Raw genomic sequence first — 288,358 nt, 5'->3', positions numbered from 1 at the left:
TGCTCCAGCAATGTATTCAAGGCAAGGTCATGGCGTTCCACCAAGGTTGGGAATCCTATAAGACCTCGAAGTAACTACTTGTGTCTCCCAATGGTGGCTCCTTGGGAGGAGATAGCGTTGCGGAGCTGGTCCGAGTCTACTGGGTCAGTCATGGCCAGTTCATACAATCAGAACTCAGGATAAGACCCAGATGCAGACAATTTTAATCACAGAACTTTATTTACAAAACAGGGGTCAGGCAAACGACAGGTCAAGGCCAGGCAGAGGTCGGTAATCCAGGGAAGCGTCCGTAACAGTGGCGTAGGCCTGGGTAGGCCAGTTTGATCTCAGGCCTACCCCAAAAAAGTTATTAGAATTATTATTATTATTCAATATACATTTTTATTTGTATTAATTTTATTACATGTTTAAAAGAAATGCATGTGAGATTTATTTTCTATGGGTCATTTTAATATAATGTAACAAAGAAATAGCCCGCTACAATCAAGTTGGCTTCCGACTATTGGTTACATTTACAAAAAAAAATCATATGGTGGTTTACCTGAACAACGTCACGTGGATAAACTTTGTAGCGCATAAGCTAGCAAGCTCTACCATGCTAGCTTACTCGAATTGACTCACCAGCTAAGGTGATTTAGTAGTTCTAGCAATGGCAAGCCAAATGTCGATCGCTAGGTTTAAAAAAAAAAAAAAAAAAAGATGTCTGGGGATAAAAGAGTGTGTGCCAGAAAATAATTTGGATTAATCTACCGATAGCTTCCAGAATGAGACATTAACAGGTGGTGCCAGGATTGAAACAACCAAAATCGCCATCACAACCGCCAATGCCACATTGAGCCAGACATGCTTGCCTACCCCACTGTCTCCTCTCATTCTTGATGCTGCGGGCGGGGGTGAACCTGCAGTAGGTCCACCGACAGATTTGTCTGCCGTTGATGAACCAGCCTGTCAACCAAAGCTAGCAAAGTTCTCTTCAAGTATGATAAATGGCAAATCACGCTGCTTCTCTTCAAGGTGGTATGACCAGTTCGTGTGGATTGAGTATAGTAAAGCAAAATAAAAAGTTTTGTAGGCACTTGGGCAAATGTCGAATTCAGATTTGTATGAGATGGATTTAAAAACTGGAAAGTCACAAGAAATGCTTGCTGCAAACACGAGAAGCGTGGGACTGTGTTGAACCAAATACACGGTGATGCAAACATGGATTTTATAGAAAAAAACCGTGCACATGTTAAAGTGGTCATAGATATTGTTCTAATGTGTACAAAGCAGGATATTCCACTCAGAGGGCATAAAGAAACCCAAGAGGCAATCAACAAAGGTAACTTTTTAGAAATCTTCAATTTCATCTCAAAGTATGACTCAAAAATACAAAACAGGCTTAATGAGCTACCTCGCAATGCCACACTTATGAGCCCCGAAATCCAGAACGAGTTGCTGGAGTGTGCAGCATCATTGTTACTGTGCAGGATAAAAGATGAAGTTCATTCTGTGCCTTCCATGTATTTTGCCATACTAGCAGATTAATATAAAGATCAATATAAATGTGAAATTATTGCTGTGTGCATTGGATACATTCATACTGGAATGATTAAAGAAAGAGCTGTTGGGTTTATGGAAACCGCTGATTTGTCTGCACAAGGAATTTCTCTGAAAATACTTGAAGTGTTGCAACCCCTGGAGTTGGATCCCACTCTGTGTGGGTTTTTGTTTTGATGGCACTTCAGTCATGTCAGGGAACAGAGGAGGGGTACATGTCCTACTAAAGCAAACATTTAAGCAAGCATTATATGTACATTGCAACTCCCACCGTTTGAATTTGGTTCTGTACACCGCGGCAAAAGTGTCGACATGTCAGTTCTTTCTTTGACACAGTAAACCAGCTACACACATTTATGAGTGGATCCCACAGACATGCTCCATTCATAGAAGTACAGAAAGAATTGCATCCCGATAGACCATGTATCGAGCTAGAAAGATCCACGGATGTACGTTGGAGTTCAAAATCAGGGTCTGTGATTAAAATGCTGTTACTGCTAGATGTCATTTTAGAAGTTCTTGCACATTTTTCAGAGGCTTGTGGACAAACCAAATTAGAAGCCGATGCCCTCTTACAATAAATCCAGGACAATAAGTTTTTATTGTAAAAATTGGGATGGGAGCGCATCACGGCAGTGAAAACTGCCTGTAAATTTGTCAGACAGTGTAGTCACAACTTCATTAGGGAAAACATCCAGCATCAAGAGTGACAGAGACCTGAGGCAACTTTGGAACAATATTCTAGACAGACAGATTACTGAGTTAAACTCAAGATTTCAAGAAGACGCATATGGGATCATGCAAGCGGCAGCCTCCTTTTCCAAAGATTCCCAAACCTGCCTTAAAGTGCAGCTGAAGACCACATGAGATCATTATGCAATATCAGTTGAGGATGCTGAATTCACTGTTTTTATTCAGCAGTTGAGTCGCAAAATAAACATGGGAAAGAGTGACTTTTCCTCCATAATGAGTGTACTTGACAGCTGCCCATATGATATTTTCCCTTATATAAACTCTCTGTTAAGGATCATTGTCACACTTTCAATGACATCATGCAGTGTGGAGAGACTTTTCTCAACAACAACTAGGATAAAAAATCGTCTTCGCACATCAATGACAAGCGCCCGGCTGAACCACTTCAGTTTGCTGTCTTTTGAGTGTGAACTGACAGATAAATTGGATTATGATGAAATCATCACCATATTCAACTCAAAGCCTCGCCGTCTGCGCCTTGTGATGTAGGTCACGCCTTATGATACGTCTACTAAAAGGTAAGGTACCTTTTTTTAGTACTACTGCCCACCGTGGTATAAATGGTAATATCAAATATAGGCTTGTTTGCCCATCGAGATTAAAGTGTGCTTGAAGATGAGTTTTATGTTGTTGGCAAGTTGGCAACTGGTCTAAAGTTACTGTCTTATTTTAATATGCTGGAATAGGTAATTATTTATATATGTAACAAGGTTGCTCAAAGTACAATGCACTAGTATAAAACGATTGTATTACGAAATAATATACGGTGCACATCGCAAAATAAATGTAATAAACAGTAGAAAAAATGCCTATCCAAATTTTTCTAGGCCTATCCCCCTCAAAGAAATCTGGCTACGCCCCTGGTCCGTAAGGTACAGAACGGCAGGCAGGCTCAAGGTCAGGGCAGGCAGAATGGTCAAAACTGGAAGGACTAGAAAACAGGGACTAAAGAGAACAGGTGTACGGAAAAACACACTGGTAGGCTTGACGAGACAAGACGAACTGACAACAGAAAAACAGAAAATACAGGTATAAATGCTCAGGGGATAATGGGGAAAATGGGAAACACCTGGAGGGTGGTGGAGACAAGAGCAAGACCGGTGAAACCGATCAAGGTGTGACACAGCTAGCCTTCAACATATTCTTATAGCCTACATATTCCTCTTTGTTTATTGATATCAATTGAATTGTGTCCATTTTCTGATTTAAAAAGGTTTGCACAAATATGGAAAGATAGATCAAAAAACAATATCAATGTAGATCATACAAGGGACAAACATTACCTTAAATTGAGAAGATCTCAGTTATGTGTTTGCACCTGCTGTCCTTTGAAATCCAAATGTTTCAGTTGAGCAGTTAGGTTCCTGCAAGAACCCCAACCAACTAAGAAGGTTTCTCAATGAACCCAACCTCCTATGGGGTTCTTGGAAGAACCTTTTTGGAGGCCATTTTCAGTGCCAAGAACCCTAAGGTTCTTCAAAGTACTTTGAGGATCTTAAGTTTTTAGAGTGTACGTATATGCTTAATTTAGAATTATGAATATAACTTGTTCTACAAACGTTGGGCTATATATTTAGATTTTTAATACATTTAAGGCTGAATGATGTGACTCTAATGATGATTTGAAAAAGGTTGCTTGAAAGAAATTAGCTCTGCTTAGTTTTTTTGGCAGGCTGCAGTCTCTTTCACAATTTGACAAGCACTTGGTAATGGGTTGAATTTCCCGGTGGCATCCCCTTTGTGTGGCTATAATTCCCCATTAAAAAAAAATCAGTGCCACTGACCGTTGTGCCCTTGGGCTGAATATAATAATGATAATTCCCTTCTCTCTGAGTGCTGCATGCTCCGAAGAACCTCTCACTCACATGGCTTTCCATCACGTGATTGTGTCTTTCTTACAGGCTACAAGTGAAGACAGACACATCGAGGACGCAACTACGCACGTCCTTATCCAATTCTGAGGCGCATATTGAAGACATTGGAAGAACTGTCCACATTTACTTTTCGTCAGCCAACAAGATGAGTAGGCCTAACAAACAGCAAAAGCATTAGCCTATGTCAATCTACTATCCACCATAGTACAAAAGTTGACTTTTTCTATTCTGTGCGAGAAATAAATATTCCAAACATAGTGTGGGACAGTTGTGGGATGCGCTAGATCCCAAATTAATACAACCACTAACAGAAAAAAAACTATTTTACTTAATGAAGCTGACGTAACAGATCAGAATGTTTAGCTTAAAATGTTGATAAACTATTAGGCTATTTCTTCACATTATAAGTGCAGCAATGCACACATGGCTGTAGGCTATAAGCGTGAATGTATCATTAGCAGGAATACCCCATTATCAAAAGTGACAGCAAATGTGATTATGCATGTAACGCTTTTATTATAAAGGTGCATTTTTATGGTGAAAATTATCTTCCCCAAACTTGAAACTCATGCGCTGCTTATGTATGCCAGTTAGGCTCTACACCCCTTGTAAAGTGGATTCATGTGCTTAATTTTAAGAAGTTATTTGGACACTTTAGTTGTGATACAAGCATCAAAACATATGTGTGACTAGGATCTGAAAAAGTCACACAAAAAAGGCATTGTTTCTTGCTTTAAGCTGGGCATCATTCACAAGTAATATTATATAATTCACAAGTGATAGGCTAATATTGTCACCCATCAGACTATTCTTGATTTAGTCTTGTCTTTACATATACTAAATAATATATGTGAAATTTGTTTTGATTTAGAATGGACCATTATCATGCACCTGTCTCAAAATAGGGGCAAGGGAAAAAATGCATGTCATCTATGTACTTAAATAGCGAATGGAGGACATGTTTCCCGTGGTTAATTTGTTTATGCCAGCCAGGTAGGCTATACTCCTGTTGTAAAGAGAAGCAATGTGCTTAATATTATAAAAGTTGATAAATAAGTATAGTAGGCCTAGCCAATAGAAAGCCAATGGGATGCTCCTCTTTTTAATAGAGGCCACCACTCTGTTTTCTCACACAATTGCATAGCCTATAGAAATTATGTGCAACATTAGCTCATGGGCTCTCATTAAGTGTTTGATTAGATTTTCGATTACATTTGCATTGATGTCAGAGTGAGAGGGACAATAGAATGCTGAGTACCAGGCAGTTGGCAAGTTTGGTAATCTACTATTGACCATCAGCAGCATCACAGCTTGGAAAAGACTAATTACCGTGACTAAACGGTCATGTGGAATTTGACTACTCTTCGTGACCACTGGTGTGGCGGTAATACGGTCACCTTAACAGCCCTAATCATAACAATGAACGGTGCACTATGTAGTTGTATGTTCCTTGGTTTGATCAGAGCTGTTGATCAGAGCTGTTGATCAGAGCTGTTGATCAGAGCGGTTGATCAGAGCGGTTGAGGAGCTCTGTCTGAAGTGTTAGAACATGTGTGCGTTTCGGACAGCTAGTTAGAGTGCTTCTCTTGCCTGTGGTTCACACCCTTAAGACCATGACGTATTCGACAACATGAGACACTAACCAAAATACACCTCTGCAGAGAGAGAGAGGTGGGAAATTAGTATTTTTTTCTGATTTTGGTTGTTGGTGACGTCAGACCGATCACTCAAGTCTGTCCTCCTGGATGTCAGGGCTTGTTTGCAGAATAGGACAAGATAGGCACAGCGAACCCTCTGGAGCTATCAGCAGTGACAATAGACCGAAAGACCCTGACAATAGACCGAAAGACTCTATTGTAGTGTACATCACAAACTAAACGCCATTTGATATTAAACTGGTTGCCATGTTCTACTGCTCATACACTGCATTCGGAAAGTATTCAGACCCCTTGACTTTTTCAACATTTTGTTACGTTACAACCTAATTCTAAAATTTATTAAATCGTTTTATCCCCCTCAATCTACACACAATACCCCATAATAACAAAGCAAAAACAGGTTTAGACATTTTAGCAAATTTATTAAAAACAAAACTGAAATATCACATTTACATAAGTATTCAGACTCTTTACTCAGTACTGTTGAAGCACCTTTGGCAGGGATTACAGTCTCAAGTCTTCTTCTGTATGACGCTACAAGCTTGGCACACCTAAATTTAGGGAGTTTCTCCCATTTTTCTCTGCAGATCCTCTCAAGCTCTGTCAGGTTGGATGGGGAGTGTCGCTGCACAGCTATTTTCCACTCAAGGACATTGAGATTTGTCCTGAAGCCACTCTTGCGTTGTCTTGGCTGTGTGCTCATGTTGGAAGGGGAATCTTTGTCCCAGTCCCAGTCTGAGGTACTGAGCGCTGTGGAGCAGGTTTTCATCAAGGATTTCGCTGTACTTTGCTCCGTTCATTTTCCCCCCGATCCTGACTAGTCTCCCAGTCCCTGCCGCTGAAAAACACCTTAACCAACAGCGCAGTTCAAGAAGAAGAAAATATTTACCAAGTAGGCTAAAATAAAAAGTAATAATAAAAAAGTAAACACAATAAGAATAACAATAACGAGGCTATATACAGGGGGCACCGGTACCGAGTCAGTGTGCAGGGGCTAGTTGAGGTAATCTGTACATGTAGGTGGGCGCGAAGTGACTATGCATAGATAACAAACAGACAGCGAGTAGCAGCAGTGTACAAGAGGGGAGGGAGGGTCAATGTAAATTGTCCTGTGGCGATTTTTATGAATTGCTCAGTAGTCTAATGGCTTGGGGGTAGAAGCTGTTGAGGAGCCTTTTGGTCCTAGACTTGGCGCTCCGGTACCACTTGCCGTGCGGTAGCAGAGAAAACAGTCTATAACTTGGGTGACTGGAGTCTCTGACACTTGTATGGGCTTTCCTATGACACCGCCTAGTATATAGGTCCTGGATGGCAGGAAGCTTGGCCCCAGTGATGTACTGGGCCATTCGCACTACCCTCTGTAGCGCCTTACGGTCAGATGACGAGCAGTTGCCATACCAGGCGGTGATGCAACCTGTCAGGATACTCTCGATGGTGCAGCTGTAGAACCTTTTAAGGATCTGGGGACCCATGCCAAATCTTTTCAGTCTCAGGTTTTGTCATGCCCTATTCACACCTGTCTTGTTATGGACCATGATAGTTGGTGATGTGGACACCAAGGAACTTGAAACTCTCGACCCGCTCCATTACAGCCCTATCGATGTTAATGGGGGCCTGTTCGGACCACCTTTTCCTGTAGTCCACGATCAGCTCCTTTGTCTTGCTCACATTGAGGGAGTGGTTGTTATCCTGGCACCACACTGCCAGTTCTCTGACCTCCTCCCTATAGGCCGTCTCATTGTTGTCAGTCATCATTGTCACGTCAGCAAACTTAATGATGGTGTTGGAGTCATGTTTGGCCACGCAGTCATGGGTGAACAGGGAATACAGGAGGGGACTAAGTACATACCCTTGAGGGGCACCAGTGTTAAGGATCAGCGTGGCAGATGTGTTGTTGCCTACTCATTTATTTTATTTTATTTTACCTTCATTTAACTAGGCAAGTCAGTTAAGAACAAAATCCTATTTTCAATGATGGCCTAGGAACAGTGGGTTAACTGCCTTGTTCAGAGGGCAGAACAACAGATTTGTACCTTGTCAGCTCGGGGATTCAAACTTGCTACCTTTTGGTTACTAGTCCAAAGCTCTAACCACTAGACTACGCTGCCTCCCCTCTTAACACCTGGGGGCGGCCCGTCAGGAAGTCCAGGATCCAGTTGCGGAGGGAGGTGTTTAGTCCCAGAGTCCTTAGCTCAGTGATGAGCTTCATGGGCACTATGGTGTTGAACGCTGAGCTGTAGTCCATAGCTTTCTCACATTGGTGTTCCTTTGTCCAGGTGAGAAAGGGCTGTGTGAAGTGCGATTGAGATTGTGTCATCTGTTGGGGCGGTATGCGAATTGGAGTGTGTTTAGGGTATCCGGGAGGATGCTGTTGATGTGAGCGATGACCAGCCTTTCAAAGCACTTCATGGCTACCGACGTGAGCGCTACCGGGCGGTAATCATTTGGTCAGGTTACCTTCGCTTCCTTGGGCACAGGGACTATGGTGGTCTGCTTGAAACATGTAGGTATTACAGACTCGGTCAGGGAGAGATTGAAAATGTCAGTGAAAACACTTGACAGTTGGTCCGCGCATGCTTTGAGTACACGTCCTGGTAATCCGTCTGGCCCCGCGGCTTTGTGAATGTTGACCTGTTTAAGGTATTGCTCACATTGCCTACCGAGAGCGTTATCACACAGTCGTCCAGAACAGCTGGTTCTCTCATTCATTTTTCAGTGTTGCTTGCCTCGAAACGAGCATAAAAGGCATTTAGCTCGTCTGGTAGGCTTGCATCACTGGGCAGCTCGTGGCTGGGCTTCCCTTTGTAGTTTGTAATGGTTTGCAAGCCCTACCACATCTGACACGTGTCAGAGCCAGTGTAGTAGAATTGAGTCTTAATCCTTTATTGACGCTTTGCTTGTTTGATGGTTCGTCTGAGAGCATAGCGGGATTTCTTATAACTGTCCGGATTAGTGTACCACTCCTTGAATGCGGCAGCTCTAGCCTTTAGGTCGATGCGGATGTTGCCTGTAATCCATGGCTTCTGGTTGGGATATGTACGTATGGTCACTGTTGGGACAATGTCGTCGATGCACTTATTGATGAAGCCGATGACTGAGGTGGTATACTCCTCAATGCTATTTGATGAATCCCAGAACATATTCCAGTCTGTGCTAGCAAAACAGTCCTGTAATGTAGCATCCGCGTCATCTGACCACTTCTGTTTTGAGCGAGTCACTGGTACTTCCTACTTTAGTTTTTGCTTGTAAACAGGAATCAGGAGGATAGAATTATGGTCAGATTTGCCAAATGGAGGGTGGGGGTTGATTTTATTTTTACAGGGACAGTGTACATGAATCAACGTTTCAGTAAAAGAGACGGTTTTAGCCAGCCGGCTAATTTTCAACTGCAGTCCCTGGGCAGGTTATTAAAAACAATTACAATATAGACAATCATTGAGCAGTGAGCACACGCAGAGCAACATAGGACAAGCAAGACATAGCATACAGACAGAGCAACATAGGACAAGCAAGACATAGCATACAGACAGAGCAACATAGGACAAAAAGCAGCAAGACAAAATTCATTAAAGCAACAAAGTGTTTCCATACCTCACAAGCTACAAACAACAGACAACATGGAAAGCGGCAATACACAGCTAGGTTATTATGTTCACAAATCTGATTGACCTTTAGCCATGTCTTCATGCATTTTGTGAAAGTGTGATATGTGGTGCAGTTATCTGTGTCTGATGGCAGTGTATTCCAGACTTGGGAAGCTCTCACAGAGAAAGTGGATTTACTAAAAGGTGCTTTTCCTTAAGGGAACTATACAGTCACCTCTCATGGCAGACCTTGTGGATCTGCTGCCATATGTTTGGGTTTTCTGTTTAACAAAAATACTGAGTGGAGGGGGAGCCAGGCCATTTAGGATCTTGAATACAAGACATGCATTGGTGTATTGCACAAGATTTTCCCAACTCAGGAGCTCATGCTTTCTGAGGATGTAACAGTGATGATGGCTATTGGTCTTCCTATCAAGCACTTTGAGAGCCTGTTTGTAGAAAGACTGAATAGGTTTTAATGTTGTACAGCAAGCTTGGGCCCAACTAGTCAAGCAGTGTGTTAAGTGGGGGAGTATCATAGATTTGAAGTACAGTTTTGCTACCTCTGTAGTCAAACAATTTCGTATAAATCGGAAATTAGCTAGGTTGAATTTGGTTATTTGAATTATCTTTTTCACATGCTTTTTAAAAGAGAGGTTGGAATCAAGTATGATGCCAAGGTACTTAAAATCCGATACCACCTGGAGCTTCTCCCCTGACACATATACATCTGGCTCAGTAGCATCTGTTGCCTTCTTTGTGAAGAACATGCAAACTGTTTTTTTCACATTGAGACGCAAACACGAGTCACTGAGCCACTTTGTAACCTGGACCATTACAGTAGTGAGTTCTTGTGCAGCTTGTTGTTTGCTCTTTGCATGCACATATATCACTGTATCATCTGCATACATTTGAACTTCAGACCCAGTACAGACAGAAGGCAGATCATTAATGTACAGGCTGAACAGGAGGGGCCCCAGTATTGACCTCTGGGGCACGCCCACATCATAGCTAAGAGTGCTCACTCTAACACACTGAGTTCTGCCTTCAAGGTATGATTTCATCCATCTCAAGGCATTGGGGGAAAAGTTGAACTTGGACAATTTTGTGATGAGAATCTCATGGTTAACAGTATCAAAAGCCTTCCTTAGGTCCAGAAACACAGCCCCAACAACGCCCCCTTTGTCCATCTTGGGCTTCACATTTTCCAGAAGAAAGCAGTTGGCCGTTTCTGTAGAGTGTTTCGCTCTGAAGCCAAACTGCATGGAATGGAATGTGAAGGGGCTGTTGTTGAGGTGGGCAATCAGTTGTTCTGCTACACACTTTTCAACAACCTTTGACACCACAGGTAGTATACTAATGGGCCTGTAGTTACTCACGTCAGCAGGGTCGTCTGATTTAAAGATGGCCGTTATTATGGCCGACTTCCATACCCTTGGAAACACCCCGAGACCAATAGATGTGTTGGTGACCTTAGTAATGGGGCCAATGAGTGACTCTTTGTAGATTTTAAGAAAGGTAGAGTCCAGCCCAAACACATCTTTGGCTATAGAGTTCTGTAGTGAGCTAATCACCTTGTTCACCTTTGACTCAGAAACCTCCCTTATGATGAAGACAGGTTGAGCGTCATTCACTAGCACTGAGCCCAAGAAACCAGTGGAGGGGTTCTGTGTCAGTACCCTGACAGAGTCAATAAAGTAGGAATTGAAGGCTATTGCTATTTCGACTGCATCCTGTGTTAGATTGTTATTCACCATGATTTCTAGTCTTTTTGCAGTGTTACTATGGTCTTTCCCTTCACCAATTATGTTAATAAAAAGGTTTGCCTTGGCCTGTCTGATTTCTTTCATCACCTTATTTCTCAACATGGTAAACCTACGTCTGTTATGCTCTAATTTGGATCTTAGGGCTATTTTTAGAGCATAATCTCGTTCTTTCATCAATTTCGTTCTTTTTCCATTTTGCCAAGGAAGAGTGCTCTTTTGGCCAGGTTTGGATTTGATTTTCTTTAGGAAACCATTTATTGTAGTCTGGCTTGTGGATAGAAAAACCTGACTATCAGCTTCCACATCTGTATAGGACAAGAGATCATTCCAGTTAATTCCCTTAATTGCGTTTTCAAAATAGTTTAATTCACTCTTAGGTATTCTTAGTTGATCCGGCTTTCTAACAGTAGAGAGGTTAAACCTGCTCTTAGACAGCTTACTGGCTATAAGTGTCAGATTATGATCAGATAGCCCAGTAACCATATTGAATGATTTAGTCACTCTGTCTCTGGTTTATTACTGAACACCAAATCAATCTGTGTTTTAGAGCAACAAGTCACCCTGGTTGGCCCTTTAACTAGCTGTGTAAGGTCAAAGGTAGTGATCCGTTTGAGGGTTTTCCTACAAGACTTGTCTTCATAATTAATGCTAAAATCTCCCATTTAAGATGACACGTCTCAAAAGCAAGCATTCCTGACAGAGGCTCCTCAAAAAAAACTGATTGTTTTTAATTTCTATTTATTTTTACTTTTTGTAAGCTTTGTATACATCTCTGTGTGTGGAGTAAAGGTGGTCTAGAGTTCTTTTCCCTCTGGTTGCACATGCTGGTAGAAATGAGGTAAAATGGATTTATGTTTTCCTGCATTAAAGTCCCCGGCCACTAGGAGCGCCGCTTCTGGATGAGCATTGTCTTGTTTGCTTATAGCCTTATACAGCTGGTAGAGTGCGGTCTTAGTGCCAGCATCGGTTTGTGGTGGTAAATAGACGGCTACAAATAACATAGATAAGAACTCTCTTGGTAGATAACTCTCCGCTCCTCGTCTTACCAGACGTAGTTTCTCTGTCCTGCTAGTGCATGGAAAATCCCGCCAGCTCTATAACATCCGTGTCGTCGTTACAGTTTTTAATGTCCTGTTGGTAGTATAATCTTGACCGTAGGTCATCCATTTTATTTTCCAATGATTCCATGTTGGCCAGTAGATCGGATGGCAGTGGGAGTTTACTCACTTGCCTGCGAATTCTCAGAAGGCAGCGATTGCTTTCAAGTGATTGCCTATCCAATATACTGTGTCTATGGGGTCAGATTGCACGTCCTAGGGCTTCCACTAGATGTCAACAGTCTTTAGAACGTTGTTTCAGGCTTCTATTGTGAAAGGGGAGCGAATAAGAGCTGTTTGAACCAGGGGTCTGGCAGAAAGCCTTAGTTAGTCACACGCGTGGCTGTGAGCGCGACGGTCATTCTCTTTCCTTTCTATTGACAACGGAATTGTCCGGTTGGAATATTATTGAAGATTTATGATAAAAACATCCTAAAGATCGATTATATACATCGTTTGACATGTTTCTACTAACTTTAATGGAACTTTTTTGACTTTTCGTCTGGACTTAGTGCCCGCGTCTTGTGCATTTGGATTAGTGATCTAAACGCGCGAACAAAAATGAGGTATTTGTACATAAAGATGGACTTTATCGAACAAAACAAACATTTATTGTGAAACTGGGATTCCTGTGAGTGCATTCCGATGAAGATCATCAAAGGTAAGTGAATATTTATAAGGCTATTTCTGACTTTCTTTGACTCCACAACTTGGCGGGTATCTGTATGGCTTGTTTTGGTGGCTGAGCACTGTACTCAGATTATCGCATGGTGTGCCTTTCCCGTAAAGCTTTTTTGAAATCTGACAGCGGTTGCATTAAGGAGAAGTTTATCTTTAATCCTATGCATAACACTTGTATCTTTCATCAAAGTTTATGATGAGTATTTCTGTGAATTGATGTGGCTCTCTGCAAATTCACCAGATGTTTTGGAGGCAAAACATAACGCTTAGATGTGTTGTTAACTGATATTTTTGGATATAAATATGAACTTTATCGAACAAATCATACATGTATTGTGTAACATGAAGTCCTATGAGTGCCATCTGATGAAGATCATCAAAGGTTAGTGATTCATTTTATCTCTATTTCTGCTTCTTGTGACTCCTTTCTTTGGCTGGAAAATGGCTGTATGTTTTTTTGTGACTAGGCGCTGACCTAACATAATCGCATGGTATGGTTTCGCCGTAAAGCCTTTTTGAAATAAGACACTGTGGCTGGAGAAGTATATCTTTAAAATGGTGTATAATACTTGTATGTTTGAGGAATTTTAATTATGAGATTTCTGTTGTTTGAATTTGGCGCCCTGCAATTTCACTGGCTGTTGGCGAGGTGGGACGCTAGCGTCCCGAACGATCCTAGAGAGGTTTTAACATTATGTTTTCAAATGACATCCCCAAGAGGTAAAATATATAGTGAAAACAATAGTGGTCCTAAAATGGAACCTTGAGGAACAGCGAAGTTTACAGTTGATTTGGCAGAGGACAAACCATTCACAGAGGCAAACTGATATCTTTCCGACAGATAAGATCTAAACCAGGCCAAAACTTGTCTGTGTAGACCAATTTGGGTTTCCAATCTCTCGAACAATTTCTGATTGTTCTTATTTTCCTCAATTAAGTTGGAAAAATAGGATGATCGAGCAGCATTGAGGGCTCTTTGATACTGCACGGTACTGTCTTTACAAGCTTGTCGGAAGACTTCCAGTTTGGTGTGGTGCCATTTCCGTTCCGATTTTCTGGAAGCTTGCTTCAGAGCTCGGGTATTTTCTGTATACCAGGGAGCTAGTTTCTTATGACAAATGTTTTTAGTTTTTAGGGGTGCAACTGCATCTAGGGTATTGCGCAAGGTTAAATTGAGTTCCTCAGTTAGGTGGTTAACTGATTTTTGTCTTCTGACGTCCTTGGGTAGACCGAGGGAGTCTGGAAGGGCATCAAGGAATCTTTTGGTTGTCTGAGAATTTATAGCACGACTTTTGATCCTCCTTGGTTGGGGTTTGAGCAGATTATTTGTTGCGATTGCAAACGTAATAAAATGGTGGTCCGATAGTTCAGGATTATGAGGAAAAACATTCAGATCCACAACATTTATTCCATGGGACAAAACTAGGTCCAGTGTATGACTGTGGCAGTGAGTAGGTCCAGAGACATGTTGGACAAAACCCACTGGCTCCGAAAGCCTTTTGGAGTGGGTCTGTGGACTTTTCCATGTGAATATTAAAGTCTCCAAAAATTTGAATATTATCTGCTATGACTACAAGGTCCGATAGGAATTCAATGAACTCAGTGAGGAACGCTGTATATGGCCCAGGAGGCCTGTAAACAGTAGCTATAAAAAGTGATTGAGTAGGCTGCATAGATTTCATGACTAGAAGCTCAAAAGACGAAAATGTAGTTTTTTTTTGTTGTAAATTTCAATTTGCTCTCGTAAATGTTAGCAACACCTCTGCCTTTGCGGAATGCGCGGGGGATATGGTCACTAGTGTAACCAGGAGGTGAGGCCTCATTTAACCTCTCTGGTACGCTAGCGTCCCACCTCACCAACAGCCAGTGAAATTACAGGGCGCCAAATTCAAAACAACAGAAATCTCATAATTAAAATTCCTCAAACATACAAGTATTATACACCATTTTAAAGATCAACTTCTTGTTAATCCAGCCACCATGTCTGATTTCAAAAAGTCTTTACGGCGAAAGCACACCTTGCAATTATGTTAGGTCAGTGCCTAGCCACAGAAAACCATACAGCCATTTTCCAAAGAAGGAGAGGTGTCACAAAAGACAGAAATAGCGTTAAAATTAATCACTAACCTTTGATGATCTTCACCGGATGGCACTCCCAGGACTCCATGTTAGATAATAAATGTGTGTTTTGTTCGATAAAGTTCATCTTTATGTCCAAAAACCTCATTTGAAATTGGTGCGTTATGTTCAGAAAGGCATTGTCTCAAACAAACATCCGGTGAAAGTGTAGAGAGCCACATCAAATTACAGAAATACTCATCATAAACATTGATCTGAAATACAAGTGTTAAACATACGATTTAAAGATCAACTTCTCCTTAATGCAACCGCTGTGTCAGATTTTAAAAAAGTTTTACGGTGAAAGCACACCATGCAATTATGTTAGGTCAGCACCTAGCCACAGAAAACCATACAGCCATTTTCCAAAGAAGGAGAGGTGTCACAAAAGACAGAAATAGCATTAAAATGAATCACTTACCTTTGATGATCTTCATCTGATGGCACTCCCAGGTCTCCATGTTAGACAATAAATGTTTGTTTTGTTCGATAAAGTTCATATTTATGTCCAAATACCTCCTTTTTTGTTCGCACGTTTAGTCCAGTAATCCAAAATGCACAAGGCGCGGGCACTAAGTCCAGACGAAAAGTCAAAAAACGTTCCATTACAGTTCGCAGAAACATGTCAAACGATGTATATAATCAATCTTTAGGATGTTTTTATCATAAATCTTCAATAATATTCCAACCGGACAATTCCTTTGTCTTTAGAAATGAAAAGGAACGGAGCTCGTGCTCACGGCCGCGCACGTGACTAAACTCCAGGCTTTCTGCCAGACCACTGGTTCAAACAGCTCTTATTCGCTCCATCTTCACAGTAGAAGCCTGAAACAACGTTCTAAAGACTGTTGACATCTAGTGGAAGCCTTAGGAAGTGCAATCTGACCCCATAGACCAGTATATTGGAAAGGCAATCACTTGAAAAAACTACAAACCTCAGATTTCCCACTTCCTGGTTGGATTTTTCTCAGGTTTTCACCTGCCATATGAGTTCTGTTATACTCAGACATCATTCAAACAGTTTTTGAAACTTCAGAGTGTTTTCTATCCAAATCTACTAATAATATGCATATCCTAGCCTCTGGGCCTGAGTAGCAGGCAGTTTACTCTGGGCACGCTTTCATCCGGATGTGAAAATACTGCCCCCTACACCAGTGAGGTTAACACAGTAAATTCATCAGGCTTTAGCCATGTTTCAGTCAGGCCAATCACATCAAGATCAGTGATTAGTTCATTAACTATAACTGCCTTGGAAGTGAGGGATCTAACATTAAGTAGCCCTATTTTGAGATGTGAGGTATCACGATCTCTTTCAATAATGGCAGGAATAGAGGAGGTCTTTATTCTAGTGAGATTGCTAAGGCGAACACCGCCATGTTTAGTTTTGCCCAACCTAGGTCGAGGCACAGACACGGTCTCAATGGAGATAGCTGAGCTGACTACACTGACTGTGCTAGTGGCAGACTCCACTAAGCTGGCAGGCTGGCTAACATCCTGCTGCCTGGCCTGCACCCTATTTCATTATGGAGCTAAGGGAGTTAGAGCCCTGTCTATGTTCGTAGATAAGATGAGAGCACCCCTCCAGCTAGGATGGAGTCCGTCACTCCTCAACAGGCCAGGCTTGATCCTGTTTGTGGGTGAGTCCCAGAAAGAGGGCCAATTATCTACAAATTCTATCTTTTGGGAGGGGCAGAAAACTGTTTTCAACCAGCGATTTGAGTTGTGAGACTGCTGTAGAGCTCATCACTCCCCCTACCTGGGAGGTTAAAAACAGCCTATCACTCAAATATTGTTGCTTTAAATCAGTGCACACCGAATAGTCTATCTCCCTCAATCAATTCAATTAAAATGTCATTCACAATAGATAATCCTGTTCAAGTTTCATATACAGTACCAGTCAAAAGTTAGGACACACCTACTCATTCAAAGGTTTTTCTTTCTTTTTACTATTTTCTACATTGTAGAATAATAGTGAAGACATCAAAACTATGAAATAACACATGGAATCATGTAGTAAACAAAAAAGTGTTATTTTTGAAATTCTTCAGAAGCCACCTTTTTCCTTGATAACAGCGTTGCACGCTCTTGGCATTCTCTCAACCAGCTTCATGAGGTACACACCTGAAATGCATTTCATTTAACAGGTGTGCCTTGTTAAAAGTACATTTTTGGTATTTCCTTCCTTAATGTGTTTGAGCCAATCAGTTGTGTTGTGACAAGGTAGTTGTGGTACACAGAAGATACCCCTATTTGTTAAAAGACCAAGTCCATTTTATGTAAAGAACAGCTCAAATAAGCAAAGAGAAACGATAGTCCATCATTACTTTAAGACATGAAGGTCAGTCAATTTGGAAAATGTCAAGAACTTTGTACGTTTCTTCAAGGCCTGGTGACTCGTCGAGGCCTGGTGACAGACGGAGTATACATCACGAGGCGATGGCTCCATCTGCTGGACGTGCCAGGTCTCGACGGGCTCTCCGGCCAGGACTAATTGGGGCTGATTGGGGATTGGTAAGTAATCAAGGGCTGATTGCTCACCAGCTGTACAAGTCCCATAAAGCTGCCAGAAGGGCAGCACACAAGGGAGAGACTGTGGGAGAGAAGGACTCCCGTATAGTTAGGGACGGTAACAGGAGGGAGTTCAGGTTTGATCCCCACAGGATACAGCAAGACCCGGAGCCCAGAAGACGGTATCCTGGAGAGGGTCTCATGGGGGAGACCTATTCTTTTCTTTTGAACTATTATTTTAATAAACACCTTTGAAACTGAGCTAATCCTACTCTGTCCGTGTCTGATCTGTGTAAACGTTTTGACCCAACCCCCTGGTCTGCCACAATATATATATATAGATGTCTAGAACTAAAAAGGTGCTACTTGGAACTAAAGTTTTTTTTGGGCTGTTCCCATAGGAGAACCCTTTGAAGAACCGCTTTTGCTTCCATGTATAACCCTTTTTTGTTCCAGGTAGATCCCTTTCCAGAGGTTTCTACATGGAACCCAAAAGAGTGCTACCTGGAACCAGAAAGGGTTTTACCTGGAACCAAAAAGGATTCTCCTATGGGGACAGCCGCAGAACCCTTTTGGAACCCTTTTTTCTAAGCTTGTACCCTACCGCTTTTCAGTAATAAATTATATTCTTATATTTAGCTATTGAATGATGGGTTATGCATAAGCTTCTAACTTATAGCCTCTTTCTCTTGTGCAATATGCACCTGCAATATGCTGGCCTCATTAAAAAATGCTTATTTGTTGTAGTCCCAGGAAAAACTAGACTAGCATAGTTTGCTGGACATTTGTTTTTAGCATTTCTTATACTAATAGACTTTGAGGGGCGCAAGCTCTTGTTTGCTGAATGTTAAATACAGCAGCCAATAGGAGTTTAAAGAAGAGAGGGCTATCTGCATCTTATTGTAGTTCAATATCGTTCAAGCATGTCCTTACAATGATGACGATAAGGACAACGAAACTCATTTCATTGAACTGTTGAATGTGAGAAATGAATCAACAATAGAGTAAGAGTAATACGCACGTCACACAATTTTCAAATCCAGACGTATTTATATACTTTATATTCTTTAGAATAACACTTCCGGTTTTGGCAAGAAATACCGAGTCACCGGGGAGAAAAGTGATTTATCCTCGGGATGGAACTTTTGTAATAAAAAATTTAAAAAAATATTCAACCCTAATGTCAAATCAAAGTTGAGTGGTCACATACACATGGTTAGCAGATATTATTGCAAGTGTAGCGAAATGCTTGTGCTTCTAGTTCCGACAGTGTAGCAATACCTAACATGTAATCTAACAATTCCACAACAACTACCTCATACACACAAATCTAAATAAAGGAATGGCATAAGAATGTATACATATAATATATAGATGAGCAATGACAGAGCGGCATAGACAAGATCCAATAGATGGTATAAAATACAGTATATACATTTGAGATTAATAATGTAAGATATGTAAACATTATTAAAGTGTCATTATTAAAGTGACTAGTGATCCATTTATTAAAGTGGCTTATGATTTCAAATCTGTATGTAGACAGCAGCCTCTGTGTTAGTGACGGCTGTTTAACAATCTGATGGCCTTGAGATAGAAGCTGTTTTTCAGTCTCTCGGTCCCAGCTTTGATGCACCTGTAGTGACCTCGTCTTCCGGATGATAGCGGGGTGAACAGGCAGTTTCTCGGGTGGTTGATGTTTTTGGCCTTCCTGTGACATCGGGGGCTGTACGTGTCCTGGAGGGCAGGTAGTTTGCCCCCGGTGATGCGTTGTGCAGACCGCACTACCCTCTGGAGAGCCTGCCGGTTGTGGGCGGTGCAGATGCCGTACCAGGCGGTGATGCAGCCCGAAGGGATGCTCTCAATTGTGCATCTGTAAAAGTTTGTGAGGGTCTTGGGTGACAAGCCAAATTTCTTCAGCCTTCAGCCTTCTTCACCACACTGTGTGTGGGTGGACCATTTCAGTTTGTCCGTGATGTGTACGCCATGGCTAATGTGTGCCTATTTCAATGTTTCAGTGCCCCCCTCCTTGGCAGCCCAGATGGAGGGGATGTGTCCTGGATGTGTTCTAAATAAATAAACTTTACCGGTGTGGTGTATTACCACCACACCGGCAGTCGCGAGTCATGACCTCAGTCATTTTCCACGTGACTGTTTAGTCACGGTAACTGGGCTTCTCCAAGCTCTGATGCTGCTGATGGTCATTAGTAGCCTACCAAACTTGCTAACTGCCTGGTACCCAGCACTCTATTGTCCCTCTAATCACCCTAGCATCAATGCAAATATATTCAAAAATCAAATCAAACACTTAATGAGAGCCCATGAGCTCATGTTGCACAACATTTCTATAGGCTATGCAATTGCTTGAGAAAACAGCGTTTTGATGGTCCCTATTAAAAAGAGGAGGATTCCATCAGCTTTCTATAGGCTAGGCCTACTATACTTATTTATCAACTTTTTTTTTTAAATGTTAAGGTCATTACTTTGCTTACACCAGGAGTATAGCCTACCTGGCTGGGATGAAAATTCACATCGGGAAAAGCGCCCTCCATTTGCTATTTAAGTACATAGATGACATGTTTTTTTCCCCCCAGGTGCATGATAATGGTCCATTCTAATTCAAAACTAATTTCACACATATATTATTTAGTATATGTAATGACAAGATTAAATCAAGAATAGTCTTATGGGTGACAATATTAGCCTATCACTTGTGAATGAGATATTATCACTTGTGAATGATGGCCAGATTGTGTGCAGCAAGGCAAGACACAGCGCATGCCTATTTTTTGCGACTTTTTCAAATCATAGTCCCACACCTCATGTAGCCTAGCCCATAGGCCTATATGTTTTGATAAGGTTTGTATCACACCTCATGTAGCCTAGCCCATAGGCCTATATGTTTTGATAAGGTTAGTCCCACACCTCATGTAGCCTAGCCCATAGGCCTATATGTTTTGATAAGGTTAGTCCCACACCTCATGTAGCCTAGCCCATAGGCCTATATGTTTTGATAAGGTTAGTCCCACACCTCATGTAGCCTAGCCCATAGGCCTATATGTTTTGATAAGGTTAGTCCCACACCTCATGTAGCCTAGCCCATAGGCCTATATGTTTTGATAAGGTTAGTCCCACACCTCATGTAGCCTAGCCCATAGGCCTATATTTTTTGATAAGGTTTGTATCACACCTCATGTAGCCTAGCCCATAGGCCTATATGTTTTGATAAGGTTAGTCCCACACCTCATGTAGCCTAGCCCATAGGCCTATATGTTTTGATAAGGTTAGTCCCACACCTCATGTAGCCTAGCCCATAGGCCTGTATGTTTTGATAAGGTTAGTCCCACACCTCATGTAGCCTAGCCCATAGGCCTATATGTTTTGATAAGGTTTGTATCACACCTCATGTAGCCTAGCCCATAGGCCTATATGTTTTGATAAGGTTTGTATCACACCTCATGTAGCCTAGCCCATAGGCCTATATGTTTTGATAAGGTTTGTATCACACCTCATGTAGCCTAGCCCATAGGCCTATATGTTTTGATAAGGTTTGTATCACACCTCATGTAGCCTAGCCCATAGGCCTACATGTTTTGATAAGGTTTGTATCACAACTAAAGTGGCCAAATAACTTCTTAAAGTTAAGCACATTAATCTGCTTTACAGCTGGTCTTTACAACTGGTCGTTGCTGAAGAAATAGCTTAATAGTTTATCAACATTTTAAGCTAAACGTTCTGATCTGTTGCATCAGCCTCTTTGCTTTTAAAAGCTTTTTTGATGCGAGAGGTTGTATTAATTTGGGATCTGTCGCATCCCACATCTGTCCCAGACTGTTTCTTCCAACTGTTATACAACACAGAATAGCCACATGTGTGCACTCCGTCAGAAATAGTTTGGAGAAAACATCCTTTCTATTTTATTCAGCTAAGTTCAATTGTATTCTTCATACAATAAAATAATAACAAATAATGCCAGGGAATTCTAAGCAAATCTTGTCTGCTAAATGAACTAGTGTAGTCCACAGCCATATGGCATAGCCAGATCAGGGCCTAATATAAGGACAACTCAGAGTATGCTATTCTGTTCTTCTGAAATAGACTACATTTTCTTCATATCATATTTCTCTAGACCTGTCTGAAATAAATAATGGATTTATTTTGATGGAGTAGGATATATTAATTGGATTTATTAGACTTTTTAAAATGTAGATGTTCCAAAGGTCTGAATCAGTGGCTTGTAATTTATGCATGGAAGTCGGGATATGTGTTTATGTTAATTAGCGGTCATTTACCGTGAGACCGGCAGTTAATTGCATGACAATCACCAGCTGATAAAATGTAATGATCGCCACAGCCCTACTGAGTTCCCAGTTCTCCTGCTGCTCTTCCTGATGTTGGGGATGTAACTGCTCTTTTAAAGACCAGGTGAGTCTTGGGAAAGTGCCCTGGTTAAGCTACAGAGTAGACGGTATCGTCAGGCAGACTGTATCAGAGCATGAGGTCAGATACCAACAGGCTCAGAGACAGTTACTATATACAAGCCATCAAACTGCTGAACTGGACTGACCATCTGTTCTGATTCTTCGCACCTTAGCACACATGCATTCAGACACACACACACACACACACACACACACACACACACACACACACACACACACACACACACACACACACACACACACACACACACACACACACACACACACACACACACACACACACACACACACACACATATATGCATTCCTGCTACACATTACAACTGCTGCTACCAGACTCTTATTATGATTGCTAAATACTGCACAATTTAAACACTTGTCCCCCAATCCACCCCCTTCCCCAAAATGTGTAAATGTTGGACTATTATTTGTGCCCTTCTGTATTATATACTGAACAAAAATATAAACGCAATATGCAACAATTTCTAATATTTTACTGAGTTACAGTTCATATAAGGAAATCAGTAAATTTAAAGAAATTCATTAGGCCCTAATCTATGGATTTCACATGACTGGGAATAGAGACATGCATCTGTTGGTCACAGATACCTTAAAAAAAAGGTTGGGCCATCAGTAATCTGGTGTGACTACCATTTACCTCATGCAGCGCAACACATCTCATTTGCATGGAGTTGATTGTGGCCTGTTCAATGTCGTCCCACTCCTCTTCAATGGCTGTGCGAAGTTGCTGGATATTGGCGGGAACTGGAACACCCTATTATACACATTGACCTAGAGCATCTCAAACATGCTCAATGGGTGATATGTCTGGTGAGTATGCAGGCCATGGAAGAACTGGGACATTTTCAGCTTCCAAGAGTTGTGTACAGATCCTTGCGACATGGGGTCATGCATTATCATGCTGAAACATGAGGTGATGGCGGATGAATGGCACGACAATGGGCCTCAGGATCTCATCACAGTATCTCTGTGCATTCAAATTGCCATCAATAAAATGCAATTGTGTTTTTTTTTACTTAAACCACCCGCAGGCCAGATTGGACCCCCTCGCGGGCCAGATCTGGCCTGTGGGCTGTTTGTTTGACACCCCTGGTTTAGAGGGAGAGAGGCGAAAAGGCAGACATTTATCCTGAAGTGACAGCCAGGAATACCCACAGCCAAACAAACAAAGGTTACGTATGTAACCACAGTTATGTGAGCTATATGGATCATTCCAATATATTGGTATCACTCCGCGGCGGAGGGATAATTCCTAGGTGAGGATTTACAGATTCACTCCCGTGTACACCTGTGTCACTGGGGTCTGCCCCTATATATAGACCCCATGGCCGTGACACACGTTCTCTACATAATTTTTGAGGTGCCTCTAGCACCGTAGAGGATTGGAGTGATCCATATAGCTTACAAAACCGTGGTTACATACGTAACCTTCGTTATGTTTCACTATATTGGATCACTCCAATATCTTGGTATACCCGTACCAGATTTAGTCGGTGCTAGAGGGATCTGGCCAGCAAGCGGCGAAGTCCCAGCGCGGGACCGAAACGCAGGGGCCGTCAATTTGGAAGAGGGGTCCCGGAAGGTACCCGATATACCTAGCAAAAGGTCCAAGAGGAAGCCCAGCTGGCCGCAGCACAAATATCAGCGAGGGACACTCCTCTCAGTAGCCCAGGACGCAGCCACACCTCGTGTTGAATGTGCCACCACAGATCCCAGCACTGGCCTTCCAGCCAGGCGGTATGACACCGTAATGGTGTCAACGATCCAGTGAGAGAGCCTCTGCTTTGTTAGCCCAGCCCCCAGGACTCTCTCACCATCACAGACAAAGAGCTGGTCTGCTGTTCTCACTGACCATGTCCGCTCCCCATAGGCAGCCAGTGCCTTCACAGGGCACATCATGCCGGAGGGAGGACCAGACTCCCCCGCTACTGCCGGGGGGTTGTAAGCAGACAGAATAAAAGTGATGTTCACATGCCTGTCTGACAGAACCTTCGGGAGGAATGAAGGGTTGGGGCAGAGAGATATACTCCTCCCACCGGGGTCCATCCTGTAGCACTCAGAACTTACCGACAGAGCATGGAGCTCACCCACCCTCTTCATGGAAGTAATCGCTACCAAGAAAACCACCTTCATAGAGAGGTGTTTTAGGGAGGCAGACTCCAATGGTTCGAAAGGCGGCTTTGCCAAAGCTGCCAAGACCACATCCAGATCCCAGCTCACCATTGAGAGGATCCTAGCTTGACGCAGGCAACAAATCCCCTTCATAAACTTAGAGACCAAGGGATGGCGCCCCACTGGCCTGTCCATCCACCCCACATGGCAGGCAGATATGGCGGCCAAATACCCTCTCAGTGTAGAGGCTGCAAAGCCCTCATCCAAGCGAGACTGCAGGTATTGGAGGACATACTGTACCTCGTATGACTCGGGCACAACCTCAATACCAGTGCACCAAGAGCAGAACAAACGCCAGTGCAACAGGTATGCCGCGGTTGTAGCCGGCGCCCTTGCACTCTGCATGGTGTTCATTACACCCTCCTGTAGTCCTAACATGGACCATTGGTGCCGTTTAGTGGCCAAGCCCACAGACTGAGGTGGTGCGGCCTCAGGTGCCACAGAGTTCACCCGGCCTGAGACAGCAGGTCCGGTCTCAGGGGAAGTTGCCAAGGTGTCCTAGACAACAGGAACAGGAGAAGGCTGAACCAGGGTCGTCTGGGCCAGTATGGGGCCACCAGAAGCTGACGATGCTCTGCCATCCTGGTCCTGTCCAGCACAGCCTGGATCAGAGGAAAAGGGGGTAACGCGTAAAGCTCCAGCCCTGGCCAACCTTGAGCCAGAGCATCCAAGCCCAGAGGCCCTGGTGGCTCCGACATGGAGTACCAAAGGGAGAGGTGCGCATTGTCCAGGAAGGCAAACAGGTCCACCTGCGCCCTCCCGTACTTGTCCCACAGGTGCTGCCCCACCTGGGGATGTAGGCTCCAGTCCCAAGGTGGAGGGCCCTCCCTCGAGAGCATATGCGCTTCCACATTCAGGATGCTAGGTACGTGTGCTGCACGTAGAGATGCTAGACGTCCCTGAGCCCAGAGAAGGAGCTCGCGTGCCATAAGACGGAGGCGGTGGGACCTCAGTCCACCCTGATGGTTGATGTAAGCCACCACTGTGGTGTTGTCTGTTCTCACCAGGACATGTCTTCCCTTCAGATGTGGAAGGAAAGACTGCAGGGCAAGCAGTACAGCACGGAGCTCTATTGTTTTGATGTGCCTGCCGCTCCAAGGGGGTAGCCAACAGTCGCTGGCCGACCTGCCCTTGGTCACCCAGCCGATCTGGGAGGCGTCTGTGCTGACCAGCTCCCGGCAGCACATCCTCAGCATCTCCACCCCACCTGAGAGAAAGGAGTGACAGCTCCACCTCAACAATGCCCTGAGGCACTGTGCCGTCACCCCCAGCTGGCGGTGACGGTGGCGCTTCGGGTGCAGCCGGTGGGAGTTGAACCACCGTTGAAGAGGGCACGGAGTCGTAGTGTAACGCTAACGAAACACAAGTACGACAAACCACGGGTGGAAGATACAGATCAACCGTGCGCACTGAGTGGAACACTCAAGTGGAGGGGCTGGCCAGCTGGCCAGCTGCTCCAGGCTGCAAACAGCCAGTGAGTATACTTCCACGCAAGATATTACACTTACCAGTGAGTTACCAAGCGATCTTCAGAAAGTTTTTACCTCAAACCATACGGACATCCGCCGAGAAAATTAAAGAGAACATGTATCACGATGGTCATGGGGTCTATATATAGGGGCGGACCCCAGCCGTGACACAGGTGTACAAGAGAGTGAATCTGTAAATCCTCCCCTCGGATGTATCCCTCCGCCGCGGAGTGATACCAATATATTGGAGTGATACAATATAGTGAAACATAACTGACTATACCAAAGTCTATAACTGAACGTTACATTAGGTCACCAATCTCATATTTCTGCTCATTGATTATTGATTAATGAGTCGCTTTAAGACCGCAAGACATTATTGATGTACATTTTTTTTACTCTTATTTTTTATTTTTTTACTCTTATCCATTCATATTTTGGATGTTCATGGATTTTACTTTGTATTGATTGCTATATAAGTGTAATAAAACAAAACTTAAACTTGAAACTAATCAAGCTCTGTCTGTCAGCCTGCGAGGTGAGTCAGCCAAGAGCAGCATCATTAGAGAGAGCCAACGCTCTGATCATCTCTCTCTCTCTCACTGGGGAGATAATCAGCGCAGATGACCAAGCATGAAACAACCATTACACAACCACGCCTGTGATGTCACTACAAGCACTGGACAGACACTAGGCTCAGGGAAGAGCTGAAGACAAAATGGAAAAGCAAACCATGACTTTGGTTCATTGTCATGGCTATGTATCTCTCTGTGTATGATTAACAGCTGAACATAATCACCCTTCTCACCAGTTAAAGGATCTTTGACTGGAGAATTGTGTGTTGTTCTGAATCTGTTAGTCTTTGTTGTTGACAGACAAAATCCTACAGTTAACGATAATCATCAACATTTCAGATGAGTCAGTTAATTGACAATTTATGTATGACGGTACATGTTAACTTCCATATTACATAATCTCTCTAACACATGCAGCCGTGCAAAGAACCTCGCAAACCTCACATACAGTACAGACTTTGATATCATCAGCAATAATACTTATGTTCATTGATGACACCTTGCCTCAGCTCATTCTTGCTGTGATGTTCACTATTTCTTCCACGTGTGAGAGGAAAATGAACATGTTTACCTGCTTTGTTTGATATTAATAGTTAATGATATATACTTAACAAATAGTAAGACACTTCTTCTACTAATGCTGTGGTTTTGTCAGGGTGCATTCTCCAGCTCCCTGCAGCTAGTCTAGGTGTGTGGTCAAGGACATGGGTTTTACTCAAGATAGGGGTATCTGGAGCTGACTATTGATTTAATGGGTTGGTGATAAAAACATAAAGCGTGCATTTCATAGAATGAGTTGGTGTTTGTGTAATGGAAGGTACCAGGGAGAGATGGCTTGGGTATGGATAATGATACGAGGAACCTTGTCTTAGGGGCCAAACTCTGGTTTCTGTACAATAAGAACAGTCTTCATAGCAAATGCTATCTGGCTAGGGGATACTCCTTTCTCATATATCAAGTCTCACTTTGTGACCCCTTCCACACATCTGCTGTTTGTCATATAGACTAAGGGGGTGTATCGTTGCTATAAAATATCTTTGTATTCTTCCTATGCCAGGCTGCTCGGCCCAACAGTCAAGAGTGTTGGGTTGACTAGTTCCATTATTGCAATAATCAATCAATATTAAATAAAGATGATTGTTTTAAGAAATGACAAAGTCTCTCTAAGTATGAATTTCCACGACAGATGTTCGTTCATGTTAGTGTATACATTTTCGCTTTTCTGCACAAAGCTCTACGATATGCCAAGTCTGTTATTTTTCCAGCCAAAATCAAATCATATTTAGAAGTAGTTCTCAGAATGTCAGTGTCTGCAACCCAGATATAACCAGAAGTAATTGATGACACATCCAGCCCTGTTCAGGGCACTTCTGATGTCTTATAAACTAGCTGTTTACTGGCATCACGATGCTCATTTGAATTACATGGACGTCATCGAAACGCTTTCTTGATGACCAGACTTTCGTTGAAGAAGATGTGTCAGTTCCTTAATACAAGATGAAAGGCAGTGGGATCAGAAGCTGTCTTTATTTATAGCCGGTTAATATGAAGGGGGGAGAAAGCGGGAGGTAATCCACCCATCCCTCCATCCATCCATCCTCATGTTTACACTCCTCCTACAGAGCCTATTCAACACCTCTGATCTGAAATTTCCAAAATGACCTCAGGCTTCATACATTTTCATCACACAACTTAGTAGCCAGGGAGCGTTTGTTTGCAACCTCGTGTATCCTCTTCAACCCATACTGCAGTGCATAACAGGGAATAGCAACACAAGACACATTTCTATCCGCTGTTCAAAATGGCCCTAAATGGTAGGATCCAACAGACTCAAGATCTAAGATAAGGATTATATAGACAGATTGCTCTGACTTCTCTGACATTCTGATACAATCTACAGTTCATTGGAACATGCAGTACTGTAAAAACCTTTACATTTTTAAGCTGACAAATTATTACCATTTCAATAAGGATAACAGCATGCTTAGAATACAGTAATTGTACTGCAGAGTTGATTGACTTTGACTCATATACATTTCAAATCAAATCAAATCAAAGTGTATTTGTCCTGTGTGCCGAATACAACAGGTGTAGACCTTATAGTGAAATGCTTACTTACAGGCTCTAACCAAAGGTACAAAAAAAGGTATTAGGTGAACAATAGGTAAGTAAAGAAATAAAAAAGACAGTGTGAAATAACATTAGAGGGGCTATATACAATAGCGAGGCTATACACAGTAGCAAGGCTATATACAATAGCGAGGCTATACACAGTAGCAAGGCTATATACAATAGCGAGGCTATACACAGTAGCGAGGCTATATACAATAGCGAGGCTATATACAGTAGCGAGGCTATATACAGTAGCGAGGCTATATACAATAGCGAGGCTATATACAATAGCGAGGCTATATACAATAGCGAGGCTATACACAGGCACCGGTTAGTCGGGCTGATTGAGGTAGTATGCACATGTATATATGGTTAAAATGACTATGCATATTGATTTAATGGGTTGGTGATAAAACATAGCTGTTTTGTGCATCCGTGCATTTCATAGAATGAGTTGGTTTTTGTGTAATGGAAGGTACCAGGGAGAGATGGCTTGGGTATGGATAATGATACGAGGAACCTTGTATATGATAAACAGAGAGTAGCAGTAGCGTAAAAGAGGGGTTGGCGGGTGGTGGGTGGCGGGTGGCGGGACACAATGCAGATAACCCGGTTAGCCAATGTGCTGGGGCACTGGTTGGTTGGGCCAATTGAGGTAGTATGTACATTAATGTATAGTTAAAATGACTATGCATATATGATAAACAGAGAGTAGCAGCAACGTAAAAGAGGGGTTGCGGGGGGAGGCACACAATGCAAATAGTCCGGGTAGCCATTTGATTACCTGTTTAGGATTCTTATGGCTTGGGGGTAAAAACTGTTGAGAAGCCTTTTTGTCCTAGACTTGGCACTCCGGTAGAGAGAACAGTCTATGAACGGGGTGGCTGGGGTCTTTCACAATTTTTAGGGCCTTCCTCTGACACCGCCTGGTGTAGAGGTCCTGGATGGCAGGCAGGTTAGCCCCAGTGATGTACTGGGCCGTAAGCACTACCCTCTGTAGTGCCTTGCGGTCGGAGGCCGAGCAATTGCCGTATCAGGCAGTGATGCAACCAGTCAGGATGCTCTCGATTTTGCAGCTGTAGAACCTTTTGAGGATCTGAGGACCCATGCCAAATCTTTTTAGTTTCCTGAGGGGGAATAGGCTTTGTCGTGCCCTCTTCACGACTGTCTTGGTGTGTTTGGACCATTCTAGTTTGTTGGTGATGTGGACACCAAGGAACTTGAAGCTCTCAACCTGCTCCACTACAGCCCCGTCAATGAGAATGGCAGCGTGCTCGGTCCTCCTTTTCCTGTAGTCCACAATCATCTCCTTAGTCTTGGTTACGTTGAGGGAGATGTTGTTATTCTGGTACCACCCGGTCAGGTCTCTGACCTCCTCCATATAGGCTGTCTCGTCATTGTCGGTGATCAGGCCTACCACTGTTGTGTCACCTGCAAACTTAATGATGGTGTTGGAGTCATGCCTGGCCACGCAGTCGTGGGTGAACAGGGAGTACAGGAGGGGACTGAGCACGCACCCCTGAGGGGCTCCAGTGTTGAGGATCATCGTGGCAGATGTGTTGCTACCTACCCTCACCACCTGGGGGTGGCCCATCAGGAAGTCCAGGATCCAGTTGCAGAGGGAGGTGTTTAGTCCCAGGATCCTTAGCTTAGTGATGAGCTTTGAGGGTACTATGGTGTTGAACACTGAGCTGTAGTCAATGAATAGCATTCTCATGTAGGTGTTCCTTTTGTCCAGGTGGGAAAGGGCAGGGTGGAATGCAATAGAGATTGCAGCATCTGTGGATCTGTTTGGGCGGTATGCAAATTGGAGTGGGTCTAGGGTTTCTGGGATAATGGTGTTGATGTGAGCCATTACCAGCCTTTCAAAGCACTTCATGGCTATAGACGTGAGTGCTACGGGTCTGTAGTCATTTAGGCAGGTTGCCTTTGTGTTCTTGGGCACAGAGACTATGGTGGTCTGCTTGAAACATGTTGGTATTACAGACTCAATCAGGGACATGTTGAAAATGTCAGTGAAGAAACCTACCAGTTGGTCAGCACATGCCAGGAGCACACGGTAATCCGTCTGGCCTCGCAGCCTTGTGAATGTTGACCTATTTAAAGGTCTTACTCACGTCAGCTACGGAGAGCGTGATCACAGTCGTCTGGAACAGCTGATGCTCTCATGCATGCCTCAGTGTTGCTTGCCTCGAAGCGAGCATAGAAGTGATTTAGCTCGTCCTTTCTTGCATAATATCCACCCAGATCAGTATCATTAGCATTAAAAGCCCTAGTACTCAGAGGTGCCATGCACATAGGTTCTGTTATGATAAATACAGATTGTGTGATTGAAGCTCAATTATTACTTGAAATGGTCATGGAGCTTTGACATCTGTCAGGCACACTGCTGTAAGAATCTACCGTAGATTAGACTTTATCTGAACACCATTTCATTTCAAATTGGTTGTCCCCGCTCTACTTTGCTACCTCTACCTTTTTATGAATTCATATTTTTTTTAATATTCACCTGCCCTGTGTCTTACATAGTTGGAAAGGTCCATTGATTTGTACTTTGGGGTGAAAGGTCAGTAAGACAGCTGGTTAAAGCTGAGGATTGTCTATAATATGCATGGAGGATGCACTTTGGTTCCTGTGCCCTTATATATATATATACAACCTCTGTGATCTTCCATTTATAGCCCACTGCCTCGACCCTACACTGGGGGTGCCACTCAACATTAGGAAGGGAACCTTAATGTTTGGTTAACTCAGTGTATACTGTAACTGCCTATATAACTATGCATTTACTGATGGATGAATGGCAAGAAAGTACACATGCACTCTGTGAGATGAAGATACAGTCATGACCAAAATTATTGGCGCCCTTAACGATGTGCAAAAAAGACTATAAAATAAATACAAATACTGACCTATATGCTGAAAGAAATAGTTCAATTATTTATACTAATGCAATTGCTCAAGTAATAAACAATGTTCTCAAAAAGAGAAGGTTACCCGTTTTCAATAATCCAGTACCCTGCACTTACTAGGATAACAGCACTTAGCCTTTTTCTAAAAGGTTTAATGAGATTGGAGAACACATTGGGAGGGACTTTAGACCAGTCCTCCATACCATAATCTTTCCAGGTCCTTGATACCCTTTGTCTGTGATGAGGACTGGGTAAAGTAGCCCCAGGACCGGTGGAAGCAAAATAGCGTGATAAAATCAAAGATCCATACCACCATATTTTACATAAGGTCTTCCTTTCGATCTCAAACCCAGCACTGGTGTGCATGGCCAAAGAGCTTGTCCCTTTTTCTTTCCCTCACCGCCTGCCTTGTTTAGCTTATCTGGTTTAGGACAGATTATCATGAGGAGCTGGGAAGTTTAGCGAGGAAATCATCGTGGCAGAACATCTCTCATTAGCATGTGCTTTGCCAGGCTTCCAGTCTGTGTTGAAAAACAGAAGCATGAAGATTTCATCAGCAGACTGCTCATGATCCGATTGCGAGTTCTTGTCAGCATCCTTTGGCATACAGAAAGGGAACATACACACAGTCATAGAAGCAGCTGGAGACGGGGGACCAACAACACAAAATCTTAATTAGAGGAGGAAAAAACAAGCCCTCGAAGGAAGATTTATGACAGTTATATGGTAATTGTGTAAGCACTGTAGTGTAGTTTGCTGCACTGTACTGTACCCATCTGAATGATTTTATTCATCAATTGAGGACCCTTTATTTTATGTGTTCTCCTGAAATATAAGGAAGTAACGAAAGCATGTGTTCCCTTACACTGTACTCTCGATACAACACAACTATGAGGACTTCGATTGAAGAGCTAGAATCACGCCAATAAATCCGCTCTTCACCTCAATGTGAGCAGGAACGATTCACGCTACTAAAAACAAACATTTTAGGAACATGAGACTATCTGACTTTGCGTCAACTAGGGCCATCTACTTTAAGTCCTGCCTGTCGTCCCATTAGCCTACTTTCTGTGTGAACTTCTGACTGCTCATAACTTGCAGATGATTGTTGACACATCAACCAGGATTAAGGGGCAGGGCAATATGTGACTGTTGTTGTCTTCGTAATCAGTGGCTGTATTGGAGGGGGAGTGGTTTCTCCTCTCCTAGACAATCAGCAATTAGTACTGGGAGGTGTGCTCTTCACCTTTGCAAGACAATTAACAATTATTATTAGTACTTCAGTCTCCCCCCTTTTCTCAGTGGCGGTCTTGTCCCAAAACTAAGACTTGCTACGGGGCGATAGTCATCTAGTTCAGTTACCTTAGCTTTCTTGGGAACAGGAACAATGGTGGCCATCTTGAAGCATGTGGGGAGAGCAGACTGGGATAGAGATTGATTGAATATGTCAGTAAACACACCAGCCAACTGGTCTGTGCATGCTCTGAGGATGCGGCTAGAGATGTCGTCTGGGCCGGCAGCCTTGCGAGGGTTAACACGTTTAAATGTTTTACTCACGTCAGCCATGAAGAAGGAGAGCCCACAGTCTTGGTAGGAGGTTGTGTCAGTGGCACTGTATTGTCCTCAAAGTGCGCAAAGAAGTTGTTTAAATTGTCTGGGAGTTGCTGTCTAGTTTTCTTTTTGTAATCCGTGATTGTCTGTAGACCCTGCCACCTACGTCTCTTGTTTGAGCCATTGAATTGTGACTCCACTTTGTCTCTATACTGACGCTTTGCTTGTTTGATTGCCTTACGGAGGGAATAACTACACTGTTTGTATTCGTTATGTTTCCAGTCGCCATGCTTTAAGTTTTGCGCATATGCTGCCATCAATCCACAGTTTCTGGTTAAGGAAGGTTTTAATAGTCACAGTGGGTACAACATCTCCTATACACTTCCTTGTAATCTCGCTCACTGAGTCAGTGTATATGTCAATGTTATTGTCTGGGCTACCTAGGACATATCTCAGTCCACGTGATTGAAGCAATCATGAGGCGTGGAATCCGATTGGTCAGACCAGCGTTGGCTAGACCTAAGCATGGGTGCTTCCTGTTTTAGTTTCTGCCTATAGGAGGGTTTCTGCCTAACAAGATGGAGTCATGGTCAGATTTGCCAAAAGGAGGGCGGGGGAGGGCCTCCCCCGTATGCATCGCGGAAGTTAAAGTAGCAGTGGTCGAGTGTGTTACTCGCTTGTGTACTGCAATCAATATGCTGATAGAATTTTAGGTAGCCTTGTTCTCAGATTAGCTTTGTTAAAATCCCCAGCTACATTAAATGCAGCCTCAGGATATATGGTTTCCAGTTTGCATAAAGTCCAGTGAAGTTCCTTCATGGACGTCTTGGTATCCTCTTGCGGGGGATTATACTTGGCTGTGACGATAACCGAGGAGAGTTCTCTTGGGAGATAATACGGTCGGCATTTGATTGTGAGGAATTCTAAGTCAGGTGAACAAAAGAACTTGAGTTCCTGTATGTTACAATTACACCATGAGTTGTTAATCATGATACATACACCCCGCCCTTCTTCCAGAGAGATGTTTGTTCCTGTCGGCGCGATGCACTGAAAATCACGTTGGCTCTACGGACTCCGACAGCATGTCCCCAGCTAGCCATGTCTCCGTGAAACAGAGTATGTTACAATCCCAGATATCTCTTTGGAAAGCAACTCTTGCCCTAATTTCATTGACTTTGTTAACTAGCGGTGGATGGTGTGCGAGCATACGATGCCTCACTAGAAGACCGCTCCGGCACCCTCTCCTCCGACGGCGTTGTTTTGGGTCGGCCTCTGGAATTAGTTAAAATGCTCTGGGAGGTGCCGACAAAGGATCCGCTTTGGGAAAATTGTATTCCTGGTCGTAGTGCTGGTAAGTTGACTTCTCTCTGATATCCAATAGTTCTTCCCAGCTGTATGTAATAACACTTAAGGTTTTCTGGGCTAACAATGTAAGAAATAATACATTTAAAAAACTAAATACTGCACAGTTTACTCCACTTAAGGACTTGAAGCGAAGCTGCCATCTCTTTTGGTGCCATCTTCCTCAGAACATGGGCCAGCATCCCTGTGGAACACTTTCGGGGGTGCAACTCAATATTAGGAAGTTCCTAATGTTTTGTACACTCTCTTTGTGTGTTTTCTATACCTATTCGCTCCTCTCCCTATAGGCTTTACAGACCCTTCCCACTCCTTGGCTGCAAACATTCACATTTTTCTCCAGACCATCTCTGGAAACCTTGTCCCATTCCTCACTTCCCTCAATTCATCCCTAACCACTGGCTGCATCCCATCTGACTTCAAAATGGCCCCTCCTCAAGAAACCCACACATGACTCCTATGACGACAAAAACTACAGACCGGTATCACTTTTTTTTCTTTCCAAAACACTTGAGCGTGCTGTCTCTGACCCACTCTCTCGCTATTACACTCAGAATGATCTTCTTGAGCCTAACCAGTCAGGCTTCAAGACAGATCACTCAACTGAGACTAAATTTAAATTTGTCACTTTGTCATTATGGGGTATTGTGTGTAGATTGATGAGGAAAAACGTGTATTAATCCATTTTAGAATAAGGCAGTAACATAACAAAATGTGGAAAAAGTCAAGGTCTGAATACTTTCCAAATGTGCTGTATGTTTAGCTAATGAAAGAAGCTTATCCAACAAACTTATAGGCTCTGTCTCATGCGTAATACGCACCTGCATTACACAGCAAATGCTTCACCTTTATCAAATGTGTCTGCTTGTTTTAGTCAATTACAAAACTACATTTACGAAAAGTACATCGTCTGCTCTCAAGCATTCTCACTACTTAGAAAAACGTAATATTGTACGTTTTTCCCTCATGCCCCTTTTCATGACTGTGCTAGCAGCCACGTGAGAGAGTGCTAGCTAGCTACCGACCAGAACATTAAGCTAGCCAAACAAACTGACTATACAGCTACAAGTAGTGAGTGTAGTTAAAAACTGACTATACTAAACAAGTTAAATGTCTCATCCTTTCCATACACAGCTACGTGTAGCCTACTTGGACATCGGGTCCCCTCATTTCCCACGCCGAATAACCTGAATCCACAGGGCTCTTCTCACAGCCTATATTTCCCTGCATGGGAGCATTGCGAACTGTAGGTAAGGATTTTTGACCCGGTTACATGTACATTGAACAATACCGCAACCTTTCAGTATATTTTGTTATTTCTGTGTAACTAAAAATCTACAACGAAGTTGACTCTTTTACATTGGGGGTCAATAGGAAAGAGTGTTTGTTTTCCCCAATTTGTGGGTGTGGTTGAGGGGAATTCCTTATTATGTTAATATCGACAATTGGCTATGGGTCTGTATATGTTCAGATCATAACCGTTCAATCTTCGTGCAGAGATGCGAAAGCATCTTTGTCTTATATTATTCAAGCATGTCATTACAGTTAAATTAAATAATTAAATAAGTTGTAACTGTTGACAGCGAGGAAGGAATGAAGCAACAATGGAGAGAGAAAGGGGAGGTATAATATGCAGGTTGCACAACATTAAGGGAAATATTAGGCCTACTAATTATAAAATGTTTTAATAGGCCCTATTATACCCATATTTTCTTATTGCAAAATTGAAATAAAATTCTCTAGCCTATAAGTTTAACCTAGTAGGCCGCATGTCCTACACCCGCATCGCATTAGGGTTTACTTAATGTATTCCAATTGATTAATTTCCTTATATTGAGTTACAGTTCATATAATCTTTGAAATTGTTGCATTTATATTTTTGTTCAGTGTGTGTAATGTCTTTAAGGCCCTTAAAAAGTTAAGTTGATAGGCCATTTACAAAGTATTTAAATGGACACGTACTATATAACATGATTTCCTGATTTATCAATAACTCAGCCATCTCTTAACCAATCTCTTAGCTTTTCTCAATCTAAGTTCACGTCAGTTCCCGATTTCTCTGCGCCCATTCTGTGAAAAAATGCCTGCTTCTGGAGAAGGGAGGACATCTAAGTGATTCCTATTTTTAGAGATCCAGGAATGCAGGTACAGCACAGCCGGTATTTCCTAGTTACGAAAAGGGACGGGACTTTGCGCCCCATTCTAGACCTACTTGCCCTCAACAGGCACCTCAGTCTACAAATTCAGAATTCTCACGAGCCGCAGGCTATTACAGTTAATTGGCTGGTGGCAGCAGAGTAGAGGGAGCAAGCAGTGTTACACAGATCCATGCTACTGTCCCGTATTCAGTCTCTAGGCTTCATAAGAAACCAGAAAAAGCTGTCTGACTCCATCTCAGCTCATTCCGGACTCATTTATGCATTTCCACCATGGAGCTGACTCAGCCGACGTTGGGGAGGGTGCGCCTGTTAAGCTTGTTGGTTTATTTATTTAAAAAAAAAATGTGACTCCCTATTGGCCCACGCAACCTTGGTTTGCGGAGATTGTCTGCCTATTGGGCTAGTGCCCTGGCGGTGTGGTTCCTATAAGGTGTGCGTGCGCTGTATCAGACCAGTTTCTTAACCTATTGCGCTGACTTGGGATTTAGTTTAGGATGCTCTGTGTGAGGCCCCCTTTTGAACCACTGGAGTCTGTGGAGCTGGAGATCATCTCAAACCAAACCTCCTTGTTCATGGCTTTGGCCTCGACTAAACACGTTGGAGATCTCCAAGTGTTATCCATTGCGATTCTAAGGTGTCGTTGCGTCCTAATTTGGCCTTTGCGCCCAAAGGTCAAGGCTATTCCCTACAGGTCTCTAGCTTTGAGCTACAGTATTTCCATTTTTGCCTCATTTGCTTCTGAGAAGCAATGGCAGTTACATGCCCTGTGTCCAGTACGAGCTTTACACACCTACATTGAGCAGACCCGGGATATCCGGTCATGCAACAGGCTTTTTGTCTGTTTTCTAATCCAGCTCGTGGCAGGGTGCTAAGCTGCATCTCTCCCATTGATTGTGGAGGCTCACTGGCATGAAGCAGCAAAGGGCAAGGGTTACCTAGCGGTGTACACGCCCACTTCACCAGTGGTCTGGTAGCATCTAGGGCGTTATTTAAAGGGTTGACTGTAGAGGATATTTGTGCTGTGGCGAGTTGGGCAGCGCACACTTTTGTGAGGTTTCATCACTTAGGCAGCGTGCAGTCTGCGCAATACCCAGACTACCGCATCTTGTGGGGTGGAGGTCTGGGTGGTCTCCCTGAAAGGGAACTTAACGTTCTGACTATAACTACTGTTCCCTGATGGAGGTAAACGAGGTACAACACCTGTTTGGCCCGCACCACCTGGTTCTGGTTGGTGAAGGGTTATCACATGTCGAAGGCGGGGCTTCCAGTGAGGCACGAATTTCATTGACCTTGTCAGAAGTAATTCTAGTTCTTCAATCGAAGTCGTGACAGTGCGACTCCCCCATTGTTGTACCTCGTTTCCCTCCTTCAGGGAACAGTAGTTGTAATAACGTTATGTTTATTCCATTTATTTTCTTCCCCTCTGTAATCACAGCACTGGCTCGATCTTGTCATTAGTGTTATTGAGTCTGACGTCAGGGAGCGGTGGCCCAATCATGTGACAGCCCATAGTAAGGCAGCACAACCCTGTGAATAGAGACAGCCCCAACACATAATGTAGATGTTTTGTAAGTTGATCGAGTCTTGTGGCCAGTTAAACTCAAACCAAAACCACTTACCCCCTGAACCAGTCCTGGCTTCCAATGGTACTTTACACTTAGCTGTTTGACTGAGGTCATCCGCTTGAGTGCCAGGTGAGTGGGGTTTACACTTTTGGGACTTTGGTTCCATTTGTATTTTATTAGGGATCCCCATTAGCTGCTTCCAAGGCAGCAGCTACTCTTCCTGGGGTCCAAACACATTAAGGCACATCACACAATATACAAAACATTACAAATAAAACAGTACATCAAATAACATTACACTACTAATCCACAACACAAAATGTACATTATCACCATACAACAGCACCACAATGTACGTGTGTGTAGTGTTTGCTAGCTGTGTGTGTCTTTGTGCCAGGCAAGTTCAATCAAGCACAGCTTACGTATCTGAAAGAGAACCAATACTATTTGAACCCAGGTCTGGTCCTAAACATGATGAACGTGTTCTGGGATCACTTCCATTGAGTCAGTGTGTCTCAGTCAGAGGTCCTGGGATGTAGTGGTTGTGTTATAATCCTTGGTGAGGGTCTGAACAGCCTCCTGCTAGGTGTGGCGTGCTGTCGGAAGGAGTGGGTGGCCTGGCTGCTGACTCTTAGTATGGGAGCAGATGGTGGTGGGGTGCTTCAAGCACCAGTGGGTGGTCTGCTATTACCTAGTATGGATGGAGAGGTGTTTCACCCATTCAATTTAACTTGATCGCTCACTTTCTCTATCTTTCATGATTAAAATAATAGGGAATGAGGACTTGATGTCACATCCTTAAACGTCCTATATGTGATCATCTTATCATCCATGTTTTGTATTCTCATTGCTGATAGTAGATTTTTTTTGACTTGGGGCAGATTATTTCACTCCCAGACGTAACCTGCATCAACAGAGGGGATTGAGGCTGATTACGTCAACACGAATCAATGGAAATGTCAACTGAATTACTTGGATGCTTTTTTTCAGATTCGTCTTATCCAAAATGAATGTGGTATGATACCAAGCTGTTAGTGTCATTACAGCTCATTCAAGAGATGTCCACTCACTCGTCTTCCCTTTTCCTTTATCCTCTACTTCATCACCCTCCCGGATCCGGGATCCTCCTCATCAAAAAAGCTGACTAGCATAGCCTAGCCTAACGGGACAGGGATATCATATAATATAATTTTCATGAAATCACAAGTCCAATACAGCAAATGAAAGATAAACATCTTGTGAATCCAGCCATCATTTCCGATTTTTTAAATGTTTTACAGCGAAAACACTATGTATTTCTATTAGCTAACCACAATAGCCAAACACACAACTGCATATTTTCACCATGTTTCCACCGCATAGGTAGCTTTCACAAAACCGACAAAATAGAGATAAAATTAATCACTAACCTTGAACAACTTCATCAGATGACAGTCTTATAACATGTTATACAATACATTTATGTTTTGTTCGAAAATGTGCATATTTGAGGTATAAATCATAGTTTTACATTGCAGCCACCATCAAAAATAGCACCAAAGCAGCCAGAATAATTACAGAGAGCAACGTGAAATACATAAATACTCATCATAAAACATTTATGAAAAATACATGGTGTACAGCAAAGGAAAGATAAACATCTTGTGAATCCAGACAATATTTCCGATTTTTAAGTGTTTTACAGCGAAAACACAATATAGAATTATATTAGCTTACCACAATAGCCAAACACACAAAGGCATTTATTCACCGCAAAGGTAGCTTTCGCAAAAACCAGCAATAGATATAAAATTAATCACTAACCTTTGGACAACTTCATCAGATGACAGTCTTATAACATCATGTTATACAATACATTTATGTTTTGTTCGAAAATGTGCATATTTAGAGCTGCAAATCGTGGTTATACATTGTGAATACGTAGCAACATTTCCCCAGAATGTCCGGAGATATTTTGGACACTCACCTAATCTGACCAAAGAACTCATCATAAACTTTACATAAAAATACTTGTTGTATGGCAAATGAAAGATACACTGGTTCTTAATGCAACCGCTGTTAGATTTTAAAAAAATAACTTTACCACAACATACAGCTTGGGTTATTGTGAGACAGCGCTCACCAACACGGCGGAGAATAGGCATCAACATATTACACAGAAATACGAAATAACATCATAAATGTTTTCTTACTTTTGCTGAGCTTCCATCAGAATGTTGTACAAGGAGTCCTATTTCCAGAATAAATCGTTGTTTGGTTTTAGAATGTCCATTTCTTCTGTCGAATTAGCAACCTTGGCTAGCATTGTGGCGCGAACATTCCCATCCTCTCTTGGCGCAAAGAACGGAAAATTCCAAAAGTCCCATTAAACGTTGAATAAACTGATAAAACTCGGTTGAAAAAACCTACTTTATGATGTTTTTCTCATATGTATCAAATAAAATCAGAGCCGGAGATATTCGCCGTGTATACCGAATAATTTTCAGAAGACAATGTCGAACTCCCCCGCGTGCCGTCGAAGACAAAGAAAATAACGGACCTGTCACTCCAAAAGCTCTTATTCGGCCTCAGATCAAGCTAGACACCCCATTCAACCTTCCACTGCCTGTTGACATCTAGTGGAAGGCGTATGAAGTGCATACATATCGATAAATAAAAGCCAGTTTAATAGGCAGGCCCTGAAACAGAGCCTCGTTTTCAGATTTTTCACTTCCTGTGTGGAAGTTTGCTGCCAAATGAGTTCTGTTTTACTCACAGATATAATTCAAACAGTTTTAGAAACTTCAGAGTGTTTTCTATCCAATAGTAATAATAATATGCATATTGTATGATCTAGAACAGAGTACGAGGCCGTTTAAATTGGGCAAGATTTTTTCCAAAGTGAAACAGCGCCCCCCTATTGACAAGAAGTTATCTTATGTGTCTTCATGGTGATAGGTTCATGGCTTTGGCGATAGGTTTCCATCTTTTGTCTCTAAAGAAAGAAGGCTTTGGCTGTCTGGCCTATCAGATCACAGCCCAAAATCCACCACATGATGTCTCGGCCTCATCAGAATGTAGACACCCCTCACTGTCTCACCAAATCCTTCATCAGTTGGTCCATGGAATGAGCATCATATAGACTACATAGACTAAAGGGCTTACATTTTCATCTATACAACAACTCTTTACTCTGACAAAACTGTACATAAGTACTCCAAAAACAAATACTCTGTTGTAATTTGATGGCTATATTTTAGATATTCTTAATAACCCCAAAGGTAATACCATATTAATTCAGAGAGACATACATACAGCTCACCATGCTCTCCCCTTATCTAGCCTGTAGCTAGGTTTCCATCCAATTGGTGACACATTTCTATGTGAATATTAAAACATCTGTGTAAAGAAAAGATGTGCACTTTCCCTCCAGTGGTGTTTCCACCAAACTTGTTCCACCAAAATTGTTGCGGAGAAAAATTAGTGTGTGAGGACGTAGAGCACACAATGTAATTTTTCACATAATCTAAAGTTCAATGTGTTTCCATTTTCAACTCTACCTGTAGTTCACCAAGGTAAAGTAGGTTTTATATCAAACATTTAACAGATATTTGCCTATTTAAAGGTTGACTACAATTTTCATTCCTCTCTGATTACTACCAAGGATCTTTCGTGAGTGAATATTGTTGTTAGGGACCGGTATGGTGGAAAATTGCAAGATTGTTTTAATACTTTTATTGCCTCAAATGGTGGTTTTATGCAACAGAATAGAGGATTCTTAAAACTATTGTGTGGGTGTGTTCTACTGAGGATGGGCCTCTGGGAGATAACACTGACAGGAGATTTACGATGTCTTTTGGGTGATAAAACCTAAAGAGCATTCCAGAGCATGAGTTAATGTTTCTGTTCTATACAGTACCAGGGAGACATGGCTCCAGTATGGAGTTGGGGGGCCAGACACTGGTCTCTACACAATGAGAACTGTTGACACAGCAGATACTGTCTCCTGTAAGATTTGTATGAAAGATACTTATAATTCAATCTTGTGACCCATTCTATACATCTGTTGTTCGTCATGTAGGTTGAAAGGGGTGTATCTTGGCTATAAAATACCTTTTGTACCTTTTGTCTCGGGGCTCTCAACGAATCATCTGAGCGTGAATCGTCGACCAGCCATCATTATCGTAGAGCAGTCAATCGATTCACTTTATATGTGTGCATTGTATTGACTTGCTCCCTTATTAATTAGTGATTAAAGATTTAGTTTAAGTATAACTCTGACTTGTGTGATAAGTTTGTCTCTCCTCATTTGATAGTAAAGAAATTAACCACCACACCGGACAGATAAAGTCAAGTGTTGATTTGATAGAAATAATCAAATCATCTAAACATTTATTTGTATCTATTTTTACAATAACATTTCTGATTGTCATAGAAACATCAAAACAAGTGCTAGTTCAAAAGTCATGTTGATTTTATATAAATAATCAGGTTATATAAAATTGCATTTAAATCTCTTATCCTCAATATATTTTCATGGGTTGTCATAGAAAACATCAAACTAAATCCAGATTATTCAAACCAGACCCTCAACGGAACTGACGCAAGCCATCACCGCCATACAAGTTTCGGCTTAACAAATAGTGTTACAGAATTACCTGCCGGTGACTCTTTGCACACCATCTTATAGCCCTTTCTCAGAGACAAAATGTATAAACCTTCCTTCACACCTCTGGCCCTAGCCAAACCGATTAGTTGCTAGGGACCAGGTTGTCAGGTGCCTTATCACACCGTCAGCCAATCACAGGCAGTCATTTTGGGTTCCAGATCCCCAATTCCTGCCGCCACCTTTCAGACTTCAAGCAGTTGCAGAGAGAGAGTATCAAGCTCTACACCTCTTCCCTGCCAACATAAATGGACTCATTCACATATCTTAACATGTGGGATGTTGTGCGTGTATAAAGTATGTTGAGGGAGGGAATTGTATTTGTGTATATTACTTCTGGTTGCTCAGTACAATTTTAGCTTTTAGTACTATACAGTACTTGGTCATTTTGTTTCTGCTCTATTCTGTAAGGTTCTGTATATGTCCATTCTTGAGCTGGTGTATTCATTTGGTATGAGAATATTCATTGCCTCTATTTTCTCCTGTCACAGAACCAGTACCATTGTACTTTCCAAATCTGTCTGTGTATGTCAAAGTATCCCTGTGTGTAACTTTGAGGTTAAATCATTCCCCATCTCCTCTGACCAGGGGCCAGCCTAGCGGGTCACAGAGCAGCAAAATACGGAGAGCCAGGTCGCACTTTCAAATGGTGTGTAATTACTGAGCACAATGGTGTGCAATTATTGCATGATGTATAGGTCCCCTTGTCTGTCCAGTGCTCTGACTACCGTTTTGTTTCAAGGTACTTATGGAGACAACACTGAGTGCACTGTTCCTGCCAAAATAACACCAAAACCCTGAAGACCTTCCCCTGGCTGCCACATTAAAGCTCACACAGAACAAGCTGCAGAAGTCAAGATTAATTTGGAATAGTATAAAGTGCTGTATCCCACTTGCTACAAGTTGCACTGGACCAGGGTATCTGTAATGTGATTTGGTTTGTTTGTTTGATGTGAGGACTGTGAATGATGTTTGCTGTACTAATGATTTAGATGTGCCGCTTGAAACATGCAATCTGTTGGCTAGTAGTGGGAGATGCATTGTTCTTATTCTGCATTAGGCTCACTGCGACCCTGGAGAGAGTTGTAGACACAACATGGACCATAGCTGCAGCCTCCTCTTCCAGTTCAGCTTGAGTTAGTGGTTTATTGAAAATATCGAAAAATAAATGTTGAAATGTTTTAGAAACTGCCCTGTCAGTGGATAAAAAAATTAAGTGTTGACTTTCAACATTCATTAATTGGAGACGGGTGAAGTTTCCCCAGCCCCATCCCACAGCTATTTACCTAAATCAATGTTGTGGACTGTGATACATATTGTCAAACGTCACACTAGTGTACACTTCCTTTTCCGCAAAGCGTTAAAGTGTATAACCCAATGCAGATTTAATGTGGCCTACTTTTTGAGCAATTGAGATTCAGTAGATACTGTTGATGAATGGTTTACAGAACTAAAAACTCACTTAGAAGGTTGACGTTTTCTAGGAAGGAGACAATGTTTTTCTATATAATAAGTAGGTGAAGCCATGACGATAGAATGAATCATGAAATGTTTAAATATTCTGTTGTCCTCTACTTGGTGTCAATTCTTCTTGTTTCTCCAATGAAAGTATCTGTTACTTCTTTGAGTGTCTTTCTCATGTTTTTTTATATTTTGCAATTGTATTGATGTTTATATGGCAATCAATGAAAATATTTGTTTTATTTGAATGTATTTTTTATATCAAATCAAAATGTGACTTCTTAGGGAAATCAAAGATGGTAAAAGTATGCCAGACCTTTGTAAAATAATTAGCACTTGTTTTGATGTTTCTATGACAATCAATTAAAAAGTTGCTGCTAACGAGATTTAAATGCATTTTTATATGATTTGACTATCTTTCAAATCAACACTTTACTCTTTGTACAAATCAGAGGTTGTAAAAGTAGGCCTAATAATTATAATTACTACATCTCTCTTAGCTCGCTCGTTAATGTCTTCATCTAAATTACAGATTGCCTGTTATCTGCTCATTGTTCCCTTATGCCATAGTTTTTACATCTCAATTGTCAGTAGAAACCACATTTGTTTAAGTCAGCCATATCAGCTATGTTTTTTAAAAGGCAGTAAATGAGGCTGAATGAAGTGTTTCGCTGCCAGACAAGGCTCCGCTGATAGCCAGGTGTAGCGGTGGTAAGGATTCATCACTCCATGGTGCTGAAAAGAAAGCTCGAATGAACAAATCATCTGTCTGCATTTTTTTTATATAGTATGACTTTACTCGCATGAAAACTGTGGTTGTAAACATGGTCTGTGATAGACATAATAATATATAGGTACCATTTATTAGACACTTTTATTAAAAAGCAATTTACCTTCATGCGTGCATACATTTTACTGATTGGTGGCCCCGGAAATCAAACCCACAAACATGCTTTACCAACTGTGCTTAAGAGGACCACTGTAGTAGACATCTGTTAGGCCAAACATAACAGAACACACATGTTTGTCTTCATAAATACCCTTTCTCCACAGGTGCAAAATTGCATTATGGAGTGCAGCAAAATCCAACTCTCAATTAGGGGACTGTCACCTCTTGATATGGTTCCCATGGTTACCATGGGGTAAAATAAGAAAGCATGTACCGAAGCTTCCAATTTAAACATGTCTTTTTCACATCATGTCTTTGCATTGGTCTGTGTGAGCAGATGCTTTGTAAAACAGTATGAGACTGTTACGTAAATGAGGTTTTCAATAATGTTTGAGTACAGGTGTCTGTTACACAATTCCCTTTCATTGCCATTTCCCTTGGTGTTTTTGAGGGTCTTTGCATTTGTATTTCTGTATGAATGTAAGATCTTATCAGTTGTTTATAATTAAGCAATAAGGCACGAGGGGGTGTGGTATATGGCCAATATACCACGGCTAAGGGTTGTTTTTGTGCATGACACAACGCGGAGTGCCTGGATACAGCCCTTGGCCATGGTATATTGGCCATATACCTCAAACTCCCGAGGCGCCTTATTGCTATTATAAACTGGTTACAAATGTAATTAGAGCAGTAGTAAGAATTGTTTTGTCATACCCATGGTATACGGTCTGATATACCACGACTGTCAGCCAATCAGCATTCAGGGCTCGAACCACCCAGTTTATAATGTTATATAAGACCATGCAGTTGAAAAGGAGTTTCCCTTTCTTCGCTGAAGACAGTCATGTTTAAAAAACAAAATGTAATCAGTGGGATATACAAAGTATTAAGGACACCTGCTCTTTCCATGACATAGACTGACCAGGTGAATCCAGGTAAAAGCTATGATCCCTTATTGATGTCACCTGTTAAATACACTTCAATCCATATAGATGAAGGAGAGACAACAGGTTAAAGTAAGATTTTTAAGCCTTAAGACAATTGAGACATGGATTGTGTATGTGTGCCATTCAGAGGGTGAATGGGCAACACAAAAGATTTAAGTGCCTTTAAACGGGGTATGATAGTAGGTTCCAGGCGCACCGGTTTGTGTATATAACTGTCTGCATGTGTCCTGATGTATGGCTTATGTAACTTAATTCTGATACACGGCCCTCAAAGAAAGAAATCAGCAAGGGCATAGGTACTCAAAGCATGCACAGACCAACTGGCAAGTGTTTTCACTGACATTTTCAACCTCTCCCTGGCTGGGTCTGTAATACCTACATGTTTCAAACAGACCACCATAGTCCCTGTGACCAAGAAAGTGAAGGTAACCTGCCTGAATTATTACCGCCCCATAGCACTCACGTCGGTAGCCATGAAGTGCATTGAAAGGCTGATCATGGCTCACATCAACACCATCATGCCAGAAACGCTAGACACACTCCAATTTGCATACCGTCCTATAGGGAGGAGGTCAGAGACGTGGCAGTGTGGTGCCAGGACAACAACCTCTCTCTCAAAAAGACTACTGTATTTATTTCATTTTTACTTTTGCGTTTTACTAAGAAAAGGCTATGTTTTTTATTTAAGTAGTATGTGTTCAGGAAGTGGAAATTAGTCTAAGCTATAAGAAGTTTGTTAATGGATATTTATATTTTGTGTTTTAAGTTATCATTTCAGTTTTACGTGGTGTTATCACTGTTACACACAATAAATACAGTAAGACAAAGGAGCTGATCGTGGACTATAGGAAAAGGAGGGCTGAGCAGGCCCCCATTAACATCGATGGACCTGAAGTGGAGCGCGTCGAGAGTTTCAAGTTACTTGGTGTCCACATCACCAACAAACTATCATGGTCCAAACACACCAAGACAGTCGTGAAGGGGGCACGACAACACCTTTTCCCCCTCAGGAGACTGAAAATATTTGGTATGGGTCCCCAGATCCTCAAAACGTTCTACAGCTGCACCATCGAGAGCATCCTGACCGGTTGCATCACCGCCTGGTATGGCAACTGCTGTGCATCTGACCGTAAGCAGCTTCAGAGGGTAGTGCGTACAGCCGAGTACGTCACTGGGGCCAAGCTTCCTGCCATCCAGGACCTATATCCTAGGCGGTGACAGAGGAAGGCCCAAAGTCATAGTCTGTTCTCTCTGCTACCGCACGGCAAGCGGTACCGGAGCATCGTCTAGGACCAAAAGGCTCCTTAACAGCTTCTACTCCCAAGCAATACGACTGCTGAACAACTTATCAAATGACCACCCGGACTATTTACAATAACCCCCCCCCCCCCCCCCCTTTTACTTTAATTTATTTAGTAAATTTTTTATTAACTCTATTTCTTGAACTGCATTGTTGGTTAAGGGCTTGTAACCATTTCACGGTAAGGTGAAAATGTGACAAATACAATTTGATTTGATTTGAAGAAAGAAAGAAAGAAAGAGCCCTTCACTTGACAACTGACAGTGCTTGAAGTAAAATTGTGTATTTCTAAAAAGCTGTCCACCTAGTGACAACATTGACTGACCTTGTGTGTTTGAGGTGCTTGATAATCATGTTACATATTGCTCATCTAAAATGATTGCATTCATTCTTCTTAACATTTTCATAGTAAGTGTATTATTTTTATTTTGCATGATTATTATTATTTATTTAAATTTTTGCCTTATTTAACTAGGCAAGTCAGTTAAGAAGAAATTCTTAGTTACAATGACAGCCTAGGTACAGTGGGTTAACTGCCTTGTTTAGGGGCAGAACGACAGATTTTTACCTTGTCAACTCGGGGATTTGAACTTGCAACCTCTCATTTCAGGGATTCAATCTAGCAACCTTTCAGTTACTGGCCCAACGCTCTAACCACTAGGCTACCTGCAATACATTATTGATGTTCTGCATATGCATTACTTTGTACTATACCTATTTGACACCCGGTGAAAATGAGGAAAGGAAAATCCATAGGTTGTGGAACAATACCCTCTTGTGTTTAAAGACGTAGCTGCAGTCTAGTACTGAAAACACAGACTACCTTGACTAAACATCTCATGGCTCTTATCTGTCACACTAAATCTATTTATGAAGTATCAATAGTGTCTGCATACTTGTTCAGCCTTGATATTGACATATTGATACTGTAACTATTACAGCTTCAAGAAATTCAGAGGTGAAAATATAAAATGCATAACTGTGAAATATATATATCTATTTTAAATTAAAAATTGTTTTAGTAATTAGTAATACCAAATGATAGTCCATTTTAAAAACAGATATTCTGTTTAGCCATATTCAGTCAACATGTGAAGCGTTTACTAGTTCACACAGAGATAAGGAGTCAACAAAAACAGCAATTAGCTTTTTATTTTCATAATAATTGTCGTCAGTATATCTCACGTTTTCTACTTGTTTACCTGAAAACCACATAACATCTCATCTTTTATTAATGAGTTTGGTCATCATGACGCTCATACATCATTTAAATATTACATCAATATACTAGACACCATGATTTGAAGTGTGCTTTGGATTTTGCCCTGGGGCCTTAAATGTTGGCCAAACCTGACTGTCTGAGTGCTACTGCTCTGTAATTATGTCTGCCACCACAGTTTCAGGAATGCTCTCTCTCACAGGACCCATCTCCAGCTCAGTACAGTCTGTAGTAGGCAGTCAACTCATGCAGTGAATGTTTAATTAGTGGCCCATGTTGTCTCCAACCTGTTGCTGTGTAGAGGGGCTCTACTCTGGGTCCTGCCTGTATTCACCAGGTTGAATTCAGTCTTCTGAATTACATCAGAATATCAAACAGATGCACAATCTGTTTTTTGAGTGAGCAAATTAGCCACATTTACTCACTAAAGGAAATCATGTTTATCCAAGCCAATCTTAGTCATTTGTGTGGCTGGAGGATTTGGATTGCTATTGTGTTTTTGTAAAGCATACAATTCATATGTGATCATATAATCATTGCTCATACATAATAATAGAAGATTGACCTCTATATAGAATGAAGTTGCTATGAATGCTAGTATGAGTCACCAAATGTTTTGCAAACAATAGCAACCTGAAGGGATACAAAAAATATATGCATTCAGAGGATTGATTCCATGGGTTTTCTGAGAAAAAATTCAAATAGTTTTCTGTGAAAAAGAAGCAAACAAGTGTTATGAATAGGTTGTAACATATTGAGACTGGAGTAGATATAACTCCAGTTACCCAAATGACCCTGTTAAGGATACAGGTGGTAATGCTGCTGCTGGACAGGAGAGAGTTTTTCTTTGTAGTACCATTTTATGTACAGCTCTCTCTATTATTGGCGGAAAGTGTCAGACACATGCCCTTATCAGTTCTCCGTCCAACGAATACAGAATGGATAGCTGGGCTGGAAAAGTGATAAGGAGATGTGGTCGACAATATTACACTCTTACAACACATTTTGAAAAGCAGAAAGCTACTGTACTGAGAACACATCCAAAATCCAACCCAAAACACATCTGACCTCATAGCTAACCTCTTTGGATGTCTTACACGCTCAGTTTTCCCACTCTCTGTCTATACATCACCTTTACTGTGGTGGCCATTCACGTCAGGTCCGGGATATCTAGCCAGCCCTGACAAACAGCTGGAAAGTAGAAGTAGATAGAGTGAAGTCGTCATTCACCAGAGATTCACCATCGACAATTCTCCAAAAGGCAATCATCTCTATTAGTAGTCAGTCTGTTTGATAAAAGGAATACCTTTCATTTGTGGTCTTGACCAGTCATGGAAGTATCGATTAAGTACTCATCCACATCCCAAAGGCAAAGTAACTTTGAGGACACACCTCAGTGAAGAGTTTTATTACACTATGGCCCCACCTTACTCCTTGTCTCCTATTGGTTCTCAGTCAGGCCTCAATATATCTGCACAGTCACTGATCTTTCCTTTGTCTGTCACTGGGAGATTGGCCAATAGGGTAAAAGGGGATTGGCCAGGTCCCCAAGAATGGCTAGAGAAGGTTTCCACAGGTGTGGCTCAGCTGTGCATTCCAGTACACACATACCTGTCAACTTTCCCTCCCCTCTGCCTCACTAGAGAAAGCAAGCTGAACGTGTAAGGTCTCACCTGCACATTTCAATGTTGTAACGTTATTCAATATGTAGGGCGATTTTGCAAATACTGGATTTCTTTGTGTTCCGGGGGTAGATTTAAGATATTAAGTTCGCACTAAAATAAGCTAACACCTATTTATTTATTATTTATATATGTTTTTTGGGTCATTTTCAAAAGCATTTTATTTCTATTTTTCACTGTTTTGCAACGCGAATGCAATTGTTCCACACCCTGACTTTTGATCTTCTGCTATGTATTTCAACAAGAAAAATGTTGATCATTTGAAAATATTTAATGCACCTGGTTAGAAAATGAGTCAAATAAAGGAAAGCTATATAAAAAAAAATATTTGCATTAGCCATAAATACACTATATATACAAAAGTATGTGGACACCCCTTCAAATTAGTGGATTTGGCTATTTCAACCACACCCGTTGCTGACATGTGTATAAAATTGAGCACACAGCCATGCAATCTCCATAGACAAACATTGGCAGTAGAATAGCCATACTAAAGAGCTCAGTGACTTTCAACGTTGCACCTTCATAAGATGCCACCTTTCCAGTAAGTCAGTTTGTGAAATGTCTGCCCTGCTAGAGCTGCCCCGGTCAACTTTAAAAGCTCTTATTGTGCAGTGGAAACGTCTAGGAGCAATAATGGCTCAGCCAAAAAGTGGTAGGCCACACAAGCTCAAAGAATGGGACCGCCGAGTGCTAAAGTGCTTAGCGTATAAAAATCGTCTGTCCTCAGTTGCAACACTTCACTACCGAGTTCCAAATTGCCTCTGAAAGCAACATCAGCACAAGAACTGTTCGTAGGGAGCTTCATGAAATGGGTTTCCATGGCCGAGCAGCCGCACTATCTACCAAGAGAGTTCTCATCTATATTATTTGTAGCCATCTATTTACTACCACAAACCGATACTGCCAATAAGACGACACTCAACGAGCTGTATAAGGCCATGAGCAAACAAGAAAATGCTCTTCCAGAAGCAACGCTCCTAGTGGCCGGGTACTTTAATGCAGGCAAACTTAAATCTGTTTAACCTAATTTCTACCAGCATCTCACGTGTAACCAAATAAACTCTAGACCACCTTTACTCCACACATGGAGACGCATACAAAGCTCTCCCTCGCCCTCAATTTGGAAACTAAAACTAAAACAGGAAGTACCAGTGACTCGCTCAATACGGAAGCGGTCAGATGATGCGGATGCTACGCTACAGGACTGTTATGCTAGCACATACTAGAATATGCTCCGGGATTCATCCAATGTCATTGAGAAGTATACAACCTCAGTCACCAGCTTCATCAACAAGTGCATCGACGATATCGTCCCCACAGTGACCGTATGTACATTTGCCAACCAGAAGCCATGGATTACAGGCAACATCCACACCGAGCTAAAGGCTAGAGCTGCCGCCTTCAAGGAGCGGGACACTAATCCGGATACTTATAAGAAATCCCACTATGCCTTCAGACGAACCATCAAAGAGGAAAAGCGTCAATACAGGACTAAAATTGAATCCTACTACACCGGCTCTGACGCTCTTTGGATGCTCTTTGACTACGGACTAAAAAGGGAAACCCAGCCGCGAGCTGCCCAGTGATGCGAGCCTACCAGACGAGCTAAATGCCTTTTATACCAGTTTCGAGGCAAGCAACACTGAAGCATGCATGAGAGCTCTTCTGGATGATCACACTCGCCATAGCCGATGTGAGCAAGACCTTGAAACAGGTCAACAATCACAAAACCGCAGGGCCAGACAGATTACCAGGACGTCTGCTCAAAGCATGCGCGAACCAACTGCCAAGTGTTTTCACTGACATTTTCAACCTCTCCCTGATCGAGTCTGTAATACCTACATGTTTCAAACAGACCACCATAGTCCCTGTGCCAAAGAAAGCGAAGGTAACCTGCCTAAATGATTACCACCCCGTAGCACTCATGTCGGTAGCCATGAAGTGCTTTGAAAGGCTGGTTATGGCTCACATCAACACCATCATGCCGGAAACCATAGACCCACTCCAATTCACATACCGCCCCAACAGATTCACAGATGACACAATCTCAATCGCACTCCACACTGCCCTTTCCCAGCTGGACAAAAGGAATACCTATGTGAGAATGTTGTTCATTGACTACAGCTCAGCATTTAACACCATAGTGCTCACAAAGCTCATCACTAAGCTAAGGAGCCTGGGACTAAACACCTCACTCTACAACTGGATCCTGGACTTCCTGATGGAAGATCCAAGCACAACTCCAACACCATCATTAAGTTTTCTGACGACACAACAGTGGTAGGCCTGATCACATACAATGATGAGACAGCCTATAGGGAGGAGGTAAGAGACCTGGCAGTGCAAGACAAAGGAGCTGATCGTGGACTGTAGGAAAAGGAGGGCCGAACAGGCCCCCATTAACATTGACGGGGGTGAAGTTGAACTATCATGGTCCAAACACACCAAGACAGTTGTGAAGATGGCACGACAACACCTTTTCCCCCTCAGGAGACTGAAAAGATTTGGCATGGTCCCCCAGATCTTCAAAACGTTATACAGCTGCACCATCGAGAGCATCCTGACTAGGTTCATCACCGCCTGGTATAGTAACTGCTCGGCATCTGACCGTAAGGCGCTACAGAGGGTAGTGCGTACGGTCCAGTACATCACTGGGGCCAACCTTCCTGACATAGAGGACCTATATACTAGGTGGTGTCAGTGCAAGGCCTAAAAAATTGTCAAAGACTCAGTCACCGAAGTCATAGACTGTTCTCTCTACTATCGCACGGCAAGCGGTACCCGGAGCGCCAAGTCTAGGACCATAGAGCTCCTTTACAGTTGCTACACTCAAGCCATAAGACTTCTGAACAATTAATCCACCCGAAATATTTACATTGACCCCCACTGACCCCCATCTCTGCTGCTACTCGCTGTTTATTATCCATGCATTGTCACTTTACAATTTACCTCAACTAACCTGTACCCCTGCACATTGACTCGGTACCGGTACCCCCTGTATACAGCCTCGTTATTGTTATGTAATTTTCTTGTGTTACTTTTTTACTTTATTTATTTATTTTCACTTTAGTTTATTTAGTAAATATTTTCTTAACACTATTTCTTGAACTGAATTGTTGATAAAGGGCTTGTAAGTAAGCATTTCACGGTAAGGTTGTGTTCGGCGCGTGTGAAAAATACAATTTGATTTGATTTATATTTCAGTTGGTTAGGAGCCCGCAAAATGGCAGCCATCCCCTCCGGCGCCATTATTTTGTCATTTCTTATTTTGTCATTTCTTATTTTGTCATTTCTTATTTTGTCATTTCTTATTTTGTCATTTCTTATTTTGAAAATAACTTTTTTCAACAGAAATACTTTCCTAATTTTGTCAGGAATCATAATTGGTATTGGTTGTGACCATTGTATATGACAATACATGGATTTACTCAGTTTTCTCAAAACACCTGCAGTTGTCATTACCATCACATAATAAAACATTACATTTTAGTTTAAAAGTGAATTACAAACACAATGGGTATTTTGATTATTTGGTTTATCTGTCTGTAGGATTCAGTACTACCACATCTAGAAATAATTATTTTAATCCCTTAACACATAAATATGGGCCTTTGATGGCTGTGCTTGTATACCTGCACAGAGGTTACCATCAACAATGAAATTTTTTGTTAAAATTGTTTTATATTGATCATTCTTACATTAGTCATATTGGGAACAACTAAGTGCTTTACACTTGAAATAGACAGAAGTGTGATATTTAATATGTATATTCGAATAGTTCGCCTAATTTCAGTTTATGTGACAAAACAATGGATAGTGTAGAGAATCATTGTACAATCTAAACCACTGAAAAACATATTTTCCATAACCAAAAATATAGCATTTTCAGCTGTTTGAAGCTGGTGTACAAAACCAAAAGTAAAAGAAGCAAAAAAACTTAAGAACAGGAAGCATAGAAATAGTGCACATAGAATATACTTGCTTTCAGTGAGAATTAAGATCTATAACTCACATTTGTATGTTAATTTGGTTGGGTCGCCCAAAAAGCTACATATTTCAGCTTTAGAAATAATAGAAATAAGAAATGACAAAATTAGAAATGGCAAAATAAGAAATGGCAAAATAAGAAATGCCAAAATAAGAAATGCCAAAATTAGAAATGACAAAATAAGAAATGACAAAATAAGAAATGACAAAATAAGAAATGACAAAATAAGAAATGCCAAAATTAGAAATGCCAAAATTAGAAATGTCAAAAGTCCCCGCAGTTGCAAAATCCCCCATGTAGGAAAATGTGCATTGACACAGTTCATTATGGCTAAATATGAAATAATGACTATTCTATCAATGCACAACGGGACCACTTATTGCTTACACAAAGTATGGGCCCAAACAGTGTTTTGAGGCCTGTGTTCCATGGGATGATGTTATATTAGCATGGACAGGTTTACTCCTCATACAAAATGAGTCTTGCATTTGGCATAATTCTTATGAACTCTGTGTTGATAGCGGTGAATGAATAAAGTAGATAAGATAAGAAAATGCATTCAGGCATTTACATTGTTTGAGAGAAAAAAGATAAAATACAGATTTCATTCTACTTCTATTAGAGAGAGGGAGACACATTCATCAAAGTGAGTGAACTCCTCTTATGGGGCTAATATTCATACAGTAGAGTGGTATTCTTCACTCTCAAAATTAATTTGTATCATTAATGCCCCGCAAGCTATTCCGTGAATCAAATTATTACCAGGGTTCATTGGGGAATACGTCAGAGTAGGTAAGGCATTCTCAGGTTGGTGGACACAGAAAAACATAATTGTGAAGGTATATAACTACATTGTTTTGGAATAGTTGTATAAAACATGATGGAAACTATTTATTATAAAAATTATAGGATATAAAGTTCAAACTAGATAAAGAGTGTGCCAGAGCCACTCTGACGATTTGTCCCCTGATATCTAGTGATGCTTTAGCATGCCATTGTCAGAGGAAGGACAGCAGACGTCTCTGTGTGCTTTGTTGCTGGTTATCTTAGCTGAGTTCCTCCCCTCTGTGTGAAAATCCTCAGCTAAATCAACATGGCTGGCTCGCTCTTTATCCAGTAGCGGATTCCTTCTCCACACCAGCCGCCAGCGGCACTCACACGGATGAGGGGAGATCTGCTAAAGCATCTCCTCTGCAGTGCAGCGCTCTCCGCTGGGATTAGCCAGGTTGCATTCCCACCGTCAGCACCACTGAGTCCTCAGTCCACACACTGAACATAGGGGCTACACTAACACACACACAGACACACCCACAAACACAAAGAGATCTGCAACCTTATCCCCTCCTATCTATTGATTAGCGTCTGCTTTTTCCTTTACCTACAAACAGAACATTATTGTTTTAATTTGAGTGTCTTTATGCTTTGGTTAGTGAAATGTAAAGGGTCAGGTCAGTGTATTGTATGACTTCCAGATCACTGTAGCTCACTATCAAACTGATCTAGCTACACTCATCAGCACATCAGACAGAGATAACCTTCATGTAATCTTAACTAGTGGCTCATGGTTATGTGAAACATACAGTTACTTGATATCCAATCAGACATGAATATGTGCAGTATGTTCTCATTTTAGTTAGAAACTTTACGAAATGAATAGTGTGATTAGATCATGAAAATGTCTATCACTACGGTGTCGCTCACCCCATTTTGGAGAGGATGGAAATCCCTTCCTCTTCACGCATGCCAGAGGACTAAGGGTCCAATTGTATCGGCAAGGGTCAGTGAACACCTTATCAGACTAGGGCTGCTTGAAAAAGCCTGTGAGCAATGATTCTTTACATTCCACTGAGCACGGCATTTCAGGGTAACAGCTAGAATTTCTCCCCCAACACAAGACAAGACTGGCTTTGGAGATGCAGTGATGTATGCTGCGGAGGTCCAACAGAAAGTTAAACCACTGTCATTGTGAATCACTGCCAACCAACGATAGTAAATATTCGTTGACATGTCTATTTAAAACTTGATAGTCTTCATTGAATAATGCATCATACATATGATCAGTAATTCATCTTCAAAATGCCTGTAAGTCACCTGTGAACATGGGGGAGCCCCAGAGGTAACTATCTGCTCCACTGCCTTATCCCTGAGGACTATTATGACCTCTCCACTACCAATAGCCTTTTCCCCTGAGCTGTGCTCTGCTGTCTGGTAACAGCCAGTCATCCTGGCCTCCTGAGAGAAAGCTCCAGGGAGAGGGCCTGAAACAACCAACCCACAAGCCTCACTACAGACCCTGCTGGCTCCCAGGTCATGTTCTCTAATGTTGAATAATGAGAGATGATTGTTTTTAGATAGGGGGGATTTCCACTCTACTCTTTTGTCTGCAAATAAAGAGGCGCTCAATCAAGTGGAGGCTTGATTAAGCTTTCCTGGTGAGCCCAGGTAATTCTCTCTGATGATGCCCAGAGAGAGAGAGAGAGAGAGAGAGAGAGAGAGAGAGAGAGAGAGAGAGAGAGAGAGAGAGAGAGAGAGAGAGAGAGAGAGAGAGAGAGAGAGAGAGAGAGAGAGAGAGAGAGAGAGAGAGAGAGAGAGAGAGAGAGAGAGAGAGAGAGAGAGAGAGAGAGAGAGAGAGAGAGAGAGAGAGAGAGAGAGAGAGAGAGGGAGAGAGAGAGAGACAGAGAGTGAGAGACAGAGAGAGACAGAGAGGGCAACCAGTGAAGAACAAACACCATTGTAAATACAACCCATATTTATGCTTATTTATTTTAACTTGTGTGCTTTAACCATTTGTACATTGTTACAACACTGTATATATATAATATTACATTTGTAATGTCTTTATTGTTTTGAAACTTCTGTATGTGTAATGTTTACTGTTAATTTGTATTGTTTATTTCACTTTTGTATAATATCTACCTCACTTGCTTTGGCAATGTTAACACATGTTTCCCATGCCAATAAAGCCCCTTGAATTGAATTGAAATTGAGAGAGAGAGAGAGAGAGAGAGAGAGAGAGAGAGAGAGAGAGAGAGAGTGAGTGAGTGAGAGTGTCTGCCTGGCTGGGAGATGGTTCTGGAGGTTGTCAGGATTGTGCAAGTGGTGAAACAAGTGACATCTACGTCATACGTCAATACATTTAATACAACATAATTAAGGAACCAAAGATACTGACCAAGCAATTGTAAGGGTATAGAGGTGTCACATGTCCCCTATTCTTTGGATTGTTCCACCAATTCGGTGCCTTTTGAGAAGTGCAACTTGGTCAAATAAAAATATATAAATATTTTTAACATTCTGTCACAAAGTGCCCATGTTCAACTTCATTAAAAAAACTGGTTTTCCCAAGTCAAGAGGTTAAATAAAAAATATGACTATATTAAGTACTTATTAAGTGACAAATAAAGTAACAGGGTTGCTTGTAATAGGGTTGACGATTTCTTCTTAAATCAGCCCTAAATCCCCTTGTGACAGGGGGAATGGAAGCTTGTTGTGTGCAATTGAATGCAAACTTTTAAAAAAAGTATTAATTGACATGTTATGCTTGACCCTCTGTTTACCACCACAAAACACCAGAAAATTGCCAAAAAGAGTAGAACCAGCTCACCTGCTTTTACACTATGATTTGACTATTAGATGTTCAATGTTTCTTTTGAAAACATTTTTTTTTAAAGAATAGTTTCACCATATTAAAACGAGAGTACAGTTCAGTAACAGGGTTGACCTTAAAATAAGGAACAGACAAACATTTATCAGTAATCGCATGAAATAAATTATCTTCAGAAATTACTTTGTCAAAGCAACAACATAATTAGAGCTTTACAATGATGGTGAAAACATGGAGAAATGTTGGGCTTAAGTGGATTAAAATCTTCCTAAAAGTCACAGAGGGTGCTTGGACAGACATGTCAAAATACTGAATTTAATCTTTATTCATATTGAAAATGAAATGTATTGAATTCTCCATGTGGTCTATATTATAGGGCACTTCATTAAATTTAACAGGCTTTTAGAATGCAATATTGGTGCACAATTTCAACTTAAAATATCAAAGGGATGCCAAAGGCATTCATTTTGTGGAACGACCCTTTTCGGGAAGGACACAATTGCTTTAAATGACTACGTCAATTCTAAAACTAGATACCAAAGGTAGCAAAGATTCTCTCGTCAATAAGATTTTCGCAGCATAACCTCCATTGTCTAACCGATGCAGCAGCCTCATGCTCTGCTGTGCAGCATGTGGATCAGTGATTTCAAATATCTTCCAGTAGAGGGCATCATGGATCGTTTCTATTTATAGCAATTGACTATTATTTCCGAAGGGAATTAGAGGCTTCTTGAGGATGTCTTCCCCTGTTTTCATGAGAAAGTGCCCATTTCCCCTTACCCTACTCTAACAAGAGATTGAGGCAATCATTATTCAATTTTGAATGTTTGCCAATCCACATACAAGCAGTCAACAACCTGCAAATCAGTGTGTTGTATATATACGTACAGTATGTAGCTACAATACGTAATTTAAGTGTTTGGTTTGCTAGTTATCTTAAATTGCTTGTAGTATTGTATGTTTTTATGACATTGTATGTTTGAATGTTGTACATTGTATAAATTGTGTTCACTCAGGGCTCCCTTGGAAAATAGGCTTTTTACTTGTCTCTTAAGGCACTGATCTTCTAGCACGCATAACATATCACACTGCTCTTTAAGACTTTTGCCTAAATCATTTTTGCCTGCGCTGAACTGCACTCAGTTGCTATGGACACAGATCATGTGTTTTCTTTTCTTTTTTTTAAACTGTGGCCATGACAACAAAGCGGCTGTTACAGAAAACCTACAATGAAATGCATTTTATGAGTCCACAATAAGATGAGGAAAAAACCCTCATCAATTATGGCGGTTTTATCCATCAGTGATTTTATCAATTTTCCATTATGTGGCTTATATACTCTCCCATTCTAAAAAGTATGACATTGATGTAAACAATCAATATGTGTAGTTATAATGGACAATCTGAGAAATGATACATGGAAATAATGGCGCTCATTACCACTCCTGGTTGTACTGTGTCTGTCAATCCCCATGTAAATCATTTAAATTAGGATTTGATTAATTCATTATTGATTTCCAGCTTGGCAGTTAATTATACTGTATTACCCACAATGCAACATATGTGTCCCTGCATGTATGGCGTGTGTGACACGTGCACTGTTTTATTGCTTGAGAGCGAGTGGAATGGCACCCTTTCTTTTTCTGTGACACTAATTGTGGCTTGGGTGTGAAGGTAAAATAAAGAGTCTTGGCTTTAATGGTATACAAAGATGTACTTCTTATGCATTTCAGTAGCTATTATCCTCCATTCAGTGACAGAGGAAACACTGCCTGACACATAGGATGCATACGGTGAAGAATGCTCTGTTTATTAGTATGGACTATTGTTACTTTCTCACTGCATCTATGTGTCATTATTTTGTCAATCAATGAAGGTTAGGCTCACAAATGTATCACCAGCATTGTATTCCAAACCCCAAATTACCAAAATATCACCAAAAGGGGTGTATGTGCCCCATGGCCTGATGTGTATGGATGGAAAGGATAATGTCACAGGCACACAGACAGACCAGACACAGTGCCAGCAGAGATCCTCAAATTATTGGTCACAAACCATCAACCTCAAATGACTCATTATGACACAAGCCTGAGGTTAGAGTGACCACTGATAACTGTGTTTGGATGGAGGTGAGGGGAGAGGAGGGGGTCCACTAACCCTTAGGGCTCTCCCAGGATAACATTACAGCTACCACATAGACACAGTGTGGCTCTTTGACCCCTTGTTAGGACAAGCTAGTGCACTGGATCTGATATACTAGTGGTTATATTGAGTGACAATCGCTGCCAGCAGTTATAAGTAGTCTCCATTGAATTCTCTGTGAAATTAGAGCAGATTGGGGGTTGTCTCTCCAAAATGTGTAGGATAGACTTCCCCCTCCTACCCCATTCCTCTTACCGAATGGATACATTAGCATGATGAGGATGTGCACAGTTGAGTAGTGACATTGATACATGTGAATCTACACATTACGGATTTCACTAATAAATGGCACAAATTGGAAGTGTGAAAATTAATTTGAACCCACTTTGCTGATGGATAGCTCTGCTCCTCTTTTATATCCACTAGATGGCGACCTCATGTAGACCATGGCTGAGTCTGAAAGCTGTGTGGCCATCAGGCTCATTATTAACGCATATGATGAGGCTGCACTTCCTATAAAATGCAGCTGACTTGGCCAGCAACGTGACAGGCTTCGACAAATAGGGGTTTCCTGGTGGGGTTTGCATGAACCTTGTGGTCTGAAATGTTTTGCTGGAGCCATTAGAACACATCAGGCTCTGATTAAGTAACTTCTAAAACATCCTACTGTATGTGGACTTCATAAACATTTTATGCAGGAGATGTTTTCTTGTCTTACTATAGCTATACTTTTTATATTGTTTTGTTGGCTATTTTGTTTGGGGGGGTTAACTCAGCTACCTTACCTTAGGTAGCAGGGGCTTGAAGATGCATGGGAACCTATACCCCAATAAATCATTCTATAAGGACATGCTTGTATTTTTTCAGTTATGACCAGCTTGTCTTCTCGAAGCCTTACATGGTGAACTTTCCAAGTGGTCTTGTTACGGTAACACAAGGACAGGGAAGATGGAAAAAAGACTGCATTTCCAAGTAACACTGCAGTAAAAAGGAGAGAAAGGGGGTGTTAAAGATCACAACCTCAAATATCAGCTCTGCACAATGTTGCCAAGTCTTGTTGCTATGGAGACCGCATCCTATTGCAGGTGTGAGTAAAGACAGAGGAAGTCAATTGTGTTTCCCCCCTCTGTGTGTCTCTCTCTCCTTTTCACTAAATCATTCTTTGTTTTCTTTCTTAACACTCTTAACACTCACTCTCTCTCTCTATTGTGCAAAAATCGAGTATTAAATTAGGTCTTATCAAAATCTGCAAAAGATGGGAAATTTAAATGTGCACCACCAGTGTCGGGGAGTAGTGAACTACATGTACAGTTGAAGTTGGAAGTTTACATACACTTAGGTTGGAGTCATTAAAACACATTTTTCAACCACTCCACAAATTTCTTGTTAACAAACTATAGTTTTGGCAAGTCGGTTAGGACATCTACTTTGTGCATGACACAAGTAATTTTTCCAACAATTGTTTACAGACAGATTATTTCACTTCTGATTCACTGTATCACAATTCCAGTGGGTCAGAAGTATACATGCACTAAGTTGACTGTGCCTTTAAACAGCTTGGAAAATTCCAGAAAACTAGGTCATGGCTTTAGAAGCTTCTGATAGGCTAATTGACATCATTTGAGTCAATTGGAGGTGTACCTGTGGATGTATTTCAAGGCCTACCTTCAAACTCAGTGCCTCTTTGATTGACATCATGGGAAAATCAAAAGAAATCAACCAAGACCTCAGAAAAAAATTGTAGACCTCCACAAGTCTGGTTCATCCTTGGGAGCAATTTCCAAACGTATAAACACCATGGGATCACGCAGCCATTATACCACTCAGCATGGAGACACGTTCTGTCTCTTAGAGATGAACGTACTTTGGTGCGAAAAGTGCAAATCAATCCCAGAACAACAGCAAAGGACCCTGTGAAGATGCTGGAAGAAACAGGTACAAAAGTATCTATATCCACAGAAAAACGAGTCCTATATCAACATAACCTGAAAGGCCGCTCAGCAAGGAAGAAGCAACTGCTCCTAAACCACCATAAAAAAGCCAGACTACGGTTTGCAACTGCACATGGGGACAAAGATCGTACTTTTTGGAGAAATGTCCTCTGGTCTGATGAAATAAAAATAGAACTGTTTGGCCATAATGACCATCGTTATGTTTGGAGGAAAAAGGGGGAGGCTTGCAATCCGAAGAACACCATCCCAACCGTGAAGCACGGAGGTGGCAGCATCATGTTGTGGGGGTGATTTGCAGCAGGAGGGTCTGGTGCACTTCACAAACTAGATGGCATCATGAGGAAGGACATTTATGTGGATATATTGAAGCAATATCTCAAGACATCAGTCAAGAAGTTAAAGCTTGGTCACAAATGGGTCTTCCAAATGGACAATGACCCCAAGCATACTTTCAAAGTTGTGGCAAAATGGCTTAAGGACAACAAAGTCAAGGTATTGGAGTGGCCATCACAAACCCTGACCTCAATCCCATAGAAAATTTGTGGGCAGAACTGAAAAAGCATTTGCGAGCAAGGAGGCCTACAAACCTGACTCAGTTACACCAGCTCTGTCAGGAGGAATGGGCCAACATTTACCCAACTTATTGTGGGAAGCTTGTGGAAGGCTACCTGAAGAATTTGACCCAAGTTAAACAATTTAAAGGCAATGTTACCACATACTAATTGAGTATATGTAAACTTCTGACTCACTGGAAATGTGATGAAAGAAATAAAAGCTGAAATATATCATTCTCTCTGCTATTATTCTGACATTACACATTCTTAAAATAAAGTGGTGATCCTAACTGACCTAAGACAGGGAATTTTTACGAGGGTTAAATTGTTGGAAAAGTTACTTGTGTCATGCACAAAGTAGATGTCCTAACCGACTTGCCAAAACTATAGTTTGTTAACAAGAAATTTGTGGAGTCGTTGAAAAACGAGTTTCAATGACTCCTTCCTAAGTGTATGTAAACTTCCGACTTCAACTGTATTTTTTTATCTTTATCTTTAACTCTACACCTGTTGTTTGTGAAGCATGTGACAAATAAATGTTGATTTGATCCGAAGAAAGAATCTGTCCCAGTGAAGAGCCATGGAGCTGAGCTAAACTGACAGAACTGCTGTTGTGGGATGAAAATGATGGAGGTTTGAGCATTTACATTGTGGGAAATGATGATATGGCCATGTCCATTTGTAACTATTTAATACACATGTTATTTTACATATAAGTATGGCAATCGTGTCTGAGATTAAGATGGAGAGGAGGCTGGTTCCAGACGTCTACCAGGATGGCTGCCTTTTTACGGGCTCCTAACCAACTATGCTATTTTGTTCGTTTTTTATCGTTGTTTGTAACTTGTTTTTTCAATTTATTTTGTACATAATGTTGCTGCTACCATCTCTTATGACCGAAAATAACTTCTGGACATCAGAACAGCGATTAGTCACCTTGAACTGGACAAAGATTTTTTCTTTAACGAGTCCGACACAAAGTATGTACCGCTTTCTCTGGACAAGGCACAAATCCCCATCATTTGCGTGAAGAAAAGACAGAGAAAAAGAGGCAGAGGTTGGGCTGCCTTCTGAGAATTCGTAGACGTGTGAGTAAACTTCCACAACCATCTGTTCTATTGGCCAACATGCAATCATAGAAAAACAAAATGGATGATATACCATCAAGACTATCCTACCAACAGGACATTAAAAACTGTAACATCTTATGTTTCACCGAGTCATGGCTGAACGACGACATGGATAATATAGAGCTGGTGGGATTTTCCTTGCATTGGCAGGACAGAGAACCTACGTCTGTTAAGACGAGGGGCAGGGGTGTGTGTCTATTTGTCAATAACAGCTGATTCACGATGACTAATATTAAATAAGTCTCTAGGTATTACTCACCTGAGGTAGAGTACCTTAAGATAAGCTGTAGACCACACTATCTACCAAGAGAGTTCTCATCTATATTATTTGGAGACATCTTTACCACCACGAACCTATGCTGGCACTAAGACGGCACTCAACCAACTGAATAAAGCCATAAGCAAACAAGAAAATTCTCATCCAGAAGCGGCGCTCCTAGTGGCCGGGGACTTTAATGCAGGCAAACTTAAATCTGTTTTAACTCATTTTTACCAGCCTTTCACATGTGCAACCAGATGAAAAAAACTCTAGACCACCTTTACTCCACACTCAGAGACGCATACAAATCTGTCCCTCACCCTCCATTTGGCAAATCTTACCATAATTCTGTCCTCCTGATTCCTACTTACAAGCAAAAACTAAAGCAGGAAGTACCAGTCACTCGCTCAATACGGAAGTGGTCAGATGACGCGGATGAGGCGCTACAGGACTGTTTTGCTGGCACAGACTGGAATTTGTTCCGGGACTCATCCAATGGCATAGAGGAGTATATCACCTCAATCATCGGCTTCATCAATAAGTGCATCTCCACAATGACCGTACGTACATATCCCAACCAGAAGCCATGGATTACAGGCAACATCCGCATCAAGCAAAAGGCTAGAGCTGCCGCTTTCAAGAAGCGGGACACTAATCCGGACGTTTATAAGAAATCCCGCTACGTCCTCAGACGAACCATCAAACAGGCAAAGTGTCAATACAGGATTAAGATTGAATCCTACTACACCGGCTTAGACAGTCGTCGGATGTGGCAGGGCTTGAAAACTATTACGGACTACAAATGGAAACCCAGCCACAAGCTGCCCAGTGACGCAATCCTACCAGACGAGCTGAATGCCTTTTATGCTTGCTTCGAGGCAAGCAGCATTGAAGCATGCATGAGAGCACCAGCTGTTCCTGACGACTGTGTGATAACTCTTTCGGTAGCTGGTGTTAGCAAGACCTTTAAACAGGTCTACATTCACAAAGCCACTGGGCCAGACGGATTACCAAGACGTGTACTCAAAGCATGCATGGATCAACTGGTAAGTCTCTTCACTGACATTTTCAACCTCTCTATGACCGAGTCTGTAATACCTACATGTTTCAAGCAGACCACCATAGTCCCTGTGCTCAAGGAAACAAACATAACCTGCGTAAATGATTACCGACCCGTAGCACTCACGTCGGTAGCCATGAAGTGCTTTGAAAGACTGGTCATGGCTCACATAGACAGCATCATTCCAGATACCGTAGACCCACTCCAATTCACATACCACCCAAACAGATCGAGGCGCAATCTCGATCGCACTCCACACTGCCCTTTACCACCTGGGCAAAAGGAACACCTCAGTATGTGAGAATGCTGTTCATTGACTACAGCTCAGCGTTCAACACCATAGTGCCCACAAAGCTCATCATCAAGCTAAGGACCCTTGTACTAAACACCTCCCTCTGCAACTGGATCCTGGACTTCCTGACGGGCCACCCCCAGGTGTTAAGGGTAGGCAACAACACGTCTGCAACGCTGATCTTCAATCAAGACAGTCGTGAAGAGGGCACGACAACACCTTTTCCCCCTCAGGAAACTGAAAAGATTTGGCATGGGTCCCCAGATCTTCAAAAAGTTCTACAGCTGCACTATCGAGAGCATCCTGGCCTGTTGCACAAATGCCTGGTATGGCAACTGCTCAGCATCTAACCATAAGGCTCTACAGAGGGTAGTGTGTACGGCCCAGTACATCATTGGGGCCAAGCGTCCTGCCATCCAGAACCTATATTCAGGACCTATATACTCTATATTGAACTGCATTGTTGGGTAAGGGCTTGTAAGTAAGCATTTCATGGTAAGGTCTGTTGTATTCGTGTGTGTGACAAATAAAGTTTGATTTGATTTGGCTCAACAAGCTGATTCGGCCCAACCAAAGGCTATAATAGCACACTCCAGGAGTGTGCAAATATAATCAACCCTTAGGCAGAGTGTTTATAACAGAGACTGAAATAAAAAGATGCAATCATCAAAATACTGCCCAGATATGTCCAGTGAACCGGGATGTTTTTTCTTTGCATCAGCGCTGTTTGAAAATATCCAAACTGAAAAGCCAAAGATCTGACCTGGAAATGGCCGCAGCCATGAAGTGCATTCATCACATTAACTATGTCAGCACTGAGCCCTCTGTTTAGTCTAAGTTATTTTGTAAATGTAAAAAAATGTTGAAACCTGCAATAATGGATGTAAATGCTGTCTTTATTTACATGATGAAAGGTAATGTAGCCAAGGATCATATTGGAAATATGACTGATGGTTCTCTCTCTCTCCCTGAATTAGATGTATGCAAAACAATTGTATAGCTCATCCAGACCACTGTCTGCAATCTTCTCTGTGTCTATGGCGGCATGTCTGTCTAATTTTGAGCTGCAGCGAGTCACTTTGCATTAAGAAAGAATGGCTTCAGCCACTTGTGTCACTCATTCTGGAATTATGTAGAGTTCCTGGGTTGCTGCTCGTGTTTCACACTCCATCTTCTTGGTACTGTACCCTTCAGATGCTTTTGTAGTAACATCATTCCCGTTAGAAAGTTCTGACTACAGCAAAACACACAAGGGAAGTTTTGAAGGGGAACTCATTCAGTCATAGGACGGGGTGTGGGGTCGAGAAACACAGCAGAATGCATGGAGACACTCAGAATAAGCACAGTGGGAGACAGAGGACATACTCAGGTTTAGGCCATAGAATGTTGCAATGGAATGTGAGACGGATGCTAATTACACCAATATATTGGGAACCATTTCTTCTTGTAACCCACAAGGTTCCATGGTTCCTTGAGATGTTTATAGGCTGTGGTCCTAGTTTGAGATGAGAAAGGAAGAGGGTGTGTCAGGAAGGGGGGAGAGATTCTTTACCGCATATGTGGTGAGAAATGTTTGTGAGTAGGAAACTGTTGATAGTTTAACCCTTTACACTTGTGGGAATTGGCCTATATGGATAGGGCTAAAGTGAAATGTTTCTTAATGAAGACATATGAACAGCATATGCATAACCATGATAGCAATTGAAAGGAAACAGTTTGGAGATTATGGGGAAATTATTAGACCAAAGGTGAGGACACAACAGTTCACCTGACAAAAGACTGAATCGAAACATTACACTGTTTAATTTTATGTGTATTTTAAATTTACTGTACTTTCGCCGCATTTGTTGATTTACTAAATCTGAAAATAATCTGGGTACATTCACTAATATGACAAGAATATTCCTGGAATTGTCAGCGTCGTGTGTATAGGTGGCAGGGAAGTCAGGCGCAGGAGAGTCAAACGGAGTGTAAAATGGAGTCTTTTAATGAATGTCCAAGTAACATGCTCCATAACACTAATAAGAAAAGAACATAAACAAATATGGGTACGAAGACCCGTCGCGCACCGATACACATAAACACAACACTAACAATAAACAATATCTGACAAAGACATGAGGGGAAACAGAGGGTTAAATACACAACAGGTAATGGATGGGATTGAAAACAGGTGTGTGGGAAGACAAGACAAAACCAATGGAAAATGAAAAAATGGATCAATGATGGCTAGAAGACCGGTGACGTCGACCGCCGAGCACCGCCCGAACAAGGAGAGGCAACGACTTCGGTAGAAGTCGTGACAGGAATACGTTGGGTAGGTGCAACATAAGACAACAAAAATACAAGAGTTAGAGTTAGAGGACTAATTGGTGTCTCCAAGTGGCTACACCTCTCCAAAGTGTTCACACACCTCTCCAAAGTGTGCACATACCTCTCCGAAGTGTTCACACAACTCTCCGAAGTGTTCACACACCTCTCCAAAGTGTTCACACACCTCTCCAAAGTGTGCACACACCTCTCCAAAGTGTGCACACATCTCTCCAAAGTTTTCACACACCTCTCCGAAGTGTGCACACACCTCTCCGAAGTGTTCACACACCTCTCCGAAGTGTTCACACACCTCTCCAAAGTGTTCACACATCTCTCCGAAGTGTTCACACACCTCTCCGAAGTGTTCACACACCTCTCCGAAGTGTGCACACACCTCTCCAAAGTGTTCACACACCTATCCGAAGTGTTCACACACCTCTCCAAAGTGTTCACACACCTCTCCAAAGGGTTCACACTCCTCTCCAAAGTGTTCACACCTCTCCAAAGTGTGCACATACCTCTCCAACGTGTTCACACACCTCTCCGAAGTGTTCACGCACCTCTCTGAAGTGTTCACACACCTCTCCGAAGTGTTCACACACCTCTCCGAAGTGTTCACACACCTCTCCAAAGTGTTCACACCTCTCCAAAGTGTGCACATACCTCTCCAAAGTGTTCACACACCTCTCCGAAGTGTTCACACACCTCTCCGAAGTGTTCACACACCTCTCCCAAGTGTGCACACACCTCTCCAAAGTGTGCACACACCTCTCCAAAGTTTTTACACTCCTCTCCAAAGTGTTCACACCTCTCCAAGTGTTCACACACCTCTCCAAAGTGTTCACACACCTCTCCAAAGTGTTCACACACCTCTCCGAAGTGTTCACACACCTCTCCGAAGTGTTCACACACCCCTCCAAAGTGTTCACACACCTCTCCAAAGTGTTTACACACCTCTCCAAAGTGTTCACACTCCTCTCCAAAGTGTTCACACTCCTCTCCAAAGTGTTCACACACCTCTCCAAAGTGTTCACACACCTCTCCAAAGTGTGCACATACCTCTCCAAAGTGTTCACACTCCTCTCCAAAGTGTTCACACTCCTCTCCAAAGTGTTCACACCTCTCCAAAGTGTTCACACACCTCTCCGAAGTGTTCACACACCTCTCCGAAGTGTTCACACACCTCTCTGAAGTGTTCACACACCTCTCCAAAGTGTTCACACACCTCTCCAAAGTGTGCACATACCTCTCCAAAGTGTTCACACACCTCTCCAAAGTGTTCACACACCTCTCCAAAGTGTGCACACACCTCTCCAAAGTGTTCACACTCCTCTCCAAAGTGTTCACACACCTCTCCGAAGTGTTCACACACCTCTCTGAAGTGTTCACACACCTCTCCAAAGTGTTCACACACCTCTCCAAAGTGTGCACATACCTCTCCAAAGTGTTCACACACCTCTCCGAAGTGTTCACACACCTCTCCGAAGTGTTCACACACCCCTCCGAAGTGTTCACACACCTCTCCAAAGTGTTCACACCTCTCCAAAGTGTTCACACTCCTCTCCAAAGTGTTCACACCTCTCCAAAGTGTTCACACACCTCTCCAAAGTGTTCACACACCTCTCCAAAGTGTGCACACACCTCTCCAAAGTGTTCACACACCTCTCCAAAGTGTGCACACACATCTCCAAAGTAATTTTGATTCCCTTTTATGACTCAAAGAAGAGTCGTCAACTATAAGGTGCTTTTTTGATCTCTCATAGCTGTGCCGTTGAGGAACTAGAGCAAACACACTTGTTGTTGTTTTGTTTGGAACACAACCTTGCATCCCCGCCATCAAACAATTACTGTTGTTGTTTACATAATCCAACAACGGTCCATTATAAATTGCAATCTAGGTCAGGTGAGAATCATTTAAAAGCTTATTCTATTGCCAACATGACTACCTAAGTTATCAAATATGATGCTACAGTGTTAGGCTTTCACAATGCAATTCAGGGAAACAGATAACCATTTTGGTGTGCATAGAATGGAGTCATGGGTGCATTCAGGTGCGTGTACCGCAACACATTTTCTTTGCAATAGACCAACATAGGCTCATTCTGTTCTTGTAACTATACATCAAACATAGTGATCATAAATGCTGACAGTGTATACGACATGAGTTTTATGATGTGAAAATGTGAGGTGCACATTTGGACTTGCTTGAATTAAATCAAAGTGGTATTTGTTATAATTTTCAACATCTCATCTTTCAACATACATTTCCCTCGATCAGACAACAAAACATTTGCAAACGTTGCCCAATTTGCGGGAGGGATGGGGTCAACTTCTTGTCTCGGGAGGTGCTCAAGTTCAGAACGGCAGTCAGTAAAAACCCATACAGCGCTGTTAAGCGCAGAGCCAAAGCTCTGATGTCATATTAACTGTAGCATGTTACTGTACAGCCACTGCGTTCCAATTTAGGCATTTATCAGTGCCCAAATCTGCCATTTTCAACCCGTATACGGGTGCGAGTCTAAATGTAGTGCTACAGACCTAGTTTTCTCACACCACACAAGTGAGACTTTCTGAAAGACTTGTAGAGGATGTTGATTTTCAAAATAAGTTTCCTTTTGTTGACCATTTGACTTCTAAGGATCAAAGTTTGGAAGGCTATTTATTAGGCCCTATACTGTACACTGAGTATATAAAACATTAAGAACACCCGCTCTTTCCATGAGGTAGACTGACTAGGTGAATTCAGGTAAAAGCTATGCTCCCTTATTGATGTCACTTCTTAAATCCACTTCAATCAGTGTAGATCAAGAGGAGGAGACAGATTAAAGAAGAATTTTTAAACATTGAGACAATTGAGACATAGATTGTATACAGTATGTGTGCCATTAAGAGGGTGAAGGGGCAAGACAAAACATTTCTGTGCCTTCGAACGGGGTATGGTGGAAGACGCTGCTGGGTTTTTCATGCTCAACAGTTTCCCGTGTGTATCAAGAATGGTCCACCACCCAATGGACATCCAGCCAACTTGACACAACTGTGCGAAGCGATGGAGTCAACATGCCTGTGGAATGCTTTCAACACCTTGCAGAGTGCAAGCCGAATTGAGGCTGTTCAGAGGGAAAAATGGGGGAGTGCACCTCAATATTAGGAAGGTGTTCCTAATGTTTGGTAAACTCCGTGTATATTTGGGGGTTTTCTCTGTGGACTATTTTCCTTTTGATTATTATACTAAACTGTGCAACTGGACTGTTACAGTCAATCCTATTTTGGAACTGAACTGAATTAAACATTTACTTTCATTGGAGGACAAATACACTACCGTTGAAAAGTTTGGGGTCACTTAGAAATGTCCTTGTTTTTGAAAGAAAATGTTTTGTCCATTAAAATAACATCAAATTGATCCGAAATACAGTGTAGACATTGTTAATGTTGTAAATGACTATTGTAGCTGGAAACAGCAGATTTTTTATGGAATGTCTTCATAGGTGTACAGAGGCCCATTATCAGCAACCATCACTCCTGTGTTCCAATGGCACGTTGTGTTAGCTAATCCAAGTTTATCATTTTAAAAGGCTAGTTGGTCATTAGAAAACCCTTTTGCAATTATGTTAGCACAGCTGAAAACTGGTGTTTTGATTAAAGACGCAATAAAACTGACCTTCTTTAGACTAGTTGAGCATCTGGAGCATCAGCATCTGTGAGTTTATAGACTCAAAATGGCCAGAAACAAATAACTTTCTTCTGAAACTCATCTGTCTATTCTTGTTCTGTGAAATGAAGGCTATTCCATGCGAGAAATTGCCAAGAAACTGAAGATCTCATACAATGTTGTGTTCTACTCCCTTCACAAAACAGTGCAAACTGGCTCTAACCAGAATAGAAAGAGGAGTGTGAGGCCCCGGTACACAACTGAGCAAGAGGACAAGTACATTAGTGTCTAGTTTGAGAAACAGAGTTCCTCTGTCCAGTGTCTGTGATCTTTTGCCCATCTGTATCTTTTCTTTTCATTGGCCAGTCTGAGATATGGTGTTTTCTTTGCAACTCTGCCTAGAAGGCCAGCATCCTGGAGTAGCCTCTTCACTGTTAACGTTGAGACTGGTGTTTTGCGGGTGCTATTTAATGAAGCTGCCATTTGAGGACTTGTGAGGCGTCTGTTTCTTAAACTAGACACTCTAATGTACTTGTCCTCTTGCTCAGTTGTGCACTGAGACTGAGCCTATACATTTGAGTTGATTGTGTTGATTGTTGTGGAATGTTGGTTTGATGCCATCTGATTTATTTGTGAATACACATCATTATTTTCCGGACATTTGTGCCCTCCCTTATAATTTCTATTAGCGCCCTTGGATTTGGTCGTAAATGACCGTTTTAACCTTTTCACTATCATCTGCAAATTGTTTGGGATTGTTCTTGGCACTTTCACATCAACAGGTGTGTCCACCTCTACCAATATTTGCATGGTCAGAATCACTGGTCTCTTTATTTACACATGTACCTACAGTACCTGTAAATTATATGTATTCATAGTTAAAGTGGTTCCTGATTTACTGGATATAATATGAGTTATTTCCTCCATAATCACAATCCCTTGAAGAATCTCTCAAGGCAAGAGCATGGAAAGGTCAAGGGGCAATCAGGGATTTGAAAAGCAACAAAGCTATCACCCTGCCACTTGTTTTGGGAGGGATGGGGCTGAAGCAATGTAACCACTCTCAAATCTATAGACACAGAATCGATGGCAATATATCATTCTTTTAAAAGTAAAAAAATGTAATAGATATACCAATCCCAGATTGCCCCTTAAATGAAAAATAATTAGTTTTTTCCGCAAGACTTGCACTATTGCGCTGACTTGTCCAATTCCATCAGTTTTGGAACAGTTGTTATGCACTGCAGGCGGCTGCTGTTTGGGTTTCCTGTGGCTTTGAGTCTAACCAAGACAGACTGAGAGAGGCTTATTAATGCCTGCACCGCACCGTAGATCCATTCTGAAGGCCACGACCAGGAAAAATGTATCGAGCCACAAATAGATTCCTACACGTAGATTATCTAAATGTATAAAGCACAGACATAAATGTCCACTGCACTAGGTTGTTTCCTGAAGGGAGAAGGAATTCAATGTTAATAATAGCTGACATTTTCATAGTTCATGTCTCCATCTCTGTGTATAAACATGAGAGCAGGCCTGTTGAGTTTTGCTTGTGTAATAGACCCAAATTGTAAAGTGTGATACTTTACACCTCTTTGGCTAACCCTTTACATTACATTTCCCCCCTGTTAATATGTAGCTACACAGTAATAACTGCAGTAATGTCATAGTACTTACATAACTATTACTATGTAGTTACATGGTTATAGGGTTTAATGGTATGAGTTATTACACAATTATACAACTGGTGGGCCTAATTCTGAATGATGATTGGTTAAAACCGCATTCCAGTTGGTGTCTATTCCACAAGTTACCACCGGCCAAATCTATGATGTTAAAATGCCTATTTACTCTGGTTCCATCTGACTGCACAATCCACTGTCTAATCAGCCCAGCCAGGCAATTTATAAACTTGATCTTTACTATAAAAAGCATCTAGACAGTATCTCACATTTCTTTTAGACTAACATTTAGTTTGCAACAGCGGAGATTTGTATAAACTTTGATGCCTGTTTCTCCGACATTTGCAACATTGTTTCAATATTCAAATTTGATCTCCAGATGTCCCATAGTAATGAACGTGTCGGGAGTCGGGATGAGCCAGACATGCAGGCAGCTTTTCTCAGCCAGTCAAAATCATGAATCAGTATTACTGTGATGGCTATATACAAAGAACTATCAATAGAAAACAGGTAAAATGAAATTAAGTGCAGCTAGTTTTCTGTCTTTTCAGCTTCAGTTTGAAGTGATTCAGTTTGAATCACGCATCATTAGCTCATTGTTATGGATATATCCAAATAAACGTAACTAGAAAACAACTTAAACAAACACAAATTCAGCTTCTTTGCTGTTATTCTGGCTGCACTGTTTGATGTACCTGTAAGTTAGCCGTAGTTGGCTAGCTAGCAAGCAAGGAATAAGAACGTTACCAGCCAGTATGGCAATGGAACATTTACAACGACTGGGTTGCGTCTCTGGCAAACGAACCTATAGAACGAATGGCCAGCCGGCTTGGGTAGCAACCCTAGATTTGTGTCGGGACTATATCTTGTGGAAGGATGAAATAGTATGAATAAATTATCCAAAAATGTTTTAATGAAAATACACTACCGGTGAAAAGTTTTAGAACACCTACTCATTCAAGGGTTTTTCTTTATTTTTTACTATTTTCTACATTATATAATGATAGTGAAGACATCAAAACTATATAATAACACATATGGAATCATGTAGTAACCATAATAGTGTTAAACAAATCAAAATATATTTTAGATTTTAGATTCTTCAAAGTTGCCACTCTTTGCCTCGACTTCGTCTCGGGCCTAATAACACCTGTGCCAATATATCCTACAAACACCGGCTTCGAGGGAATTATCCCTTCATTGGAGCAAGGACTGTGTAATTACACATCCACTTGCTGAAGGTTATTCCACATGTGCAACTAGTAAGGTTATTAAACAGTTTTCTTGTTTCACTATATAAGTACTGTTTTGTAAGTACTTTTTTGAAAGTCACCTGTGAATTATCATGTTAATAAAGCCAACAAAATTGCCGCTACCATCAAATCCACAGGTAATCCCAGGGCTGATACTATCTTGATCTAATGATGTAAATAGCCTAGGACCTGGTAACAAGGCACACCTTACCGTTACCTACAGCTTGTTTTCAGTAGTTTTTTCGATGTTATAACCAGATTCAAAGGGTATATTGAATCAAATGGTATGTAACTACAATGTTGTTAAAAATGGATACACTTGTATTTATAATGCACTGTTATGGGATAGATTAGGCAGTTTAGACAGCACACAACAGCTCACTATCACTTCCACACTCCATTCCCCCAGGGGGCAGCAGCAACCTTGTCCAGATGCCAAGACTAGTTGATGAGCACATCAGGTGCTGACAAATAAGGTCAGTCAGTGTCTCAGCTTGCAAAGCATGAGGCCTTTTGTCTGTTTTTGAGTCTTTAGTTTGGGCATGCATTTGGTATTTTTCCTTTTTCTACATACAGTGCCTTGAGAAAGTATTCACACCCTTGATTTTTTTCCACATTTTGTTGTGTTACAGCCGGAATTTAACATTTATTAATGTTGCTTAACAAGTCACATAATAAGTTGCATGGATTCACTCTGTGCAGGGGCACAACTTCCACATAGATTCCTCCTAAATCGTTAATTTTCCAAAAATCGAAAAGCAAAACCTAGATTGGAGCCAATGTCTTAAGTAGCTGAAACTGTCATTATGACAACCTTGTGAAAGTGACAAACAGACAAGTTTTCATTTATTTCAAACAGCTTTATATTGAAGGAGTGCCTTTGATTTGACGGCCTGCATATGCACAGTTCAGTGCAACACCACAGTTAGAACCGATGACGTGTTTATGCACATGTGCTGTGCTAGCTAACGTCGCCATGTCATTGCCTACAAGTGTGATCTGGGATTTCTAATGGAGAAGCAGATTCTGCCTTTCTTTATACTGTACTTAATGTATTTGATGTTGCATTGGAGAGGAGAGAGAGCAGTCATTGTTTCTGAAACAATCCTCCCAAAAACTCACAAAAAATGTAAGTTAACCAATTTGTTCACTATTTCATGACTGATACTGTACGTTTCCACATTAAAATCAAAAGAAAAATAAGAAGCCAGAAGAACACTAGGCTGACATCAGGAAGTAGCGTCAAACTGACCTCTCACACTTTCCTCTGCAGCCCAAATAGAAAACACTCTGCGCAACATGCTGATTCTGTCTCCTAATTTGTGCTGTTTTTAAAGGTTTGTGATGTGAAAAAGTAGTAGCGGTGCATGGGTAAATTCACTGAGGAAGCCAAGCCAGGAAAAAAAGCCATATTACAACTTATGTTGAGATAATTGTGTTGTTTGTTATATAACCCATTTGTTCATACGCCACTGTGATATACAATAAAGCCGAGGCAAAAAGACAGCATTCACACAGTGGAGGAATAAATTCAACCACACATACGTTAGTTTCATCACAAAACCGGAGAGCATGACCTACAGCAGGGGTATTTAACTCTAACCCTACGAGGGCCGGAGCCTGCTGGTTTTCTGTTCTGCAGTACCTGATAATTAATTGCATCCACCTAGTGTCCCAGGTCTAAATCAGTCCCTAATTAGAGGGGAACAATGAAAAAACACAGTGGAACTGGCCTCGCGGTCCAGCGTTGAGTTTGAGGGACCTACAGCATAGTCAAGCAAAATAATGTTTCCGACAGTTTACTAAACAACTACTGATTTAGAACCACAGAGAGTTAACGCAAGTCAGAACAAAATAAACAGTAGTACTGCCTCCATTATTCCAAAACCATTTCAATGTAAACATTTAAACATCATTAAATCAACTAGGCCAGGGATCATCAATTAGATTCAGCGGGCCGATTTTTTCTTGAGCATATGGTCAGGGGGCCAGAACACAATTACAAATCATTTGTAGACTGCAAATTGACCGCAAGAAACCCAAACAGATTAAATATTTTACTAAAACATAATCATTTCAAACCTTGCTTACATTTGTATACGATCACATGTATCTCTCTATTATGCGTGGGAATACTTTCCTAAATTAAATTCACTTGGAGCTGATTTTCTGGTATTTGTACAGTCTTATGTCCAACAATAAAAAATAAAATAATAATCATCTGCCCAGAAAACTTGTGGGGCAAAATAAAATCACTAATACAGTGAAAACAAACTTAAAGATACCAAAAACGATTTAGTCCAATCAATGTTGCTAAATAACATGTGCTTGTCCATGTTTACTGATTTCTCTGTGTGTGTGTGTGTGTGTGTGTGTGTGTGTGTGTGTGTGTGTGTGTGTGTGTGTGTGTGTGTGTGTGCGTGTGCGTGTGCGTGTGCGTGTGCGTGTGCGTGTTTTATGTGTTTTGTGTGTGTGTGCAGGCGCAAGCACAAAAAAACATAACACACAACCTATGTATTTCCACTGTATCTGACATTGTGATGTTGCACACTCCATAATAAAATCCTGGGATATGTTGATTATCCTGGTGGCTAGGAGGTTCCCAAAAAGTTATTTACATCTGCAGGCTGATAAACAACAAATATTCAACATTTGAATTCAAAATTCATATGAAAGTAATTGGTTGAAAATGTTAACAATTTCGTGAACAATTTAACGTTATCCTTACATTCCTTATTCTTCTGAAACAGGGTCGACTTAAAATCAGAATTGTTGGTGCGCCGCAAGGTGTTATGGGATAGACTCCCCAGCAAAGCCTTGCTAGTGTCACGACTTCCACCGAAGTCGGTTCCTCTCCTTGTCCGGGCGGCGTTTGGCGGTCGGCGTCGCCGGTCTTCTTGCCATCATAGATCCACTTTTAATTTTCCATTTGTTTTGTCTTGTTTTCCTCCCTGCCACCAGTTACACACCCCTTACAGAATTCCACACCACAATATGGAGTCAGCAGGAGCAGGTGCCCCTGGTAGAGGGTTTGAGGAGCGTGTCCAGGAGCAAGCGGCGATGATTCACCATCTCGGCGCCGCCATGGACCGCGTCGTCCAAACCATGGACCGCTGGGAGAGACAGGGAGTTCCTCCAGCGCCTCCACCAGCACAACCAGGGACTCCTCTACTCGCCTCCCCTTCACCCGGTCCCAGTGGGATTCATCTCGCCCTTCCCCGGGAGTACGACGGGACGGCTGCACGCTGCCAGGGTTTCCTATTGCAGCTGGATCTCTACCTGGCAACCGTTCACCCGGCTCCTTCGGGCCGTGAGAGGGTGTTCGCCCTCGTCTCGTGCCTCTCAGGGAAAGCCCTGGAGTGGGCCAACGGCGTGTGGGGAGAAGGAGATGCGGCGATGGACCATTTCGAGGATTTCACCTGCCATTTCCGGGCAGTCTTCGACCACCCGCCCGAGGGTAGAGCGGCAGGTGAATGTCTCTACCATCTGAGGCAGGGGATGAGGAGTGCCCAGGAGTTCGCTATGGACTTTCGGACCCTGGCCGCCGGCGCGGGATGGAACGACAGGGCCCTGATCGACCACTATCACTGCAGTTTGCACGAGGACGTCCGTCGGGAGTTGGCCTGCAGGGACACCACCCTCACCTTTGACCAGCTGGTGGACCTGTCAATTCGGTTGGATAACCTGCTGGCTACCCGCGGACGTCCAGAGCAGAGTCTGTGGGGTCCATTCCCCAGCACCACCGCTGCCGGTCGGTGCCGGGTTGGTTCCTCTGGGGATCGAGGCAGCAGGCAGGGCACTCTGGTGTCACCCCAGGTGAGCCGGCACCATTCTCACTAAGCCCTCTGTTGCACACATGTTTTGTATGTCACTTATCCTGAGTTTTCCCCGCTACGGTGGAAAGTCCAGACCAGGTCTCCACCGTGCGCATTCCCCCTGAATATGCCGATTTGGCTATGACTCTGACTCAATTACCACCACATCGACGGGGGGGTTGTGCGATAAATCTCCTGGTAGACGCTGCACTTCCCAGGAGTCACCTCTTCATTATTGATTCTCCTGTGTTTCCCATGGTGCTGGGCCTACCCTGGTTAGTCTGTCACAACCCCACTGTTTCTTGGCCACAGAGGGCTCTCACGGGGTGGTCGCGAGAGTGCTCAGGTAAGTGTTTAGGGGTTTCTGTTGTTGCTACTATGGTGGAGAGTCCAGACCAGGTTTCCACCGTGCGCATTCCCCCTGAATATGCCGATTTGGCTCTCGCCTCCTGAAAAAGAAGGCGACTCAATTACCACCTCATCGATGGGGCGATTGTGCGATAGATCTCCTGGTAGGCGCTGCACTTCCCAGGAGTCACGTGTATCCCGTGTCACAGGCGGAGACGGCGGCTATGGAAACATATGTCTCCGAATCCCTGCGTCAGGGGTACATTCGGTCCTCCACTTCACCCGCCTCCTCAAGTTTCTATTTTGTGAAGAAGAAGGAGGGAGTTCTGCGCCCGTGTATTGACTATTGAGGTCTCAACCAGATCACTGTGAGGTACAGTTACCCGCTACCTCTCATAGCCACAGCGATTGAGTCAATGCGTGGGGCGCGCTTCTTCACCAAACTAGATCTCAGGAGCGCTTACAACCTGGTGCGTATCCGGGAGGGAGACGAGTGGAAGACGGCTTTCAGTACTACCTCAGGGCATTATGAGTACCTCGTCATGCCATACGGGTTGATGAATGCTCCGTCAGTCTTCCAAGCCTTTGTAGATGAGATTTTCAGGGACCTGCACGGGCAGGGTGTAGTGGTGTATATTGATGACATTCTGATATACTCCGAAACACGCGCCGAGCATGTGTCCCTGGTGCGCAGGGTGCTTTGTCGTCTGTTGGAGCATGACCTGTACGTCAAGGCTGAGAAATGCATGTTCTTCCAACAATCCGTCTCCTTCCTAGGGTACCGCATTTCCACCTCAGGGGTGGAGATGGAGAGTGACCGCATTTCAGCCGTGCGTAATTGGCCGACTCCCACCACGGTAAAGGAGGTGCAGCGGTTTCTAGGGTTTGCCAATTACTACTGGAGGTTTATCCGGGGTTTTGGTCAGGTAGCGGCTCCCATTACCTCACTGCTGAAGGGGTGACCGGTACGTTTGCAGTGGTCGGCTGAGGCGGACAGGGCTTTTGTTCACCTGAGGGCTCTGTTTACCTCGGCTCCCGTGCTGGCCCATCCGGATCCCTCTTTGGCGTTCATAGTGAAGGTGGACGCGTCCGAGGCTGGGATAGGAGCCGTGCTCTCTCAGCTCTCGGGTACATCACCGAAGCTCCGCCTCTGTGCCTTCTCGCGGAAGCTCAGCCCGGCGGAGCTAAACTATGACGTGGGGGACCGGGAGCTGTTGGCTGTCGTCAAGGCTTTGAAGGAGTGGAGACATTGGCTTGAGCGGGCTAAACACCCTTTTCTTATCTGGACTGACCACCGCAATCTGGAGTACATCCAGGCGGCGAGGAGACTGAACACTCGCCAGGCAAGGTGGGCCATGTTTTCACCCGTTTTGTTTTCACCCTTTCTTACAGAACAGGTTCCCAGAACGTGAAGGCAGATGCACTGTCCCGGCTGTATGACACAGAGGAGCGGCCCATGGATCCCACCCCCATACTCCCGGACTCCTGCCTGGTGGCGCCGGTAGTGTGGGAGCGGTACGTTCCGTCTGCTGTCCGTGACCGGCTGATCTATTGGGCCCACACGTCACCCTCCTCTGGTCATCCAGGCATCGGCCGGACGGTGCGCTGTCTGAGTGGGAAGTACTGGTAGCCCACCTTGGCTAAGGACGTGAGGGTTTATGTTTCCTCCTGCTCGGTGTGCGCCCAGTGTAAGGCTCCTAGGCACCTGCCCAGAGGTAAGCTACACCCCTTACCCATTCCACAACAGCCTTGGTTGCACCTGTCGGTGGATTTCCTTACCGATCTTCCTCCCTCACAGGGTAACCACACGATCCTGGTTGTTGTGGACCGTTTTTCTAAGTCCTGTCGTCTCCTCCCTCTACCTGGTCTCCCTACGGCCCTACAGACTGCGGAGGCCTTGTTTACACACGTCTTCCAGCACTACGGGGTCCCTGAGGACACAGTGTCTGATCGGGGTCCCCAGATCACTTCGAGTGTCTGGAGTGCCTTCATTGAACGTCTGGGGGTCTTGATCAGCCTTACCTCGGGTTTTCACCCCGAGAGTAACGGGCAGGTGGAGAGAGTAAACCAGGATGTGGGTAGGTTTCTGCGGTCTTATTGCCAGGACTGGCCGGGGGAGTGGGCGGCGTTCGTGCCCTGGGCAGAGATGGCCCAGAACTCGCTCCGCCACTCCTGCACTAACCTCTCCCCCTTCCAGTACGTACTGGGGTATCAGCCGGTTCTGGCTCCTTGGCATCAGAGTCAGACCGAGGCTCCTGCGGTGTTCACCTTCAGCGCGCCGTGCTGCGCCAGAAAGCCAACGCAGACCGTCACCGCAGTGAGGCCCCGGTGTTCGTACCGGGGGACCGGGTCTGGCACTCAACCCGAAACCTGTCCCTCCTCCTGCCCTGCTGGAAGCTGGGTCCGCGGTTTATGGGGCCATTTAAAGTCCTGAGGAGACTGAACAAGGTGAGTTACAGGTTACAGCTTCCCCCCGATTACCGTATTAACCCCTCGTTCCATGTGTCTCTCCTCAGGCCGGTGGTGGCTGGCCCGCTCCAGGAGTCTGAGGTGCGGGAGGTTCCTCCAACCCCTCTGGACATCGAGGGGGCCCCGACGTACTCCGTTCGATCCATACTGTACCTCGTGGACTGGGAGGGGTACGGTCCGGAGTAGAGATGCTGGGTTCCGGTGGAGGACGTGTTGGACCCCTCAATGCTGCGGGAGTTCCACTGTCTCCATCCGGATCGCCCTGCACCTCACCCTCCGGGTCGTCCCCAAGGCCGGTGTCGGCGCGCTGCTGGAGCCGCGCATCAAGGGGGGGGTACTGTCACGACTTCCACCGAAGTCGGTTCCTCTTCTTGTTCGGGCGGCGTTCGGCGGTCGGCGTCGCCGGTCTTCTTGCCATCATCGATCCACTTTTAATTTTCCATTTGTTTTGTCTTGTTTTCCTACACACCTGGTTTTCATTTCCCTCATTTATTGTTGTGTATTTAACCCTCTGTTCCCCCCATGTCTTTGTGTGGAATTGTTTGTTGTAAGTGCTTGTGCACATGTTTACTGGTGCCGACGGGTTATGTACCCATGTTTGTTATTCTTTATGCCGTTGATTTTGCAATTAAACTGCTCCGGCTATTACCTAGTTCTGCTCTCCTGCATCTGACTTCCCTGCCACCAGTTACGCAACTTCCTTGCATGGGCAATAATGAACCAGCTAAGTTAGCTAGCTACAGTAGTTAATGTGAGGCTACATATTCTACATATTGAACTTCAATTGTCTCAGGCCAGTGGCACAATGTATGAAGTTATGGTTAGATCAGAATTTCAACTATAATCGTTGGCCTTGACAGAGAATTAAGTCAAACAATAAGTCCAAATCCCCATCTCCATCGATGGCTTAGGAAAGGGCAGACTTAGCTAGCTAGCTACAGCAGGACAAAAACACAAGGAGACCAGAAACAGACACTAGTTTCTGACAATTATGTTTTGCATTTGATGTGATTAGATTGGTGTGAAGCCAAATCCCAACTGGCCTCCCTTGGGGGTGGTTTTGCTGTGCCAGAACTACCCACAGTTGAGCTCAGCTCAACGATGATTGGCTATTATTTTCATTATTTTTATCAAGGGAGGCCAAATGCTTGCTGGCATCAATCAATCAAATGCTACGACGGCAACATGTCATACTCTATTTGTCCAGACAGCATCAGATATATGGGCTACAAGAGACAGATGGGCGCTGTTTCCCTCGCTCTGATGATTTCTCCAGATAGATTCAGTGAATTGAAGGAAAATTATGAAAACACTGGAAGACGAAATCAATAGTTTTATTATTTATTTATTTTATTGGTCAAATATTTTAGGAAGCCTGGCTTCCGTTGGCATCCATGAATATACACCACTGAGAAAAACTACAATGTAAGTCTCAAATCATTAAATAACATTATTAACTAAATGTTTCATGAGTTTAATGACGATTTGTCAAATGTTTTGACATAGTTGGAAAATGCGTTGACATTGAGATTAGCTAGCTACTTGCTAGCTAGCTACATTAGCGAATTAATAGGGGAATGCTAGCTATTAAATTTACCAACCTTTTTTACTCACTAAAGTAATTATTGCTGAGCGTCTGAAATATGGAATAAAATTTGAATGGTTTGAATATGATAATTTTTTATCCATTAAACAAAAGTCAAACCGATATTCTGTTAAGTATATACATTCTTCTATCTCCTAATTTTTCCTGGTTAGCCTGTTGACTGCAGTGGTTGTTACATAATCACTAAAAAGTAATTTCACTTTACATTGTAATAACAGAGTTGATTGTTAAAGATTGTTATATTGTAAGTACAATGTAACTAAAAGGGTTATACCTAATTCTCCTGTGCAAAATTGCTGTTAAATTGTAACTACATAGTCATTGAAAGTTATTTAACTTTACATTAACTTGCTTTCTCCTGAGTAGGTGCATTATAATTGCAAGTGTATCCTTTGTAATAAAATTGTAGTTACATATCATTTGTTGTAAAACGTTTTGTTTGGATCCTGGATGCTGATTTGACAAACCACGTTCCAAGCCGTGCTGTATGCCGCTTTCCCCTGCCATTGAAAATTGTTTCCCGAGTCAAGTGGCCGAGTTGTAATGTTTAACCACTGACCATTTACCTTTTCATCCAAATGACAACAAATCTGTTTTTGACAACTACAACCTTATCAATATGGATTGTGTAGTTAGTTTGACCATATTGTCAATGTTAGGCAAGCTAGCCACCTTTACTATTAGAAACGTTAGCTAGCTTATCAAGCTAGCTAAAATCTTATTGGTTGAAGAATTGTTCCAACCAAAAATCACATGAATCAAACAAAGTCGGATTTCTGATGTCACACCTAGGAAATAGGAAGTTCGCAGCTGTATTTGCCGAATAGGAACACCCAGGCAAGTGTACAGATAGAGCACCTGCCCTTTAACTCCCCCGATTGGTGTCATTTTTTTATTATTACATTTTTATTTCACTTTTAATCTATTTTCTCTCTTGATATTTAAATGAATTTCCCATCATACTAGTTAATAAAAATATATGTATCTTCGAAAATCTTCTCGAAATCTAAAAGCAATGCCAAGATTCGAAACAACGTCAAAACAATGTAGATGAAACTGTCATTACTACGACCTTGTGAAATTTTCATAAAAAACGACTTTACATAAAATGAGTGCCTTTGATTTGACAGCTTGCACGTGAATAGTTTGTCGCGACAAAAAGATCATCAAGGACAACAACCACCCGAGCCACAGTCTGTTCACCCCGTTATCATCCAGAAAGAGCGGTCAGTACAGGCGCATCAAAGCTGGAACCGAGAGACTGATAAACAGCTTCTATCTTATCTATCTCTCACTAGCCGGCTTCCACCCGGTTACGCAACCCTGCACCTTTGAGGTTCCTGCCTTGTATACATAGACCTGGAATCACTGGCCACTTTAATAATGGAACACTAGTCACTCTAATAATGTTTAAAATATGTTTACATACTGCTTTACTCATCTCATATGTATATACTGTATTCTATTCTACTGTAGTTTAGTCAATGCCACTCCGACATCGCTCGATCTAATATTTATATATTTCTTAATTACATTATTTTACTTTCAGATTTTGTCACACCCTGATCTGTTTCACCTGTCCTTGTGCTTGTCTCAACCCCCTCTAGGTGTCGCCCATCTTCCCCATTATCCCCTGGGTATTCAGTGCCAGTTCGTCTTGTTTTGTCAAGTCAACCAGCGTGTTACTCCATGCTCCCGCTTTTTTTTGTTTTTTTGCTAGTCCTCCCGGTTTTGACCCTTGCCTGCCTTGACTCTGAACCCGCCTGCCTGACCATACTGCCTGCCCTGACCTCGAGCCTGCCTGCTACTCTGTACCTCCTGGACTCTGACCTTGTTATGATCTTTTGCCTGTCCATGACCATTCTCTTGCCTGCCCCTTGGATACTAATAAATATCAGAGAATCTAAACATCTGCCTCCCGTGTCTGCATCTGGTCTCGCCCTGTGCCCTTATAGATTTGTGTGTATTGTTGTGCATAATACGCTACTGCACTGCTGGAGCTAGGAACACAAGCATTTCTCTACACCCGCAATAACATCTGCTAAATATCTGTATGTGACCAATAACATCTGCTAAATATCTGTATGTGACCAATAACATCTGCTAAATATCTGTATGTGACCAATAACATCTGCTAAATATCTGTATGTGACCAATAACATCTGCTAAATATCTGTATGTGACCAATAACATCTGCTAAACATCTGTATGTGACCAATAAAATGTGATTTGATTTGATTTGATTTAGATCAGGGATTTCTATGGAGAAGCAGTTTATAGGCCACTTTATTCAAATGATCTTTGACGTTAGTCACAAAGATCAACACCAATCCGGCAGCAAAGAGGAGAATGGATACTGTTCCTGAAGACAACGCACCAGGCAACATGGGACACTTTTTTAGTGAATGCATGATAAATGGACAGATTCATGTGAACAAATGTTAGCAGACATAACTAGGCTAGCTGTAAGCTAGCTAGCTAGCTAGTTTAGCTATAGAATTGAAAATCAGTTTTGTCCGTACTATTTCGTCTGGGGAAGAATGAAATAGGATGAATTTACTTATTAAAATAGTATTTTTAAAGGTCCAATGCAGCCGTTGATAATAGAGCTTTTATTGAGAGTCCTCATCAACAGTGGCGTAACCTTGCCTGGGCCTGACGAGTACTGAGCTGTAGTATAAGTGATGGGTCTCTGCCAGGATCTGACCACTAAGACTCATTAGTCCCAATTGATAGCCCTGATGCACTGATAGGTACTCCGAAAGGTAGCGGCGCAGGAAAAGGTCAGCGTATGGATATTGATTTGACCTCACTAACCCATCCCTGATTGGCAGCATCTGTCATCCTTAGATTTAATTTAGCGGTGATTGAGTGCTGGAGAGGACAGCTTGGTAATAACCCCTGTGGGCTATCTCATTGCACTGGCTCTTCCAGATGGAATCTGTGTCCGCCAACATTAATGGCACATTGACCTCTGTGCCCACTTGATCTATGCTGCAAATGCAGGGGGTGTGTTCAAGATACGTATTTACAGTAGCTTTTGCTCTCTTTTCCCATATAAATTTTATACTTACCATGATGAAGACAAACTTAATTTCAGACAACAGATGTAAATAGTTCTGGAATGTCCAGGTGTGATATATTCAGAGACTGTGACAACCTGCCCTGAAAGAGCCCCGCTCTCCGATTCCCCATCAGCACACCACAACATTGTTTGTGTTCTTGATACTCTAGATCAGGAGCGTCAAACTCATTTTGCCCCGGGTGCCGCATTCGGTCTTCAATTAGGTTTGGAGGGCCACACACAAAATGTGTGCGGAAATAGTCCTCTATCCATCATTTTGGGAATTTACGATGCTCCCTGACTGTCTATCTTTAATTTCTGTGATTATTAGCGAGCTTGACACAGTCAAGAAACTGTATGAATGTAGGTCCATTAGCATTTCTACACAGTCTTGATTTGGTTTTAGTCGTAGATTAGATTGAGTTTGTTCCCTCCCAAAAATAAAAATAAATAAAAAATGTATATCCTGCCCGCGGGGCCATATGTTTGACACCCCTGCTCTAGATAGAGGAAGACCAGGGACCATTTGTTCTTGAGCGATTGCACAGTTGTTCTTAAGTCACTAATCAATATCTCATTTTAATTTATGAGGTGGCTTGGCGTCTTCAGTGAACAAATGTGCATGGTGGTAGACAGCTACTTTAATGTCTCTGGCCATCATAGCAACACCTTAAATGTTACATTATTCAGTTATGGGATGCACTGGACATATTTTTTGTTGTTGAGCAGAGCAAGACCTGCTGGTGAATCCAATGCCAATGTTAAGAATATGGGAGGAGGAGACTTGTCCAACTATCACACATTCCCAGGAGGGATGAGAGCAAGTGTGAGCCAACCAACATCAATCATTCCATCTCCCCCCACTCCACTCCTCTCCAGCCATCCTCCAGAGCAGATAGAAGACATAAATAAACAGGGATGGTGGAATGGAGGGGTTGCAGAGAGGAGGACAGGCCTGGTTACATAATGGAGGGACTTGTTTACATGTCCCCTCTTAGTTCACATTAGCAGATGGAGGAGGGGAAGCTTCAAGACACCCTGCCTTTCCTTACTTGGGCTATGCCACACTGCATTAATGTCTCCCATTCCTAGTCACTGATAATTGGCCTACTTTGAGGGGTTTGTTTCTTTGTACAGTACCAGTCAAAAGTTTGGACACACCTACTCATTCAAGGGTTTTTCTTTATTTTTTAATATTTTCTACATTGTAGAATAATAGTGAAGAAATCAAAACTAAGAAATAACACATATGGAATCATGTACTAACCAAAAAAGTGTTAAACAAATCAGAATATATTTTATATTTTTCAAAGTAGCCACCATTGCCTTGATGACAGCTTTGCACACTCTTGGCATTCTCTCAACCATCTTCATGAGGTAGTCACCTGGAATGCATGTCAATTAACAAGTGTGCCTTGTTAAAAGTTAAATTGTGGAATTTCTATCCTTCTTAATGTTTGAGCCAATCAGTTGAGTTGTGACAAGGTAGGGGTGCTATACAGAATATAGCCCTATTTGGTAAAAGACCAAGTCCCTATTATAGCAAAACAGCTCAAATAAGCAAAGAGAAACAACAGTCCATCATTACTTTAAGACATGGTCAGTCAATGTGGAACATTTCCAGAAATGTGAACGTTTCTTCAAGTGCAGTCACAAAAACCATAGAGCGCTAAGATGAAACTGGCTCTCGTGAGGACCGCCACTGGAATGGAAGACCCAGAGTTACCTCTGCTGCAGAGGATACGTTCATTAGAGTTAACTGCACATCAGATTGCAGCCCAAATAATTGCTTCACAGAGTTTAAGTAACAGACACATCTCAACATCAACTGTTCAGAGACTGTGTGAAGAAGACACAATTAGAGACAATTAGAAGAAGAGGCTTGCTTGGGCCAAGAAACAAGAGCAATGGACATTAGACCAGTGGAAATCTGTCCATTGGTCTAATGAGTCCAAATTAGAGATTTTTGGTTCCAACCACTGTGTCTTTGTGAGACGCAGAGTAGGTAATCTCTGCATGTGTCTGCATAATCTCTGCATGTGTGGTTCCCACCGTGAAGCATGGAGGATGAGGTGTGATGGTGTGGGGGTGCTTTGCTTGTGACACTGTCTGTGATTTATTTAGAATTCAAGGCACACTTAAACAGCATGGCTACCACAGCATTCTGTAGCGATACGCCATCCCATCTGGTTTGCGCTTAGTGGGACTATCACTTGTTTTTCAACAGGACAATGACCCAACACACCTCCAGGCTATGTAAGGGCTATTTGACCAAGAAGGAGAGTGAGGGAGTGCCGCATCAGATGACCTGGCCTCCACAATCACCCGACCTCAACCCAATTGTGATGGTTTGGGATGAGTTGGACCACAGAGTGAAGGAAAAGCAGCCAACAAATGTGCATATGTGGGATTCCCGCAAGACTGTTGGAAAAGCATTCCAGGTGAAGCTGGTTGAGAGAATGCCAAGAGTGTGCAAAGCTGTCATCAAGGCAAAGGGTGTCTACTTTGAAGAATATAAAAAATAAAATGTATTTTGATTTGTTTAACACTTTTTTGGTTACTACATGATTCCATATGTGTTATTTCATAGTTTTGATCTATTCACTATTATTCTACAATGTACAACATTTTTAAAATAAAGGAAAACCCTTGAATGAGTAGGTGTGTCCAAACTTTTTACTGGTACTGTATATACTGTAGAATTATACATTTATATAACTATGGTGTGCAACATGCAGACTGATTTCTCCGATCTGCAGCCTAGTAAACGTGCAAAAGCAGAAGCAAAGAGAAGCAGAGAGAAGCAGAGAGAGTGAGAATACAGTGAAATCAAATAGAAAATGGAAAAAATACAGTACATGGCTAAACTGCTACTGGAGGCTAGATTCTTTCATGCATCAGGAATTGTTCTGCATTTAGTCCCTGAATTATTGTGCACAGTCTCATTGTTTGACCATTGCAGACAATGTTAAATATCTACAATAAGAATAAAACATTTATACAGTATTCAGATTAGGATTGTATGCATGGTTGCAATCTGTATTTTATCACTGAGTAAGATACATTTATGCTAAGTTACTGTACATAATAACTGTGGTGTTTCCTTGTGCACTACAGCCAAATGAATGTGTTCTGTTTTTATTTGGCGAACATGCAATAGGAGAAATGTTCAGGATATCAAACCCTTAAAATGGAACTGTTTAGACAAAATAAGACATTAGCCAAGAGAGGCAATGACAGTGATTCCAAAAAATAAGCATGTTTCCTGAGAAGCTTGCAGCACACACTGTACTGCATGTCTGGGATGTTGCTTTTAAGGTTTTTTTCCCACTGTGTGACATGCCATCCCTAATAAACTCTGTTTAAGCTGTGTGATGACAGAAATGAGACAAATAGAGAATCGAAGGACCTTGACAGCTTAGGAGTTGTTAATGCTGCATTTCTAGTAAAACTACTTTTGTCTACTTGAGGTATACGTTTAAAATAGACTGAAAACTTCTTGTAAGCATATTCACAGATATACAGATATATTTTTTTATGATTCTATGATACAAAATGTCTGAACAATTATTGAACAGAAATACATACTATTATAACTTCATGATACATCAAAAAGTTACAATACAGTAAGTATTTATTCATTGTAATAATTACTGAGAATTTTTCACTGAGGATTTTTGCAGTACTGAACAGTTAAGTGGACTTTGTGGCATGTGTGAAATTCAATTACAGACCCGCTGTGGAGGCCCTCTGTGCAACACTGGCTGATTGGAGGAAGCACCAGCCAGGTGGCGACCCTGCAGGCAGTATCTAACACACAGCACAATGCCCTGGGCCACGGCCAAGAGCTGGGGCTCTGCCACCTCCCAGCCCACCAACACCACCACTCACCACTCCACACAACACAAGTAAATTGACATGGTCACTAGTCGCAGACATGCAGTCTCTACAGATGGCTCTAGCTGCCTTTCTGCACTCAGGTCACTAGGAAGGTAAAGTACATTGTTGGGCACTTTCCTCTATACCTCATGTACTGCTCCTGAAATAGCACGTTCTGATTCTTTCATCTTCACACACTCACAGAGTAGAATCACTGTATCTGGGAGGTTTTTGAGGGGAAAACATGTGTAGAACTGTGTTTGTGATTAGAAAAACACACAAGTACTGAACATTACGATGACATACACTGAGTGAACAAAACTTTTTGAACCTGCTCTTTACATGACCAGTGAATTTACTGACCAGGTGCATCCAAAGCTAAGATCCCTTATTGATGTCACTTCTTAAATCCACTTCAATCAGTGTAGGAGAGGAGACAATGAGAGGAGACAGGTTTAAGAAGGATTTTTAATCCTTGAGACAATTGTGTATGTGTGCCATTCAGAGGGTGAATGGGCAAGGCAGAAGATGTAGGTGCCTTTGAACAGGGTATGGTAGTAGTTGCCAAGCGCACTGGTTTGTGTCAAGAACTTCAACGCTGCTGGGTTTTTCAAGATCAACAGCTTCCTGTGTGTATCAAGAATGGTCCAACACCCAAAGGACAGCCAGCCAACTTGACACAACTGTGGGAAGCACTGGAGTCAACATGGGCCCGCCTCCTTGTGGGTGTTCCTAATGTTTGGTATACTCAGTGTATATTTTGGGGGTTTTCTCTGTGGACTATTTTCCTTTGGATTATTATACTAAACTCTGCCACTGAACTTGTAAGTCTGTTCTTAGGAAGGTGTTCTTAATGTTTTGTACCCTCAGTGTATATTGTACCCTTAACATCATGCATTCCTTTGGAGTTTGAACTGGTAAAGTGAAGTGTTTGTTTATGATACTGAATTCATGGTTATATATTATGTATTAGGTGAACCTGGTGACTCTGTCTGTCTCTGCCACTGTGAGATATAGGGACAGTAAGTGCCAGTGGCTGGGCTGATGTGGGATTGAAGTAGAACTAAGTCAGAGGTCTTTCTGGTTGGAGAAGGCTCACCCAGGCAGACATGACACCTCCATGTTGTTCAAAAATGTACTTTCTACATGTGACCAAGACTCAGTGCCTTCAAGAAATACTGTACCACAGTAGATGTACAGTAACTAGTGGTAACAGTAAAACTAGTGGTAACAGAAATGTATTATGAAATCAAGACTGTTTTTTCTTACTGTGCCATTGTCAATAGCACAGTAACAGGCAAAAGTAAAGACAAAATCAGACGAGCATTCCTGGGTCCCCACATTCCCCCACCCATCACCATCACCTCTGACTGGCAGACCAACTAATGGGTCCTGACAGAAGAGAATCAGCTTCAGTTGAGAGGGAGCAGCTGTTGGAGAAACACCTGCCTGCCACTGTTTGGCCATCAGCAAGAACGACCAGGCTTCATTCATACAAGATTCTAAATACCATCTCTTACTTTCCTTTACCACCACCCAACCATTCCTCCTTTCTTAGCCTGCAGAACAGCACCCAATACCAAAGCTACATGATAACACCTATAGCATGATCCAAGTTTTTCTTTTAAGCTGTGAGGGTTGTTTGGTTACAGCTTATTGGTCAGTCATCACCTGTCAAATCCAATCTCCAATGACAACTGTGTGGATCATTACTTTACATTGGTTAAACTGTACTAGCTAGCCTCCAGAAAATCATGGGCTAATGTGCTGGCATCGTTGGACTACCAGTGTGAGCTCTCAGACAAAAGGCAGAATTCAGACAGATTAGGATGCCACATTATCACTGCAATGCAGCTTCCAACATATCCCTTCGTGCTCTGCATTTTAACTCAATGAGACCCATCATGACACTGGTGCAATATGGACTTCTAACCCCTTCTAAACATAATGTGCTTGAGCTAAAGACTTCTGCATCCGTTGGTACATACCAACCATTAGTCTGTGTGATTAACTGAAGCTAGAGCGGTGTTTGTGAGGCAAGGGCAGATCCCGAAAAAACATCTGTAGAGTCCGAATGGTTTGAGATGCAAACTATTACAAGCTATCTATGACTGATAGGGTCAACCAAGCTCTATACCTTCCACTCTCTCTTCCAGATTCTTCAGAGGAAAATCATGTTTCAGTGATGTTAATTTGAATGTTTTGCTTACTCAGTTTCAAAGAGACAGCTTGGGACTGCCCCCACCCCAGCCACCCTGAGTATGCATAAGATCAAGAAGACAATGAGCAATAAGGAGGGGCATGATCAAACCAAGCAGGCTGTTTCTAAAAAAGGAAGGAGTAATTAGTGAATTTGGTTGGAGAGGAGTATGGCGAATTAGAAACCTGCTGGATCATGTAATTAGGAGTAGGCATGTCTGGACCACAGCACTGAGAGGAGGGTACTGTAGGGATCTCAGTGTTGGAAATATCAGAATCACAGTGGTCATGCCTTCATCATGACTACTTTAATGCTTGTGGAAATTATTAGAAAATATATTTCACAAAAATATTAGGATGTGTATGACCATGACTATAATATTGTTGCCTTTAAATCAATATGTGCACTTATCATTCAGCATGAATTGAGTGTTAAAACAGACTTTGAAGAGGCATGGATAACTAGCTGATCATCCGTTTATTGTATCGACAGACAAGCAAGTGCCATCTCCCCTTTGTAGGAAGTGTGCATCTGGGGGTAGGCTATAGACATTGTGTTGGTGTGTGGGGGAGAGGGGTCTCCGGCAGAGTTGCAGAGCCATTCTTCTGTCTCAGAGCAACAGTGTAGTCAGCCCGATTGGAGCTCCAGCAGAACATTACCTTAGCTACCAGAGGAATGCTGATTCAGATCGCCCCAAACATATAGTGGCTTTTATCTGCTCTATGAATCTGTTGAAGGAAGCAGCATAGAGGTATCTCTAAACATACAAATGATGCATGTGTTGAGGGTTCCACGCTCAAAGATCAAGGATTCACTGTGCTGTGTTTGTTTGGCGGAGTCAGAGTCTACCCACTGAGCACAACAACCCAGTTGTTTGATGGTTTCACCTGGCCCTGAGCTTGGCTCCAGGAGAGCAAACCAACAATACACCCAGTGTTATCAGCCTCTCACATGTGCGTTTAAGCAAATGTATTCAAAATAGGCCGTAAAGATTAGTTGCTGATTGGTGCCTTAAGCCAACGTTGGCTCAGTTTACGGCAAAAGTAGACATCTGCTCTTATTTCTTCAAATCTATATACATTGTACGGTTTATATAACCATTAGATGAATTTGACTTTGGATTAATATCAATCCCCATGAATAGCTAGCTAATTGACAGAATAGAGGAAAAAAAGGTCTGATTAAATAGCTGCCTTAGAAAGAAGAGGGATTTATGATAGAATGAATCTGAGAGAGAGCAGATAACAACAGGGATGAAATCATAAATAAATGTCCTGTGAGAGAGAAGTAGCCAGAGGACTGACAGCACCAGATTAAAGGCTAGGCCTTTTAAACAAATTGGGAGGTCAGAGAGGCATATTGCCTGTGTCCTAGAAGATGTTTTATAGCTCAGATATATAACCACTGTGACACAGAACACTTACAGCACAAGCCACAGGACATTATGCCATGAGCTCCAACAAGCTCAGATAATGGGTTCCTCATATGATATTAATGAAAACTATGGAATACCATTATGTATTGTTGTAAACAGAGTAGTGTACACATTTATTGTCAGGTCAATCTATTAATCAGATGCTGGACTGTTTTTTTTGTGCCTCCCTTTTTATGGGAGGCTGCATTTTATGAAAACAGGCTGAATTAGATCCAGTGTGCAATGACCTTTAAAACTCAAATCCAACACCTACATGTTCTGGAATAGAGAGGGAGGGTGAAATGATCTCCTGTTCACTGGTTTGAAACATTTGAGAGACCTCCCGAAATACTTCAACAACCCTGCTAACTCATTCTATTACAGTATTTCACTGGTGTTGATTTCCAACACCTTACATTAACTGTTAAAGTCTGACATTTGAGTCACTTTATTTGAGTAATGCCAATGGATGTCTCACGAATCACCTTCAAAAATCCTAGTGGCTTTTAATCAACTCTATGAAGGTTAAGTCCCCCAGTAAGGGATTTGAATAGCTAAAGGTATCCATTAATTAAACAGAGTCATCCTGATGTTGCTCTTTGTATCATCTTGTGCTGGCTTTGAATGATAGCATTATTCAGCAACATATTGTATTTTATGAGGAGCTGTCGATTTTATTGTGTCTGAAAATGGTGTCATCAAGCCTCTTATGGAATGGCTGTAGATAATCTGCTGCCCTTGGACTAATCAGAGCAACTAATGAGAGAAATATAATACAAGAGAAGAGAGCTACCAAAGGTCAATAAAGACAAATTGCTGTGAATCAATTACTGTATGGGTTAAGGAGATCTTATCGTATCTCCTCATGTATGTGACATGGATGTAAACAGCCTGTATGATTGCAATAAGAAAGTGGTGGTTATTGGATGGCAGAGAGAGAGAATGGGAGAGAGAGAGAGAGAGAGAGAGAGAGAGAGAGAGAGAGAGAGAGAGAGAGAGAAAGAGAAAGAGAAAGAGAGAGAGAGAGAGAGAGAGAGAGAGAGAGAGAGAGAGAGAGAGAGAGAGAGAGAGAGAGAGAGAGAGAGGAGAGAGAGAGAGAGAGGAGAGAGAGGTGAAAGAGGATGAAGCAGGAATCTGTATGGCACAGCAAGGGCAGAGCAGACAGCCCTCAGATGTGCTGAAATGAGTTGTCCCTGCCACTCTGGTATGTGTGGACCTGGCTGGCTGGCTGAGGAGAGCCATGTTAGGGAATGATGGATGAGTGACCATTAGCATAAGCTTAATATAATAGAGAATCTGAGGGAGGCCACGGTCTTAGCGGATAAGACAGGACTCAGCTATGGCCTCCAGCTCTTTGCATCATGTGTGAAGTGAAGAGAATGGATTTCATTTTTTTCTGCTAGAATAAGCACTTTGATCTTCAACAAACAAAATGTCAAAGTATTGCCTATGCTAACATCCTGTAAAGTAGGCTAAAGCCAGTTCCATTTACATTCAATATTATAAATATACCATTTTTAAATATACATTTGTTGAAATAATTGAGGAAACACAGTTGGATGTTATTTGAAAAATACTGCTGCTTACTGTCCTGTGATGATGGTCGCTCTGAAAACATCTCACTCTTCATCCCAGATCGAGGAGCAATATGGGACAGCGTTCTCCAACCATCTGCTTTCTGTCACTGGACCATAATTTACTGCAGCCAAATCTTTGTTAGGTAGGCTGAGAGTGCAATAGTACTGACAGCAACAAAACACCATGTTTTATTGCAAGGAAACAGAATACACTGACAATTGCTCAGGTGGGTCCACTTGAAAAGGTTGCCAAACATGGGCTAAAGCAATTCAAGATGTATGTCCAATCGACATAATCATTAACCAAATGTATTACATGAATGTATTGGCAAGGCAAACTCTTTATTGATGTGTCAGTGAATAATACTGAGCTTTACAGTTGAGTGTTCAAGACTGCCAACTGTTTTGAGATTATTTAATTTAAACATTTGAAAAGGTCTATGGTATTCTGTGAATCACATGGATTTAGGACCCTTATATAGCCACTTGTCCAATGTACTATAGTCTGTAATGAGCTTTCACTATATTACTGCCCCCTTTTGAAATGTATGCTTTTTATTCTCTGAGTGACAAGGAGTTACCATTCCACCTAATGGAATAAAAAAATAAGTAGCAATTCGCCAATAACACAACTTCCATGTTTGTTTAATGAGAGTAGTCAAGTGTCATGTTTAATTCGAAACACCTGAGAAATAAGCATGAAAAAAAACAGCTCATGCAATGTCTTCACTTTTACTTGTTTTTAATTCGTTGTCCAAGGTTCTGAAATGTGCTTTCCCAAGGACCCGTCACGTGACTTCCCTGCCTGCCTAGCTCAGCACCGAGCTCACTGGTTTCTGGAGATTTCACGTGAGAATACGACAAACCACGTCGTGCACACTGTAATTCTCTTCCTTTGCCAGTCTCAGTTTAAATTGACAGTCGGTCTGCTAAATCTTTCTTTTTGCCAAGGAATGTGATAATCGAAGCCCTAACAAGCTCGTCAACGAATTTAGGATGATACACCCGTGTTCTTCGTTTTGTTTCTCTCTTTTTTCCTTCATGCCAACACGGTAAATGCAGGGGGTAGAGCGGACTGCTTGTCCGCAATCAGAAAGTCCACGTCTGTCTGGGGACCGAGTTTAAGAAGATGTAAGGATCAAGTAGCTTTTTTCAACCAAAGTCTCTTTATCAAAATGCAGAAGGGAATACGATTTAATGATGGTCATGTCACCTACCTGGGTCTTTTGGCAAAGAAGGATGGTACGAGGCGAGGTTGCTTGAGCAAAAAGAGCTCAGACAACACTAAATGGCACACAAAGTGGTTCGCTTTATTACAAAATATGCTGTTTTATTTTGAGAGCGAGTCCAGCTCTCGACCCGCGGGATTATACCTGTTGGAGGGATGTGTGTGTGACAGAGCGCCGTCACCGAAACCCTCACAATCATCCAAGGAGTGTTTAGAAAAGCAGGTAGAAATAACACACATTCAAGTTCATAACATTGTTTCATTTGTCTTTTGGGGGGGAAACGACTGTAACTAATTTACAGGTTGATTGAATAAACATGAGTGATGCACCAGTTACCGATGTACAGATATCCTCATGGTGAGGTTGAAAACAGGTGATCATGTGAATCAGACGGTTCAGTGTTATCAGTGCATGTAACGGATCTTTTTTTTGGAAGAGTAGTCTAGCCTACTTGAAGTATTGCCATGATTTATATTTCTTTCCTATTCCTCTTTATCCACAGCAATTATTCCATTCCAATCCAGCGGAATTATAACCTACAGTAGGCCTATATCAGATTAAATTCAGAGCCGTTTGCTCAGTGTGCGTGTGTTATGTAATCTGTGCATCGGATTAATGATTCCATTATCAACACCAAATTGAATACCGAGCTACCTCGCGATTTTGCTGCATTGTGCCTTCATCGGGTTTGCTTATTTTAGACAACAATATAATAGCAACTAATTGGAAATTATGGATTTATAGAAATGTATAAATCCCTTAATCTATATACCCTACATAGTCTAAAGGCCTATGTGTTTTTAAATGTGGTTGATCTGGACATATTATTGTGCAACCAACGTAATGTTATCTCACTGATATACAGTCAAGTTTGGTGATACTGTTTTTTTTTCCAGCAAAATTGCGCTAAAGAAAAAAGGTATTGCATCCCAGCGTCGCCATCTTGTGGGACATGGACGTAATATCACTGTTTGACGTATTGATTTAACTCTCCCAGACTCGCACTGATATTAATAGCATCCTACCTTGGCAACTGCGTCTGCAGCAAATAGTGTTTAATAACAAGACCGTAGGCCTATTTCAAGCGAGCACTGGGGTCATCATCACTAGTGTTTTTATGTTTTGGTACATTGCATTTTGCTCTCAAAGAAATGGGCTGAGTTATTCCTTCACATTGGGATCAGTGAATGGTAGGATGAGGCTGTTCAGATCTGGAAGAAAAAAATAAAACGTAATCATTTGTCTTGATTGGCTACTCACTGTAAGCCTATTATGAATATACAGTAGGCCAGGGTCTGTAATATTTCCAGTACATTCAACTAATGAAATATACCCATTGATGAATGATTTATAATGCTGGAGTAAATCTGTAGAAGTAGACACCATAAGATACTACGTTCTTACTTCAAATAAGATGGTTAACTGATACCCTTCATCTTCTTATATGGCTCAACTTGTTTCACATTCCTTACAGAAAAACGAATGAAAAATAGAATACAAAATGGTGCTGTAATCCTGGTGTTCTCTATTACTGATATAGGATAGTTAGAAGTATTGTGCACATGAAGGAAGATGTAATGATTGTGGAATGTTTTGTGTGTAGGATCATTGGATTGAGGCTCTATCTATGAGTGGTTCTGTTTGTGTCTGTTTTGTTCAGTCTGCAGTCCCTATCCATGACTCTATAGGGCTGCAGTCCAAAGAGAGTCCAGGCCTTTCCTGTGAACAGCTGTCCCTGTGCTGACAAAGCAGTGTGTGGCATAGTGGCTAATATTTTGCTCTCCCAGTCCCCTCATAAGAGAATGAAAACTCCTCATATCACGAACGTGCAAATTGTTACAGAGGAATTTGTTAGGAATTTCCTTGTTTTGATCCTTCCTGTTCATCATGATTATCGGATGGCTATCTAAAACAGATTAGGCATCTGTATATTAAATAATTACATATAATTTATAATGTATTGCTCATCTTTTACCAAATGAACACTGACTGACCAATGAACACTCACTCACCTGTACTATATGTGAGAGTATGGTGGTGTTTCTGTTTTCTAATAAATAACTGCTATAAGTAGTAATGTATGTTGGCTTGGAAATGGTAGTAGGATGCAACGGGGTGTGACAAATACAATCTGAACTATGTAACACAGATTAAGTTGTGAATAGAGCTTGTTGACTCTGGCAGCTATGAAGCGAGACAGGTGGGAATGGATCATTCCTTCAAATACAGACTCCACAGACACTATCAAAACAACATCAAAATCTCTTAATTAGATCACTCTTTTGTTGCTGAGAATTATTTTCCTGCACGGCAGGAAATACAAACTTGTAGTCTATTCAATGTTTAAAAAGGCTTCTTTTGTCATTTCCACTTTAAAATGTCAGAATTGATTTGCCCTAACGGAAAATGTATCAACCCCTACAAAAAATGTCAATTAATTATAATCCACATAATAATTCACATTTCCTGTTGCTGCATGATTATTTTCCTGCTGTAGCAAACTGGCTCAAATTAAGATATGGCATCTGTAGAAGAATGAGTTGTATTTTTATGTCTTATGAGTATGTATAACCAGAGACCATTCAACTTGTTTGCACAACAGCAAGTGTATCCTGAATGATAGGATATAGGATGGCACAGAGACAATCAACAGCCTAAATCTGTGACAACCCTAGGATTTAGAGAAGTAGACTTTTAATGATAATCTTCAATAGTCATGGTATGCTGGTTTGTAATGAACATTATCTATACTATTCATACAAACTGTATCATATTTATATCACTCCCATTTCTGCCCTCACACATTGGCAAATTTACATGAAATTTTACTGAAGTGAACTGCAATGATGCAGGTCGTTGTGAAGTTTGACGGCTTTAGTGGCCACCATATTGATGAGAGCACAGAAAGACAGGGGTGCCAGTGCTTTCTAAAGAGAGCATTAATGCCCCAGGACGTCTTGCCTTTCTCATATTTGCATCAAAATCAGGTGTTTAAATGACCTTTTAACTGTCAATACAGTTCTGGATTGAGCATTTATTCCCACATGTATGTATCCCCAAAAGCCATTATCTAAAGAATGCTAATGTATTTGAGCCCAAGGTTCCTATGGCAACCTTATTTGCATCTAAAATAATGATGTGTGGAAGGGCTCGGGGACTGCAGAGAGTATCTGTGTGTCGTCGCGACTCCCTTCCCCTATTAATACAACCAACCGCTATCTGTGCTAAATTTGTTCCTTGCAGTACCTCGTAGGGGTCAGGGCCCATTTATAGAAAAACACAGTCACTCCTCTTTGGAGAACAGCAGCATTTTCTAGCATTCCGCAGCCAGTGATGGCTGATGTATTTCTGTTCTGTTCTTTCTCACCCCACTTTGAGGTAGCTGAATGAGTGGATGACACTCAAAGCCAGACAGAATATTGGGACTTTTTATTGCTATGAGCAAAAAGCTGTAGTAGATTGCCTCTATAGAGTATATTTTACCACAGTTCTCCAACATTGTGCATAATTATATGGCAGGATAATATGTGACTTGCTAATGCTATGCTAATTCACAGGAAGCATAGATGGGAGGAAAATTATTGACGCTGCATGCCTGGTTGCTCTTGTGGACAGGTGGGATATTGTTTTATTACAAAGGCCTCTGCTCTGGCTTTTTTGTTATTCTGTTAGGGGAATGGGTTGCAGGTACAGGCATGTAGCAGATGTTGGTTTAAGCTGTATCACAACATTGACTCACTTACTGGTGACTTAAACCTGTTTATTCCTTCCTTGGGGAGCATAAGTCATCCACAACTTTCAACCAGCAGGCACAACATTCCATTATCACAACATTGATTTTCCAGCTGCACGAGAAAAATGTTATTCATTACTTACATCTCCAAAACAAACAATTGTTCAGTTCAGATCATCAGGTTTGCAGCATTGATTGTATATGTTAAGAAACCATTGAAAGTGTGTGAGTGGTATGACTCAGCCGTAAACATAAAGCGTGAAGCAGGCTATGTGTTAAACAAGCCACTCTCCCTGCTCTTAAAGAGAGGATGAAGGAAAACTACAACAACAACAAGCATGCATCCCTGACACAAATAGATTCTCTTTGAAGGGAGGATGAATACCTAATGAATGTGAAGATGGAAAGCATTCAGCCATGAATAGTGATGAGGTGCAGGTTGATGGGCGCCTGTTGGACATCTGCAGGCCAAAGATAAGGCTTGGCTTTCACTCAACATGGTTGCTGCCAAAGTACACACAAGGAGTCACGTTTTTAACCTTGAGCGTGATTCCAATGTGTGAGATGTGATAATGTAGGCGTTCTTCAAGCAGCACTGATCTTTTTCCATCTTGCTATGTCGTTGTGTGTTTTGGTGTGGTCAGAACATACTGTTTTACAAGAAAATTGTAAGTGCAATGATATTCTTATTTGAATAAGGATTATTCATCATATGTTAAGGGAGTGTTAAATGTACAACAACCATGTAGAAATTGACTATATGCACAACACAGTAGTCTGGCATGGTCTGAAATGAACTTTTGTTCCATCAGCTAATGTGGATGGTCTATGATCGTGACTGTGATGGATGGTGGATGGTCTATGATCTGTGACGTCTATGAGGTGACTGTGATGGATGGTGGATGGTCTATGATCGTGACTGTGATGGTTTGTACACAGACCTAGTGGTGCTGGGGAATTCAGCGCAGAGAAGACCTGCTTAGTTAAAATGGAGTGAGACAAGAAGCGCTAAGAGCCTATCCATTCTCACAGAGTGGAGTTGCTAGGTAACAGGTAGCACACAGTTATGTAATTGGCAATGCCTCCAGCTTACATGTCTTATGGCTTTTCCTCCTGGGAACCAGAGCCATCCCAGGCAGCCAGGCAGTCAGGGGGAGGCTTCCCACTAAAAGCCCCATCGATTGAGCTGGTGGGTGAGGATGTGGGTTTCCCTTTCCCACCCCCTCTAATGTCAACAGTGAGAAAGGATAGATACAAGCTTAGATTGTGAGAGGGTTCATGGTTCCAATAATGTGTGTCTGCAGCACACAGATTTTTAAGGGCCAATAATACTCTTCATATTTTTCTTGTAAAATATACATGTAGTGTAATTGTTTTTGTGGTATAGCGCCTATACTGTGCATTGTCTGACCTTTTCATTGCATTTTGTGGTTATAACATGTTATCTCATCTAGATTCCTATGGAGTAATACAAATACTTTTTCTCATACAATGTATTAAAAAATAAAGAATACAAAGGCATCCTTACCCATGCAATCTAGTCATCTGTTTACGAGCTTTTTTTGTGTGTTTCAGTACTATTTCACCGTAAATTTCACCCATGAAAACCAGAAAGCCCTGGAGTTGCGTACAGAGGATGTAAAGGACTGCGATGAATGGGTGGCTGCAATAACACATGCCAGGTACCAGGCCTCTACTACTTCTGCTCTACCCAGTCAACAACTGCGTCAACACACACATGGGCTATTATTGATGCTTGCTGTATGGCTGGGTTTAGTCTCTTACTGTAGATATGACATGATGTACGGTTTGAAACTTGACTCTGTTGAGGTGTGATAGAAGTGTCATGCAGCATTAAGGCAAGCTTTGTGACATACAGTTCTGGGGACAAATCCTAAAGAAAATCTGATAGGGGCATTGATAAGGTCTGTGCAAAGGCCCCTTGTTTGGCTTTTTTGTCCCCTGAGGTAATAGTATGTATGTAGCTCATGTTAAAACATATTGCTCACATTTTGTTATTAAACTCTTGGTAGTGAATTGGTATTGAATGATTTCAGTTGAATGAAACAGGCTGACTGGTGATGTCGTTTACTGTATAATAATCATTGTGAAATAAGGAGTGGCGTTGTAATGATTGGTGGTCTATTGTGACTGTGGATTTGAGAGTTAGAATACTAGAGTAAACAAGGTGCAATTTCGAAATGTGGTTGTACATCACCAGTTTTTCGCTTGTTATGTCATGTTTCCATTAACTTGCCCAGTGATTTTTTTGTTTTGTTTTCGTTTTCTGTTCTAGTAGAAAATAGATTTGAAAATTGCCTGCTACAGTGCGTTTCCATTTAACAATCTTGCGTCGATAAAAACATCTGGACGTGATGGCATACAACAACAAAAAATCTACTTGTTCCCAAAACTTACAGTGTCTAATAGAAATTAATTGGTTCAAGTGTTTCCATTACCCATTTAGGCAAATTGCACATTAATAAATTGCAGACAGCCTGCATGCCCTCCCACCTATCTCTTTCATGTTTCAGGTAGCCCGCAAAAGTCAGCATGGATAGAATGCAAGAATATTTGCCATATTCTAATTATTGTCATGTGCCAATGTATCGCCACGGTCCGTGCCATGGTGAATCTTGCACTCCTGTAGATCTGAAATAATTGGATGGTGAAACTTGCATCCAGCCAACCAGAAAAGCAAGGCGAAGCAATTCAGCTATTCTTAAAAGTCAAAAAACATAATTTTTATAGTTGACATTTTTATTTAGCAGGCAATAGGCATTTGTGTGCGGTGAAGCTTCATACTGTAGGTACGTGTTGACATCACATGCCCCACGTACCTTTGTCAGGTATCCGTAAGTGGCTGCAAGGAAGTCAGGCGCAGGAGAGCAGGTATTTGGTAGCACACGGAGCCTTTTATTCAGGCAAACCAAAAGCACACGGCACAATGAACACGAAATACAAAACGGGTATACATAACCCAGCGCAACCAGACTAACGTGCGCATACATCAAAACAGATAAACAATACCACACAAAGACATGGGGGAAACAGAGGGTTAAATACACAACACATAATGAGGGACAATGAGAACCAGGTGTGTGGAAAAACGAGACAAAACAAATGGAAAATGAAAAATGGAACGACGATGGCTAGAAGGCCGGTGATGTCGATCGCCGAACACCGCCCGAACAAGCAGAGGCATTGACTTCGGCCGAAGTCGTGACAGTACCGCACGTCGACACCGGCCTCGGGGACGACCCGGAGGACGAGGCGCAGGGCGATCCGGATGGAGAAGGTGGAACTCTTGCAGCAGAGAAGGATCTATCACGTCCTCCACCGGAACCCAGCATCTCTCCTCCGGACCATACCCCTCCCAGTCCACGAGGTACTGAAGGCCCCTCGCCCGACGTCTCTAATCCAGTATGGAACGAACGGAGCACGCCGGGCCCCCTCGATGACCAGAGGGGGCAGAGGAACCTCCCGCACCTCAGCCTCCTGGAGCGGACCAGCCACCACCGGCCTGAGGAGAGACACATGGAACGAGGGGTTAATGCGGTAATTGGGGGGAAGCTGTAACCTATAACATACCTCGTTCACTCTCCTCAGGACTTTAAATGTCCCCACAAACCGCGGACCCAGCTTCCGGCAGGCCAGGCGGAGGGGCAGGTTTCGGGTCGAGAGCCAGACCGGTCCCCCAGTGCGAACACAAGGGCCTCACTGCGGTGACGATCTGCACCAACTTTCTGGCGCAGCAACCATTCGTCCACCGCAGGAGCTTCAGTCTGACTGATGCCAAGGAGCCAAGGAGCCTGATACCTCAATACACACTGGAAGGGGGTGAGGTTAGTGGATGAGTGGCGTAGCGAGTTCTGGGCCATCTCAGCCCAGGGCACGAACGCTGCCCACTCCCCCGGCCGGTCCTGGCAATAAGACCTCAGAAACCTACCCACATCCTGGTTTACTCTCTCCACCTACCCATTGCTCTCGCGGTGAAAACCTGAGGTAAGGCTGACCGAGACCCCCAGACGCTCCATGATCGCCTTCCAGACCCTTGAGGTGAACTGGGGACCTCGATCAGACACTATATCTTCAGGCACCCCGTAGTGCCGGAAGACGTGTGTAAACATGGCCTCCGCAGTCTGTAGGGCCGTAGGGAGACCGGGCAGAGGGAGGAGACGGCAGGACTTAGAAAAACGATCCACAACGACCAGGATCGTGGTGTTACCCTGTGAAGGAGGAAGATCATTTAGGAAATCCACCGACAGGTGTGACCATGGCCGTTGTGGAACGGGTAAGGGTTGTAACTTACCCCTTGGCAGGTGTCTAGGAGCCTTACACTGGGCGCACACCGAGCAGGAGGAAACATAAACCCTCCCGTCCTTAGCCAAGGTGGGCCACCAGTACTTCCCGCTCAGGCAGCGCACCATCCGACCGATGCCTGGATGACCAGATGAGGGTGACGTGTGGACCCAATAGATCAGTCGGTCACAGACAGCAGACGGAACGTACAGACGCCCAGCGGGACACTGGAAGGGAGCGGCCTCTGTACGCAACGCCCGCTCGATGTCCGCGTCGAGCTCCCACACCACCAGCGCCACCAGGCAGGAGGCCGGGAGTATGGGAGTGGGATCCATGGGCCGCTCCTCTGTGTCATACAGCCGGGACAGTGCGTCTGCCTTCACGTTCTGGGAACCTGGTCTGTAAGAAAGGGTGAAAACAAAACGAGTGAAAAACATGGCCCACCTTGCCTGGCGAGGGTTCAGTCTCCTCGCCTCCCGGATGTACTCCAGATTACGGTGGTCAGTCCAGATGAGAAAAGGGTGTTTAGCCTCCTCAAGCCAATGTCTCCACGCCTTCAAAGCCTTGACGACAGCCAACAACTCCCGGTCCCCCACGTCATAGTTTCGTTATGGGAGCAGCTACTTGGCCAAAACCCCGGATAAATCTCCGGTAGTAATTGGCAAACCCTAAAAATCGCTGCACCTCCTTTACCGTGGTGGGAGTCGGCCAATTACGCACGGCTTCAATGCGGTCACTCTCCATCTCCACCCCTGATGTGGAAATGCGATACCCTAGGAAAAGACGGTCTGATGAAAGAACAGGCATTTCTCAGCCTTGACGTACAGGTCATGCTCCAACAGTCGTCCAAGTACCCTGCGCACCAGGGACACATGCTCGGCGCGTGTAGCGGAGTATATCAGAATGTCATCGATATACACCACTACACCCTGCCCGTGCAGGTCCCTGAAAATCTCATCTACAAAGGATTGGAAGACTGATAGAGCATTCACCAACCCGTACGGCATGACGAGGTACTCATAATGCCATGTGGTGGTACTAAACGCTGTCTTCCACTTGTCTCCCTCCCGGATACGCACCAGGTTGTACGAACTCCTGAGATCCAGTTTCGTGAAGATGCGCGCCACATGCATTGACTCAATCGCCATGGCGATAAGAGGTAGCGGGTAACTGTACCTCACTGTGATCTGATTGAGACATCTATAGTCAATGCACGGGCGTAAACCTCCATCCTTCTTCTTCACAAAAAAGAAACTCGAGGAGGCGGGTGAAGTGGAGGACTGAATGTATCCCTGACGCGGGGTTTCGGAGACATATGTTTCCATAGCCTCCGTCTCCGCCTGTGAGAGGGGATACACGTGACTCCTGGGAAGTGCAGCGCCTACCAGGAGATCTATCGCACAATCGCCCCGTCGATGAGGTGGTAATTGAGTCGCCTTCTTTTTCAGGAGGCGAGAGCCAAATCGGCATATTCAGGGGGAATGCGCACGGTGGAAACCTGGTCTGGACTCTCCACCGTAGTAGCAACAACCGAAACCCCTAAACACTTACCTGAGCACTCTCGCGACCACCCCGTGAGAGCCCTCTGTGGCCAAGAAACAGTGGGGTTGTGACAGACTAACCAGGGTAGGCCCAGCACCATGGGAAACACAGGAGAATCAATAATGAAGAGATGAATTCTCTTCGTATGACCCCCCTGCGTCACCATGCCCAAAGGAGCGGTGACCTCCCTAGTCAACCCTGACCCTAATGGTCGACTATCTACGGCGTGAATGGGGAAAGGTACATCCACGGGAACGATGGGGATCCCTAAACTATGTGCAAATGATCTGTCAATAAAATTCCCAGCCGCGCCTGAATCGACGAGCGGCTTATGCTGGGAATGCGGGGAAAACTCAGGAAAAGTGTCAAAAACATGTGTGCAACAGAGGGCTCTGGGTGAGAATGGTGCCTTCTCACCTGGGGTGACGCCAAAGTGTCCTGCCTGCTGCCTCGAACCCTAGAGGAACCAACACGGCACCGACCAGCAGTGTGACCTCTGCGGCCACAAATGGTACACGTGAGAGCCCCTCCTCCGGTCTCCCTGTGCTCAGTACCTCCTAACTCCATAGGCACCGGAGCGGTGATGCTGGGAAAAGGAATCGACAGAGCCCTCTCTGGCTGTCCGCAGGTGACCAGCAGGTCATCCAGCCGAATGGACATGTCCACCAGCTGGTCGAAGCTAAGCGTGGTATCCCTGCAGGCCAACTCCCGACGGACATCCTCGCGCAGGCTACAACGGTAGTGGTCGATGAGAGCCCTGTCGTTCCATCCCGCTCCAGCGGCCAATGTCCAAAATTCCAGTGAGAACTCCTGGGCGCTCCTCATCTCCTGCCTTAGGTGGAACAAACGTTCACCCGCCGCTCTACCTTCGGGAGGGTGGTCGAAGACTGCCCAGAAGCGGCAGGTGAAGTCCGTGAAGTCATCCAACGTCGCCTCTCCCTCTCCCCATACGGCGTTGGCCCACTCCAGAGCTTTCCCTGAGAGGCCCGAGGCGAGGACGGCCACCCTCTCCCTTCCCGGGGGAGCTGGATAGACGGTGCTCAGGTAGAGGTCCAGCTGTAGCAGGAAGCCCTGGCACCGTGCCGCCGTTCCATCATACTCTCCGGGAAAGGCGAGTACCGGAACTGGGTACAGGAGGGACGGTTAGTGAGGACTCCTGTTGTACTGGATGAGGTACCGCCGAACACCGCCCGAACAAGGAGAGGCATCGACTTCGGCCGAAGTCATGACAACCTTAAAACATTTTCGGCAAACATAATTTATTCAAAAAACAGTTTCCATCATCATTTGTCACAGTAAATACAGTAAGACAAAAGAAAAATCCAACCCTGTCTAACAGATAAAAATGGATTCTCTATCTACTATTTCCATTATACATGTCGCAATGATATTTTTTGCGACATTGCTTTTGTTGAATAAACCTGGGTCAACTGAAACCTGCCTACTGACAGTCACTCGATTAGCCCATGTCAGCTAACATTATTTATATAAAAAATGTGTCTATCGGCCAGCTATCTAAACCTGTAGAAATCATGGTTGCATTACCGACCCGGCCCCCATTGATTTTGTTAGTCACTCTCACTCAGATATAATATTAAAAACTGCAAACATTTCTCTCCACCCATGCCAAAATGTGTATAATTGCAGAAAATCTGCTATAAAACTGAGGGAAAAACATTCTGCCCAATGGCAAAATGAGTAGAATTGCAGCTAAATGGGGGGGATATGCAGACCCGCAAGCCACTATGGCCCATTTTTTGTGGCCCCTACCCCCATAAAAGTTGCCCATTCCTGTTCTAAACCAAATGGGCCTGCTGTATTTTGGTTGCTTATCTGCCGAGACAATCTACTGTAGTTACACTTCACTGAACACAAAGGATATTAATATTTTATAGCACTCCATTATGTGAATGTGCATAGACCTACACACCTGAGAGTGCTGTATGGGTACAGGTGTGTCTGTGGGGCGGGGGTGGATTGGTGGATGTATACAGTCTGCATGTGGGGGAGCATATAGAGTCTTGAGTGTGTCTGGAGCTTTGGAATTATGTCTGTGGTGAGTTGCTGCAGTGTGTGTGAGTGTGTGTTTCCTGTCCACAGTTACAGGAACCTGGCCACAGAGCATGAGACGCTCATGCAGAAGTATCTCCATCTACTCCAGATCGTGGAGACAGAGAAAACGGTTGCTAAGCAACTTCGACAACAGATAGAGGACGGGGAAATAGAGATTGAACGGCTAAAATCAGAGGTAATATTCATAATGATTATTTCTGCCTCGGTGGGGGATTGTTATGTTTTTGCCATACTGAACAGGAAATGGATTGGAGCTTGTGTGGGATCTAGGGCAATTACAGTACAGTTAAATGTCTCTCAGGAGCACCGCTCAAGATTTCTAGGATTTTGTCATCTGAGTGAACTGAAATGGATAAGGGCTGTGCTAGTTGTTTCTTTATGTCTATCTTATTTGATCATTAGAGAGAGAGAGAGAGAGAGAGAGAGAGAGAGAGAGAGAGAGATTGGGAGAGGAGAAATGGGAGCGCCACTCTGTCACAAAGAGATGTGTGCAGACCCACCGGGCTCCACTTTGCATCTCCACTCATAAATAATCCCTCCAATAAAACTATGCTCCCTGCTGTATTCTTCAGATCAAATAGTCATTTTACTTTAATGTGCAAATGTGGGGCTTGAAATGAAATGGTGTGTTGAATATGCATGAACAGGGCTTTATTATACACGGTGCACCCCCCCCCCCCACCATCCCACCCCCCACCCCCCCCTCACAAACATAATAATAAACTATATCAGTCTATACAAAGTAAATGGGGACACTAACCTTCAGACAGTTCTGAGTAGCTCCCAGCTCTTTTGTGCAACACATTTATGGCTTTTCAATGCATTTATCATCTTCAAATAATATTTTTGCAGGAATCTCCTTGCGAATGATTTGCCGAAGATTGTATCTTGTATGCACAGTACATCTGCATTTCTAACCAATGGAAATGAGTGCTGATGTAGAGATATCAGCCAGGTGAATAGAGTTAGTATATCTACCACCACTACCACATGTCAGAGCTGGCAGCTCTGACAGCCTCTAATCTCATTTGACACAGTCACTTTGTTAATACGCTGGCAAGTGAGGAGGAAACTTGGAGAGCAGGTTGTGAGGGATGATGACTGGTCTATCCTGTCTGTGGATGTTCTCTTTGGCAGCTTTCTGGGCTGCACAAAGACAACGGGAAGATCCAGTCAAGTCCAACAGCCGAACCCAGCGAAGATGATGACTCTGAACTCAAGAAAATCAAAAAAGTACATATTTTACACAAAATATTTTTGATTCTATTTTCTGTATATTTGCCAATGTTGGGGGAAAATAATCACCTTCCATTCCCCACAATTCCCGTGGTCCACTAGGTGCAGAGTTTCCTGCGAGGCTGGATGTGCAGGAGGAAGTGGAAAACCATCATCCAGGACTACATCCGGTCACCCCATGCAGAGAGCATGAGGAAGAGGAACCAGGTGGTGTTCAGCATGCTGGACTCTGAGGCTGAGTATGTCCAGCAGCTCCACATCCTGGTCAACAACTTCCTTCGACCCCTCCGTATGGCCGCCAGCTCCAAGAAACCACCCATCACCCACGACGACGTCAGCAGCATCTTCCTCAACAGGTGTGCAGCTGAAGATGATCACACCAAGCTAACCACTCACACTGCTGTCTCTCACCTCTCTCAGGGAGACAGTGATATGACTGTCTCAATGCTGTCGGACTTTATGTTCATGCTTTACAACTATGGTCGATAATGAGAACATAAAGACAGTAAGATGTGATGGCAATATACTATGTCAAAGCCTCCTTCTAAGATGTTTATTTATTTTATTTATTTAACCTTAAGAACAGATTATTATTTGCAATGATGACCTGTCAAGAGACAAGTGCAGCGATATAACATTTAAACACACTTGCAAATACAGGCATATTCGCTGTTTGCATGTTTGAATCCTTTTTACATAACTATGGCTAGTGTATATTTTTCTCAGAATGGATACTTAGAGTCTTGTTGATTTACCCTTTTCTTTAGTGAGACCATCATGTTTCTGCATCAAATATTCTACCAAGGGTTGAAAGCAAGAATAGCAAGCTGGCCAACATTAGTTTTGGGTAAGTAGACTAAACTCCTTTTTTGGGGATCACTCAAATGGATGGATGAATATGATAATACTATGGTAATAATATGCCCCAATTGTCCTCAATATCATCTATCAATCTCTCATTCAGTGTCTCAATCTCTCATTGGTCCTCTTTCCACAGCGGACCTGTTTGATATTCTACTGCCCATGCTAAACATCTACCAGGAGTTTGTGAGGAACCACCAGTACAGTCTGCAGATTCTGGCCCACTGTAAGCAGAACCGAGACTTTGACAAGCTGCTGAAGCAGTATGAGGCCAAGCCCGACTGTGAGGAGAGGACTCTGGAGACCTTCCTCACCTACCCCATGTTCCAGGTGGGCATACAGTACTGTACACTCTACTGTCCTCTCATTGACTGTCCAAACCCTGTCTCTCACCTGAAACAGTTCTCTCTGTTCAGACAAAGTCTCCACCACTGATCACTGACAACACAGCAGCCATTTGTCTCACATGCCTTTGCTCAGAATATCCCTGTTATGTTTTTCATAACCACATAAACCGGTTGTTTGTGATGCTCAGGTTTTCATAATGGCTCTTTTCTGGCAAGGCATGCAGTTTCAGTGCAGTCTGCTCCACTGGGGTCTACTTTGGGCTCTGCTGTGTTGGTAATACATTTCTGCTGATGACTGTGGATGTGCATAGAGCTCCCCACTGATCTGCTGCTACGAGTTTGTGTATGTGTGTGTGTTTGCACGCAATCTTGCATGCAAGTGTGTGTGACTCACCTGCCCCTATTCATTCCCTGTCATTCCAGATTCCCCGCTACATTCTTACACTCCATGAGCTCCTGGCCCACACACCACATGAGCATGTGGAGAGGACGAGTCTGGACTATGCCAAGTCAAAGCTGGAGGAGCTGTCCAGGTATACCTGCCTTACCACCTTATTGCACCAAGCAGCACACAGGACACCCCAGTTAATCAGCGCTTTCCTAAGTTGTTCAACAGAAACGCAGTAGGATAATTGCTTACTGTACAGAATGTATACACACTGACAAAGTCAATACAATGACATTCCAAATCTGCACCTAGAATCATGCATGATGAGGTGAGCGAGACAGAGAACATCAGGAAGAACCTGGCCATTGAGCGCATGATCGTAGAAGGCTGCGAGATCCTCCTTGACACCAGCCAGACATTCGTCAGACAAGGTAAGCCCCCAGAGAAGATCCACAAAGGAACCCCAGATCCCACATAAGGACACTATCATAGAGATGGATTTTCTGCCTCTCAACTGTTTGACTGCCAGCCCCTTTGTGTTCTCACAACTTCAAACATCCATAGCCCTACCTGAGCCTCCATAAGGGAAAGACTTAACCAGAGGGTTGGGCCATATAATCCTGTCTGTCTCTGAAGAACAGCATGTACTGAAAGTGGGCCAAATCTTTCATTTCCAAGGGTAATTAGACTGTTAGGAGGCAATACGACGATGAGTCAGGGTTTGTAAATGTCATACATCCCCAACAGTCTTTGATGGACGTTTAAAGAAGAAGAGGCAAAACATATAGAGAAATGGTTTAACCCTATAGTATGTATATATCCCCCCAGTCAGTGAACAGGTGAGGGGAGGCCTCTCCCAGTCTTGCAGTACAGTTGATCTGTGGGCCTCTCGTCACTGACAGGGCCCCCTGCTGTCTCTCTCCCCCTCCTGCCATACAGGCTCTCTCATCCAGGTGCCAATGAGTGAGAAGGGCAAGATCACCCGTGGGCGACTGGGCTCTCTGTCTCTGAAAAAGGAGGGGGAGAGGCAGTGCTTCCTCTTCTCTAAGCATGTCATTATCTGCACCAGGGGCTCTGGAGGAAAACTGCACCTCACCAAGGTGGGTGTGCCCTGGGCTGCTGAGCCTGCTATACAATCTCTCAAGATGCATCATTGACCAAACTCCTAGAGCTTAATGTAAAATCAAATAACATTCAGGGGATACAATACACAGATGAGGCTTTAGTTAATACACAGCAAATTGGCCGTACCTTTTTAGTGTACATTTTTTTGTGTTTATTCAGGTGTTAAATTAACACTCATGATGTGTAAAGTGTAAAAGAACCCCAGAGTTGGTGTTATTAACCAGTGTTAAATAAAAAACATTATTTTTCCCAGAATTCTCTAGTGCTGGTTGGTTTTTAGAATTGTTTGTTTCAATATCTATGTTTTTGCATGTACATTGATTGATTAATTAATCTTATGCTACTCATACATAAATAACATACACTACCGTTCAAAAGTTTGGGGTCACTTAGAAATGTCCTTGTTTTTGAAAGAAAAGCACATTTTTTGTCCATTAAAATAACATCAAATTGATCAGAAATACAGTGTAGACATTGTTAATGTTGTAAATGACTATTGTAGCTTTTTATGGAATATCTACATAGGCATACAGAGGCCCATTATCAGCAACCATCACTCCTGTTTTTCAATGGCATGTTGTGTTAGCTAATCCAAGTTGATCATTTTATCATCAGTCCAAGTTCATCAAAATGATGAACTTGGACTGGCAGCTACATTAAACCTCTCTTGGGCACGTGAGACGGTAGCGTCCCACCTCTTCAACAGCCAGTGAAACTGCTGGGCGCCAAATTCAAATACAGAAATAATCATTATAAAAATTCAGAAAACAAAACATATTTTACATAGGTTTAAAGATTAACTTCTTGTGAATCCAACCACGGTGTCAGATTTAAAAAATGCTTTACGGCGAAAGCATACATTACGATTATGAGAACATAGCCCACAAGACAAATCATTACAAACAGTAGCCAGATAGAACAGTTACACAATTTAGAAATAGAGATAAAATTAATCCCTTACCTTAGATGATATTCATATGGTTGCACTCAGCAGACATTCATTTACTCAATAAATGTTCCTCTTGTTCGATAAAGTCTCTTTATACCCAAAAACGTCAGTTTTGTTCGCGCTTTTTTTTCAGTAATCCACAGGCTCAAACGCAGTCAAAATAGGAAGACAAATAAATCCTAATTGTATCCGTAAAGTTCATAGAAACATGTCAAACGATGTTTGAATTCAAACCTCAGGTTGTTTTTAGCCTAAATAATCGATACTATTTCAACCGGACAATAACATTGTCAATATAAAATGTAAACAAGAAGCGCACTCTCTCGGTTGTGCGCAAGAAAAAGCTCAGTGAAACTTTAGGGTCCACTCATTCAGACTGCTCTTACTTCCTCATTTTTCAGAATACAAGACTGAAACACTTTCTAAAGACTGTTAACATCTAGTGGAAGGCATAGAAACTGCAAGTTGAGTCCTAAGTCAAGGGATACTGTAATGGCATTGAATAGAAAACTACAAACCAAAACAAAAACTTCCTGAATGGATTTTTCTCAGGTTTTCACCTGCCAAATAATTTCTGTTAAACTCACAGACACTATTTTAACAGTTTTGGAAACTTTAGAGTGTTTTCTGTCCAAATCTACCATGCATATCATATCTTCTGGGCCCGAGAAACAGGCCGTTTAATTTGGGCATGCTTTTCATCTAAAATTCCGAATGCTGCCCCCTACCCTAGAGAAGTTAAATAGTACCTACAAAACACCAGTCTCAACGTCAACAGTGAAGAGGTGACTCCGGGATGCTGGGCTTCTAGGCAGAGTATCTTTTCTTTTTATTGACCAGTCTAAGATATGGCTTTTTCTTTGCAACTCTGCCTAGAAGGCCAGCATCCCGGAGTCGCCTCTTCACTGTTGTCGTTGAGACTGGGGTTTTGTGAGTACAATTTAATGAAGCTGCCAGTTGAGGACTTGTGAGGTGTCTGTTTCTCAAACTAGACACTCTAATGTACTCTTCTTCTTGCTCAGTTGTGCACTGGGGCCTGCCACTCCTCTTTCTATTCTGGTTAGAGTCATTTTGCGCTGTTCTGTGAAGGGAGTAGTACACAGCATTGTATGAGATCTTCAGTTTCTTGGCAATGTCTCACATGGAATAGCCTTCATTTCTCAGAACACCAATAGACTGATGAGTTTCAGAAGAAAGTTATTTGTTTCTGGCCATTTTGAACCCACAAATGCTGATGCTCCAGATGCTCAACTAGTCTAAAGAAGGCCAGTTTTATTGCTTCTTTAATCAGAACAACAGTTTTCAGCTGTGCTAACATAATTGCAAAAGGGTTTTCTTATGATCAATTAGCCTTTTAAAATGGTAAACTTGGATTAGATAACTCAACGTGACATTGGAACACAGGAGTGATGGTTGCTGATAATGGGCCTCTGTACGCCTATGTAGATATTCCATTAAACAATCAGCCGTTTCCAGCTACAATAGTCATTTACAACATTAACAATGTCTACACTGTATTTCTGATCAATTTGATGTTATTTTAATGGACAAAAAATTTGATATTCTTTCAAAAGCAAGGACATTTCTAAGTGACCCCAAACTTTTGTACACTAGTGTACATTTTTCTATACTCATCCAATCTGTTACGTGGACTTATTGCACCCATTACTGAAATGGTTGTCCAGTTAAGTTGGTTCATATCTTAGTCTTCCCAACCTTGCAGTCATTCATTCAAAATGTTAGATATACCCACTCTGGCTGGATTCCAATAGGAATTGCACATCACTTTGCAAGCCATCATAATGTGACTTTCAGGCCTGAAAACCTTGAGTTTCAGGCCACTGTATTAGGTTAAAACTAGGCCCTTAAAAGAAGGCCTTATTAATTAATAAATCCTTTTACTGCACTGGGCTAAATCAGGGTCACACAGAGTGTTTCTTGGTAGTCTTAAACAAATCTACTTTGTAACAAAAGTATACACTTCACACACATGTTTATGGGTAAAAAAAAACTAAAAAAAACCTGTACCATGTCAGATATAGAGTTAAAATGTGTACATTGTAAGTTTTCATCCCAAAATTATACTTTATATACATCACAGAAGACTGAAATAAAAATAAAAAACGTTTGACATAGAAACACCGGATTTCCAGCTGGTTTTTGTAAATGTTTATTAATTATGAAATGATGACAAGTATTAATACAATTCCACCCATGAGGCCACAAGAGGGCGATTTTAAAATATATATATTTTACCTTTATTTAACTAGGCAAGTCAGTTAAGAACAAATTCTTATTTTCAATGACAGCCTAGGAACAGTGGATTAAATGCCTTGTTCAGGGGCAGAATGACAGATTTTTACCTTGTCAGCTCAGGGATTTGATCTTGCAAGCTTTCGGTTACTAGTCCAACACTCTAACCACTAGGCTACCCTGCCGCACCAGTTTTGGTCAGTTGGTCATTTGACTGTATCTGATTTCATCTGTTTATTGACCTGTAGTCCTACACGTGTTGAAAGTTGTTGAGCTACATAATAATGTCAGTGATATTGTTATTGATTATTCAGTAGTGGAGGGGATTTATGGAATGTGGTTGTGAGTGTGCTAATGCATATTGTTGTTCTCAGAATGGCGTGGTCTCTCTTATTGACTGCACTCTTCTGGAAGACCCCGAGGGGACAGATGATGAGTGTAAGCACCACAATGTTTCATTCCTACCTCACTGAAATATGGAGCATGTATACGGTGCTGTATAATGTATGATTCCTGTATGCACAGTGTAAGATATGGTACAAGATGTAGTGGCACAATTTGATGAGCTATACTATAGACTCCCTGCAAGTTTCATCTGTTCTTCATCATTTAGAAGTACAATAAACCTCTCATTTATGCCATAGTAATGACCCATTTCTCCTATTCACCTCTGTTTTTGTTTTGCCCAAAGCCAAACCAGACAAGGGTGTACAGGACATGGAGCATCTGGACTTTAAGATCGTGGTGGAGCCTAAAGAAGGCCAGTCGTTTACAGTGATCCTGGTGGCCTCCTCGCGGCAGGAGAAATCTGCCTGGACCAGTGACATCAGCCAGGCACGTTTGTTCTGCTCTGCATGCATTGCATCTGTCTCTCTCCACCAGGGAGACATGGGTGTCTGTCTGCAGAGTGACTGTACTCACACCTTTCCTCTCCCTCATTCCTTCTCTTCTTCTCTCTTACAGTGCATAGACAACATCCGCTGCAATGGGCTTATGATGAACGCATTTGAGGAGAACTCTAAAGTCACCGTGCCACAGATGATCAAGTGAGCCCCATTCACAATCACAGCAAAACAGTCAATGAGATGTTCATGCAACAGGCAGATCTTTGTGATGTCTTTATTTGTGTGTTCTAGTGTTTTCATATGTGTTTGTGTGTTTTTCTGTGAGCAGGTCCGACGCCAGCCTGTACTGTGACGACGTGGACATCCGTTTCAGTAAGATGATGAACTCGTGTAAGGTGTTGCAGATCCGCTATGCCAGCGTGGAGAGACTCCTGGAGAGGCTGACAGACCTGCGCTTCCTCTCCATTGACTTTCTCAACACCTTCCTGCACTCCTACCGCGTGTTCACCAGCGCCAACGTGGTGCTGGACAAACTCATCACCATCTACAAGAAACCCATCAGTGCCATCCCAGCCCGGTAAGGCCATAAAGGAGCTGCTAGTGCTTTAGCCTTGACTTTGACAAACACAGTCAGCAGAATGTCTAGATCTATCTCATGCATGGTGCTTTAGCTGTTTAAAGAAGATACATTGTCAGTGTTTTTGCATTGCAATGTCCCCGACACAGTAAAGAGGGCTGTAGTTAGGGCTGATGACGATAACATCCCCTGACAGGCCCAGCAGCCTCTGGCCTCCTCTGGCTGCCTCTATCTCTTTTAGCCCACCACTGATTCCCTCACAGCTCTACTTCCACAGCCCACAGTATTAGGTATTTTTAACCACGTCCTGTGTCTGTGTGTCTATGTGTGTGTGTGCATTTATGTTTTGATGTGGGTGGGTGGGTGGGTGGGTGGGTGCGTGCGTGTGTGCGTGTGTGTGAGGGAAGGTGAGGTGAGGTGAGGAGAGGTCATGTCTGTGTGTGTCAGTGTGGTGTGTTCTGTGTGAGAAGGCAGTAATTGGGCCCAGACTCTTTTCCTGCTTGCCTAAGAGCGTCTCAGCGGGTCTCTGTCGCTGTCACCTTAGCAACCGGTCTCTCTGCTGCAGGACCCCACCCTCCCCTGGTCTGCAGAGGATCTATAGTATGAAATATTTATGGTCCGTGTTGTTGGCTAGAGCAGAGCAGGTCCCTTCTCCGGCCTAGGATAGTGAGCCCAGCTCCCAGGCTCTTATCAGGGGGAGCCCCCTCCCCATGCCCACACCCTGCAGCATGTTCTCCTGTGGAGCCTGTCATGTCTCTGTGAGCCACCGCCACTCTGATGCTTGTGTCAGCAGCATGGCTGCTCGCTCGCGGTGTCACTTGCTGTGCTATTTATGGGAACTCGTGAGGTCTCGAGGAGGGTGGCAGTGAGTGGGAGAGGTCTTCTGCAACATTGTATCAGATTTTTTACTTTTATTGCAGAAACACCATGTTGCCTTGTATTGTCGCTGTTGACAATGTATTGATTTCTATATTTAACACAGAAAGACATGTATAATTCAGATGTCTTAGATATTTGCAACACACTGAAGTACTGAAGTACATAGCTACAATACATTCTTCTGATTAGAATAAAATGTGTTGTTTTCCCTGATGCAGATCCCTGGAGTTGTTCTTCGCCAGCAGTCAGAACAATAAACTCCTATATGGGGAGCCACCCAAATCCCCCAGGGCCAGCCGTAAGTTCTCTTCCCCCCCTCCTCTGGCCATCACCAAGACATCGTCCCCCAACCGCCGGCGTAAACTCTCACTCAACATCCCTATCATCACTGGGGGAAAGGCTCTGGACTTGGCCGCCCTCAGCTGCTCCTCCAACGGCTATGCAAGCATGTACTCCTCCATGTCCCCCTTCAGCAAGACCACCCTGGACATAAACAAGTTATATGTCACCAGTCCCATCACCAGCAAGATCCCTGCTGAGGGAGAGGGCAAGACGGACAAGGCAGAGGAGACCACTGTGTCTAAACAAGGTAAGCCAGCTAATCTGCACTGTGGAGATGGGGGGATTTATGTCCTTATTGATGCTTCTAAAGAGGAATGTTGGGCTATTTATTTGAATATAGAATGAGGGTTCAGAATTGTAATCATGACATGTGTCTAGAATGTGGTATTTACTGACCTGTTTTGAATCATGACAGATGTCTAGAATGTGGTATTTACTGACCTGTTTTGAATCATGACAGGTGTCTAGAATGTGGTATTTGCTGACCTGTTTTGCGCTTGGTGTAGATATTTCAGTTCCAGAGGAAAGTGACATTGACCAAAGCCAGAGCGATGATGCAGACCCAGAAACGTCTCCTATCAAGTCGCCAACCACCCCTCAAAAAAACGTGAAGTGCAAAAACTCCTCAGGTACACAGTGGTGTTGTTATCACTCATGCCATGATACCAGAGCACCTGAATCACATGCTGGCAAGCCACCTGCATACTCCTCTCAGCCAAAATACCATATTTGTGACCAACCGGCTCAAATCGATATTATGTAGGAAAATTTGAAATTGCGTTTTTTATATTGGATAAAAGTAGAGACTCAGAGTTACAAAATGGTATATCATACACTACAGTTGAGGAATAATGGAAAAGTTATTTTGCTTTGAAAGTTGGTAAACTTGTAAGCTTACTTTTGAGAAAATGGCCTTTTAATGTTTTGGTACTACTATTGGAGAGCCCTCTTTGTCTACACCCATTCAGCATCGTCCACACCCTCTTAAACTTTAGCCCCACCCATCTCTTTAAGGGTTGATCCGAATGTACTAACAGCAGTCAAGCACCCAAGCTAACTACTTCCAGACATCTAAGTGGGAGAGAACAGCTCACTGAACATTACTCGCCCAAGTAGACCTGGTTAGGCTGTTATGTTTTCCAGAGCATTGGTGACTGCAACTGTCTTGTCAGATTGTCCGTTCATAAATTCAGAGCGCATACCGGACGCTTTGGCCGATCCGAACGTTCTGTCTGACCTCACAACGGCAGTCAAGCGCCGAGCTAACTGGCTAACATTGGCTAGCTTGTTAGCTACTTCCAGACACATAATTAAAGAACACCCCACTCTGACCATTTTACTCGCCCTAGCAGAGCTGGTTACCCAGCCATCACAGTGATTCAGGGCCAGCTCCGGCTGAAAGTCGGGGCACTCAGCTGTGAGTCAGACTCGGCCGACGTCAAGTGGCCCGAGTCTGAGCCGCCTTCGGCAGTATTACTTATGGCTGGGATGCGAGGATTGAGCTTGGGCTGATTCCGGTGTGAGTTATCTGGCACAAAAATATTACTTGGGGCTCGGGCGGATTCCGGTGATAGTTATCTGGCCCAAATGTATCACTTGGGGCTCGGCCATTGGGGCTACTCTCTTGCAGATGATTACCCAGGCTGCTTTATATCATTAACCTTTCATTATTTATTTTTCATTGTTTCTGTGATCAAAAAAGACAATTAACATTTACATTAAATTCTTTAAGAGTCCTGTGTAGTATTTTAGTATTTTGATACTTTGTGCAAGGCAATTGATAAGCATTAAAAACTTTGTGGATGGAGCCTCCCGAGTGGTGCAGCAGTCTAAGACACTGGATCGCAGTACAAAATGTGTTGCTACAGATGCTGGTTCGAGACCCGTGCCGTCCGGGAGACTCATGAGGGGACGCACAATTGGCCCAGAGTCGTCCGAGTTAGGGGAGGGTTTGGCCGGCCGGGATGTCCTTGTCCCATCGCACTGTAGCGTCTCCTGTGGTGGGCCAGGCGCATGCATGCTAACACTGTCACCAGGTGTATGGTGTTTCCTCCGACTCGAGATGTTTTTTTGTGGATGGGTATAATTTGTATGTAAAAAGTGTATAATAGTATTATTTAAAATGACTAAATCGGGTAATTTTGTATACATTTATAAAAATTTGCATCTAGCTGCTTCTGGTGGGATTCTGGTAAGATTCCGACAAAGTCGGCAGAATTCTGGTAGACGGAAATTAGTGGCTGGGTAGGTTGTTTTCATGTTATCCAGAGCGTTGGTGACTAACTGTGCTGCTGGCAACAATTAAATTACGCTTTTTTGCCAACGTTTACTGACACTGGCCATATTCAACGGGTGTTGAGTGTTCGTAAGTTCATCAGTTATTCTGCGCTCTCTGGCACACTCAGGTGAGAGTGCTGAAATCGGAGTAGATGGCCAGACTGAATTTACGAACTCACCCAAAATGGTTACTTGCATAGTGGAGTATTTTGTTAAGACATGTAGCTAGCTAGCTCTGCAGGTAGCTAACCAACCAGGTTCAATGTTAGCTAGCTAACATTAGGCTATAGCTAGCTAAGCAAATGGCTCTGAGATACAAACAATAAGGTCATACACGTAACGTTAGCGAACCAGCCAGCTAACGTTAGCTAGCTAGGTAAACAATGGACCATAATCACAACTCATGACATTACTACCCTGCATGCATCTGCAGGTAACTTAGCTAATCAACCAGGTTCAATGTTAGCTAGCTAACATTAGGCTATAGCTAGTGAAAGAGATTTGCGTCAGTTCATATCTGGTATCAGGACAAAATGTGATTCTGAGTCACCGAATATATTTTAAGTATTTTAATTAAACTCAAATGATAAATGGTAAATGCAATTTTCGTATATACAGGTTCACTGTATCACCACGCAGGGAACTGGCAGGAAGTACGTAAACAGCTGTTCTTATACCGTGATGACGTAGTGCCAACGCGTCTGTTGGCCTATCACAGTAGAGGCTGAGCGCGGTTTAAACTCTTGCTTCGCCTTTGGTGGCACCCGGACTTGTCCAAGTCCCTTAGTGCTTTCCTTTGTCCACATCTGGTTGCTGGGTAGATTAGCTCCGTCTTGTGTCTCCCCCTTGATTCTTCACTCAAACAATTCCTAATATGGTAATGATCAGTGCCCTAACCACCCTGGTTGGCCTAGAGAGATGCACCCCTCCCATCTCCAGATTGACCACAGCTTTTATGGCCTGTGTTGGTCAGTCATTACACACCTACATCTGTATTGTCTGTGTGTGTGTGTAACAAAACAATATTCATCTTCAAACAATATGCTAGCAGGCTATAGTGCATAACCATAAATCCTAACACTAGTCAAGCAAATAGCTCTGAGATACGAATAATAAAATCATACACGTAATGTTAGCTGGCGAGCCAACCAGCTAATGTTAGCTAGCTAGGTAGACAATTAACCATAATCACAACTCGTGACGTTACTATCCTGCATGAATCTGCAGGTAGCTAAGCAACCAGGTTCAATGTTAGCTAGCTAACATTAGGCTATAGCTAGCCAAGCAAATGGCTTTTTCTGTCAAAACTAGAACATATGTGAAAATGTAGCTAGCTAGACTATCTTACCCGTATACATCATTCAAGGTCTCCTGTCGGTTGCCATAGTTGCCCTTAGTTTGAACAGGTGTTTTCTCAATCTCCTTAGCTATCATACTCAAATTCCACTGATTTCAAAACTCAGTCCTCCAGAAAGTGGAGAGCAACCCTTATGCATTTTTAATTCACGAAACATTAAAAAAAAGCTGCGCTAGATAAGATTACCTAGACATACTGACCATCTCAAATAGACAGAAGCGTGCTATATGGCAGAAAAATCCCAACTCATCTCTAGGCATGTCCAGCCCACTCGTTATCTCAGCCAATCATGCCTAGCGGGAAGGTTGCCAGCTTTTTCTGTGGCTAAACCAATTGAACAATTCTATTCGTATTTACAAATGGCATACACGTTTGTTATTAACTTCTCTGCGCTACGGATCCCTTTAGCGGGATCATTTTCCTAAACAACCGCTGAATTGCAGGGCGCAAAATATTACTAAAAATATTTATAATCATGCAATCACAAGTGAAATATACAAAAACACAGCTTAGCTTGTTGTTAATCCACCTATCGTGTCAGATTTTGAAAATATGCTTTGCAACGAAAGCAATCTAAGCTTTTGTGAGTGTATCAATCAATGCTTGAACAGTTAGCCTTATATTAGCTTGGTTAGCTTGTTCACGAAAGTCAGAAAAGCAATAAAATTAATCGCTTACCTTTGATAATCTTCGGATGTTTGCACTCACGAGACTCCCAGTTACACAATAAATGTTCTTTTTGTTCGATAAATATTACTTTTATAACAAAAAAACGCCATTTGGGTTGCACGTTATATTCAGAAAACCAAAGCCTCGTTCCGTTCGACGAAAATTCCAAAAAGTATCCGTAATGTTCGTAGAAACATGTCAAATGTTTTTTATAATCAATCCTCAGGTTGTTTTTAACAAACATAATCGATAATATTTCAACCGGACCGTAACCTATTCAAAGGAACTAATCAAAGGACACCTGACTACTTTTGAAAAATCTCGCTCATTTTTCAAAATAAAAGCCTGAAACTATGTCTAAAGCCTGGTGACAGCCTGAGGAAGCCATTGGAAAAGGAATCTGGTTGGTACCCCTTTAAATGGAAGAAAGACTGGCCAGGAAACAGGTTTAAAATGTTGAAAAATCACTTCCGGGTTAGATTTCCTCAGGTTTTCGCCTACAGAATCAGTTTTGTTATACTCACAGACAATATTTTGACAGTTTTGGAAACTTGAGTGTTTTCTATCCCAATCTGTACATTATATGCATATTCTACGATCTGGACCTGAGAAATAGTCCGTTTACCTTGGGAACGTTATTTAAAAATTAAAAAAATTAAAAAAATCTGACCCCTAGCGTCAAGAGGTTTTAATGGAAGAAGTTTGGAACCACCAAGACTCTTCCTAGAGCTGGCCGCCCGGCCAAACTGAGCAATCAGGGGAGAAGGGCCTTGGTCAGGGAGGTGACCAAGAACTCGATGGTCACTCTGATAGAGCTCTAGAGTTCTTCTGTGGAGATGGGAGAACTTACCAGAAGGACAACCATTTCTGCAGCACTGCGATTAGCATGAGGTTGTAAGTAACAAGAAAATTTCCCAGGACATAGACATATCTGATATTGGCAGAAAGCTTACATTCTTGTTAAAGAATGATGAAGGCCACTGTGTTCTTGGGGACCTTCAATACTGCAGACATTTTTTGGTACCCCTCCCCAGATCTGTGCCTCGACACAATCCTGTCTCGGAGCTCTACGTACAATTCCTTCGACCTCATGGCTTGGTTTTTGCTCTGACATGCACTGTCAACTGTGGGACCTTATGTAGACAGGTGTGTGCCTTTCCAAATCATGTCCAATCAATTTAATTTACCACAGGTGAACTCCAATCAAGTTGTAGAAACATCTCAAGGATTTGAATTTAATCAATTTTAGAATAAGGATGTAACGTAACAAAATGTGGAAAAAGTCAAGGGGTCTGAATAATTTCCGAAGACACTGTATATATATATATATATATATATATATATATATATATATATATATATATATATTATTATGTTATTTCCTCTACCTCTGTTTTTCTAATAAATAGTCAAAAGGGATATAGAAAAATGCTTCTTTGAGTGTTCTATGCCTATTCAATTGTCAGTGGCATGGTGCATACACTGCAGAAATGCTCAATTCTGTGTGCAGTGATCTCTGCCACACAAGATAAAATTCATGCAGACTAATTCGGTGTAGAGAATATGAACATGCAGGGAAAGCCAACGCTAGGAATGAGTAGGTGTTGGGGATACTTGTGTCATAGCAACTACAGTATGAGCGTGTTTCCCTGCCTGCCGCCCCCGGTAACGAGGTTGTTTTAGTACAAGACAGTCAGTGAAGAAAGCTCTGCTGTCTGTCTTCCTGCTCTCAGGACAGAATGTACACCAGGTCAAAGGTGAATCGAAATCTGCCATAATTTGCATTAACAGTACCGGGGACGGCAGGTAGCCTAGCAGTAACGAGCATTGGGCCAGTAATGGAAAGGTTGCTGGTTTGAATCCCTGAGCCGACTAGGTGAAAAATCTGTTGATGTGCCCTTGAGCAAGGTACTAAAACCGAATTGGTCATGTAAGTCGCTCCACTAAATTGTACTCAGATTTGTTTTATATTACTCTCACCATAAAGCTCAATTGATTTTATTTGTTAATGAATGGTCATTGTAAGTCAGTGTGCAGACAGTGTGCACAGAAACCAGTCCATTCTTCCATTATGCTGATATTGGTGGCTATATTTAGCTACACCCATCTTAAATATCAAAGCCTCATGTATAGTCTATGTTCTACTGGGAGAGAATGTGGTGCTCTTCGATTCTGCTGCCCTCTACTGGAGACAGAATAAATGAAAACCTGTCCTGTTACACAATGAATTACACTGACACAATAGCTAATGCCTTTTTGGGTAAGATCCATTTAGTTGCATATCAAGATTAATGTTGCTTGCTAACCGTTGTCAACTACCTCTTAAATCTCAGCGAAAAGGTTAGAGTTGCAGTACCTACTGAAGTAGTAGTGACCCACTGGACACAGACGTCCGTTTAACGTCTAGTATTGATTTAAATTTGGTTGAATTGTCAACTATTTTGAATTCAATGTGAAGTCAACAAAAAATGTCACCATGTCATTGGATTTAGGTTAAAAGTTAGGTGAAAATAATAAATGCCCTTACGTTGATACATTTCTCCACGTTGATTCACTGTCATCATATAGATTTTTGGGGGTTGAAATTATGTGGAAACAACGTTGATTCAACCCGTTTTTGCCCAGTGGTTAGAGACCAATAAAGAGCATTTCATGCAGCTGACACTATCATGGATCACTTTAGTGGCTGTCCAAGTGCAGTCATAATCTCAACAATTCTATTTTATTGGCTTGGAATGGTCTTTCCATTTTATACCTACAGTACTTTATTGTAAAGGTATCGCATTACATCAATTAAGTACACTAAAATAAATCCCATGGCATTTTACAGCCAGTATAACTGTCTCCATATTGTATCTTCCTGTAGAATTCTCCCTGTTCTCATACAACAATGGCACGGTGATGTCTTCGTGTCGCCCTGAGATGGACAACAACAACCGCAGTGCCCTCTCTGCAGCCTCCGCCTTCGCCATCGCCACGGCAGGAGCCAATGAGGGCACGCCCACCAAGGAGAAGTATCGCCGCATGTCCCTGGCCAGCACAGGTACAGAGCGTGTTAAACATCAGTTCTGTTCACAATGGGACAATTTGAATATACCACATTTTCAAAAGCATGAGAACTTTAATGTCATTTTTGTTCTTCTCAAGATAAAAAAAATCTATATAGTCATTAAAAATGTAGGTGTGATATTTACATGCCGTTTTTGATCCATTTTCCCAGGGTTCCAAACAGACCAGAGGAACGGGGACAAAGAGTTTGTCATCCGAAGGGCTGCAACCAACAGAGTCCTGAATGTTCTGAGGCACTGGGTGTCAAAACACTCTCAGGTAATACTTCCAGATACATAGTTATGATAATTCACTACTTCTAATGTAAAATAGAGTGAAGGTTTCCAATCAGTTAACTTTTTTGTGTGCATTTGTGTTGACCTCCAGGACTTTGAGAGTAACACTGAGCTGAAGCTGAAGGTCATAGCCTTCCTGGAGGAGGTGATGCATGACCCGGAGCTGCTGACCCAGGAGAGGAAAGCAGCCGCCAACATCATCAGGTACCTACCAGCACTACCATCGCCTCAGCTTATAGACACACACTGCTAACATTGAATACATGGGCTATAACTTCTATAGGGCTGATTAACACTGATGTACAGAGTAAAGAGAAACACATTATAAAATACATACCTGTTGTATGGTCTATTAGGACCCTGACACAGGAAGACCCTGGTGATAATCAGATCAGCCTGGAGGAGGTTAAACAGCTGGTGAGTGGGATGACTGCATGTGGATCTGGCAGTAATGTAAAGAAGACACTATGTTTTACACAAGATGGCAATTGAGTCAATAGAGGACAATCTCTCCTTGACATATGTTAAGTATGTGTCTCAGGAATGTTAGAATATAGGGCAGTAGTTGTCATACCTCGCGTCTTGAGAATGGTTATGACTGATGCTCTTTTGTGTGTGTACTAGGCGTCAGTAGGGAAGGCAGAGGCGTTTGAGAGCCATTCTGCCCTGGAGATAGCAGAGCAGCTCACCCTACTAGACCACCTGGTGTTTAAGGTCATCCCATATGAGTGAGTGATACCCAAACACATGTTGTATTCTCAGTTGATGATATGTACAGACATACAATATGGGAGACATACAGTGATTTTGAATAACAACCATGCAGTATTAATGAGAACAAATTAGATGTATTTCTACTTGATCCTCCAATATTGTTTTACAGAGAGTTCTTTGGTCAAGGCTGGATGAAGAATGACAAGACTGAAAGGACACCATATATCATGAAAACAACAAAGCACTTCAATGATGTATGCAGCTAACAACGCCCACCCCCCAACATAATATTACAACTGTACATTTTCACTTTTTTATTACAGTGTATGGCTTTGGTTGTTATGCATTAGGAACATGGCTATTCCTTGTCTGTATTGCCTCTGTTAGATCAGTAATCTGATTGCCACGGAGATCCTGCGCTGTGACGATGTGACCACGCGGGTGGTGGTGATGGAGAAGTGGGTGGCGGTGGCGGACATCTGCCGCTGTCTCCATAACTACAACGCTGTGCTGGAGATCACCTCCTCCCTCAACCGCAGCTCTGTGTTCCGCCTCAAGAAGACCTGGCTCAAAGTGTCCAAGCAGGTAAGGCCACATCTCCTCACTACACACACCCAGCTCACTGATGGCTCGTAGCCTGGTCCTAGTAATATTATTACACATTTTATCATTGCACTGGGTCCTCAATACACTCTTATAAACAGCTTGTTATGACACCTCAGACCCCTATGAATCCTTATAGCTTACTACCGATTACACATCACTTTAACAATGGTGATTATACCATTGTTTTCCAACATAATATTTTGATACAGTATTTTATTTAATCTCTCAGACTAAAACCGTCATTGACAAGCTGCAGAAGTTGGTTTCGTCAGAGGGGAGGTTCAAAAACCTGAGGGAGGCTTTAAAGAAGTGAGTGTTTCTTCTGCTTGTTCTAATAACTACAAAAGCCAATGTGTATCAGAAAAATTATACTGGCCATTCGGGCAGTGGCTCGATCAAAGTATTAGCACATTTTTTACTTCTGTTTTTCATTTTAGCTGTGACCCTCCCTGTGTACCATACCTGGGGATGTACCTCACTGATCTGGCTTTCATTGAGGAGGGGACTCCCAACTACACTGAGGACAAATTAGTCAACTTCTCAAAGATGAGGATGGTAAGCGGTCTCTGCTTTGTGTAATGTTACAGAGATATTCAAATGCGTTCTGTGGCTTTGTATTGTATACATGGCTTATGTTGTTATCTCTCTGCAGATTTCACATATCATCAGAGAAATTAGACAATTCCAGCAAACAGCATACAAGATTGATCATCAGCCAAAGGTAAACTTTTAAAGCTGTTTCGTGGTAACTTCTGTTATATAGTACATATAAAGAGAAACAGAAGAAAATGGCATTGGCCATGAGGGAATTCCAATTTAAAGTCTGAGTGTCGGTATTTGTCACATCGTATAGATTATCGTAGTTGTAGCCAACCTGCTGAAACTGTATATTTGTCCTGGTCTAGGCAGCACGGTATTTGCTGGACAACGGCTCTATTCTGGATGAAGAAAGCCTATATGAAGCCTCTCTCAGAATTGAGCCTAAAGTCAACAACTGAAGAGGATGACAGTTTCCCAAAGTGTAATCTCTGCTCAAAAACTATTATCATACACAGTAGACATAAACAATAGCTGGTGTTAAGTCATGTTTAACATTTTTGCTCTTTATACATGTATTGTTTTTAGATGTTATCTTATGTACACATGTTAATTTAATTGTCACATTGTTGTTGAAATATTAAATTTTTCCTCTGCAACAAGGACCATTTCACTGGGCTTATTAGAGTGATAACTAAAGTCACAATGATCTTGCATAATGGTGTGTCCTTTGTAACCAATGAAATTGATTGACACCTTTTCATACTGTGGACTTTGCACTTCCTGTAAGCACACCTGCTGCCAGGGTCCTACTGTACAGGAAATATTGTTCTCTTTACTCAAATAGATATAATGTGTTTATCTGCAACTGATGTAGCATTGTAAAAATCTAACCAGGTAAAACAACATGGACATTTTTAAACCCAAAATTGATGCGGCTAAACCAATGTGTGTTCCTTTAAATGTTCTATATCAATCCGCCTCCTCCCTGCTTTGATTATTTGCTTCCATTTGAATTTCTATCAACATTTGAGTAATCTTGTCACAGTTGAGATGTGAGAGATGTGAGAGCCACTAGCACCACAGAGCTTTGTCTTGTCGTCATGAGGACTGATTCTTACATAATAAGATATTACACTTGCCTGATACAGGAAACACTTGCTCTTAGTAGAAGTTTCTGACTTGCAGTACAGTACTGAATCTGCTCTGAAATGAATGAAGAACAACTAATATATAAGGGCATATTCACACAACAAGCTTTTATCTAAGAACCAGCAAGGTCTGGTTTCTTTTGAAAACATTGAAGTCAAGTGTGAATACACCCTACCCTAAAACACGATTAACAATATTTGTAGCTTTATTTCATTACTGTTGCATGTTGCATTGTAACAGGCGGTTAAATCACAAACCTCTTACTGTATATTTGCAGAAGTAATTCAAGTCAAGTAGCCATAAATACAATTTTGTTTGCAGAATAAACTCTATTAATCCATGCAATTGAAATGGCTGGTAATAAACCAGTATACGTTATATCTCCAATACGAGTGTACTTCCAGTTTGACAATGATTAGTTGGGGGTTACATCTTGTTTGACTAGGAGTTTGGGGAAGTTTGCTGCTATTCTTGGAGCATGCCATTGTAGCTGTTTCCCTTTTTAAAAGCACATGTGTGTTAGCTTTCAATTTAAACTTAACGGGGCACACATATTAAAGAAAAATAAAGCAACACCCTTGAAATTGTAGTATTTTCAGGCTTTGTGATATTTGTGTACAGTAAAAGGTTGTTCCGCTATTATACTGTATCATTCAAAGACGATCTATGTCCTTTTGCTGTTCCAGTGATTGTGGAACGTGACCGTATATCACTCTGTTAAATGCATTGTTGTTTAAGAGTATGATAAAAGTAAGTGAATGAGTTACTCCGCCTGCAGCATTCAAAAGGTATTTTTGTAGTATTAGTATAAGGTAAGGGGTTACAAGAACACAGGAAAGTATTTTGTACTTTGTTGTTGTTAATTCACCTTGCTGAAATGTATGCTGTACATTTTGTACATGCAGCCCTGCATATTTCTTAATGTGGAACAGTGTCAAGTACACCTCTGAAAAGCATTGTATCCCAAGCGTCAACACAAAATGCTACAACAATTGTAATTTTGAAACCATGACTTAGAGGTAGAAGACAACTTCAAAGTGTTTTGCATATACTGTAATCCTGTCTATAATCATTCTCTTAGCAGGAATATAGTAATGTAGTGCTTATTCTGTGAATATTTGTATGTATTTTTACCATGTACAGTCTAGAAACATTTAAAGCTCATATGGCAGGCATGCAACACTGTATCAGACAATATTAAAACAATATATATACATATATATACTGTATACACTTATACGTGCACATACTCTTATAAATGAAATATTAACAAACAAACGTTTTGCTGTTAGCAATACCCAGTGGTATGAGAATTATCTTTCAACCCTTATGTTTATTTCCACAGCTTGAGAAATATTTCCAGTTTTGTAAAAAGAAAAAATGTATGTTTCCTGATTACCTCTTGCTAATAAATCTATTCTATCTCAGGGGCATTGTTGTCTCAAGTGTGTTTGTGAGAAAACAATACATTTTTTTATTTCGCTCTTCTCTCACTCCCCACCCCCTCTATCACATGCACACACCACACAAACACACACTGCCATAGCCGTGGGAAGTACGGGTGCTGGAGGTGAAAGAATTTGTGTTGTTGCAATAAAAGCTATTAAACTATTTTTGTGTTGCATTATATTATCATCATACTAGGCCCTGTAGATAGATAGATATACTACATTTTGTTTTCAACTTCAATAGCCTGTATGGAATTACTGAGAAACTAGGATACTAGATACTGTCTTATCTAATGCATATTGGAATGCACTGTATCCACATAAAATAAAACGGTAAATTCACAATGACCTGAATTTTTTTGATGTTACTGTGTCATCCATGCAGTACAACAAGGTGTTTGAGATGGAGGAGTACTACCACAGACTTCAGATCTTCATTGAGAACAAGAGGATTGACCATCACAATGAAGGAAATCACAAGTTCACAAGTTCACAAGTATGAATAATTGCATTATAGTTGTGTTTCTTCAGTTGTTAGAAGTGTCCATATCCTTTGAGTATGTCAATATATTAATTGTGCCTTCTTCTGACATTTGACCTCCTTACCTAGTGGGACTGAATCAGTTCTCGGACACAACCTTACTGTGCTCAGGCCTTCAACAACCATGGCCGTAAGGGGTGAGTGTCACCACTGGAAAACCCATTTCCTTGTAAATACTGTATATTCACAAAGATCTCTTGGTCTAACTGTACACTATTAGATTCTTACTCCGGCTCTGAAAAAATATATATTTTAGTGTCTCTCCAGTCAAGCATTTGAGTACATCAAGTATAACAAGGGACTCATGACAGAGGATAACTATCCATAACAGCACATATATGTAAATAGCAATGCCATCTTTATAACAACTAGAGTACTAGCACTTCGAAAGGTGACAATCTATTAACATAATTTATGCTGAAATCATTTTGAAGGAGGGCACTTGCAAGTTCAAGACTGATTTGGCCGCTGCTTTCGTTAATGATGTGGTCAACATAACACGGGTAAGTAAATTCACATTACTTTGGGTTATTTGGTGCATTGACTACCCAGGCAGTCATCTTATTGTATGTTTTTTTTCATGGCAGTATGATGAAATGGGTATGCTGGATGCAGTGGCCAGACACAACCCTGTCAGCCTTGCCTATGAGGTGACCTCTGATTTGATGCATTACCATAATGGTGTACACAGCAGGTGAGAATGAGTCTCTACTATATTTTTAAACCTATAATAATGGTGATATCTGTTGTGGCGTACAGCAGGTCAGCCACCAGGGGGAGACTCGTCGAGGCCTGGTGACAGACGGAGTATACATCACGAGGCGATGGCTCCATCTGCTGGACGTGCCAGGTCTCGACGGGCTCTCTGGCCAGGACTAATTGGGGCTGACTGGGGATTGGTGAGTAATCAAGGGATGATTGCTCACCAGCTGTACAACTCCCATAAAGCTGCCAGAAGGGCAGCACAAAAGGGAGAGACTGGGGGAGGAAAGGACTCCCGTATAGTTGGGGACGGTACCAGAGGTAACAGGAGGGAGTTCAGGTTTGATCCCCACAAGATACAGCAAGACCCGGAGCCCAGAAGACGGTATCCCGGAGAAGGCCTCTTGGGGGAGACCTATTCTTTTCTTTTGGACTATTATTTTAATAAACACCTTTGAAACTGAGCTAATCCTACTCTGTCCGTGTCTGATCTGTGTAAATGTTTTGACCCAACCCCCTGGTCTGCCACAAGTGGTGGAGAATGCAGGCACTCTGATAACGTGGTCAGATCAGGGTTGAAGTTTACGCAGCATCAGCATGGACAAGTTGATAGCTCAGTTCATCCGGGCCCAACAAGCCCAACAGGCGGTTCAGGAACGAACGCCGGAGGAACAGCGGCTACAAAACGTCCACCTCATTGAGGAAATCAGGAAGCTACAAGGAGGAGCGTCTACTGAATCACATCCAAACAAGTTTTTTATCAAGTTTACAGAAGATGACGACATCGAAACCTACCTCTGTACGTTTGAAAGGACGGGTAAGTAAGGATGGCCAAGGCAGAAGGGGGCCAGTCTCAAAAGACGTATTGGGACCTGAACGATGAACAGGCGGCTAACTACGACGGACTCAAACGGGAGATACTCAGCCGCTACGGGTACAGCCCGGCCCACTGGGCTCAACTATTCCACGACTAAAGGTTCGTAGTGACGCATCCCCCCGAGACCAGATGAGCGACCTACTGCACGTCACCAGGGGATGGCTCCTAACCGACGTATCCATCCTCTCCATCCTAGACAAAGTGGTCCTGGATTGCTTCCTAAGGGCACTACAACACGACATGAAGAGGGCAACGAGTCTATGGGCGCCCTAGACCTTGGAGGGCCTCCTGGAAGCAGTGGAGACGCATCAGAACACTCATTGTCCGCTGATCGCGCCCCTGTGGTGCTGCCTGTGCCTGTGCAGCCCGGAAGCAAACGGTTGATATCAACCTGTATCTACAAGTCGGAGTCAGATGGGGTGCATGAACGCATTGCCATGGACATAGTGGAACCCCTGGTAAAAACAGCACGAGGACAACGGTACATCCTGGTAATAGTGGACTATGCCACCCAGTATTCCGAGGCCATTCCCCTACGGGCGGCGGTATCCAAGGGAATCGCCCGGATGCTGTTCCACCTCTTTAGCCGGGTGGGCATCCCAAACGAGATCCTGACAGACCAAGGTATTGAGTCTATGTCCCGCCTAATGAAAGATTTGTGTGCTCTCCTGCAGATCAAGCAGATCCGGACCTCCGTCTTCCACCCGCAGACGGATGGACTCATCGAGCGGTTCAATAAAATGCTCAAACAAATGCTTTGGAAGGTCATCGAGCAGGACGGGAAGAACTTCTTATCGGCATACTCAATAACCTTTTCTTCTCAAATGACTGCCTCGCCTGGTTCACCAACAACTTCTCACCAACAAACCTCCAAATGAGCTTCAACGCCATACAACACTCCTTCCGTGGCCTCCAACTGCTTTTAAATGCTAGTAAAACTAAGTGCATGCTCTTCAACCGATTGCTGCCCACACCCTCCCGCACGACTAGCATCACTACTCTGGATGGTTCTGACCTAGAATATGTGGACAACTACAAATACCTAGGTGTCTGGTTAGACTGTAAACTCTCCTTCCAGACTCACTTTAAGCATCTCCAATCCAAAATTAAATCTAAATCCTATTTCGCAACAAAGCCTCCTTCACTCATGCCACCAAGCATACACTCGTAAAACTGACTATCCTACCGATCCTTGACTTCGGCGATGTCTTTTACAAAATAACCCCCAACACTCTACTCAGCAAACTGGATGCAGTCTATCACAGTGCCATCTGTTTTATCACCAAAGCCCCATATACTATCCACTACTGTGACCTGTATGCTCTTGTTGGCTGGCCCTCACTACATATTCGTCGCCAAACCCACTGGCTCCAGGTCATCTTTAAGTCTTTGCTAGGTAAAGCCCCGCCCTATTTCAGCTCACTGGTTATAGCAACACCATCCATAGCACGCGCTACAGCAGGTATGTTGCACTGGTCATCCCCAAAGCCAACACTTCCTTTGGCCGCCTTTCCTTCCAGTTCTCTGCTGCCATTGACTGGAACGAATTGCAAAAATCTCTGAAGCTGGAGTCTTATCTCCATCTAACTTTAAGCATCAGCTGTCAGAGCAGCTTACCAATCACTGTACCTGTACACAGACAATCTGTAAATAGGACACCCGACTACCTCATCCCCATATTATTACTTACCCTCTTGCTCTTTTGCACCCCAGTATCTCTACTTGCACATCATCATCTGCACATATGTCACTCCAGTATTAATGCTAAATTGTAATTCTTTTTGCCTCTATGGACTATTTATTGCCTACCTACCTACTCTTCTACATTTTCACACACTGTACATAGATCTTTCTATTTTTCTTTTATTTTGTGTTATTGACTGTACTTTTGTTTATGTGTAACTCTGTGTTGTTGTTTTTGTCGCACTGCTATGCTTTATCTTGGCCAGGTTGCAGTTGTAAATGAGAACTTGTTCTCAACTGGCCTACCTGGTTAAATAAAGATGAAATATTTTTTTTTAAATACTGCAGGGGTGGGCAATTCCAGTCCTCGAGGGCCTGATTGGTGTCACAGATTCACCCCAGCTCCAGTTAACACACCTGACTCCAATAATCACCTAATCCTTATCTTCAGTTTAGAATGCAATTTGATGAAAGCTGTGTTGGCTAGGGATGTAGAAAAAGTGTGACACCAATCAGGCCCTCGAGGAATGGAGTTGCCCACCCCTGGATAGTGAAGAACTCCTGGGGAATGAAAGGGTAAGACTGCAATGACAAAAGTAGGATGACATTGTGAATAGTATGGCACTATGTTATGTAACAGAATAGTGTTATGATGCAGTATATTGTGCTGTTTTTACAGATAATTCTTAATTGAGCATGGGAAAAACATTTGTGGACTGGCTGCCTGCTCATCTTATCCCCGTCCTACGCCGTGAACGCTGCATTCTGCGCACCATGGGGGCAAGAGCACTGAAAAGGGACATGGAGCCAAAGATTTTCATAATCATTATAATTTAATTTTTCTAATCTGTTTGCTTCCCCCACTGCGGGAGTCTGATCATATACTGGGAGAAACACACCACTGCACTAGTACACTGTTTAAATCAGGTTTTAGTTGATTTCATTATTGTGTCTCCATGAAAATTATGATTTTATAATGCAAACAGTTTTTTAAAGCAAATTTTCTTGTTTGTGAATAAAGGTTTTCTTGATTTCTCCATCACAATTTCATGAGGGACACATTTATATTTTAGACTATGTGATGATGCTGTTTATAAACGAGTCTACAGTCATGGCCAAAAGTTTTGAGAATGACACTAATATTAATTTTTGAACATCTTGGCCATGTTCTGTTATAATCTCCACCCGGCACAGCCAGAAGAGGACTGGCCACCCCTCATAGCCTGGTTCCTCTCTAGGTTTCTTCCTAGGTTTTGGCCTTTCTAGGGAGTTTTTCCTAGCCACCGTGCTTCTACACCTGCATTGCTTGCTGTTTGGGGTTTTAGGCTGGGTTTCTGTACAGCACTTCGAGATATTAGCTGATGTACGAAGGGCTATATAAAATAAACTTGATTTGATTTGATGATTCATTTTCACCAAGTTTGCTGCCTCAGTTTGTATGATGGCAATTTGCATATACTCCAGAATGTTATGAAGAGTGATCAGATGAATTGCAATTAATTGCAAAGTCCCTCTTTGCCATACAAATTAACTGAATCCCCCAAAAAACTTTCCACTGCATTTCAGCCCTGCCACAAAAGGACCAGCTGACATCATGTCAGTGATTCTCTCGTTAACACAAGTGTGAGTGTTGACGAGGACAAGGCTGGAGATCACTCTGTCATGCTGATTGAGTTTGAATAACAGACTGGAAGCTTCAAGGAGGGTGGGGCTTGGAATCATTGTTCTTCCTCTGTCAACCATGGTTACCTGCAAGGAAACATGTGCTGTCATCATTGCTTTGCACAAAAAGATATTCACAGGCAAGGATATTGCTGCCAGTAAGATTACACCTAAATCAACCATTTATCGGATCATCAAGAACTTCAAGGAGAGCGGTTCAATTGTTGTGAAGAAGGCTTCAGGGTGCCCAAGAAAGTCCAGCAAGCGCCAGGACCGTCTCCTAAGGTTGATTCAGCTGCGGGATCGGGGCACCACCAGTACAGAGCTTGCTCAGGAATGGCAGCAGGCAGGTGTGAGTGCATCTGCACACACAGTGAGGCGAAGACTTTTGGAGGATGGCCTGGTGTCAAGAAGGGCAGCAAAGAAGCCACTTCTCTCCAGGAAAAACATCAGGGACAGACTAATATTCTGCAAAAGGTACAGGGATTGGACTGCTGAGGACTGGGGTAAAGACATTTTCTCTGATGAATTCCCTTTCCGATTGTTTGGGGCATCCGGAAAAAGGTTTGTCCGGAGAAGACAAGGTGAGCGCTACCATCAGTCCTGTGTCATGTCAACAGTAAAGCATCCTGAGACCATTCATGTGTGGGGTTGCTTCTCAGCCAAGGGAGTGGGCTCCCTCACAGTTTTGCCTAAGAACACAGCCATGAATAAAGAATGGTACCAACACATCCTCCGAGAGCAACTTCTCCCAACCATCCAGGAACAGTTTGGAGACAAACAATGCCTTTTCCAGCATGATGGAGCACCTTCGCCATAAGGCAAAAGTGATAACTAAGTAGCTCGGGGAACAAAACATCGATATTTTGGGTCCAAGGCCAGGAAACTCCCCAGACGTTAATCCCATTGAGAACTTGTGGTCAATCCTCAAGAGGCGGGTGGACAAACAAAAACCCACAAATTCTGACAAACTCCAAGCATTGATTATGCAAGAATGGGCTGCCATCAGTCAGGATGTGGCCCAGAAGTTAATTGACAGCATGCCAGGGCGGATTGCAAAGGTCTTGAAAAAGAAGGGTCAACACTGCAAATATTGACTCTTTGCATCAACTTCATGTAATTGTCAATAAAAGCCTTTGACACTTATGAAATGCTTGTAATTATACTTCAGTATTCCATAGTAACATCTGACAAAAATATCTAAAGACACTGAGGCAGCAGACTTTGTGAAAATTAATCGTTGTGTCATTCTCAAAACTTTTGGCCACGACTGTACTGTTCTATTTATTCCTCTTTGCATGCAGCCAGGTGGCCAGGGGTTCACAAACTTTTTGGAGACCCCTTTTGTGATAGGGAACTCATCAGGGGCCCCCTCATAATCAGAACACAACTCAAGTGCGATAAAAATAGCATACAATAAGTTTTACTACGATGTCTGCAGTGCATGGATGGATGAACCAAGTCTACAGAACATTTAAAAGTCCTGCCTCTTGAGAAAATGTTTTCGGTTTTCAATATAATTTCCTGCAAAATTCTACACACTTTGCCATAGTGTGAAGGATGGTTTTGTTCTCTTTTTAACAAAAATATATGCCTTATAGAAATAGGACATGTTAATCACAAAACATAGCGTGACTGCAGAAAAGCTGTTGTTAATCTAGGGTGTCGACTGTGCTAACCAGAAGGTTGAGACAAGATGGAAAAATGCTGAATAACAAGAAAACAGGAACTGAGGAATGTGTAGCCACTGACAACTCAGCTCAAACTTCACAACAAACACTTCCGGATATCTGGATCCTGTGTGCTGTGAGGCTGGGACCAGCCTGGGCACCACCGATAGGCTAGCAAGTTTAAACCACGCTAAGCCTCTACTGTGACAGGCCAAATCTAAAGTTGGAACTACCTCTGTCACAGTATAAAAGAAGATGTCTGTACTATTTCAGTCAGTTCTCTGCTTTACCCTGCGTGGTGATACAGTGCACCCGTATATACGAAAATTGCATTTACCAATTATTGCTTATGTTAAATAAAAATACTTAAAGTATATTCTGTGACTCTGAATCACATTTTATCCTGATACCAGATTCGATTGACGCAACCTTTTACAATAGGCAGAGAACACTTTGCAAGTTTTACATATTAACTTACTGTACATTTATGTTCAGAACAACATTTCGTGAACTTATTCAATGAAAATTGGTTTAATCTGTTGTTGTTAGCAATATTCATAAAACAAACTAAAACGTAAATATAGATATCTGGCTGATCCCCCTGCAGTACCTGACCCCTATAAAAGACAATCAGCCAATGGGAAGCCAGCTAGTCAGAATGGCGCAAAACATACAGCCTCTTTGCTGAATTGATTTATTTTAGTAAATTATAGTTAGCTAGGTAAACAACAACATAGACAGCCTTTTTGTTATTGATACACCACGACAATAAGACGTTCAGAGACTGTACAAGCTAGCCAGCTTTTTATGATTACACTAACGTTATGAAGTTGAGTCGCTAGCCTAAAGCGTTAACTGATGATGTCCAGTCTACTTCAAAATAATTTGGAAGAACAATTCCGAGATAATGGTGCTCACAGCAAATTGTCGTTGTTTAAATCCAAACCAGAGTGAGTATCTATCTTGATAAATTATTTAGTTAGTTTGAGTTTTATAATGTTAACTAGCTAACTGTTAGGACGGGCTGGTCCTGAGCGTTACGTGGAACCTTCCAACGATTTGTTGCCTCGATGCTGTTTATTGACTGGCTTCAAGCCTCACCAAAGTAAAGATATGCTAGAGTGTTGTTGAACTTTGCAATGTATGCGCAATCTGTTGTTTCTCCCAAAATACGATATAGCTAAACTACTATTTTGTACCTTCACTAACTCTGGTCAATGCGCACGCATCGGTTCTGTCACTACAAGCTGCATACGTATGCGCGTGGACCAGAGCCAGCTAAAAGTCTGCACCAAGCTGAGTTCATTATAAACCGGGTGGTTCGAGCCCTGAATGCTGACAGACGTGGTATATCAAGCATATGACAAAACATGTCTTTTTACTGCTCTAGTTATATTGGTAGCCAGTTTATAAGGCACCTCGGGCGTTTGTGGTATATATTTTTACCTTTATTTAACTAGGCAAGTCAGTTATTAAAAATAAGAATTTGTTCTTAACAGCCTAGGGTTAAAAGCCTTGTCTAGGGGAAGGACAACAGATTTGTACCTTGTCAGCTCGGGGATTTGATCTTGCAACCTTTCGGTTACTAGTCCAACGCTCTAACCACTAGACTACGCTGCCGCCCCAAACGCCTCCAATATACCACGGTTAAGGGCTGTGTCCAGGCACACCGAGTTGCGTCGTGCATAAGAACAGCCCTTAGCCGTGGTATATTGGCAATATACCACACCCCCCCCAGGCCTTATTGCTTAAATATTGCCCTGGTAGTCTTATAGCTACTCACTAAGTATCTTTCCAGCTACATAAACATTGTTATGAGGTTAGCTATAATCGCTTGACTTCACTTTTCTTTGCAGGACATTTTGTTTAAAAAAAGAAGTTCACATCAGGCGTAAGGTGTAAGTTCCCTCTAAGGTATAATACGCTCAAATGGTTTAACAAACAGGAGTGTCAATGTACCTCATGATAACGACGTTTGACGTTTTCAACCAAGCCTGAAAGATCTCTCACCAAAGTCAACTTCTCCTCAGTCAATCCCAAAAGCAAGTCGGAAGCCATCAATCCCGTATTAAACCCCTTTTCAGTGAGGAAACCCAGGATCAGAAACCCAGGATCAGATCAGGATCTCCCCTGCTCTAAACAAATCTGATCGCTCGATCACAAATAGCAATGGCAGCAAACCCACAGGACTTGATAGTTCTTTTGCTGGTATACCCCTGGATGGATGGGATGATTTTGATGACTTTGAAACCCCTGTCAAGGGCAAAAGTACTTTACCAAGCCATCACTGCACCCAGTCCAGTTGAAAAGACAGATGAGTAGTACTCTTCAAATATAGCCTCACTCCAAGTATTAATGTCTCCGGTCCAAGTAATTTCCCTTTGTACATTTGTTGTAAGCTGGAGGTCACCTATTTAAGGATGAACATCTTGGCAGTGTGTTGATGATAAAGAATGACATCGGCATTGAAAGACAACATAAACTCATCTCCCAAAACTTTCCCCCAGATTATCAAAGTAGATGGAGTGACACAGCTGTCATAGATCTTGATGACAAGTTGGAGCTAGATGAAGACCTAGATTTCACCCCAACCCACCCCCCCTTTCCACAAGCCCAGAGGATTTCAGTCATTCTATTTCTACAAAGGAAACAAGGTACGTTTCTGCTGTACATGTGTACATTCATCTGTTGCATTTTAGTTTATGATTGTGTTTAACATTTGTTTCTAATGGACGTATGACTTGAGGCCTGATGGTGTGAATGCACTTGATATGATGTTGTACAGCAAGCTATATCTATTTGGCAAACGTATATTATGATCACAACAGATTGAAGTCAGCTGGCTCTGCAGTCAGTCAAGACATCAGCCCTGTATCAACAAGGGTGTCAAGCCTGCAGATGGTCCTCCTAAAGAAAGAAGAGGTGAATAACATGGGTTGTGTTTAAGCCAGATGTTTCAGTCTATTTTGAAAATGTCAGTGAACATACCAGTATGCTTATAATTCTATTGTATTGCCTCCATCATTTTATTTTTCCCGAATAGTCACCAATCTTTCTTTTTTTCCCCAAGATGGCGTAGCAGTGTAGACGTGTTTTTGTTTCGTCCTCTCGTGTACGTTTGTATTTTTCGTATTTCTTGTATATATATATTTTTTTAATTCTATCTCTTTTCGATTTTTAATTCGATTATACCTTCCGGTAACCTACCTCACCCAATGTGATACGGAATCGCTATTATTTTTTTAACTTTGGAACACATTCAAGAACCCCCAGTAGCTAACCAGCTAATCAGCTACAAGCTATTTAGTCATTTTTAGCCGCTGCTAGCAGCTTTTACCTTCTGCACAGACACCAGCCCTGTTATTAGCCTGGATATTACTCACCAATTTACCAGCATCGGACTGTGTCTCCACAACAACGCCGGATTCCTGCCGTAATCCCTGAGCCACTACTTCTGATCCTCACAGCTAGCTTGCAGCTAACGCCACTGCCACGAAGCTAGCACCAGCTAGCAAACACAATTCTACAATACCTCTTTCGCCATCGCCATCCGGCTTGGATTCTCTGTCGACACGACCACGTCTGGTCTGCAGACGAATACCCCATCCGCTGTGCCCTCAACCGGCCTCCGTCTGAGCAGACCCCCTCCGTCTGAGCAGACCACCCCCCGGGCTACTAACTTTAAACGCCGCGTGCTAGCGTAGTGGCGGCTTCCCTGCTCCATCTACGGCTGCCCCCTGGACACTATGATCACTTGGCTACATAGCTGATGCCTGCCGGACTGTCCATTAATTCACGGTACTCCATTCTGTTTATTTGTGTTTTATCTGTCTGCTCTGTGTTTTAACTCAGGCTCTGTGTGTAGTTAATCCGACCCTCTCTGCCTAGTCGTCGCCATTTTTACCTGCTGTTGCTGTGTTAGCTGACTAGCTGCTGTTATCTCACCTGTTGTTTTAGCTAGCTCTCCCAATCAAGACCTGCAATCACTTTATGCCTTACTGTATGTCTCTCTCAAATATCAATATGCCTTGTATACTGTTGTTCAGGCTAGTTATCATTGTTTTGGTTTGCAATGGACCCCGTAGTTCCACTCTCCGTACCTCTGATACCTCCTTTGTCCCACCTCCCACACATGCGGTGACCTCACCCATTGAGAACAGCATGTCCAGAGATACAACCTCTCTTACCATCACCCAGTGCCTGGGCTTGCCTCCGCTGTACCCGTGCCCCACCATACCCCTGTCTGCACATTATGCCCAGAATCTATTCTACCACGCCCATAAATCTGCTCCTTTTATTCCTTGTCCCCAACGCTCTAGGCGACCAGTTTTGATAGCCTTTAGCCGCACCCTCATCCTACTACTCCTCTGTTCCTCGGGTGATGTGGAGGTAAACCCAGGCCCTGCATGTCCCCAGGCACCCTCATTTGTTGACTTCTGTGATCGAAAAAGCCTTGGCCTCATGCATGTCAACATCAGAAGCCTCCTCCCTAAGTTTGTCTTACTCACCGCTTTAGCACACTCTGCCAACCCTGATGTCCTTGCCGTGTCTGAATCCTGGCTTAGGAAGGCCACCAAAAATTCTGAGATTGCCATACCCAACTATAACACTTTCCGTCAAGATAGAACTGCCAAAGGGGGAGGAGTTGCAATCTACTGCAGAGATAGCCTGCAAAGTTCTGTCATACTTTCCAGGTCTATGCCCAAACAGTTCGAACTTCTAATTTTAAAAATTAATCTCTCCAGAAATAAGTCTCTCACTGTTGCCGCCTGCTACCGACCCCCCTCAGCTCCCAGCTGTGCCCTGGACACCATCTGTGAATTGATCGCTCCCCATCTAGCTTCAGAGTTTGTTCTGTTAGGTGACCTAAACTGGGATATGCTTAACACCCCGGCAGTCCTACAATCTAAGCTAGATGCCCTCAATCTCACACAAATCATCAAGGAACCCACCAGGTACAACCCTAAATCCATAAACATGGGCACCCTAATAGACATTATCCTGACCAACTTGCCCTCCAAATACACCTCTGCTGTCTTCAATCAAGATCTCAGCGATCACTGCCTCATTGCCTGTATCCGCTACGGGTCCGCGGTCAAACGACCACCCCTCATCACTGTCAAACGCTCCCTAAAACACTTCTGCGAGCAGGCCTTTCTAATCGACCTGGCCCGGGTACCCTGGAAGGATATTGACCTCATCCCGTCAGTTGAGGATGCCTGGTCATTCTTTAAAAGTTACTTCCTCACCATATTAGACAAGCATGCTCCGTTCAAAAAATGCAGAACTAAGAACAGATATAGCCCTTGGTTCACTCCAGACCTGACTGCCCTCGACCAGCACAAAAACATCCTGTGGCGAACTGCAATAGCATCGAAGAGCCCCCGCGATATGCAACTGTTCAGGGAAGTCAGGAACCAATACACGCAGTCAGTCAGGAAAGCAAAGGCCAGCTTTTTCAAGCAGAAATTTGCATCCTGTAGCTCTAACTCCAAAAAGTTCTGGGATACTGTAAAGTCCATGGAGAACAAGAGCACCTCCTCCCAGCTGCCCACTGCACTGAGGCTAGGTAACACGGTCACCACCGATAAATCCGTGATAATCGAAAACTTCAACAAGCATTTCTCAACGGCTGGCCATGCCTTCCTCCTGGCGACTCCAACCTTGGCCAACAGCCCCGCCCCCCCCGCTGCTACTCGCCCAAGCCTCCCCAGCTTCTCCTTTACCCAAATCCAGATAGCTGATGTTCTGAAAGAGCTGGAAAACCTGGACCCATACAAATCAGCTGGGCTTGACAATCTGGACCCCCTATTTCTGAAACTGTCCGCCGCCATTGTCGCACCCCCTATTACCAGCCTGTTCAACCTCTCCTTCGTATCATCTGAGATCCCCAAGGATTGGAAAGCTGCCGCGGTCATCCCCCTCTTCAAAGGGGGAGACACCCTGGACCCAAACTGTTACAGACCTATATCCATCCTGCCCTGCCTATCTAAGGTCTTCGAAAGCCAAGTCAACAAACAGATCACTGACCATCTCGAATCCCACCGTACCTTCTCCGCTGTGCAATCCGGTTTCCGAGCCGGTCACGGGTGCACCTCAGCCACGCTCAAGGTACTAAACGATATCATAACCACCATCGATAAAAGACAGTACTGTGCAGCCGTCTTCATCGACCTGGCCAAGGCTTTCGACTCTGTCAATCACCATATTCTTATCGGCAGACTCAGTAGCCTCAGTTTTTCTAATGACTGCCTTGCCTGGTTCACCAACTACTTTGCAGACAGAGTTCAGTGTGTCAAATCGGAGGGCATGCTGTCCGGTCCTCTGGCAGTCTCTATGGGGGTATCTCAGGGTTCAATTCTCGGGCCGACTCTTTTCTCTGTATATATCAATGATGTTGCTCTTGCTGCGGGCGATTCCCTGATCCACCTCTACGCAGACGACACCATTATGTATACTTCTGGCCCTTCCTTGGACACTGTGCTATCTAACCTCCAAACGAGCTTCAATGCCATACAACACTCCTTCCGTGGCCTCCAACTGCTCTTAAACGCTAGTAAAACCAAATGCATGCTTTTCAACCGTTCGCTGCCTGCACCCGCACGCTCGACTAGCATCACCACCCTGGACGGTTCCGACCTAGAATATGTGGACATCTATAAGTACCTAGGTGTCTGGCTAGACTGCAAACTCTCCTTCCAGACTCATATCAAACATCTCCAATCCAAAATCAAATCTAGAGTCGGCTTTCTATTTCGCAACAAAGCCTCCTTCACTCACGCCGCCAAACTTACCCTAGTAAAACTGACTATCCTACCGATCCTCGACTTCGGCGATGTCATCTACAAAATAGCTTCCGATACTCTACTCAGCAAACTGGATGCAGTTTATCACAGTGCCATCCGTTTTGTTACTAAAGCACCTTATACGACCCACCACTGCGACCTGTATGCCCTAGTCGGCTGGCCCTCGCTACATGTTCGTCGTCAGACCCACTGGCTCCAGGTCATCTACAAGGCTATGCTAGGTAAAGTGCCGCCTTATCTCAGTTCACTGGTCACGATGGCTACACCCACCCATAGCACGCGCTCCAGCAGGTGTATCTCACTGATCATCCCTAAAGCCAAAACCTAATTTGGCCGCTTTTCCTTCCAGTTCTCTGCTGCCTGCGACTGGAACGAATTGCAAAAATCTCTGAAGTTGGAGACTTTTATCTCCCTCAACAACATTAAACATCTGCTATCTGAGCAGCTAACCGATCGCTGCAGCTGTACATAGTCCATCGGTATATAGCCCACCCAATTTACCTACCTCACCCCCCATACTGCTTTTATTTATTTACTTTTCTGCTCTTTTGCACACCAGTATCTCTACTTGCACATGATCATCTGATGATTTATCAGTGTTAATCTGCTAAATTGTAATTATTCGATTTATTGCCTACCTCCTCATGCCTTTTGCACACATTGTATATAGATTCTCTTTTTTTCTACCATGTTATTGACTTGTTTATTGTTTACTCCATGTGTAACTCTGTGTTGTTGTCTGTTCACACTGCTATGCTTTATCTTGGCCAGGTCGCAGTTGCAAATGAGAACTTGTTCTCAACTAGCCTACCTGGTTAAATAAAGGTGAAATAAAAAATAAAAAATCTAAAATCAGAAGATCCATTTTTGAGGATCATGGATCATTGAGTATCATCAGTGCTCTGGTGGATTCCATTCCCAAGCATGAACTGATAGGCCTGTCCTGTGGGACAGAACTCTTACTGCAGCGGGCTCACAGGTAATTCCTTGATTCTGCGCAATATGGGACAACAGCTGTAGATTAAGTTTCAGCTGTAATTTTACTGTGACATGTATTAATCTCGCGTGATATATTGTTGTCTCTACCTTCTTGCCCTTTGTGCTGTTGTCTGTGTCCAATAATGTTCGTACCATGTTGTGCTGCTGCCATGTTGTCATGTTGTGTTACTAACATGCTGTGTTGTCATGTGTTGCTGCCATGCTATGTTATTGTCTTAGGTCTCTTTATGTAGTGTTGTGGTCTCTCTTGTCGTGATGTGTGTTTTGTCCTATATTTTTATTAAATGTTTAATGATGGCCTATTGTGAATAAGAATTTGTTCTTAACTGACTTGCCTAGTTAAATAAAGGTTACATTTATTTTTAAATCTAACAAATCTGCTAGTTATATCACGTTTTACCCTCAGGAAAAGGATCATTGCTACTGGCAGCAGTGACACATCTTTCGGGACACAACAGCCAGACAGCACTGTCTTTGAACCCAGATTTAGAGAAAAGCCTACCTTTTCTTTTGCTACACCGAGTGTCCTGTCTACCACCACTTGCCTGCCCAAGGATAAAGGAGATTCTTCCATGAAAACCCTTCCATTCAGGGGATCCTCAGTCATATTTGTGGACTACAACAGTAGTTTGTTTGAGGACTCTGACTGCATGATCAATGGAGTTCTGACACAAAGCACCTCTTGGAAACCCAGTACTCTGGCAAGTCCTATTTTCTCTGGAGACGAGGGGAAAGTATTTACAAGAGGCCAAAGTAATTGTGACTCTCTCCAAATAACACCATCTCCAAAAATCAAACTTGTGATGTGGATCAGTCAAATCTCTTCTCACAGAAGAGGCCGGCAGCTGCTGTACAAGGGACTGGGGAGAGCAGTACCCAAGCCTCTGTTGCTCAAGAGTGCTGGGTTTCCAAGAGGTGCTTTGTGTCGGAACTCCATTGATCAGGCAGTCACGGAGCCGGATATATTTTTTTTCATTGATGACTTTGACATAGATGACATCAGTGATTCAGATATCCCTGATTACTTTGATGAACCCCTGAGCTCCTCAGCATCAAGGCAAGAAGCACTGCAGTGCTGTCACTAAAGTGGTGTGTGAGGGAGGACCAAGAACATCAACATGGCAAAAGAAACCAGCGACACCAGCCCCTGTGGCCAAGGCTCCTAAAATCCCCTCTCCTGGCAAGTACATTCAAGTTATAGAGCAGCCTTGAGATTTGATTGTATTGTTCCTTCTACTAAACAAATGTTATTATTTTTTCTTACATGTATTACTTGGTCTGTAGCCCAGACACCCATGTTTATCTCTCATATCATTTGCAGAGCCCACATAAAGAAACCCTGCCCACGATCGTTTCAGAGGCTTCAACTTCCCCAACTGTCCAGAGATTATGATTTTCCACAAGTGCTTTGGTCTGGTTCCTATTCAATCAACTAGTGACCATTAATGCTACGTTGTTCGGTGAAGACTCATTTTTCCTGAAGCCCACAGGTGAGTGATGAATCAATGCAGCTTGTATCAAATCAAATTGTATTTGTCACATGCGCCGAATACAAGTGTAGACCTTATTGTGAAATGCTTACTTTCAAGCCCTTAACCATCACTGCAGTTCAAGAAGAGTTAAGAACATTGTACTATACAACAAGTGCATTTTAATGTGTTAATTCAAATAACTTAAACTGACTTTGCAGATGTGTAACATTTAGTAGGTATGAACAGATCATTTTGATTTGGAAATGTAATAAACTGTGATTTATTTCCTGTTTTTCAGGAGGGGGTAAAAGTCTTTGTTACCAGCTGCCGGCCTGTGTGTGTGCAGGAGTGACTGAGGTCATCTCACCACTGAAATCACTCATTGTAGATCAGGTCCAGAAACTCATTACTCTTCATGTACGTTTTCAACCATACTGCTCACAGTGCGAAGTATGAAATGTGTACATTCTTGCTACCCTGTGCGTGGAAGGTGTTTTAAACATCCGTACATGCTTTTAGATTCCTGCCACAAGTGTGTCTGGTGACAAGGCTGATGGTGAAGCAGGGAGGATCTTGCAGCTGTCCAAAAAGGACCCCCATCATTAAACTGCTTTATGCCACTCCTGAGAAGGTGAGAATAAAATCACAAGACCTGTAGCGAAAACTAACATTAACCTCTTCTTGAAAACCCTCTGTTTGAACTAGTGCGTGTTTTGTTCGCACTGTGACAATAACATGCTTAGCAAGAACAGAAACTGCTCTAATCAAACCTGTGTTTTCTGACCTATCCCTTTCCCCGGGTGTGTGCGAGTGGCAGATTGATCAGTCCCCTTCAGAACCTGTATGAGAGCGGTCTTCTGGCATGCTTTGTAATTGAGGCTCACTGTCAGTCAGGTAGGTTCATGTAGTGAATGTGATGCTTTATCTGTCCTACGGTTTTGTGGTCATGGATGAGCCTCATGCCCATTTTTTTTTTTTTTTTATCTCAGTGGGGCCATGACTTCCGGCCAGACTACAAGTGGATGCATGAGCTACGGAAAAAGTGCCCCGCATGGCTCTAACGGCCACAGCCACCCCCCGGGTCCAGAAGGACATCCTCAACCAGCTGCAGATGACTGGACTTCAGGTGTACGTACTCTAAGAGGTGTCTTACCTGGGACAAAATACCAGTACAGATGTAGTGATGTCTTATGCAAACATACAGCAGCTGTTTGAATGAATGTTCCTCACGGTGTCTTTTCTCTTTCAGATTTACCATCAGTTTCAACAGAAACAACCTCAAGTATGCTGTGCTACCCAAGAAGGTAGATGAGGACTGCATCAACTAGATCAATAACCATTATCCACGTTAGTGTTCTCCCTAAGTTTGTCTGAAGTTTCCAATGCTCATTGAATCATTTGAGGACTGGGATCATGACTTGGTTTTTACTCCTTGTGTGTACTCTAGGTGATTCAGGCATTGTGTGCTGTCTGTCCCGTAATGACTGACACCATGGCTGACAGTCTTCAGAGGGCTGGTATACTAGAGCTAGATTACCACACAGGCCCTCAATGACAAAGACAGAGAATATATGCAGACCAAGTGGATCAATCAGGATGGCTGCCAGGTGAGGTGATCTCAACAGATGTTAACATCACTAATAACCTTCCACTAACTTCATGAAGAGGTTAATGTTGTATCCCTGTCCTCCTGGTCATGTGTGCCACCATAGCCTTTGGCATAGGCATCGACAAGTCTGATGTTCGCTATGTGATCCACGCCAGTCTCCAAGTCAGTGGAGGGCTACTACCAGGAGTCTACCAGCAGCCAGGGACAGAAATCTCTCACTGCATCCTCTTCTACACCTACTCTGACATCATTCGCATCGAGAGGTTCATTTTAGAGATTTTTTTTACTTAATCCTTATTTTACCAGGTACGTATCTGAATTCTGACTATATAGGCCTACATCTTCTTACAAAGAATACTCTGCAAGTTTGTATGTGTTATAACACACACACATTGGAACATTTCTGTGAAAGTATTGCAAGTTTCATGGAAGGGTCTAAAATCCTGTATGTCAAAGTGTGAAAAGTTGGATCCAGATATGGCAAATCTGCGAACCAAAACCGACTGACTCTGAACATGCTGGTGGACATTTTATTGGGTAAGCAGTAAAGTGTAGCGTCACTCAAATTCAGCATTAACAATGGCTGTATGTGTTCAAAGAAACCAACAATGTGTTCTGATAGGCACTAAAACTGCCCGTTTCCAATCGGGGATGTTTGGGTTTGGAGCGGCCTTCTCCAGACACAACGCTGACAGGCTGTTCAAGAAGCTTGCGCTGGATCACCTCCTGGTGGAGGACCTGTACATCACAGCCAACGGCCAGGCAGTGGCCTACAGCTCTACTGGACTCAATGCCATAAACATCCTAGGGGGACACACACATCACACACTGGCTTCATGTGAAGACATACTCTTCAATAGCAGTGTTTTCCATATGCACCAGCCACCAGCCTTCATTGTAATCTAGCTACTTTTTCCACTTTAACTAGGCTTCTTTTCATTTTAAAAGTTTAAATTCGCTAGTCAGAAAAGTCTGTGTAGACTTCTGCTAGAATGAACAATATGCATCTTCTAGTGATCTATTGATAGGACAGGTGCCTGTCAGTCACAAAGCGAGCAACGGCAGGTAAAGACTACTGGTTTGCCAGTTTGCTGTCTTTCCCGGCTCTCGGTACCTATGTTATTTTTGTGTGCTGTGGTTAGCTGCAGTCTAATTTATTTTACGGAGGAGTGAGAGGATGATGCATCTTCATCGTCTCCTGTGAGTGAATTTACACGTCCCATGTAATGCAAGTGGTAACGATGAGTTGAAATTAGAGGTCGAACGATTATGATTTTCCAACGCCTATACCGATTATTGGAGGACCAAAATATGCCGATACCGATTAATCGGCCGATTGTTATATATATATATTTGTAGTAATGACAATTACAACAATACTCAATGAACACTTATTTTAACTTAATATAATACATCAATAAAATCAATTTAGTCTCAAATAAATAATGAAACATGTTCAATTTGGTTTAAATAATGCAAAAACAAAGTGTTGGAGAAGAAAGTAAAAGTGCAATATGTGCCATGTAAAAAATCTAATGTTTAAGTTCCTTGCTCAGAACATGAGAACATATGAAAGCTGGTGGTTCCTTTTAACATCAGTCTTCAATATTCCCAGGTAAGAAGTTTTAGGTTGTAGTTTATTATAGGACTATTTCTCTCTATACCATTTGTATTTCATATACCTTTGACTATTGGATGTTCTAATAGGTACTTTAGTATTGCCAGCCTAATCTCGGGAGTTGATAGGCTTGAAGTCATCAACAGCGCAATGCTTGAAGCATTTCAAAGAGCTGCTGGCAAACGCAGGAAAGTGCTGTTTGAAGGAATGCTTACGAGCCTGCTGCTGCCTACCACCGCTCAGTCAGACTGCGCTATCAAATCAATGGAAAGTGTTTTTTCTGTAATAGGGAATTAATGATCAATGGGTCAGAGACATGGGAGGAATGTGTCTAGGCATTGAGCCTGAAACAGGATACTTGTATTGCCAGGAATTGTAATTGGACAACCACAGACTAGGGTTGGGGGTATAAAACTACACCCTGTCACTTTGTTCTGTGGAGAGAATCACTGAGGACGGGAGAATGAACATCTATCTCTCAGCATAACATCTATGATTTGTCCTCTTTAAATAAACCTATTTCTCTCCCCCTGATTTGCTTTGGAGTCCGTGTTATTGAAGAGTAACAACTGCTAACACTGGGGAGCATTGCTGCACAGCTATTTTCAGGTTTCTCCAGAGATGTTCGATCGGGTTCAAGTCCGGGCTCTGGCTGGGCCACTCAAGGACATTCACAGACTTGTTCCGAAGCCACTCCTGTGTTGTCTTGGCTGTGTGCATAGGGTTGTTGTCCTGTTGGAAGGTGAACCTTCGCCCCAGGCTGAGGTCCAGAGCACTCTTCATCAAGGATCTCGCAGTACTTTGCTCTGTTCATCTTTGCCTCGACCCTGACTAGTTTCCCAGTCCCTGACCATGAGAAACACCCCCACAGCATGATGCTGCCACCACCATGCTTCACCGTAGGGATGGTGCCAGGTTTCTTCCAAATGTGACGCTTGGCATTCAGGCCAAAGAGTTCAATCTTCGTTTCATCAGAGCAGAGAATCTTGTTTCTCATGGTCTGAGAGTCTTTAGGTGCCTTTTGGCAAACTCCAAGTGGGCTGTCATGTGCCTTTTTTACAGAGGAGTGACTTCTGTCTGGCCACTCTACCATTAAGGCCTGCTTGGTGGAGTGCTGCAGAGATGGTTGTCCTTCTGGAAGGTTCTCCCATCTCCACAGAGGAACTCTAGAGCTCTGTCAAGTGACTATTGAGTTCTTGATCACCTCCTTGACCAAGGCCCTTCTCCCCTGATTGCTCAGTTTGGCAGGGTGGCTAGCTCTAGGAAGAGTCTCGGTGGTTCCAAACTTCTTTCATTCAAGAATTATGAAGACCACTGTGTTCTTGGGGACCTTCAATGCTGTAGACATTTGTTGGTACCCTTCCCCAGATCTGTGCTTCGACACAATCCTGTCTCGGAGCTCTAAGGACAATTCCTTTGACCTCATGGCTTGGTCAACTGTGGGACCTTATATAGACAGGTGTGTGCCTTTCCAAATCATGTCCAATCAATTAAATGTACCACACGTGGACTCAAATCAAGTTGTAGAAACATCTCAAGGATAATCAATGGCAACAGGATGCACCTGAGCTCAATTTCGAGTATCATAGCAAAGCGTCTGAATACTTATGTAAATAAGTTTTGGCATTATGGGGTATTGTGTGTAGATTGCTGAGGATTTAGTTTTTTATTTAATCAATTTTAGAATAAAGCTGTAACTTAACAATGTGAAAAAAAGTCAAATGGGTCTGAATACTTTCCTGAAAGCACTGAATATGATATTATTAAAGATATTGATATATGCCTACAGATTTGTTTAGTGTCGACAATGGAGTGAGTAGGAGTGCTGCTTTCCAGTGGTGGAAAAAGTATCCAATTGTCATACTTGAGTAAAAGGTAGACCTTAATAGAAAATTACTCAAGTCAGTCACCTAGTAAAATACTATTTGTGTAAAAGTAAACAAATATTTGGTTTTAAATATACTTAAGTATCAAAAGTAAATGTAATTGCTAAAATATACTTGAGTATCAAAAGTATATAAATCATTTCAAATTCCTTATATTAAGCAAGCCAGATGGCACAATATTATTCTTTACATTTATGGATAGCTAGGGGCACACTCCAACACTCAGACATAGTTTTTAAATTAAGTATTTGTGTTTAGTTAGTCCACCAAATCAGAGGCAGTACGGATGACCAGGGATGTTCTCTCTCTCTATATATTGTAGCGACCCGCACAGACAGCTGTGTGTTATGTGTTAGGCTAGTAGGTGGTTGTGTTGTACTGACCAGTACCCAGTGTTCGCGGGGTCCGACATGCCAATCAACCTGCTATCTGCCAATCACGGGAATGCCTGGAATGTTCTGATGCCGGGCATCCTGGCGGTTGGCGGAGTGGCGTGGAGGGGGGTTGGGCAGGGGGATGGAGCATTGGAAGTTAAGACCAGGTTTAGCCTTTGTTCTCCCTCTTTTACGTCTGGGCTTCACAAGAGAAGGTCACGATTGGCTTGTGGGTTATCTGTCATTTATTTGGCGTGTGCTACGGCCCAAACAGTAGCCTGTGCAAAGTTGGTTTAATAAACCGTCAATTCGCAAACTCAAGCCTCTGTCTGGACAATTGTTCATTTATGATCTTGTCAGGTCATTACATTGGTGTCAGAAGTAAAAACGTTGATAAAAGTTAGCCAGCTAGCTAGCTGACTTCTGTGGCTAGCTACCGTAGGTGAGAACCGGGATTGAAAATGCTTCGAGGGAATCCGAAAGTGAAGGTGGAGGTAGGGGACGATTATGGCCAAGGAGGTGCGTGTGCATGGACGTCGGAGGTTCTGGCTGAGGAGATCGCCAGGGCGTCGGAGCGCAGAGGCCGCTTGAGGGAGGACGTTAGAGTGATGGTGGCTGAAGCGGGCATGAGCGCCTCGTCGACTGTGTTTCGCGCGGATTCTGGTGGGCGGACCGAAGTGGTGACGTCGACGCGGCGGGACGAGGAATCTGGGGCTCAGGATGTAAACAAACACGGCGACGCCCAGTTCCCGGCTGCGTCCGTATCTGTTAAGACCCCGAAGTATTCCGGTAAGGCGGATTGGGAAGCTTTTCATGCTCAGTTTGAACTGTTAGCTCATTTTAGGGGGTGGTCGGATGAAGAAAGGGCACTGCAGTTGGCATTATGCCTCACGGATGAAGCTCTGGCCTGTTTGATATTGATTAGCCCCGAGGACAGACATGATTATGGTGCTTTAGTGGGAGCACTGAGGAGGCGCTATGGACAGTGTGTACAGCCCGGGCTACTGCGCTCCGAACTGAGTAATAGACGCAGGCAGCCTGGAGAGCCTCTACGGGTGCTAGCTAATGACATTGAGAGCCTCTCTCGGCGGGCATATGCTCACATGCCCCCCTCCGTGCAGAGCGAGCTAGCACGGGACCAGTTCATACAGGCGCTCTCTCCTACGGAGCTGCGCATACAGACCCAGCTGGCTCATCCTGAGTCATTGCAGATAGCCTTGGAGATGGCTTTGGAGAGGGAGCTGGTGTGGGCTGGGGCTTCAGCTGGGGCTTTGGTGGGGGTGCAGGGAGACACACCCTCTGTGCGAGCTGGGGGGCAGAGCAGCCCGGAGCCGGAAAAGCCTGCATGGGTGGCTGAAATGACAGAACTCATTCGTGCTGTGTCGCTACAGGCGGCACGAAACACACGCCCTGGTCCCAGGGTCTGCTGGGGTTGTGGCCAGCCAGGCCATCTGCGCCGAAATTGCCCCATGTCCCCCAGAGCTCAGGGAAATGGCTCGGGGTCCGCATAGACCGGGTAGTGCGGACCCCTGGCTTTCTATCCCAACCACCATCTTCTTCAGGAGGAGCCCACCGGCACAGACGGGGAAGCAAGGCTCCACTTCCCCCAGAAGCAGACGAGAGCAAGCGGATGGAGCCTGTTGTTGTGGTGGGCCGGACCTGTGTTGGGGACTTTTGTCATGTCCCTGTCACTGTGGGGGGGGTGCCCTGCTCCGCCCTGGTGGACACTGGGTCCACAGTAACCCTGGTGAGGCCAGATATTGTGCCAGGTTGGACTCAGTGTGAGCCTACAACTGTGCAGCTCCGCACAGTCACAGGTGAGCTGGCACCCATGAAAGGGAAGGGCATAATGACTCTGACAGTAGGGGGCAGGACTGTGCGTCATCCTGTGTGGGTGGCGGCTGTGCAGGACCCTTGTATCCTGGGGTTGGACTTTCTTAGGAGCACAGGCTGCCAGTTAGACCTAAATAGGGGCACACTGAGCTTCCAGGGAGGGCCGGAAGTCACCATGGCCCCCCCTAATGTCACATTCACTCAACCCAACAAACCCTTTACTCCAACAGTTAAAGCATCAGAGACTCATGGCTGCCCCCCCTCCCCCACAGCTGTGTGTGACTTTTCCCCAGCCCCCCTGTCACCTACGGCGGTGTGTTACATTCCCCCAGCTACCTCCATGACACAGCCCTCTGTGAGCCCGGGCCGCGCCCCCCCAGCCCAGCTACCCCAGATGGGAGAGGAGAGGACACTGTCTGCAGTGAGGGAGATATGGGGGAGGAACTGTGTTGGTCTTGACCCCGAGCAGCAGGAACGGTTGTGGCAGTTGCTGTTTGAATTCAGAGACAGCTTTGCGCTGAGTGAGGAAGAGGTGGGTCAGACTCATCTGGTGCAGCATGAGATCGACACAGGTGATGCTCGACCCATCAAGATGCGTCCCCGCCGTATCCCGCTGGCACGCCAGGAGGCGGCAGACAAGGCTGTGTTGGAGATGCAGCGGGCAGACTTCATTGAGCCCTCAGACAGCCCCTGGGCGGCGCCAGTCGTCATGGTTCCGAAGAAGGGGGGCAAGCTGAGGTTCTGTGCGGACTACAGGCGGCTGAATGAGGTAACCAGGAAGGACTCATACCCCATACCACGTATCGATGAGTCGCTGGACCTGGTTAGGGGGTCCTCCTGGTTCTCCTCACTAGACCTCCGCAGTGGCTACTGGCAGGTGCCCCTCTCCCCAGAGGCCAGAGCCAAAACTGCGTTCTCCACTAACAGAGGACACTGGCAGTTCAAGGTCCTGTGCTTTGGCCTGTGCAACGCTCCAGCTACTTTTGAGCGTTTGATGGACAGGGTGCTGGATGGCATCCCCCGACAGCAGTGTCTGGTATACCTCGATGACATCCTGGCCCATGGCAGCTCCTTCCAGTCAGCCCTGGGGGCGCTACGGCGTGTGCTGGAGAGGGTGGCTGCCGCAGGTCTGAAGCTCTACCCCGAGAAATGCCACTTCATGAGGAGAGAGGTGTCCTTCTTGGGCCACCGAGTGGGGAAGGAGGGGATCAGCACCATGGAGGACAAGGTAGGGGCTGTCAGAGACTGGCCCACCCCTACCGACCAGCGTCAGCTGAAGAGCTTCCTGGGCCTGGCCTCGTACTACAGGAGGTTTGTACGGGGCTTCTCAAGCGTTGCTGCTCCACTGAACCGCCTGCTGCCGAAGGACAAGGCTTTCACTTGGACAGTGGAGTGTGAGGAGGCGTTCAACACCCTCAAACGTGCACTGATCGAGGACCCCGTGCTCGCCCCCCCTGACCTCACCTTGCCCTTTATCCTGGACACAGATGCGAGCAATGTGGACATGGGTGGGGTGCTGGCCCAGGTGGGGCCAGAGGGGGAGAGAGTGGTGGCGTACTTCAGCAAAACATTTGACAAACATGAGCGCCGCTACTGTGTCACCCGGCGGGAGCTCTTGGCTGTTGTGGCTTCCGTCAAACACTTCAAGTACTACCTGGGTGGTCTGCCCTTTACTGTAAGGACTGACCACTCTGCTCTCCAGTGGCTCATGTCTTTCAGAGAGCCAGAGGGGCAGGTGGCACGCTGGTTGGAGGAGCTTCAGCCGTATGACTTCACGGTGGTGCACAGGGCAGGGGCACGCCACTCCAACGCCAACGCCATGTCCCGTCGGCCCTGTACTGCAGACGGCTGCCGCCACTGTGAACGGAGAGAGGGACGGGAGAGAGAGCTGTGTGCAGAGGAGGGGGTCTGTGCCACAGTGTGTCGGGCGAGCGGGCCTGTCTGCTGTGAGCTGCAGACTGTCGACGTGGCTGAATGGCGGCAGCAGCAGGGACGGGACTCAGACCTACAGCCAGTGCTACAGTGGGTAGAGGCGCAAGTGAGGCCACCATTGGAAGAGGTGACAGCGCTCTCACTCGCGACCAAAGGGTTGTGGTCAAAGTTTGAGAGACTGCGGCTGGCTGATGGCGTGCTACAGCGGGCATGGAAGGAGTCAGCTACGGGAGAGGAGAGGTGGCAGGTGGTGGTCCCAAAAGCATTGCGGGAGGCTGTGCTCCAGAGTACTCATGGGGGGGTGGGGACTGGACACTTTGGGGTCACAAAAACACTGCGCCGTCTCCGTCAGGGCTTCTACTGGGGGCAGCACAAGAGGGATGTGGAGGACTTTTGTCGCCGCTGTGACAACTGCACAGCGAGAAAGGGCCCCCCAGGCCGCTCTCATGCTCAGCTCCAACAGTTCCCAGTGGGGGCTCCCATGGAGAGGGTGGGAGTGGATGTAGTTGGGCCGTTCCCCACCACAGACAGTGGAAACCGCTGGGTGCTCACGGCCATGGACTATTTCACAAAATGGCCCGAGGCCTATGCTCTGCCTGACCAGGAGGCAGAGACCATCGTCGACGCCCTGACAGCGGGGATGTTCAGCAGGTTTGGAGCGGCAGAGTCCATCCACAGCGACCAGGGCAGAAACTTTGAGTCCCGTGTGTTCGCCACCATGTGTGAGAGGCTGGGTATGCACAAGACCCGCACTACTCCTCTCCATCCTCAAAGTGATGGCCTTGTGGAGCGCTTCAACAAAACGCTTGGACAGCAGCTGGCCATCGTCTCTTCCAAACACCAGCGTGACTGGGACAAGCACCTGCCTATGGTCCTCATGGCATGCCGCTCCGCTGTCCAAGACTCCACCTCCTGCACGCCTGCCCTCCTCATGCTGGGGAGAGAGATCCGCACCCCTGCGGAGATGGCGTTTGGTCGGCCCCTGGATAGCCCTCATGTTCCCCCGGGGCCGGAGTATGCCCGGAGACTCCAGGACCGCCTGGAGACAGCCCACACCTTCGCCAGAGAGCAGCTGGTGAATGCAGGTGTGAGGCAGAAGAGGAACTATGACGTGCACACCCGGGGAAGGCACTTTGTGGCTGGGGAGCTGGTCTGGGTCTACAGCCCGCAAAGGAAAAAAGGCAGATGCCCCAAGTTGGACAGTCACTGGGTGGGACCCTGCAGTGTCCTGGAGAGGGTAGGGGAGGTTGTTTACCGGGTGCAGCTTCCTCCCAGGGGGAGAAAGGTGGCACTGCACCGGGACAGGTTAGCCCCATACAGAGGGGCCTCTTCTCCCCAAACCCCAGGAACCCCCACAATTCCCCTCTCTGGCAATGACATTCTCCAGGCACCCACCCCCAGGTGCCGCAGACAAGGCTCCAGACAGCCCACTCCCCCTGTCTCCCCCCCTGTGTCACCGCGTGGTTCCCCAGAGCCACGGACTGTATTACCCGTTCCCGCTTCCTTGTCCCCCATATCCCTGCCTTCATCCCCTGGTTCCCAGAGGGGCACTCTGCGACCATCACGGCCACGCAGGCAAAGGAGACCTCCGGGTCGCTTCAGAGACTTTGTTTGTTCCCTCGGGGACGAGGGACTTTGTGGTGGGGGGGCTGTGTAGCGACCCGCACAGACAGCTGTGTGTTATGTGTTAGGCTAGTAGGTGGTTGTGTTGTACTGACCAGTACCCAGTGTTCGCGGGGTCCGACATGCCAATCAACCTGCTATCTGCCAATCACGGGAATGCCTGGAATGTTCTGATGCCGGGCATCCTGGCGGTTGGCGGAGTGGCGTGGAGGGGGGTTGGGCAGGGGGATGGAGCATTGGAAGTTAAGACCAGGTTTAGCCTTTGTTCTCCCTCTTTTACGTCTGGGCTTCACAAGAGAAGGTCACGATTGGCTTGTGGGTTATCTGTCATTTATTTGGCGTGTGCTACGGCCCAAACAGTAGCCTGTGCAAAGTTGGTTTAATAAACCGTCAATTCGCAAACTCAAGCCTCTGTCTGGACAATTGTTCATTTATGATCTTGTCAGGTCATTACAATATATATATACAGTGGGGAGAACAAGTATTTGATACACTGCCGATTTTGCAGGTTTTTTCATACAAATCACATTGTATGATTTTTAAGTAATGAATTTGCATTTTATTGCATGACATAAGTATTTGATACATCAGAAAAGCAGAACTTAATACTTGGTACAGAAACCTTTGTTTGCAATTACAGAGATCATACGTTTCCTGTAGTTCTTGACCAGGTTTGCACACACTGCAGCAGGGATTTTGGCCCACTCCTCCATACAGACCTTCTCCAGATCCTTCAGGTTTCGGGGCTGTCGCTGGGCAATACGGACTTTCAGCTCCCTCCAAAGATTTTCTATTGGGTTCAAGTCTGGAGACTGGCTAGGCCACTCCAGGACCTTGAGATGCTTCTTACGGAGCCACTCCTTAGTTGCCCTGGCTGTGTGTTTCGGGTCGTTGTCATGCTGGAAGACCCAGCCACGACCCCTCTTCAATGCTCTTACTGAGGGAAGGAGGTTGTTAGCCAAGATCTCGCGATACATGGCCCCATCCTTCCTCCCCTCAATACGGTGCAGTCGTCCTGTCCCCTTTGCAGAAAAGCATCCCCAAAGAATGATGTTTCCACCTCCATGCTTCACGGTTGGGATGGTGTTCTTGGGGTTGTACTCATCCTTCTTCTTCCTCCAAACACAGCGAGTGGAGTTTAGACCAAAAAGCTCTATTTTTGTCTCATCAGACCACATGACCTTCACCCATTCCTCCTCTGGATCATCCAGATGGTCATTGGCAAACTTCAGACGGGCCTGGACATGCGCTGGCTTGAGCAGGGGGACCTTGCGTGCGCTGCAGGATTTTAATCCATGACGGCGTAGTGTGTTACTAATGGTTTTCTTTGAGACTGTGGTCCCAGCTCTCTTCAGGTCATTGGCCAGGTCCTGCCGTGTAGTTCTGGGCTGATCCCTCACCTTCCTCATGATCATTGATGCCCCACGAGGTGAGATCTTGCATGGAGCCCCAGACCGAGGGTGATTGACCGTCATCTTGAACTTCTTCCATTTTCTAATAATTGCGCCAACAGTTGTTGCCTTCTCACCAAGCTGCTTGCCTATTGTCCTGTAGCCCATCCCAGCCTTGTGCAGGTCTACAATTTTATCTCTGATGTCCTTACACAGCTCTCTGGTCTTGGCCATTGTGGAGAGGTTGGAGTCTGTTTGATTGAGTGTGTGGACAGGTGTCTTTTATACATGTAACGAGTTCAAACAGGTGCAGTTAATACAGGTAATGAGTGGAGAACAGGGGGGCTTCTTAAAGAAAAACTAACAGGTCTGTGAGAGCCGGAATTCTTACTGGTTGGTAGGTGTCAAATACTTATGTCATGCAATAAAATGCAAATTAATTACTTAAAAATCATACAATGTGATTTTCTGGATTTTTGTTTTAGATTCCGTCTCTCACAGTTGAAGTGTACCTATGATAAAAATTACAGACTTCTACATGCTTTGTACGTAGGAAAACCTGCAAAATCGGCATTGTTTCAAATACTTGTTCTCCCCACTGTATATAAAATCCTGCTGAATTAACCAAAATTAAATACAAAGATGTTGGTCAGTCATATTTGTGCCCTGCTGTTTGACCTGTAGAGTGGTTGGTTTCTGTTAACGCTGTCTGAACCTCTTTGCAGCTGAGGAGCAGTCGGCTGACACCACTGGAAGCTCTACTATGGCATGGATAGACATGACGCGAGGCCGCAGAGACCAAGAGAAAGACACTGGGTCATCCAGTTATTTCAACAATAACAGCAGAGAAGGCCCCTGCATTCTGGAAATTCAAAAAGTTGAAAGGGTTCGTGTTATGTCTCAAAAGTGCTTCTACACCTGCATTGCTTGCTGTTTGAGGTTTTAGGCTGGGTTTCTGTACAGCACTTTGAGATATCAGCTGATGTAAGAAGGGCTTTATAAATACATTTGATTTGAAAAGTCTTATGAGGTTATGGGGCAGGGTCTAACTCCAGAGGTGAATCTAAAGGCCGGGGCTCAGCAGGAAGGGTCTTGGCAGGACGAGGCTCAAGGCCAGCAGCAGCAGCCCCCCCCCCCCCCCCCCAGTGGGATGGAGCCCCAGCTTCATGGCCCTCCCCACACCACAGACCAACAGCTGGTCATTCCTCAAACCAGCCTTTTCTGCACTGTAGGTGTATACCTGGAGTCCAACAGAGGGACTCCAGACAAAACAATCGTAGTCATAGGCAACAGTACATCATTTGAGACTGACTCATTTTGTTTAAAATTTACTGTAAATGATTTACTTGTTACATTTTAACTGTTTTTGCACAATGTGTATTTTTCTACAGCGTTATCTTTGTCTTCCAGTCTGTCTATTTATCATTGTTTTTTTCTTTAACAATATTTCTTAGTTTTATCCTTTCAGCTGTGAAGGTTTCCACTTTTAATAAAGGCTCCTGAAAATATGATTCCTAAATGTGATATTGCTCACCTGCTTTCACCTGAACAAAGCTCATTTGAGAGATTGTGTTGATTTTTTGTTGTCTTGAACACCTAGTTCGAATACTGTACTTACTGCCATTTACCCCCAAAACATGCAATATGAAGAGGTTTCCTTTAGACGTCAGTATAGTATGAACTTTCAGAAAATCTATCGGAGACATACTGTTTTCATGGAAAGATTATACAACATTTGACATTTTAATTGCATTGATGGGAATGTGCAGTGAAGAGCCATAAACCACAAGAATCCACTTTACATTTTTATCCAATGTTTATTTCAAGTTTGAGTAGTTTAATGGCACCAGTTACAAGGGACTATCAGAGAGAAACAATATTTTATACTGTGTTGTACAGAAGGTTTCCTACAGTACAAACATGGGTTCGGAATGGATGAGACTGAACAAGGACTGGATTTGGCACATACATTTGTATATATTTGTATATTCATATATTACGTAAATAAACAGCAACCTTCAGTCCTGACATGGAAAGATGCAGAATACATAAGACATGCCGACAGACACTGGTATGCATATACACTTATTTACATGTATATGCATGGCTGTGTGAGCGTCTGTTTGCTTGGGAGCTGGTGAGGGGGTAGAAGCATATTACAAGGTGACAATAGTATGAGTGATTTTATTAACTCCCTCAGCTGCTCTGTTTGCCCTCTACTTGTTAAGTAGTATTACTGTGAGAGTAAAGGGGACCTTCGGGAAAAGACCGCTCAATGCCATTTACCTTGTATGCATTCAAACTAGCATATTCTTTTTCAAGCTGTCCTTTTTGCTTGGCTACTGTTTACTCTTCATGTCACTGGCAAACAGCCATCATATGTAGAATATCTTGCACCTCCTTTTATCAGAATAATAGCCAGTCAATGTTATGTATTAGCCTGTGGTTTCCAGTTCAGACTTTGTGTATGGCCAGTGTATTGACTTTTGAAATTAATGTCATTTGAAATTAATGTAGTTTGTCCTATAGAACTTAACTGCAGAATGATTGCCAACATACTGCATGTAAACCATAGCAGATGTCCAAAGATAACATCAGAACAATTCCATACTGTTTAACACACTACCAGCAAGAGTCTGAAACACCTACCAGACAAACAAGTACTACAGCCAGTTCTCAATAGAGATCAGTCAAATAAAATAATTTAAACATGACATCACCAGACCAAAGGTACTGTATAGTTTCAAGGTTTTTCAAAGGCAACTTACCTGTACAGACAGATACAGGTGGAGACAACTACAGAACTTTCCCCCAGACACACAGATGACTCACGCTGCCATAAGTGCTGACCATAAACATGACATGGGATCAGTAACCACCACCCTATATTAACACAATATCTACAGCATGAGAAGTCAAAGCTACACAGCAAGCAGTGTTTTCCCTTTGAGTCTGTGAAATGAAAGGTTCATCCATACTTTATGAGGAGGATGCACTGAATATATGTCTTTGTCCATTCACTCATTTGCCCCTTTTGTAAAATGCAGAGCTGTTAGGTACTAAAGATTCCAGGCACAGGGAAAGACGCTTCGGTCACATTGAAGTACTGTTGAACAAAACTCTGAAGGCTAACATCCCAACAAGAGCACTAACAATGAAAGAAACACTATAAAATGTGGTAAATACTAAGAATAATGATAACTGCATTTGTCTTCACATTATTACTGTTTTTATAAAAAAGGAAAAGGAGCATACCATGAGCTCTTGTTGGTTTTGTAGATACAGCGACAGTAGACAGATTTTTGACACTGCAAAAACCAACAGCACAATGTCCAGTGTAAGACTCCTGTTTACATTTCTATGTCCATTTGCTCTTACAGTTTGACTGATTATTGCTCATTGAATGATGCTGCCTTAATTGGTGCATGCTTGGAAAGACATTTGAAGCTACATAATGCTAATGCATACGAACGTAGACCATCAATTGACATTTCCCTTTTAGCTCTTCCAGTTCCCTGACATTTAAGAAGTAACACTAACATACTCTGCCTACTGTCCTGTTGACCTTTACAGTATTTAGCTTTAGGCAAGTAATAAATAGGAAATATGAATGCATAAAACAATGAAACAGTACCGTTATCTTGCATATCGGATCTACACTCCCCGTCCAGGTACAGACAAATTCAACCTTTCAAGTCATCCTCCATCCTTGTATCTGTTGTTCATTGGAAGTGCATGCATGGTATATGAGCATAGAGAGCATGCATATTTGACTCAGGGATTTCTGCCTTTATACGGTATATAACGGTTGCTGCACCAGATTTGCTACTAAGGGCTGCTTTTACCACCCCTGTGCCATAAACATGGATATTTATCACCACAGATGTCTGGGATCCACCCGGTTGATTGAGGGTTAAGAACTGAAATGGCTATGAATACAGTAGACACCCAGCCATAGCACTACAGTATGCTGTAGTGTCTTCATTGCTGGGTCTACCTCAACTAGCAGGGTGCTGTTGGGAGACAGACTACACTTAGGGCCAGGGGCTACAGTGCTCTGGTTACATGGGCCCAGGCTGGGTTCCCCAGGGCAGAGCAGGCAACAGCACCGCTGGGGGATCAGAGGATGGATCAGCTGTATGGAGGTCATGGTGTTAAATAACAGGCCAAAACAGGCATGGCTGTACTGCCAATTGAATCACAAGCACCAAGTGCTCACATATGCATTCCCCTTTGACTATACTTGTACCGGCCACTTTCATGTGAGGCTGGTCACTCACCAGTTCCTCATTGCTTACCTCTTCTGACGTCCCTTGTACCTCTTTCTCACTCAATCTCTTTCTTTCCAATCTCTCTTACTTATCACTCTCTTTTATTCTCCCTTTTCAAAAATAAGACCATATTTTTCTGTCAACACTTCACATTATCATCTTGAAGTTTGTTACATTCCTACATACAAACACACTCACACCTGCACCAGGTACAGTAGAGGAGGTAGACAAAAACACAAAAACAGATTTTACCCAGAATCCAGCAGCCATGACAGCAGAATTATTGCTCATTTGAGCTATGAGGCAGAAGAGTCTGTACAGTCACCACTCAAACTTTGGAAAACTATTGACTATCTGCATTTGTTGTGATGTTTACAGGCATGTCTTTGGACTGACTATGCTTTTTCTGTTGGTATTGTAGTCCAGCCTACTTTCTAAAATATGTATTGTTCCTCCACCATCTGTTGTGCCTTCCTGGCCCATAGTGGGCATTGGAAATAGTTGTGTTGACTTCTAAAAAGCGTGCATACAGTGACTGATGCTTCATTGCTGGTGGAGTGAGAGAGGTGTGATCTGTGGAGAGTCAGTGGATCTGGATAAAATACCTGTTTCTGAGTTAAACCCCCCTTCCAATTTGTCCATAAATGCTAGACCTCACTTGAAACACAGCGCTAAAAAAATGTATAATTTAATCTTCATTAACAAAATAACATTTCCGTTCTGTTAAAATATACATGGAAAAACTGTCAATATATTAGGAAACAAACTACTTTGTACAAAAAGTACATCATTGTAATTCTTATGCTAACAATTAATTGTAGTGTGATATACACAAACTTAAGAGCAAGGTTGATATGTAACTAAAATAAACCATAAATTCTTTATACAAAGAAATCCTTCAATTTCATCAGATCTTAACATAATAAAGACATGTAGACACAACTAAATTAAGAAATATGACAAAACAAATGCACTCATTCAAAAGTACTGAAGTATTTAACAATAAGAGTATTGCACATCTACCTAGACTGGTCCTATTGGTGCTAGTGAGTGTTTCCATGAGGTTGATCATCAACACTTCTAACAGCTACTGACACAATGGGGTCACAAAACACCATGGTTACTGGTTTATCCTGTATCCTTTATAAAACTTCACAGTTTCTACTTTAAACACATACAGTAGTTGCATTTCCACTAAATTATAACTTTAAAACAATCCACCAAATTCAAAACGGTCTTCATGTCATCTACTTTTTTCTTCATAAAAGGCATTTGGTAATCATCCTGACTTACTCAATTTCAATCACTTGCACTTTGACAGACAGACACAATGCACATTGCTCTAATTTCCCTCACATAAGGTGTTCTGATTGATGGCCATCCAATGAAAACCATTAAAGATGTATTGATTGGGATGGATGTTTTCAAAACTGTATCTAGCTCACTTTGTTCTGAACCATTTCAATGACTTGGTGGCTTTCCTGATATCCTTGCAACACATTCCTCCCATATGCAAATGTTTTATGTTCCAAACAATAAATAGTAAATGAAGGCAACTTTCATTCGTTGCAACAAAATGTCTACTTCCTAAAAAGTAACGTTCTAAAATACTTCAGTTCTTTGATTTCAGTTTAATATTTTTTTGTTTATATTTTTTGAAAAAATAAAATACCTGAAATGACCTGAAATTAAAAAAAATGCAAAAATGTCTTCTGGCTTTGTAAAAAAGAAACTAACGTAAAGGGAAAAAAAGGGGGAGTAACTCAAAATGGAGGGAGAGAGAGAGAAACTCCTGGCACAGTGATTCCAGGAGTGGTCCGAGGTGTATGTCAGCGGGAGTATCATGAGAGAAGCTGGGTTCATGGTTGGGACGGGGCTGCCCTCCATCTCTCCGGAGCCTTAATCGTCTTCTCAAACCCCCGAATGGGCTTACGCACTCTATGGCCTCACTCTCTCTCTCATTTGTTAATGAGCAAACTGCCCGCCCAGCGGAGCTTGCAGGCAAACCACCGCCTGAGGGGACAAAAGTATTCGTAATGGAACTGCTCAAATTCGGGGGTCTGGCGGATATCACGTAAAAATGCAACGTCAAGGTCGGATTCGGTGAGGACGATGAGGAGGAGGAGCAAGACAAAGAGGAGTCCAATGGTCACAAGGAGCAAACGGAGGACACTTAAAACAAACTTATTCACCTGTTCCACTTCGCTGAGCGACGAGGCACCCCCTGCACCCTCTACCGCCGCTCTACTGTCTGTCAAGTCGCCTGCCTCCCCCACAGAGGGGGTGCCCGCCTCCGACTCCTTCTCCTCCTCGATGCTGCAGGGGGTTCCATTGACCTGGCGTGCCACGGCCAACTCCAGGCTGTGCTCCGCCACGGGGGTGGGCAGCACACTGTCAGAGGGGCTGTAGGCCTCGTCAGAGATCACCGCAGAGCCCTCGCTGGCGTTCGTGGCCAGGCTGCGGGAGCGCGGCATGAAGGAGTCCCCATGGGACACAGAGCGCACAGGCGTAGAGTGGGCACTGTCACGCAACGACTCCAGACCTGTCAGGGCAGGGGGGCGGGGCGAGGAGGGTGAGGGAAGAGAGAAACAGAAACACTCAGGAGAAATAAAAACATACCAGTAGAGTTGGCTACAGACTCCAGCTGTCCACACACTATGCATACACTATCCACACACTATGCATACACTATCCACACACTATGCATACACTATCCACACACTGTGCATACACTATCCACACACTATGCATACACTATCCACACACTATGCATACACGACAGACCACTGACATGAGATGTATCTACAGACTATCTAGTGTTCACACTGGTACAGCAGGTATAGAGGAGTTCATAAACGGGGTGTAAAGAGGTCTGTTACAGGCATGAGACACTCAGGCTCCAGTCATACCAGTCTGAGAAGGGAAACCTGATCATAGATCCCCAGAGTGAGAGGGGGTTTCCAGTACACACAATACTGCAGTGCTAATGTCTAATAAGAGATAGCTTCAATCCTGTGAGAGCATATCAGTGTGTTTATACAGTAACATAATGCAATCTGTTTGCTTTAATGGTGGATCATATGAACATGAGTCTGGACTGGATCATTGATCTAGATGAAGGTCTGATGAGTGGGCAATGTCCAGTGACATATAGATAGATCAACAAACACATGCTCCATTCTATTTAGCAGCTTGTTCATTAGTCCCACGGCACTCTGAGCCCTCCCAGGTCTAAACCTTGAAGGTCACAGTGGGTGTGCGTTTTATCTTTCAGTCAGAAGCTAATATAGGCCTATGTACTGTATATGGACTCTTGATAGGCCTTCAAGTCAAAGTACAGGACGATAATAACACACACTAACTATTGCTCATTTCAACCTACTAACAGGGAGTTAAAATGACCACAACATGTGAAGTAAACAGGCCTATGCAATAATGGGGAGAATATCATAATCCACAAGATAGTAATACATATAAATATTTCAAGTAATGTCCCATGTCAATTGAATTCCCTTTGCTCTCATTTTCAACTGTCATGATTTCCTAAATAACTTCTGACACAGTATTGGTCTCTGGGGTAGCCTAGCGGGAGCTTTTGGATGCATTAAAGGTTGCTAGCTCATTGGTGATCACATGCTTACCCTGTAAAAAGCAAAAACAGCATTTTTGAATATACCTAAAGGACATGCAAACAAAAGTATCTAGATATTCTCTTTATAAGAGCTGAAGGACAGACGTCACTGCGGGTGAGAAAGGGTTGAGCTTGCACTGACTGTTCCATTCCTCAGACAGCCACCGCAATATTACACCTTCATAGAGGCAGAGGGATTAACATATCTCCTGAAGATGAGGCGTATGTCAATGCTCATACGTGTGCTTTTCATCCATAGGCCAAAAAAATCCTTGTCAAGGAATTACAAAATCGAGATTAAGCCAGCTCTGTTAAACCATGCTGACTGCTGAGATTCTGTCAAAGCAAAAGCAGGGTGCCTCTGAAGTGGGTGGCAGTGAGAGGCCATCTTTACTCATTGGTAATCTCCTTCAGTACATCATAGGATATGCTTGGTTGCAGGGCAGATTGCCAAATGCAACCTACAAACAATTGACTGCACAATATATTTTGCAAAGGACATCAAAATCCTTGAAAGGCCAAGATATAATTCAAAATATATTGAATTCAAAATCAAATCATAACTTCACAAATCAACAACAAACCAGGATCAGCTCATTAGTTTGTACCTCAACCACCACAACCAGAATAATGAGACCCATAAACTCAAGACTTCGTCTAAACCAACAAAAGGATAAATGAACCAACATCTCAAAGAAAAATAGACCAAAAGACACTCCATTCACAAAGGACCACCAAGGACCATATGATTTAGAGGATCAGACATCAACAGCATCAAATGCATGGTGCCATTTCCATTCGGTCAACATTGATGTGGTGGGAGTGATTTAACACAGAGAGAGCTGGTAACTGTGTAACACACACTCCAGGATGGTGCTGATGAGGTTACCTGTCGGGGTGCTGGACTGGGGACGGCTGTCGGGCTGGCCGTCAGGCAGAGGGGTGCCAGGCAGGATGGGGGGAGGCAGAGGGGAGAGGCTGTCAGGCTCCTGCCCAGTCAGGGCAGGGTAGAGGGGCAGAACGCCCAGGGCCTTTCCCAGCATCCGGGGTCCCAGGCTCAGCACGCGCACCTTCACATCTCGGTAGCAGTGGTTGATCATCCGCAGGTGGACGTTCACCCGGGTGGTGATGCGGATCAGACACTTTACCATGATGGCGTCTTCTAGAGCTCAAAGCATGTGTGTCTTTGTACAGTCCTGGTGGTCCCTGTCCCAGAGCCCTGGTGGTCTCACTATGTGTGTTAGACTGATGGCTGCTGTCTTGGCTGGCAGTATGAGGGCTAGCGAGAGCCACTGTCCTGCTCTAGCAGTGTTCAGACGGCCAGCGCTGGCCCTGTTCAGGCCCCACCCAGGGCAGTGACATACATGGAGAGAAAGGCCCTGGCTATTTTCAGCAGGGGTATTAATACTACTGTAAGACAGCCAGTCAGCACAGGCAGGGGGTGATGGGTGATGGGTGAGAACTTCTCATAGCTCTCTGAGACATGCAGCACCAGACCCTCTCACTCATTGCAAGCAGCCTAGAGCCAGACCTGCGTATAGCCAGGTGTACATACTGGGAGGCAGGCAGGGACTCAACTGTGACAAGGACAGGTACCAGTGACCTTCAGTCATGCTGCTCCTGTTCACCCAAGCCCATGCTGCAGTGTCAGCCTGCAAGGTTAGCCTCAGGGACAAAGGCAGGTCAGATCACTGTGTGTGAGGAGGCTCAGAGCCCAGGCCCCAGGGCAGGTGGACTGACTGATGGCTGCACCAACTGCCTTTGTACTGGCACTGTACCCCTCACTCTCACACACACGCCCAGCGCTGAGAGCTGGCACTGAAATAGAGCAGCCTGAGTGACACACACACATGCGACTTAGAACCTGCAACACTCCCACAAGCCGGGACATGGTCAAGCTCAGGTTACAGTGTGTGTATATGCGTGTGTGTTCTGGGGAGGGGGATAACAGGCTCCCAAATAGGAGCAAGAACCTGATCCATTTAAAACTCGTTGGATTTAACAACCTCCCCTCTTTTATTGCTCCATTGAATTATCCACAGATGACTTTTAAAACCACAGATCCAAACTAATGCGTTGCGACACATTCCCACAACTCTCCAGTCTACCGTACATGTTCATATAGCTACAGAAAACTGACAGAGCTGTGTCCCTACTGTCCACAATCCTGAGGGGATTGTTATTGAGTTCCAGGTTTGACTGAGGGGACTAGTGTGTCAAGTGTCAGGTCAAACTCTTACCCTCCATGATGGATATGTGGACAGCTCTCCGGCGGGTGCGTGGAACACTGGTGAGGCGCGGGCCATGAGTTATGGACGGACAGCTTCTACTGGGAACCAGGCCAGCCCTGTGGAGACACACAACATGCACATGTCCACACATACACAAACACACATACGTAGGCACACATGCACACACATCCCATATTTGTAATCTGAAATGATACACTGCCCCCATTGACATCTAGTGGATAGCATTGATATTACCTGTGTATTTCTGGAGGCTCTCGTTTGATTTTGGCACTCTGCTCCATCACTTCTTTCGCTACTCGTCCACTACAATAGAGCACAATAATTGAGCTTACAGACTTAATAATTGAGCTTACAGCTGAGTGTGCTACATTAACAATGCAATCACTCACACACCCCAGGCCCCGAAGCTAAGGAAAGTAATCTATTAATGAAACCAGAGGAATTACACCAGGGCTCTACCACTCCAGGTCCTCTCTGTGCTTTAAACCACACACACACACACACACACACACACACACACACACACACACACACACACACACACACACACACACACACACACACACACACACACACACACACACACACACACACACACACACACACACACGACCCCAGACTCCCTGGTGCCACACAGTACACTGACAGCAGTTCAGTGAGAAGCATCAGTACAGTACATGGGAACTGAGATTAGATTAACCTGGTGAACCCACTCTCTAACCCAATCACTGTCTCAAGACAATACTGCAATATCAAACAAATAACCAAAGGTTGAAACACAAACTCAACCTTTCATCATAACACACTGGACTCACCTGTAATCATTTGAAACCATTTGAAACCATTGAACATTTAGATTTCTAGTTCATATTGTGGTGAAACACAATAACTATAAAACAGGTGAAACACAATAACTATAAAACCTTTAAAAGGTTTCACATGCCCAGTTATTTTTCCCGCCCCTTGCCCTTTGGTGTTCACAGATATGAAAAGAATGAAATGGAACCTGCAACTAAAACACTATCCCGTCTGTGTCCTCTAGCCTACTGTGTGAGGTGTCAGGCACAGGTAAAGGTCCCCTCCTAAGCGACAAGCTCTACAGCACAGCTGTGGGCTCTCTGCTGTGCCCTCTATTCACTGTCACAATTGGCTATACCTGTAGCGGAAACGACTCCCCTTGAAGAACAGGTTGCTGCTGGACACTGTCCGCACCTGACTCGACTTCTCCAGCCTGATGAAGGGGGAAAAGAAGGGAAGAGGAAAGAAAGAAAAAGGAAAGAAAGAAAAGAGGGGTGAACTTTTGGAGCTGTTAATACTTTTTACTCTTTACATTGTAAGGAGTCTGTGGACTGATCCTATTCTCTCTCCTACAGCATCACAGCCTATTCTCACTTTGCTGTTCTCACTTTTAGTACATACAATGGGCTTCTTTATTTCCAGCCCTCTTATATTCTATCTGGTTCTCTAAGCCCAGGTTGGACTGGAAACCAACACCCTGACTGTCATGCATTATGGCCTAGTGCCTAGTCCTCCTGGGAGATGTGTGCATGCAATATTTTATTTGATTTCTTTATTTTTTATTTCACCTTTATTTAACCAGGTAGGCTAGTTGAGAACAAGTTCTCATTTGCAACTGCGACCTGGCCAAGATAAAGCATAGCAATTTGACACATACAACCACACAGAGTTACACATGGAATAAACAAAACATACAGTCAATAATACAGTAGAAAAATAAGTCTATATACAATGTGAGCAAATGAGGTGAGATAAGGGAGGTAAAGGCAAAAAATGCCATGGTGGCGAGGTAAATACAATATAGCAAGTAAAACACTGGAATGGTAGATTTGCAGTGGAAGAATGTGCAAAGTAGAAATAGAAATAATGGGGTGCAAAGGAGCTAAATAAATAAATAAATACCGTAGGGGAAGAGGTAGTTGTTTGGGCTAAATTATAGATGGGCTATGTACAGGTGCAGTAATCTGTGAGCTGCTCTGACAGCTGGTGCTTAAAGCTAGTGAGGGAGATAAGTGTTTCCAGCTTCAGAGATTTTTGCAGTTCGTTCCAGTCATTGGCAGCAGAGAACTGGAAGGAAAGACGGCCAAAGGAGGAATTGGCTTTGGGGGTGACCAGTGAGATATACCTGCTGAAGCCCGTGCTACGAGTGGGTGCTGCTATGGTGACCAGTGAGCTGAGATAAGGCGGGGCTTTACCTAGCAGAGACTTGTAGATAACCTGTAGCCAGTGGGTTTGGCGACGAGTATGAAGCGAGGGCCAACCAACGAGAGCGTACAGGTCGCAATGGTGGGTAGTGTATGGGGCTTTGGTGACAAAACGGATGGCACTGTGATAGACTGCATCCAATTTGTTGAGTAGAGTGTTGGAGACTATTTTATAGATGACATCACCAAAGTCGAGGATCGGTAGGATGGTCAGTTTTACGAGGGTATGTTTGGCAGCATGAGTGAAGGATGCTTTGTTGCGATATAGGAAGCCGATTCTAGATTTAATTTTGGATTGGAGATGTTTAATATGAGTCTGGAAGGAGAGTTTAGAGTCTAACCAGACACCTAGGTATTTGTAGTTGTCCACATATTCAGAGCCATCCAGAGTAGTGATGCTGAACGGGCGAGCAGGTGCGGGCAGTGATCGATTGAAGAGCATGCATTTAGTTTTACTTACGTTTAAGAGCAGTTGGAGGCCACGGAAGGAGAGTTGTATGGCATTGAAGCTCGTCTGGAGGTTAGTTAACACAGTGTCCAAAGAGGGGCCAGAAGTATACAGAATGGTGTCGTCTGCGTAGAGGTGTGTCAGAGAATCACCAGCAGCAAGAGCAACATCATTGATGTATACAGAGAAGAGAGTCGGCCCGAGGATTGAACCCTGTGGCACCCCCATAGAGACTGCAAGAGGTCCGGACAACAGGCCCTCCGATTTGACACACTGAACTCTATCAGAGAAGAAGTTGGTAAACCAGGCGAGGCAATCATTTGAGAAACCAAGGCTGTCGAGTCTACCAATAAGTATGTGGTGATTGACAGAGTCAAAAGCCTTGACCAGGTCGATGAATACGGCTGCGCAGTAATGTTTCTTATCGATGGCGGTTATGATGACGTTTAGGACCTTGAGCGTGGCTGAGGTGCACCCATGACCAGCTCTGAAATCAGATTGCATAGCGGAGAAGGTACGGTGGGATTCAAAATGGTCGGTGATCTGTTTGTTAACTTGGCTTTCGAAGACCTTAGAAAGGCAGGGTAGGATAGATGTAGGTCTGTAACAGTTTGGGTCTAGAGTGTCTCCCCCTTTGAAGAAGGGGATGACCGCGGCAGCTTTCCAATCTTTGGGAATCTCAGACGATACGAAAGAGAGGTTGAACAGGCTAGTAATAGGGGTTGCAACAATTTCGGCAGATAATTTTAGATAGAGAGGGTCCAGATTGTCTAGCCCGGCTGATTTGTAGGGGTCCAGATTTTGCAGCTCTTTCAGAACATCAGCTATCTGGATTTGGGTGAAGGAGAAATGGTGGGGGCTTTGGCGGGTTGCTGTGGAGGGTGCCGGGCAGTTGACCGTGGTAGGGGTAGCCAGGTGGAAAGCATGGCCAGCCGTAGAGAAATGCTTATTGAAATTCTCAATTATAGTGGATTTATCGGTGGTGACAGTGTTTCCTAGCCTCAGAGCAGTGGGCAGCTGGGAGGAGGTGCTCTTATTCTCCATGGACTTTACAGTGTCCCAGAACTTTTTTGAGTTAGTACTACAGGATGCAAATTTCTGTTTGAAAAAGCTAGCCTTAGCTTTCCTAACTGCCTGTGTGTAATAATATACTGTATGTAAGACATAATAGCATATTTATACTGTATGTAAGACATAATAGCATATTTATTCTATATCTAAGACATATTAGCATATTTATACTATATGTAAGACATAGCTTAGTTATAACTATGGGAAAATTACATAAAAGATCATGGTGCCCTGAATTATAAATGTGTGGTGTGTGCCTGATGTGCATGTGTCTGTTTCTGTGGGATGTAGCCCTCATAGACAGATGGCTTTCATTACAGCAGTATGAAACTCTGTGCCAATGAGCCAGGCGTCCCTGAAAATCCACCAGTCCCCACTGAGATCTACAGCCCTATAGCCGGAAATCTCATCATACTAATTCCATTTCGCTGTGTGCTGTGAGCTGCCCTACGTTTGCCCTTTCCTCCCCCCTTTCCCTCTTCTCCCTCCCCCTTCCTCTGTGTCCTTATATCACCTGAGCACTCTCTCAGCCCACACGCTCCTTAGCATCATTCCCTGTCACCCTCATCCATTACAACACTCTCTCCAGTGATTGTGTTGATGTGCTGCAGGGGGTGGTGATATTTTAACTCCTCCCAGAGGTGGTGGGTAGAGGACATACAATCAGTCATGGCTGAGACGGAAGGAGTACTCATTTCTCTGGAGGAGCAGTGGGGTGTTCACCGCCTCACTCCAGTGCACACTCACAATAGGTCACCGTTGCCACACGTCTCATCCCCTCTCTGAGAAGGACACTTCAGGGTGAGAGGAGAGCCCCCTTTGGACCACTCTCACAGATACACTGGAGTACAGTGTGTAGCTACAGACTAGAGGAAGAACAACACTTACTTGTAGAAGGCTTGGTTCTCCACTCCACATTTCCACAGGTGCTTGCAGGCCTCTGGTGTTGGTGCAAAGTATGTCAAGATGATCTTTTTGTCCTGCACATTAGAAATAAATGTGCAGGAAAATAAAACAAACTGACAGTTTATCTCAGAGTTTCAAGAGTCAAGAGTCATTACTGTAACTACCGCTGTTGATTGAACACACTGGTCTGTGGTATGACTAGATCATGGAGTATAATGGGCATAGAACAGTCACAGTATGTTGCTGCGCTGCTCTCTCTGCTTGACCCCCCAACACACAACAATAATTAATGCTCTCACCTCCTTCTGATTTGCATATATATGGAATATCTTTCCCTCGAACTTCAGTTTAGTCACCTCATTCCTGCCCACAAGGAAAGGGGATAGTTACACACACATCCGGCTGCACTGAGGCTCTTTAAAAAGTCCTCACAACCACTAACAGATCACACAAAAAGCTCCATGTTTGTCTGACAGAACACATTTCTGATAATATCCCAGGCAAACTGGGGACATGGGATGGGTAAAACCAACAAAGCAGCCATAAATATTGTAACATGTTGTAACATTCACATTGTCTACTTGGCCAGAATTAGTAAGTATTACAGAGATACGGTACTGAATTAGGTGGTGGGATTTCTATATCTAACCCATATTGAACTATTACAGTACCCAAAATAGTGGGTTACTGGCTTAAAGAGAGGAGCTGTATGGAATAGAATTCAGCATTGATCCATATGTCTTTGAAGATTCTTATAGCCACTGCTGCATGCATGAACATTTCTGCGTTGTGGTTGAAAACATGTTTTTCTCTTAAGCATCCAATCTGTAAAGAAGTTGATTTTGAACAGACAGGCTGTGGAATCATATGCCCAGAATGGTAGCGACTAGCTAAGATAATGAGACTCCTTCCTGTAAGTCCTGTATGCATTCTGGCCCTCTGGTCAGGAGGAGAGAGACAGATGAACACACTCTGTTGATTGTGACAGTATAACAAGATAGGGTATTTTGGTTTAGGGTTAGAGGAGAAATCATTCTACTCACCACTTGAGGAAATGAACCCTCTTATTTCCCTGAAGCACGACAAATCCAAACGGGGTGAAGGCAAGAAAGGCTGGATTTCCAGATACATCCTGTCAGAAAGAATAAAGTGTTTTACATAATGGCACCATACATACATACTCGATATACCTGTATCAAATACACACACGCACTGAACATACTACATAACTGTATATGCTGCTATTTGTTTTAGAAAGTTGTTATTAGTTCTACCAAGAGAGACCTCAAAGCTCAAGTAGAGGGAAAAAATGTCTTTAAATGAAAATGTCTTAAACTGAAGCAGCAGTGTGTGAGAATTGGCCACCTTGCATGGATGAGGATCCACACCATATGTCTCCAGCATCTGGGCTTTCTGGAGGAAGTTCAGCTCTGATGTTTCAGGTGTCTGGCCACTGAGAGAGAGCACCAACAAATATGGCATCAATGTCTGATTAAGATACTTAACATCAATACAGCCAGGTCTATGAAAAGAACAAGTAAAGGTAAAGTGCCTGAATAATATTAACAGTGACAAAACTCTTCCCCTTACACAGAGGATTGATCACCAGACGGAGCTAGCAGATGCTGAATAGACCACAGAGATCTGGATACATGGCCAGACATGCAGATAGTGTGTCAACCATCCTAGATGCCTTTACAAATGTAATGCCTTTACAAATGCCTTTACAAATTTAACATTTAATCAAGCACCAACCATTCAACATCCAATAGCAATGGAGTAACGTGAGTATCAGCCTGACCTCCAGCACAATCAATGGAAAAAACACATCAAGATATGCCCGCGACCCTTCGGCTTGAACTACTGATACACTCAAAAAATCTAAATAGGCACCTGCCTCAGCATTCCAAGGATATTTTCCACAGCCAGGCATGTTGGACAGGTGTTTTGTTGGTGGTGAGACGTGAACAATCCACTAGAGTGCAGCAGAGGATCTTATCTATAATTATCTTACAGCTCCTATATCTATGAACCTCAGACTACACTCATTTGGGTGCAGTCACATCCTCCATGCTTTCCACAGTATAAAGTGTGTTCCATGGCCATGACCAGTTCACGGGATTCCAAAAGGGTTCTTCGGCTGTCCCCATAGGATAACCCTTTTTGGTTCCAGGTAGAACCCGTTTGGGTTCCATGTAGAACACTCTGTGAAAAGGGTTCTACATGGAACCCAAAAGAGTTTTACCTGGAAACAAAAAGGTTCTACTTACAACCAAAAAGGGTTCTTCAAAGGGTTCGCCTATGGGGACAGTCAAAGAAACCTTTTTAGGTTCTAGATACTGAAGCACCTTTTTTCAGTGTAGACAAAGCACTCAGTAATGGCAACAAACATTAAAGAACCTTCAAATCACCTCTGAGCTAAAGTGAAAATGTCTGATCCATGTTTCAATGTATTTTCATTTCTATAGAGCACATTATCTCATACTAATTATGGTTTAAACAAAGGAGAAGTGCCTTGCGGAAGGATAAATAGCTCATTCATTATGGCTAAACCATTATCCATGCGGCCTCAATCACATGACCTTCAGAGTCCTGAGGGAGAGCGTGAAGGATCAGTGTGGTAAGTCTCTGTCACAGCCTGTGTATCATCATGAAGAAACCCTCAGTGATACTTAATCTGCTAACCTGTGTATCATCATGAAGAAACCCTCAGTGATGCGTAATCTGCTAACCTGTGTATCATCACGAAGAAACTCTCAGTGATGCTTAATCTGCTAACCTGTGTATCATCATGAAGAAACCCTCAGTGATGCTTAATCTGCTAACCTGTGTATCATCATGAAGAAACTCTCAGTGATGCTTAATCTGCTAACCTGTGTATCATCATGAAGAAACCCTCAGTGATGCTTAATCTGCTAACCTGTGTATCATCATGAAGAAACCCTCAGTGATGCTTAATCTGCTAACCTGTGTATCATCATGAAGGAACCCTCCGTGATGCTTAATCTGCTAACCTGTGTATCATCATGAAGAAACCCTCAGTGATGCTTAATCTGCTAACCTGTGTATCATCATGAAGAAACCCTCAGTGACGCTTAATCTGCTAACCTGTGTATCATCATGAAGAAACCCTCAGTGATGCTTAATCTGCTAACCTGTGTATCATCATGAAGAAACCCTCAGTGATGCTTAATCTCCTAACCTGCTGGCAGAGAAAGTGATGCGTGTGCATGTTTGTGTGTGTGCGTTGTGTGCACACTACCTTCTCCTACTTCATTAGGTGTGTTGCATTGCACTCCCTACCAGATCATTAGTACACTAATGACTGTACTAATGAAAGGTAGTACTCATTTGTGTGCTCAAGACAATTCCACCATCTCAACCCTGCTTTCTATAAAACCCTTAAATAACAGAGGGACATTAGCCAGTCTAACTACCTGTTTCTGCTAGTTGCAAGCTTTAGAAGATTTTCCATTTGATGAAACAAATGTTTGAGAAAAGGGTGAAGGAACTAGTCTCCAAGACGATAACAACTACAGCGCTTTGAGATTTATTTTAAATGAATAGTGCTATAAAAGTTGAATCACTTGTAAGTGCTTTGAGTTGTCTTATAGGTTGAATGTTGTGTGTATGCATGAACGTGCATGCATGTGTGAGTGGTTGAGAGAGACCCAGGAACAGTGGATTGGTCCTTACATCAATTCTGTCTTGTGTATATCTGAGATTCGTCTCTCCAGCTTCTCTGAATGTTTTGGAAAGAACTGGAATTTAGAGCTGTATCCTTCAGGATGTTTCCCAGGGTCATAGTCCCCAATCTCAGCTGGAACACAGAGATAGAAAAATGTTCATGAAATGATATACCATTTCACAGCACAACACTCTAACCCTACATGGTTACATACAGTATATACAGTAATATGTCTAATATCCACATCATTCCATGTGTTGGATCACAGGCAGCAGAGCTCTGAAATGACAACATTTTAAACTGGCCCAGGGTTGCTGTTGTGACTTCATGCAGCACTGAAGTCCCTGACAATTATTTCCCCCAGCGAGCGAGGACAAGGAGGTGACCAGGCAGCACATCTTTAATTCAACAGCAGCCCCTCCTGAACAGAGCAAGGGCACCTGCCAAGGGACCTGATACTGCACTTTCTGCAGACTTTGGCTCGCTCGCTGTACCCCTCAAACATACAGCCTGCCTGTTTTAAGAGGGTCTACTGTGTGTGAGCTCCATGCTTACATGAGAATGCTGTTCATTGACTACATCTCAGCATTCAACACCATTGACACTAAGCTCAAGGAACAAATGGATCCAGGACTTGCTGACAGGCAGACCCCAGGTTATTTATTTATTTATTAACCTTTATTTAACTAGGCAAGTCAGTTAAGAACAAATTCTTATTTACAATGACAGCCTAGGAACAGTGGGTTAATTGCCTTGTTCAGGGGCAGAACGTCAGATGTTTACCTTGTCAGCTCAGAGATTCCATCCACCAACCTTTCAGTTACTGGCCCAACACTCTAACCACTAGGCTACCTGCCGCCCCTGGTAGTGAGGTTAGGCAACAACACCTCCGCCACGCTTACCCTCAACATGGGGGGCCCCCCAGGGGTGTGTGGTCTGCCCCCTCCTGTACTCCCTGTACACCCACGACTGCGTGGCCGCACATGACTCCAACACCATCGTTAAGTTTAACGATGACACACTGGTGGTGGGCCTGACGTTGACTGTGATGAAACAGCCTACAGGGAGGAGGTCAGAGCCCTGTCAAGAGTGGTTCCAGGAAAACAGCCTCTCCCTCAATGTCAGCAAAACAAAGGAGCTGATCGTGGACTACAGGAAACAGAGGGGGGGAGGGTCAAAAACATCAAGTTCATTGGCCTGGACATCACAGATGACCTGACATGGTCCAATCACACCAACCACCGTTGTGAGGAAGGCGCAACAGTGCCTCTTCAACCTCAGGCGACTGAAGAAATACGTCATGGGCCCACGGGTCCTCAAGAAGTTCTACAGTTACACCATCGAGAGCGTCTTGACCGGCTGCTTCACCACCTGGTACGGCAACTGCACCACCTTCAACCAGAATGCTCTACAGAGGGTGGTGAGGACGGCCCAATACATCACTGGGGGCGAGCTCCCTGCCAGGCAGGACGTCTACTCCAGAGGGTGTCGGAGGAAGCCCCAAAAGATAATCAAGGACTTCAGTTGCCCGAGCCACAGACTGTTCACTCGGTTACCATCTGGCAAGCGGTATCAGAGCATTGGGTTTCGGACCAACAGGCTCTGACAGCTACTACCACCAGGCTATTCGACTGCTGAACAGCTATCCCTAGATGTCTTCCTGCATAGACCTACACCTTAGAGACTATTTGCACCTTAGAGATTATTTCCACTGACTACCCACACATCCAAACCTTACACACTAACGTACGCCCAAACATACACTCAGAACACACACGCAGACATGCACACACACAGTCAAAGCTGCTGTTCTAGTATATACTATTTATTCTACTGTGTGACCAAGTCACTACCCACTTTATATGTGTAAATACAGTGTAATACCTTCCATTATTACTATGCATACTACCTCTCCTATTACTTCTATTAATAGTTATTTTGGACTTGACTATTTTTATTGCTGTTAATGTAATTGAATAATGTAATTGAATAATACTGCATTGTTGAGGGAGCAAGCACATAAGCATTTCATTGCACCTACTGTAAACTGTGTACGTGACGAATACAATTTGCTTTGATTTTAAACAGCTAACGATAGTGCTGATAGCAAGATGCCTGATAATCATGTTGAAGACCTTATAACCTAGCACGACAACCTCATGTTTATGCATTCAAAGCATTGATCTTACTTATCAGCCGTCCCATCTTTATTTGTCAGCTATGGTTTGACAGTGTAAATTAGTATGGCGGTGCACATGTTGTCTGCATGAAATTCTAATTTCATACTTTTTAGTATACAGTAGAGATCAGTCAATACAGAGGTAAGAAACCCACAGGACATATCATTTGCGTTACAAACTGATTACACTACAATCCAGGTATTTTTTTCCTGGCTGGTATTTATCTCGATGGTGGGGTGACTGGCAAGGGAAAAGTAATTTGAAAATACAGTCCAGAGAGTGGGGCAGGCAAATCCAGCCTGTCAACTCCTGTCACTGTACCTTGCAGGATGAAGGCAGCCAGCATTGCAGCATCCGATGTCTTACACAGGAGGCGGCCATGGTACAGATCTCTCTTGATTTGCAGGAAGACTAAATATCTGTGACCAGAACAGAGAGGGGAAAGAAGGTCAGAGGTCATGAAACTCAGTCACACGTCTACTTTAATGAGATTCATCAATATTACAGACACATATTTTTAGATCTATTGCAAAACAACAACATGGCAAGACATCACCACTGACAAACTCAAAAGAATGTTGATTTTCAGATTCCCTTGGGTGCTTTGAATAAAAATTATAGATTTTGCACAAAATGTGCTTTCTGCTTCTGGGGAATGGATGTTTAAATTAGTTTTGGGGACAGGGTTTGGTAGGGAAGGTCCTGAGGCAAACTGCTGCTATTGTCTGTGTTTCTGTTCAAGCCTACAGATTAGAACCCAGATGGGACCAGGGCCTCCCAGAACACAGCAGCACTGTCTGCCAGATACACCAGCTGCACTGGCTGCAGACTGAGACTAACACCTGGAACAATGCAGCTACACTGGCTGCAGACTGAGACTAACACCTGGAACAATGCAGCTACACTGGCTGCAGACTGAGACTAACACCTGGAACAATGCAGCTACACTGACTTCAGACTGAGACTAACACCTGGAACAATGCAGCTACACTGGCTGCAGACTGAGACTAACACCTGGAACAATGCAGCTACACTGGCTGCAGACTGAGACTAACACCTGGAACAATGCAGCTACACTGGCTGCAGACTGAGACTAACACCTGGAACAATGCAGATGTTAGCAATGGTTTCTGTACAGGTTTGCCCATTTAAAGATTCTGAAAGTGAATGTAACATGTGAAAGAAACGGTTTAATGGACCATTTGGAGAGACGACCAAATGGACCCCAGATTCCCCTGACACCAACTTGACACAACCAACACCAAAATAAGTCCAGGAGAACCCATGTGAATGCGAAAAGACACGTGTGCTCGGCTGTAACTTTGTAATCTAGACCAGCTCCACAACAGTTGATAGCATATCACTTAAGGAGCCATATGTGTTAAAAAAACAACCTCGCATTCTCTCTCTGGGTGACACCAGTAAATCACCGATGCTGTACCCTGCCAATTTTCTGCCCTACATTTATTTTGTCTTTTTATCTGCCTTTCACACTTCTGCTGTCGGTAGATTTGTTGAAGGGCAGCCGTGAATTGAAATGAATATTTTACCCATCCCTATCCTCTTCCCTCATTGTGTGGTCTAACCATTGTGTTATATATTATACAGTATCCTTTCGGTATTTGATTAACAAGGAAACAATATTGAAAAAGACATGTCATTGATTTGTATCATTTACCCTCCTTTTACCGTTCCTCTCCCTGACCTCCAACTAGATGAGGTGGTCTATCCCTCCCTGCCACTCTCATAATCTCTCTCTCTATCTCTCTTTTCCTCAGCCTTCACTCCCCTGTTCCCTCCCTCTCCCACTCCATCAGAACCTCTCACACATACACAATCCACACAATTCATTATCTGCATTCAGCATTCTATGTTCATTTCATCACACCCAAGTGAATGAATCCCTAGACAGTAATGAATATGAGATGTCAAACACCTCATATGAAACAGGCTAGGTGTGTATGCCTCCTTTCAACACATACACATTGTAACAGACATAATCAAACACACGTACCGATACACAGACAAAAGAAACACACTCATACTCAATTGCACACGTACTGTGCATTCAGAAAGTATTCAGACCCTTCACTTTTTCCACATTTTGTTACGTTACAGCCTTATTCTAAAATTGATTAAATAAAACATTTTCCTAATCAATCTACACACAATACCACTTAAGGACAAAACAACTCGAAATTGAGCTCAGGTGCATCCTGTTTCCATTGATCATCCTTGAGATGTTTCTACAACTTGATTGGAGTCCACCTGTGGTAAATTCAATTGATAGGACATGAATTGGAAAGGCACACACCTGTCTATATATGGTCCCACAGTTGACAGTGCATGTCAGAGCAAAACCCAAGCCATGAGGTCGAAGTAATTGTCCATAGAGCTCCGAGACAGGATTGTGTCAAGGCACAGATCTGGGGAAGGGTACCAAAAAAAAGTCCAGCATTGAAGGTCCCCAATAACACAGTGCCCTCCATCATTCTTAAATGGAAGAAGTTTGGAACCACCAAGACTCTTCCTACAGCTGGCCGCACGGTCAAACTGAGAAATCGGGGGAGAAGGGCCTTGGTCAAGGAGGTGACCAAGAACCCAATGGTCACTCTGACAGAGCTCCAGAGTTCCTCTGTGGAGATGGGAAAACCTTCCAGAAGGACAACCATCTCTGCAGCATTCCACCAATCAGGCCTTTATGGTAAAGTGGCCAGACGGAAGCCACTCAGTAAAAGGCACATGACAGCCCGCTTAGAGTTTGCCAAAAGGCACCTAAATGACTCTCAGACCATGAGAAACAAGATTATCTGCTCTGATGAAACCAAGATTGAAACTCTTTGGCCTAAATGCCAAGCGTCACGTCTGGAGGAAACCTGGCACCATCCCTATGGTGAAGCATTGTGGTGGCAGCATCATTCTGTGGGGATGTTTTTCAGCGGTAGGGACTGGGAGACTAGTCAGGGTTGAGGAAAAGATGAACGTAGCAAAATAGAAAAGAGATCCTTGATGAAATCCTGCTCCAGAGCGCTCAGGACCTCAGACTGGGGCGAAGGTTCAATTTCCAACAGGACAACGACCCTAAGCACACAGCCAAGACAACGCAGGAGTGGCTTCGGGACAAGTCTCTGAATGTCCTTGAGTGCCCAGCCAGAGCCCAGACTTGAACCTGATCGAACATCTCTGGAGAGACCAGAAAATAGCTGTGCAGCGACGCTCCTCATCCAACCTGACAGAGGTTGAGAGGATCTGCAGAGAAGACTGGGAGAAACTCCCCAAATACAGGTGTGACAAGCTTGTAGCGTCATACCCAAGAAGACTCGAGGCTGTAATCGCTGCCAAAGGTGCTTCAACAAAGTACTGAGTAAAGGATCTGAAAACATATGTCAATGTGATATTTCCATTTTTAAATTCTACAAAAATTTGTAAAAATTTCCAAAAACCTGTTTTAGCTTTGCCATTATGGGGTATTGTGGGTAGATTGATGAGGAAAAAAACGATTGAATCAATTTTAAAATAAGGCTGTAATGTAACAAAATGTGGAAAAAGTGAAGGGGTACTTTCCGAATGCACTGTACTTGCTTCTTTGATGTCATCATCAGGAGGTAGAAATCAGAGCGTATCAGAGGGTGTTTAAAGGCCCTATTGAGGGCACAGAGAGGCTTTTCTGGGTGACCTCATTGCAGACTGCACAGGGGATGAGGGAGTCAGGCAAAGAACTGTGCAAAAATGATTCCAATCTGAGCTAGCTGGGGGCTAATCATGTATCATTTAGAGGAGTCTGCTAGCCGTCACTGACCCTCAGTCCTCCTCCTTCCCTGCCTTCCCTCAACAGCCAGCCAGTCAGCCGGCCAGAGAGACCAACTGAGAGCACAGCCCAGCTACACAGCCTCCCAATTTAGCATACATTTCTGAGAACAGGCTCGCCCGCCAGCTTACTTAGGAAGGCTCTTTTTAATATTTATCGCAATATTTTAGACACAAAGTGCTCAGAATTGTTTTATTATGGAGGCCCTTCAATAATGACTAGAAAAACTAAAAATACTGTATGTGCATTCAGCAGGCAAACACTTCTGGAGAAAAAGAAAAGTATGAGAAAAGGTGATAAGCAGAGGGTACTTTGAAACTGCTTTTGAAAAGGCAAAAGTTATTAAAAGATTTTATACACCAAACCATAGCTGCTCTACCTTACTTCTTCTTTATACTAGAGCAGTGGTTCCCAAACTTTTATAGTCCCGTACCCCTTCAAACATTCAACCTCCAGCTGCGTACCCCCTCTAGCACCAGGGTCAGCGCACACTCAAATTGTGTTTTTTTGCCATCATTGAAAGCGATACAATAAATGTATTAAACATAGAATGAGTGTGAGTTTTTGTCACAACCCGGCTCGTGGGAAGTGACAAAAAGCTCTTATAGGACAGGGCTGTAACGGCGTTCCTCTTCCTCTTCATCCGAAGAGGAGGAGCAGGGATTAAACCAAAATGCAGCGTTGCGATTTGACATGATATTTATTAAATAAACCGAAAACACGAAGAACACTTGAAAAGATACAAAACAACAAACGACGTAGACTGACCTGAACGTAAGAACTTACATGAAACATGAAGAACGCACGAACAGGAAAACAGACTACACAAAACCGAACGAACAAACAAACCGAGACAGTTCCGTGTGGCGCGACAAACACAGACACAGGAGACAACCACCCACAACAATCAATGTGAAAACACCTACCTTAATATGGCTCTCAATCAGAGGAAATGAAAACCACCTGCCTCTAATTGAGAGCCATATCAGGTCACCCTTTAACCAACATAGAAACACATAACATAGACTACCCACCCAAACTCACGCCCTGACCATCAAACACATACAAAATAACAGAAAACCGGTCAGGAACGTGACATAACCCCCCCCCCTCAAGGTGCGTACTCCGAACGCACCACCAAAAGTCTAGGGGAGGGTCTGGGTGGGCGTCTGACCACGGTGGTGGCTCAGGCTCTGGGCGAGGTCCCCACCCCACCATAGTCAATCCCAGCTTACGTCTCCCCCTTAGAATGACCACCCTCATCTTACACCCACTTAATTTAAATGTTAACCTTAAGATAAGGGGCAGCACCAGGACAAGGGGCAGCACCGGGATAAGGTAGCTCAGGACCGAGAGGTAGGTCAGGATAGAGAGGTAGCTCAGGATAGAGGGGCAACTCCGGACTGAAGGGCAGCTCCGGACAGAGAGACAGCTCTGGACTGAGGGACAGTTCTGGATCAATGGCAGCTCTGGGCTGAGGGGCAGCTCATGACTGGCTGACGGCTCTGGACGCTCATGGCTGGCTGACGGCTCTGGACGCTCATGGCTGGCTGACGGCTCTGGACGCTCATGGCTGGCTGACGGCTCTGGACGCTCATGGCTGGCTGACGGCTCTGGACGCTCATGGCTGGCTGACGGCTCTGGACGCTCATGGCTGGCTGACGGCTCTGGCAGATCCTGTCTGGTTGGCGGCTCTGGCAGATCCTGTCTGGTTGGCGGCTCTGGCAGATCCTGTCTGGTTGGCGGCTCTGGCAGATCCTGTCTGGTTGGCGGCTCTGGCAGATCCTGTCTGGTTGGCGGCTCTGGCAGATCCTGTCTGGTTGGCGGCTCTGGCAGATCCTGTCTGACGAATGGCTCTAGCGGCTCCTGACTGACGAACGGCTCTGACGGCTCGGGACAGACGGGCGGCTCTAATGGCTCGGGACAGACGGATGGCTCAGACGGCACTGGGCAGACGGATGGCTCAGACGGCACTGGGGAGACGGATGGCTCAGATGGCGCTGGGGAGACGGATGGCTCAGATGGCGCTGGGGAGACGGATGGCTCAGATGGCGCTGAGGAGACGCATGGCTCAGATGGCGCTGAGGAGACGCATGGCTCAGATGGCGCTGAGGAGACGGATGGCTCAGACGGCGTTGGGCAGACTACAGACTCTAGCCGACTGAGGCGCACTGTAGGCCTGGTGCGTGGTGCCGGAACTGGAGGCACCGGACTGGAGACACGCACTTCAAGGCTAGTGCGGGGAGCAGGGACAGGGCACACTGACCTCTCGAAGCGCACTATAGGCCTGGTGCGTGGTACCGGCACTGGTGGCACCGGGCTGAGTGCACGCACATCAGGACGAGTACGGGGAGAAGGAACAGTGCGTACAGGGCTCTGGAGACGCACAGGAGGCTTAGTGCGTGGTGCCGGAACTGGAGGCACTGAGCTGGAGACACGCACCATAGGAAGAGTGCGTGGAGGAGGAACAGGGCTCTGGAAACGCACTGGAAGCCTGGTGCGTGGTGTAGGCACTGGTGGTACTGGGCTGGGGCGGGAAGGTGGCGCCGGAAATACCGGACCGTGCAGGCGTACTGGCTCCCTTGAGCATTGAGCCTGCCCAACCTTACCTGGCTGAATGCTCCCCGTCGCCCGACCAGTGCGGGGAGGTGGAATAACCCGCACCGGGCTATGTAGGCGAACCGGGGACACCATGCGTAAGGCTGGTGCCATGTAAGCCGGCCCAAGGAGACTTACTGGTGGCCAGATATGTAGAGCCGGCTTCATGGCACTTGGCTCAATGCTCAATCTAGCCCTACCAGTGCGGGGAGGTGGAATAACCCGCACCGGGCTATGCACACGTACAGGAGACACCGTGCGCTCTACTGCGTAACACGGTGTCTGCCCGTACTCCCGCTCTCCACGGTTAGCCTGGGAAGTGGGCGCAGGTCTCCTACCTGCCCTTGGCCCACTACCTCTTAGCCCCCCCCCAAGAAATGTTTGGGGTTTCTTCTCGGGCTTCCTTGCTAGCCGCGTACCTTCATATCTCCGGTCTTGAGCTTGATTCTCCGGCTTCCAGCCACGTCTCCTTGCTGCCTCCTCATACCACCGCTCTTGGGCTCTCGCTGCCTCCATCTCCTCACGAGCGCGGCGATATTCCCCAATATGTGCCCAGTGTCCTTTTCCCTCCAAGACTTCTTCCCATGTCCAAGACTCCTGTTTAATAGGCCACTGCTCGAACTTACGCTGCTTGGTTCTGGATTGGTGGGTGGTTCTGTAACGGCGTTCCTCTTCCTCTTCATCCGAAGAGGAGGAGCAGGGATTAAACCAAAATGCAGCGTTGCGATTTGACATGATATTTATTAAATAAACCGAAAACACGAAGAACACTTGAAAAGATACAAAACAACAAACGACGTAGACTGACCTGAACGTAAGAACTTACATGAAACACGAAGAACGCACGAACAGGAAAACAGACTACACAAAACCGAACGAACAAACAAACCGAGACAGTTCCGTGTGGCGCGACAAACACAGACACAGGAGACAACCACCCACAACAATCAATGTGAAAACACCTACCTTAATATGGCTCTCAATCAGAGGAAATGAAAACCACCTGCCTCTAATTGAGAGCCATATCAGGTCACCCTTTAACCAACATAGAAACACATAACATAGACTACCCACCCAAACTCACGCCCTGACCATCAAACACATACAAAATAACAGAAAACCGGTCAGGAACGTGACAAGGGCACAAATAATAATATAATAATAATCAATAATTTTGCTCTTTATTTATCCATCTTACATAAAACCTTATTTGTTCATCAAAAATTGTGAATTTTTTTATTTTTTATTTATTTAACCTTTATTTAACCAGGTAGGCAAATTGAGAACACGTTCTCATTTACAATTGCGACCTGGCCAAGATAAAGCAGAGCAGTTCGACACATACAACAACACATAGTTACACATGGAGTAAAACAAACATATAGTCAATGATACAGTGAAAAAAAATAAGTCTATATACAATGTGAGCAAGTGAGGTGAGATAAGGGAGGTGAAGGCAAACAAATATATGTATAAATAAATAAAAATATAAAAAGGCCATGGTGGCGAAGTAAATACAACACAGCAAGTAAAATAAAAACTAAAAACACTGGAATGGTTGGTTTGCAGTGGAAGAAAGCGCAAAGTAGAGACAGAAATAATGGGGTGCAAAGGAGCAAAATAAATAAATAAATACAGTAGGTAAAGAGGTAGTTGTTTGGGCTAAATTATAGATGGGCTATGTACAGGTGCAGTAATCTATGAGCTGCTCTGACAGCTGGTGCTTAAAGCTAGTGAGGGAGATAAGTGTTTCCAGTTTCAGAGATTTTTGTAGTTCGTTCCAGTCATTGGCAGCAGAGAACTGGAAGGAGAGGCGGCCAAAGGAAGAATTGGTTTTGGGGGTGACCAGAGAGATAAACCTGCTGGAGCGCGTGCTACAGGTAGGTGTTGCTATGGTGACCAGCGAGCTGAGATAAGGGGGGACTTTACCTAGCAGGGTCTTGTAGATGACCTGGAACCAGTGGGTTTGGCGGCGAGTATGAAGCGAGGGCCAGCCAACGAGAGTGTACAGGTCGCAGTGGTGGGTAGTATATGGGGCTTTGGTGACAAAACGGATGGCACTGTGATAGACTGCATCCAATTTATTGAGTAGGGTTTTGGAGGCTATTTTGTAAATGACATCACCGAAGTCGAGGATTGGTAGGATGGTCAGTTTTACAAGGGTATGTTTGGCAGCATGAGTGAAGGATGCTTTGTTGCGGAATAGGAAGCCAATTCTAGATTTAACTTTGGATTGGAGATGCTTGATGTGAGTCTGGAAGGAGAGTTTACAGTCTAACCAGACACCTAGGTATTTGTAGTTGTCCACATATTCTAAGTCAGAGCCGTCCAGAGTAGTGATGTTGGACAGGCGGGCAGGTGCAGGCAGCGATCGGTTGAAGAGCATGCATTTAGTTTTACTTGTATTTAAGAGCAATTGGAGGCCACGGAAGGAGAGTTGTATGGCATTGAAGCTCGCCTGGAGGGTTGTTAACACAGTGTCAAAAGAAGGGCCAGAAGTATACAGAATAGTGTCGTCTGCGTAGAGGTGGATCAGAGAATCACCAGCAGCAAGAGCGACATCATTGATGTATACAGAGAAGAGAGTCGGTCCAAGAATTGAACCCTGTGGCACCCCCATGGAGACTGCCAGAGGCCCGGACAACAGACCCTCCGATTTGACACACTGAACTCGATCAGAGAAGTAGTTGGTGAACCAGGCGAGGCAATCATTAGAGAAACCAAGGCTGTCGAGTCTGCCGATGAGGATGTGGTGATTGACAGAGTCAAAAGCCTTGGCCAGGTCAATGAATACGGCTGCACAGTATTGTTTCCTATCGATGGCGGTTAAGATATCGTTTATGACCTTGAGCGTGGCTGAGGTGCACCCATGACCAGCTCTGAAACCAGATTGCATAGCGGAGAAGGTATGGTGGGATTCGAAATGGTCGGTAATCTGTTTGTTGACTTGGCTTTCGAAGACCTTAGAAAGGCAGGGTAGGATAGATATAGGTCTGTAGCTGTTAGGGTCAAGATTGTCCCCCCCTTTGAAGAGGGGGATAACCGCAGCTGCTTTCCAATCTTTGGGAATCTCAGACGACACGAAAGAGAGGTTGAAAAGGCTAGTAATAGGGGTGGCAACAATTTCAGCAGATAGTTTTAGAAAGAAAGGGTCCAGATTATCTAGCCCGGCTGATTTGTAAGGGTCCAGATTTTGCAGCTCTTTTAGAACATCAGCTGACTGTATTTGGGAGAAAGAGAAATGGGGAAGGCTTGGGCGAGTAGCAGAGGGGAGGGCAGTGCTGTTGTCCGGGGTAGGGGTAGCCAGGTGGAAAGCATGGCCAGCCGTAGAAAAATGCTTATTGAAATTCTCAATTATAGTGGATTTGTCGGAGGTGACAGTGACAGTGAATAACTCACCACAGGTTAATGAGAAGGGTGTGCTTGAAAGGATATACATAACTCTGCAATGTTGGGTTGTATTGGAGAGTCTCAGTCTTAAATCATTTTCCACACACAGTCTGTGCCTGTATTTAATTTTCATGCTAGTGAGGGCCGAGAATCCACTCTCACATAGGTAAGTGGTTGCAAAGGGCATCAGTGTCTTAACAGCACGATTTGCCAAGGTAGGATACTCTGAGCGCAGCCCAAACCAGAAATCTGGCAGTGGCTTCTGATTAAATAGAATTTTCACAGAACCGCTTGTTGCAATTTCGATGAGACTCTCTTGTTCAGATATCGGTAAGTGGACTGGAGGCAGGGCATGAAAGGGATAACGAATCCAGTTGTTTCGTCCGTTTCTGGAAAGTACCTGCGTAATTGCGCACCCAGCTCACTCAGGTGCTTCGCTATATCACATTTGACATTGTCCGTAAGCTTGAGTTCATTTGCACACAAAAAAATCATACAATGATGGAAAGACCTATGTGTTGTCCTTCTTAATGCAGACAGAGAAGAGCTCCAACTTCTTAATCATAGCCTCAATTTTGTCCCGCACATTGAATATAGTTGTGGAGAGTCCCTGTAATCCTAGATTCAGATCATTCAGGCGAGAAAAAACATCACCCAGATAGGCCAGTCGTGTGAGAAACTCGTCATCATGCAAGCGATCAGACAAGTGAAAATTATGGTCAGTAAAGAAAACTTTAAACTTGTCTCCCCATTTAAAAAAACGTGTCAATACTTTTGCCCTTGATAACCAACGCGCACTTCTGTATGTTTTAAAAGCGTTACATGTTCCCTGCCCATATCATTGTATAATGCAATAGTTTTTTGTGCCTTTTCCCCAGCATTGTCCCAGCCATATCCGTGGCAGCAGGAATAATTAAGTCCTCCACAATAGTATGGGGCTTGCCTGTCCTAGCCACTCGGTAGCTCACCATATAAGACGCTTCTAGCCCCTTCTTATTCATGGTATCTGTTGCTTTACTACATGTCTTACTACTCGAAAGTTGTCTTTATTCTCGCTCCAAAAACTCCCGTGGCTTATTTTTCAAATTGTCATGTTTCGTTTCTAAATGTCTGCGCAAGAGTGAAGGTTTCCCGCGAGAGAGTAACGGTTAATGTGATTGGATGTTAATTATTTTATAGGCTACCTGTATTTGACATTGTGTTGTTATTTCGCTGAACACTAGTTGGTTTCATTTTATTTTTGGCAGTAAAACTTACCCCAGTTTGGGAATACCTGTACTAGAGGAACCCAGAGTGGTGGCTGGGGGAGTGGTTGTTGGCATTTCTTTCTTTGCTGAGCGTCAAAAAAATCCTACCTGGTTATTTCCTCTTTGAGAGCAGCGGGATCAGGGGGGTAAAACTTGACTCTGAGACACATGGTGAACGGAGGCTGGGCTGGGGGACAAAGGCTTGAGTCAGCAATGGAGAACAAAATAGTCAGGAACATTTCATGGTCAGAGTTAAAATGATTAACTGAAAAAAATGCTCTAAAAGCACCACCTTGCAAAAGTGTTCTAACATAGTGCTAACATGAATTGATGAAACCATTTCAGTTAACATATTAGCATTTCAAATGGCTACTCAATTTAAACAGAACCCATTAATTAAGCAATCTTTGAAGGTGGCACTGAATAATTAATACCATAAATGAAAATGAGTTTCGATCTTTACTTCATATCATAGCACAGTATACAGTAGATTAGGTTAACGGAAACTCACTTAAACTCTGTATCCACAATTAGCAAGACACAGTTCATGATGATTTGCAAAGACAAGAGAGTGGGTGAGAGACCTTAGTGTGGATTATCTTCTGCTAGGATTTATTTGAGTTTTTTTGAGGGACAGTTCATCTTTTCTGTCCATACTCACAGTCAAATGGAGAATCTTGATCTGTTGAAATCATAATACAGTAACTTCCTACCATCTGTATTCAAATGCACAATCATTACATTTACATTTTAGCAGACACTCTTAGCCAGAGCCATGTACAGGAGAAATTAGGGTTAAGTGCCTTGCTCAAGGGCTCATGACAGATTTGTCACCTAGCTGGCACAGGGATTTGAACCAGCAACCTCTTGGTTACTGGCCCAATGCTCTTAACCATTAGGCTACCTGCCGCCCATTAGTCAAATTACATAATGTGTCATTAGAGACCCCATGGTGATGATAACTATAATTGCTCAATTGGCAGAATGATCATAGCATGAACAGGAAGACACTCGAAATACTTACATTTCATCTGCTTGGCAATACACTTTGTGACCTCCAACCAATGCTGCATCAACAACAAAAAAGACACATGATCAAAGTGTGACAAAAGTGAAACGTCTGAAAATCCTGCTTCTACCGCCTTAACTACAGCTGAGCTGAGCTGTTACTCCTGACACCATGCTCATATCACTCCATATCACTCTACAAAAGCTAGCAGGTTAAATGCAATAGACAGAAATGACCATTCATCTAAAGACGTGTGAAAGCCTGTGTCATGTCATGTCAGCTTCGGATCTAAAACACACCAACACCATTCATCTAAAGACGTGTGAAAGCCTGTGTCATGTCATGTCAGCTTCGGATCTAAAACACACCAACACCATTCATCTAAAGACGTGTGAAAGCCTGTGTCATGTCATGTCAGCTTCGGATCTAAAACACACCAACACCATTCATCTAAAGACGTGTGAAAGCCTGTGTCATGTCATGTCAGCTTCGGATCTAAAACACACCAACACCATTCATCTAAAGACGTGTGAAAGCCTGTGTCATGTCATGTCAGCTTCGGATCTAAAACACACCAACACTATTCATGCTATCAAGTCCTGATTTGTATAATTAAATCAACATCATGCTGAAGCAAATTGAACAGTGAAGGCCCATACAGATAACCTCTTTGTCTATAAATGACAGTAATGGATGTTGTATCAGATGATACTACACCAGTATGCCTGGGCCTGGCCAGACAGACAGACAGACAGACACACTGCGGCAGTGCTCTCTAGGCTCAGTGCTGAAGGTAACTCTGGTTCTGCCAGTATATCAGGCCCTGGTTCACCCCCCTGTCCTTCTGGGAACATTAACTCCATCAAGCCCCTCTCTTCTTTGGTAATGCAGGATCAGCAGGACCTGTGTCTTGTCTCTGTGGCTAAAACACCCACTCCGAGCACATGTTAATTCTTCATGAATCAAGCAGTGCAGCTACAAGCTATTTTTAGTGCTCTGCTGCTGCTGATGGAATGAGTGTCACTCGAATATGGTGTGTTATGAAAGAAAGAAAATAACATACATCTTCAATCTGGCCTTGTATCTCTTTGAACCGTCACCTCTACTGCAGTATGCTTCATGCAGCACACGGACACACACACACGCACGCACGCAAGCACTCACACACACACACACCCGCTGCTTGTCTGGGTCCACATATCTGATGCCAAAGTAGTCCTTCTCCAGTAGGTTCAGGTGGTGGCAGATGAGGTCGAACAGATACTGTCCTTTAGCATCCCGCTGCAAGACAAGGAGAAAACAATAACATGAGGAACTGACAGAAAACACAAGAAAAGAGCACAACAAACTACTGTAAGCAGGCAATTTCGAGGAAATACCCCCACTTAAAGGACATAAGTGGTCCAGGGACTCAACAACTCCATTAGGACATGAGGGAGAACCTCTGCCAAAGTTTGAGTGTGAGACTAAGGGCAAGAGGGAGGTAATTTACTGATATATAAATGTGCTTCATATTTCCCAGAACCTGTGGAGATATCTAGGATTTATCCAATATTGATGACAGCCACCACAGCCATCTGCTGAGTCTGGGCCAGAAGCCCTCCATAGCTGAGAAAAAATGAGAGAGTGGATTAAGTGTGCTGAGATCTGGCTGGGTTAGACTGATGGACTGTGACCCTCCCTTGCTTGCGTGTGGGCACGCTGCCCTCAGAGCAGCAGTCTGGCACACCACACAGTGGCACAGAGGACTAGACGCAGTGGGCACACTCTTCCACTGACTCTCTCCTACACATCTGATGCCCCCGTCGGTCTCCTATATTCTGCACAGCCACTGGTGCAATTCCTATGGACTAACCCAGCCTCCCTATTGAGTCCAGACCCTCTACACTGAGTTTAATGCAAATGTTTCTTCTCCTTAAAATTACTGTACCTCTAGGCCTGTACATTTAGACAGACAAATGGTGTGTTACCGCACCTCCGCTTATTTTCTAAAGGTTAATGAAGGTTAACCAAGTATCACACAGTTTAGGTATGATGATTGGTCAAACCCATAATACACTATATAGAGTATATTATGCTGAGAACAATTGCATATGATTTAAAGGCATTAATTAAGGTCCCGGGTTTAAACTAAGCTAACATATGTAATTGTTTTCCGATGGTCATACCAAGGAACATTTTTCCTCTTTGATTTAGAGTTAAACCCTTTTTTTGGCACTAAAGTACTTCCATAGACTGAGTGTACAAAATATTAAGAACACCTGCTCTTTCCATGACAAAGACTGACCAGGTGAATCCAGGTGAAAGCTATGATCCCTTATTGAGCGATCATTTGTCACTTGTTAAATCCACTTCAATCAGTGTATATGAAGGGGAGGAGACAAGTTAAAGGAGGATTTGTAAGCTTTGAGAGAATTGAGACATGGATTGTTTATGTGTGCCATTCAGAGGGTGACAAAACATTTAAGTGCCGTTGAACGGGGTATGGTAGTAGGTGCCAGACACACCGGTTTGAGTGTGTCAAGAACTGCAACGCTGCTGGGTTCTTCACACTCAACAGTTTCCCGTGTGTATCAAGAATGGTCCACCACCCAAAGGACATCCAGCCAACTTGATACAATTATGGGAAGCATCGGAGTCAACATTACCTAGCATCCCTGTGGAACACTTTTGGCACCTTGTAGAATCCATGCCACGACAAATTGAGACTGTTCTGAGGGCAAAAGGGGGTGCAACTCAATATTAGGAAGGTGTTCCTAATGTTTTGTACACTCAGTGTATATAATTCCATTCATTTTTTTAACAGGTACCAGGCTACCTTAAGATGAGTCTTGTGAGGCAACATGCACGTGTTCGTAAGAGTCTCACCTTTCGATTATGGGGTCATATTACTGTGTAGCCCAAACTGTTTGTACGCCTCAGATAGAAGTTTGCAGATCGGCGGTACCTACTTCAGACAAGTCCCGTGAAGCTTGTGGGGGTCGTAGAGACAAACGGAGAACACCATCGTGCTTGTGAGAGTCTCATCTTTCCATAAAGGGGTCATATTAGCATTAGTAGCCAAAAGCGTTTGGGTGGCTCTGCCACCTTCCACCGCAGATGCGGAAAGCCAACATCGGCGGATGCGGTGGATTGAGCCCATGCAAAACAACAGATATCACTAGATTAAACAGCCCGGATTTTTGATTATGCTAATTAGATTTCCACGAGGTCGCGGGTATCGACTCTAGTTAAGAGGAGATCAAAGAGAAGGCAAGGCAGAGGAGAGGATAGAAGAGGAGGGGAGACTCTGCCCACCTGCACCAGCACCAGTTTTCCCCTCCCTCACTCATACACCACTGAAAGACCTATCATGCTCCCAGCTCTGATTACTATTTGAAATGTCACTCAAATCAACATGTTTTCCATAATAATATCCACCCTCTCTGAATTATTCCAGAAAGATAAGTTATTTGAATTTTCAGCAAACATTGCACACCACCATAATAAGTTGTTTCCCTCTGGTGGAGCTTAAGGCATTTGTAAGGCCTGCTGGTATTAGCAGAAGCACAAACCAGGGATGATTACAGCTCATTGGAACAGGGTGGTGATCCATCTGGCAGGCAGGCAACTAATACACCTCTCTACCTAGCTGACAACCTGGGAGTTACATACTGCAGACTCAGTCAGGCTGTCAGCTTAACACTGTGTCTGTTAGTCAGCTAACTAGAATAATGGCAGTGCTTCTGTGATGAGCATGTGTACCGAAACTGGGTGGACTAGAATTCTGATACACTGGCACCCCTCACAGATTACTGTGCAACATCAGGAAACAACAGACTAAATGATAACAATTATTACAATATCCTGAATCAGTACCAACGTAAAAAGTCATCTTCAAAGCAATGTTATAAAAGAAATGCAATCAATACATGTGAATGATCTGTTTATCACTCAGTGCCATTGCATTTTAATAGCTGAAGAGGATACATGCAGGTGCTGAAGTTGTGCCTTCTAGGTATGACGTGTGACATATTAAGAGGATTGCATCTCCCAGTCTTACTAATAACTGGGATGTGGATGAAGAGGTGATACATCAGTGCCAGGGAGAGAACGCAGATTAATGATCGCTCCACTGCTCTCCCTCTCCTTCTCCCTCCCCATGCCAGGGACAAACAGGCCTCACGTGCCACCTCCCTCCCTCCCCACTGGATCACTAGGGGCCGTTTAATGGAGCTTAGTAATGGGGTCAGTCAACACACATGCTCATCACAATCAAACTCATATAAGCTCATAAGTCTTCACTCAAACTTTTAAAGGAACACGCTTCCAGGTCAAGCATACAAGTATCATGCGTCAGATGAATCTGTCACGCTCCTATTGATAACATGTCAGCCAATGAGGACTGTTTTGTGACCTTGGAGGGGAGGATAATGTGGTTAATCCACATTTGTATCTACAGCACATCGATATCTCTAGCATTTCCCACTGTCTACATTTGCATAGCAACCAGAGATGTTCATGATGCCCTCAGTGCAGTCAGAGCTCTGCATGCCTATTTTTGGTAGTCTGACAGATGGGGAGCAGTCGACGTTAAACGCATACGATTGAAGCATGCAAAGCACAATGTGATGTGTGGGTGAACAGCAGATGATTCCCTAAATGAGCTCCTGACACAGAGGGGGCTGAGGTCTGCTGAGAATAAGACACTGACCATGCGTGGGTAACATGCTGCTGTTGGCCTGGACACCACCTGATGGCTGCTGCTGCTACTGGATCTCAATGGATCTCTCCAGTCCAGAGGACAAGAAGACATGTCCCTCCCCCTCACCATTAAGAACAGAGCTGTGAGTGAGCTGTGAGTGGAGGTCACCTCAGGCCAGGCTAGACCAGGGCAGTGGGCTGCTAGAGTTAGCCTCAATCACTCTCTCTGTCCTCATTGGGCCTGTGATGGCAGAGGAAGTGTCTCTTTGATCAGTAATCTCCTCAACGTCATTACTCAGGCTCCAGCTAACACACTTCAGAGAGAGCCCTGTCAGAGAAGGCTTACCGGGTGCCAAATATCAGTGCGAGCAAGCGCTGCTAACAGTCTGACCTTTCTCACAGTAAGACTTAGGGCTTGCGGACCTCCATGGGCAATCGTCACTGTCACTTCTAGACCTCTCCCTCACATCCAACTCAACCCGACATGCCTGCTTACTTGCCCCGGGCAGAAATTGAAGCGCAAAGGGGCAATGCATTGCGCAAGGACACACACACACACGCTTATCAATTATGCATATTACATCCTTATAAAATAGGTATGGGACACAGATCCCTCAATAAGATCAATCACAGTCTCTCACACTGAGTATTGACACAACATCCCATCATAATAAAACATTCTTGTTCACCTTGCATTTAGAATTAGAATTAAACTTTGTTTATTCAACTTGAATAAGTTGTATTTTATGAAAGCTGTAAATAGACAACACACATTGTTCTGAGATGCACCGGCCTCAAAAACCACCACTGGGCAGAAATCCCCGCCAAGGCGAGCCAATGACAAAGCAAAAAAGTCTGGAAGACAGTGATGTATATGGGCAAACGATGACGCATTGAGTCAGACAGGAAGCCTGGATTTTTTTGCAGACAGCAAGTGTGTTAGTATTCCATAGCACTCCTCTCCCCCTTTCTCGCTCCTTCTCCTCTCTCCCTCCCTGAGTCATTTCTCTACCCCACACAAAGCCCAGCTGCATTATTCCCCTCCAACATGCTCTGTAATTATAGGATCTGTGTGACGGTGTGGCAGGAAAAAAGGATCTAATGAATGATGCTGGTGAATTCCTAATTAAAACTAATGCAGCGTCTCTTCAGCTGGGTTGGTCAGGGGTTGTTAAAGGGTATCGACCAAACTGCCAATAGAATCCCCTGGTCTGACCATTGACTAACCAAATCAAATAGCATCTCCGATAAAGACATTGGTTTGTTCGTGTGAACAGTGATTGTTGTTGTGGCAGTAGCATCTGGTGTGAAAACCTATGCATTCTGTTACCCATAGTGACATTTTACAGTTGAGTACACTTTTATTAAAAAGGGTAACAAAAGGGTTCTTTGGCCGTCCCCATAGGATAATTATTTTTGGTTCCAGGTAGAACCCTTTTGGGTTTCATGTAGAACCCTCTGTGGAAAGGGTTCTACATGGAACCCAAAAAGATTCTACCTGGAACCAAAAAGTGTTCTTCAACGGGTTCTCCTATGAGGATGGCCAAAGAACCCTTTTAGGTTCTAGATAGCACTTTCCTGTAAACAGACTGCATCCTCTGCCATCAAATCCAAAGGATTGTTCATAATAATGATTGGGGGGGAAATCAATACAGTTACATATCGGGATATTACTTTAAACAGGGAGCCAATTTGTTTTCTGACCTTTTATTTCCATGACTGATCAAAACTTGTTTTCTCATGGCTCTCTCTTGTCCCTCTGCAGCAAACATATGGTGAGCAATATGTTTGTAACACCGAATCGCAATACAATCACAGTATCGAATCGCAATACATATTGAATCGCAATACATATCGTATCGGCACCTAAGTATCGTGTAAGTATATTGCAATTCCCAGCCCTAATTCATCATAAATCATAAAAACATTTGGCTAAACCTGTGGCAAAATGCCTTCCTGTACTAATACTACCGTACGCATAAGTAGTAGCACAGCCATGAAAAGGAGGGATAATTCTATTAAATGTCATACTGCTTCACAAGCGTTTTCCTCTCCTGCGTTGTCTCTGTTGGCTGCAGTCTTAATTTGGTCATGAAACTGTAATTTACTGAACAATAGCTCATCCTGGAGGTAATGCTGCGCCAACAATAGCACATCTTCCATGCAATGCCCATAACCTGTCACCTTGTAAATGGTTGGGCTGCTTTAACTGGCAAAACAACCCCCGTCTCCATCATGTCTGTGTGTCCAAACAGACATCCAGAGCTCCTGCAGGGTATAAGGCTTCACAGGACACAAAGTTGATGGAGCTCTAGCCAGATACTTGAATGGAGCAGATAGCCATAGGCCTACAACTTATACGTACAGTATGCTCAATGGCAAAAAGACTGACCAGCAAAATAATCCCCAGGCTTAAAACAGCATCATTGCTACCCTATTTCCTAAGGGTCCCCTTGAGTACAATGCCCACTTTCCTCTCAGATTAATCATTAAAATGGGCTCTATGTCAACCTTGCAATACAGAACATTAATAAAAGACAGTTTCATTTTATAGCGAGGGGGAAGGAAACACAATGCTGTTGGCTCGTGTGTGTGTGTGTGTGTGTGTGTGTGTGTGTGTGTGTGTGTGTGTGTGTGTGTGTGTGTGTGTGTGTGTGTGTGTGTGTGTGTGTGTGTGTGTGTGTGTGTGTGTGTGTGTGTGTGTGTTTTAAAGCACAGAGAGGACCTGGAGTGGTAGAGCCCTGGTGTAATTCCTCTGGTTTCATTAATAGATTACTTTCCTTAGCTTCGGGGCCTGAGGTGTGTGAGTGATTGCATTGTTAATGTAGCACACTCAGCTTGTGTGAGGTTCATGCTCAGGTGTCACGAATCCCGTTTCCTGAGTCTGTTTTTTGCCTGTGTTCTGTTCTGGAGTGTTTTTTCCGGTGTCCTGGAACGCACCCTGTCTGGTTGCTGGGCGATTTAGCTAGTTGGGAGATCTCAGATTACCCGCACCTGTATCCCATCAGCTATCTGCACACCTGGTCCTGATCATCATCTCTCCTCTTCATAAGCCCGGACCTGACATCCATTCCCTGACGGATTGTTAGCCATTAACAGTATGTTGTGCCAGCGTATCAGCCTCCAGCTTGATAGTATTTGTTTTGTTGTTTTGTACGTCTTGCTTGCCTTAAACTTACCTCCGTTTGTTCTGTCTTCAGTTATTCACCCGGATCACTTACCCCATTCCTGCCTGGTCGTCGGAGGTTTCCGCTACTCCCTTGGACCCACCTATTCACTCCCATCAACTCACCACCGCTGCCCGCTACGCCACCTGGATATTTCTACCCCTTCATATTCACTTGTAAATAAATACTCACCTTCTTCCTACTCTCCTTGTCCTGGTCTGCTTCTGGGTTCGATTTTGAAAGAACGTGACATCAGGTTCTGCTGCCACAGCATCACAGCCTGGGGCCTGGGACCCAGAGCACACCAACGCATGCACACACGGCAACTCATCCACAACCCATTACATACAGTACACACATACCTCTGCTTCAAACGGAAAATCAACAATCAAGTTCTTAAGCCTTTCCAAGTAACGATTAGAGAACGATTAACGATCACCCAGGAAACCTACAGGTTCTTTTAAACAGAGAACATAACATCAGACAGTTGTAAAGAGCAAATCGTTATGATGTAGATTTGTTATATTCATTCTTAAGCACTCAAGACATTTATCAAGCACTTAAGCTTTATTGACCCCAGAGAGTGTCCTTCAGATATCTGCAGTGTTCTGCGGTAATGGGAATGTAAGGCAAAGGGATTACAGAGCACATTCTCCACTCAGCCACTTCACACTTCCCCATAGCTTCACCTGCTAGGTTCATACTGTATGGTGGTGAATAGGGTTGCAAAATTCCTGGAACTTTCAATAAATTCCCTGGTTTTCCCGAAATCCCGGTTGGAGGTTTCTAGAGTAAGCAGAAAATCCGGAATCCTCCAAACAGGATTTCTGGAAAACAAGGGAATTTATTGAAAATTCCATGAATTTTGCAACCCTACTGGTGAACATTGGGAACGAGGCCATACGCTTCCTCTAAACCTTTCACCTGCACTGGGCTGGTGCTGCTCATCTCCCCAGTTACAACCCTGACCACCTAGTCTCCATCACACACTGGTCCCACTAGGAGAGGAGGCTAGGATGCTGGGGTTAGAGGGGGATAAGCTGAACTGACATTTTGGGACCTGAGAGACGATGGTAGAATCTGTGGCTCAGACACAGCAGCTAATTAAAACTTTAGAGAGTCTATGATGACTCAAACAGGATAAAATCACACAGGAAGCAGAAAAGAGTAAACCTATTTTAGTGCTTAGTCCCCTCCTGTAATCCCTGTTCACCCATGACTGCGGGCCACACACGACTCCAACACCATCATCAAGTTTGCTGATGACACGAAGATGGTAGGCCTGATCACCAACTGCGATGAGACAGCCTATAGGATGAAGGATAGAAACTTAGCAGTGTGGTGCCATGACAACAACCTCTCCCTCAATGTCAGTAATACCAAGGAGCTGATTGAGGACTACAGGAGAAAGAGGGGAGAGCACGCCCCCATCCAAGGGGCTGTATTGGAGTGAATCAAGCGGCTCAAGTTCCTTGGCGTCCACATAACTAAGGACTTAACATGGTCCACACACACCCGCACAGTTGTGAAGAGGGCACGACAGCGCCTCTTCCCTCTCAGGAGGCTGTAAAGATTTGGCATTTGCCCTCAGATCCTCATTGGACCTCGTATCCCCTCACAGGGGCCAAGCGCCCTGCCATCCAGGACTTCTATATCAGGCGGTGTCAGAGGAAAGCCCTAAAAATGGCCTCAGACTCCAGCCACCAAAGCCAATGACTGGTGACTATGCTACCGTCCGGCAAACAGTACCAGAGCATCAGGTCTCGGACCAACAGGCTCCTAAACAGCTTCTACCCCTAAGCCATAAGACCACTAAATAGCCATAAGACTGCTAAATAGTTAATTAATTGGTTACCCTATCTGCACTGACCCTATCTTGCACTGACTCTATGCACAGTATTAACACACTATAGTCACTCACAAAACCCACACAAATCCACATACACTACATACGCACACAAACACACACACGCGCATAGCAACACAACACAAACACACATACACTCAGAGAAAAAAGGGTTCCAAAAGGGAGGGATAGAGTTCTACCAAGAACCGTTTTGATCAGAATAACCCTTTTTTGGAAGACAAGGGTTCTATGTAAGGCAAATGGTTCTACATATAACCTTTAACATCCTAAGAACTGTTTTTAAAAGTAAGGGTTCTTTGATTATTCTTTGGAAGGCAATAAGGACTATTTGGAAGGCAAGAAGGGTTCTCCATAGAACCATATATAATATTTCCCAGCATGGTCTTGTCATGACGTTGGCCTGTGGGTAAGGTTTATGACCCCCCCCCATAAATACCTTTCTCCCTTCCCTCTCTCTCTGACTCTACAGAGGGACTCTTGAATAGCCTTTGTTAAACATAGAGAGTCTGGGAACATCAAACAAGTGGAGGGAAAGGAACCATATTTCGGTAATAGAACCAGTTGAAAATATGCGTTGGTACTTAATGAATATGATGTCAGTTCGGTTGTCATCTGAGACATTATGACTGATGACAGGACGACATAAACTGTATCTGGGAAAGTCTACACATTATAGTTATCAGATTCACATGAAATTGTTGTGCAATTCAAATGTTTAAAAATAAAATTATTTGTGAAAAGATTAAATGTAATTTTAGCTTCCAAATGAGAGATTTGGGTTTTCATACGGTTAGGGCTCTGCTCAATCAGTGGCCCGCCCCTGTGAAGAAACATGGGTTATAAACTATGAAACACACCCTTCTCTCCCTCCACTATATAAGCCCTTGACGAAAATGTAACCTCCTGTTCCGGGTACATTAGGATGACGGTCCGATGTCAGAAGGATTCAGATAATAACTACAGAACGAAGCCAACCTCAGCGTGAGCTTTGGTTGCGAATGGTATGAACTTTGAACTCTTATTCGCTACAGAAGTGATGCCTCCTAGCCGTTGAGTTAGCAGCGGCCGCTGTAAACGTGGGCTAGGAGAGGACAGACAGAGTATCCCGTCTACCACACAACGACAACACTACAACGTTTCCCGTTCACCACCAGAGACACTCTTCAAAGGACAAAGGACTCTGTTGGGCAACAGGCCTTCCATCTACCACCAACCTATTGAAGCGCAGCTAGGAGTAAATATTTATTGCATTTTCCTTTTCCAAATGGGCGGTAATTTAGAATGCATAAGATTCTGTATTTACAATAGAGTAGCTGCCTACGGCCCGATGGAGACATCGCTTCTCCCTTTGTTCTTCAGTCTTCCCGCTCTTTCACTCAAACCCAACCCCCCTTTTTTTTGTGTAACCAGCTGTCATATCTGTTCCGTCCGCTAGCGACGTTTTCCTTTATGACATAATTTGTAATCATCGTATGATTCATTCTGTGTATATGTAATTCTGTGTGATTAATTAGGTATATAGTAAATAAATAATTAAACCCAATTTTGTATTGCTGATTCAACTTGTTAGCCAGGGTTCGTGAAGATAACCAAGAATTTACAACTTTCAGATGAGACTGAAATAAGGTGACGATTAATATTGACTGCTATTGATGTAAAATATTACTAGGTCTTTAAGAGTTTATTCGGAAGATAACTGCTCTATAAATATTATTTTGTCGTGCCCCGACTTTCTAGTTAATTACATTTACATGATTAGCTCAATCAGGTAATATTAATTACAGAGAAAGGATTTTATAGAATAGCATGTCATATCAGATTTTCAGAATTGTTTGTTTTACTATAATATCCATGTTTTTGCATGTACTGTACATTGATTGGTTGATTCATTTTATGCAACACAAAGATAAATAACATACAGTTTTGTAACCTAATCCAATCTGTTAGTAATTGGATTAATTGCTGTTCCAGTGTAGATGATTGAGGTAGTCTCAGTATTCAATCTTCCCTACACTGGCAGTCATTCTGAATACAGGTTGCGGGTGATTAACAAGTCCACTACTGGATATCCTAACTCTGGCTGGATTCCAATAGGAATTACAGATCACTTTGCAAGGCATCATAATGTAATTTACAGGCCTGATGTGACCTGTAAACCAGGATATTCCTAACACCACTGTGTTTGGAGATAACTAGGCTCTCAAAGAAAGCCTTATGATATAGCCTGAGTATACAAAACATTAGGAACACCATCCTAATATTGAGTTGCACCCCCGTTTGCCCTAAGAACAACCTCAATTTGTCAGGGCATGGACTCTACAAGGTGTTGAAAGCGTTCCACAGGGATGCTGGCCCATGTTGACTCCAATGCTTCCCACAGTTGTGTCAAGTTAGCTGGATGTCCTTTGGGTGGTGGACCATTCTTGACACACTCGGGAAACTGTTGAGTGTGGAAAAACCCAGCAGCATTGCAGTTCTTGACACACTCAACCCGGTATGCCTGGCACCTACTACCATACCCCGTTCAAAGGCACTTAAATCTTTTGTCCCCCTCTGAATGGCACACATAAACAATCCATGTCTTTATTCCCTCAAAGCTTAAAAAATCCTTCTTTAACTTGTATCCTCCCCTTCATCTACACTGATTGAAGTGGATTTAACAAGTGACATCAATACGGGATCACAGCTTTCACATGGATTCACCTGGTCAGCCTGGCGTGGAAAGAGCAGGTGTTCTTAATGTTTTGTACACTCAGTGTATGTAAAGTATTGTCATAAATAATTACATTTTAAAGGCCAATAAAGCTGATGGAACCGTTCATAGAGGGTTTAGGAAGAACCCTTCAAAGATAAAATGGCTATTGGTAAAACCATATACAGGGGTTATTTGAAGAACCCTACATCTGCAAAGGTATCTACCCAGCACCAAATAGGGTTACCCTATGGGGACAAACCCGAAGTACCCTGTATGATTCTACGTAGTGCCTCTTTGTGTGTGTACACACACACTCTTTTACACTCATCATATGGTGCTGCTGCTCTGTTCTGTATTTTACTCTTATTATTATCTATCCTGATGCCTAGTCACTTTAACCTGCCTTCATGTTTATATCTATCTCAAATACCTCGTACCCCTGCACATTGATCTGGTACGGGAACTCCATTTACCAGAAGATACCGACCCTGCCGTTACACTTGTTTACACTGAGTTGTACTGGGGTTGGAACCCAATCATGGTTACATTAAGACACCGGAGAGCCGACGTACCTCAAACTAGCAGTCTTCTCAATGGAGCAGTTTGGATAAAGGTTACATTTGGAGAACAGTGCGTTATCCCATCCTTGTATTCCGACCTATATATCGCACCGGCTCTACGGTGTCTTAATGTAACCATGATTGAATTCCGACCCCAGTGCAGCTCAGTGTAAACAAGCGTAACGGTAGGGTGAATATCTTCTGGCAAGTACTCCCTGTATATCGTTTCATTCTTGTTTATTTTATTCCTCTTGTGCTACAATTTTTCTTTCATCGTTGGAAATGGCTTGTAAGCAATCATTTTACAGTAAAGTCTACTACACCCAATGTATTCAGTGCATGTGACAAATACAGTTTCATTTGAATTGACCTATCAGAGCTCACTGTGAAATGCTTGCTTATAAGCCTTTCCCAACAATACAGAGTTGAAACATCTCCTTAGTGTGGCTGGAGTTATCAAGAAGTACAGGATGCCAGAGCAGAACTGTTAGCAGGTCAGTGTAAGGAACCACAGTGAGTGGCAGAATGACTTAAGTGTGATCAGCCTGAATACTAAATACTATTCACACTCTGATCACTCATGGTAACATGCTAAACAGACAGGCAGACATCAGCATAGGCCCATGCCTCATGCCTCATGCCTGTACACATAAACAGAAAAATACAAGTTACATCTAAGAAATGCAGATATCCTAGTGTTAAATTCCAAAACCTATAATTTCCTGTTACCAGGGCTCTGTGTTGGTCACTGTGCCTACATGTACATGAACCTCCAGAAAGCTGTTGCGTGTTGAGAGAATCAAGTTGTATTGTCCAGGAACTAGTTCCTTCAGCCTCCTAGTAGCCAGGGTTCCCACCAGCAGCATAATGCTCTGCTTGGAGAAAAAGCAAGCTGTTCGCACTCAAAAAGTGGCCATCAAAACACGACGGGAATGAGGCGGAGTATGGATTTGCCCCAGAAACAGGAAGAAACAGGAAAACTTGAAAAGCAACAGAAGCTGGGGAGTTGGGACAGACTGAAAACAACACAATGACTACATAATATAAACCACACATACTGTATCTCCTTGTATGAGCATCCATACAAGCTGTTGAAAAGCTCAATTGAGCAGAATATTAAATGTAGCTGTATGGAATGCAAGTTGGCATGTACGGAAGACACATGATAATCAAACCCTTCAGCGAGAGCGGATCCACACTATCCACACTAATGCCAGAGTAATACTTCCAGTACTTCAAGTTCAATAATGATGCATAATTAACGATTGTCAGTGGTGGAAAAAAGACTCAAAAGTCATACTGTAGTAAAAGTAAAGGTACCTTAATAGAAAATGACTCAAGTAAAAGTGAGTCACCCAGTAAAATATTACTTGAGTAAAAGTCTAAAAGTATTTGGTTTAAAATATACTTAAGTATCAAAAGTAAATAGAATTGCTAAAATGTACTTTAGTATCAAAAGTAAAGGTAAAAGTATTACAAATTTAAAATACTTAAATTATGCAAACCAGACAGCACAATTATTATTTTTATTTTATATTTACGGATAGCCAGGGGCACACTACAGCACTCTGACATTAATTTACAAACAAAGCATTTGTTTTTAGTGAGTCTGCCAGATCAGATGCAATAGGGATGACCAGGGATGTTCTCTTGATAAGTGTGTGAATTGGACCATTTCCCTGTCAAATTGTAACAAATACTTTTGGATGTCAGAGTAAATGTATGGAGTAAAAAGTACATTATTTTCTTTAGGAATGTAGTGAAGTAAAGTTGTCAAAAATATAAATAGCAAAATTAAATACAGATATCCCAAAATACTACTTAGTAGTACTTTTATTTATAATTTGTTGTTACTTTTACCCCTTTTTCATGGTAGTTACAGTCTTGTCTCATCACTGCAACTCCCGTACAGACTCAGGAGAGGCAAAGGTCGAGAGCCATGCGTCCTCTGAAACTCAACCCAACCATACTGCTTCTTGACACAATGCTATCTTAACCCAGAAGCCAGTTGGAGGAAACACCATGTACCTGGTGCCCAGCCTGCCACAGGAGTCACTAGTGCACAATGGGACAAGGACAAACCCTCCGCTAACCTGAACAACTGTGCACTGCCCCGTGGGTCTCCCGGTTGCAGCCAGCTGCGACAGAGCCTGGACTCAAACCAAGAATCTCTAGTGGCACAGCTAGCACTGCGATGTAGTGCCTTAGACCACCGCGCCACTCGAGAGGCTACTTAAGTCGTACTTTAAAGTATTTTTAGTTAAGTACTTTACACCACTGACGATTGTATCGTAGCTCTCTGATAACCGCTTGAATAAACACATACATTTTTTAAAATATATATATATTTTTTTTTAAATAAATTTTATCCCCTTTTCTCCCCAATTTTCGTGGTATCCAATCACTAGTAATTACTATCTTGTCTCATCGCTACAACTCCCGTACGGGCTCGGGAGAGACGAAGGTCGAAAGCCACGCGTCCTCCGAAGCACAACCCAACCAAGCCGCACTGCTTCTTAACACAGCAAGCCTCCAACCCGGAAGCCAGCCGCACCAATGTGTCAGAGGAAACACCGTGCACCTGGCCCCCTTGGTTAGCGCACACTGCGCCCAGCCCGCCACAGGAGTCGCTGGAGCACGATGAGACAAGGATATCCCTACAGGCCAAACCCTCCCTAACCCGGACGATGCTAGGCCAATTGTGCATCGCCCCACGGACCTCCCGGTCGCGGCCGGCTGCGACAGAGCCTGGGCGCGAACCCAGAGACTCTGGTGGCGCAGCTAGCACTGCGATGCAGTGCCCTAGACCACTGCGCCACCCGGGAGGCCCAACACATACATTTTTAAATACACATTTTAATGTATGTATAATCATATCCATGACAAACATTGAGACTTTGCGTTGAGTATCTGACTCATGTAAACCATCTATCCAATCAGATTAAAACAAGAACACATACAGACGTCTTCAATCCTGTCCTAACAACATTCTGTACCAATCCTGTCCTAACAACATTCTGTACCAATCCTGTCCTAACAACATTCTGTACCAATCCTGTCCTAACAACATTCTGTACCAATCCTGTCCTAACAACATTCTGTACCAATCCTGTCCTAACAACATTCTGTACCAATCCTGTCCTAACAACATTCTGTACCAATCCTGTCCTAACAACATTCTGTACCAATCCTGTCCTAACAACATTCTGTACCAATCCTGTCCTAACAACATTCTGTACCATACCATTCAGTATCCTCCTGTCCACCCTCTGGAATGTCTTATTAAGTACATACAAAAATGACTTAAATGTAAATGTAAATGTATATGAAGCCATCAATTGCAACATTCAGAAGGGGGGATTGGGACTGTACTAGACTGGGTTCTGTAAGAGAGCCTGGTCTATCTGAATCATTTATTGAGGAGATTGTGGCTCCCCGGGGCCTCCATTAAAGCGTTGACACGCAAAGCCGCGGTGTTCCTCTCACGCCTGCATGCACAAGGAGCCAGTCTCCAGGGCCAAACAGCTTTCTGCATTTTCATGGCTGGATTCACCAGTGGTAAGTGATCTCTCCTGAGGCTTGGGAAACAATGGAGGGGGTAAAGTGGCACCATGGAACTCCCTGCCTCTCCACATAGAAACCTGAGGTAGCCAGAGGAACTCCAATCCTGAGGTAGGAGCTGTACTGTATTGCATGCCACTTCACCACTCCCCTTTTCTCTTCTCCAGTGAGCCTGCCAATACTGATTGATTCATATAATACAGTTTGTAGAAAAAAATCGACAATATGTTATTATCTGCCGTCAAGCACACTCCATGCTACAGTGTGTTGCTTCAACTGCAAGCTGGTAACGGTTCACAAAACCACAATGACATCAAAATGACTAAACATGAAATTGAACAGAAGGACAATCTCCCTCAGCAAGGTCAGAGGTACCAGGGTATAACCTTCACAGCTATTTTTGCCCGTTCTTTTTCAGTAAGACCAATGCACATAGTTTCACAGGGAGAAGAGAGGATCTGTCGAGCTGAGCTCATGTAGGCCTACGGCAGAGGTGACATCATCAGCATAGAGATAGAAATCAAGCTTTCCGCTGCAATTTACTCCTGAGCTTTTCGCTGGCTTCTGCACTTCTCTCTGTTTATAGATTTTTCCCTTCTGTTGATTACAGAAATATTTGTATGGTATTCCTGAGAAACAGCACTGACCGCAACAATCAGTCACTGAATGTGCAGTTTACTTGTAATACTGTATGTTAAGCTGGATCCTCTCTAAAATAAATATAAATGCATTGGATCCCAGTGTGAGGATGTTTGAGATGGGGCAACTGCTCTCTCAGTAGATGAGGGTTTGAGGGGTGTTGTTGACTAAAAGGATCTCTGTGGTGTGTGCTGTGTGTGCAGATGCTGTGAAGAAAGAAAGTAAGAGAAAAGACTGCAGCAGCTGCAAAGTTCAAGAGATGTGCATTTGGCACGGTCCACCTAATACATATGGACGAGGTGGAGGAAGATTTTGGCATGGCATCCACAGAGGCATTAAAATAGCCAGAGAGCTGCGCAAAAGCTCTTAATTATGCAAAAAGGAAAAGAGCTTCCTGCTCTGACCCGTGAGCAGCACAGACTGGTGACATGTTATCCATCTACTGTAGCACTGAGAGGATACAGACATCACATCAGGGAGACAGCCAACACCGGGCCTGAGTCTGAAGAACAGAACAAGCTCTCTGATTGGATTGGCTCAGTGGGCATTCCAGTGGCATCCCTTACATGGAACTGTCAGACATATAGTGTACACCCAGACAAGGAAATGCTTTATACTGTATATCAGACTGCTCACAGACAGGAGCTGTCTTTGGTATTGGGACTGTTGTATCCCCACAAAAAAAACACAGCACTATGATCCTTTGTGCACACACACATACAGAAGCATACACACACACACACACAAGTGCAAGTACGCACAAACACGCACGCACACATAAAATGTGACAAATAAATGCGCACTTATGGTCTAAAGTAGCCTGGCCTCACCTTGAATCCACCACGCTCTGTTGAAGCAATTTATCAAACAGCACAGACTAGGTGATGCCCCTGTCATCACTCTTCTGTTCACCACCCTGGCTAGGCTCTGTGCAGCTCTATTATGGACAAGGTGGTCACATGTTGTGGCTGTGTTGGGTAACTTTATGTGACAGGGAAGAGGCCAGTCCCCTGGAGAAAACTCTCAAAGAGGGAGAAACCAAGAGGAACATGTCTATTGGAGGGAACCAAACTGCCTCTGAAATCTTCTTCATACAGCCCCACAGTAGGCTACCGTACACAAATCAAATCAAAGTTCATTGGTCGCATACACAGATCTGCAGATGTTATCGCAGGTGCAGTGAAGTGATTGTGTTTCGAGCTCCAACAGTGCAGTAATACCTAGCAATACAAAACAATTCACACATCATCCCAAAAATGGAAAAAAAGAAGAAAAAAAGAAGGAAATTAAAAATGATCAGAACAAGCAATGTCCGGAATATAAATATATATATACATATAATGGTGTGTATAGACAGTACGGACAGTATATGAATAGAAAAGGTGTGTGCAGTAGCTATATAGGATGAGCCATGAGAATACAGTATATACAGTTGAAGTCGGAAGTTTACATACACCTTAGCCAAATACGTTTAAACTCAGTTTTTCACAAATCCTGACATTTAATCCGAGTTAAAATTCCCTGTCTTAGGTCAGTTAGGATCACCATTTTATTTTAAGAATGTAAAATGTGAAAGAATAATAGTAGAGAATTATTTATTTCAGCTTTTATTTCTTTCATCACGTTCCCAGTGGGTCAGAAGTTTACATACACTCAGTTAATATTTGTTAGCATTGCCTTCAAATTGTTTATCTTGGGTCAAACCTTTCGGGTATCCTTCCACAAGCTTAACACAATAAGTTGGGTGAATTTTGTCCCATTCCTCCTGACAGAGCTAGTGTAACTGAGTCAGGTTTGTAGGCCTTCTTGCTCGCACACGCTTTTTCAGTTCTGCCCACAAATGTTCCATAGGATTGAGGTCAGGGCTTTGTGATGACCACTCCAATACCTTGACTGTTAAGCCATTTTGACACAACTTTGGAAGTATGCTTGGGGTCATTGTCCATATGGAAGACCCATTTGCGACCAAGCTTTAACTTCCTGACTGATGTCTTGAGATGTTGCCTCAATATAACCACAAAGATCCACTGAGTTTGAAGGCAGGCCTTGAAATACATCCACAGGTACACCTCCAATTGACTCAAATTATTTCAATTAGCCTATCAGAAGCTTCTAAAGCCATGACATCATTTTCTGGAATTTTCCAAGCTGTTTAAAGACATAGTCAACTTAGTGTATGTAAACTTCTGACCCACTGGAAATGTGATACAGTGAATTATAAGTGAAATAATCTGTCTGTAAACAATTGTTGGAAAAATTACTTGTGTCATGCACAAAGAAGATGTCCTAAACGACTTGCCAAAACTATAGTTTGTTAACAACAAATTTGTGGAGTGGTTGAAAAACGAGTTTTAATGACTCCAACCTAAGTGTATGTAAACTTCTGACTTCAACACTATATATGGCTCCATATCACACATCAGTTGGCCTGAGCCTTCCAACCATCGCTGCATGTAAGGAGAGAGTAAATGTTGAAATTGTCACGGCCGTCGTAAGGAGGAGACCAAGGCGCAGCGTGGTAAGCGTACATTCTTCTTTATTAAAAAGAACGAACACTGAACAAACAAACAAAATAAACAAAACGAACAGTGAAGCTAATATGGATAGTGCAGACAGGCAACTAAACATAGATCAAGAACCCACAAAACCAAAAGGGAAAATGGCAACCTAAATATGATCCCCAATCAGAGACAACGATATACAGCTGCCTCTGATTGGGAACCAATTCAGGCCACCATAGACATTCATATACCTAGACTTACCAAAACCCCTAGACATACAAAAAACCATAGACATTACAAAACAAGCATACCCACCCTAGTCACATCCTGACCTAACCAAAATAATCAAGAAAACATAGTTAACTAAGGTCAGGGCGTGACAGAAATGCACATCCACACTGAGCTATTCTCCTGTGGGCTCTGATTCAATCAATTAAATAGACAAAAATGGGAATGACTTGGAGGCATTTTCTTGACTAAAAAGACATTACATTCAAGAGAGAATTACATTTTGACAGTCAAAAGATAAACATTTCACAGTGAATGCCCTTGTTCTTCAGAAAAGCGCTTCTTGCTGCCCTGCTTCTTATGCACTCTCTTTTCTTTTTGAGATCTGACATCTCAGGTTTATTGAGAAAGACACACAATACCTTCAACAGCTGGTTTATTTGCGTCAGCAAATTCTTAAAGTGGCAGTCGAAGGGACAGTTTAACAAGCAAACTAGTGTTGGAAATAATAAAAATAACATTTTAAATGTCAAAAAAAGCTCCAATAAAAAATTCAGATAACCGATTCCTGAACAGGGCTCATCAACAAAGCCAGGCCGAGAGGAGATGGATAGAAAAAGAAGCAAGAGGAGTTGAAATGCAGGCACCTGTCACAGGGGCTTATCGCATTATCTGCTCACTAAGAGTGGCAATTATGCAAAACAGAGGGTGCAATGGAACTGGGACAATCAGCCACAGTTGGTGTCTACGCATATTTTACAAACAGGAGGCCAAATTCAAAGGGCCGGTGAAGAGGAGTGGCTGTAGGCCACAGCTGCTCTGGCATGGTGGAGGGCTTGGAGCATGGAGGCAGAGAGGCAGGGCTCAGCTTACAACCAACCCCATCCTGGCCAGGGTTATCTATTGTTTCCAAAGAGCCAAGGGCCCAGACAGACTGTGGGCTTAATCTGTACCCTGAGACCATCTGGATCCTCTATTACCTATACAGTACAGGGAGCCTTCCACATGAAACCGGTCTGACTTTACCTTCTGTTAAGGTGTACCAACTGGGGATATCTTAAAAGGCCAAATTAAACGGAGCGAGGCGAGAGAGAACTCTTAACAGGCTCAGGGGTACATAACTTCTGCTTCAGGAAGAAATCCAATGATACAGTAGTGTATGCACTCTGCAGGCTTATGGCTATTGCACTGATAAATGCCAAGGAAGAATTGTTCAGTGTGTGAAAGAGATCTTGCCAGCAATGCTAATGTGCTCAACTGGTGATGTTAAGTCAGGCTACAACCCAAGTCTGAAGGCCAAGCATAGATGTGTTTATGGTGATATGTGCTGTGGGAGTACCCAACAGAGCAATCCCCGGCAGGATAAAAGGCAGTAGTAGAACAGAATAAATGTCAGGTCTTGAGGGCTGAGGATGAAGTCTAGAGACATTGAGTCACTGCCTCACAGACAGCATGACACCAGAATGTGTTCTGTAAAGTGAGACTGATTAACACATCACTATCAGGGCTCCGCAGGTGCCAAATAATTTGTTATTGTTTCTAAGCTAATCCTCTGAATGACACCAATTGTGTGGCATGTATTCTATTCTGAGGGCATTTGCTACACTTTCATACTGAGCAAAATGAACTATTGTACAGTAGAAGCGTAACTCCAACCCCAAATAATATATTTAGTCTGAGCGAGTTTAGCAGTGAGAGAAATACTTAAAAATAGGCCATTCAGTGACAGATGCCACACTAGGCATTGGCACATTTCCAAAAACACAAAACGCTGGAGTTGCAACATTCCTCAGCATTAGCATCGAATAGCCCTCATGACATGCAACTTTTCAGGGAAGTTAGGAACCAATATTTTTTACCTTTATTTAACTAGGCAGGTCAGTTAAGAACAAATTCTTTTTTGCAATTACAGCCTAGGAACAGTGGGTTAACTGCCTTGTTCAGGGGTAGAACAGCAGATTTTTACCTTGTCAGCTTGGGGATTCGATCTAGCAACCTTCTGGTTAATAGTCCAACACACTAACCAGTAGGCCACTGTTCCTAGGCCGTCATTGAAAATAAGAATTTGTTCTTAACTGACTTGCCTAGTTAAATAAAGGTAAAATAAAATTTAAAAAACGATATCATAACCGCCATCGATAAGAGACATTACTGTGCAGCTGTATTCATCGACCTGGCCAAAGCTTTCGACTCTGTCAATCACCACATTATTATCGGCAGACTCAACAGCCTTGGTTTCTCAAATGATTGCCTCACCTGGTTCAACTACTTCTCTGATAGAGTTCAGTGTGTCAAATTGGAGGGCCTGTTGTCCGGACCTCTGGCAGTCTCTATGGGGGTGCCACAGGGTTCAATTCTCAGGCCGACTCTATATCAATGATGTCGCTCTTGCTGCAGGTGATTCTCTGATCCCCCTCTAAGCAGATGACACCATTCTGTATACTTCTGGCCCCTCTTTGGACACTGTGTTAACTAACCTCCAGACAAGCTTCAATGCCATACAACTCTCCTTCCGTGGCCTTCAACTGCTCTTAAATGCAAGTAAAACTAAATGCATGCTCTTCAATCGATCGCTGCCCGCACCTGCCCGCCCGTCCAGCATCACTACTCTGGACGGTTCTAACTTAGAATATGTGGACAACTACAAATACCTAGGTGTCTGGTTAGACTCTAAACTCTCCTTCCAGACTCACATTAAGCATCTCCAATCCAAAATTAAATCTAGAATCGGCTTCCTATTTCGCAACAAAGCATCCTTCACTCATGCTGCCAAACATACCCTCGTAAACCTGACCATCCTACCGATCCTCGACTTCGGCGATGTCATTTACAAAAAAGCCTCCAACACTTTACTCAACAAATTCACCAAAACCCACTGGCTCCAGGTCACCTACAAGTCTCTGCTAGGTAAAGCCCCGCCTTATCTCAGCTCACTGGTCACCATAGCAGCACCCACCCGTAGCACGTGCTCCAGCAGGTATATTTCACTGGTCACCATAGCAGCACCCACCCGTAGCACGCGCTCCAGCAGGTATATCTCACTAGTCATCACCAAAGCCATTTCTTCCTTTGGCTGCCTTTCCTTCCAGTTCTCTGCTGCCAATGACTGGAACGAATTGCAAAAAACACTAAGGCTGGAGTCTCATATCTCCCTCACTAGCTTTAAGCACCAGCTGTCAGAGCAGCTCACAGAATACTGCACCTGTACATAGCCCATCTGTAAATAGCCCATCCAACTACCTCATCCCCATACTGTATTTATTTATTTATCTTGCTCCTTTGCACCCCAGTATCTCTACTTGCACATTCATCTTCTGCACATCTACCATTCCAGTGTTTAATTGCTATATTGTAATTACTTCGCCACCATGGACTATTTATTGCCTCACCTCCCTTATCTTACCTCATTTACACATACTGTATATAGACTTTTTCTACTGTATGATTGACTGTATGTTTGTTTATTCCTGTGTTGTTGTATGTGTCGAACTGCTTTGCTTTATCTTGGCCAGGTCGCAGTTGCAAATGAGAACTTGTTCTCAACTAGCCTACCTGGTTAAATAAAGGTGAAAAAAATAAAATAAAATAAAAAACAACATTCAATACGTTGATCTGAAAATAAATCATTTTACTCACAATTTTGTCCTCAAAGCTTGGACAAATGCTGGAAGAATGACGGAATTATCCTAATCCAAGTCCCTAACTGTCTCGAGCTGTCAGAGAGTGGCATGCAGTCGCTCATGCAGAGAGTAGCCAAGGATTATGTAATTTCAGATTAGATTAAACTATGAGGGTTTACAGATTTGATGTATTGAATCTCATTATGTCAATGGATTACTATTGAAAGCTTTACTCTGGTATCTGGCCTTGTTTTCTGGGATGGAATCTCAGTTTTTAGTGACTCCTTTATAAAACTCACAAAGCTCCTAATGTTTTTACATGGAAACAAACAGATTGTAACATCATTTGGCAAATAGATATGTCAATATTTATTGTTAATGTTACATTTCTGAGGGCATGGTTGAATGAAATCAGTTTTGCTGTTGAATTTTCTGCAACATTGACACTGTATGCTAAGCCGACTGGACTTGTGGACTTGTGATTTGGGGGAGGCCTAATGTTATGAAGCAGATGACAAATCGTGTTCCGTTTGCACTGGGCCACCCTGTCGCTTATAATTTAATGACTCGACACAAATGTCATTTGGTGGTTATCAAAGGGGGCACTGTTTTAGAGTGCACTGGAAAAACCACAGAGGCATTGAAGTGGCCCTTTGTTTCACAGCAGTGAATTCCTTGGTGTGTAACCAATAAGATAATTTCTTAATTTCCCAGCGTAGAGGAAGCAGGCAGCCATCTGAATGTAAAGCTCATCTCTAGGGAGAGTAGTTGATCGCTAAAGGTCACTGTATCTTAAGTCAAGCCCCAAATGACGCAGAGAGAATGAACCTTTTTTCGTTGCAACGGAACATGCATGAAAACATGAGAGGAATGTCAACCTGTTTCAACCCTCCATAAAGTATTTCATGTAGTTAATCAAATTGGAGTTTTCTGCACAATCCTGAGAATATATTCTAGAAGTTCCATTAATCACTTTGTTATTGTTTTATCAGTAATAAGGCATGCCTCCATTCACATCAACGGGGCTGTAGTGGAGCGGGTCGAGAGCATCTAGTTCCTTGGCGTCCACATCACTAACAAACTATCATGGTCCAAACACACCAAGACAGTCGTGAAGAGTGCACGACAACGCTTATTCCCCCTCAGGAGACTGAAAAGATTTGGCATGGGTGCCAGGATCCTCAAAATGTTCTACAGGTGCACCATCGAGAGCATCCTGACTGGTTGCATCATCGCTTGGTATGGTAACTGCTCAGCATCCGCCCAAGGCGCTGTATGTACATCACTGGGGCCAAGCTTCCTGTCATCCAGGAACTCTATACCAGACAGTGTCAGAGGAAGGCCATAGAAATTGTCAAAGACTCCAGCCACCCAAGTCATAGACTGTTCTCTCTGCTGCAGCACGGCAAGCAGTACCAGAGCGCCAAGTCTAGGGCCAAGAGGCTCCTTAACGGCTTCTACCCGCAAGCCATAAGACTGCTAAAAAGTTAATCATATGGCTACTCTGACTATTTGCATTGACCCCGTTTTTTACGCTGCTGCTACTCGCTGTTTATTATCTATGTATAGTCACTTTACCCTTCATACATGTACATATTACCTCAATTACCTTGACTAACCTGTACCCCCTGCGCATTGACTCGGTCCCTGTATATAGCCTCGTTAGTGTTATTTTATTGTGTAACTTTTCTTCTTACTTTAGTTTATTTCATTTTGTATTTATTTTCTTAGCAAATATTTTCTTACTTACTTTTTTAAAATTCAGCATTGTTGGTTAAGGGCTTGTAAGTAAACATTTCATGGTAAGGTCTACCTACACCTGTTGTATTCGGCGCATGTGACAAATACAAGTTGATTCTATTTTATTTTATATTGTGACATTTCCTTTGTAAAATGATGACGCCTCATTATATTCAGCGTCCACTCAGTGGCTTGTGTTAATATTGTTTCTTTTAGCAAAAGCATTTCAGTGTGTGTGTGCGTAGTATATAGTCAGTAGTATACCCTTCATGCTGAAGGTCAGAAGCAGGGCTGTCATCTCATCACCCTAAAGGATGTACAGACATGAACTACGGCACCTCCCGCTCCCTCACTCCCTCAGACTCTCTAGTCCAGCCTGCTGGTTGCTGTCTTATTCAGAAGTCATTCTCTGTGGTAATGATAGAGCATTAGGCTACTTGCTAATACAGCAGCATGGTCTGATATGCACCATTAAAAATCCTTTCTCTCTCATGTCACTTTAGCTTTGCTCTTTATGCATAGGCTCTGCACATATCTATTACTTGTGATTCCTACCATCGTTTTGTGTTATTTAACATGTTCCCCTCAGCCTGCTCTCTTCTCTCTTACTCATTAGAGAAATGGCATGAGACAGGGATTTAGATGCCAGCTTCCCTCAAAGTGATAGACAAATCTCATTAATGAGAGGACACCCTGTCAAGGAATATTGACAGTCTCTCATATGAGCCTGGGCTGCTAAGCGCTGCGCTTTTAGTGTCAGAACATGAAAACTCTCTCTCCAGCTCCCCCTCTCTGTTGCCTGTAGCGTAGTGTCTCTTGTGTACATTGTATAGTTACAGTAAAGCTAGAGTGTTTTCCCAGTTGCGGCCTTGGTCATCATTGTTTACATATCTTGCGTTACTCATCTCATATGTATATACTGTATTTTATACCATCTATTGCATCTTGCCTATGCCGCTCTGTCATTGCTCATCCATATATTTATATGTATATTCTTATTCCATTCCTTTACTTAGATTTGTGTGTATTAGGTAGTTGTTGTGGAATTGTTAGGTTACATGTTAGATATTGCTGTATTGATATTGTGGCACAAGCTAACCATGTGTATGTGACCAATAAAATTTGATTTGATTTAATAATCTCAGGTTTAAAACAGAGGGTTAGGGTCAGATTTGCAGAATCAGATTCATTTCGTTTTTGTGTTGGATTCAATGGCTGTCAGGGATCCAGGACAAAGCATCATAATTCCAAAGGGATTTAAAGGTACAGTTACATTATTGGTCCGATGCCACTGAGAGAGGAGAGAAATTACTTAACGAGCATTACTCTTCAGATCTGTCTTTAACCTTTCAGTGATACCCATCCCGGATCCGGGAGCATCCTCATCAAGAAAGCTGACTAGCATAGCCTAGCCTAACGGGACAGGGATATCATATAATATAATTTTCATGAAATCACAAGTCCAATACAGCAAATGAAAGATAAACATCTTGTGAATCCAGCCATCATTTCCGATTTTTAAAATGTTTTACAGCGAAAACACAATGTATTTATATTAGCTAACCACAATAGCCAAAGACTCAACCGCATATTTTCACCATGTTTCTACCGCATAGGTAGCTATCACAAAACCAACCAAATAGAGATATAATTAGTCACTAACCAAGAAACAACTTCATCAGATGACAGTCTTATAACATGTTATACAATACATTTATGTTTTGTTCGAAAAATGTGCATATTTGAGGTATAAATCATAGTTTTACATTACAGCTACCATCACAAATAGAACCGAAGCAGCCAGAATAATTACAGAGAGCAACGTGAAATACATAAATACTCATCATAAAACATTTATGAAAAATACATGGTGTACAGCAAATGAAAGATAAACATCTTGTGAATCCAGCCAATATTTCAGATTTTTTAAGTGTTTTACAGCGAAAACACAATATATATTTCTATTAGCTCACTACAGTAGCCAAACACACAACGCAATTTACTCCCCGCAAAAATAGCTTGCACAAAACCAACAAAATAGAGATAAAATGAATCACTAACCTTAAACAAATTCATCAGATGACAGTCTTATAACATCAGGTTATACAATACACTTATGTTTTGTTCGAAAATGTGCATATTTAGAGCTACAAATCCTGATTATACATTGTGAATACGTAGCATCGATTCACCAGAATCTCCAGAGATATTTTGGACACTCACCTAATCTGACCAAAGAACTCATCATAAACTTTACATAAAAATACTTGGTGTATGGCAAATGAAAGATACACTGGTTCTTAATGCAACCGCCGTGTTAGATTTTTAAAAATAACTTTACCATAACAAACAGCTTGCGTTATTGCGAGACAGCGCTCGCCAAAACGGCAGAGAATAGGAATCAACATTTTCCACAGAAATACAAAATAACATCATAAATTGTTCTTACTTTTGCTGAGCTTCCATCAGAATCTTGTACAAGGAGTCCTTGGTCCAGAATAAATCGTTGTTTGGTTTTAGAATGTCCTTTTCTTCTGTCGAATTCGCGCCAACAATGCTAGCCAAGGTTGATAACGTTCCCACCCTCTCTTGACGCAAAGAATGGAAAACTCCAAAAGTCCCAATAAACGTTGAATAAACTGATAAAACTCGGTTGAAAAAAACTACTTTACGATTATATTATCACATGTATCAAATAAAATCAGAGCCGGAGATATTCGCCGTGTAAACCGAAAGCTTTTCAGAAGCTAATGTCGAGCTCCGCCTCGCACCTTGGTAGAGAAAGGAAATTCCTGACCTGCCACTCCAAAAGCTCTTGTTCGACCTCAGATCAAGCTAGACACCCCATTCCACCTTCCACTGCCTGTTGACATCTAGTGGAAGGCGTATGAAGTGCATGTATATCGATAAATATAAGCTAGTTGAATAGGCAGGCCCTGAAACAGAGGCCCATTTTCAGAATTTTCACTTCCTGTCTGGAAGTTTGCTGCCAAATGAGTTCTGTTTTACTCACAGATATAATTCAAACAGTTAGAAACTTGAGAGTGTTTTCTATCCAATAGTAATAATAATATGCATATTGTATGATCTAGAATAGAGTACGAGGCCGTTTAAATTGGGCACGATTTTTTCCAAAGTGAAAATAGCGCCCCCCTATTGACAAGAAGGTACAGTGGAAATTACAGCATTTTAGCAACATGAAATCTTGTAAAAATCTGTTCATATATACCCCTGAGCACTTCATCTCCCTAGCAGAGTTGGTTAGGCTGACAACTATAACTTTTTTGCCTACGTTTACGGTCATATTCAACGGATGTTGAGCTTTCGTAAATTCATCAGTTATTTTGCACTCTGGCACACTCAGATGAGAGTCCTCTGAAATCGGAGTAGCTAGATCACCAGAGTGAATTTGCGAATGCAAGAGATATGCTAGTTAACTGGATAACAGTCATGCTGGCTAGCTAACCAAATTACACCTGCATCTCTAGCTGTTTATAGCCACCGAAAAACGGTATCAGGGCAAAATGTCTGTCACTCACCCACTTCTCCGATGAAATGACATCCTCCTAGAAGCTAGCTAGCTATCTAGTTAACATTAGGCTCCGTGTTTTTAGCTTACTACGTAAATAGATACACTAACCTATTAGCCACATTATGACTGACTTGTGATCATTGCCCTTGCTAGTCTGACATTCCCAGCCTTAGTTACATTTGTCCGTTTTTGTCCAAAATATTGAGTAATTGAAACTGAAACAGCGCATCCTTAATGGAGGCAGCAAACAATGTACCAGGCCAGCTGGGATTTACAGCCTGATAGCAATATTTTTTACACTTTTGGCTCATTAATCTATATGGTTCAAATCAGGATGATCCATACTTCTTCGAAAACATTTATACCAATTTATTGAATTTACAGGTAACAAATTATCAAATCATTAAGGTAGGAGACTATAACACAGTGTTAAGTATAAAGGTAATCACTCTACAAACTATCATCACTGTGCCTTAAGGAAATCACAAATATTATGGACACATTAGAAAAAGTGGATATTTGGAGACTAAAAAACCCAGACTTGGTGAGATATACAAGGAGGCGACTTAATCAAGCTAGTCGTCTTGACTACTTTCTTGTTTCTTTCTCTCTTGCATCAAAGGTTAAAACAGTTTTAATAGGAGACAGAATGCGATCGGATCATCATCTAATTGGCACTCACATAACTCTTATAGATTTTCCACATGGACTGGAAATATTGGAAATTTAATCAAAGTTTACTGGAGGACAACATTTTTAACTAAGACAAAATCATTTATAACTGAATTTTTCCATTATAATATAGGCTCAGCAAATCCCCTTATTGTTTGGGAAACCTTTAAATGTACCTTAAGAGGTCATTCAATTAAATATTCATCAATAATAAAAAAGCTGTTTCTGACTAAAGAGACAAGACTAACAAGGGAAATCCATGAACTAATAGTACAGGTAGATAGCAATAAAAAATATACTACAGAGATACAACATAAGTTAGAGGAAAACCAAAAATAACTTAAGGAACTTATTCAAGCACAATCTAATGTAATCTATTACAAAAATAAAGCAAACTGGATGGAATATGGAGGAAAATGCACAAAATTCTTCCTGAATCTCCAATACATGAACACTAACAAAAAGAACTTGCAGAAACTCGTTACTGAAGACGGAGTCATCTATGATTCTCCGAATGATCTTTTAAAAGATTAAGCTAATTATTTTAGGCAGATGTTCTCTTTTCCGTTTCTGAAAAAAAATAGCATAAATAGGAAAGTATACCAGTTTCATTTGAGGACAAGGATGTTGACAACTGTGCCATACAGATTGCATAATAGTTGGAGATTTTTGATAAACCGATTCCATGGTACAGGATGTACGAGATTATATATAAAACAACGCAATATTCAAGACTGTGTGCTTTTCAGCTAAAATTATTATATAGAATTCTTGCCACCAACAAAATGTTGAATATTTGGGGCATAAAATCATCAAAGCTCTGCAGATTTTGTTGTGAGGTGACAGAATCAGTAGACCATTTATTTTGGTATTGCCCTCAGGTAGCCTGTTTCTGGTCTCAGGTTCAGGAATGGCTGAAAATGCATAGCATTGATCTAAAATTGACCCTAGAAATAGTACTGTTAGGAGATCTGGAGAGACCGGGTCAGTCAATTACTAATATACCAATACTCTTAGTAAAAGTATTTATCTTCAACTCGCAATCTGTGGATTCTATTCGGTTAGATAGATTGAAATTGTACATTAAACATCACAGCATAGTTGAAAGATATGTGTTGCGTAGAAACCCAAAGTGGGTGGCCAGCAGAGATAGATGGGATGGGCTGAGGGAAGCTGAGGGTTGGGATGTGGAATTGGAGACAAATGGGAGTGGAGTTGCTGTGCGGGAGATAGAATGATGATCAAAGATAAAAGTCAAAAATAAAAAGTCAAAATAAACATAATAAAAAGTATGTTTCAATGACAGTGAGGGGCAGTGTTTTTACAACTAATGCCGGTTTGCCTGAGGCTGATGCCGCGCAGGTGTTTGTACACATGCATATACACACACTCTCATTCAAATAAACACATACAAGAACATACACATACATGTAATAGTGCCAGACATGCACACAAACATATACAGTTGGCATTGCTGTTATGATTTCAGTTGTCCTTGATGTCCTTTGTTTTAAATTATTTATTTTTTTATACATTTTTTTGTGTACTGCTGTTTTCTTCTGTCTTTTAATTTTTTCTCTTTAGCAGCAGCGTAGCCTAGTGGTTAGAGTGTTGGACTAGTAACCAAAAGGTCATAAGATCAAATCCCTGAGCTGACAAGGTACAAATCTGTTGTTCTGCCCCTGAACAAGGCAGTTAACCCACTGTTCCTAGGCTGTCATTGAAAATAAGAATTTGTTCTTAACTGACCTGCCTAGTTAAATAAAGGTTAAAAAGTTAATTATCTTGGTTGTTGGTGCATTTGGGGGTTCTTGGGGGTGGGGAATGGAATTAATTGTATTTTTTCTTTTTTTTCTTGAGGGGGGACTGGTTGAGGGACAGCTATTGGGGAACTGTGGGGGGATCTTGGAGGGTTCGGGTTCACGTTTTCTGGCCTGGTGGGAGATCTGTCAACGTACCCTTGAGCAGGGCATTGACCCTGGATGCTTCAGTGTGTCGCTCTGAATGGGAGTCTGTTGGATATTTTTTGGGACTACCAAGAATTGATATTAATCATGCATTGAACTGCATCCATCTGTTCTGCCAACAATGGCTTAGTGTACATCAAGAAATTATGAGTCAAATAGAACCTATTTTAAAACCTCTTATAAAATTGGTTTTGTTGCATAAACTCTGAATTTGATATACAGTGCATTTAAAAAGTATTCATCTCCCTTGGTGTTTGTCCTATTTTGTTGCATTAAAACCTGTATTTTAAATAGATTTTTATTTGGATTTCATGTCATGGACATACACAAAATATTCCAAATTGGTGAAGTGAAATGAAAAAAATTACTTGTAAAAAAAAAAAAAGGAAAAGTGGTGCGTGCATATGTATTCACCCCCTCTGCTATAAAGCCCCTAAATAAGATATGGTGCAACCAATTACCTTCAGAAGTCACATAATTAGTTAAATAAAGTCCACCTGTGTGCAATCTAAGTGTCACATGATCTCAGTATATATACACCTGTTCCGAAAGGCCCCAGAGTCTGCAACACCACTAGTCTGCAACACCACTAAGCATGGGGCACCACCAAGCAAGCAGCACCATGAATACCAAGGAGCTCTCCAAACAGGTCAGGGACAAAGTTGTGGAGAAGTACAGATCAGGGTTTGGTTATAAAAATATATCAGAAACTTTGAACATCCCACAGAGCACCATTAAATCCATTCTTAAAAAATGGAAAGAATATGGCACCACAACAGACCTGTCAAGAGAGGGTCGCCCACCAAAACTCACAGACCAGGCAAGGAGGGCATTAATCAGAGGCAACAAATAGACCAAAGATATCCCTGAAGGAGCTGCAAAGCTCCACAGCGGAGATTGGAGTATGTGTCCATAGGACAGCTTTAAGTCATACACTCTACAGAGCTGGGCTTTACAGAAGAGTGGCCAGAAAAAAGCCATTGCTTATTAAAGGCATGTGGGAGACTCCCCAAACATATGGAAGAAGGTACTCTGGTCAGATGAGACAAAAATGTAGCTTTTTGTCCATCAAGGAAAACGCTATGTCTGGCGCAAACCCAACACCTCCCATCACCCCGAGAACACCATCCCCATGTTTTTCATCGGCAGGGACTGGGAAACTGGTCAGAATTGAAGGAATGATGGATGGCACTAAATACAGGGAAATTCTTGAGGGAAGCCTGTTTCAGTCTTCCAGAGATTTGAGACTGGACAGAGGTTCACCTTCCAGCAAGACAATGACCCTAAGCATACTGCTAAAGCAACATTCAAGTGGTTTAAGGGGAAACATGTAAATATCTTGGAATGGCCTAGTCAAAGCCCAGACCTCAATCCAATTGAGAATCTGTGGTATGACTGAAAGATTGCTGTACACCAGCGGAACCCATCCAACTTGAAGGAGCTGGAGCAGTTTAGCCTGGAAGAATGGGCAAAAATCCCAGTGGCTAGATATGCCAAGCTTATAGAGACATACCCCAAGAGACTGGCAGCTGTAATTGCTGCAAAAGGTGTCTCTACAAAGTATTGACTTTGGGGGCGTGAATAGTTATGCACACTCAATGTTATGTTTTTTTGTCTTATTTCTTGTTTGTTTCACAATAAAAAAATATTTTGCATCTTCAAAGTGGTAGGCATGTTGTGTAAATCAAATGATACAAACCCCCCCAAAAATCTATTTTAATTCCAGGTTGTAAGGCAACAAAATAGGAAAAATGGCAAGGGGTGAATACTTTCGCAAGCCACTGTATTTGACTGATATTATGATTGTCTGCAAAGTAAGGTTTCATTTATTTGCACTAAAGAAAATAAGTGATGAACAGCAATGCAGATAAAACAAATTTAAAAAATGGTGTGCATGTGTTGTTGGAAGTAGTTAAAACGCTGTCAGTTCCACTTTAATAGGAGCAATGATGCAAAGCGTTTACAAGCTCACCAGTCCCCAGGTCCCCAACCACACTGTACAGTACACAGGACCATTGTAAGTTAACCATTGTAACAAAACTTGTCATGCTACAGTATGAGTAGGGTAGAATAACACAGGCAGAGATTTGGCCTGGAAACAATGTTTCCTGAAATTATATCCTGCGCACCCGCAGGCTCAGGGAAATTAACACGTTTCTCTTAGAGGATTTCTGAGGCATGAGACCTAGACGCCATCCATGATGGATCTCTCTGCCAGCACTGCCTTAATAGCTTTTCTACCTCATCTCTCTCACATGGGCTTAGCAAAGCATTCTGGGTATGGTCACTTCTACCTAGATAAGGCCCCCATGTGATGATGGTTGCATGGAGATGGGTTTCTGTACCTTTTCCCCTGAGGGGTGGTGCATCTAATCACTGGTACTCTCATGCTGCAGGCTGTTCTTGAAATCAGAAATACACCTTTTTGATTAAGAAGGAAAATACAGTATTCTTCCTGGATGTAACAAATGACAATGATGATTGCAAACAATTCATGTAACGAAGGCATCTGATTGTGATTGCCCACTCCTACAGAGTGTAGGGAAGCAGAGAGCTACAGTATGTTTATTTGGTTTGCTTGAGAGGTCATCACTGGTTTACTATGAATAACAAAGTTATGGGCCCCCTACAAACATTTTTACATGACTTGGTTTAGTGTTATCTTCTGGATTGCCCTGAAAGCTCAGTGAAGGTCTGGTGTGGGCATGATGAGACATACAGCACTGTATGTTGTGGAAAAAGAAAATAGTTGTTATTTTAATGCAACTTGTAGTGTAGGTACTCAATAGATCAGACCCTGCTTTATGACGCAGAACACCACAGGATGTTTTTGTGCTGGTCAAGGGAAGTCAGGTCTGGAGAGAACCAGGGGCTATATCTGTTCCTGGTTCTACATTTTTTTAATGGGACATGCTTATTTAAGATGGTGAGGAAAGCACTTTTCAAGAATAACCAGGCATCCTCTACTGACGCGATGAGGTCAATATCCTTCCAGGATACCCGTGCCAGGTCGATTAGAAAGGCCTGCTCGCTGAAGTGTTTTAGGGAGCGTTTGACAGTGATGAGGGGTGGTCGTTTGACCGCAGACCCATTACGGATGCAGGCAATGAGGCAGTGATCGCTGAGATCTTGGTTGAAAACAGCAGAGGTGTATTTGGAGGGCAAGTTGGTTAGGATGATATCTAAGAGGGTGGCCGTGTTTACGGATTTGGGGTTGTACCTGGTGGGTTCATTGATAATTTGTGTGAGATTGAGGGCATCAAGCTTAGATTGTAGGATGGCTGGGGTGTTAAGCACGTCCCAGTTTAGGTCACCTAGCAGCACGAGCTCTGAAGATAGATGGGAGGCAATCAATTCACATATGGTGTCCAGGGCACAGCTGGGGGCAGAGGTCTATAGCAAGCGGCAACGGTGAGAGACTTGTTTCTGGAAAGGTGGATTTTTAAAAGTAGAAGCTCGAATTGTTTGCGTACAGACCTGGATAGTAAGACAGAACTCTGCAGGCTATCTCTGCAGTAGATTGCAACACCTCCCCCTTTGGCAGTTCAGCTTGTCGGAAAATGTTATAGTTAGGGATGGAAATGTCAGGGTCTTTGGTGGTCCTCCTAAGCCAGGATTCAGACACGGCTAGGACATCCGGGTTGGCAGAGTGTGCTAAAGCAGTGAATAAAACAAACTTAGGGAGGAGGCTTCTAATGTTAACATGCATGAAACCAAGGCTTTTATGGTTACAGAAATCAACAAATGAGAGCACCTGGGGAATAGGAGTGGAGCTAGGCACTGCAGGTCCTGGATTAACCTCTACATCACCAGAGGAACAGAGGAGGAGTAGGATAAGGGTACGGCTAAAGGCTATCAGAACTGGTCGTCTAGTACGTTCGGAACAGAGAGTAAAAGGAGCAGGTTTCTGGGCGCGATAGAATAGATGTTGTTGATGCAGTGTGACAGACATTATTGGTGTGAGCAAGCAGGCGAGGAGACTAACTGCTCACTTGCAAGGATGCCTCGCATTTCTGTCTACTCCATAATCAAATGCCCAGGCAGGACAGCCCATTTGAGAGATTTACTTTGGTGTCACTTATGATGCTTCAAGGAAGCATCTCTGTGTATTGCTTTATCTCTGACTGACACGAAGATAAACTTATACTTTGGGAACAAATTAAAATGAAAAAGTTTGCTGTAAAATGCTTAGCCTATATAAAATAACTACATAACTGAACTCAGGATGAGCCAACTTGATGGGCCCCACACAAAACTAAGTAGATCTTCTAGAATAGCATAATGGTAGAAGCAGTAAAGCTTTCTGAATGGAAGATGTTCATCTGTCTTCACCTGTCGAGAACCAATATCTTCAGATGGCTGCTCTGCTTCCCATGATTTGTTTCTGCAGTGCTAACTCGGCTGTGCAAACATTTCCCCTAAATTAATTTGATCTATTCCTTCAATGAAATTAAATTTCAGCCTCAGCTAACCTGGAATTTTCTCACTGAAAAACATTAAAAAACGAACTATGTGAATCACATCAAACTAACATGCAGAATGCGAGTGATGTACAGTGCATTCGGAAAGTATTTTTCCACTTTTTGTTACATTACAGCCTTATTCTAAAATGTATAAAATAAAATAAATTCCTCATCAATCTACACACAATACCCCATAATGATAAAGCGAAAAAGTTTTTTTGCAAATGTATAAAAAATAAAAAACAGAAATACCTTATGTTACGGATACAAGTGTTCTGTGTGTATCCTGTGTGTATTTCTTTTCTCTCCTTCTCCCCTACTCACAGGTGACAATAATCATTCCCCAATCAGTCATAAATCAGTCGCTAATCGGAAGACACCTGCTCCTTTTCCCTTACCCAATCACAGTCCCTTTCCCTTGGTTTAAAACCCCTGTCAGTTGGTTTCTCAGGAGCTCAATCTCTTTGTAACATGCCTTCTGTCTGTAGATCGCTTGTGTGTTTTGCAGCTACATGTCACTTTGTCCCCACCTGTGAGTATTGTTTTGGTTATGGTGTTTGATTGATGGTGGGAAAAGGGGGTAACCAGACAAGTCGCCCTTGGGCTACACTACCCGTAGTTAAACATTGTTAAAAACACTAGTTAGAACTGGGCGGACCACCCCCTGTATTTTTGGTTAGTTAGTTAGCTGTTTGTGAAGTAGGCTAGTCTAGCTTAGGGGTGTTTTTGAATTATTATTCTTTCATTCCTTGGGTCCCGCTCAGCCCCTTTTCCTGCTTCCCCCCCATTTACCGTGTGTTTATAAATAAACATTTAGTGTTTGACGGTAATTAAGTTGTCTGTGTTATTTGTTCTCACTGTTACGTTTTCACTACTATAATTTGCATGAGTTGTGTTACGGGTCCCATTACCATCCCCCCTAGACTGTCGGGCCAAAGGGATTCGTAACATAAGTGGGGGCTCATCCGGGATCTGTCATTACTGACACCCATACCGCTTGTGCAGATTGTTTTAGTGGTCTAGTTCAGTGTTGAACGTTATATCTAAAGTAGAATTGGTGTTTGCTTTTTGTTGGCTCTGTGTAGTATTTAAAAATGGCTACATTTGATTTGAAGTCCTTTTTGGATAACCCTTCGTGGGAGGTTTTTGATAGGTGTCGTAGAATTGATTTAATGACCTTGGCTGACCATTATTCAGTATTGATTCCACAGAATGTAGTTAAAGCGGAGGTTAAACAATTAGTGTTGAATGTTTTGTTGGAAGAACAGGTGATTGTATTACCGCTGCCTGAGCCTACTACCCCTGTAGGGGATGTTGCTGCTCCTCTAAGCCCAGTGGTGTCTGAGGGCGAGGCTAAAGCTCCAGCCACATTGCCCCGTTTTGATCCACTCTCCCCACAGTCAACCGGTGATACCAGGAGGGATGGCCGGTCAATACAGTTCCAACTGGAGGCGGAAGAGAGAGCCCAAATTAGGCGAGAGACTCTCCAGTTGGAGATGTGTAAAATTGAGGCAGAACAGCGGCAGATGGAGTTAAAAATGGAGATGTGTAAAATTGAGGCAGAAAAAGAACGAGAACAGCGGCAGATGGAGTTAAAAATGCGCCAGATGGAACTGGAGGCAGAGACAGCGAGGCTAGCCTTCGTTCCTGCAGTGACTGTTAGTGAGCCGTCCTCACCAACTAGAGCTCCCAACACTTTTGACATTAGTAGGCAGATTGCCTTGGTACCTTTGTTCAGAGAGTCAGAGGTTGACTCCTATTTTTGTGTATTTGAACGTATAGCCGTAGCCTTGAAATGGCCTAAAGAGGTATGGTGCCTATTACTTCAGTGTAAATTAACTGGTAAAGCCCAAGAGGTTTTGTCAGCGCTACCTCTTGAAGACAGTTTAAATTATGAAGTGGTCAAAGCTACTGTTCTTCGCGCCTATGAGCTTGTGCCTGAGGCATACCGACAGAGATTTAGGTCTCATAAGAAGTCTTCTAGTAAGACTTATGTGGAATTTGCTAGAGAGAAGGGAAATCTGTTTGATAAATGGCATGCTGCTAGCAAGGTAACTGATTTTAACTCTCTCCGGGAGTTAATTTTGTTGGAAGAGTTTAAAAATTGCTTACCTGAACGCATTGTAGTGTACCTAAACGAACAGAAAGTATCCTCCCTGTCAGAAGCGTCTGTGTTGGCAGACGAGTTTGTGTTGACGCACAAGAGTGTGTTTTCGGCTCATACTGAGAGTAGAGTTACAGAACTGCCTGCTTATAGCCCTAGTCGGCCAGCAGTATATCAAGCACGCCAGAAAAATGAGCGTCCCTGTTTCTATTGTCATAAGGTGGGACATATGATTAATGATTGCTTCCTGCTAAAACGTAAACAAGGGATGCCTCTTCGTGCCAAGCCACCAACAGGTGTTGGTCTAATTCGTACGGTTGTGAGGTCTGAAACGAAACAGGTGCCTAAGGGTAAATGTATTTTGAAAGACCCAGTTCCCGACCGTAGTTATGAACCGTTCATTTTCGAGGGGTTTGTGTCCCTAGCGAATGACGAAGCGTCTCAGCGTCCGGTTAAAATCCTTAGAGATACTGGTGCGGCGCAGTCGTTTATATTGTCTGATGTGTTGCCCTTATCCGACGATACATACTGTGGTTCCAGTGTGTTAGTTCAGGGTATAGAAATGGGTTTTGTCCCAGTGCCGTTGCACTTTGTGAAAGTACACTCTGAGTTAATCAGTGGAATATTCAGAGTGGGGGTACGTCCTATGTTGCCAGTAAAAGGTGTGACCTTTATAATGGGTAACGATATTGCCGGAGGAAAGGTAGTACCCGTATTGGAAGTATTGGATAAAAGTGACCACTCTATCTCCAATGAGCTGGCACAGAGTTATCCACATGTGTTCCCTGCTTGTGCTGTCACTCGTGCTCAGGCACGACAAGAGAGTGACGTGATAGATTTGTCGAACACTGTTCTGTTCAAAGAGGATGATCAAGAGGATGGGTTGTGCGCTACCTCTGAGGAGCTGATCACCTCTGACAAACAGCCCAGGAAAGAAGCGAAGAATGTTGAACTTATTGCTGATGCAATACAGTTACCAGTCACTCGTGAGCAGCTGGTTGCTAACCAAAAGGTTGACACCAAGCTTGCTAAATGTTTTTCTAGTGTTGTCTCATTGGAGGAGGTAAAGAAGAAAAACGTGGCTTACTTCATTGATGGTAATCTCCTCATGCGTAAATGGACATCCCATGATGACGCGGGCGGAGATTGGAATGCTGTTTACCAAATAGTGATTCCTACAGCCTTTCGACAAAATGTGTTATCCCTTGCTCATGATCACCAGTGGTCTGGTCATTTAGGAATCACAAAAACTTATGATCGGATTCTTCGCCATTTCTTTTGGCCAGGTTTAAAACAAGATGTGGCTCAGTACTGTCGTACATGCCACACATGTCAGATAACAGGAAAACCAAATCAGGTTATTCCTCCCGCTCCTCTTTGTCCAATACCTGTCATAGGTGAACCATTCGAACATGTGGTGGTTGATTGTGTTGGACCGTTACCGAAGACAAAATCGGGTAACCAGTTTCTGTTGACAATTATGTGTATGGCAACAAGATACCCCGAGGCCATTCCTCTGCGAAGGATTACAGCCCCGGTAGTGAGTAAAGCCTTAATTAAATTCTTCACAACATTCGGATTACCTAAGGTGGTACAAAGTGATCAAGGTACCAATTTCCTGTCCAAGCTTTTCAAGCAGGTGTTAAAATCCTTGTCAATTACGCACCGTGTGTCAAGCGCCTATCACCCAGAGTCTCAGGGTGCGCTTGAACGTTGGCATCAGACATTGAAGTCTATGCTACGTAAATATTGTTTGGAATCTGAGAAAGATTGGGATGAGGGAGTTCCTCTAGTTTTGTTTGCTGCTCGTGAAACTGTACAGGAGTCCCTAGGTTTCAGCCCGGCTGAACTAGTGTTTGGTCACACAGTGAGAGGACCAATGAAAGTTCTTAAAGAACAGTTTTTGTCCCAAGAGTTGTGTACAGGAGATGAAAATGTGTTGGACTACGTTAGTCGCTTTCGGGAGCGCCTACACCAAGCCTGTGCTCTTGCAAAGGAAGCTCTGTCTTCCTCCCAAAGGAGCATGAAAAGACACTATGATAAAGAGGCTGTTTCTCGTCCACTACAGCCAGGTGACCAAGTACTGGTGTTATTGCCTGTTCCAGGATCTTCACTGTCAGCTCGTTTCTCTGGTCCTTATTTCATTGAGAAGAAATTAAGTGAAACTGATTATGTGCTTCAAACGCCTGATAGAAAACGCCAATCTCGTGTGTGCCACATTAACATGTTAAAAGCATACCACACCCGACCCATCACCCAAGTGGATAGTTCAAAAACAGAGGAAGGTACGGCTGTCTCCGCTGCTTCTACTGCTATGATAGTGGACTGTCATATTGATAATGTTGAGGGAGATGGATTAGAGTTGCGCAATACTCGGCAGCAGTGCGTTAGATTGCCCAACTCAGAAATGCTGCTGTCTATCCAGTCAGGTCTGGTTCATTTAACGGACGGACAGGCCGACGATGTTGTGAGGCTACTACACAGTTTTCCATGTCTCTTTAATGACGTTCCTACTCGCACAAACGTGTTGGAACATGACATTAATGTTGGAAATGCTACACCTATCAAGCAACACCCCTATCGTATCAACGCTTCCAAACGGAAGATAATGAGGGATGAAGTGACATATTTGTTGGAGAATGACCTGGCTACGCCAAGTTCAAGCCCTTGGAGTTCTCCTTGCATTCTGGTTCCTAAACCTGATGGTACGTCCAGGTTATGTACGGATTATCGAAAGGTTAATTCTGTCACAATGCCAGATTCGTTCCCGTTACCCAGACTGGACGACTGTATCGACACTATTGGAGCTGCTAAGTATGTTACTAAGTTGGACCTCTTAAAAGGTTACTGGCAGGTTCCGTTAACTTCACGTGCTTCGGAGATTTCTGCCTTTGTAACCCCAGACAACTTCCTACAGTACTCAGTCATGGCTTTTGGGATGCGAAATGCACCAGCCACTTTCCAACGACTGGTTAACTCCGTATTAGCTGGAGTACCCAACTGTAGTGCTTATCTTGATGATCTGGTGATTTATTCGTCTGAGTGGTCAGATCATGTTGACTCTCTCAGGGTAGTATGTGAACGGTTGGCAGCTGCTTCGCTAACCCTGAACTTGGCAAAGTGCGAGTTTGGAAAAGCTACTGTTACTTATCTTGGCAAAGAGGTCGGCCATGGACAGGTGCGCCCTGTTGATGCCAAGGTCTTGGCTATAACTGCATTTCCCGCACCTACCACCAGACGACAGCTACGCCGCTTTTTAGGGATGGTTGGCTACTACCGTAGTTTCTGTCAAAATTTCTCTGCGGTAGTTTCTCCATTGACCGATTTGCTCAGTCCGGCTAAATCATTTGTGTGGTCTCCGGATTGTAAAATAGCTTTTGAATCTGCGAAAGCCCTCTTGTGTAATACCCCTGTACTTGCTGCTCCGGATTTTGAAAAACCGTTTCAACTTGAGGTAGATGCTAGTGCCAGAGGTGCTGGTGCTGTTCTACTGCAGCAGGACAAGAGTGGAGTGGATCATCCAGTGTGTTATTTTTCTCGGAAGTTTAACAAATGTCAGACAAGTTATGCCACAATAGAACAGGAAGCTCTTGCTTTGTTGTTGGCTCTGCAGTACTTTGAGGTGTACATTGGTTCCAGTGCCCTACCAGTGATTGTATATACGGACCACAACCCCTTAGTGTTTCTCCACCGTATGTACAATCAGAACCAGCGCCTAATGCGTTGGGCCCTGATTGTGCAAAATTATAATTTGGAGATCCGCCACAAAAAGGGTTCAGAAAATGTATTAGCAGATGCTTTGTCACGTGTGTAAAAATAATGATGGTTTGTATGTTTTGTAAATGTGTTCGCAATCCCTAGGGTTGCGCTTTTAAGGGTGGGAGTGTTACGGATACAAGTGTTCTGTGTGTATCCTGTGTGTATTTCTTTTCTCTCCTTCTCCCCTACTCACAGGTGACAATAATCATTCCCCAATCAGTCATCAATCAGTCGCTAATCGGAAGACACCTGCTCCTTTTCCCTTACCCAATCACAGTCCCTTTCCCTTGGTTTAAAACCCCTGTCAGTTGGTTTCTCAGGAGCTCAATCTCTTTGTAACATGCCTTCTGTCTGTAGATCGCTTGTGTGTTTTGCAGCTACATGTCACTTTGTCCCCACCTGTGAGTATTGTTTTGGTTATGGTGTTTGAGTGTTTGTTTGATGGTGGGAAAAGGGGGTAACCAGACAAGTCGCCCTTGGGCTACACTACCCGTAGTTAAACATTGTTAAAAACACTAGTTAGAACTGGGCGGACCACCCCCTGTATTTTTGGTTAGTTAGTTAGCTGTTTGTGAAGTAGGCTAGTCTAGCTTAGGGGTGTTTTTGAATTATTATTCTTTCATTCCTTGGGTCCCGCTCAGCCCCTTTTCCTGCTTCCCCCCCATTTACCGTGTGTTTATAAATAAACATTTAGTGTTTGACGGTAATTAAGTTGTCTGTGTTATTTGTTCTCACTGTTACGTTTTCACTACTATAATTTGCATGAGTTGTGTTACGGGTCCCATTACCATCCCCCCTAGACTGTCGGGCCAAAGGGATTCGTAACACCTTATTTACATAAGTATTCAGACCCTTTGAGCTCAGGTGTATCCTGTTGCCATTGATCATCCTTAACATGTTTCTACAACTTGATTTGAGTCCACCTGTGGTAAATTCAATAGATTGGACATGATTTGGAAAGGCACACACCTGTCTATAAAAGGTCCCACAGTTGACAGTGCATGTCAGAGCAAAACCAAGCTATTAGGCTGAAGGAATTGTACCTAGAGATCCGAGACAGGATTGTGTCGAGGCACAGATCTGGTGATGGGTACCAAAAAATAACTGCAGCACTGAAGGTCGCCAACAAGAACACAGTGGCCTCCATCATTCTTAAATGGAAGAAGTTTGGAACCACCAAGACTTTTCCTAGAGCTGGCCGCCCGGCCAAACTGAGCAATCGGGGGAGAAGGGCCTTGGTCAGGGAAGTGACCAAGAACCCGATGCTCACTCTGACAGAGCTCCAGAGTTCCACTGTGTAGATAGGAGAACCTTCCTTAAGGAAAACCATCTCTGCAGCACTCCCCCAATCGGGCCTTTATGGTAGAGTGCCATGACGGAAGCCACTCCTCAGTAAAAGGCACATGACAGCCCACTTGGACTTTCCCAAAAGGCACCAAACAAGATTCTCTGGTCTGATGAAACCAAGATTGAACTAAGATTGAACGATGAAGCATGGTGGTGGCAGCATCATGATGTGGGGATGTATTTCAGCGGCAGGGACTGGGAGACTAGTCAGGATCGAGGGAAAGATGAACGGAGCAAAGTACAGAGAGATCCTTGATGAAAACCTGCTCCAGAGCGCTCAGACTGGGGCGAAGGTTCACCTTTCAACAGGACAACGACCCTAAGCACACAGCCAAGACAATGCAGGAGTGGCTTCGGGACAAGTCTCAATGTCCTTGAGTGGCCCAGCCAGAGCCGGACTTGAACCCGATCGAACATATCTGGAGAGACCTGAAAATAGCTGTGCAGTGATGCTCCCCATCCAACCTGACAGAGCTTGAGAGGATCTGCAGAGAAGAATGGGAGAAAGGGAAAGGGGGATACCTAGTCAGTTGTACAACTGAATGCATTCAACTGAAATGTGTCTTCCAGAAACTCCCCAAATACAGGTGTGCCAAGCTTGTAGCGTCATACCCAAGAAGACTCGAGGCTGTAATCTCTGCCAAAGATGCTTCAAAAAAGTACTGAGTAAAGTGTCTGAATACTTATGTAAATGTAATATTTCCCCCAAAAAGAATTTATACATTTGCAAAGATTTCTAAAACCTGTTTTTGCTTTGGTATTATGAGGTATTGTGTGTAGATTGATGGGAAAAAAACACAATTTAATCAATTTTAGGATAATAACGTAACAAAATTTTGAAAAAGTCAGGGGGTCTGAATACTTTCCCAATGCACTTTATATACAAATATTTTTCAAACCTAGCCTGGAGGACAGAATTGAATCCATTAAATCTACACAGACATGAAGGCAAACCTTATAAAACATGTAGGAAAAGGGGAAAGTGACAACACTAAAGGGAGGCAAGCTAACCTAAAGTCTTTCTTACCTCTAGACCTCTAGACCACTGTCTCTGTCCCTTCACTAGGTCATGACACTATAATCCTGCATCCACCATGGTCAGTACACAACTCAGAAAGACAGCAAGTAACACTCCAAGAGAGTAGCGTGACAGAAATGCTTGACAAGAGTTTCCAATGACATGGAATCCAGTCACACAGGCAGATTAGCACAAAAAGCTATGTTGTACCAATCTGCTATACATGAAACTTGAGTGGGCTATAAACCTGGGGAAGAGGAGAGGACATCCTGGGAGCATGATGTCTCTGCCTATATGGCGAGCTTAACCTCTGTCTCTGCGGTGAGGTTATCATTAAATTATGATTTTGTCTCTCGCTGAGAGAGAGAGGGTAAGATGATAACATTCTTTGAGGTTAACTACTGGGAACATTGACTGCCTCCTCAACAGAGTGGCACTTAATTGGTTGGTGTACTTAATTAAAAGCGGATTATTTTGAGACCAATCTGATTAGAGAGCTAATATAATTCAAGCCTCTTAAAATAGAAGCCCAAAAAGGGCAATAAAAATAGATATTTCAAATTGCAATTCTGATAATTATTTTAGAAGCATTTCAGTTTTATCTCTGGGACAGTTTGACTTTAATTCCTCAGGAGAGCAGTGCAACTGTACATTTCCCCATTGTCCTAGGGAAGAAGTTACAGTGCCTACCTTTAAAAAGATACCGTACTGATGTAGAATGTACAGTTTAGGCCAACCTGTGTGCTCCCACAAAAGCATGTGTGACATTTGCCTGTCAGAGACCCAGTGGGATCCAGAGACTCAGAGAGAGGACGACCCAGGAGTGCTGAGGAGGTGGGAAGAGGACACATACAACGCTGACTCATCATCACCCTGGCGACCCACAATGTCCTCCTGTCTCCAACAGAACCAGTTCAACAAACACACTCTGTCATGTGACTCCAGAGCTATGCCCTTCCCACCAGAGAGTCTGAGACATTTCCGAAACAACAACTAACCACAAACCCAGAGGGACAGATCTGGCCTTTTCTCTCCCTGTTACACTCTTGCTGAGCAAGAAAGTGAGAGGGTAAGATGGGGAGAAAGAGAAAGAATAGAGAGAAAGATAGATGGAGAAAGCGAGCGAGAGACAGCTGGAGGGAGAGAGAGAGAGGGAGAGAGAGAAAGAGAGAGGGAGAGAGGCTTCAGTCCTGCCTGTGGAGAATCTCCAATGAAACACAGTATCTTCTCTCATCAAGCAACACTCAAAGACACCTGCACCTTTCTCCCACACAGTTTATATAAGTCATTGATTTACAGTACCAGTCAAAAGTTTGGACACACCTACTCATTCAAGGGTTTATCTTTATTTTTACTATTTTCTACATTGTGGAATAATAGTGAAAACATCAAAACTATGACATAACACATATGGAATCATGTAGTAACCAAAAAAGCGTTAAACAAATCAAAATATATTTTATATTTGAGATTCTTCAAAGTAGCCACCCTTTGCCTTGGTGACAGCTTTGCACACTCTTGGCATTCTCTCAACCAGCTTCATGAGGTAGGCAGCTGGAATACATTTCAATTAACACTTGTGCCTTGTTAAAAGTTAATGCGTTTGAGCCAATCAGTTGTGTTGTGACAAGGTAGGGGTGGTTTACAGAAGATAGCCTATTTGGTAAAATACCAAGTCCATATTATGCCAAGAACAGCTCAAATAAGCAAAGAGGAATGACAGTCCATCATTATTTTAAGACATGAAGGTCAGTCAATTCTGAAAATGTCAAGAACTTTGAAAGTTTCTTCAAGTGCAGTCGCAAAAACCATCAACCGCAATGATGAAATTGTCTCTCACGCCAGAGAAAAGGAAGACCCAGAGTTACCTCTGCTGCAGAGGATAAGTTCATTAGAGATGGACTGTCATTTCTCGGGTTGGCGCCCCCCTCGGGTTCGTGCTGTGGGGGAGATCTTCGTGGGCTATACTCAGCCTTGTCTCAGGGTAGTAAGTTGGTGGTTTGAAGATATCCCTCTAGTGGTGTGGGGGCTGTGCTTTGGCAAAGTGGGTGGGGTTATATCCTGCCTGGTTGGCCTGGACGGGACCACAATGTCTCCCAAACCCTCCTGTCTCAGCCTCCAGTATTTATGCTGCAATAGTTTATGTGTCGGGGGGCTAGGGTCAGTCTGTTATATCTGGAGTATTTATCCTGTCTTATCCGGTGTCCTGTGTAAATTAAGTATGCCGCCTCTAATTCACTCTCTCTCCCTCTCCTCCCGGAGGACCTGTGTCACGTCTGCTCGTGCTCCTCCCCTCCGGCATACGACGTCGCCAGAGTACTAACCACCAGTCCTAGGATTCATCATCACGCACACCAGGCACTCATCATTACGCGCACCTGTGAATCATTATGATTCACAACTGGACTCCATTACCTTCATAATTTCCTCCTCTTTTTATGTCACTCTCCCAGGTTCACTCACCAGTTGGTATTGTTCTTGTGTATCGGCATTCTGCCTTATGTTAGTGTCGTGTTCTTGTTTTTGTTGTTTTATTAAAACGTTTCACCTGCCTCCGACTCACTCCATCATTACAACCTGAGCCCTGGGACCATGCCTCAGGACTACCTGGCCTGATGACTCCTTGCTGTCCCCAGTCCACCTGGTCGTGTTGCTGCTCCAGTTTCAACTGTCCTGCTTGCGGCTATGGAACACTGACCTGTTCACCGGACGTGCTACCTTGTCCCAGAACTGCTGTTTTTGACACTCTCTCTCTACCGCACCTGCGGTCTCTAACTCTGAATGCTCAGATATGAAAAGCCAACTGATATTTACTTTACTGACCTGTTGCACCCTCTACAACCACTGTGACTTTATTTGACCCTGGTCATCTATGAACGTTTGGACATCTTGGCCATGTACTGTTATAATCTCAACCCGGTCCAGCCAGAAGAGGACTGGCCATCCTTCAGAGCCTGGTTCCTCTCTAGGTTTCTTCCTACGGTCCTGCCTTTCTAGGGAGTTTTTACTAGCCACCGTGCTTCTACATCTGTCACGCCCTGGCCTTTATCTTTGTTTTCTTTATTATTTTGGTTAGGTCAGGGTGTGACATGGGGGATTTATGTGTTTGTCTTGTCTAGGGGTTTTGTATGTTTATGGGGTGTTTACTAGTCTAGGTGTTTGTATGTCTATGGTTGCCTAGATTGGTTCTCAATTAGAGGCAGCTGTTTATCGTTGTCTCTGATTGGGAACCATATTTAGGCAGCCATATTCCGTTGGGTATTTCGTGGGTTATTGTCTATGTGTTAGTTGCCTGTGTCTGCACTGTTATATATAGCGTCACGTTCGTTTTGTTGTTTTGTATTAGTTTGGTTAGTGTTTCTTCTTAAATAAATAGAAGAATGTATTCACTTCACGCTGCGCCTTGGTCCTCCTCTCTTCCACATTACGACGAACGTGACAGAATAACCCACCACAACCGGACCAAGCAGCGTGAAAGGAAGGAACAGCGCTTTGTGGAGCAATGGACTTGGGAGGAAATATTAGACGGCAAGGGACCATGGGAACAGCCGGGTGAATATCGCTGCCCCAAGGCAGAGCTGGAGGCAGCGAAAGCCGAGAGGCGGCATTATGAGGAGCTAGCTCGGCAGCGCGGCTGGAAGCCTGAGAGGCAGCCCCAAAAATGTATTGTGTGGCGAGTTCAGGTAGGAGACCTGCGCCAACTTCCCGTGCTTACCGTGAGGAGCCGAAGATGGAACCAGAGCCAGTCGGGGTGGAATTGGAGGTGAGCAAGGGGAGTGAAGCAGAAACTGTGAAGGGATTAATGGGGAAATTGGAGGAGAGTGAAATGAGGGAGTTGCTGTGTTGGTGCATGAGGCACGACATTTGCCCGACGGAGCGTGTCCGGGATTTGATGTTACCTGAGTCAGCTCTCCATACTCGTCATGAGGTGCGTGCTAACCGTCTGGTAATGACAGTGCCAGTCCCACGTACCAGGCCTCCTGTGCGCCTCCCTAGTCCTGCACCTTCTGTGGCAGCCCCACGTACTAGCTCTCCTGTGGCAGCCCCACGCACCAGCTCTCCTGAAGCAGCCCCTCGCACCAGTCCTCCGGTGCCGGCGCCACGAACCAGGCCTCCAGTTCCAGCACCCCGCACTCGCCTTGAGGTGCGTGTCCCCAGCCCAGTACCACCAGTGCCAACACCACGCACCAGGCTTTCTGTGCGTCTCCAGAGCCCTGTACACCCTGTTTCTCCTCCCCGCACTCGCCCTGAGGTGCGTGTCCTCAGCCCGGTACCACCAGTGCCGGTACCACGCACCAGGCCTACTGTGCGCCTCCAGGGTCCAGTATGCCCTGTTCCTGCTCCCCGCACTCCTCCCCACCTGAGCTGCCCGTCTGTCCAGCGCCGCCTGAGCTGCCCGTCTGTCCAGCGCTGCCTGAGCTGCTCGTCTGTCCAGCGCCGTCTGAGCTGCCCGTCTGTCCAGTGCCGCCTGAGCTGCCCGTCTGTCCAGCGCCGCCTGAGCCGCCCGTCTGTCCTGAGCCGTCAGAGCCGCCCGTCTGTCCTGAACCGCTAGAGCCGTCCGTCAGTCAGGAGCCGCTAGAGCCGTCCGTCAGTCAGGAGCCGCCAGAGCCACCCACCAGTCAGGAGCCCCCAGAGCCGCCCGCTAGTCAGGAGCTGCCAGAGCCGCCCGCCAGTCAGGAGCTGCCAGAGCCGCCCGCCAGTCAGGAGCTGCCAGAGCCGCCTGCCAGTCAGGAGCTGCCAGAGCCGCCCACCAGTCAGGAGCTGCCTTTCAGTCCGGAGCTGCCCCTCAGTCCTGAGCTACCCCTCAGTCCTGAGTTACCCCTCAGTCCTGAGCTGTCCCTCAGTCCGGAGCTGCCCTTCAGTCCGGAGCTGCCTTTCAGTCCGGAGCTACCCCTCAGTCCTGAGCTACCCCTCAGTCCGGAGCTACCCCTCAGTCCGGAGCTACCCCTCAGTCCGGAGCTGCCTTTCAGTCCGGAGCTGCCCCTCAGTCCTGAGCTACCCCTCAGTCCTGAGCTACCCCTCAGTCCTGATATGCCCTTCAGTCCGGAGCTGCCCCTCAGTCCGGAGCTGCCCCTCAGTCCAGAGGCGCCCCTCCGTCCAGTGGCGCTCTCTACAATGGTCTTCAGTCCGGGACCCGCTGCGAGGGTCCCCGCTCCAGAAGCGCCACCAAAGCGGGTAATGACTATGGTGGAGTGGGGTCCACGTCCCGCACCCGAGCCGCCGCCGTAAGAAGGCCCACCCGGACCCTCCCCTTCTGTGTCAGGTTTTGCGGCCGGAGTCCACACCTTTGGGGGGGCGGGGTACTGTCACGCCCTGGCCTTAGTTATCTTTGTTTTCTTTATTATTTTGGTTAGGTCAGGGTGTGACATGGGGGATTTATGTGTTTGTCTTGTCTAGGGGTTTTGTATGTTTATGGGGTGTTTACTAGTCTAGGTGTTTGTATGTCTATGGTTGCCTAGATTGGTTCTCAATTAGAGGCAGCTGTTTATCGTTGTTTCTGATTGGGAACCATATTTAGGCAGCCATATTCCGTTGGGTATTTCGTGGGTTATTGTCTATGTGTTAGTTGCCTGTGTCTGCACTGTTATATATAGCGTCACGTTCGTTTTGCTGTTTTGTATTAGTTTGGTTAGTGTTTCTTCTTAAATAAATAGAAGAATGTATTCACTTCACGCTGCGCCTTGGTCCTCCTCTCTTCCACATTACGACGAACGTGACAACATCTGCATTGCTTGCTGTTTGGGATTTTAGGCTGGGTTTCTGTATAGCACTTTGTGACATCAGCTGATGTAAAAAGGGCTTTATAAATACATATTATTGATTGACCAACCTCAGAAATTGGCAATTAACTGCACCTCAGAAATTGTAGCCCAAATAAATGCTTCACAGAGTTCAAGTAACAGACACATCTCAACATCAACTGTTCAGAGGAGACTGTGTGAATCAGGCCTTCATGGTCGAATTACTGCAACAAAACCACTACTAAAGGACACCAATAAGAAAAAGAGACTTGCTTGGGCCAAGAAACAAAAGCAATGGACATTAGACCGGTGGAAATCTGTTCTTTGGTCTGATGAGTCCAAATTTGAGATTTTTGGTTCCAACCGCTGTGTCTTTGTGAAATGCAGAGTAGGTGAACAGATGATCTTAGCATGTGTGGTTCCCACTGTGAAGCATGAAGGAGGAGGTGTGATGGTGTGGGGGTGCTTTGCTGGTGACACTGTGATTTATTTAGAATTCAAGACACACTTAACCAGCATGGCTACCACAGTATTCTGCAGCGATACGCCATCCCATCCCAGCTTAGTGGGATTATCACTTGTTTTTCAACAGGACAATGACGCAAAACACACCTTCAGGCTGTGTAAGAGCTAGTTGACCAAGAAGGAGAGTGAGGCAGTGCCGCATCAGATGACCTGGCCTCCAGAATCACCAGACCTCAACCCAAATGAGATGGTTTGGGATGAGTTGGATTGCAGAGTGAAGGAAAAGCACCCAAGTGCTCAGCATATGTGGGAACTCCTTCAAGACTGTTGGGAAAGCATTCCAGGTGACTACCTCGTGAAGCTGGTTGAGAGAATTCCAAGAGTGTGCAAAGCTGTCATCAAGGCAAAGGGTGACTACTTTGAAAAATCTAAAATCAAAAAAACATTTTGATTTGTTTAACACTTATTTGGATACTACATGATTCCATATGTGTTATTTCATAGAGTTTATGTCTTCGCTATTATTCTACAATGTAGAAAATAGTAAAAAATAAAGAAAAACCCTTGAATGAGTAGATGTGTCCAAACGTTTGACTGGGACTGTATAAGAATGCTAAGTTGTTTGTGCAACCATGTTTTCTCAAATGATTTGTACAGAAGTGTTTACAAGTATTTACATGTGAAGATGCAGATTAACTGTGACATTCATGGCACGGGGACAAGGACAGCAACCCCCATACAAACTAAAATATGTAATCATCATAATCCTATTCATCATATCAGAGGGACAACTGTTAAACCCTTTATTTACAGCCAACACAGCCACTGACAGCTGCATTTTCACATATAAAGTATCTAATTATTCCTTTCCAAATTAGTTTTGATTCTCTCCATTTTGCTCGGAGCGGGCCTAATCTAACATTCCTAATTACGTCTGTGCAACAGCGGCTGTGTCAACCCCTCCATTTGCCTAAAAAGGGATAGAGAGCTGTGACCTCCACTCCAATGGAGGTAATGAGATTCTGTGAATGCAGCTCCACAGTCCAAACACACTGGAATGGAGGCGAGGGATGAGAGATGTGACACTCAGCTAATAGACTTAAGCTCTTCCAGATAGAGAGCTGCTCCTTATCCCTCGTCCCTGTCTGCTTTCACTTCCACCCTCTTTTTCTATGTGGAGAGGTTTTATCTTAGTTGGTTTATTCTACAAGTACCAGGAGAAGTCCCAGGAACATACACTACAGTATGTAACCAACACCCTGATATCCATTGGGGCAAGGTTTCCCATTAACTTTTAGCCTTGACATTATGTAAATATAAATGTGGAGGCTCTTCACCAATTTTTCTTAAATCAGATGGGAAGCTGTGATAAGCAGCTTTAAATAAACCAAATACAATTATGAGCGAGGCACTGCATTACTGACTGTGTGCACTTTATTTGAGCCCCTGGGGATGAATAAACTACCGCAGCCTCCACAGACTTCATGCATACACATTTCAAAGTATACATAACTAATTTATTACAGCATCCATCCTGATTTATCCACATAAAATTGCCTTATTTGCCGTCGTTAGCAATACTCAGCAAAAAGCCTTGGCTAAAATTAGCATTGGGCTAAGTCAGGGCTTTCTCTTTCTTTGAAGTTGAAAGCTATGCGTCCTTGCTGATAAAGACATAGAGAGAAAGTGGTACGTAAAAAGTCAATACGGTCAGATACATCTTACTCAGCTATTACCTTACTCTTACCATAGAGGAGGATTCACAGACCTACTGGAACAAGAGAGACATCTCTTTAGATTGCAATCTGCCTGTGTAGCAGTTGGTTAAACCTGTGAAATAGCCTTATGAGAACAAATGTGTTAATGGATCTCCTTTACTGCAGTACGTCTATTTTAATAAAGCTTTCATCAAATCCCATCTGCTTTTGTTTACTGCCTCTGAATGAGTCAACTGTAAAAAGTATTTAACCAATAGAACCTTTTCCCTGTCAAAGATGAATTAACTACTCATTAAAGACCTGGGCTCCTCATATGTGCCTATATTAAGCCCATAATCTTCTCAGCTCAGATCATCAATTCAAATCTGAAACAAGACTACATTTGTGAAAGCAGATTTAACCGTCTTGAGGTATTCAGACACTGTGAATGTGTTAACAGGTAAAAGTAACACTAGGACATCTGATCACCTAAGGTTGTGAAAAGACAAGAGTAACTGAATCAGGCCAATGAAGTTGGGCAACAGGAGGGCAGGGAGGCTGTTGGCTTGACAGGTAATGGATGTGACATCCATCAAGGGAGCACAGGTACATGCAGGTCCAAGTAGATCTCACCAGTCACCAGTGCAGTAGCCTCCCAGCACATGCCCCTGGAGCTGCTCAGGCGATGAGAGTAGGGTTAGAATGAACATGCAACAAAGCCAATGAGCTTACTCAACACTTCCTCATCTCTATGAGCATCAACATCACCATGTCCTCATTTCCACTGGAGCGCCAAGGGGCCCCTTCCCATGGTTAAGTCCATAACTACACTTCTGAAGTAGTTTTGTTATCTGATGGGGTAGTTAACTCACTGTTACCTCCCTGTGTGATCTTTGCTTCCCTCTTGTTCTCAAAACTACAGAAAGGAATGTGCCTCTCTCAAATCAATGATCACACTGAGCATAGTTGATATGCATTGCTGCAGAAACTTGGGTGGATTGTTCAGCTATGCCTCCATTACTTTTTCTGAGATGGGCTGAGCAGGGAGGGAAATCAAACAGTGAAATCAGCCTGGCTGGTCGAGCGTTACACAAAGCAGTAACGGTAGCGTAGAATGAAAGGCTCACTTCACATGAAGCAGCCAAAGGGAACAGATTGCTTCTGCTCTGCATGGTCACAGATGAGAAGGGCCTGAAAGGGGGTTTTGTTTTCCCCAGGGGGAGCAGGAGTCGCCTGGCTTGGCTGTATTGGCCTGGGCTGCATGTGGTCAGTCAGACTAGGACTGAGACTCTGACTAGGTGGTGTGGGAGGGAGGATGTGATTTTTACCCCATCTTTCCACCCTCCTTTTAGCCAAGTGCCTGAAGGCTTAGATAACTATGATGTCATGTAGTATTGCAGATGGGGGAGCCTCACGGGTCTATCTCAACACAGTGAGCTCTGAGCCCTGGGATTTAGGAAAAGCAAAACGGATCATTTCACCACTTTCAAAATCGTAGTAATGTGTTTTAAGACACATTATGTTCCTCTTTTAATATTGTTTTGTTCTTATTATCAGTTTATAATGATGTGGTTGCTCCATGCCATTTCCTGGGTCTTCTGGTACTGTACCCACTACACCAGCAAGCAGGGACTTGTCCTGTCACCAACCAACCAATCCTCAGGAAACAATTAGCCTTGCAGTGCTATAAACAGAAAGTCATTACCTTGCGGTCTGGGGGGGAAGGGGGTTCTTTATTATTTTAATCCAGTAAAAAATGTCCGACGTTCAGACAGTTTCATACAATATCTGAGGTTTAGGCACAAGACCACTATAAAAACATTGTTTTGCCCACATACAGTATGTGAAGCTGAGCATGGTGCAGTGGGACAGGACAGTGGATTTTGTGGAAGCCATCAATCAACTGAGACACAAGGACAAGGAGATAGAGTTGGTCCCAGAAGGAAGCCTGTGTCTCAACACCATCATGTTCTTCTGCACTTACTGCCACCAAGGACAAGATGGATGAGTGGTTGTAAAGTCCAAACCTTACAGCAGCTCATAGGGCACTGCTGCACTAAACAGCCCCACTCAGCAAAGCCAATCTACAGCTGAGAAATCAGTCTGACTAAAACTACTGCATGCAGGAGAGAAAATGGCTTCTGGATGATTTACATTCTACACCACCATATCATCTCTAAATGAGAAGGATAAGGAGAAAATGGCTTCTGGATTATTTACATTCTACACCACCATATCATCTCTAAATGAGAACGATAAGGAGAGAAAATGAACAATTACAGGGGTGACACTGTTAGACAACCTTTCTCTGATGCACATGACACAATACCAGCTCTGTTGGACAATGGAAACAACATTCAGTTCATCAAGATATGAAAGCTAATATTCATGCTTTTTATGGTTCATGAAACAAGGGTTTTCTCTTTCATACTCCACTTTCCATAATGTGTCCATGAACAAAAGGTACACAGGATAACTACATCATGAGAGAGTAATAAAGGTCCCTCATCCTTTTTCAGATGGAAATTGGGAGGTAATGCTGACAGAAAAATAAATTAAAGTTCTCTCTCTATGTGCTCTTTGCTCTGCCGTTCAGGTCTACCCACCAAGAAAAAGTTCCACGCAACCCTGAGAAATGGAGAAGCAGAGTTACACAGGGAGAGTTAGAGGAGAGTGAAGCCCTTTGCATTTAATTGAATTGAGTGAGCTGAGGTGCATGAGTTCAAGACAGCCTCCCTTCACCACATGAACTTTGTCAATTTCATATTTTTTATTTCCTACCTTTCACCGCTGCATGCAGCTGTGTGTGCTGACATAGCCAGATTTATTTTAAGGTTCTGCACAGACAACAGTTTCAAGACTTCAGGAAAAAAAGGGGGTTGGGGCAGAACAGAGGCAGCCTCCAGGGTCTGTCTGTCTGTCTGGCCTCTCACCGTCTCTAATAGCACGGTTAGGGTTCACATTCACATCTGTGCTCAGCTCGGGGCTGCTCAGAAAATAGCTTTTAACGGTCTCCATCGTCCTACAAACTGACCTCTCAGCACTAAGTGCTCTTCTATGCAGTCCAGTAGGTTCCCCTATCTCTGGTTGTCATGGATGGTCACTTAAATGACACCTCAACTAGGGAGAGTGACGGGTTCAGTCAAGCAGCAAGGTCACTCTGTCCACTACTAGAAGGTTAGGGTTAGACTAAGCTGCTCATATCATCCCCCTCTACCTGAATGCCTTCAAAATAAAGTTTGTTAAGCTTTACCCCTTACGGAAAAAACACATGAATTTCAAGTAAACACGTGATCTTATGTAAAAGTAAATGTGATAACATATGACAACATGTAAAGCAACGTGAAATAACATGAAACTACACATGTGAAAACATGATCACATGTAAAGAGTTCCAAAAACACTCTTTCATATGATGAGGAATAAATGAAGTGAATGAAAGAGGGCCTTTGAGCGCAGTCTTTTCCAACCCACAGAAAGAAGACTGCTGGTAAATCTGGTTTAATCCAGCAAAATGAGGCTCTTGCTTCGATTTAACTTTCCTGTTACATCCTAATTGACAAATACTTCTAATCAAATCTTAATCCCTGCTCTGGGCTGGAAGGAGACGCTCAAACATGATATGAGTCATTGGAGACTCGTTTCTGAATGACCTCAAGTAGAGTATATCACCACTCATTCATGTTTAATGATTTTAATTATATTGTCAGAAACCAAGGAACAACTTGCCAGACATCTGTATTCTGCAGGCATATTCCTTATGCCATGCATAGATGTATTAGTTGTTACATCATGATACACATACTGTATCTTTACAGTGAAGAATGAGTCAGATAGGGCCACAGGAAACAGGTCATATGGATGTGTTTGGTTCACTAAAGCACACACACACACAGACACACTGTCTGTCTGCAAGGAGGAGAACCACTGCTGGCCTAATGACAGTGATTAAAGTGCAGATCAAGGCCTAACCTTGCCCCGAGCATGAGCCAAACTACCTTAAAGACTAAAGAGGCATCTCTCTTATACCTTCCATGATGCCCGTGACTGTTCCAACTCCAGTTATCATTTGCGGGGGACAATTTATCAACAGGCAATATCACACATCACCCTTCAGTAAATGCCAGGACTCAGGAGGTATTTGAGATTGAAGAATCCTCTAAACTTCATAGCCAATCTGGTAGCATAATAGAACAGCATAGAACAGAAAGGGAACCCCAGCAACCAAACCACCAACATTGATCCAAAAACACTGATCCCATTAGTAGCGTGCATTGCAATCAGCCTTTGAAATGATCGCAGCTCCTTTCAGACTTCCTGTGATCACGTCACTCATCTGGCCCTCTGGGACCCACCAGCGCTGCTCTGCTCTTCCAGCCCCAGCCAGCGTTAGCAGACAGACAGAGGCCCCACTGGAGCACTACCGCCTGGATTAGCAGGATGTGCTAGCAGAGCGATGGGCTCCTCAGGCAGTAATTACTGTAGGAGAGAGCGATTGATTTAATCAACAGGCTGCATTGCTCACACTGGAGTGTATACCACTTGCCATTCCTCAGTGTTTATTGGCACTCGGACCTGTAAATACAGGAAGTGAAGCAGACGGTTGCTGAGATGAGAACATTAGTGGGGCATTTCCAACTTAGACTTACCCCACACCAGTGTCACAAGTGTTTATGTTAATGTAAGGTCTAGTACTATTTTTCAGAAACTGTTTCCATCAGGAGTCTGATGATTGTCCTCACTTGATCTAAAGACTTGCTATTATAAATGACCAGACATGATTTACAGGTTGAGTATCATATTTATTTATTGTAATAATGTAGTCATGTTATCCAATGTTTTGATTGTTGTTGATCACCTGTCAAAGAAAGAAAAATGCCTATTATGAGTTTGAGTTTGGAGCGGTGGGATTATTGGTTTGGCACCGAAAACTTTTGTTGTGCATCTCCAGTTAATATAACTCTTTCTGTGCATGCATTCAGTGATCACAAGTTACATGTATAATGTGAGCATGTTTAGCAAGTAAAACGTGAAAGTAGATCGAAAGAAATGTAAACGATTACCTGATATTTCCTCATTGATGGAAGACAGTTCGGTCCATTTCCTGGTCATTGTTGTGATGGTCTAATGGGGCGCGTTCGAGCCCAAGGGTTTTCATGGCACGGTGTAATGTCATAGTAGTAGCTTATTCCCAGGGGAAGTACATGTTTATATCCCAGGTTGTATTGAGACTTAAAGCATGTGAGCACCGTTATTGAAGTGTGTACTGATGGAAGTATGTATGTTTATGACCTGAACGGGTGAGTATGATAATATTGCCTTGTTAATGTTAATTGATCATGGTGTCATATATTCTTGTCATTGGTCAGATGCATGATGGGTAGTCCTATTTAAGCACCTGTAATTTTATTGATGAGAGAGAGAGAGAGAGAGAGAGAGAGAGAGAGAGAGAGAGAGAGAGAGAGAGAGAGAGAGAGAGAGAGAGAGAGAGAGAGAGAGAGAGAGAGAGAGAGAGAGAGAGAGAGAGAGAGAGAGAGAGAGAGAGAGAGAGAGAGAGAGAGAGAGAGAGACAGAGACAGAGACAGAGACAGAGACAGAGACAGAGACAGAGACAGAGACAGAGAGAGAGACAGAGAGAGACAGAGAAAGACAAGACAAGACAGCTAGGTAGGTAGGTAGGTAACTAACAGTTTGGCATGCTGCCGGGTATACAGGATGATTGAAGCCTGGGTTCTCTTTTGTTAGAGTTCTCGTTGATTCCGATAAGTTTATTTTGCCTCACGTTTTGTTCATCGTCCTGTTTATTTGATTTTGAAAATAATTGTACAGTTCGCCGGCTCTTTAAACTCACTTTATAAAATAAATTGCCTCACATTAGCAAGAAAATGCTTCCTCATCTTCCTCATATGCCTCCTCACTGTTAAAATCCAACCCCATGATCAACCTCACAGGAGTGTAATCTCAGTTAACCCAGAACTAAAATCTTGTGCAATTTGGTCAGATGCTTGATTAGGTTCTGGGGGAGGCGTGTTATAAATGTAGATTTCCAGTTAGCGAAGTCTTCACCCTCGCAGCCCGGAAACTCTCAGGCAAAGCCCCCACCCACCTTCTGATAATTTCAGCTGTGTTTATCACACAGAGGCTTGATATCCCAGCTCCCAGTTTAATCACCACCTTTGCCCAATCCTGATTAGTCCAAACAACCAGTGACGAAAATCCAAGCACCAGAAATAATGCTGCTCATTATCTCATAAATCCCATAGCATGATGACAGATTTACGGTACCATAATGTCCATGAGAGATTATCAGGAATGTGACACCGCTCCCGAGTGGCGCAGCAGTCTAAGGCACTGCATCTCAGTGCTAGAGTCGTCACTACAGACCCTGGTTCAATTCCAGGCTGTATCACAACCGGCAGTGATTTGGAGTCCCATAGGGCGGTGCACAATTGGCCTAGCGTCGTCTGGGTTAGAGTTTGGCCGGGTTAAGTTGTCATTGTAAATAAGAATTTGCTATTAACTGACTTGCCTGGCTAATTTTAAAAATAAATAAAAGACTTGGGGTGTGCAGAGAAGGCTTGTGAGCAGGTGTTAACCCATTTTCAGTTATCCATTATGTAAATGCCGGCTAAAAAGTACCATTAACCAGGCCTTGGCCCCAAGTCAGGGCAGGTCCACCGGGGCCGTGGCCCAGTGAGACAGAAAAGTCAGAGCTTTTTTGGTAAAAAAATGGGGTAAGTCTAAGGTGAACATTTGCTATAGGTGTAACAGCTCCTATACTCTTTACAGGGGAAATGGCCACACTGGAGCACTTGAGTGCTTCATTCGACACTGTTGATCATTCTGTTTTGCTGAAGAAATGATCAAGAGTAGGCCTGGGATATACAGCCTGTTTATGGTTTCAGAATTATCTTAGCGACAGAACTCAGGCCATGTTGACAGATGGGGTTTTAAATCGGAATTTCTTGAGATTCAAAAAGGTGTTCCTCAGGATTCGATTTTGGGTCCATTATTGTTCACTTTGTATATTAATGACATAGGAAACACTGTTAATACTTGTAACATTCATCTCTATGCAGATGACACAGTTTTGTATTCCTGTGCCACCTCAGTGCAGTAGGCCATTCGTAAACTTCAGCATGACTTTGATTCAATTCAGAAATCACTTACAGATCTTAAATTAGTGTTAAATACATGTAAAACCAAGCTCATGCTGTTCTCTAGGTCACGAAATGTTGACCCTGAGGACCTGCATATTTCGCTACAAATGGAGCCCAAATTTATCTTGTTTCTCAATAGAAGTACCTGGGTGTCTGGATTGATGACAAGTTGTCCTTCGTAACGCATATAGAAAATCTGACTAAGAAGCTAAGATCCAAGATTGTTTTTTTATATCAAAATAAATCATGCCTTAGTATTAAAAATAGATGAACGATTGTTCAAACAACGCTTCTCCCTGTATTGGATTTTGGTGATGTTGTTTACATGCATGCGGCAACCTCTGTTTTGAAACCCTTGGACACAGTCTACCATTTCGCAATGTTTTATCACAGGGGACCATTTTAGGACTCATCTTTGTAGTCTGTATAAAAATGTGGGATAGACCTCTCTGTCTGTAAGAAGAGAGCTACATTCTCTTGTATTTATTTACAAAGCAATCTGACAGAAACTCCCTCTTAATGTAGCATAATTAAGATAAGAATCATAAGTTACCAAACCTGTTCACATGAATGGATAACACTAGAGATCCCTCCAGTCTCCACAGATTTGGGAAAATCTGCAGGGGTTTTGTTGCCCTTATTTTGTGGAACAATATACCGAGTTCACTGCAGCTAAATGTACTGGTGCCACTCAGGCAGTTTAAATTATTGATTGAGGACCTCTATGTAGTTGAATGTGATTGCTTTTATTAAATGTTTATTTTTGTTTATTGTGCTGAATTATATTGTTTTATATACGTGTATGTTTTATTCTGTTTTTATTGTAATGTGTACAGGGCTCTCTTGTAAAATAGATTTTTTAATCTCAATGTGACTCCCTGTAAGGACTGGGTGTCGGAGTGCGAAATCAGGCGCAGCAAAACAGAGGATTCAATAACAATGTTCCTTTAATGAAACACGGAGAACTTCGGCCACCCCACTTGACACTGGGTGCTCAACGTAAACTGCCCCAGACACGGGGAACGAAAACAGTCCAGTAACAAACTCGAACATACAACAAACACGTAACGTCCGAACAAACACCAAGCTTACAAACTAACAATCCCGCACAAAGAAACGGGCGGGCCGGCTGACTGATAAAGCCCAACTAATTAAGAATAAACACAAAACAGGTGTAACTAATAAACACATAAGGAGGGGGAGGAAAGGATCAGTGGCAGCTAATAGGCCGGTGACGACGACCGCCGAGCGCCACCCGAACGGGAAGGAGAGCCTGCCTCGGTCGGAGTCGTGACTCTCCCTGTTTAAATAAATCATTCAAAAGTCTATCATATTGTATCTCAATGCTGAGGATGACTCACACAAGTAGGGCAATGTGGGTGAACTCCCTACTACAGCAGAGAACCTTTTAATGTTGAGACTGTTACTAAATTCTGAGCATGGCTAATTCAATGTTATGGTAATAGTTCTGGTGAGAGGCGCAACCAGAGGTGTCAATGGTGTTGCCCTTAAAACTGAGCTGAGAGAGTTTACCGGTAGGCATGTATTACCCAGCCCAGCTGAGGAGGGATGATGGAATGAAGTGTTACCATGGAGACGAGGTGGCACAGCATCACAGAAATCCAAGGACGGGGAAATGTCATCTTCCCAGGCTGCGTTTAGGGAGACACCAGACAAATGGAAATGATCTCGGAGAGTGATGTTCATTAACCTATTCTGTTGGGTGCTAATTTCAATGTGACCTTGAGCTTCTTTTGTGTGGTCCAAGTAGATGTGATTATGTTCTGATGTTGTTAACAAAATTAGAACATTTCCATATAGCATCTAATACTGTAAATAATTGTTATATCTGGTTCAACACCCTGTAAACAATTAGCCTATGCATTGAATAGATTGAAAATCATGGTGACGCAGTACTGTATGTCACAAGCAACATGCCAAAACTAGAAAGATGTGTTCACAGTGGACTCTATGCTATTGCTGAATTACTGTATGCATAATCCTTGATTGAGAGTGAATAATCCACGACAGGATATAAAATGAGTCAGAGTGAAATAAACCTACATAGACGACCAACAGCATGATAGACTGTGTTTTGGGAGAGAGAAAAGTAAAGCAGAGAGTGAGAGAATACAGAGAAAACCTGGATTCAAACTGCAAAAGTGATGTGATCCCTTGTGCTGTCCTGTCCAGAAACGTTCCTCACATAGGAACTGACATTTTCTTACCTGTCATAGCTAATTACTTGGTTGGTTGGACCAGACTGACCAAACAGCCAATAGACACTGCACCTAGCTTTGACCAGTTTTAAAACTCATATTTCATCTGCCTGACATGCCTTAATGTGATACATATTTCATGCTGTCTGACTTTTAGTTCTGTTTCCTCAAATGACCTTCTGGACTATTTTCAAGCATCTGTCCATCCTCTCTGAAGTTGATATCCTGACAGATTTGTGACAGAGCCTGAGAGTATTGCCGTTTAAGTTTGGCATGTGGCCTACTGTGTGATTTTCCATGATTCAGACCCGCCACACGCTCTCTGATCAACAGTTTGACCTTTGCACAGGAAGTACCTCTTTGATGAATGACCTTGATGCTCTAGTATCAAAGTGGACAAACAGCTCAAATTTACAGAGCATTTTAGAAATAGATCTTCCCAGTCATGTAGAACCACCTTTTCCCATAGGGATGTCACTCAGCCACCTGGTTAGCACAGAGATAGTGTATTATTACACTGACACACTGAATATTTGATTGAATATTGTCTATTAGACGCTGTTCTTGTCTTGTTAGTTTTACTTTGTTCTATCATATTTCTCCTAGACAGTGAATAAAGTTATGAGAGGCCTTCAGATGTGGTTTGTTTATATTCGTTTGACATGAATAGTGCATCAATGTCAGTCAGAATGAAAAACAACACCACGACTACAGTAGCAGTCACAACTACACATAGAGGAAAAGTAGAGCAGAGCAATCTGCCAAGCGCTGTCCTGGGGGAAGAATACAATGTTCTGCATGGATATCATCAATGAAAAAAAAACATAATCTACCCCACTATGAATGGGACTGAAGAAACATGCTGATGACAAACACAATGTGTAGTCTGGAGGGAGAGCTCATATTTTTGGAGGTTGTGCTGCATAGAATGCCGACAGTCAGTGTCAGTGCTTCGGGAGGAAAGGGTCTCTCTTCTCTGTAAGTGGCATGCTAAAATATCAAAAGCAGCACAGATTGTTGTTATCGTGTACTAGTAAACAGGAGTCCTTTATCTACCACCCTAACAAAGGGAGCATCCTTTTCCTGCACAAATGGTCTTCTTCGACACAGACATAAACAACTCATGCAGGGGAGGGCTAGCAGCATTCTGGTAATGCTCTGAAATGTCACCACACCACGGAAGACAGACTGATTGAAATATCAACAAAAGGCGTGAATCGCTTCTGTTGATGCACAGAGACGACTGATCTAAGAGAGATCTGTCTATTATTGTGTTATTAGGGCCAAACACACCAAGATATGATATGAACACCGGTTTTTAGTTTGACCAGAGCTGTATTAGTAATAGAACAATGGTGAACCACACCAGCTTGAGCAGATCTTCTGAACATTGAACAACAATCAATGAGTTAATAAGTCAATGCTGCCCAATTCCCCCTGACAGCTCCGGAGGAAATATCGTATTTGGCCCCTACCCTGACACTAGACAGATATGAGCCAGTGGTCATGTTCTATTGGAACTTCTATGAAAGTTAATCAGCTGGGCCATGTAGCTGACGATTACCTTATCTGCAGGCTAGACCCCTGGCTAGACCATTCTCTATAATAATGGCTTTTAAAATGCAGTACATCTGAGTTTTCTGCCTCACTACAGAAAACACATGGGCTAAATTGATTGAATGTGCGAAGTGATAGAGAAAGGACACCATATAATAAACCTGTCTGTACCAGACACCACCAAGAAGCTACCCAGGGTGAAGCAATGAGTAGAACAGCTGGCAGTTGGCAATACAAAGCCTCTACCATTCATCTTTGCAAGCAGAAAAACTCAGACATAAATTAGTGCAAACTTACTCTCCACAGACATGTAGTTTTATCTCTGGACCTGTGGCTGTGCCATGGCCGTGGGAGCCATGGTAATACATTGAAAAAAGGTGATTGTGGATGGTCTGACTGTGAGGTATTATCTGGCCTAGTGGCTTCTGGAGTCAGGAGAATCCAGAGAGGTCCTGACAGTTGAGACATAATTACTGCAATGCAGACTGACTCTGAAGGGCACAACACTGGCTGGCCACAACTCAAACAGTCATATTCTGCCTACTCTCCATTTCAGACTGCTTTTGATACAAGTCAGGGATCAGAAGTTAAGTCAATGAAAGGTTGAGGACTCATAGGCAATATGTTGATTTTGACAACGTATGCTATCCCTAACCTTAACTCTGCGAAAGTACATTGTTGCATTGTCTAAGCACATATATAATTCATCATATTTAAATGCATCTATTATTCAAGAAACTAGCCTGCAACTTTGAGAGACAGGAAAATTGCAATTGTGTAATAAGTCGTCTGGTACGTATATTATATTAGTGTGCACCCTATAACATTGATATACTGTTCCTTCATACTTTCCACCCTTGGGACTCTATGGTGACATTCAATCCACCAGGGTTTATGTTTCCTTTGATGCTGTGTTGCCTAATGGGCTAAGTCTCTATACACAAGCCCTTAACTTGGGGATTTGTTTATTGAGTATTCCAGACCCTACATAAATGGAAAGAACTTACCAGAAGCATTAGATAACAAAGCTAATTGAGAGGTCAAAAACCACATGGCTTACAGTATGCTGTCATCAATAAGGCTACACCCAAAGCAGTCAATAACTTATAGCTAGTCTTTCCCTACTAGCACTGACTTTGCTGATAAATACTTTATTGAGGGAACATGTACTTGATACGATTGTAATTGTTGTTGTTGTCTCACCTATCTATCTTAAAAGTAAGTTGAATTCACTAATTGTAAGTCACCCTGGATAAGAGCATCTGTTAAATGGCTAAAATGTAAAACTGAAATCTAAATGATTATCACTGTAATTTGTCTTGAATTTCCTCTTCTTGGGGAAATTTCCAGTAAAAAAACAAACAACTCATCCTCTGTCACAGACATCATAGAACATTACTGGAGCACGAGTCAGAGGCTGGTCCCACCTGAGATGGAGGGAGGGGGTAAAAGGCCACATCCTGAAGGGCACTCCTGGGGGCTTTTCACAAATCTGTGCCGCCACTCCTCTGTTAGCCACTCTCATTAATAATGGAGGACAGTTAATGCCTGCAGTATGAGAGGCCTTTCAGGAGAGCCACTGGGGGAAGGGAGAAGGAGAAGAGGACAGTGGTCAAGGAGAGAAGTGCAACGCCATAGCCGAATATGACACAGTTCACTTGGAACCATTGAGGTTGTCACTGAAATACAACTTGCATTGAATGCAAGCCACTTCAGTTGACTTGAAAGGTTTTGAATGTGAGGTACTTTCTCAAAGTAGGCATGTGTATTCTGATGGAATAAGCTAAATGAGTTGTTCATGGAAACCAGTGTGAGCATCAAGAACCAAGTCATCCCTGAAACACCCCTGCACTGTATTGACAACCAGAGAAGAGTCATACCTCACAGTGTTAGGTACAATACCTCAGATTGATATCCATCGACCTAACAACGACGTGAACAGGCGGTGTACCAAATATAAAACTCCGTATCAGAGCCTTTCGTCAATAAAGTCAAAGTTACAATGTAGAAAGTGCAAATACCCTGAAAACGAGTGGAATGCCAGATTCCTGAAGACCACGAGTCAGAGACTGGGCCTGGTATCTGTGAGTCATCACCCCCCTGCCCTTCCACCACACTACCACTCCAGGCTGAGCTCCCTCCCTGAGGCTAGGGGTTTGAACCAGGCAGCCTCTCTTCTTTCATCCCTCCATCGCCTCAGTACACCTGACAGAAGACGCCGGCGCAGGGAGCCCTGCCTCAGTAAACTGACTCACACTAACGTGGTTTAAAATACACAGTGGGTCAGCCTTCAGAAACAGAATTGTTTCTCTGCAAACCTCTCTCTTATGGTAGCGGAGAACTGAGGGCCCAGTGGGAGAGCTAATATCCACGTTTTAGAGCCAATATGGGTGCAGAGGAATGGAAACAGCAGATATGACTAAAATAGAGGAAAGAGGAGACAACCAGGGGATAAGGTAGTGAGTGAAAGGACGTGAATTCAGACAGAGGCAGCTTCTGTGGAAAGTTAGATTAACAGGGATGAAGAGGCCTCACAAAAGGGTGAGAGGGACACAGATCAGACAATGTATAAATTACAATTCATGATCTTGGCATTGCGCATGAGGCAACATGCCGATGACGGATGAGGCATGGCTGGTCGTCTAGAGAGAGTTTAATCTCTATACCTGTACTGTGGGGATCTGCTCAGGCTAAATATAGCTCCACTCCACCACAGGCTAGACCGCAGCATGGCATTAGCATCCATCCACACTGCCTGGCATGCTCAGGAATTGTTGATCCTTGTCTTGATAGGACTAATCTACTTGAATTGAATTACAATTAGGGAAGCGTAAGCGGCTATCTGGATCATTGTCGTAAATGGTATCGGAAAACAATCTCAATTCGAATTTTTGTTAGTGTGTGCGAGTGTAACTCCATGGAAAAGACAGATCATCCTATTTGAATTCCTTAAACACTTTTTAAAATTGAATAGCCTTTTCCAAACTGGGATGACTGTAGACCCAGCAGCAGGGCCTGAGGCAAACAATCACTCCTTTCCTCCAAATGATTGGAGTGCAGCAGGGAGGGTAGCTGTGCAAACAGTCTTTTATTTCCCCCAACGGCACCTGTCTGCAGCCCTAGGGAGCTCTATTCAATGAGAGGAGAGCTACTGTTGAACCAATACCCCAGACTCCCTTTCTCCTGCCAAATGAGCACTAACATGAAGTTCATAGAATCATATCAAATTGGGTGTCAACTGAAAGCTAAGGGCATATATTTTTGGGAAATTTTGGGGAAATGAAGGCATAAATACATTTTTCAACCATTTTCCATTTAAAAAATGTGGTAACGGCTTTGATTTCTGGATAAACAGATGGAAAAGGGCTCTTAGAAAACATTTACCAGAAAAAGTGTAAAAAGGTATCATAAATACATCAAAATACAATGATGTTGATGTAAAGACCCCTAATATCAACACTTATATTTCATTTTGGAGAAATAGTTTACCTTCTGTAAGAAATAAACATTGCCTTGTGCCTTGTAAAACCCAGTAGCAGGTAAACCCAACTGTGGTTTGTGACTATTATGATTTACCATCGTAGCCAATTTAATTGAAGTAATTCCGTTACAGATTTTTTTTAAATGTACTAATCACACTTCACATTGTCTTTTGACTGTCAAAACTGCAATTGATTTGTCTACTAACAATGCATTTAATTTCATTTGAATCAATATTTAGCTCTTAAATTAAACCACCTGTTTTGTTTTGGCAGAGGGTTGAGGGGTAGCGCAGCTGGGTCCTTTTGTACTCGTCAGATGCTCTGTGCAGTCAGAACAGTCACCCCCAAGAGACACACATTTCCCTGTTACACGGTTAACCCTTTTCACTACACATCTGCTCACGTCTGGGTTCAGGTCTGGGACATCGTGGCCAAAAATACAGCATTCTGTATATCTAACAAATAACAATTACTACTCATCAGTTTACCATCACTCAATCAGCCATTATTTCTGTTAAGACCACTAGTTCAGGTCTAAGCATGTGTTCATTTTCTACTGTGATAGTATGGTGTGTACATTCATGAAATACATAATGCTAAAACATTAGAAGAACCAGTGTTGCAGATTAAATTAGCTGACAAAGATGCAAAGAGTACATTTTGCTTTGTGATTGAGTCCTCTCTGCTCCCACTCTGCTATTATAGCCAGTGGGGCATGCAGTGCAGGCAGAGGGCACTCTCTATCCCAGTCCCTCCTGCTGCTGCCTCTGAGGACAAAGACTGAAGGCGGAGACAGAGGGTGGAGGCCAGGGGGGAGGCAGGTGGAGAGTGGACAGGAGGGGAGCAGTGTGAGTGTGTCAGCCTCTCTTAAAAGGAAGACAACAGGCCTCCATTGGCTGGTTGTGTCTATCTCAGACATTGCCAGACACACATCAGCCAATTAGGGCTCCCGAGTGGCGCAGTGGTCTAAGGCACTGCATCTCAGTGCAAGAGGCATCACTACAGACCCTGGTTCGATCCCGGGCTGTCTCACAACCGACTATGATCGGGAGTCCCATAAGGCAGCGCACAATTGGCCCAGCGTCATCCGGGTTAGGGGAGGGCTTGGCCGGGGTAGGCCGTCATTGTAAAATAAGAAATATATATAATAATAATATTATATACAATAATATAATAATCAATGGCAACAGGGAGAGAGAGAGGAACATCATGTATCACCTGGCCTGGTCTCTGGCAGCCGGTAGTGGCAGCCTGACAGGCTGGTGGGGGTGTATGTGTGGGTTGGTGAGTAAGATGGAATAAATAAATACTATTAGCCCATCCAGGCTCATGGCTGGCACGCATGCACACACACACAAAAGCACAGACCCACACAAAGCAACTGGATTCCATTCATCAATCCACCCAGTGGAAAACAAATTACACTCTGGTGGAAAACTGCCAGACGGGATTAGAGAATTAGACATATATGAATTAATCATTCAATGGGAGATTTTTAACTCTGAAAATAATAACAAACTCGCCTTTGTGCTGTGCAGAAACAAGACACACATCTCTTAGAACTCTCTGCCTCTTTCAGTTTTCATAAAAGGATTTGTTCAACTGTGAGCAGTGGCACACCTGTGAGAAAGAGAGCTTTGTCACTGAATTTCAACTACAAGATGAAAGACAGTGAGAGGGAGAGAGATATCCACAGAGAGCGAACAGACACGATACCTTACCGCAGCTCAAGTAGCCCTCTTTACAGGCTGGCTCCTAGCAACATTTGCACAATCATGACAGGGTCTTATTTCTCTCTGAGAGCTAGACACTCATTTCGAGAAGTGCAGAGGACCTTCCTCAGTGCCTAGTCTCAGTAGACTGCTAGAGATCCAAAACCTATTCCACAGTAGTAGTAAACACAAGCCTGGAAAGCACATCCTGCTACCGTAGTCTGAGTGTTCCAGTGCAGAAAACATTTTCTTCTCCACCATATCAATCAGGTAAAGCACAGAAAACCAACAACAAAGCTTGAAGTAGCAATCAAATAAAATACTTCTCCCTTGCTACTTCCATTAGCTATGATTTTCAAGAGAAGCATATGAAATGTTGTCTATTTCAAACTTCAGAATCGGTTAACCTTTCATATCTTTTCAGTTATGAAAATGAAGAGGTAGAATGTGCTGTAACCAAATCCAGGGTACAAGTTCTGTCTGCATTCTGTGTGACAGAAGAAAATGTGAGGATAATTTCTATTCATGTCACATCTCTGTGAACATGCTGGATCCTATCAGGTCCTTGTCTGCTTCTCACAGACAGAGCCATTCACCACGAGTCACAGACTTCTGTCAGCTGGACAGTTACAGCATGGACACAGGGCCTGGTGAGGGATGACAACGTGAATTAAGTTGCCCTGTTGAATGAACCTGTTGAATGAAATTCAATGGAGCTTCAAACCAGTCCATATGAAACGTGTTCAGTCTACCAGTCATGACCATGGCTAGAGTAGCCCCCAGGGAGAGCTGTGGCTATGCAGTGCTCCCAGTCTAGGGATGAGATCAATGGCCTCTGCTCCTAGGGAGAGGAGGAAGGGGAGATGGGGTTAGAAATAGATAGAGAGAAATAGCCTATAAGAGGGAGAAGGCCATGTCTGTTAAAGACCACATCATTTGTTACAATGCAATAAATGTGTTCTTTGTGCATTTGTGTCTGCATGTGTGCAGGAATGTGTGTGCATGCGGGGGGAGATGGGAGGGGCTTGACAGCATGGAAGGGAGAGGATGTGATACAGACAGAAAGAGACTATCCTCTGTCATATTGTGTCATTAACCATCAGTAGCAGCGGGACACGTGGAGAACAGCATGTTGAGTGGCAGAGCTTTCTCTGAACACCAGTGACCGTATTCAAGCCAAGAGAGGAAGGTGGGAGGCACATCAATTCTGCTGCAGAGAAGCAACCAAGATCGGCAGAGGACCTAGAGAAATGGAGGATAAGAGAGATAGCAAAAGTGTAGAGGGAGTGGGACCATGGCGGAACAAGAGACATGTTGCAGAAAGATGACCGGCAGAGCAATGGAGAAAAGAGTGAGATAAGAGATGGATGAGGGACAGCGAGTGAGAGGAGAGAGGTGGGAAGAAGAGGGGGCTGTCTAGTGGGGCCTCAGCCATGGCCGTGGCTGGACTCTGAGACAACAGCGCAGAGAGCTGGTCTCACGTGACAACTTGATGTATGTTAGCAGCCATTCAGCGCTAGGCTAGCGCTCTGGCTGTCACATCTGTCAAGCGCGGTCTGATTTCCTACCGCACTGCACCCAGCCTGCGAAGTGCCTGCCTCCTGATCTGATGCCATTCAGATTAGTCCTTAAGCCCCAGCAGTTCCTCTGACCTGGCCAGAGTCATGGCACACGCACACAATGAGTATTCGAACATCAAAGCAGCGGTGAAATCAGTCCTGCTGATGCTGGAACTGTAATGCAATATCTGCACTTAACACACAATGGTGAAAATATCCCCCAGACTCACAAAGAGGAGGGCAGCTGCTACATGCATCTCCGAATACCACCATCCATTTCCATCCCAGCAACATGCACTGAACCAGATCCTGGGGTAAAATATGTGACCAGTCACACAGTAATCCAGCCCTGCTAGCTGTTTGTCTCTGTGAGTGTAATGGTACCAGCACATCCCTGGGTTCCCTCATTAGTCGGCAGAGGCACAGGGCTCGAGAGGAGAGAACCAAACAAAGGATGGATTCTCTCATCTCATGCAGTGGAAAGCCCTGAAGCCCAAAGACCAGCCGGAGCAGAGAGGAGAGAAGGAAGAGAGGAGAGGATGAGGGGAGAGGTAGGGCAGGGGTTGGTATGGGCACTGTCATTATGACATCTCTCTCTGGTACAGTCTGCCAATACACATTCACCAGTTCAGTCGAGTACAGGCTTAACTTAATGAACAACAAAGACAGAATGCAATATGACATTTATCAAATAGTTTGGGGGAAGGCCTTGTCTCTGTGGGAAGATTCTCTGAGCCAGATGATGTGAAGGCAGGAAGCCCTATGTGGGGCTGCTAGCATCAAAACCCTCCCCAAGGGGGGAAAGGAGTTCCAATGATGGGCCTTAAGGTTATTATTGCTGGTGGTGGCATGTATGGTTGTCTGAAAAACAGTGAGTGAGAGAACAAGGGTACGTTGACATATACTGTAAATACATCCCAAGATTTTTGCCCATTGGTTGAAAGAGAGGAAGGAGATAATTGCAATAGGTTAAACGGCAACCATTAGGAATGTGTATTATTGTGCTGTGTATTATTGTGCTGTGCTTATAGGCTATAAGGTAAATCGGTGAACGGCATTCCGTACATGGCTAATAGGAAAGAGGAGAAGAAACAAGACGCTATTCTGATGATACATTTATATTCATAACCACTATGCCTGTAGAATAGGAAATTAAGTGAATTATGTTACGCTTACTGGATGAAGTTAAACAATCATTTAGACCAGCCTTCCTGATTGAACGTTCATAAACGACAAAACTAAATCCTCTGCCTGGACATACTCAGAAAGGGACACTAACAGGCATACAGCACTAACATGCACACACGCAGGATAATATACTGCGTGAATAGACTAAAAAGCCCTGATACAAAGAATACTTGGCCATTGTTGGAACCATTTATCGAATCATAAAAATAAATCTAATCCCATTGTAGCTGAAGTGTTGAGTGTAAGATAACATTTAAACTATAATTGTGTTTGAGACCAGAGGTGATTCAAAGCCTGTTTCAGGTCAGCTTTTAAAGCTCAGATCTGGTAAGATACCTTCCTTGACGCAGTGCATTCTACAGTAGATGAAGATAGAAGATAATCATCTACATTTGTACAGTATATCTTCGGTGCAGTTCATCAACAGCCCTGATTCTTTACACAGTTTCTCCCCAGGAGTGGCGGCTACTCTGGCTCTCCCATTCCCCTCAGAGGCTTCCAGTGCACCGTGTTAAGTCATTTATGATGCCACTGGAGCATATAAACATCACCAACAAGCTGTGCAATCTGTTAGCCCTGCCATAGCCACAGGCTATCTCTTTTTACACTGCACCTAGGCATACGTGGAGCTCTATATGCCCTCTCCCCTTCTCTCCATAGGACATCATAGTGGTCATAGTGGTATATGCCATTGGCCTGTATAGAGCAGGGGAGGTTTAGGTTTAGTATTCATAGTCCCAGCTGGAGCATCACCTCAGGCACTTCTTAGATTTCTCTCTAACACAATACAGCTCAGACAGTACAATAGGAGGGCACGGCAGACAGTTATTGATACACTGACAGACTGCTCGCCTGCTGTCTGTCCAGCCCACACAAACACACACAAAGGACTAGGCAGAGGACGCTCAGCCACCCACCCAAAAGCTCACAAACACTCACCCACACAGTGGTACCAGGCCTGCCTATGAGTGTCAATTGCATCTGTCTTTTATGTGTGTGTGAATTTGGGACAGACTAGCTGAGCAGCTTGTCTACCACACTAAGTACCATAATGAATTCCAGAAATCCAATGCAGGTCTGTAAGAGTTGAATTTTACTACAACACTTCAGTGGAATATCAGAGCTTTGGAACTGTGACGAATCCCATCCAAAGACAGCCGTAAAAAAAAAAGACTGCCTCTTAACCCTGGAAGGATGCATCAAAGATTTCATTATGAACCAGACATGAGTGATGATGGCAACTGGCTTATTTCCTAGATAAAACACATGAAAGGGATCCAGAGAGCTGGGATGATCTTCTCTTGGTATGATTCTGTACTGGCACTCCATGTGATGTAATCATTAAACGTGGCAGGCACACAGCGTGAAGCTAGCCAATCGGAGCACTGCTGCGTCGTGACGCTGGTAAACAGTGGCGACGTACTCCAGAGGTAACTCCTCATAAAATATTTAGGCCTAGCACACATTTTAATATTTAATAGGCAGCATAGCAACAGTGTGGCAGGCAGCATGATCTCAAAACACACAGTGTCTGAAGGGCTGGGCGGCTACTCCATCATCGCAGGCTGACACATGACTATCTGGCAGAGCGCTGCATGCGGCTCCTGAGGACCAGTCTATTTCAGCACTGCAGCACAGGCAGTATGGGAGTACACTGTATAACCAGCTACTCAGGCTCCATCTCAATGTGCTTCAATGTATAGCTAGAGAACTCCTGATATCTCTAGGAGTGATGAGTATCATTTTGGTCTTAATCTGTTGTTGTCTAGTATTGTATTTTTTCTAACTAGGGTCATCTACTTCAAGTGCTGTCTGTCTTTCCAGTAGCCTACAGTGTGTTAACTGTTGACTACTCTTAACTTGCATCTGATTTTTTACACATCAACCAGGATTAAGGGGCAGGAAAATTTGGGACTGTTGTTGTTTTGGTAATCAGTTGCTGTATTGGAGGGGGAGTGGTTTCTCCTCCCCTAGGCAATCAGCAATTAGTACCAGGAGGTGTGCTCTTCACCTCTGCTAGGCAATTAGCCATTAGTGTTAGTACTCCGGTTTTCTCGTCGCCGAAACAAAGACGGTTCTGGAGGGTTATTCGAGGAAGGAAAGAGAGGAAGACTCCACACCACTCTCTCACTTGAGTATCTTACCTAGTTATTTACAGATTATCAAATGTTGCTCTCGTGTACCTTTATCAACTATGTGTGTGTTTTCTATACTTGTTTGCTCCTCTCCCTGTAGACTTTACAGATGCTCCCCACCCCTTGGCTGCAACCCTTCTAATTTAGTGAACACTGCACGCACAACGCATGTGGAATTCCTGCTCTCCGGCAGCGTTTAGAACTCCCAATCTTTGGTCAAGAACGTCATGTTCATCTCAGCCTATGTCCCTAGACTTTTTGGGCCCCGACAGAGAAATGGATCACCCCAGAGAACACTGCTGCTTCAGCTGCTCTCTCTTCATCTGACTATGTGCTTTCTCATAGTCCAAGAGCATCTGGTCGTCGCAGTGGTGACACAGGGATACTAATTTCTCCTAAGTGGATATTTTCCCTTTTCTACCTCACTCACCTGTCCATCTCCTCATTTGAATTCCATGTTGTCACTGTCAGTTGTCAACTCAAGCTTAACATTGTCATATATCGCCCACCAGGTGCCCGTAGAGTCCCTTAATGAGTTTTACACCTTGACAAACTAATTTCCTGACGAAAGTTTACAAGTATTCGTACTTGGCGACTTCAACTTCCCGACATCTGCCTTCAATTAATTTCTTTCTACCTCTTTCTTTCCCCTCCTTAACTGTTTTGACCCCACCCTTTCCCAGTCCCCTCCCACTCACAAGGCAGGACATACATTTGACCTCAACTTTACTAGAGGCTGGAACCCCCCCCACCCCCCACCACCCAGGTCTCTGATCACTACTTGGCTTCCTTTTGTCTCCCTCTCCTCCAACCCTAACCACTCAGCCACTACCCAGATGGTCATGTGTCGTCGCAATCTTCCCTCTCTCCCACGACTCTCTTTCTTCTATCCTATCATCTCTTCCTTCTGCTAAATCCTTCTCCCTACTGTCTCCTGATTCTGCCTCCTCGACCCTTCTCTCCTCCCTTTCCGCATTCTATGACTCGCACTGTCCCCCTGCTACGTAGCTGAGTGACTCAATGTGAGTTTACAGAACAGGGCTGCAGGCAGCTGAGCAAAAATGGAGGAAAATTAAACTTCCGGAGGATTTATTATCCTTCACTCCCTCCTCTTATCTTCTCTTCCTCTGTATCCACTGCCAAAGCCACTTCAAATCACTTAATGTCAAGCTTCTGTCTCTAACCCTAGGAAACTTTGCCACCTTCTCCTCCCTCCTTAATCCGCTGATGTCAAAAACAGCAGCTGGGTCTTTTATGGGGGGTAATCCATAAGCAATTTTCAGGGATGCGTGGCCTATTAGGGGTGTGGCTTTTAGATAGTTATGGTTGGCCACCCGCGTGAGTAAATGTCATTCCTGTTCATCATATTAAGTTTGTACACTGCAAAAGTAAATTCCCCTTGAATATATTTGCACTTTACATATTTTGATATAACATTTATAACATTATTATTTAGATATTGTAACAAAGCGGTAACTACCCCAACATTTGAATATGCATAGGCTCTTGAGGAAATCCTAGTGTTCTGCATATTTCAAGACATGGCATTTAGGGGTGCGGTGAGATACCCAATGGGTTGGACCATACTTTTCTCGTCAATCATTTTGAAAAATGTTTTACTTAACTGGAAATCGAATGATCCTCCATCGTTAAGACAGTGGAAGAATCAAATGCATTCTTATAATAATTATAATAATGTGGGCTAGAGAAAAACTAAATAGTAAAATTTGAAGTCATATGGCATAAGTATTACGAGGACCATCATTATCCAATGGATGAAAAATGAGAAAAAAAATGTATGAAAGAAACAAGATGGGTATGAATAGAGTGGGAACATGTGGGTCTGAGCAAGTAGGATGTCAATGTTTGTTGAAATGTATGTACGTCTGATTTTGTGTTGTCTTTATTCGTCTTTTTTCTTTATGTTGAAGGTTGGTGTTGTGTATTGATATTCTAGTGTTGTCCCTTTAGGGCACCTGTAACCCCCCCTTGCTTACCTACGTTGAAATGCTTGAATGTTCTTCCTGTGAAACGCATTAAACAATGCCCACGTTAATTTCTACTCCCGTCTCATGTCCTGTCCTTATATTAGTTGTATAAGTAATACAGTGTGCTATACAACAAAACTGGCGACGAGGAAGAAACGTCCTCACGTTTGTGCTCATTATCTTCGGCAGAAAGTCTAGGTTAAATTCGTAATTTTTTTGTTCGCTGTAGAAAGACGCAAACAAAACGTGGAGCTAGCCAGTCGAGTGATGCTAGCTAGCTTTTGATGTCACGGCAACGAGACCCTCTAGCGATAGGAAGAGTTTCGCTGCGGGAGAAAATGAAGACAGCGTGAGTTAAAAGAGAAAAAAAAGGTCTGGGAGTAAGGGACCGTCTGAAAAGTGTGAGAAAGAAAAATAAACCGAAAATGTCTGCATTGGTTGGAAATATATGAACATTTGATGAATCTGTGGAACAATGGAGTTCTTAATGTGTGAAAGTTACATATTTAAAAAAAATATTTTTGAATTTCCCGCGCTGCCTTTTCAGTGGAATGTTGTCGAGGGGTTCCGCTAGTGGAACGCCTGCGCTAGAAAGGTTAACCAGAACGTTTTGAGTACTTTGTGTTGGCAAATGGAATTAAAGCAGAAGTCGTTGTGCCAACATTTTTGACTGTTATGGGAGGAAAAACATTCAATCTACTGCGCAGCCTAGTAACGCCTGAAAAACCTGGTGATAAATCATATGATGAAATTGTGGCTACCTTAAAAGGACATTATTCTCCCAAACCACTGATAATCGCAGAGAGATTCAGGAATCAATCTCACAATTTGTGGCTGTAATGAAACAGCTTTCTGAACACTGTGAATTTGGGCGATCAATGAGTGACACTAGGTAATAGGTTAGTGTTTGGCATGCGCAGCGAGGCAATTCAGAAAAGCCTTTTGAATGAGAGTAACTTAACATTGCAGAGAGCAATAGAAGTGAGTACGTCAATGGAAATGGCAAATAAAGACGCACAACAGCTAAGTGCATCGATCCAAGTGCATAAGGTGTCTACGGAGTTAGAAAACAAGGCAGTAGGTGGCAGGTCATGCTATCGCTGTGGGAAACCAGGTCACCAAGCAGAGGAGTGTTGGTGCAAAAACTTAGACTGCAGAAGTTGTGGAAAAAGGGGTCACATTGAACGTGCATGTAAAAACAAAAAGAGACAATCAAACAAAAGTACTGAACAAAAGAAAAGCGACTTCAGGAAGTACAAAAAGAAGGTGCATAAAATGGAGCACACAGAGGATGAATAAAGTGATACCCTGTCTAAAGGGGAAGAATCTTTGCATGTTTTGTCCATTTCAGACTATGGACACGGATACTGGGTGACACCGCTACTGGATGGAAACGCAGTATGGATGCAAGTGGACACTGGAGCAGCCATATCTTTGCTATCTGAGGCTGTATACAAGGAGAAACTACATCACCTCACACTACAGCCAACAAAGATGACGCTGAAAACATACACCGGTGAGTTTGTTCCAGTGAGAGGAAGCGTGATTGTTACAGTGGAGCTCAACAAACAGAAGGTAAAGCTACCACTCTACATTGTGAAAGGCAACCATCCAGCATTGCTAGGACGCACATGGCTGGAAAAGAGGCAGGAAATTCACATGGTTGCAAAAGAGGACACAAACCTACAAGGGATATTGAGGAAACACGCGGGCGGATGTGTTCAAAGGAGAACTTGGCAGTATGAAGGACATAACAGTTAAACTGACCGTGAAACCAGACAGCAAGCCAAAATGCTTCAAAGCTAGACCTGTCCCATACGCCATAAAACCAAAAGCTGAAATTGAGCTAAACAGACTAGTCGAGAGGGGAGTATTGGATCCAGTGAATGTTATTGAATGGGCTACACCCGTTGTTCCAGTCATAAAAAAAGATGGATCACTCAGACTCTGTGGTGATTTCAAAGTCACCATTAACCCAGTCTTGACTGCTGAAAAATATCCACTACCCCTCATTGACGACCTCTTTCTGGTTTAGCTGGAGGACAAAAATTCCGTAAGAGACTTATGTCAGGCCTATCTACAGATGCATGTGGACCAAGAGTCGCAAGAACTGTTGACCATAGTGACTCACAAAGGACTGTACAGGTACCGGAGGCTTCCTTTTGGAATCCCCTCAGCTCCGTCCTTGTTTCAGAGAGCTATGGACCAGATACTGAGCGGGCTCACTGGGGTCCAATGTTACCTCGATGATCTACTCATCACCGGCAAAGACGAGCAGGAGCACCTGAGAAACCTGAACGCTACACTACAGAGATTGGAGGAGTACGTTCTGAGGGTCCGGAAGGACAAATGCAAGTTTTTCCGGCCCTCTGTTGAGTACCTGGGCCACGTCATCGACAGTTCGGGGCTCCACAAGGCGCCATCGAAGGTGAAGGCCGTCACGGAAGCTCCATCCCCACGGAACGTGAGTCAGCTGAGATCATTCTTAGGACTACATACATACTACGCAAAGTCTGTGCCAAACCTAGCTAACATGTTAAAGCCACTGCATGAACTTTGAACAAAACCAAACAGTGGAAGTGGACAGACAGATGTGAGGAGGCCTTCAAGAAAGTGAAAACAGCCTTAGCTCAGTCAGAGGCCCTAACCCACTTCAACCCCAACTTGCCATTACAGTTGGCATGTGATGCATCGCCTTATGGCGTTGGTGCGGTTGTCTCACATATCATGCCATCAGGTGAAGAAAGGCCAATTGCTTTCGCATCACGGACCTTAAGTAAAGCTGAGAGCAATTATGCACAGATTGTGTTTGGAGTTAAGAAATTTCATCAGTTTCTGTTTGACCGACGATTCACACTGCTGACGGACCATAGACCCCTCACCTCCATCTTTGGTCCCCACACCGGCATTCCGCCGCTTGCAGCCAGCCGCATGCAGCGATGGGCGTTATTGTTATCTGCTCCCCAGTACGATATCAAGTACAGAAGGTCTGAGCAGCACTGCAATGCAGACGGCCTCTCAAGGCTTCCCTTACCTGTCGCACACACTGAGCACTCCCAGGCTGAAATCTTCTACTTCAAGGAAGTGACGAACACCCCAGTTACATCTGTCCAAGTGAAAAAGTTCACCCACACTAATCCAGTGATGTCTGAGGTCGTGGACATTGTCACTCGTGGAAAAGGAGAGCTGTCAGACAACCTTACCTAGTGAGGAGAAACAAGCTCACAGTTCAGTTTGGATGCTTGCTATGGGGTTTTCGAGTCATCATACCGCCGCCACTGAGAAGGCAGGTGCTTGAAGAACTCCATTCAGGGCACTGTGGCATGGTGCGAATGAAGGCGATTGCACGCAGCTACTTTTAGTGGCCAGGTCTGGACGCAGCTATCGAAGACAAGGTCAAGTCATGTTCTGCATGTCAAAAGATGAGGAACATGCCTCAGCTAGTGCCACTACACCCATGGGACTTCCCAGAGGAGCCTTGGCAGCGAGTCTACATAGACTATGCAGGCTCACTAGAGGATCGTATGTTCTTAGTCGTAGTTGACGCACACAGCAAATGGCCTGAGGTCACAGTGATGAAGAGCACCTCAGCAGAGAGAACCATCGAAGAGCTACAGTCAATCTTCAGTCGCTTCAGCTTGCCAACGCAACTCGTTAGTGATAATGGCCCCCAATTGGTGTCTGAAGAGTTCCGGTCATTCATGTAAGCAAATGGAATTCAGCACATCAAGTCAGCGCCGTATCACCCTGCAACAAACGGCCTCGCTGAAAGGTTTGTCCAAACGATGAAGCAAGCTTTAAAATCATCACAAGATAACGGCTCCCTCAATAGGCACCTAAACACCTTCCTGTTAACCTACAGAAACATTCCCCACGCTACAACCAAAGTGGCACCCGCGTCAGCCATGATGAAAAGACAGCTCCGCACGCGACTCGACCTCCTGAGACCTCCAAAGACTAAACAGGTTGTACAGACACAACAGAGAGCACAGGTGGAGAGACGGAGCAAAGCAAAAGACAGAAGCTTCATAGCTGGAGAGAGAGTTCTTGCTCAGAACTACTGCAAAGGTCCAAAGTGGATACCAGCCACAGTGGTTGCACAAACAGGGCCTGTGTCCTACACAGTTCACACACCGGAAAACATAATCTGGAGGAGACACGTGGATCAACTGTTGCCAGGAACCAACCTCAGAGATGACTCCTGTCAAGTGACAAACCAAGATCAGCTACTGGAGACCTACCATGACTACGAGCCATCACCTGAACATCCACTGCAGCAACCTACAAATGTGGAAAGTGCTCCAGACTCACCTGAACCAGCCAGAGTGCCTACTCAGGGTACAGTTGCACCCCAGTCTGGGAATACACCATTACCACAGACTCAGAGGCAATGTGACTGTAGACTCACCTGTACGTCGTCATTACCCTGCAAGAGAAAGACGACCCCCTGACAGGTTGACTATTTAGTTCAGACTAACCTCCGACATTGGTGCAGAATACACCCCAGGGTTAAATCTGGGAACTGAGGCAGTCTACCCTCTTTCCCTAGTTTAGAAAAGGTTATTCTGAAAAGTTCATTTATTTACATTAAGAGAACTTATGTTAAAAAGAAAACAATAGGCAAAACAGTGAATATTTACTTTTTCCTTATGAGGCATCAAAGGTAAAGGGGGAGGAATATGTTGTGTATTGATATTCTAGTTTTGTCCCTTTAGGGCACCTGTAAACCCCCCCCCCCCCCCCCCCCACTACGTTGAAATGCTTGGAATGTTCTTCCTGTGAAACGCATTAAACAATCCCCACGTTAATTTCTACTCCCGTCTCATGTCCTGTCCTTATATTAGTTGTATAAGTAATACAGTGTGCTATACAACAAAACATGGGAATTAAGTCCCAACCATACGTCGTGTATAGTTTAGTGGATCTATGTTTGTGAAATGTTAAGTTGTCTATTGTTTTGTCTGTTTGTATTGACTGTGTAGGAGTGTAGGAGAGGCATTTAGCGAGGCCTGGGAGAAGCTTGGGAGAGGCCTTTAGCGAGGCCTGGGAGAAGCTTGGGAACAGACTGGAAAACACTGATAATGTGTCTGCTGGGATGTACCAGAGTGCTGTCAGTTTATAGGCTTGAATATGAACTAAAATGTGCTGACAAGGTATTGAATTAGAGATTATCATTTAACCTTTCTCTACCATGTCTAACAGCTCAGGCAGAATCGAGCTAAATTTATGAAAATTATTCTGGATTATGCTTGCCAGGTCAAGCAGCAGTGCATTATTTAATATCTGCAAATCCAGCTGGAATATCAAGATACCACTCACAACAAGACAAAGGTGCACATTAACCAATCACATTGTAGATTGTATGGGCTGCTTTATAGACCCCGCAATCGAGAAAGTGTGGCTTAGCCATAGCCAATAGAAACAGTGACAGTGACAGCTTGAGCTTCTGAAGAGGCAAGAATTCCATTCAATGAGTTCCAACCCCATTCACACTTGCAGGCTCCATGATCACTGTAGCATCAAAGTACAAACACCACAAGAGAGTAATTATAGAAAAATGTAATTTTCACAATTAGTTGTTCTTTAGCTTATAAAAGTTGAGTGAGACACAAAAGTGTCTGATCAGTGGAGTTAGGAGTTTGTTTAATGTTTACCCTGAGAACACCATTGTGAGGGAGAGGGGAACTAGGAAACTGGGTCAGGGGGACAGTGGGAAAGGATTGGGGGTAGTAGTGGTTTAAGTGGGATAAGTCACATCATCACCAGCATTCTCCAATAACATTCAGGGAATAAATAACCTTATCTTATCCTCTGTTACACTGTGAGCAGCTACATTTTGTCCATTGTTGGGGCTTCTACATTACAATGGGATATCCTGAATGAAGTGTTCTCACATTTTGGCAGTGTTACTGGGGAGTCACCGTAGCAACAGCTGGGACCCTGGCTGACAGTGGCACCATGTTTAAATGTAAACCCCCTTTCCCCCTGCCTGCCGTATCACCAAGGAGACAGCCCCCAGGACAGGCTGTGCAGCACCCTCTTGGGAAAATGTTCCCAAACCTTTCATTCCTGCAAGGAGGGGAGGGTGTACTCCCAAAGCTTCTTTTTACAGTGCAGTTCCTGCATGGAATGATCTATCATCCAATATTGTCTCACCACATGCACAGATGTAAGATCTAATGGCTACTGGATTCTTCAGTGCTAGTTACAGTAAAGACCCCACATTTGCAAGATCTTTCATTTGTGTTGATAAGATCTCAGCATGACATTGATTGAGAAGCTGAGCACAAGAAAAATAGATCTCAGAAAAAAATCCTAATATTAAAGTGTAACCTTAGTTTCCCTTAATCAAATTATCTGTATGGCAGTTCTGAAAGGATCCAACCTCCTCACACTGTATATTTCGTTTTTTTTCTTGTCTTTCCAAGATGGCGTAGCAGTCGGGTGTCTGTTTTGTTTGTATTGTCCCGTCCCGTGTATATATTGTTTTCTTCGTATATATTTCGTACATATGTTTTATATTTTTTATCAAAATTTCCATCTACGGACTGAACATACTCTCCTGCAACCCGCATCACCCAATGTGGTATGGATCTGCTATTTTTATACTTTAGAACTGGAACCCCCATCAGTAGCCAGCCAGCTAACTAGCTACTAGCTAGTAGTCAGTTAGCCACTATTAGCGGTCATCACCGTTAACTCGGACATCAGTCAGCCTCAGCCCGGCCAATTCCTGCCAGTCTGCACAGCGCGATATCAACCCAGAGCATATTGGACTGCTTTTTCTCTACCACATCTCCGGATTCCTACCGCAAGCTCTGAACCTTCACTCCAGATCATAGCAGCTAGCTAGCTGCTACCCGAGTGGCTACTCCTGGCTAACATCTCTGTCCCGAAGCAAGCACCAGTTAGCCTGGAGCTAGCCTGGAGCTAGGCCCAATCTCCCGGCTACCCGAAGAGATCCATCAAACAATTCCTGGGTTTCAATACCTCTTTTGCCAATTGGCTTGGACCCTTTGCTGCCAACACGGAGCCCTGCCGATCCATCACGACTGGTCTGCCGACGTAATCACACAAGGGGGTTTCAACAGGCACTTCCGTTGCGACGTCCTCCTGAGGCCCATCTGCTAGCCTGTTAGCCCCGGCCTGCTAGCTGTCTGAATCGCCGTGTCTCCAGCTCCCCTAGCTACTCACTGGACCCTATGATTACTCGGCTACACATGCCTCTCCCTAATGTCAATATGTCTTGTCTATTGCTGTTTTTGTTAGTGATTTTTGTCTTATTTCACTGTAGAGCCTCCAGCCATGCTCGATATGCCTTAGCTAGCCCTTTTGTTCCAACCCCACACATGCGGTGACCTCACCTGGCTTAAATGGTGCTTCTAAAGACAAAACCTCTCTCATTGTCACTCAATGCCTGGCTTTACCTCCACTGTACTCACATCCTACCATACCCTTGTCTGTACATTATGCCTTGAATCTATTCTTCCGCGTCCAGAAATCTGTTCCTTTTACTCTCTGTTCAGACGCACTAGACGACCAGTTCCTATAGCCTTTAGCCGTACTCTTATTCTTCTACTCCTCTGTTCCTCTGGTGATGTAGAGGTTAACCCAGGTCCTGCAGACCCCAGCATCACTCCCATTCCCCAGGCGCTCTCATTCGTTGACTTCTGTAACTGTAAAAGCCTATGGTTTCATGCATGTTAACATTAGAAGCCTCCTCCCTAAGTTTGTTTTATACACTGCTTTAGCACACTCCGCCAACCCGGATATCCTAGCCGTGTCTGAATCCTGGCTTAGGAAGGCAACATAAAATCCTGAAATTTCCATCTCTAACTATAACATTTTCCGACAAGATAGAACTGCCACTGGAGCGGAGTTGCAATCTACTGCAGATATAGCCTGCAGAGTTCTGTCATGCTATCCAGGTCTGTGCCCAAACAATTCGAGCTTCTACTTTTAAAAATCCACCTTTCCAAAAACAGGTCTATCACCGTTGCCGCTTGTTATAGACCCCCCTCAGCCCCCAGCTGTGCCCTGGACACCATATGTGAACTGATCGCCCCCCATCTATCTTCAGAGTTCGCACTGTTAGGTGACCTAAACTGGGACATGCTTAACACCCCGGCCGTCCTACAATCTAAGCTAGTTGCCCTCAATCTCACACAAATTATCAAGGAACCTACCAGGTACAACCCTAAATCAGTAACCATGGGCACTCTCTTAGATATCATCCTGACCAACTTGCCCTCTAAATACACTTCTGCTGTTTTCAACCAGGATCTCAGGATCACTGCCTTATTTCCTGCGTGCGTAATGGGTCCGCGGTCAAACGACCACCCCTCATCACTGTCAAACGCTCCCTAAAACACTTCAGCAAGCAGGCCTTTCTAATCGACCTGGCCCGGTCATCCTGGAAGGATATTGACCTCATCCCATCAGTAGAGGATGTCTGGTTATTCTTTAAAAGTGCTTTCCTCACCATCTTAAATAAGCATGCCCCATTGAAAAAATGTAGAACTAAGAACAGATATAGCCCTTGGTCCACCCCAGACTTGACTGCCCTTGACCAGCACAAAAACATCCTGTGGTGTTCTGCATTAGCATCGAATAGACCCTGCGATATACAACTTTTCAGGGAAGTCAGGAACCAATATACTCAGTCAGTTAGGAAAGCTAAGGCTAGCTTTTCAAACAGAAATTTGCTTCCTGTAGCACTAATTCCAAAAAGTATTGGGACACTGTAAAGTCCATGGAGAATAAGAGCACCTCCTCCCAGCTGACCACTGCACTGAGGATAGGAAACACCATCACCACCGATAAATCTACGATAATCGATCATTTCAATAAGCATTTTTCTACGGCTGGCCATGCTTTCCACCTGGCAACCCCTACCCCGGCCAACATCTCAGCACCCCCTGCAGCAACTGCCCAAGCCCCCCCTCCCCCGCTTCTCCTTCACCCAAATTCAGACAGCTGATGTTCTGAAAGAGCTGCAATATCTGGATCCCTACAAATCAGCTGGGCTAGACAATCTGGATCCTCTATTTCTAAAATTATCCCCCGAAATTGTTGCAACCCCTATTACTAGCCTATTTAACCTCTCTTTCGTATCGTCTGAGATCCCCAAAGATTAGAAATCTGCCGCGCTCATCCCCCTCTTCAAAGGGGGAGACACTCTAGACCCAAACTGTTACAGACCTATATCCATCATGCCCTGCCTTTCTAAAATCTTTGAAAGCCATGTTAACAAACAGATCACCGACCATTTCGAATCCCACCGAACCTTCTTCGCTATGCAATCTGGTTTCCGAGCTGGTCATGGGTGCACCTCAGCCACGCTCAAGGTCCTAAACGATATCATAACCGCCATCGATAAAGACAGTACTGTGCATCCGTCTTCTTCAACCTGGCCAAGGCTTTCGACCACATTCTTATCGGCAGACTCGGCTTCTCAAATGACTGCCTCGCCTGGTTCACCAACTACTTCTCAGATAGAGTTCAATGTGTCAAATCGGAGGGCCTGTTGTCCGGACCTCTGGCAGTCTCTATGGGGGTGCCACAGGGTTCAATTCAAGGGGAAACTCTTTTCCCTGTATATATCAATGATGTTGCTCTTGCTGGTGGTGATTTTCTGATCCACCTCTACGCAGATGACACCATTCTGTATACATCTGGCCCTTCTTTGGACACAGTGCTAACAAAACTCCAAACGAGCTTCAACGCCATATAACACTCCTTCCGTGGCCTCCAACTGCTTTTAAATGCTTGTAAAACTAAGTGCATGCTCTTCAACCGATTGCTGCCCGCACCCTCCCGTCCGACTAGCATCACTACTCTGGACGGTCCTGACCTAGAATATGTGGACAACTACAAATACCTAGGTGTCTGGTTAGACTGTAAACTCTCCTTCCAGACTCACATTAAACATCTCCAATCCAAAATTACATCTAGAATCGGCTTCCTATTTCGCAACAAAGCCTCCTTCACTCATGCCACCAAACATACCCTCGTAAAACTGACCATCCTTGACTTCGGCGATGTAATTTACAAAATAGCCTCCAACACTCTACTCAGCAAACTGGATGTAGTCTATGACATTGCCATCCGTTTTGTCACCAAAGCTCCATATACTACCCACCACTGCGACTTGTATGCTCTTGTTGGCTGGCCCTCACTACATATTCGTCGCCAAACCCACTGGCTCCAGGTAATCTATAAGTCTTTGCTAGGTAAAGCCCGCCTTATCTCAGCTCACTGGTCACCATAGCAACACACACCCGTAGCACGCACTCCAACAGGTATATTTCACTGGTCATCCCCAAAGCCAACACTTCCTTTGGCCGCCTTTCCTTCCAGTTGTCTGCTGCCAATGACTGGAACGAATTGCAAAAATCACTGAAGCTGGAGTCTTATATCTCCCTCTCTAACTTTAAGCATCAGCTGTCAGAGCAGCTTACCAATCTCTGTACCTGTACACAGCCAATCTGTAAATAGCACACCCAACTACCTCATCCCCATATTATTACTTACCCTCTTGCTCTTTTGCACTCCAGTATCTCTACTTGCACATCATCATCTGCACATCTATCACTCCAGTAATAATGCTTAATTGTAATTATTTTGCCTCTATTGCCTATTTATTGCCTACCTCCCTACTCTTCTACATTTGCACACACTGTACAAAGATTTTTCAAAATATATATATATTGTGTTATTGACTGTATGTTTGTTTATGTGTAACTCTGTGTTGTTGTTTTTGTCGCACTGCTTTTCTTTATCTTGGCCAGGTCGCAGTTGTAAATGAGAATTTGTTCTCAACTGGCCTACCTGGTTAAATAAATGTGAAATTTAAATAAATAAATTACAATTTATGTGGGAAGGTATGCAGCAGTATTGACAACCATCTGGGCATTCATCAAATCACTAATTAAATGTAAGAATAAAACACAAATTAACAATAAATAACACATTGGGATTCCTGGAAATTACATGTCTAATTAGAGAGAAAAAATTGACTCAAGCACTGAATTTATCACACATGCTTTCTTGACTAAACTGTGACTAAATTCTCTATGAACACTATCATCAAAATGTAAGTATTCTGATATGACTTTAAAGTGTATTCTACTTTTATTCTATAAAAAGTCTGAGCTGTGGGAAATAAAGCTTCTTAAAAAGCCAAATAATGCTGGCCAGCTATTATCATGAGTACCTCCCACACACATGCACACACACATTTAATAAATACATTTGCCTGCACACACTCCCTGGACTGTGTTGAATGTACTTGTCCTGTACATATTCAACACAATCTATTGCACATCTTGGCATTTACACCATTGACAGGCAAGAAACTGCACCTTCTCAGGATAAAGCACACCATCACTGTATTGTGAACAATAATTGCTCCTTCCCGCCTTAACTTTGTGGTTCTTTATGGGCTTAGCTGGTAAAAAGTCTGTAGATGCAGCGATGCAACAAGCACTCAAGGCTTTTGTGTCACCATGCAGCTTTACTTAGGGGCTTGACAAAACATTTGAAAGTATAGCAAACACATAATAAACAACCTGAGCAAAGAAGTCCCATTCAGAATCTTAAATAATATATTGGACAGGACTAGAATAATGTTTAAGTCTTGCTTAAGACCTGAAGACACTGCTTTGATTGCAGCTGAATAAAGTGCCTTCATTCTGTGCCCTTCTAAATTCTACCTCAACACTATTTATTTTATTTTACCTTTATTTAACTAGGCAAGTCAGTTAATAACAAATTCTTATTTTCAATGACGGGGGGTTAACTGCCTTGTTCAGGGGTAGAACGACAGATTTTGACCTTGTCAGCTCAGGGATTCGATCTTGCAACCTGCCCCTAGTCCAACGCTCTAACCACTAGGAGACCTGCCGCCCCACTAAGACTAGCTCCATCTGGACAACTATTCTGCAGGGGTATGTCTTTACCAGCAAACAACTTCTGAGTGACACTACTCATCTCCTATTCAACTCATCATCTACTCAGAAATAAAAGGTGTTCTTGGATAAAAACAACAACAACCACACATAGACAGAGATAGCTATTGGTTTACATTAGAAACGCACCTGCAACACACCTCATTGCACTCAAATGTGTTTTATTGGAGTAACAAACAACTTGGAGCCTACTTTCACCTCCCCTTTCATACAGGGCAAGTAACCCCCACTCCCAGTAAGTCAGCTCAAAGTGTAAAATGCACCCTTTCAACTGTAAATTCAACAAACGAGGTTGGTGAACAAACAGCACACTCCCTGAATAGAGAAGCACTCTGGAAAAACACTCTTAACGAAAGGGAAAGGGGGAGACCTAGTCAGTTGTACAACTGAATGCATTCAACTGAAATGTGTCTTCCGCATTTAACCCAACCCCTCTGAGTGTGTGTATGTGTGCATTTATGTAATTACTGTGACTTTCCGTGTATACACTTTAAATATTCAGCTCTCTACCTTACCATTTTGAATTCTCTCTTGTGCAAAATCACTGCAGCCTGGCTGCTGTGGCCTGTATGGTATTCAACTGTGACCTAGAGATGTGAGGAGCCTCTAAATTCCCAACCATCACCGGTGCTGCAATACTGCATTAGAGAGCGGAAGAGGCCTGGGGCAAGTGGGATGGCAGCGACTTCCATCAAACTACAGGGGTGTATAATGTTGAGCACTCACTTTCTTATCGCACAAATATAGAGGAAAGATCCAGAATTCATTGAAGTAAAACTTTAAAGTCATGCATTATAGCTGTTAAAAATATGAAGACAGATAGTGGTTTTAAAGGGATACTTCAGGATTTTGGCAATGAAACCCTTTATCTACTTTCCCAGAGTCAGATGAACTCATGGATACCATTTTTATGTCTCTGTGTCCAGTATGAAGGAAGTTAGAGGTAGTTTCACAAGCAAATGCTACTGGTGTTAGTGCAATGACTGGAAGTCTATGGGTATCTGCTAGCATAAGGACTTTCTCCTCCCTGGTTCTGGCATTATAATTTCTGAAGCTGATGATATTGATGATAACATTCAGAACACAGGAATAGCTACCAGAACTCAAGGCTGTAATGGCCCACCTGTGCTGTGTGGATGTCAGAGGAAGGAGGCCAGCCTGCACCAGAGGTAACCCTGAATATGGAGCGGTTAAACAGTTTAGGGAAGAGATCAGAGTGTAATGAAAACAGGTCCACAGGGGATTGAATCGCAGCACATAGTGGGAACAGGATATGAGCAAAAGTATGTAAGTAAGCGAGCGAGAGAAAGGACCTCAACATGCCCAGGCTGTGGGCAGAGCAACAGGCCCAACCCACACTATTACACCCACCCAAGCCCCATCCTGCGACCTAAGATGTATCAGATGCTCAACATGCTCTGCTCATGCCTACTGTGATGGTCCAGGCCTAAACCACACAAAAACACTAGACACCATTGAACACAAAGCTTTTACTATCTCATCCGGGAATATACAAGGTTTCAGGTTCAATTCAATTTAGGCCTTTGGCCTAAAGAGCAGGAAGCCAGACTTCATCAAAGAAATTGGAAATACAGACATTGTCATCCTACAAGAAACATGGTATAAAGGAGACGGACCCACTGGTTGCCCTCTAGGTTACAGAGAGCTGGTAGTCCCATCCACCAAACTACCAGGTGTGAAACAGGGAAGAGACTAATGCATAGTCACTTTACCCCTACCTACATGTACAAATTACCTTAATCATGGAAAGAGCAGATGTTCCTAATGTTTTGTACACTCAGTGTATATCTCCACCAGAGACACCTCCGTGCACCAAAAATTTAAATATTTTCTGCAAAATAACAGAAACCAGGACTGTAGCTTTTACATTTCATTACATCATAGAGGTATCCCTAAATCTTTGTGATTTTAATTCTAGAAGATTTGTTCAATGTCTCAATGTGTTAATAAAAAGTAGTAGGATTTCCTCAGTCCAGGAGACAGCTCTCCCCAATAACTTCTGAGGAATGATGATCCACAGATGAACACACACACACACACACACACACACACACACAAACATACTGTAATGGATTCTGATCGACCTTCTCCCCTGCCTTTATTTCAGGCTGAAGATAAAACGAAGGAAACATCAAAGCAAGACTAGCAGCATGGAAACAAAAGAAAAAGAACCAGCCCCTGACTCCTGTCTTCCCTTCAAGGAAATCCATTCCACCTTACTTTGTTCAAAACATGACATTGAATTTGTATTATTAGGTCTACACTACAGTGAACTAGTGACTTTATTGTCCTTAAGCCATTTTGCCACAACTTTGGAAGTATGCTTGGGGTCATTGTCCATTTGGAAGACCCATTTGCGATCAAGCTTTAACTTCCTGACTGATGTCTTGAGATGTTGCTTCAATATATCCACATAATTTTCCTGCCTCATGATGCCATCTATTTTGTGAAGTGCACCAGTCCCTCCTGCAGCAAAGCACCCCCACAACATGATGCTGCCACCCCTGTGCTTCACGGTTAGGATGGTGTTCTTCGGCTTGCAAGCCTCCCCCTTTTTCCTCCAAACATAACGATGGTCATTATAGCCAAACAGTTCTATTTTTGTTTCATCAGACCAGAGGACATTTCTCCAAAAAGTACGATCTTTGTCCCCATGTGCAGTTGCAAACCGTAGTCTGGCTTTTTTATTGCGGCTTTGGAGCAGTGGCTTCTTCCTTGCTGAGCGGCCTTTCAGGTTATGTCGATATAGGACTCGTTTTATTGTGGATATGATACTTTTGTATCTGTTTCCTCCAGCATCTTCACAAGGTCCTTTGCTGTTGTTCTGGGATTGATTTGCACTTTTTGCACCAAAGTACGTTCATCTCTAGGAGACAGAACGCGTCTCCTTCCTGAGCGGTATGACGGCTGCTTGGTCTTTTTTTCTGAGGTCTTGGCTGATTTCTTTTGATTTTCCCATGATGTCTAGTAAAGAGGCACTGAGTTTGAAGGTAGGCCTTGAAATACATCCTCAGGTACACCTCCAATTGACTCAAATTATGTCAATTAGCCTATCAGAAGCTTCTAAAGCCATGACATCATTTTCTGGAATTTTCCAAGCTGTTTAAAGGCACAGTCAACTTAGTGTATGTAAACTTCTGACCCACTGGAATTGTGATACAGTGAATTATAAGTGAAATAATCTGTCTGTAAACAATTGTTGGAAAAATGACTTGTGTCATGCACAAAGTAGATGTCCTAACCGACTTGCCAAAACTATAGTTTGTTAACAAGAAATTTGTGGAGTGGTTGAAAAACAAGTTTTAATGACTCCAACCTAAGTGTATGTAAACTTCCGAATTCAACTGTATGACACCCCATTCTTTCTGCAGACATCTTTGAATCTTAATTCGGAGAAGATATTTTTTGGAAAACATGGTCACATAAAAAACGGAGGGAGTTTTAACAAAAAAATTCTGTTACCAGAATTGGCATCTTCACAGTTCTCCCAGGGAATGTGTTTTTTTTTTTTTAAATGTTCACTACAAATTGTTAAAAGTAGTCCTTGTGCATAGAGTTTTATGGTTATTTATCCTTTCAAATCAATGGTTTTTGTTTGGCATATCGTGGAATTGCCCTGAGGTAAATTAAGCTACAGCAAAAAGGTAATAATGGCTAGAGTAATGTTGCTTGTTTTTGCTGTACTCTAAATAGCATTTTAGAGCTTTTAAATTGTGTAAAATTCAGTAAATGAGCTTCAATTTTAAATATATATTTATTTTTTTAAATGTTGGAGGGGTACCCCTGATGTAAGGCTGATGATAAGAATGTAAACCAGGGACACTGCGACTTCAGTGTTAGACTCAATGTTTATTATGAGACTGAGTGGTACACAATTTATACAGGACAAAATAATGAAGTGAGCCAAGAGTGTGGCTTCTTCTTTCGCTTCAAACTCAAGCATTACCCATGAACCTTTGCTCTTCTCCCAAGAGCCAGAATAACATTTCAGAGTCCCACTTTAAGAGTCCCACCTTATAAACGCAAAATAAAGGTCTCACAATAACATAGACCTCTATTGTAAGTATTGATTTTGTTGACAAATTCATATATAACTTGATAGTGATGGGATTATCTCCTCTGCATTCATTTGAATTGTTACAGCTAGATTGTAACTCTGTTAAATATAGATTGTGACACAGTTACAGCTTCATTGTAACTCTCACTGTCAGATTAATTACTCAATAAAAACGATGAATATAGACATTGGAAATACAATGCTGCTCAAAGCCTATAAAATCAAGTGTTCGAGAGGTTGTTAATCACTTTTCAAACTTCCAGCGCTCATGGTGAATAATAACAATACCAGTAGGCTATTTGTCTGTGATAAACCATTTCATTTTTTGCCATGTTTTGATCAGTCACAAAAACATCGATAAGGTCCTGAGAGCATCCAGTCTATTCGTCGGACGACGAAACTATCGATATTTGCATCAAGTCAAATGGCATATGGTAATAAAATGTGTCAGAAAACAAATGATTCACACAACAATAGATTCAGACGGTGACTATCGCGGGACCTGCGGGATGCAGGCACTTGCGCGCTTTTCTTCCAATGAGAGACAATTTCACCACTTGATATTCTCTGCTGATGGCATATAAACAATTATTGTCTGAAAATATTAAGTGACTGACCTGAATTGTGCAGGTATATTCCGTATCATCCAGGAGTCTGACGGTGCAGTCGTATTCTCTATCTAGATTCCGGATACTGCCACTCATTATTCGGCTCAACATCTTTTCACAGAATTGCTGGTCTGCGTCTAGGACCAGAGCAATAATCTGAACACAGCATAGAAGTAGGCTAATGTCACATTGAATGACTACATTTTCCGATCAACCAGACGAGCAGCAGCTGAAGATTGTAATGCCAAGACACAGCATTGTCTATCCCATGAAGTGAACACAACACAGACACGAGCCACAGTGCGGAATCATTGAAAGGATGCCCGCATCCAGATCCAGGAGCAATTCACCCTTGTGTACCCGTAATCGAAAGATGGGTGACCATTCACCACTCACTGCTTGCAATTTGAGCTACAGGGCGGATCCCTTAGAGTAGACTGACGTCAATGAGAACCAACGGGGAGAGATTTCTACAAAATGGGCAATATAGCCCTTAGTATAAACGGAATATTTTTTTTCATCCTTTAATTTTCTTAAACCACCAATTGGCACTAGACGGTAAAAATGTGGGAATTTCAGTCTTCTATGAAACCCATGTTTATAAATGTTTACGACAGGCAAGGCCTCTTTCATGCGTGAAGAGCAAACGGATGAGGAATTGGCTGAAGTTTCATATCTGACAAAATGTTAAAAACTTTTGTTTTAAATGCATGAGGAAAAAGTCGTTAAGAGAGCATCATGCTATTCAATGGCCAGTAGGCATATGCCACAGGCATAGATCAATAGGCCATCACAATAAAGCAGTTGAGTAGACTTGATAGACAATGGTGGTCGGCAACAATAATAGTGTATTGCATATTCACAATGGCAAGATTTTCTTTCCCAATTGCAGTGACGAGTTAACCTATAGTCAGAGCAGTAATGAAACCTTCATATAGGCGACGGTATGTGCATGAAACTATATAAAACAATTAAACAAATTGTGGGGGTTGACAATAGTAAAAAAAAAAAAACAAGACAATAAACGGGGCTGCAGGGGGCTCTTCTCATAATTAGGCCCAATAGGTTAGCCGGACTAAATCGTTTACAATTTGCGGGCAGGTATGAAGACAGGTTTTTATGTAGCCTACCATTCCGAATATGATAGCTTCAATATTACTTGAATGACATACATTTTAAAAAGATGGCTTGTCACAGTCTCAGGACAACAACAGCACAGCAACACAATATATCGACGAGACGCTTTCACCCCCTGGTGGACATATAACACAATTCTTATATGAATAACACTCCAGACGATTTGGTAGCTTCGCTGTGTTCGGAATATTGGTTCGACAACGCAATGACTGAACAGGATAATATATGTCAAATAATAAGCATAAGGAAAAATTATGCCCTTATGCCGTGACATTGTGTTTGCAATGCCGTGACCCGGATTCGAACCGGGGTTGCTGCGGCCACAACGCAGAGTACTAACCACTATACGATCACGGCGAGCTACCAGGGCTTACACTGAATGGGAGATATTGGGCTTATAACCTAGCCAGCGGTGACGCATTCAACTACAGATAGCTATTTAAATTGATAAATATGTGGCTAGAACCTTTCTGTATTTTATATTAATTTCAAATTTCGAATGGTATGTTTAGTAAACTATTCAGATATACTGAATCTGAAGTAGCTTAGAACTAGCCTAACTAACGTTGGATGCTGACGCCTGTCCATAAACAGTAGCTAGGTAGCTATCTTTATTTTTGCTTGGGAAATTTCAATTAGAATTGGAAATGTTCAATGTAATTAGCTAACTAATATCCTCTGGTTCTTCATCTGCTCATCATGCTTGCTTATGTTTGTGTTAGCCTTATTTGTCTTCTGATGTGTTATTTTTTCTTTCAATCAATGGAATTGTAGACTTCTTAAAATGTTAAATAGGCTATACAGTGGTTTGCGAAAGTATTCACCCTTTGGCATTTTTCCTATTTTGTTGCCTTACAACCTGGAATTAAAATATATTTTGGGGGGGTTTGTATCATTTGATTTACACAACATGCCTACCACTTTGAAGATTCAAATATTTTTTATTGTGAAACAAACAAGAAATAAGACAAACAAACTGAAAACTTGAGCTTGCATAACTATTCACCCCCCCAAAGTCAATACTTTGTAGAGCCACCTTTTGCAGCAATTACAGTTGCAAGTCTCTTGGGGTATGTATGTCTTTATAAGCTTGGCACATCTAGCCACTGGGATTTCTGCCTATTCTTCAAGGCAAAACTGATCCAGCTCTTTCAAGTTGGATGGGTTCCGCTGGTGTACAGCAATCTTTAAGTCATACCACAGATTCTCAATTGGATTGAGGTCTGGGCTTTGACTAGGCCATTCCAAGACATTTAAATGTTTCCCCTTCAACAACTCGAGTGTTGCTTTAGCAGTATGCTTAGGGTCATTATATATTTTTATTTTATTTCACCTTTATTTAACCAGGTAGGCCAGTTGAGAACAAGTTCTCATTTACAACAACAACACAGAGTTACACATGGGATAAACAAACATACAGTCAATAACACAATAGAAAAATCTATATACAGTGTGTGCAAATGTAGTAAGATTAGGGAGGTAAGGCAATAAATAAGCCATAGTGGCATAATAATTACAATTTAGCAATTAAACACTGGAGTGATAGATGTGCAGAAGATGAATGTGCGAGTAGAGATACTGGGGTGCAAAGGCGCAAATAAATAAATAACAATATGGGGATGAGGTAGTTGGGTGGGCTATTTACATATGGGCTGTGTACAGGTGCAATGGTTGGTAAGCTGCTCTGACAGCTGATGCTTAAAGTCATTGTCCTGCTGGAAGGTGAACCTCCGTCCCAGTCTCAAATCTCTGAAAGACAAACAGGTTTCCCTCAAGAATTTCCCTGTATTTAGCGCCATCCATCATTCCTTCAATTCTGACCAGTTTCCCAGTCCCTGCCAATGTAAAACATGGTGTTCTTGGGGTAATGAGAGGTGTTGGGTTTGCGCCAGACATAGCGTTTTCCTTGATGGCCAAAAAGCTCAATTTTAGTCTCATCTGACCAGAGTACCTTCTTCCATATGTTTGGGGATGTAAGGGTTGTCCTCCTCCTCTTCAGACGAAGAGGAGGAGTAGGGATTGGACCAAAGCGCAGCGTGATAGTTTGACATAACGAAGTTTATTAAAGTAAAGACGAAAAACCGAAAACACTTCAACAAACTACAAAATAACAAAACGACGTAGACAGACCTGAACATGGAACTTACATAAATACACGAAGAACTCACGAACAGGAACAGACTACATCAAACGAACGAACAAACCGAAACAGTCCCGTGTGGTGCAACATACACAGACACAGAAGACAATCACCCACAAACAAACAGTGTGAACAGCCAACCTTTATATGGTTCTCAATCAGAGGAAACGTCAAACACCTGTCCCTGATTGAGAACCATATAAGGCTAATTACACCTGACCTAAACATAGAAACACAAAACATAGAATGCCCACCCCAACTCACGCCCTGACCAACTAAACACATACAAAATTAACAGAAAACAGGTCAGGAACGTGACAGGGGAGTCTCCCACATGCCTTTTGGTGAACACCAAACATGTTTGCTTATTTTTTTCTGGCCACTCTTCCGTAAAGCCCAGCTCTGTGGAGTGTACGGCTTAAAGTGGTCCTATGGACAGATACTCCAATCTCCGCTGTGGAGCTCTGCAGCGGAGATTGGCAACACAACAAACCTGCCAAGAGAGGGCCTCCCACCAAAACTCATAAACTTTGAACATCCCACGGAGCACCATTAAATCCATTCTTAAAAAATGGAAAGAATATGGCACCATATACTTATTTTCCACCATAATTTGCAAATAAATTCATAAAAAATCCTACAATGTGATTTTCTGGATTTTTTTTTTCATTTTGTCTGTCATAGTTGAAGTGTACCTATGATGAAAATTTACAGGCCTCTCTCATCTTTTTAAGTGGGAGAACTTGCACAATTGGTGGCTGACTAAATACTTTTTTTGCCCCACTGTATGTGAGTTAATCAAAATTGGGTTTGTTTTCAAATTCTTTGTGGATCTGTTTAATCTGAGGGAAATATGTGTTAGGAAGGTTAGGATGTGCAGCTCAGTTTCCATCTCATTTTGTGGGCAGTGTGCACATAGCCTGTCTTCTCTCGAGAGCCAGGTCTGCCTACGGCGCCCTTTCTCAATAGCAAGGCTATGCTCACTGAGTCTGTACATAGTCAAAGTTTTCCTTAAGTTTGGGTCAGTCACAGCGGTCAGGTATTCTGCCACTGTGTGCTCTCTGTTTAGGGCCAAAAAGCATTCTCTCTCTCTCTCTCTCTGCATGCTGGGAGTGTTTGGTGCATGCTGGGAAGTGTATGATCGAGGGAGTGCGTGTGTTGTGTGGAGTTAGATTTTCAGAACTTTCTTTCGGTTTTCTCTTTCTTGGTGGCATTCTTTGGTTTCTTCTGTGCATGATTAAGATTATTATATATATTTTTTTTTGTGTGGTAGAATTAAGTATTTAGGTTTTTTCGTATCGAAATTACCTTGATTTTGGCGGGGATGGCTTCCCGAATTGGAATGCCGTCCCTGTCACTTCGGCACGGCTTTAGGTGTGTTACTGAAGCTACTGTCACGGTGGAGGATTTTCTGGTCGCCGTAGGAGAGAAGGTAGGCTATGAGAATATTGCTTATGCGTCACGGATGAACAAAGCGGTGGTGGTATTTCTTAAAGAAGAGCGCCTTGTTGATCGTATGGTTGAGCAGGGCGTACTTTTTAAAGGAATGTTTATTCAAGTTACGCCGCTTTTTTCTCCGTCAACAAGGGTAACTATTTCAAATGTACCACCGTTTATTCCAAATGAGCTATTGGAGCGCGAGTTATTGCGCTTTGGGAAGTTTGCAAGCTCAATTAAGGTTGTTCCGTTGGGTTGCAAACACCCGGCGTTGAAACAGGTTATGTCGTTTCGGCGACAGGTGTTTATGTTTTTGGACTCACCGGAGCAGACTTTAGAGATATCGTTTAAAGTCAAGTATGACAATAGACTATATATGGCTTATGCTAGTACGGGTAGTCAACGGTGTTTTGAGTGTGGGGATGTTGGCCATAAGCGACATGCTTGCCCGAAAAGGGAGAAGGCAGAGGGAGGGGCGCAGGTGGTCATCATAACGCCTGGGCCCACTGATGTAGGGAGAGGTGGGCTGATAGTGGTTGAGCAGCCACAAGCACCTGTTGCCGAGGAACAAGTTATCCGTGTTGAGGCCACGAGTTTGCAACTTGTATTAGAGGGAAATATTATGCAGCAGAAAAATATTGTTGTAGAAGGCAAGGATGGATCTGAAGAGCCAGTTCCTCAGACTGGTGAGGAGGTGCCCAGTATGAGTACTGGGGCACAGGAGGGGGTTCATATGGAGTTAATCTCCCAGGTAGTGGAGGAGACGCCCACTACGAGTAATGGAGTACAGGAGGGGGTTCAAATGGAGTTAATCTCCCAGGTAGTGGAGGAGATGCCTGGTACGAGTAATGGAGTACAGGAGGGGGTTCATGTGGAGCTAATCTCCCAGGTAGTGGAGGAGATGCCTACTACGAGTAATGGAGTACAGGAGGGGGTTCATGTGGAGCTAGGCTCTCAGGTAGTGGAGGAGATACCCACCACGGGTAATGGGGTTCAGGTGGGGCTAGTCTCCCAGGTAGTGGAGGAGATGCCTGGTACGAGTGATGAGGTGCAAGTGGGGAGTGTTGAAAGGGATGTGGTAGAAGGGAGTCAGTGGTCTGTGGCCTCAGCTGAGGAGGATCAGGAGAAGGATATGGATATCTCTTCTGATATGACAGCAGCTGGTGAGGACTCAATTTATGATCTAGAGGAGGTAAATGGTTTTCTGGATCAGACCTTTGGGATATCTGTCAAATTGGCAGAATATTTTGATGTTGATAAGTTTGTGAGGTCAGCTGTGATGTTACAGAAGACGGTGGGGTTGGACGAGTTGAGTGAGAAGAAGCGGTTTCGCTTGAGGAAATTTGTTACTGCTGTTACAGCAGCAAAAGGTGGTGGGAAACGTGGTCAGGTTAATAAGAAAAAGAGTAAATAATGATGATGATCATGCTTCATAGGGTGTCTTTTTTCTCTTTGGTTTCTCTGTGGT

The 288,358-nt window shown here is 43.4% G+C and overlaps 2 protein-coding genes, 1 non-coding gene and 1 pseudogene across 3 annotated transcripts; 2 read left to right on the top strand and 2 right to left on the bottom strand.

Moving 5' to 3' along the window:
- Window positions 1-95,486: 95,486 nt before the first annotated feature.
- Window positions 95,487-126,957, top strand: LOC120053231 (ras-specific guanine nucleotide-releasing factor 1-like). Its single transcript, XM_039000378.1, has 27 exons — window positions 95,487-95,762; window positions 100,849-100,955; window positions 107,218-107,365; window positions 108,328-108,423; window positions 108,529-108,782; window positions 109,194-109,273; window positions 109,424-109,617; window positions 110,058-110,167; window positions 110,335-110,453; window positions 110,962-111,122; window positions 114,724-114,787; window positions 115,050-115,183; window positions 115,313-115,395; window positions 115,523-115,771; window positions 116,869-117,239; window positions 117,499-117,621; window positions 124,162-124,338; window positions 124,516-124,622; window positions 124,731-124,843; window positions 124,996-125,056; window positions 125,264-125,367; window positions 125,523-125,607; window positions 125,741-125,938; window positions 126,189-126,268; window positions 126,397-126,514; window positions 126,612-126,680; window positions 126,865-126,957. Exons 1-27 carry the CDS (start codon window positions 95,487-95,489, stop codon window positions 126,955-126,957), a joined length of 3,774 nt encoding a protein of 1,257 aa, XP_038856306.1.
- A 17,882-nt stretch (window positions 126,958-144,839) lies between these two features.
- LOC120053230 lies at window positions 144,840-148,023 on the top strand (annotated as a pseudogene).
- A 15,980-nt stretch (window positions 148,024-164,003) lies between these two features.
- Window positions 164,004-282,287, bottom strand: LOC120053229 (FERM domain-containing protein 5-like). Its single transcript, XM_039000377.1, has 14 exons — window positions 282,186-282,287; window positions 191,672-191,776; window positions 190,511-190,553; window positions 189,595-189,673; window positions 178,765-178,862; window positions 176,272-176,395; window positions 173,941-174,028; window positions 173,619-173,707; window positions 172,875-172,938; window positions 172,558-172,649; window positions 169,085-169,159; window positions 168,163-168,231; window positions 167,917-168,023; window positions 164,004-164,587 (listed from the first exon to the last, which is right to left on the bottom strand). The coding sequence occupies exons 1-14, from the start codon at window positions 282,285-282,287 to the stop codon at window positions 164,004-164,006; spliced, it is 1,719 nt and encodes a 572-aa protein (XP_038856305.1).
- A 1,311-nt stretch (window positions 282,288-283,598) lies between these two features.
- trnah-gug lies at window positions 283,599-283,670 on the bottom strand. The gene has a single exon. It is a non-coding gene; the product is annotated as a tRNA-His (tRNA).
- Window positions 283,671-288,358: the final 4,688 nt, after the last annotated feature.

Source organism: Salvelinus namaycush, chromosome 9, assembly GCF_016432855.1.
Source record: "Salvelinus namaycush isolate Seneca chromosome 9, SaNama_1.0, whole genome shotgun sequence".
Lineage (NCBI taxonomy): Eukaryota > Metazoa > Chordata > Actinopteri > Salmoniformes > Salmonidae > Salvelinus > Salvelinus namaycush.
The sequence above is the reverse complement of the archived record's forward strand: the minus strand, read 5'-3'. Positions and strand labels throughout refer to the sequence as shown.

Bases quoted from the DNA above. Each gene is read 5' to 3' on its own strand.
- LOC120053231 (XM_039000378.1), top strand. From the start codon at position 95,487: ATGCAGAAGGGAATACGATTTAATGATGGTCATGTCACCTACCTGGGT. The intron at 115,396-115,522 runs GTGAGCCCCATT...TTCTGTGAGCAG, and splicing joins ACCGTGCCACAGATGATCAA to GTCCGACGCCAGCCTGTACT. The intron at 115,772-116,868 runs GTAAGGCCATAA...TCCCTGATGCAG, and splicing joins ATCAGTGCCATCCCAGCCCG to ATCCCTGGAGTTGTTCTTCG.
- LOC120053229 (XM_039000377.1), bottom strand. From the start codon at position 282,287: ATGTTGAGCCGAATAATGAGTGGCAGTATCCGGAATCTAGATAGAGAA. The intron at 178,863-189,594 runs GTAGGATTTTTT...TTCTGGTCACAG, and splicing joins CTCAAAGAGGAAATAACCAG to ATATTTAGTCTTCCTGCAAA. The intron at 172,650-172,874 runs GTGAGAGCATTA...TCTAATGTGCAG, and splicing joins TATATGCAAATCAGAAGGAG to GACAAAAAGATCATCTTGAC.